Below are 269,389 nucleotides of genomic sequence, written 5' to 3' on the forward strand. Positions count from 1 at the left end.
ACGAAGTCATACATAATGTTCACACGTTGACTAGTTGATTCAACTATTGATATGATCAAAATCAATGTTATTAATTATGTAAAATGGTTAAATGGTTATAATTTAATCATGGATAAGAAATTTTTAAAAAAAATATAGTGTTGATCAAGTGGTCATCCGACCTATAATTTCTCGAAGAATGTATATAGTTTGAAATAAATTAGAAAGGTAATTATTAAAGGTTCTTTACCTAATTAAAATAAAAGACAAAAGTCGATTTAATTGAACCAATAAGAAAGACAACAAGTGTAAAATGGATGGATATAAATTCGTGCGAACGTGGAGCTGAGGTATCAAAAAGCATTTAGGCCACAAAGTGCTGTTATGTATATCTTCTATTATACACGTCACTTAGAAATTAGAATGTATAATACACACGTACATTACCATTATCTATATCTATAAGTGGCTACGTAATTACGTACAATACTTTACTGGTAAAGTATTACTGGTCAAATGTCCACATAATACTATGGGGGGTGGCGGACAGCCGGACATCGGGTAGTTATAACAGCAGTCGTGTTAGTGATAGCGGTGTGGTTATTAATGATAAAAAGGTTAATATAGTTATTTTAAGGGTTAAAAAATGTATGTTGTAATAATTAATTATTAGCACTAAGACATTATAAATATATAAAGTTAAGATGTTTAATTTAGTGGGAAAAAAACACTTTTAAAGTTATAAAAATTTAATTACTAGTAAAAATCTTTTTTTGGATAAATTTAATTGAATCTTTGATTTGAGATGATTTCATGACATCCTTTCATAAGGCATCAACTATCTCCAATTATCAGTTCTGAAAAGACATTTCATCTACATTTGTTACTTTCTCCAATATTTTCTAATGTTTTATGTATATTCATAGACTTATAGATTTTGGATATGATGAAGGCTGAATGCATATGAAGCTGTGGACTGTGGTGTAGATTAAATTGTTATAATGATGACTTTATGTAGATTTTTCAATGTAATAATCTGTATTTTTCAATCGAATACAAATTGGCAAAGTCATTGCTTGGCTGTCTCGAGCCTATGAGCCAAATTAGTTTGATTTCCAACCCAACCATACTTAAGGTTTAGTCTCGATTATTGTCGCCTCTAACCATCTCTAATAGGTGTTCCATGCTTATTATTGTCTCCAAATTTGGAGGATGAAAATCGGAGATTTGTGTTGTTGAGAAATATAATCTTATTCTCAAATAAGATTGTTGCTTATTGTGTGATTAGCTTGTTCTAGATGTATAAGCTGATCAAGATGTGCTTATAATTTTCTGGACTACAATTGTAAACTTTCTGGACTAAAAGTGAAAGTTATATCATATAAAATGACTAAAGTTGTACAAGAAGAAAAGAAGAGAAGTACAGGGGTCGTTTGTGACTTTCTTTAAAGTGACTTTGTATAAATAGTTGGTTATATCCCCTAAATCTGTATTCTTATCTCTCTCTTTCTGGTTTTTGATGGATTATATAGTTTCAGGGTTAGAATTGAGATTGTAATAAAACATTCAAAATTTTAGTTTGAGTGATCCACACCTGAATAGCAGTGGTGGATTACCGAGAGTTTGATATAAATCAATCAATTTAGATTGAATTAATTGAAGTTAATTCGTTTCGTTATTAGGAATTTGTTCATGTGTCCCAAATTTTACTCATATACAGCATGAAGAAATTATTGAAGTAAATAAAATATTCATTTTTAATATTGTTTAGTAGCTATTCTAATCATTTATAGTAGAGCTGGAGACGAGCCTTACGATATTATCAATATTAAATCTTCATATATTTAAGTCATAAAAGCTTATAACTTTGAAGTCGTGTCATTATTAGTTGAGACATGTTGATAGAATTGTTTGCGTAGTCATTCCACAAAGCACGTGCTACAATAATTTCTATATTATGAAATTTTTTGAAGTTAGTTATACTCATAATATGATATTATTATGATAGATAATTAAAAATTAAAATATAAAAATACATGTGATGTGACCATGTACTTGACATACAAGTACAATATATGTCTTTAATTATGATGCAAGCCCATAACATGAATAAGTTTATTTTTAATCACTTGTCCTATAATAATTAGATTTAGGATTGTTTTCATATTCTTTGATAATAATTAGGACTCTTGATTTAAGTGACAATTGTTACTTTAAACATTAATACGCAAAACTAATATATAAAAAGGGAGAAAATTTTGTACCTTTTTGATTAAAAGATAAAATGAATCTTGAATGAAGTTCATATTGATTTAGAAATGTAAAAATTGTTAGTAAAAACAAATTTAAAATAATATACTTTTAGAACATTGAACACATATATTAGATTTCTTTTTTTGTAATAATTTTTTGTAGACAATATTTCATATTTTGAAAATTTTTAATTATTTAAATAATTTTAAAAAATTTAAAATTCTTGATGGCTAAAAATTCAATATTCAGGGCTAAAAAGTGTAAATTATTGATGAAAAACAAAAAGTGTAAATTAATGAGACTTTTTTACAAATATTAATATAAACACTAATATAATAATATATTTGGATAATAATCATCACGAGTTTCAATTTATACTTAAATTAAATGATGATATCAGCGGGAGTCAATTAGATGATAAGTTATTAGTTCAACTGTCTTATAGTATATATTAAAATTAAGATTAAGATCGTAAAAGGTTGATGTATATGATTAGAGATGAAGCTATTTGAAAAAAAAAAATTATTATCAATTGCAACATCTTTTTACATATTAATCATAAATTTCATTCGTTTAAGACCGGATGAACTTAATAAAAAAATATTTTTTCTTTAAACGGTGAATAAAAAAAAATACTTAACTAATTAAGTCAATCAAAACTGTTTGTTTTTGACTTAATAAATAAAAAACATAATACATATATACATTATTTAATCACTCAGTCACTTAATCTCTTCTCTTATATAAATAAAAGATAATTGTTTCTAGAAGCTTTTTTAGACAAAAATATTATGTGGCAACTTATTATTCTTTCCTACAAATGTTTTAAAAATTCATGACATCATAAATCTTTTGATTTTTTTTTCTTTTGATCTTTATATAATTTAATCTAATATGGAAACCAAATTACTTTTTAAATCAATATATCTTTACAAATAACGAATCAAGACCCCACAAATTTTATGTCAAATTTTCCTTTATACGGGTAGTTATTCACGATTATTAAATAATTGTGCTAATGTTATTATTATAGAGTTATAATATATTTTAATTTGTAGCTTAATTATTAGTTTCTTTTAAATTGTAACATATAATTATGAAATTGTGTTTATTTTATGAAATTTTTAGCTTTTATAATGATTTTTCTTCTTGAACAGTATGAGTAAGTAATAATTTTCATAAAAAACTTCATTCTCTTTAACTTGAAGGTGTAGAGCAAATGAAAAGTTAATTATCTGCTATCCATTTAAAGGTTTTAATACATTATTATGCTTATAACTTCTTTTTTTTTTCCTCATCCTCGTGTATTATTTTATCACATGTACTCATTTATGTGACATATAGTCAATGCTAAAATATTCTATTACATCATATTCAATTACTATTGCATTATTTGATTTAGTATTTGACATATCAACTTTTCATATATAATAATGAAACAAACCTGCAATTATTGTTTTAATAAACATTATTGATTATTGATTAGCAAAAATTGTATTAAAATCCCGGGTTAAACCCGGGTTATTAAGCTAGTAAATAATATAAAAAACAAAACTATAGTCTTAAAACCAATATCAAGACAGTCCATTATAAATATATTGGATCACTAGCATCTTACTAGTTGATTGTAGTAATACAATGTCTTTTTGCCGTTTAAGAAAAACAATCCATTATAAGGCCATTTATATTTAAAAAGCCGTAGTGATTGTATCTTATTTCACAAACCAGTTTCTTTATGTTATAGGCTACTCCAAAACGTCAATGCTACTATTTATTTTTGGATTATAAACTGCTTGAAGCCTTGAATCTAACCCAGTAAGACTTGTGCTCGTGGTGAAGATTTAATTTTATATCTTGAATTGATCATTGTTTAAATATTTTTTTACTCTTGTCAACCCCTGGCTATCTTTTTATAGTATTACTTTACCATACGATAAAAATAAATTAAAATATTACATCCCAGTCCAATCTAATTTAAAAACTTCATAAACCTAGGTTAACAAACAAATTACACATAAAACTTTAATCTTATACTATCACTCTTTTCAACTCATCCTAAATGCAATGTTTTTAACACTAAGACACAAATACGTACATTATCAAGCATTAAACTTTCTATTGTATAAGTCCAAAGCCTATGCCTCATAGAATCTAGTTCACTTAAACAACCTCTTTGATATTAACTGAAAATAGAAAATTGAGCTAAATTTGTGCAATAATGATGTTAGTGTGTGAAAAGGTGTTTGTGTGTGTTTGGGAGGTTAGGGATGAAGATTAGAGAGAAAGTGTGTGTGTGTTTTATTAATTATGATGGAAATGTGTCAAAGGGTTTTTAAATCTCATGTGGAAGGGGGTTATTTATACCTTAAAGCTAAGTTTTACTAATGCCCCTTCCACATCTAAAATACTTACATTTTAACACCATTTTTATCTCTAACATTCTTCCCCTTGGTGTTGAAATGTAATTCATGCACGACATCATCTATAAATACAAATTTGTTGATGAAGGTCTTCGAAGCTTTCTCATTGTCTTCAAGATCTTCCATCAAACATGACTTTAAGTCCTTTATCATCAATAAATCTTGAAATTGTCATGCAATGAATCTTTTCAGAGTAAATGCACTATGGAAAATGGATTTGGCTTTTGAGCTTTTGAACCACTTTGCGGAAGCTTGATCTTGGCTCTTTTGGATTTGAACATGAAAGCCTCTTCTTGACAATCTTAACTTTGTCACACTTCCCCTTAATTAATGAATCTTTCTCTTGAAGCATTTGGACAAGCATCTTTTTCATCACATACTTCCCCTTGATCAAAAAATCATATTTGCATACCACCAACGCTTATGTATAGGGTGTACCCACGGCGTACCCACCACATTGGCGATAACTATCTTCAAAGAATCAATTTGGGGATCACTTTAGTCAACAATTCATCTTTCTTCCCCTTAACTGATGAATTCTTCTTTCTCCCCATCAAAATTCAAGAAAGCACACACACTTGTTCGACTTCATTGTTCTCTTTCTTCCCCTCATGATGAATGTGTGGCTACATGTTCATCATGTTTCTTTGAAGTCGAAATTGGGGAATCAACCATTATGAAGTAGTAGTCCAATAAACAACATCTTTAGCCCGGGTTATACACTGACATGTGTATAAGCCATATTCATCAAATCACTTAACAACAACCTTTGGGACCCATTTTAGTGTAGGCCCAATGGTTTTAGTCTTGACACTCCAAAGGAAAGTGTCATCGATTCGACGAATAGAATCTGCAGTCCATGGAGGGTGAAAACTCGAAGTCGTTGAAAAGTTGAGTTTTTGTGGACGCAGTGGAGATGCAAAAACATTCACTTTTTGCACTGCTAATGGTTTTGGTGCAAGATCAAATAGCTCCGAAAATGAATATTTGAATGTCCTTGACTCAGTTGACTTGGGCTTATAAAATGACTTTGGCACAGTCTTTGTCAACTGAGCTTTTGCTTGAGAGATGAACTTGGTATTGTCTTCAAATGATAAGAATGGAATGAGAGTCTTTGTTCCATCAATATTTGTCTTCTGAGAGTACCTTCTATCCTTTTCCAAGGCATAGTTGGTAAATTGAGACACTTTACGGTTGGGGTTTTTGGAACATCACCAATCTTGTAAACAGGAGAACTACTCGATTGTTTCAGAAGAGCTTCAACTTTTGTATCAAGAGACTTCGACTTGAAAGATTCAATTCGACTTTCAATCTTCTCAAGTTGTTTTTCAACCGAAGAACTCAAATCAGACAAAGAAATTGTTGACACTTCAGCCTTTATCTTTGAAGCAAGAGTTGTTTCCTTCAAGAGACGAGCTTCCAAAGATGAAACTTGTGACATCAACTTATCATTCTTCTTCAAAGTTTGCTTGTCAATTTCATTCCAAACTTTAAGGTTTCCAATTTCATCTCGAAGTTCTTTTATCTCACTTCTAAGCCTCACATTCCCAGCTTGAAAGTAGGTATTTTGTTCTTTCAGTTTGACATTCTCAGCTTGTAACGTGACTACTTCCTCTTGAAATTTTACATTTTCAGTTGCAATCGAATGAATCATTAACTTCATTACTTGACAAGGAGTTATTTCAGATTGCGAAAAAGTAGTCGTACAACATGAGCATAGTCCACCTTTATGAAGTTTTATTTCAGATGAAGTAGGTGTCTTGGGTGAGGAAGTTAACCAAAAATTGAGGACGTAATCATTTTTGACCGAATTTGAGATACTTGGAGTTGCCATTTTGTTGAGCAAAGGTGAAATGAAATAAAAGGTAATTGTGATTGAAATTGAAATGAAGAATTAAGAATTGAAAAATTTTGAATTTCAGGTTTCCCTCCAAATTCTGCTGCCGAAATATGTTCTTATGAAACTTTGAATTTCATGCAAACTTTGTATATCATGATCATAGGAAAAATTTGATAATTTCTAAAATTTTTTGTCAAAACCACGTCGAAAACGCACAAAAACTGACCAAAAATTTTTCGAGCGCTAACAAACTTCAAATCTCCATGAATCATGCCATTTTAAGATCATGGGCAAAAATTATTTTTCCCCCCAAAAGACTTTTTTTTTTTTAATTTTTTTGATTTTTGGAATTGGACGATCTTGTGAAGATCGTGTTAAGAAAGGAAAGGTAAAACGGTTTTCAACGTAACTGAGACGGTCTTGAAGTGAACTGGGAAGTGGGACGATCTTGAAGTGAAATGGAAACTGGGACGATCTTGAAGTGAAATGGAAACTGGGACGATCTTGAAGTGAAATGGAAACTGGGACGATCTTGAAGTGAAATGGAAACTGGGACGATCTTGAAGTGAAATGGGAACTGGGACGATCTTGAAGTGAAATGGGACGGTCTTGGCAAGATCGTCTTATGTTCAGTGGTTGGGACGATCTTGGGCAAGATCGTCCTAGTATCTGTCAATATTTTCCATGGATCAAACACTTTCGAAGTGTTTGAATTGACCAAACCGATCCAAAAGGATTAGTTAGCCACAAACAAACACTTCACACCACACAACACTTGTCAGAACGATCTTGAGAAGATCGTCCTACAAGACACGAAGCACAAGAATGAAAATATGAAGTCTCAGACACTAAGACGATCTTGGGAAGATCGTCCTAGTGAAGATCGTCTTGGTATCATCTTCTTCATCAACACACTAGTTTCAAACGCAAACTCCATTAACGACTTAATAAATCTTCAATATCTTTTGATTTACTAGGAGTTAGAACTTGAAATTTCTTGCAAACTGATCGTTTTCACCTCAGCTACAAATTTACAAACAAAATTCAACACAAAACACAACAGATTCGAAACCCAAAAATCGCGCCAAAAAGCTAAAATTCGAACTAGAGATTTAGATCGAATTGGAACTTGAAATTTGACAGGAATGTGTTTTAAAGTATCACGAATCTATTGGTGAACAAAAAAAAACTATGATTTTATGAGATTTGATAGGTGAAATGGTGAAGAACAGTGAAGATCGTTTTGAATAAAATTCGAAAAGTAAATCAATGATATCTCCTTCGTTTCTCAACGAAATTTCACAAATGATATATCGATGAAATTGTAATCGAAAGACGCTTCGAACGGTATACAAATTACGAGATATGATCAACTGTATCAAAATCCCACTGTTCGTAACAGAAACGGTTTTTGGAGAGAAAAATTTGAAAATTGGATGATTATTGCACGAAATCAAGCTCTGGATCTGCCAACGTATAGTTGTTATGCTCTGATACCAAATGAAAATAGAAATTTGAGCTAGATTTGTGCAATAATGATGTTAGTGTGTGAAAAGGTGTTTGTGTGTGTTTGGGAGTTTAGGGATAAAGATTAGAGAGAAAGTGTGTGTGTGTTTTATTAATTATGATGGAAATGTGTCAAAGGGTTTTTAAATCTCATGTGGAAGGGGGTTATTTATACCTTAAAACTAAGTTTTACTAATGCCCCTTCCACATCTAAAATACTTACATTTTAACACCATTTTTATCTCTAACATTAACATGTAATACCTAACTTTATGAGTTATAAATTTTCAAAACCTTTAAATAAATGACTTTAATTGAGCAAACGTCCCAATAAACTTTACTAATTCATAAAGTTTTTCACTTTTCATCCCTAAAGTTTAAAAATTACAATTTTAACCTTAAACTTGACCAATTCTTTCAATAATCGTTCTTTGGCCATACGGTGTTAAAAAATGGCCGTTAACAAGCGCTCATGCCAAACACGTGAGGGTAGAATGGTCTTTTTCCCTTAACAACATCCTAATATACTGAGTGAATCACAATTTTCGTCCCTTATGTTTTCATGCCTTTTACTTTCAATCTTTTCATCTTCTCCCTCATCCAACCACACAAACCCAAATTCATATCATATACAAAACCCTTGTTTCCCAAATCTAACTATGTCTATATCTAGATGCTCACTATATATTTATACATATTATATTATTATTCATAAAACTGATTAAAAAGATATCGACTTCACTAAACTCAGGCCACAACTGCCATCCACCACCGCATAGATCTTGAAAATATACGGATCCTGAAACAAAATCAAACAAAAGCAACAAAAATGGTGATGGTGGAAGAGCACAATGTGCGAGACGGCGGTGAAGATAGGGTGGACGGAGGTGAAGATGTTGACGGTTATTAAAGCATAATTCACAACCGTAATCCACGTTCATGAAAACCCATAAAATTGAAAATGTAAGTCGCTGCCGAAAAACTGACCATTGCCGAAAAACTCTCACATGATGGATCTGGCTACTTATACCTCTGTCTGAAATGGAAATGGCCATATGAATCCCATCGTTATGGTTGTGATTTTGAAAAGATAATACGGAAAAAGACGGGATCGCCACTTACCCCAACCACGATTATTCCGACTGACTTATATATGGGTGGTGTGGTTGATGATTGTGGCAGCGATCTGAAGTTAGGGTTGACGACTTTACGGTCAGATCTGCCTTGGGGAAGAAGGGTTGCGATGGTATTCGTTTAATTTACATATATATATATATACTATTTGTACTATGATTTTGTTTTCGTTTAATATGCATCATGGTATTCAATGAATTTTATATTGTGGTGTTTTGGTGTTATCTTCTTATACGAATGGGACAATGATAATTTTTAAATAGTTTGATGATGATTATGGAGTATTCCAATCATGGAGAATTTTAATTTTCTAAATGATCGGATTTTTCGATGAAGAGATCCAGGATGTGGGGTTTTTCAAAATACAATGGGTGGTGATGATGATGTTTGTCTGGTTGTCACTACATATCATTAACAAATTTTTATTATTTTTTTTCTTAAAGGGAAAAGACCATTCCACCCTCACGTGTTTTGCACCTGCACAAGTTAACGACCATTTTTTAACATCGTATGGCCAAAGGACGATTATTGAAAAAATTGGCTAAGTTTAAGGTTAAAACTGTAATTTTTAAACTTTAGGGATGAAAAGTGAAAAACGTGCCAACTTCAAGGACGAAAAATATAATTTACTCTTTAAGAAAAATAATCCATTATAAGGCCATTTATATTTAAAAAGCCGTAGTGATTGTATCTTATTTCACAAACCAGTTTCTTTATGTTATAGGCTACTCCAAAACGTCAATGCTACTATTCATTTTTGGATTATAAACTGCTTGAAGCCTTGAATCTAACCCAGTAAGACTTGTGCTCGTGGTGAAGATTTAATTTTATATCTTGAATTGATCATTGTTTCAATATTTTTTTACTCTTGTCAACCCCTGACTATCTTTTTATAGTATTACTTTACCATACGATAAATATAAATTAAAATATTACATCCCAGTCCAATCTAATTTAAAAACTTCATAAACCTAAGTTAACAAACAAATTACACATAAAACTTTAATCTTATACTATCACTCTTTTCAACTCATCCTAAATGCAATGTTTTTAACACTAAGACACAAATACGTACATTATCAAGCATTAAACTTTCTATTGTATAAGTCCAAAGCTTATGCCTCATAGAATCTAGTTCACTTAAACAACCTCTTTGATATTAACATGTAATACCTAACTTTATGAGTTATAAATTTTCAAAACCTTTAAATAAATAATTTTAATTGAGCAAACGTCCCAATAAACTTTACTAATTCATAACAAAACAATCAATAAAACAATTAGTATTACTTAATGAGAAGTGATATTCATACCACATATTTTGTTGAATCTAACACAAATATATTTTAGTAACTTATACAGTAAGTTCAAAAAATTATCCAGTCCCTTACTTGATACTTTAATTTAATATACATCACAAGTTCACAACAACAAAAGAAAAACCACCTAGAAAAAATTGATAATCCTTTGCCCAAACCCAAAACTAGCCCAATTTGAAACGACACCGTTTTGTCATACACACGAAAAACCTATACATACAAATCCTCTTTACATACATACAGATTCTCACCCTAAAATATTCCCAATTAAAATCCAAAACCCTAACCGAAAAAAAAAAGAAGTAACAATAAAAATAAAATATCCTCAACAAATCAATGGAAGCAGAACAAGAATCTGCACTAAACATGACAGACGAGATCTACACAAACGGCGACGACGACGACGATTCATCGCAGCAGCAACAACAGCAGCGACGGATAATAAGCGGCAGCGAACAGCTGGATATCGAAGCGTACGCGGCGTTATACAGCGGCCGTACGAAGATATCGAGGCTAATGTTCATAGCGGAAAAGTGTAAGAACACGAATGTGGCGATGGAATTAGAAGCACTGAGGATGGCGTATGATGAGATTAAGAAAGGCGAAAACACGCAGTTGTTTAGAGAAGTTGTTAAGAAGATAGATGGAAGGTTAGGTGAAAAATATGGTAATGATTTTAAGTGGATGGATTCTGTTGATAGAAAAGCTGATCACAGGAAAGAGAAGCTTGAGAATGAACTTAATGCTTACAGAGTATATATATCTATATCCCTATCTCTATATCTATATATGTATATGTATATCCTTATATTTTTTATATCAGTATTTGTATGTATATATGTATATTTTTTTTGGTTTAGCTGTTATTAGGTTTGGATTTATTGATGTTATGATTTTTATAGCTTTTAATCTTATGTGTTTATAGATTTTAGGTACTTTTAATAGTGTTTTTAAAATTAAGTGGTGTTAAAAATTGGCTGCGAGGTGAGGTTGGTTGAAACTCGGTGTTAATTTGGTCAAAACTTTGGTTGAAATCGGTTTTAAGTTTTTAAACAGTTGTGTTGATGTTTTTAAACTTATTTTTTAGGTTTGTATGAATATGGCATACATATATATATTCGAATTTATACATGAAAATTCCAATCCGGGAACTCCCTGATGTAGCCGGTTACTCTTTACAAGGTAGACAGCTTCTCGAACACCGCCTAGGGATTTTACAACCAACTTTCAATGTTAACTATACTTGAAAATCTGTTGTATGTATTTTACTTAAGCCAAGCTTCATATTATCGTAGGTATGGAACTTCTATTGTAAGTATCTGTAACGTAAGCAGTGTTTTTTCTGGTATGACAGATATATAAGTTGCGATGTTACCAAAACTGGTGTAGGTATATAGTTTTTAGAGGTCAGATACGTACAATAGCAAATAGTCAAGTTTGATGCATAGCTGGGTTTAAAGTAGAATATTTGTGTATACAAATTTCAAACATTTTTGCTATTTTTGGTGTTTCTTTTGACAATTTGAACTTAGGATCCTAGGATTTTTATGGAATTTACGAGAATACAGAAATTCTAACCTGTAGTTGACATGGAATCTAAATGTGACTATGTGAGTGAAGTTATATGAAGGTACAGTGACTATTGTTTTTTATAAGTTTATTGTAGATACGCCCTAGGGCCTAGATAGGATGGAAAAACTAACTTAAAATTATAGTGGCTTTTGCTGCCATGCATTTCCTGCTTAATTGATATTAAGGGCATAATGAGGGGTTCACAACATGATGCGTAAGTTATAAGTTTAAAAAGTGAGTGCATTAATTGCAACGTTGACAGGACTCGGTTTTTGGAGTGTGCTTATTAAAATATACAGTATGATACAAGAATCAGTTAACACCATGATGTATAACTTATAATGGTCCACATGATGGTGCTTATGTTATTGTGCCCTTGACTACCCCTTGTTTATTGTTACAGACAAATCTGATTAAAGAAAGTATAAGGATGGGATACAATGACTTTGGAGACTTCTACTATGCTCATGGTGCACTTGGAGATGCATTTAAGAATTACGTACGCACCCGTGATTATTGCACCACTGTAAAGCACATCATACATATGTGTTTGAATGCCATTTTGGTCAGTATTGAGATGGGCCAGTTTGCTCATGTAGTAAGCTATGTCAGTAAAGCAGAGCAAAACAAAATCGAAAAGACTGACAAAAACGACAAAAATGAGGTTGATTCCATCACCATTGCAAAGTTAAATTGTGCTTCTGGACTGGCTCAGTTGGAGGCTAAGAAATACAAGATTGCTGCCCGGAAGGTTTCTTTTATCAAAAGTTCTAATAATATTATTAATTGCACATTTACACAATTATACAGTTATACGTTCACCCTTCTGATCATTGGGGGTCTGAAACTGAGTCTACCTTTAAAAGCTGCCTTTTATACTATTCCTGATTTACAATAGCTCGTTTGTTGAAAATGAATTTAAGAGAAAAACAAATAGACTCACAGTATGTATTATATTGTGCCCTTTATCAGTACTAACTGCAATTTAATATCCAAGCTGATTTGGTGTGTTCACAGTTCCTGGAAACGTCTCCAGAGTTGGGAAACAACTACTCAGAAGTTATTGCACCTCAAGATGTTGCGACTTATGGTGGACTTTGTGCTCTTGCAAGTTTTGACCGTGCAGAGCTAAAGGCAATATTTTTAACAGCTTATTACTATACTATTGACTACTTAATATTGATATATATAATATACTTGATTCTGGATATATGCAACTCTAATGGATTATTCTCGATTCACAGGCAAAAGTCATAGACAATATTAACTTTCGTAACTTCTTGGAGTTGGTGCCGGAAGTGAGGGAACTTATACATGATTTCTATTCAAGGTTTGTGTTATAAGTTGCGCTCTAGAGGGGGCTAAATGGTCTGCTGGGTTAAGGGGTTTAGGTTGAAATAGGTCAATACGAAATTGAAGCCGAATGTTTTGGATTGGACCGGGGTTCACCCACTTATTCCACTCATTTGTGACTTTCTTCAATTTTTCTGATCCAGTGTACTCAATGTTCTTATAATATTCTTTTTTATCTTTACAATGGAAATTTAAAAGTTGATTTTAGGGTTTGTGAACTATGGGATATCGATTGCTAAGCTATGAATTATTATAATTTGAGCTGATGGTATTGTGTATATTAATTTAAGTGTTCATATTTTAATAAAGGAGGGTGCGTATATAATAATTTGGTGCCTAAAGGACTAAAGGTTCAATATAAAATGTGTAAAGTAACAATAAGTATAGATGTAGGCTGTAAAATATGGAGCTCTATGAGTGTTTTATGAAGAAACACCAACTTTTTTCAAGTACAAAAGCTTTCATTACTCTATTAGCTGGGTAAGGGGTCTGGAGTTTTATCAAAATGGAATAGAAGGAGGTAGAAAGATAGGCTTGGAGGTACACCTAGTGGCTTGGGAGACTTTACGAATCCCAGGGGGTTGTTTGTATGTTGCTTTTAGTTTGTATGAACACTGTTACCTATATCATTCTACTATTGCATGTGTAATGCATATAACTCTATAAGATCTAGATATAATTTGTATTTTTTTAGTTAACATGTATAAATATTAACTTAAGGTTGTGGTAGTTTTCTAGTTTCAATTTTTTTTAGTTTTCTTATGTTCTTAAGTATCACTTTGCTTAATTTTTGCAGCCGCTATGCTTCGTGTTTACAATACCTCGTGAATCTTAAGGCGAACCTGATGCTTGATATTCATTTGCATGACCATGTGGACGCACTGTACGTTAGAATCCGTAACAAAGCCCTCATCCAGTACACTCATCCATTCGTATCTGTTGATCTGAACATGATGGCTGACGCTTTTAAAACTTCTGTATCCGGGCTACAAAAAGAACTCGAGGGTTTAATCACAGACAACCAAATACAGGTACTCTTTTGTAACTTAAAATCAAGTTATAATGTTGAACTATCAATTGATACTTGTTACATCAATCTTGAGCTTGGTGGCAAAAAAAGCGGCTATTTCACCTGCCAACAACTTTCATAACGAAATATTAGGGTGTGCATTTGGAAATTAAAATTTGGACATCATTGTAGTTGTTCTTGTTCTTTAGTAGTCTTACAGAGTCAAGTTGCCATTAGTCACGCTCGGATATCTGCAGGAAACAAATAATAATAGGCGCACTTTCTTTTCTTTTTTCGAGAAAGGCAATGTTGATAAAAATAAATTAAACAGAAAACGATAGAATGTTGTATGCATTAAAAGTTTGACTTTGGGTTGAGCTTAACAATACTCGCCTCTAATTTAAGCGGTGGATCTTGTAGGAGCTTAACAGTATTTGAAAATACTGTGTTGGCTAAGTGCAAAACCGAACTCTGGAAAGCAAAACAGATAATAGATATTCCATTGTTTATCTTATATTGTGCTATTATAAATTTCGACCCTTTTGTCCTTGGTTCCAATTTTTTTGGTCATTGCTACTTGATTTAAGCCAAAGTTGGAGCATCTGATTCCGGTATCAAAACTTGGAGCGTCGTCAACCTTGAAGTAAACTACTTGTTCTTTGGCCGAAAACTAACCTCCATTCTTGTAAAAATGCCATAAGATATCACCATATTTAACTTCTTAATTGGCAAGTATGATGGTTAGAATAACGAATCATGCCTAAAATATCTTAACACTAACTTTCAAGAATCATGTATATTAGAATGTCTATTAAACATGTGAACCGTTCTCCTTGCAGGCAAGAATTGATTCCCACAACAAGGTTCTGTATGCGCGTCATGCGGATCAAAGAAAAGCTACTTTTCAGCGAGTTTTGCAAACTGGGGTTGAATTTGATCGAGATGTTAGGGCTATGTTGGTGAGGGCAAATCTTCTCAAGCATGATTATAACCTTAAGCAATTAAGGAAGATTTAAAAGCTAAGATTACAGTCAATCATCATGTTCTTTTGGAGAAATATTTTAAGAAAAAGGGAAGTTCATGTTTGGTTTTTAGGGTTCTTTTGTTTGGTCATGTTAATGCTGTAAAGAAACCAGAGAGAGGTATTTTGGGGGTTCTTGGATAAGACTTTATGTGTTTCATGATCACTTGGGCCAAAAGTGCTGTTAATATATCTAGATTGAATTTGCAGCCTTTTTCATTAATGTCTTGTGGATGATGGCGAATTTCCCAGGTTTTTCGTATATCTCTTTCAGTTTTTGAATTAGGGTGCTCAGTTGTGATTCTAAATCTTTGCTTGACTTGTATAAATAGGAATGGTAAATGATTGATTGATGTGTGTCTAATTCTGCCATACACATAACGAGTGTTGCAAAAGTCAACAAATATGTAAATCTGAAATCTGAGCTTCTATACATTCAACTTATATGCCCAACTCCCTAGCTGTAAGCCTGTAAAATGTGTAAAATCAAGAGCTTTCTCTAACGGTAATCTTTCCGAAAGTTTATTAAGATTTTTTTCGTACTCATTTGTTTTATCATCCTCTGGACGCCCCAGCCCCCAGGCTGTCGTTGCTGGTCCGGCATTTTCTCCTCATGAGCAACTTGTTAAATTTGAAATCTGACATCAATCAAATGTCTTTCTGGCTCATCAACTGCATTTCCATTATCCACTGGTGACTTACAAGTGACACATACGATTTGCCCCATCACCATCACAATCCAAATTTTAAAAAATACTTCTAACAAAAGGACCCTAACCATTTCAGATTCGTTGTTCCAGCTAGTATAAATTTGCAAGGGGGACCATAGAAAAACCGGCTCACTCGCCACAAATTATCCGAATACATTTTGTCATGCAAATATGTCAAAGAATTTTATATGAAATCATCTTGTGCACGATTCTAAGCATTGGGTTGTATATGTCAGCAACTTACTTTGATTACTCTAATGATCTTCGTTCGCATAAATCTTTGTCCAGAATTCCCAAACTAACCTGCACTGAAACAGTGTCATCCCGAGTTCCCTTATGCAAACAATTATACAAAGTTATTTCCGCGAGTTCCTCCCTTTAAACAAGAAAACCAAAATAAGCAGCATTGCAATGTCTCCATTTACCTCTTGCCCTGAAATGAATTGTCTTAGCAATACCCAACTCATCTCCCGAAACTTGGTATCCAGATACAAACTTGAGCAAAAATCGAGGCACCATTCCTTAGGCCATCTCCAATGGCTTTTATGATGACAGTATGCATATTGGGATTTCAATAAGCTTCCATTGGTGCTGCAGTATGCTCATGCACAATATACATGGTGGCATATTGTTAACATACTGAATTGTGGACCTATGATTTTGTCTTTACCCTTTGACCATTCAAAAGCAAATATAGATTCTTTGACCATGAATTGTGGGCAAACTGAATTTCAATATGTTTGGTTGGAGATAAAATGGGTTCAGTATATTAGTTTAGTATGTTGGAACAGTTTGCTGACGTGTCCAGTATGCTTTGGCATTTTGTAAAAGCCCTTATAAATTTTAGTACAAACTTGAATGGTGTCTCAAATCAAATAAAACCTTAAAAATCTCAATATATCTATCTATAATATAACTTAAAGAGGGGGTTGGGGTACACTTGACACCCCTAATCCCCCTTCTTTAGCCTAATACTCTCTCCTCATTAATTCTTTATTTCTTAATATTTATTAATAAAAAATGACCAACCTTTAATAAAAAAAATCTTATAAAAAAGTCTTATTATTATTATTGTTATCTATCTACTTTGTTGTTAATCTTTTTATTTAACTAAAGTTGGAAAAAAAGGTCAACTTGAATCAATATTTATATGGAGTTAATTTTCATATCTTTAGCTTTCGTATTAATTAAGTTTGTGATATTGGTCATCCACGTTTTGTTTCTCTTTTTAATTAACTAAAGTTGAAAAAAAAAAAGATAAACTGAAATTAATATTTATATGGTGTTAATTTTCATATGTTTCTTCTTTAGCTTTTGTATTTCTTAAATTGTGATATTAGTTATATACTTTTTGTTTCACAATTGTTATAAGATTTATATATCTTAAAACTACTTGTCCAATGGACGTGCCTGAGCACTAGTATTATATGTATATTAAAATATTTTTTTGATAGAAGTTTAATATACAAATATTAAGAACTTGAAAGATTTATTTAATATTAGGAATTTAGGATGGACTAGGGTATATAAAAAACATATGTTAAAAGACCCTTGTTATGTTTTTTTTTCCCAGAAAAAGGACCTTTGTTTTAAAACTTCTCTAACATATCTTTTTAACATCAAGCGCGCGAAAAAAATATATAAAAAAAGGGAAAACTCGCGCTCCCCTTCTCCCACTACTTCACTCCCACAAGGCCACGACCCCCTTCTTCATAGCCGCCGGCCAGCGTCTTCTACGGCAAGCCCACTTCGCCGGCCAACCCTTCTCCGGTCATACCATTCACTCACAACCCTTTTGCGCAACCATCCCAGGTTTGTCTTTGATTTCGATTTTCCTAGTTTCTTTTTTTGTTGTAATTTTTACCTTTATAAAACATGGCTGTGATTATGTATAGTAAAGTTATAATCTTGGTTTCATTTTGATTGTAATTTTCTATCATGTTTTTGTTAAAGCTTTTTAATTTATATATTTAAAGAATTACTCGTAGTTTATAAGTGTGTATTTAATCAGGAAAAAGACATGAATGGGGATCTTATTTGTTTTTAAAAGATGTGCTCAGATTAATCAAGAATATAAATTTGTTGGTTCAATTTCTTTCACAAAAAATTCAAAGTAACATCAATAGCTAAAAGGGATAAGTAACCCAGAATATAACTAACTATGACCAAATGTATATGGTAGAAATGAACTAAGATTTTGAACATTGTATGTTGACAATTTGGTAAAAATGTTCAAATCATGTAACTGACCAATAAAAAACTTGCACGTGGCAGCTCATATAGGTTGCCAAATATACGATGCTACACGATTTGGATAATTTATCAAATTGTCAACATACAATGTTCAAAACCTTAGTTTATTTCTACTATATACATTTGATCATAGTTACTTACATTCCGAGGTATTTATCCCTTTACAAAAGTACAAAACAAACAATCTTTTATATTAAGCTTGCAGACCTTCGGACCGTATCTTCATTTTCAGATATGGAATCAGACTGCAGAAATTTTATGTCTGTGAATACAAACAACACCTTCAACTTGCTATCCATTAGCGTTTTCTAATTGTTTCATTAGGCTTTTTGTATGCATATACATAACGTTTGGTAATATATCTATATTTAGCCCTGAATCTATTATATGCATCAAATGTGTACTGATGTGTATTTTCTAGTCTTAAATTAATGAACACAAAATACGTAGCTACTGACTACTACACACTTGCGGGCAGTGTACCCGTTCGTATGCAATATAGTTGACTTGGTAAACCGAGGTCGAACACAAGGACTTGATAAGCAATTGTTAGAATAAAATGATTCAGCTTAAAAGGGGGGTTTTGTGACCGAATTGTCACCTTGCAAAAGTTAGTGAAGAAAGTCAGTAATCCCGTAGGATTAATCGCAAAAGAGTATTTGATTGGTTGAATCTTAACACTTATTTAAAAGGAACACCTACTTGGATCAGCTCACATGCCAATCATCGGGTCTAACTGTTACTTGCATTTGTTGAACGACTCAAAATGTAGACAAGATGAACTCCCGTTATACTTGGAACTTTAACTGCTCAAAATATAATTATTGCTCCCGCACTTAATTTCTACTCTAAACAGTTAAGCATTAAATACCTGAGTTGATTTTATGACTTAATCTTTTAAAAGCTTTCTCCCGAACTGCTTATTCACTTAATCAGATCCCTCTATCATAAGCGTTTACACACTCGAAATGAATTTAATTGTTTAAAATATTTATCGTTGATTTCTCCCGAACTCCAACGATTTTAAGTTAATTATAGACCGATTAACCATTTCATAAATCAATTGATAATGACATAGATTTCTCCCGAACTTCTAATTACATTTATCAATCAATTAATATAAAAGTTGAAAACAATAATTAAATCCAAATAAATGTGGATCTTCGATTAAACATACAAACCTTGTTCAACATTCACAAGCAACATTAATTCGACCCTATGACATGCTTACTACCCAAGCGGGTGCTAAGGGTTTAGCTACTCATATTAAAAACACAAGAACAAACAAATAGAGAAGAAATCATATTATACCAAATGATTGACGAAAATCCGGTAGCAATGATAATTACAATCCAATGCTGAAAATATGTAAAACCCTAACCACTTGTTTGCTCCAAGGTTTTTAAAACTATGAGAAAACTCTAAAAATTATGCCCAAGATTCGTCCCAAGTGCAGAACCCTAACTGAACCTTTATACAAAATACGTGTGTAACGGCCGTTAGTGGGCTAACTGGCGTTACCATTGTACTAGATCACTAACGGGCGTTACCCCAGTAACGACCGTTACTCGCTAGTTAAATTCTAACGGTCGTTACATTACTAACTGCCAGTTACAGGAGAAACCACAAATCACCTCTATAACGGCCGTTACTATAGTAACGGCAGTTACAACTTCCAGATTTCGTTTTCTTCGTCTTTCGTTTGATTTCACCCGAATCCTTCTCCCATTTCTTCCATAACTCATCAAAATCGACCAATTCATTCGTCTAATCAATTTCCAACCTGAAAACACTTAACACACCTTCAAAGCATCGAAAGTTGGATATAAAACTATCAAAATGACGAATAATTGGTTCTAAAATCACGTGGAAAATGGTATAAAATATGACACATCATGTACCATTACCATGTGTTATATATTTGAGGCGACATACATGTAAGTTGTCACATCAACAATAATACCATTATATACTGCTATCATAAATTTCATGTTATAGTTGGATACATTTCCAAGAACTCAACTCTTGTGTATTTAGACGTAAGTTCCAAAATGGAAGAGAATGAATACCTTGAAACTGATTTGTTTTTTGCAAACATTATATAGTGTTGGTGCAACAAGAATATCCAGAGATGAAAACCCAACGTTTGGATTTAAATAGAATCAGCAACCTTCCTTCACCAATAATAGAAGACATCCTATGCCGTCTTGACCCGATTCAAGAGGCAGCAAGGACATGTATTCTCTCGAGAGAATGGAGGTATAAGTGGGCCAACGTTCCCAAACTTAAGTTTAATGAGTATATGTTTGAAGTATCAACTGATGAGAATCAACCATCTACGAAGTTCTAATTTTTACATACTATATACCAAGTTCTCTTACTACACCAGGGTCCTATACACGAGTTCACCCTTATCATGGACGCAGATAACACTTGCATAGAAATTGATCACATAATTATCACTTTGTCAAGGAACAATGCTCTCAAGAAACTAACACTTCAGTTTACTGGTCATGCTGATTATAGGTTACCCTTGTCTATATTCTCATTGCATCAGTTAACCTACCTATGTCTTTTTTCGTGTCAACTTGATCATCGGCCAATATTCAATGGATTTTGTAATCTTACAACCTTATGTTTGAGACTTGTAAGAATCTCTGCTAAAACACTTCAACATCTTCTATCCAGTTGTCCATTATTGAAAAGATTGTTTCTAGTAAGTTCTTACTAATGATCGATTCTCTTTTAAAATATCATCCTTATAAACTTTCATAATTTATCCTTTGATATTGTAACTTGTAGTTTGTAGATGATTGCAGTATCACTAATGATGACAATTCCACTATAAGCAAGCTACTTCAGAGTTTAACAGTGGTCGAGCATCTATCTGTTTTGTATTGGATCGTTCCGGTAATATTTATATATCCACCCATGGGACCAGGGGGTCCCCACCCATTTACCCTTTTCATATAGTATGATTGATTCGACCAAGAGTAAAATAAATCACTCTTTTTAATCTTTATGTTTTGGCTATGGTTCAAGGGCATTGTTGAAGACGGAATTCCAAAAAGGCTTCCAGCTCCATTAGTCCACCTCAAATTCTGCTATATAGAGGAACTGTTTTTCCTTAATAGATATGCGTTACCCTTTGTTGTTTTTGTAATTAGAAGCTCCCCAAACTTGGAAATACTTAGGCTAAAGGTAAACACCAATACACCATAATCTAAGCATATCTTCGATTACGATTATTTTTTTTTTCTTCCAAAATATACTGACATAAGTAATATTTTGACATCTCATGTAGATGTATTATCATGACCCATCTGAGACATCAGAGATGCAATTCCTTACACTTGAAGATTATTCAGATATTTGGTTAGAGAATCTGAACGAATTCAAGATTGGAGATTTTGTTTACATGAAGCATTCAATGGAGTTAGTGAAGCTTATCTTGGCCAAGTCGCCTGTGCTGAAGAACGTGACCATATACTTGAGTGATGAAGTTACGAAAGATGAAGAGATTCTGATATTAAGAACTCTATTACGCTCCCCACGTGCATCGCCTATGGTAGAAGTCATTGTGGAAGGTCTTTGTGATTCAGAAGATTGAAAATAGGTACATTGATGGTTTTATGACTTCAGGAAAATGTCACAAGTCGCAAGAGTGATTGTTTTTGTATGTTTGATGATCTCCATTTACCTTGAGCCCTGAAATGAATTGTCTTAGGGCCCGTTTCTTTTTTTAGTTATTAAGTGCTGAGTGTATTAAGTGGTTGAATAGATTAAGAATGTCTATATGTATTAAGTAAAATATAGGTAATTGACAGTTATTTTTGTTTATTATTTAAAAAAAAAAAACATAACATTTGACTGAATGATTAAGTTCTGAACTATTATTTTTATTAAATAAAAAAAAAATTATAAGACCACTCTTAGTGGTTCCCAACTCATATTCCCAAATTTCGTATCCAAATCCAAACTTGAGTAGAATTTGAGACAACATTCCTTATACATTTCAGTACAAGATTAAATGGTGTGCCGATGGAATAAAATTTTTAAAATCTTGATAATTATGAATTAAATTATTAAGATTTTTTTAAAGTTTTATACAGTAGTAGGATAGACTCAATGGGTATGTATAATGGATTAAAAAAAGATTAAGATCCTTTGAAGTTCTAGGTAACTTTATTAATAAAGTTGTGAATTTTGACCTTTGGATTAAAAATGGTCAAGATCAAAAATTGATATTTAGATCTTGACATTTGATTTTAATCCAAATGTCAAAATCAATCCAACTTTATAGTTAGTTTTAACTTTTAAGAATCTTTATCCATTAAAAAATAGAGAATAATGATTAATCTTCTAAAATTTTTTCTAAAGATTCTTGTAAAAACTTTTAAATCTGTATATTCCACTAACACTTTTTCATAATCTAAATAATTGATTTTGTTATATGTCATAATTATTTGATAGTTGATAGAATTTTTAAGAGGACTACATAGTAATTAAGAGGATATATTATTTTCTAAAAAAAATAACCACTTGGCCTTAGATCAAGTGGTCACTTGGGGCCCTTTTGGGGTTTTTTCGGAGCAGATGTTGGCTTGGAGACCAAGGATCAAATCTCAATTCCTCATGGTTTCGGACATTTACTTCTTCAGATGCGTGTGATGCGTGTTATCGCACCCTTGGTCTCTAGGGGTGCCTTCGATTTACAACCTCTAACATATTATCCGCTTAAATTTCACTTGTTTGAGGCAATAACCAACTAACCCTTGCTAAAAAAATATTATTTCCTAAAAATATACTACACAATTTCTTTATCGGCTAAGCGCGCGAAAAAAAAAACAAACAAAAATAAACTCGCGTTCCCTTTTTCCCACTACTCCCCTCCCCAGACCCCAATCCACTTCTTCACAGCCGCCGGCCAGCCTCTTCTACGGCAAGCCCACTTCACCGGCCAACCATTCTTTCCTTCGCGGGCCATGATAATATTCGTCGACCACCCTTTGCGCACCCATCCCAGGTTTGTCTTTGATTTCGATTTTCTTTTATTTTCTGGTTGCAATTTTTACCTAATTAAAACATGGTTGTGATTATGTTTAGTGAAGTTATAATCTTAGATTCATTTTTTTTTTTTTTTTTTTTGAAAAGTTCTTGGATTCATTTTTAATTTTAATTTTCTATCATGTTTTTGTTAAAGCTTTTAAATTTACATATTTAAAGAATTAGTTTGTAAGTCTTTGTATCTAATCAGTAGGAAAAAGACATGAATTGGGGATCTTATTTGTTTTTAAAAAAGGTGATCAGATTAAGCTAGAGTATAAATTTGTTGTTCAGTTCCTTTTACAAAGTTCAAAGTTGCAACAATAGTCTTTTGTTTACAAAACAAACAATCTTCTTTATTAAACTTGCAGATATTCAATCAGACAACACCTTAGACTTGCTTAGCATTTTCTAATTGTTTTATGATATACATAAGGTTTAGTAATATATATATATATATATATATATATATATATATATATATATATTGAAATGTACATCAAATGTACATGTATTCTCAGTTGTTATATTTTTTTGTTGAAATGTATGTCACCTCGAACAAAATACCATCGATTACATACAATAATGACATTTAAAGTTAGATACATATTATAAATTTTATGTTATAGGCGGGGCCTCGAGGGTTTAATCATCCGATCACCATTCACAAAAATACTTTTCCTTTTATACATTAGTTGCACCTTGAACCTTTTGTTTATTATGTCTATGTCCCACAAACTTATAATTTTTATACATTGTTGAACATTGACTTTTTTTTTATGTATATGCCTAACAAACTTTTAATATTTGTATATGGTTCATACATGGTTGAACCAATAAAAAAAGTGGTTGACCTTGACCACGTATGAACCATGTACAAATATTAAAAGTTTGTGGGGCATATACATCAAAAAAAAAAAAAAATTTAACTTGTAACCATGTATAAATTAATTTTGCTATTTTAGAAGTTTGTGGGACATAGACATTAATAAAAAAAAGTTTAATGTGAAACCATGTATAAAAGGAAAAGTACGTTGCTGATCTAGTGATTAAAGTCGGATAAATTTCCAAGCACTCAACTATTATGTATATAGACGTAGATTCGAGAATGGAAGAGAATGAATATTTTGAAACTGATTTGTTTTGCAAGCATTATATAGTGCTGCTGTGCTGGACTGCTGGTGCAACAAGAATTTTCAGATATGAAAGCCCAACGTTTGGATTTGGATAGATACAGCAACCTTCCTTCACCCATAATAGAAGACATCCTATGTCGTCTTTACCCGATTCAAGAGGCAGCAAGGACATGTATCCTCTCGAGAGAATGGAGCTAGGTACAAGTGGGCCAGCGTTCCCAAACTTAAGTTTAATGAGAATATGTTTCAAGTATCAACGGATGAGAATCAACCATCTATTCCCAAGAGGTTCAAATTTTTCCATGCTATATACCAAGTTCTCTTGCTACACCAGGGTCCTATACACGAGTTCTCCCTTATCATCAGCCAATATTCAATGGATTTCGTAGCCTTACAGCCTTACACTTGAGACCTGTAAGCATCTCTGCTAAAGCACTTTGACATCTCCTATCCAGTTGTCCATTACTTAAGAGATTGTTTCTAGTAATTTCTTACTAATGATCGATTCTCTTTTAAATTATCAATTCTTATAAACTTTCATAATTTATGCATTGATATTGTAACTTTTTGTAGTTTTTAGATGATGGAGGGATTACTAATGATGACAATTCCAGTATATCCGATCTACTTCAGTGTTTACCAGTGATTGAGCATCTATCTATTTTGTTTTGGATGATTCGGGTAATATATATCCACATATATAATATGATTGATTCAACTCAGAGTAAAATAAACGTCTTTTTTTAATCTTTATATGTTTTGGTTATGGTTCAAGAGCTTTGCTGAAGACGGAATTCCAAAAATGCTGCCAACTACATTAGTCCACCTCAAATTCTTGTATATTGAGGATCTGTTTTTCATTGATGACTATGCGTTACCCTTTGTTTTTTTTTTTGTTTTTTTTGTAATTAGAAGCTCCCCAAACTTGGAAAAACTTAGGCTAGAGGTAAATACTATAAATCTAAGCATATGTCCTATTAGTATCAAATTCATAACTTCCAAAATACACTAACACAAGGAAGTTTTTGACATTTTCATATAGATATATCATGACCCATCTCTCGAGACATTACGGATGCAATTCTTTACACTTGAAGATTATTCGGATATTTGGTTAGAGAATCTGAATGAACTCAAGATTGGAGAGTTTGTTTATTTGAAGCAGTTTATTTGAAGCATTCAATGTGTGCTGAAGAACGTGATCATATACCTGAGTGATGAAGTTACCAAAGATGAAGAGATGCTGATATTAAGAACTCTATTACGGTCCCCACGTGCATCCCCTGCCGTAGAAATCATTGTTGAAGGTCATTGTGATTCAGGAGATTGAAAATAGGTGCATTGATTGATTGATGGTTTTATGACTTCAGGGACAATGTCACAACTCACAAGAGTGATTGTTTTTGTATTTTTGATACTCTGTATGTAAGTTGCGGTTAGAGGTGTATGTCATATTCTGGCATTTTAGTCCGCAGTATGTATCTGCATTAACCATTAGCATATATGCATCTGCATTAGCCATTACCAAAAAAAAACTACTTGGTATAAAATAAAATAAACAAATATATAGTCATGTAATTGACTAATTGCACCATTAACTTTAGCTTTACACTTTCACAAAACTTGATCAATTACTGTATTTAATATACAAATCATTACATACTCCCCGTGCCATTTTAATTGTTCAATTTTGACTAGTCAATTCTTTTTTTTTTCCGACTTTGATCGTAAATATATTTATCAATTGAAAGTACATTTACAATAAAATCATTTACAATACCTGAACTATTTTTGTACTTTATTTTATTATAAGATTTGAATATTGTAGAAGACTAGCACGCTAGCATAAATGAAAACACATGATCATCTTAAATATGTTACGGTAGATTTTTGTATTTTATTCACTCACTACATTTTGACCATCTTGTGTACTTTGAACCCCGTTTAAAGCATATATTTTTTTTATTGATATTTGATGACCCCTTTAACTACTCATGCTACCATCTATTTTCTTTTAATTTATCTTTGCATAAAGTTTGAGATCCATTGGATGGGAACCAATCTATTGATGATACATATTTTGGCAGAACCCATGTCGATTGTCATCACTTGTCAACCCCTCATCCTTCTTTCATCGTAATTATATACTATATTTCTTTCAGATATGTATGAAAAATGGGTTTTGTTTTATTAGATGGAAAAACTAAATCAAAAGGTTTTTGTTGATTACAAGAGATAGTTAATGGATATAAGATAACTAATACTTGAGCATTAGGTAGGAGAGATATAAAGAGAGATATGATAAAGCAACACCCGAACTATAATTTTACTTTATTTAAAAATTTGAATATTGTGAGACACTAATACGCTATCATAAATGAAAACACATGATCATTTTAAATAAGTTAGAGTAGGTGATATATTTTATTCACTCACCACCTTTTTAACCATCTTGTTTATTCGAACCCCGTTGAAAGCATATATCTTTATTGGTATTCAATAACCGGTTTTAATTACTCATACTATCATCCATTTTCTTTTAATCTATCGGTGCATAAAGTTTGGCATCCATTGGACTAGAAGAATAGATTAATCGTACATTATTTGAAAGAAATTTTTATTAGTTCGTGAAATACGAGTTAATTCTCTTTGCTAAAAGTTATGTATTTTTGTTTGATAAGTTATAAAATGAGTAGTATTGACTCGCAAAATCATATCATATCATATAAAAAAAGATAAAAGAATATATCTATATATATGAAAAAAAGAAAACAGTTTTATTTGTTTATTACTCTGCTCCTCCTTCCTCTCACTGTCTCCTTTTCACACCCTCAAAACCAAACCAAATCAAATCTAAGACTCATAACCAACCAGATCTCCCTCACAAAAATTCAATCAAATCATAATCATAAAAAATGGGGCACATAAATCTAACTTCCCCATCAACACCAAAACACCGCCCGTCATCACCACCACGTAAATACCAACTCCTCGACTTAATCTCCACAATCTTTTTCTCAATCGTCATCCTTTTCTTCCTTCTCATCTTCACTCCTTTAGGCGACTCTTTAGCCGCCTCCGGTGCTCAGTCGTTGCTCCGGTCCGATCCCAAACAAAGACTCGGTCTTGTTTCGTTAATCGAGTCCAAACAACACCCACCTCAACTCATCGATTATTGTACTAGTACGGATAAGAATAATAATGATAATAAGAATGGTGATGTGGATTATATGCCGTGTGAAGATCCGATGAGGAATAGTCAGTTGAGTAGAGAAATGAATTATTATAGGGAACGACATTGTCCTAATGTTGATGATACTCCTCTTTGTTTGGTTCCGATTCCTGTCGGTTATCATGTCCCCATTCAATGGCCCGAATCCTTACACAAGGTTTATTCTCTCTCTGTATCTATATATATATATACATTTTAGTTGGATTTCAGTATTTGTGTTTTATAGGTGTAGAAAGGTAGCTGCTTTTTAAGTTATTATGTTGGTTAATTTGATAGGTTAAGTGATAGGGGTGTTTGTTTTTGATGGATCGGTATGGCAATTAGTTATTATCGGATCTCAGCCGTCCAAACTAACTTAAGATCCAAAAGGTAGAGTTAGGAGCATTCTGTAAAAGCTGTTTGGGTAAATGCATACATCAAGAATGACTTTTTAGCTTTACCCATAAGCTAATTGGGTATTGTGTCGGGTGTCGACTACTTACTATCTTATTGTCGTTCAAATGTGTCTTGACAACTCGTTTGTTTTCCATCCTAAATGCAATCTTAACCACTAGCATGCATTACCACACCTTGAAACTTCGTTTCACATCTCAAGTACTTGCCTTTTTTTTCTGAAGTATGATTAAGGGTATACAAACACATGGCTTATAATCGCGAAGTCTTTTTTCTCTTTGTATGCAGATATGGCACGAAAACATGCCATATAATAAAATTGCCGATAGGAAAGGTCATCAAGGATGGATGAAAAGAGATGGTCCGTACTTCATATTTCCTGGTGGCGGTACTATGTTTCCAGATGGAGCCACACAATATATTGCGAAACTTAAGCAGTATATCCCTATTTCCGGTGGGGTCCTAAGGACGGCTCTTGATATGGGATGCGGGGTAAGATTAAGAAGTTTTGGATTATATTACTCTTTTCTTCATCAGAACTGCTAGATGTATAGTATAGTGTAACGGTTTCAGAAAGCGAATGATCCAACCATTAGAATGAAAATGGGTCCTTTTTTGTTAAATAAAACAAATTCTTATAAAATATTCAAAAGCTTACATAACTGAGTATTTTATTATTTAACTAGAAAACAGTTTTTTATTATTATCTTAATAATCTAAAATGAGGTTTCAATGAACATTTATTATGTTCAGTTTGTATTATTTATTCATTTCTACATATAGAGAGTACCATAAAGTTAATCAAATAATGTATAAAGTAAAGATAAATTACACATTGTCTTTACATATGGTATGAAAAGTCTATGAAAATATTTCATGAAAAATTATCCCATTTCTATGTGCCAACCAAACAAGATAATAGAATATCATGATCTGTTTTATTACCTTACTCAAGATAGGTTTTCAAACATCTATGATATGATATTTTGTCAGGTTGCTAGTTTTGGAGGTCATCTGCTAGATGAAGGCATTTTGACGCTCTCTTTTGCTCCAAGAGATTCACATAAATCTCAAATACAATTTGCTTTGGAAAGAGGAATACCCGCATTTGTTTTGATGCTTGGCACTCGCAGACTTCCTTTTCCTGCATCCTCATTTGACTTGATGCATTGCTCTCGTTGTTTAATTCCTTTTACGGCATATAGTGAGTGCACTTCAACTAGTTCCTTATTATTTATAAGCGATCTCATGTATATCTATCTAACAGTAGGAGTATTCACATTCCAGATGCAACATATTTTATGGAAGTTGATCGATTACTTCGCCCTGGTGGGTATTTAGTAATCTCGGGTCCTCCGGTACAGTGGGCTAAACAAGATAAAGAATGGGCTGATCTCCAGGCAGTGGCTAGAGCATTATGCTATGAACTAATTGTTGTGGATGGGAACACCGTTATCTGGAAAAAGCCTGTTGGTGACTCATGTCTCCAGAATCAAAACGAACTCGGGCTCGAATTGTGTGACAAGTCTGATGACCCAAGTTCTGCATGGTTTGTGATCTAAATATTTTTGCTTTGGATGGTTTTTAGTTTTATGTAGGAGGTGGCAAGACGGCGGGTTGAAGCGGGTACCTTCTTGGAATGGGTCGAAATCAGCTGAAATGTTTTTGTTTGTTTTTAAACTACCTTGAATATAATATAATATACTACTAAATTATGATCATACAAAGAATTCTATTACATTTATAATCTAAATTTACAGATGAAACAATTCAGGAAATTTTGTTTTATTAAAAATAGACTTGAACAACTTGCAACATGTTTCACTTGTTCCCTTCTTTATCTAGGTTCTTTTTACCCGTTTCAGAGAAAAGACTACCCAAATTCACTTAGTCACAAGTAAATGGGTTGAAATTTTCACCTCTGATCTATTTAATTTTGTGAAACTTGAAAATATATTGTTGATATGCAGGTATGTGAAATTGAAGAAGTGTGTGAGCCAGACATATTCTATCAAAGGAGATTTTGCTGTTGGTGCAATTCCAAAATGGCCACAAAGACTAAAAGTAGCTCCATCACGAGCCACCATCATTAAAAATGGAAATGATGTATTTGATGCCGACACACGTCGTTGGGAAAGGAGAATTTTTTACTATAAAAACTCATTAAACTTGAAGCTTGGGACTCCTGCAGTACGAAATGTGATGGATATGAATGCATTTTTTGGTGGTTTTGCTGCTGCATTGACATCAGATCCTCTGTGGGTGATGAATGTTGTCACAAACCGTAAACCTTCGACTTTAGGTGTTATTTATGATAGAGGGCTTATTGGTGTTTATCATGATTGGTAAGTTATTTCTCCTTTGTACTTCATTAGAATCATCAGTCAGAGTCAATAATTTTTTGCGTAAGTGCTAATTAAGTAGAATCAAAGATATTTGCTTGGTAGATTTACTATTAAGGCTATGTTCTTGATTAAATAACTCATGGGAATACAAATGGTACCGACTAAATACGAGTTAGTGGGTTACATATCATTGATTGGGGTTGTCCAAGGTTAGGGTGCAGAGGAGAGTTTGGGGAAGTATGGGCAAATGGTTATGCGGATATGGATATGTACTAGTGTTGGTAGATGGGTGGATGGGTTAAAAGGTGAGAACAGGTTGAAGTTGAAACAGACTATGTAGTATGGGTCAAAACGTAATGGCGGTTGATCATTTTTTCCCCTCATATCTGATGTTTCTTTTGCTAATAATTTTTGTGTTAATTATGATTAGAAAACATCATTGTTACAATAACAATGTAAGTATATATAAATAGGAACGAATTAGAAGGTTGTAAGATGAACTTTGGGTGACTTTCAACCTGTTAAACTTATATGAACCACCCCTAAATCTTTATTTTGACCGATCTTAAGTTTAGATACAACCTAGTGGGTTCCATTCATTAAACGGGTCAAATTTGCTATCTTTAGTTTGTAAAAAGTTAGTAAGTAAGCACTCAATGCCATCTTCCACGGGTTTTGGGTCCCAATACCTCTATGGTGTATGGGGGAGGTTAAGATGTAGACAGCCTTACCCCTACCTCGACGGTGTAGAGAGGCTGCTTGCGGGTTCTATCTAAGATAGAAAAAGACCTCCAGCCTTGCAAGGCATAGAACCCTTGACCTCTGTCTCCAGAGGCAAGGGTATTAACCACTTATCCAACCAATTTGTTGTCTATAATATGTATGATGGATTAGTACTAGTGTGAGAGCATATGGGATTCATGTCATATTAACATATGACTACACCAAAGGTCACTTTTTCCCTGAGCGATAGTTGGGGTATTTAATACTAAGCTATAAGTTAAAATGACGTTGTGCATATTGTTGATCGTCACTTCAGTATCAATCCTTGAGATTAAGTTAGGATTTGTCATGAAACTAAAGCAGTAATGGACAAGAGGGCTGGGCTCATGATTATTGAAATAGATCACATGAATAACATTTATATAGTGATGTCTTAGAAGAATATACTTCAGCATATAGGATTGATGCTACAAAGTGCTAGAGAGATTAGTGAAGTTATTTTAGTCATAGATTGATATAATTGCCGGTAAAAAGAATGAGATATCTGTAAGAGTTTCACATACATGGAAGGGTATGTTTTGTGGGATGAAAGTGATGTTGTGGCGTAAGCTTATTATAGGTCTAAGACATTTTCTTATCTTAATATTCAAAGATAAAGTTTGGTGTACTTTGTTCATAAAACAGATTCCTTGCAATGTTTTGGTCCAATTTAGAAGAAACTGGATGAAAATTGGGTGGCCTAACGCTAGATGTTTTTATGTGGCTGTCTTTGCTTAACTTAGATTGCTTATGGATACATTATCCATTAAATATTCATTGTAGCTTGCTTGTGATTTAAAGTTATTGTTAATTTTATATCCGGAGTCCCTGACACAACTTTATATTACTTTTGCAATGTTTCCAGGTGCGAACCTTTTTCAAGTTACCCTCGAACTTATGACTTTATTCATGTAGTTGCACTTGAATCCCTTATAAAGGATCCAATTACCGGCAAGAACAGGTAATTTTCTACTGCTTACTACATGTAACGACCTCTTCATTTAAATGTCAGCATGTCATGATGTTTATAAAACTATATGTTATGTGTTCACAATGTTGCTATCGAACAATGGTGAAAATGTCATTCCTTAACCGTTCAAGTTTGAAATAGTCAAGTTGTGCACCAGGTACGACCAAAAAAAAAGAAAGGGGTGGGGGGTGGTAAATGACTAGGTACAACTGTACGAACATTTGTTTGACCAGGTGATAATTTTGTTGCAGATGTAATATCGTGGATGTCATGGTGGAGATGGATCGATTATTGCGACCCGAAGGAACAGTTGTGGTTCGTGATTCCCCTGAGTTTATTGCAAAAGTAGATAGAATTGCTGGTTCAGTAAGATGGAAATCTACTACACATGACAAGGAACCCGAATCACAAGGGAGGGAGCGAATTCTAGTCGCCACAAAACCTCTTTGGACATTACCTTCGTCGTCTTAACACGCTACAGTTATAGGTATTTTCTTTAGATCTAATCTTTTTGTGTCATGTAAGTTATTCATCAGAAAGCTATTGTATGCATCAATGCACAAGCTTTCTAGTTCCTTGTTCGGTTTCAATTTTTTTTGTTGAAGTAATAGTTGTTAGAACAAGAAGGAAATGGATGAAAGCAAAAGATAATACAAATTACAATGAAATGTATGAAAGCAAAGATAATGTAAACTTAGTATATTAGTGTCTCAATTTGTCAATGATATATGTTTCGTATGTTAAATTTTCTTGTAATAGGTTACTTTGTGAATTTATGATACTACATCAGTAAGAAATAAGCATGACATTTAGTAATCTTATATATTGGTAATCGTATACTTCAGGTTTTTTTGGTAGTCATGACAGTATCGAACAATGTTGGACTCGTTAGTACACTGTGACATGTGAATACCCTGTTTTCTCTTGTACGCGTATGCATTTGCTCTCCTGATGTGCATGTCTACATTTTTGTAAATGCACCTAACTGTTGCAAAACTTATAAACATCAATCTACAAGTCATATTCACTTCTCTTTTAGTAGTCCATAGGAGTGTTATGATGTATGAGTTTTGTATAAAAGGTCAACTTAGATGTCAATTCTATGCGAACTCCAAACAGAACATGTGCAAGATGTTATTACACCATAAATATGCATATTTGTTGTTTCTTGGTTTAAATAGTTTGCTTTAGATTTCACATTGGGCTGCTAGTTGTCATGTCTGTACTAGGTTGGTGGGCTAGTTGTCATGTTTGTACTAGGTGGTTATGATTTAATGTTCCGATATATATTCTCTCCCTGCCGTGTACAATAAATTGAAGAAGGGTGCTGCTTGTCTTACTGTTGATGATGAATTGATGATTCACGCAAATTGCTCGTCAGATGTAGACTGTAGGTTTTACATAACAACTTATTCACTTCACACCAAAAATCTTCAAGAAGGGTCAAGATGTAGACTATAGGTTTTACATAACGATCAACATACTTATTCACTTCACAGTTCACACCAAAAGTCTTCAAGATTTCTATTTTCCATGATGACTATACGAGTTAAAACATGCCGGGTTAGCTTGATTTGTAACTCTTTTCATATGCTTTTATATAAGCTTTTCGAATATGATTATTTTTGAAACTTAATGATAACTTGTTTACAATTACTGTTTGACTAGTGATAAACCAATATTATAAAATCACTTCAGTTCTTTTCGTTAGGTCAAATTAGGATTACCTTTAAAGCATTAGCAATGGATTTTCCACCACTAGTCTGTCAAGACTACATTAGAAAAAAATTCATGACCATTATTCAACCACTAATCCATTACAACATCAACCAGTATTCTGGAACCCTCGGTTTTTTTTAAAATAAAAAAAAAAACTTGAGAGCGGAAAAAAAACCCAAATTTTGTTCGTTGTTCCCATTACGAGTCAGCCAACCAGAAGTCAACTACGAGTCCCACATAATGGTGCGGGCTCGTGGTTTGCACCATCATGAGTCGAGCACCTGATTACTGGTATCCATTTCTGCTACTCTTACGAACGTCGGCCATCGCAATGAGTTTACTTAATACTCGTAAGATTTAATAATGTAGCCCATTTATGTACCCACTAACAAAAGCCCAATAGGAACAAACCAGCAGTTTAATATTATGATATTAGTATTAATAAAAATTAAAATAGTACTAAATCACAGAAGATATGGAAAAACGCCCTGACAGGCGTGGTTCATGGTGCATATTTTATAAACAAGTCATCTATTCTAGAGTAGGGTCGGTAAGGCAACATCAACATCACCTTGGGCCTAGATGGGATTTTTTAAACCAATATATAGTAGCTATAGAGTAAAGTTACATAGATATACATATATATGAAACAAACTTTCATGAACAACTTTGGTCAGAACTGTTGAAAATATGGAACCACGTCGGTAGTGGAGTAAAAATTTAGAAGTAGTTCATTCCTAAAGTCGGATTTGAACCATGCTTTGTCCAAACCATGGTCAATGTGGCTTTTATTAGTTACTTGTTATGGTGTCACTGAAATTCGTATAGGTAAATATTTTATGATAGATTGATAGGAAAAAACAAACCTTTGAAAATAATTATGAAAATATTCCAATTAGACATCTACATTTGAGTAAAAAACTTAAACAAAAGTACAAAACTCTATACATTCATCCTTTAAATCTTTTGTCCGGAAAGTGGCGATTCATGTCTAATTCTTACTAGGGTTGTAAACGAACTGAACAGTTCATAAACCGTTCGGCGAGAAGTTCGTTCGTGTTCGTTCGTTTAGTTAATTAAATGAACGAACATGAACAAAACTATCGTTCGTTCATTTACGTTCGTGAACATTCGATAATTTGTTCGTGAACGTTCGTTCATTTATGTTCATGAACCGTCATTCGTGAACAATAGTTTGTTTATGTTCGTGAACATTTGTTCGTTATGTTCATTTACAAATATAAAATATTTGCTTTATATAATATATATATTATTACTATTTAAGAAAAATTAAATAAAAATACTTATTTATAAATATTTTGTTCATTATTGTTCGTTCGTTTGTGTTCGTGAACAGTCGTTTATGAACACAAACGAACGAACATGAACAAGTCATTTTGTTCGTTTATCTGTTCGTGAACCATTCGTTAAGTTAAACGAACGAACATGAACAAGGTTTCATACGTGTTCGTTCAGTTCGTTTACAGCCCTAATTCTTACATAAGCCACAACTTTTGATGAAATTAAACGACCTCTAATTCAGTAATTCCAACTATAGCACAAGGCATTGCCTCGTATATAAGATGACTCGTCTGTAAATCAATTTAAGTATTTTATTTTTAATTATGGGTGAATATGGACCAGTTGGAGTCACATTTACAGTCCAGTTGGAGTCACATTTACATCCTTATCAATTTCAGTTAAGTTGAGTTCCTTCATTTATTAGATAAAAACGAATAAATGGATATTTGTCGAGTTTGAAAAAGAAAAAACTTTTTGTTAACAAGATACCAAGTTGTGAACGAATTCAAAACATAATTTGTTACAAATAACAATTACATATACATAAATATACTATACAATGTGACAAATGTTTGTTCTTTGTAAAAACTTGAGACCTTGAGTGTTAGCACAATGAATATTTCATGACAAAGAAAAAAAGTGACGTTATCAACAATTTTAGAAAAAAAATAATTTTAAATTTACTATAACTAGCTTATATAACATAAAATTCTAGATCTAGTAAGTTTAAAAATAAAAAATAACTTTAAAGTGTGATTCATCTTAAAATAGTTCATAGCTCTATATAATTCTTTACTTTATATATATATGTGTATGAATGTTTATTTTATGTGTTAAACGTATAATTTATGGATAAAAAATAATACCTGCCTCCAATTTCCATTTACGTCATCTAAATTCACTAAAATGTTCGAGTGAATCAGAAATTCATCATATTGGGTGTCCCATTAGTCGATGTTGATCCTATGAAGCATATACTTAAAAAAAGTTTATGGTTTAAATTAATGCCATGTAAAATTTATAATTAAAAACGGGTAAAATGGGATTAAAAAGATAAGCTAGTTGTCACTCCATTACAGTTGGAAGTCGAAAGATGGAGGGTGGTATTGTATTATAATATTGGCCCACACTAGAGACGGTCACGTGGAAACACATTCAACTTGGCTCCATCCATCCTTTCCTTCTGCTGGGATATTTTCTACTTCTATTCCTCAACTTCAACTTTTTACATTTTTGTTAAGTTTCTTTTTGGTATTCAGTTTGTACATTGATAATTCTTTTTAATCTCTTTTTTTTTTTTTTAAATACCTCAAATAATCTTAAAATCACTTAAAAGTGGAAATAGATATCTAGACTTCACCCCAAAAATACCAAGTGAGCCAATCTCACATTACATAAACTTGTTATCATAAATTATCGATAAAATGAGGGTATTTACTAATAAGAACACAACCAGAGTGTTCCGATTTTTCTTTTTTTTTTTTATACGATTCAATTAAAATCCTTTCCACATATTTCTTTACCCATTTCTCTTTTTCATCTAACTTTCTGTCTATGGAATTTAAAAATCTATTATTTCTCTATATACATTTCTATTCATCTTTTATCAATATGAATATGAACTTAAAATAACTATTTCAAGATGTGCCCTAAAATGATACATGTATTAGACAACCCCTGCATAAAAACCTCATTTATATATTAATTAAGCATACTTTCATGGTAGTTTTGCTCACAAGGAACTTATGAACCGCTGATTTGATCATTTTTCACCTTTTTCACACTTAAATAACAGCTAGAATTTATTCTACGAACTTATTTATTTTGCTTAATGCTTAATAAATAGCACATGAAATATTTGAGCCTTAGACCCCACTAATTACACTTTAAGCCCTCTGATGTCAATTTCTCTTTAATTGGCCATTGGTCATAACTATTGGCCTATTGTCATGACCACTCTATTCTATTTCTCTACCATGGCGGATTGAACCAAGCCCCTACCATATCTTTGTTGTCTATTTATCACTTTCAAATTATGATATAGATATACATGCAAATCTCTTAACAACAAGTTTGTTTATTTTGTTAACTCACAAAGGTTGTGATTCCCACCCCTGCTCCTGGTGATTAGCCCAAAAAAAGCCATTAATTAACGTGTATAATTTCCTACCATTCATGTTTTAAATGACAATATACTCAATCAGGTTCAATTTTTGCCAAAGGCAAGTCTGAAAATGAAGCTAACTATCGATGCAAAATACTAAGAATATATGAGGGTTTTGGTAGTACCTATCGATTTACCCTTAAATTATAAAACATGTTTTTTATCAATCACATTACCGCTTAAGAGAGTCGGCAGTATATATATGCTTTCATGGTCAAGAACCATGACTAAATAGTGCATCATAAGGAAAAAATCGATGGCGATATATATGATGTAACATCTTCTAAAAGATTCTTTCGTTACACTAACACGCAATGTACATTGAATTAGAGGTGCATTTTCATGGAGCCATCAATCTAATTAAGTTGATATGAATTGCATATAGACGTCTTGAGTTTTAGTCATCGTTGCGTCGTAGGCTCCCTAGGTCGTAGCTAGCTAGCGTTTCCGAGAGTAACTATAAGTTTTATGGTTCAAATTGTTATGCCTATAAATGCATTTGAATACAACGACGTAATTGAAGTCCCTACATCGCTCGAGAGCCACAATAAATTGTCCTAATGACTCGTCACAACTTGCAACCACGACATATATTTGAAAATGAGACCAATTTAGTCCTTACATCTTCAATTGGCAGCCATAAATTATATACTCTATGACATTTTATGTTGTATATATATACGACTACGACTAATATATGGGCATTATTGTAGTTCTTAGGCTTTTTTTAGAGCATCATTAAATTACTATCTATGACTCGTCATAGCTTTAATCGTTTGAAATCGATATCATGGCAGCCTTAGCTTTTCGAAGGCATTAACTTTGCATCAAGTACTCCAGAAATTTGTTGACAAACATGTGCTATGTCATGGGTTCATGCGTTTGATTAGGCATAATAACTCATCATTTCTATATAAATAATAATTGTCTTTTTAAAAAATCAAGTGATAATTAGGGCCGACCCTAAAGAATTTTGGGCCTAAAACAATCTAGAAAAAAAAAGTTCGCTAGATTAGAAGTAACAAATTTGACCTGACGACTTAAAAACCAAAAGACACGCATATCTAACGTTTTAATAACCTGATCAAAATATTCATAGTTAATTATGAAATACAAAGATATTAAATAATTTATATATATACACGTTACATTTATATGTATATAATTAAAATTTAAAAAATTCCAATCCTGGAAAATCAGAATATCTATCAATATCTATATCTATATTTATACTCCCTTATAAAGCATTTTGAAGTTTTATTTATGGTATGTCTTAAAAAATTAAGCATACTTTTTTTTTTCCTTCCAAAAAACCCCTTTCACTATATATATGGTTCTCAAAATGGTCCTCAGTACACTACAACACTGAATTATCGTATCTACCCTTCTTATAACAAATTGTCACTCCTAAAACAAAATTCTGCCGCAACGTGCATGTATTATGCTCGTAATGATTAATGATGATCGTCTAATTTGCCGAATGTTCTAGTCTCCAAGTCCCAAGATAACAATGATACATTTATAGTAACATAATGAAAATACAATAACTCATCACACAATTTAAATAGCATTTTGAAAAGTCCATCACTGACACACTGTTATTCTTACGTAGAGTGGTTTTAAGTGGCGTCTGGTATTCCGACCATTATTTTGGTAACCCGATCAGATTATTAATGACAGGGGTCTCACTTTTTACTTTATCATATATACCATTATAAACATGGGGACCCACACTTTTTGGTTGGGATATCAAAAAGTGTGATTGGGATACTAGAGATGTTTTAAGTCCTACATAATTACACACAATAAAGAATGTATAGATAGATAGATAGATCATTATGATGTTGTACTTGTGGTAATAATATAGAGATGTACTAATTTGAAAATGGGGTGATTAAAGTTATATAGTTTATAAGTTGCTCTCGTGTATTAAAGAGTACCACATGCTTAAAAGTACCACTCTTACCATATAGGGTAGGGACGTTACATTTAGTGTTAAACTTCGGTTAACTCATGGAACACAATCCTTCATGTTCTATCTTAGTAAATCCCACTTATACCCTCTTCTTTATGGTCGATTCACTTGTAGAGTATACGTACTTGGGTTGTGGCAATGAAAATAAAAATCATTTTTATTTTTATTGAAAGCATTTGGGTTATTGCATTTAGATTATAAATCAATATCACATTTATCAAAATAATTACCTTTCCGTCTCATATTAAGTGTCCTAATTTGACTTTTTAAGTTTTTTTTTTAAATTTTGACTGTAAATAATTTTGTTTGTGTTTAATAAAACTTGATATATCATATATGAATTGATTGAGTTTTAAATGTATTTTTCATTGATATAATTTTTGTAAAATAATGTATAACTCAAACAAAAATATTTACGGTCAAAATCGGAAGAAAAAGACTTGACTAGTCTAAATAAGACAATTAAATTGGGACGAAAAGAGTATAATATAGAGATAAACTCATAGAATATGATGGATATGAAAATTCATTATCATTCCTACTCAAAAACTACATCTATGATGATTCCAAACTTATGAGTTATAACTAACGCCCCTTAAATCCCACATAAAACATCATAGGCAACGAAGACCCGATAAACTGATAAAGGTTATCACGTATTACATAATATAATTAAGTGGCATTTCACCGTTTATTAGATAAGGATCATAGGTAAGAAAATTGAAAATGAAGTAGCTAATGACAAATTGGCAGTCACATGAAAACGAGTATTTTTTTAATAATTTTTTTCTAAAGGCAAATTTCATTAATCAGAAAACAAATATATATATAAAAAAAAAAACGGATAATGGGGGAAATTCTAACCCTAGTAACACAATTACTAATTGCCGGTTTTTGTTAGCCTATAATCAGTTTGTACCTTACCGGTTAAGGTTATAGGTTAAATTTCAGGTCGGTTAGGTTAACCGGTTATTTTTTGCACCTCTATTCTTAAGTCTCCAAAGTCCAAATATAAACAAAAGTAACTCCCAATACCATCTTCCACAGATTTTGGGTCCCAATACCGTTTTTGACGGTGTATGGGGGAGGTTGAAATTTAGACAATCTTACCGTTACCAAAGGTAGAGAGACTGCTTTCAGGTTCTACCAAAGGTAGAAAAAGACCTTCAACCTTGCTGGGTATGAGGATCAAATCCATGACTTCTGTCTCCAGAAGCAAAACCTCCAACCACTGATCCAATCCAGTTGATTCTCCAAAGTCCAAACAATTGGCAATTAATATGTGACTCATTGACACTCCATTATAGTTATTTTGTACACTTTTATCTTGAAAAATAGTACATTTAAGAATTGAAAATAAAACATCTCTTTAAATTTAAACATATTAAAAATTATAAAATTTATTGGAAAAATCAACAACCACATACGTATAGGGTTTTGATTTTCGCTATTGTATGCTAAAGTGCTAAAGTCTTTAACCAGATTTCTTAAGCAAATGCTAACTACAACCATGCTGATGATAAAATGTACGAAAATGTTTCAATTATCATGTCGAATCATAATACATGATAAAGTAAACTACTCGTATAAAATACCAGTAGTAATGAGAAATATATATTTAGTGGAAGATACTTAAATCCACCTAGATAGTTATTGCAAATATGTAAGTATAAATCTAAGAATGAGAAATATGTTTTCGGTGGAAGATATTTATCACATAACTAACTTCATATATTGATGAACAATGATTAGTTTCAGTAATCCTCATCACACAAACTTATTCTTCATCATACAAAAGCAATAAATGGGGAAATTACTACCCCTTTATTTGCATGTAGTGCAGGGAACCATAAATCATTAAATTTTAATTTTAAAGTGTTTCACACACTATTCATTTTAATCCTCCTAACAAAATAGTCTAAATATCCTCTTAATTAATTATTGGATGATGACATGTGAAAAAAATCAAAGGACAAAATTGCGAAAAAGAATGAATGGATAATACATGTCATAATAACATCACCGTCTCATCAGTGAATGATCAACTCTTAAAAACAAACACATTATTAAGTCTAGTTTAGGAATGAGGCATATCAATCATTATTTTTAATATTATTTAATTTCTACACTTCTAATATACAAATTTATAATACTTTAAATTTCTAAGATTATATTATTTATTATTTTAAACACAAGATTAAATAAATACTAAAGTATGTAGGATATAAGGTTGGTCATGATTACCTCTCAAAAATTTAACTGTATTGTAATGTTAGTATAATATTTATTTGTTTTTTTCATAAAATTATGTAAACCTTAAATTTTTTTTGACCTATTTAATAAATAAATTTACATGATTTAATAACCAAAATGATTATATTATAATACCTATTGGCTATTGGTGTTTAATAAATCATTGTTTGTTTATTGAGATGTAAAATCTTTGTAGTTTTTAAAGAAATGAGAATCTGTTAAAGAATTAAAATTTAAAAAAAATAGAATCTGAATAGATAACAATAAGATGAAATTAGAATTCAAATGAATTCTAATTTGTTCCTATTTAGTTGACTGGAATGAAATGAAATGGAATAAAATTCACAATAAAAATGACAATAACTAATTATATTATATATATACATTTATTAAATTAATACTAATAGTATTTATAAAAAATAAATAATTTATTAACGTTTCTAATTTTATAAAATAATAAATTTTTAGTAAGATAATAATTTTTTGATAAAATAATTACATCTTTTAAAAACTAACATTATTTTTTATAAAATAAATAGTTATTGCATAAAATTAAATATTTTTTATAGAAAATTTAAGTTTATAAAATAATAAAGATTTTTACAAATTATAATTAATCATTAACAGTAATATTATTATAGAAAAATAATAATAATATGATATGATATCAATAACTTCTAAAACTAGTAGTTTTTATAGAAAATATATCTTTTTTATAAAATAATAACATTTTTATAAAATAAATTATTGTTTTTAAAATAAATAACTTTTTGATAAATTAATATAATTTTAAAGTAATACTAAAATTTTACAAAATAGTAATAAATTTTAATAAATCTATAATTTATCGTCAAAAAAAATTTATTAAAAACAAAATTACTTTTAATACTTATATTTATTATAATAGTTATATAGTAAACTATATAATCACATAATAATAATTTTAGAAGAGTTGTTTTAACAAATTTTGAATTCCATTAGAATTTAAAACTTTACATACAATTTGCTAAGGAATTTTGAATTCTTCATATAATGGAACTTGAAAGATTCTAAATTTTTTCCGTACAAACCAAACAACTCATGAAATGGAATCTAAATTCCATTATGTCAACCAAGCATGACATAAAATAGAATCCTGATTTCAATTTTATTGAGTTTCAGTGAATTATGCGAATCAAACACCCACTTAATATAATATTAATTTAATACCCATAAATGTAATAATTAATTAAAAATAATAATACAGAATAACATGATTTATGTAATTAAAGTTTTACCAATAATGATGTCTTTATTCTTTAATAATGTTATTAATCGTCTAAATGTTTATCTTACATAGTACATTATCTATACCCCCTATTGAAAATTACAGGGGGAAATGTCAGGGATAACCTACACTACTCATCGTCAGCACCATGCCACCATCAGTCGTCGTCGTCACACGTCATCACCGTATTACCAGGACTGTCATTGCATTGTGCGGACACCATGTTAGTTTGTAAACACATACAGTTTTTATATATATATATAACCAATTGATCATATATCAACTGGTACCGCCACCATATGACCACATGGGCCCACAGATGAAGGCCGCAAGTCACAGGTTCAAATCTTGCCAAAGGCAAGAGGAGAAACTATATTTAGTGACCCATGTGTGAAAATGGTAAGTCACCGGGCATGAGTTCTATGCGCTGTGCGCTCTGGGTACCAAAACGGTGCATGTGATGGGTTCCACACCTAAGCTTAGGTGTCAGACAACCTTATATTCCATTTTTCCATATACGAGCATGGTACTCCCACAATGCGGCGGCGAGTCGGCGATGACGGTGATGGCGACATCTATTGGTGTAGGTAAAAGTATTTGATTTATAGAGGTTGGTAGAGATATTTTCTAATATAATGGACTAATGGTGTAAATTAATATTAAGGGTTGATGATGATTTAATTAATTAAGGGTATTTTGGTTAATTCACATGTCCTATTTATGTAAACTTTCAACACAAGGGTTATAATTTTTACATAGTAGTATATAAGTATATATATTACTAGGTCTTTTACCCGCACGATGTGCGAATTTTTTTTAAAGTAGTATAATAATAAACTATATTATGAAACATGAAAAATATAGTGACCTCTAATCCTTGGATGATAGATTATGTAATGCGAACTCCATGCATAATGTTTTAACATACAAATAGACCTAAATTCAGGTTAAAATTTAGCATTGAGGACTTTGGCTATACTTTAAAGAATTGTTATAGTTGGTCGAATACCCGCAACATACAATTAGGTCAACAAAACAAAACAATGAAGTGTAGTGTAGACCTACATGTAAAGTTGAAATACGCGAATTCGATTTATTGGAGTGCCCAGAATATATGATCAAGAATTAGGTGAAGATGTCTGGACTCTGAACCAACCTATTTTGATACATCTATTATCGTCTATTAGTTCATATAGAGTATATTATTTCCTCATCACGATGATTGAATCTTTTGACTACATAGAGCTTGATGAATGTTTAACTATTTGTTAAATAACAATTATATACATACACAAAATAAAGCTTAAAAAAACCTTTTTTATAAAATTACTAATGTGATTAGATTATATTACCATTCATCCTAAATACATACAAATGGAATCAATAACAAATTAATTTGTAATCGTACGTACAATTCTAACAAATATAAGGATTTAGTAATATAGAATTTGTAATCATACGTACTAAGTGACGATTTTATTGAAAATAAATAATAATAATATTAATAATAATAATAATAATAATAACAACAACAACAACAACAACAATAATAAAGGGTATGTAAGAATTTATGGATTTGTAATATTTTTGCCAAATTAATGTTGATCAATTTCATAAATATATTGTTTTTCATATACAATATATCCAATTTTATAGTTTTTATATTCTAATTCATACTATATTTTCTATAAAAAAAATTGATAACTTAAAAAAAAATGGAGATGCCACATAAGATAAATCCAATGTGACAACATTTAAGCATAACTTTGATTTAAAGAGGATGGCTTAAAAGGCTAGAATTCGTACTATTTTAATATTTATATATATATATATATAATTATATATATAATCATTCTAAATTCTAAATAGTAAAACAATAAAAATAATGGCTCTACAATTAATGAAGCCAAGTAGATTTCCATGACAACAGTTTTGATTTAATGTTCATAACTCAAGCCCCCCGTGAATTATAGTACTCGTAGCTTTTTAGATCCATAGAATATTTTATTTTCTTTCAAATTCCATAAAAAGAAAAAAAAACAAACTCTTGTTTGAATAATTAGTTCTTTTAGTAACACAATCACCATTTTCTTCGGACGAACCATTAACACATGATATTAATTACACTCTCATACAATCGATGGGGCAAAAAAATCAATAATGGTAGTTATTGATCATTTACTTTTCGAAAAAATGAGAGATAGATATACATTTGTGCATCAATGATGAGTTCGTGGAGTGGTTTGGAGTTTCCGTGCTGACCTATAGGTCTCAGGTTTGAATATCTATTTCATCAACTTTGAGATATAGATAATCCTACCATGAGAATTTGACTTGGGTATACTCAGGTTCAGGTCTAAGGCGGCATAATCGTCGTGCCTTTGAGCGGATTAGTAGGAGGTTTTCCCCCATTGGGTATTTGAAATAGACATTTCTACTTCGAGAGAACTCTCTAGAGCGGACCCGGTTAAAACAACGTATGCTAGACCTCTCGCTGTCGAATCGCAACACGAAGTTTCAATCAAAATTCACCTTTAAAAAAAAAAAATTACATTTGTGCAATTTGCCATGTGTATTTGTTAGGTTTGTTTAATATACGTTTTAAAGACACAAATCTATACTTAATAAAAATTATAATTCCATGCATATTGAATACTTAGAGAAAGGAAACATGCAAAATGACCATCCTAGTATTAATTAATTAATTTACTCTATATCATGAGCTTCTTATTTTATAAAACTAGTTGATATATTTTATAAAACTAGTCAATCAACTATGGTTTAACCCGAATATTTTTATTAAAATTCAAAAACCAATAAAGAAAAAAATATATGTATTATATCTATTTATTAACTACGGTGAGCTTATGGTATAAAGTTACGAGCCTCAACATGCAAAATGTTTTAAAAATTCATTTCCATCGTCTCTTCTGCCTCACCACCACCACAACCACCGTCGGCCTTCTTCTCTTGCTGCCTACCATCACCAGCGCCCAAAACTTTGATTTGAAGCGGCCTGTACCCTTAAGGCATTAATAAAAGTAGCTGGTGAAAGTGATAGCGTATAGATGGAGAATGGTGATGTGGTGATCTTTTTACTGGCGATACCCTCGACCGAAATGGCTCTGTCATGAACTGAAAGTCGCCCATGGGTCTACCATAATTGGAAATTAATATACAACTTAATTATCACTGACATACATCTTATGTCAATATTAACTAAGTTGTATTAAACATACAACTTAAATAACACTTATTGTTAAACATACAACTTAGTTAACATTGAAATATGGTGTACAATTACAATTAAGCTGTATGTTAGTAATATCTAAGCTAATCAATATTAATGCTTGACATATTCGTAAATTAAAGTCTTTAAGGCAATTTACAAATTAAAAACTCACACCATTAACTACTGCAAAACTGGTACCCCGTCCCCCAAACCCACCGATCGATCATTTGCAGCGAGATGCTAAGCAAATTCATCCCCCAAGACTAGAACATGGGTTTTAATAGAGAGAAACTTGTACGAAAATTCGCACCACGATAACTATATTTATCAATAGCATAGACATTACATCGATCACATTTCGAGAATCAAATCCTCAAGACTTAGACTTGGAAGTTCTCACAGTCTCTCAAATTACTGAACTACACCTTCAGAATGTATATACCATCTTCACAGCCTATACGCCACACCACCAATAAATGCATCAAGCAAAACATGTATCTTGCCCATTTAATTGAAAAGTAGTATATGTAAAACTTAATGTCCATTCTAACTATTTATAAGGAAATTATTTTACTTACTACGATTGTAATTAATTATGAAAAAATTACTTTCCTTAATTACCATGATTATAATGATAAACTGGAATTATTATTAGTCTTAGAGTTTGCATAAATCAAATATCATCAATATACACTAAAATCGTACCTGTATGATACATATTACATAGTGATGGATGGTTTTTCAAAAAGACTTAATTATAATGTAAATCAAATTTAAAGATAAAGTTAGTAAACTTTAATTATCACACTAGATTTTAGGTCCGTGTCTTATACACGTGATTTACGACATTATTAATATCAGATGCTAATTTATCATATTTTAAAATTTAATATAGTATTTTGAGTAATAAAAACTTAATATGTTATTTTGAGTAATAAAAGTCGATCTATATATCAATACTTTACATTTATATTGAAATATTTTTTAAAAAATATGTTCATCAAAGTTATTTACTGTGACATACTTAGCGATATTTGAATATCACAAAATATAATTTGTCCATCAAAGTTGTAATCTGAGACATATTTACCGATATTTGAACATTAAAAAAATCATAACAGGTTGCTATTATTTTACTTGATTTATTGTTATACATGGTGTTTACATTTTAATTTTACACTATTGGAAATAGTATCTTATATTTAAATGAAAGATATATTTATATGACAGAACATATTATATTATTGGATATTAGTTATTATTTTATTTTATATATATGAGACAAAGTGTGATAGCCAAATGTTTTAGCCGTATGGGTTCCGCCCTCAGATTTAAAATTCGTCGAAAGTATATATAAAATGACATCTCTAATGATAAGTTATAAAAATTATATGAGTGTTCTTAAATTTCATGCTATTTCTCGATGTACCGTTTTTGAGATAAAAGATTTTGAATGAATTAGAGGAATAAAATAGTTTATAGAGGAGAGAAAAAAAACGAGTGGTTAAGATTTGAGGAGAGAAAAATGAGTGGTTGAGATTTGAGGAGAGAAAAATGAGTGGTTGAGATGTTTAATGAAACGACAAGACTCGATAAACTCAAAGACACAAAAAAAAAAATTTTTTTTTTTATACTCTCACTGCGCCGCAGTGAGGTCGAGTACACCCACTGGGCCACAGTGCAAAACTTCGGACCAAAGCTAGAGGAACCTCCACTGCGCCGCAGTGGGAAGAAAGGAAATTTTGGCCGTGGGATTCCACTGCGCCACAGTGGCCCAAGACCCTGCAACATCAAACCCTGCAACATCAAACTTTGCCCATTTTAAGATTTAACCAAAACCTTCAAACCACAAACAAAATTATAAGCAAGAGAGTTAACCCGAATTGAAAGTAAGAGAGTTAACCCGAAAACATTCATATTTGTCAAATTCGTTTGATCCATGATCGACCACATAACCATATGGGTCGATTACCCATTTGACCTCTTACAACCAAACCAACTATCCTTATCAACTCCAAAAGACATGCACATGGCCATTTACAAAACATATCAAAATATGACCGATATCAACCAAAATGTACTATGAGCCAAAGTCAAGAGGGACAACTAGGTTTCTAACCAAATCATGCTATTCTTCCGAGAATAGCCAAGATACCTTCCAACTATCTACAATCCCTAGCAACTTCGTTCTCTATTCTTCAAGACAAGCAAACCTAGTTCCTTCTTCCGGAACCACCCATAATCAAAAGGGTAAACATCTGAAAGGTAAGCGAATGCTTAGTGAATATACTTGCATAATATCATATAAACGAATGAGGGCAATGCTAAAGGGACTGTTGCATATGGACTATGACACCGTCGTGTCATATCCATAATACTCACCCTTGGGCTAGGCATTACATGGATCCATATAAGCAAATGATTACAATCACAACAATTAAAACAATAACAAAAGCTCCACATGAGCCTATGGCCACCAATTAGGCCTGTAATCAAACTCAACCATAAACATGGGACTTAACGCCAAATCAATTACCACCATGGACTCACTCAATATGATTGGTAATTGACCCGACGAATATACAATATATGCAACTATACTCACCTCCTTCGCGACACAAAACAAATCAAGATAACCGCAATAGCAACAATTCAAGCTTTCAACCTATCAACATATCATAACGCACAAATAAGACATCATTCACATTTCCTAGCTATTTCACTGTATCTAAACCAACCTTTCACTAGCATTCCTAACCTTAACCCTTCCCATTAAGTCATTGAGTTGCTTACTTAACAAAATCTCATATCAACCCAAGAATTCATCATCATCATCAACATCATCATTTAGCTAGCAAAGTCACCATTTCCATATTTGGAGTTTCACTACTAACATTCTCATTATTAAAGATTTCAACATGCAACTCAATGACACCATCATAATATGCAAGAATTTTGGGGAAAAACTCATATAGACACCCACTACTAGCAAAATCCCCAATTTCACCTTACAAGAACCCTAATTCATAGAAAGGAAAAGAAATTAGGTTAAGAATTCTATACCTCAATGATGGAAGATAAAAGATTAGGGTTTTCAAATCACAAACTCTTCCCTTTTTCTTTAAATAATTCGGCCACCACCACTACTCCAACTCAAACCCTAACTTTTCAATTTCTTGATTATATAAGGTTATTGTTATGATGATTCTTGGATAAATTAGTAATATTGCATGAAGGATTTAGTTGAGGTTTCTTTGAATTAAGAAGAAATATGGAGATGAAGAAGAAAAGATGAATAACCCACAACAATGTGGCTGGCACTCCATATGGATGCCACGACCCATTTTGAATTTCTGATGATAAAACACCCGCTATCCGTTAACGTTCCAACTAAATTAACCTCATATCTAAAAATAAAATATTAGGAACTTATTTTAATGCCAAAACTACAAAAAGGGTTCATTTATAATCTTAAAATTATTGGGGTGTTACATTTAAATTAGTGAATAAAGAAGATGAGTAATTTATATAGTTCAAATAATCTTTTGAGATTAAAAAAAAAGGTTGATGCTTTAAAAGATAGTATAGATTAGTTATAGTTTTATTCTATTGGATAAATAAAAGCTATTATTCTATCAGATATATATATTAGCTATTATTATTTATTTATTATATTAAAATTAATGAGCAAAAAGTGTAAATTTGTGTTATAAAGAAAAAAGTGTAAATTATAGTCAAAATTGACTCAACTTCAAGAAATCGAGATGTGTGATTGGTCGATAAATTATCAGAGTAACCGTGTTTTAATATAATAAAAAATGTGTTAAAGGGTGATGGTAAGCGATAAATGTTTTATTTACTCCGATTTTTAAGGATGAAAAACAATTGATAGACTTAAAACATAGTCCTAAATATATGTCGAATTCTTTAAATGTTTGACAGTATTATGAGTTTTCTCTATTTTTAATCTTCACTATTTATTTATCATATAACTAGGTCTTTTACCCGCACGTTGTGCGGTTATTTAAAATAGACTACGTAAAAAGAAAACATATAGCTACACATGAATCAATGTATAATAATGCATTAAAGCATAAAAATTGTAGAAGTACATACCATCAATCTCATGAGAGATATAATTATGTGAAAATAAAGGGTATGCAACAATGAAAAATGTTATGGGTACATAACTCTTTCATCAACAACTACCTCATTAATGTTGAAAGAAGAATATTATCTCAATTTAAGATATATTTCTCTTAATAAAAACTGCACAAGGTTAACTATGACTTACAAATGCCATAATAAAATTATATAATCATAGTCGGAACAAAGCCATGCCAATAAATAATTTATTGTATAGATTAACTGATCATGGCAAGCTATTCCAGAATAGTTAGAACCATTAATTATGTTTTAAATTGCATAATTCACAATCATATCACACCAACTTTTTCTTATCGAGATCCTTTCGCATATAGTTTTACTTCCAAAAGTCCAAAATTCGTAAACTCCAGCAAATGTAAGAATGTCGAATAAACATTCAATCTTATCATTAAGTCCTTAAAAATAAAAATCGTAAGAACCATAAAGTCAAAAATATCTCAATAAACGATCGATCGAAACATCATCTAATCAAATTTAACAACCCAGTTGCCTTTCATATTGAAAATGAAAAAGAATATGAAATCAAAAGATCCATACGAATGTAAGCTCTATTTACGAAAATTAATGCTAGTTTTTTAGGAAACAAAATCAGTTTTATTGATTTCAAAATTTTATTTTGTTATGTATATTAATATATTTAATTATTTTTATCCTCATAATAAATAAATAGTGTGGAAAAAATATGGAGATGACACATATGATAAAATCATATGTGACAATATTTTAAAATAACTTAGTTTTGAAAGGGATTTTAAAACTCTCAGTTAACTACTGTTTTAATATATATATATATATATATATATATATATATATGGTATAACTTTATTTTTAGGCCCATTTTAAGCCTATCAATTATGCATATTAATCATGTTTTAGGATTTAAAATGAATCTTTGTTACGTGTTCTAACATATTAATTTGAATCATTTAAACACCTCACAAGATGAAGCATTATTTATTTATTTTAACTACATTTCCTAACATCCAATAGAAGAAAAAAAAAGTGTATCTATCAATTCTTTTGGACATTAGTTTTGAATCATTGATTTAAGAATCTCACTTGATACACATTTATTCAATAAAAGAAAGACTTGAAACACAACTTGTTTCTAAAGACAAAATCAAACTATTAAATTAACATTAACACTCATTAGTCATTATTTCACTTATTTTGTTCTATATAACCCATTAAAAGAGCTATTCCAAAAAAGAAAACCCATTTAAAGTAACTAGAACATACAAGCAATAAACACTCATCAACACATTAAAGAAATAAAGTGAAGAAAACAAAATAAATAAACCTTTTAAATTATTACATTAATATATTTTATATTTTATTAAAAAATCAAGAGAAAAGTACAAAAAAATAAGAAAAGAGAGTGAGTGTGAAAAGAGAGAAGAGTCAACCAACCGACCCTTTTTTTACTGAAAAAAAAAAAAACTTTTTTTCTGATTGTTTTTGTATTTTGTAAGGCTTCCAAGGCTCCACACACGTTATCTCTTCTTCTTCCTCTACCTCTTCTCCATATAATACCAACAATTTTCTTTTTATTTCTTTTTGTTTTGCTTTTTACAAAATATCCCTTTTTTTCTTTCTCTCTCTTTGAGCTCATGATCCAAAACCCAAAGTCAAGCATGCATATACATATACCTCATATCTATATCTATATCTATATCTATATCACTCTCTCACACACACACTTTAGGTTTTTATTTCATTTCACTTCTTCTTCTTCTTAATGACCCAAAAGCTTTAAATATTAAAAAAAGAAGAAGAGAGAATTGGGGAGATTTTAAAAATAGTAATAAAGTCACAACTCACAAGAAACCTCTCTCTCTTTTTTCCCTCTTCCCATTTTTTCCTTTTATATGCTAATGGGTTAAAAACTCATTTTTATTGTACTGTTTTATATAAAAAAAAAATTATGGGTTTTTGATTTTAGGCTATATTGGATAATGGGTATTGAAAAAGATTGAATCTTTTTAAGTGGGTTTTGGTTTTTTTGGAATATTAATTCTGGGTTTTTAATATAAGTTAGTATTTCATGAGTTTTGGGGGTTTTCTTGATAACAATCACGCCGGCGACGTTGGTGCTACCGGCGGCGGTGGTGGTGCTAGAATCGTCGCTGATATCCCTTATAATATTCGCTCCGGCACCGGTGGCCCCATGTCTCAGAAATCCATGTTTTCATCACCTGGACTTTCACTTGCACTTGTAATAAATATATAATAAATATATACATACAAACACACTCACACACACATATATATATATACACACACACATATATATTTTTGTTTTGGTTATACATACTAAAAGCACACCTTAAAACACGCATAAATGACTTCTTTTTTTTCTTTTATCACTTGTTTGTACTTTTTCAGCAAACAACTATGGAAGGTGGTGGTGGGATTAGTGAAATGGGAAGAATGCCGGAAAGTTATGACACCGTCGGTGGCGGTGGTGCACGGCGGAGCCGTGAAGATGAACATGAAAGTAGATCAGGCAGTGATAACATGGACGGTGGTGGCTCCGGTGATGATCCTGACGGCGACGACGGAAAGCCACCCAGAAAGAAAAGATACCACCGTCATACTCCTCAACAAATTCAAGAACTTGAAGCGTAAATATTCGTAACCTTTTATATATATTTATTTTTTATGAGTGGTTTATGTTTTTGAAAAAAAAAAAGTTGTGATTTTTTTTTATTGTGGGATTATTTAGATTGTTTAAAGAGTGCCCTCATCCTGATGAAAAACAAAGATTGGAGCTAAGTAAAAGATTATGTTTAGAGACTAGGCAAGTTAAATTTTGGTTCCAAAATCGACGTACCCAAATGAAAGTAAGTCGAAATTTTAGTAATTTTATGTGAAAAAGATTTGAACATTATGTTAAAAGGTTTGATTAATTTTGTTGTTTAATTAGACCCAATTAGAGCGGCATGAGAACTCGATTCTTAGGCAAGAAAACGATAAGCTACGAGCGGAGAATATGTCGATTAGGGAGGCAATGAGGAACCCGATGTGTACGAATTGTGGTGGCCCGGCTATGATAGGTGATATTTCATTAGAAGAACAACATCTTAGGATTGAAAATGCGAGGTTAAAGGACGAATTGGATCGTGTTTGTGCCCTTGCCGGAAAGTTTCTTGGCCGGCCGGTGTCTTCGATGGCTCCTCCCATGCCGAACTCGAGTTTAGAGCTCGGTGTTGGTGGGAACCATTTTGGTGGCGGTGGTGGTGGGGTTCTTAGTTCGACTACCTCGGCAATGCCTTTAGGAACACCAGATTTCGGAGTTGGAATTTCTAGTGCTTCATCGGTTTTACCGTCTTCAAGAGCTAGTAATAGTGTGATGGGGATTGATCATTCTCTTGAGCGGTCGATGTATCTTGAGCTTGCTTTAGCTGCAATGGATGAATTGGTGAAATTAGCCCAAACTGATGAGCCACTTTGGATGCGGTCTTTAGAAGGGGGTCGTGAAATTATGAACGAAAATGAGTATTCTAGAGCCATTACTCCGTGTATAGGAATCAAACCAAATGAGTACGTTTCCGAGGCCTCAAGGGAGACTGGAATGGTGATCATCAATAGCATGGCTCTTGTCGAAACACTCATGGATTCGGTAATTATATCTTGTTTACTTTTTCTAGTAATGATCACTGTTATATTATTTTCTATGTGAATTATGATCTGATTAGACAATTTTTTTTATGTAGAACAAATGGGCAGAAATGTTTCCATGTATGATTGCTAGAACTTCAACAACAGATGTGATTTCAAATGGCATGGGAGGAACAAGAAATGGTGCACTTCAATTGGTACGTTATTGGTTCAATTTCTGATCTCGTCCAATATCAAGTATTTTAAAGTAATTTTGTTAATTGAAATTTGTCCGTTTAGATGCATGCCGAGCTACAAGTTCTTTCCCCATTGGTTCCGGTCAGGGAAGTAAATTTTCTTCGGTTTTGCAAGCAACACGCAGAAGGTGTGTGGGCGGTGGTTGACGTGTCAATCGATACAATCCGAGAGAACGCACCGACTTTTATTACTTGCCGAAGGCTTCCTTCTGGTTGTGTTGTACAAGACATGCCTAATGGCTACTCCAAGGTAAATTCAATTCTACTTTTGACTCTAAAAAGTTATAAATAAATATAGTATCAATGTTTTTAGGACCTGTAGCTCAAAGTGTTATAATATATGAAACTTTCTACATAATAATGTGATTGTCGTTCCTTTTTGATAACTACCATTATTCTTGTTGATTCTGAAGTTAAAAATCGATCTGTATTGACTTTATAAGTCAAATTTTAAAGGCCTCTTTGGCATTTATGGAGTTTATCAAGTAGGTGTGCTTGGCCTTGGTCTTTAATGAGTTTGTTGACATATCTCATCACTCAAAACCTTAGAACTTGGTTAAGAAATATGAATGCTTACCTAAACATACAACTGTAAATGCACATCTTACTACTTTATAGACATAATGCATAAGTTCTGAAATACGTTCGCTTATGTATGTGTACATTTTTGGATGCACATTGGAAAATCTAACTTGCAAAATGTTCAGATTGGCTGCCTCGAGTCTATTTATAGCGTTGAGTCCCAAATGTGCAATACCACGACACTTGAAAACTTGGGTGACAGTTAGAATACTCACCTAAAAGTTTACATCTTTAGATACTTAAAGTACTTGTTTTTTCCCAAACTATCTATACCCCGTGTGATTTTCGTTCGTCTAGAAATTTATCTTTTAAATTGTGACACTCAGAATCATAAATCTTAGTTGAGAAACACAAATGCATGCATTAATGTGCAGCTATACTTGCATAGAGTACAACATCTTTCCGAACCTCTTGATTTGTGTGACGTCTTTTTCGTCTAGTGATTAATCACATAAATTGCCACACTCTTGTGGACAAGATTCATTTTCACATGAATTTTATAACACGAAAAGGAACCTTCTCAAATACTATTATATTCATCTTAGATGCTGTTTTGACTTAACGAAGCATTGGTACTCCTTAAATCAAGCATAAGAAATCTGATTTGATTATTTTATATCGTTTCTTGCAGTTTCATATTATAATATAGAATAGAAACATCTAACTACTTTATTTTCCGAGCCTTGAGACACATTTATTATTCAAATCACCTTGATCCCGATTACTTTTAATAGTTAATACCATTGTTTGTATAAAACAATTGTATTGATGTTTCTATTCCTATTTTTCTGAGTTCTTTTCTGTCTTGTAGTTGATCCTCTTTGACCATTTTCATGTCATTTTCCCCGTATTTTAATGCATAAATCGTCGTAAATATTTTTGTTAATTGCATTTTCTGGTTTACGAGAATTGGTAGCAGTTTTTTTCATGAATATATTATGTCTCTCATCGAGCCCAATTCCAGGACTTGTCTTCTACTCTGGATTTAAGTTATTAAATCTGTAAGGATTATTTAATTGCTTTTTGGTGAAAAATCACTGAACGCCGCTATAAGCACTTGTTAGATAAATAAATTAATTAATTTTTCTCCCAAGCCCATTGTTGAATAATTTACAAAGCGTGATACGTGTATCAAATGTTGCTTTCTTGATATCTAATGATATATCTCCAGCTGCATTTTATTAATACTTTATATTGAAATATGCCGGGATCAAATATTTGATATTTTTTGTCTTCCCTTTTTTGCGATCTAATGAATCATGTGTTAATTAAAGGTTACTTGGGTGGAACATGCGGAATATGATGAAAGTGCGGTTCACGAGCTTTACCGCCCATTGGTTCGTGCTGGTATGGGATTCGGTGCACAAAGATGGGTGGCTGCCCTCCAACGGCAATGTGAATGCCTTGCGATTTTGATGTCTTCTGCTGTGCCCACTAGAGATCACACTGGTAACTATTCTTTGCATGCATGTGGTTTTCGATATGTTAGTACTTTGTTCACTACACTATATACATAACTTTATGATTTTTTAATTTTTTTTCCTTAGGGAATCATGTGATTTTTTTGTCAAATTGTTCACACTTGTAAAAGTGTTAGACATGTTCACATGTGTTAAGTACAATAATTTTGCACTTATAATTGTAGGGAAGAAATGTTTGTACTTTGCATGGAATGAGAAATATAAGCAAATATAGAATTAAGCATTCTTGCACCTGTAACTCTTCAAGTGTCCAAAAATGTCAAATAAAAGAATGTACATTTAGCTAACATGTTGTAGATGCAGTACAACTTTACATACATTTGATACAACTATTTAAACATTTTTTTTATATAATTTGCAGCCATAACTGCGAGCGGGAGGAAAAGCATGTTGAAGCTAGCACAACGAATGACAGATAATTTTTGTGCCGGGGTATGTGCATCCACCGTGTATAAATGGAACAAGCTTTGCGCAAGCAACGTTGATGAAGATGTTCGTGTCATGACCCGTCAAAGCGTTGACGACCCAGGTGAACCACCCGGTATCGTTTTAAGCGCGGCTACTTCGGTTTGGTTGCCCGTGTCTCCTCAACGACTATTTGATTTCCTTCGTGACGAACGGCTAAGAAGTGAATGGGACATTTTATCGAACGGTGGACCTATGCAAGAAATGGCGCATATAGCCAAGGGCCAAGATCACGGCAACTGCGTGTCGCTTCTTCGTGCTAGCGTAATCTTTTTGACCTTTCCTTGAATTATTTTTGTGACAACTATAGGTGTAATAATATATGACTTCCTTAGCCAATATAGGACTACTTAAAAGTGGTAATATATATACAAAGGACAGGGGCAAAAGAGTAGTTTGACACATATAAAGATAAGAGTTAGAGGTCTATTTCAGATCTAACGTACAGACTGAACATTTTATTATAAAAAGTTATGTCAAGTTTTATTTTTTCATCTGAAAGAAAAATCAAAAAAGTCAAAACACATACATACACACACTGTGTGCATGTGAGAGGGGACAGTAGAGACCTTTCTAGGTTCAGACCGTACGTCACCGTTTTGGTTTTTAGGAAGTTCTCCAAAGCAGTTGACTCATTTAGATAGTGACTACACAAGGACCATTTTTTCTTTTTTTAATTTTTTCCTCTTGTTTTTATAACTTCTAATGTTTACAAAATAAAAGTTTTAACTTCTTGTAGACCATATAATTGGATATATTTGATTCTTTTTAAGGATTATTAATAAATAAGAAAGTCGATATATAGGGTCCGACACGTTGCATATATTAAAATTCAGGCTGCGTAATGTAATATGGATATCGTTTATGTTACAGGCAATGAATTCTAATCAGAGCAGTATGTTGATCCTACAAGAAACATGTATTGATGCAGCGGGGTCGTTGGTAGTGTATGCTCCGGTGGATATTCCGGCTATGCATGTTGTGATGAATGGTGGTGATTCCGCTTATGTGGCTCTTTTGCCATCAGGTTTTGCTATCGTCCCAGACGGGCCTGGTACACGTGGAGGGTCCGAGACGGATAATGGAGGAGCTGGTGGTGGTAGTACTGCTGCTGGATCTCTTTTGACTGTTGCGTTTCAGATCCTTGTTAATAGTCTTCCTACAGCTAAGCTTACGGTGGAATCAGTCGAGACAGTTAATAATTTGATATCGTGTACGGTTCAGAAGATTAAAGCGGCACTTCCGTCTGACAACTAATTTTATGGTGCTATAGGATCGGGTGAAGGAAATTATTGGGTATGATGAATCAGTATCCGTCATACGTAATAATTTTTTTTGGGTGGTGTGTGATGGGAGTGTAATGTGAATGATACTAGTTTTTTAAAAGAATTTTTGGTGAGTCAAGAACGAACCGTGCTTGTCAACCCTTGCTTTTCTGTAAGAGCAGCCAAGTCTTTGGCTTTTTTACAGCAAAGCAAAGGTGGTGGTTCGGGTATTGACTCCGTCAACCCGGTCGTGTCGGGTCTAGTTGGATTCGATAATGTGGCTATGTTGAAAGTGTGATAAGAAAGGTATTTCAGGTTTTTTTTTTTTTTGGGATAAAATTCTTGTATGAAAGGCTTACTCATGGGTTTTTGATATTATAACCAATCTTAATTTGTGGATTATTTACATTAACTGTTAAATTTTTTATGTGTAATAGATCCTTCTTCCTTTCCCTTTCTGTAAGTAATTTGATATGAACAAATGAACAGTATTGGTATATATAAGTAAGTTTGTTTTTGTCGAAGATGGCTTTCAACGTTACCTGTTTTGTACAGTTGAATTTGTTTTTCTAATTTTCACATAAGAAACAGCAAAAAGTACATACACTAGTTATGTAAATCGATCTACAATGCAATAGCTGGGTGACAGTCTGTTTTTGGCTAGAAACCGAACTGGCCGGGGAAGTTCGTGTCTCAAGGTCACAAACTGTAAAAAAAGTTTGGTTTGGTTTTATAATTTTAGTTTCGGTTATTTCTTTTTTCTTTTAAAAGTTTTTGTTTACACAACTTTAGTTTATTTAGTTACAAATTGAGTAATTAAATAAATTATTCAATTGCTAAGTAAATAATATGATAAAGAAACTAATTAAAGTGCAATTACTAATTGTATATGGTTTAGATCTATTATATTTCATCTAATATATCTACTAATATAATTGATTTTGTTTTGTATGTATATTGAAAAAGATATAAATTTCAAATATATTTAACAATTAACATATTTACCTTAGATAATAGGTTATAAAAATATAAAAAAACATAAATATTTAATATATTAAAATGTATATACTAATAGGTGTAAGAAAAATCGGATATCGTGGTTGGAATGGCTTAAAAGCCCTCTCCTTGCTCCTTAGGTTTCGGGTCTCCCTCATGGCTTTATATGGGATTGCATCAAAAACATAGCGGAATGAAAACCGGTGGCTCGGTCTCCATCTGATAAGGGTTTTTCTCGTGTCTTGAGCCACCGTAATTGACACGAGTTTTTTTCCACCCTTTTTGCAATCATCACAGTTCAAGCCATGGAAAGTATCTAGGTGTTGTTTACGTGTTTGTTGGCTCCTAGATAGCGTGATTGCTTTTGTAATTGTATTGTAATTATCTCTTGTATTTGGGGTTTCTAGTACTTTGCTAAATCATTTTTATATTTATCTACTTTGCTTTTCTAAAAAAAATACGAGTATATATTAAGCAAAAAACTAAATTGAAAAGTTCGGATTTTAGATAACCAAAATCCTGAATTTGATTTGGATTTGAGTTTCGGTTTTTACTGTTATTATCGATTTTTGGATAGTTATAAGGGTGTATGGCTTAGTTTTTTATACTTCTAGTTAAGCTTATAATGTTCAATTGAAGTAGTTACAACTTACAAGTATTTTTCGTATTCTTTTTTCCAACCAAATAGCTAAAGCTTAATAGTCCTTTTAAAGCTAAATAAGCCATTATATTCTCAAGAAGCCATTTTGTGATGATTTTCTAGCTAGCTCTTTACCAATGACTTTAAGCTTGAATACTAATAATCTAATAAGTTGATTCAAACACTACTTTATTTTACTATTAAACATAGACCAAAAAAAGCTTAATAGATAATAAGTTTATAATCTTTCAAAAAAATTAAGCAAGGGTAAATATCGTAATTTACTTCACTTGAAGCAATACGAGAAATAAAGAAGTTGAGAACTTTTTGAGTACCAATTATAATATCTAAACTTCATAATTTACTTCCGGCTGTACATACGTGAAATACCAATATAGAAGCAATTGGACATGTCGTTATCCTGAGATAGATGCATAACTGTTTACGTATCAATTCTTTCATATGTGACCTTGATAAGACTGAATATCATATAATGATATGCTACGTGAAGTAACTATATTTTTTCACCTCATGATTTGGTTTTACATAAATTTGTAATTCAACTAGTGCCCAATTAATTAGACCGTTACAGATCTACAAGGGCGTAGCTACATAGAGGCTGGGAGGAGCGCCCGACCCCCCGAATTTTTTTTTGCGATGCCGGGGGTATATTGTTTTCGTGTAAATTTTTTTTGATATACTCGGTTTCGACCTCCATCTTAATTGTGAAATTTTTTTTATATACTAAGCAATAAAATTGATCCATTACATTTTACATAAACCAACAAAATTACTTACCCAAACTAAAACTCAGTACTTAAATAAAAACTTAGCCCACTGAATTCAAGGTTCTTAAAGGTTGAAAGACTGAACTCTAATTTTTTCAGTGAATCGAACCAGGTGCCAACCGTTTGTCTCCCTTTTAATGTTTACTTGTTTTGGACAAATGTTTAGTTTTACCGTGATTGAAACTTTTTTTTTTATAATAATAGTATCTAATTTTTCACCCGACCCGAATCGAATCACTGACCCCCCGAATTTTTTTTTGCGATGCCGGGGGTATATTGTTTTCGTGTAAATTTTTTTTGATATACTCGGTTTCGACCCCCATCTTAATTGTGAAATTTTTTTTATATACTAAGCAATAAAATTGATCTATTACATTTTACATAAACCAACAAAATTACTTACCCAAACTAAAACTCATTACTTAAATAAAAACTTAGCCCACTGAATTCAAGGTTCTTAAAGTTATCTTTTGTTACAAGTTTTATCAATAGTTGTATCTTTTGTACCTTGCACATCTAGCCTCTTGCTAGCTTTTTGTTTTTAATGAACACATATATCTTTTGGCCGTTAAAAAAATTTAAATTGTCCAAGAAATCCTGAAATTTCATTATGGTTTGTTAAACTCTTAGCACACCGATTGTAAGTTTTGGAGTTCTGATTACATTTCAAAACGTTGTAGATAACTTAAAGCCACAAATTAATTTATCACATTTTCATAACACATAAACATATGTTGGCATAAAAACTATTGCATGTTTTTTGTTTCAAATAATGTTCGACAGTTACATAAAAGTATTAGTTTTTCAGATAATTTTTTTTCGCACTTTTAAATTAAAATGGTAAACCATCTAACATTTTTTCATACACCATTAAAACGATTGACTTGAGTGTTTCATTCTTGATCACCAATTCAGTTAAGAATTCAATAGACTAGGGTAATCAGATTCTTGGAAATCTTTGAAATAAAACTAAAAAAACTATTACTCCGTAGCTTTTATGAATATTCAATGTAATAATTGTGCACTCTAACAATATGTATCTATAAAAGTGAATACAATTTGCAACATGATGAACAAATGAATAATACTTGTGTTAAGTTTGGAGGTTTGAGGCTTCAAAAATTCGAAGGTTTTGCATGGTTACGTTACTTACACACCATCACAGAAGACTATATAGCATAGCAAAAGTCTAAATAATCTTTTGACAAAATAATCGGTAAAGTGATCATCACGCAATTATACATTTTCACATATATATGTATGGGTACGGCCTTTAAAAAAGAATAAAATATAATATATGTATGGGCACACATCAGAAAGAAGTTTCGGCGTTATATGTCTCGTACGGTGAGTCAATGGGTATTCAATCGTGGTACTGGGGCTAAAGTTCCCCTTATTACTCTTATTTTCTTTTTACACCGGAAAGAAATTCGGCCGAAAACTCTTATTTTATTTTTTAAATAATTCTAGGATAAAATTGTATTTGTATCCTTGTCTTTATTCATAAACTTTGATAACTTTAATGATGAACTCACTCGAGAAGGTTACTACGTCTCCGCCTCTGCCCCTATATATACTTTTCTTATTTTGAGAACTACTTTTTTTTAAGAATCATAAGAATTCTCAAATTATGTATTGAATCATATGTTTTTTTCGTTCATTCATATGTAACTGATATAAAAAAGTATGTTGTTGAATTTTTTTTTTTATAAAACATTCAAAATAGCCTTTTGTGAACTTGTGAATGAATATGTTTACGTTTTCGTTCACATGTTAACAAATGGGTATACATAAGGTTTTGAAAAAAACTTTTTTCTGCAACATATATTTTTATAAAGTTTCACATGTGAATGAATAAAAAAAACATGTGATTCAATACATAATCTAAAAGTTCTCAAGATTCTTAAAAAAAAAATGAATCTCAAAATAAGGGTCCCTATATATAGGTTTATTAACAATTTCGCAATCAAAAAAGTTAATCAGAATATAGTATAATCTTTAACTACATAGGAAAAGGGTGATCGATATGGATTGAATTATTGAAGAAGATGTAAATGTCATTTTATTCTCTCTACCGACTAGATGTCGTGTAAATAACGGAATATATACATATAACAAAAAATTTACAAGTATATAAGTACTGTGAATATGATACACACGATAGCGAAAGGAGTAAGGTGGTCGGGTGGCAAAGGAATGGGCCGCCGGTGTGGGGAGAGGTGCAATAAATGAGACTGTTTCACAGATGCAAAGAAAGTGTTTGTTGCTCGATAGGTGTCTCTTGGCACCATGTATTTAATGCACCTCTATAGCCCGTCCAAAACATTCCTCATTCATTCGTTTTTTAGTGAATATATATACTCATTTCCATTTGTTAATTTTAAGGCATGTAAATTAATGAACATTGTGAATTACAACTTTTTATTGGAGTAGTAACATCATGATAAATTAAAATAGATAAACGGATGAAATTTGTTATGTTAAGATTATTTGAGAAAGGCGATTATTTGACTCGAATATACCATGCTTCATTTTGGTATTGAGTGATCAATTTTGAACTCACTTTTATGACTGTTTTAAAGTATTTTATTTAACGAGGTTTGAAATTGAGACATCAAGACTACATACCATTATGGCATTATCAATATTTGATAATTTATCATCTCACGTAATATATGAGTAAACATTTATAATAAATGACATGTTAAATGTTTTTAATATCTAAACCAGTATAAATAAAAGATGTTGAAAAATAATGATGTTTCCATCTTTACAATCTTTTTTTTTATATAATTATTTAGGCATTTTTTTTTGAAAAATATTTATTACGTTATATAATAAAAAATATATATAAAATTATATTTTTATAACACCTTACAGCATATACTTAAAAAGTTTTATAAAGAAAAAAAATCAAATAAAAAAAGCCAAATACAATATTAGAACTCATGACCTCTAACTTTTAATATTATGCACAAACCACTTGATCTAACTTAATATTTGTTTATTTTTTGCAAACCTATAGTAGATATTCATTGAATATTAAAATTAATTAAAAGACACTGATAATATATTGTCGATTTTGTAACTTATCTCTTTTCTAATTTTTTTTTTGTGTATTTAATTATCTTTGTACGTGGAGTATAATTTACTTCAATATAATATAAACCTATATTATATTAATGATTACAACTAATATTTAACAACCGATTATATTATCAATGTTAAATTCGATATTCACTTTATCAAATTCACACACATATTTTGATATTTAAATCTATATTTATAACTTATCTTTATGTAACTAAGATTCTGTATTTTGATAATATATGAACACAAAGATGTTTATATGTTTAAACCGTGTCTTTTTATTAATTCAATGATAATTATCATTATTTCAAATGAGATTGTTTATTATATTATATTTAACTAATATAGATCATAATTTTTTTTTGTGATTTATAAATATTTAGGTTTCATCAGTCATGCTTTAACATATTCGATATATATTATATATTTGTAGATTTATAAATTATAATTTTATTATTTGCATCAGTTGTAAATTGAATATTTTTTTTATATTATTATAAACCATGAATGATAATGTAATTTTCAGTTAATTTTAGTTTACGTTTTTAGTCGGCCCTGCACAACGTGCAAGTTTAATCTAGTTATCAATATTTGATAATTTAGCATCTCGCACAATACATGGGTAAACATTTATAATGAATGACATGTTAAATTTTTTTAATATCTAAACCAGTATAAATAAAAGATGTTGAAAAATAATGATGTTTCCATCTTTACAATCTTTTTTTTTTTTAATAATTATTTAGGCATTTTTTTTTTGAAAAAAATTTATTACGTTATATGATAAAAAATCTATATAAAATCAGATATTGATAAAACCTTACGACATATACTTAAAAAGTTTTATAAAGAGAAAAAATCAAAAATTGATTTTAAATAAGAAGATTAAAAATTTAGTAATTGTTTTTTATAATTAAATCATTAAAGTAATTAATTTTTATAATTATAAAATATGAGAATTACTTTCGATATTTAATTATCATATTTGATTTAGTTAAAATAAAATAAAATATAAAAAAGGTCAAAAAAGATATATAACATTATTTTTTTGATATATGACTCTATATAAAACTTGAGTTTCATTTAAGAGTCTAAACTTTTTAAATTATGAATTAAGATTTCTTTTTTATTATAAACTCGTTAATCAAACTAGGGTTTGACCTGAGTCATTTAATAAAAGCTTTTACAAATAAAAATATATAATTATTTATATTATTTATTGATACATTCTAAATTCATACGAAAAGTAAAATCAACTAACCATTTGTTTAAAAAACTCCAACGATAACACTTTGTTTGGATATTCAAAATCTAGGGTTAAAAGAGTAACATGTAAAAACATGAATTTAGTATAGCCTTATTGATAGGGAAATGACATTACATTAACAATGATTAGTATCTATCAAGGATTCATGTAAGTAAATATTGTGGACCATATAAGTAATTTTTTTTATAAAAAATATGATGTCATAACAATTCTACTTTATACTCTCTATATATAAGAGATAGGAGATTAGAGATGATAAAGTTATTAAAATAGTGAGATTTGTTAACTAATACCCCTAAGACATTAGTTAGTGTGCATTCAATGAAGTTTGAGCTTCTAAAAATAGAAAAAATTGTATTTATGATTCAATTTAAAATGTAAAAATTTAACTTGGTTAACTTTCAAACAGTTAATCTGTATACAATATCAGATAGACGACACTTTATAATGGGTGGTTATTAGTGACTCGCCAATTTTTTCCACCTATTGTCATCCCAGTTATCTATACTCTTATATAAATAGATTTGGATTTGGACTTTGATATTAGTCTTAAAATTTGTTTCTACAGAAAGGCTAATATATTACCATTAAAGTTTATTACTTCTATATTTATATATTATTTTTATATCTATTATTATGGCCTCCATCATTTTAAATATCTATAATATACCATATAAAAGAAATTGGGTTCCTCACCTTAGCTTAATTAAGAACCTGATAAGACAAAAATGTCCTTAAATAATCTTCTTTGCTAAGCACCATTTCACGTGATATACCAACTATGTCCTTAAACTATTTTCATCTCTAGCAAAGTAAAACTCTATCACCGTCGCTGCCAGACCGTCTTCCCCACCACTGCCGCCGCATTGTGCGGGTACCATGCTCGTTATTACTAATTACAGTTAAAAATCCAAGTAGTAAATAAAACGTAATTTTATGTACTAGCTAGTATGTTGGATTATTTAAAGTCAACGGTCGGAATTGGCTGCCAACCACCGTCACCTCTTACAGTATATAATAACAAAAGTTTATAAATTTTTTGCTTTAAATTTATAATTTGATCTATGATATAAATTTTCTCTTATACAATTCTAGTTTTTAATTTATTATATTTAATAACTTTTGTCAACATATCACAAAATTTGACTATGAAGAATCTACATTTGAAAGACATCGTTACTTTTTGTGCATACCTACTTCGACAATGTTGCGTATACATCAAGTCGCTATCTAGCATTCTCCATAAGATTTTAAATATATATTTATATAATAATATTTCTCATCAACCATAAAATCATAAATACACTATCATACATGAAGTATATATTGTGTTGTTATAAATAATGTTATTTTTTCAATCTATATCTATACTATATTATAAAAAAATAACACTTTATTTTTAGAAGTGTTGAAAAATATATACAGTTTGAAAAAAATAAAAATGTCGGATAAACTTTGACATCAAAATAAATAAATACGGGTTGAAAAAAAATAAAAGTGAGATTGGTTAAAAGTATAAGTAAGACTATCTCCAATGCTAAGGACGCCCTTAGACGTCTTTGAGCTGTCATATCATATCCTTACAAATCCTTATAAATCCTTCAAATCCTATAATTTTATCTCCAACCATACAAACGTCTTTAAATATCCTTACATATTCTTTTACCTCAAACTAAAAACAAAAATATATTAGGTAAGAACAAGTAAGGGCATGCCTAAGGTAAAGGCATCCTTTAAAAAATTTCTTAGTTTTTAATAACCTTCAACGACAAAAGATATCCAAGGACACCTAATGACGCATAAGGACACCCCAATTAGAAATAACATAAGTGAAGTAATGCAACTATCACACTGCCAAGTGCCAACACTCTTAATAATATCTTTTTGATATTTTAAAAATGTTAAATTGTAAAAAGTTTAATTATTGGAATCTAAGCTAAAAAATAATATATTTTCATTTATGTTAAGTTTGAGTTTGATTTGTATTTTGTAAATGAAAGTTTACTATGGATGTTTGTTGTACTTGGATTTCTTTTAAGTTGAAATATGTAAAAATATGTATTTAATATGAAGTTATTTCTAACATGCAATCGGTATTTGATATCAAATAGTGAAGTCTTATGCGTACTGTATATCATGAGAGGTGAAACATGGACCTTACAAGTGATTCAGGAAAAGAAAACTCGTATTTACAATAAAGAACACATTAGTTTGATAGGGTAATGGATTAGTTTTGATATTTCTAAAAGTAAAGAGTATTGTTCATAAGATGTTGATAAAAAAGTTAGAATTAGTAAGTTTTATTCTTAAAAAGTATAAATCTTTATTTAATTCAAATATTCACTGAAATTTTTTATTTCATAAAAAGTTAAAAAGTATATAAATTAATGATTATATTGGTTAATAGGAGATTTTTTTTCTATTAACATGTTTTTGAAATTAGTTTTTGCTTTATATTGTTATTATTAAAATGGGAGATGATCCTATATAACACATTTTTACAATACACAACAATTTATGCATGAGACAGTTTTATTCTATAACTATTTAATGCATATATTGTTGTGTATAGTAAAGTGTGCTGTGTAAGAATCTTTTCCTTTATTAAATTATTTTAATATATGATTTCCTAACTGAATTATTGAATAATATGCAAGGACAAGAAAATAACTTGTCATATCGTTCTTACCATAAGAGTTTCGAATTTCCTTTCAAATTGTGGACCATTTAGGTTCTCATTTCTATTCTCTCTAACTTCAATTATTAGGCACAAACTTCGTTTTTCCATGTGTATACAACTTCATTTTCACATTCATGTGTTTGCTTGTGGATTTTGTAATTGACATATTCTTTGACATATGATCACATATACATTATTATACCTCCAAATATGGATTTTCTGATGTTGGACCACACTGCTTAAAACGTCGGTTACATCTATATAGTTCATCTCATAAGGGGTAAGGATGTAGTGTCAAAACTTGTCGATTGCTAAGTTTTGGCTAGCAAACTGACCAATAAAAGCACGTCACGTGTACACACAACTTGCCAAAAATTGGGGTGTGGTGTCAAAACTTGCCTTGACTAGAAAATAGAAAAGTTGTCGGGTTTTGTAAATAGCGACCGGATTATATACATTTGTAAATAAACTTAGGCTCATAAATTGCGCGTCGGGAATTCGAAAGTCGAAGACGTCATGGCTCCCAACCCGAAGGCTCACCCTACCAAAATACGCACCGGATCATCCAAGTTCCATTTTTATGAACATGGTTATAATCATCGCTCATTCAACATAAAACCGGCAACCCGACTATTCAACGATATTGTCGCTGACAATAACGTTCTGTTTTCCTAGCACTATGCTTTAATGGAACATTATGACAGAATAAAGATTCCGGCAGCGTTACAATAATATTAACACTACCAAAATAATGATAGTAATTAATGAAAATATTAAGCAACAAATATACATAAACGGTAACTTATAAACATATAAGCAATAACAGTAAAGCGCAGTGACTAGAAACTGTAAAATAGGTGTCGCTGGAGAATTGGCCGACAATGAAAAAAAAAACCCAAACAAGGAGAAGCAAACTCCAATCACAGAGAAGCAAAACCCAAAAACCGACAGCCTTGAAACGCCGACCCAGACAGAGAAAATAAGGTTCGCAGAAATTTAAAAAGCAGTTTCAGATCTCGCAGGAATAATAAGGGCGTACGTTGAGGAGCATCGTTTCTGACAATAAAAGCCAAGAAAAACACAATCTTAGCCTCAAAATCGAAAACACCCAATTTATAAATTATTTCGGCCACAATGTATCATGGCACTACAATCGAGAAAAAAAAGATCAAATAATACACTTCCAACGTAAACAAACATCGGCACCATAGAGACAATATATATAACCGATGCTACTTTCCGTTTTGTGACAGATAAGATGGCGTAAGGGAATTGTGGTGCCAAAATCTACCGATGGAAGGAAACCGAGAGAAGGAACCGATTACATTTGTCGCCCCTAATGTAAAAGAAATTTAGGTATAAAAGAAACGTCCCACAAAAAAATTATTATTATAATAATGGTTTTATTAAATACATCTATAGGGCTATAGTTAGTATAAATCAGCGGTGAATTTTTTATAGTTATAACCCGTATGGGACTATGGGTTGTATTTAGCAATTTCTTAATAACTATAATAATAAAAAGTAAAAACAAACAACAAACAATAATTATGTAAATCACCCACACGTTGCCGGAGGTATTTACCTTCTTTAAGGATAATATCATAATCACACAATTATAAATATGTTTAATCTATAAGTTGTCAAAAATATTATAAAAGAAAAAAAAGTAGAAATGAATTTAATTTGATTTTTCTTCAGTGAAGATCACCATGCATCATGAAAAATCATCGTGCATCAATTGCTTTGTGAATCTTCATGCATCAATTTAATCATGATCTAAAGGTCAAGATCTTGTCTTATTTGTTTTACTTTAATACTTATTTTACAATACCGAAACCCTATATATATAGGGGTGCGTTATTTTAGGACCACCTCTTATTTTAGGACCAATTAGGACATGTGTTTTTTGTAACTTACACACCACCATCATCATCTACTACGATATACAAGATTTTTTTGTAGAAACACTAAGACTTTCCGGTGACCGGCGATGGGCCCACCGAAAAATCATGTGTAAGTACACATGATTTTCCGGCGACGCGGTGGCCGAAAAATCATGGTGGTGGTCGGAGATGATCTTGGTGGTGTGTAAGTTACAAAAAACACATGTCCTAAAATAAGTGGTCCTAAAATAACTTGCACCTATCTATATATCTATTAAAACAGTAGTTGACCGAGCTTTTTGAAGCCCTCTTCAAAATTAAACCTATTTTAAAAAATTGCCACATAGGATTTATCCTATATGTCATTCTCCTAATTTTTTTTTTGTTAATATTTCTCTTATATATATATAGAATACAAAAATCTAATACTCCTAAAAGATTTACTTTCATAATTTATCATCTTAATTTAAATCTTTCTTAAACAATAACACATGAATTATTTATTTACTTTAAAATTTATAATTGAGTTTGATTTTCTTTTAATTGTCCAAGCTAACGAATGACTATTTACAAATTAAGGTGGCCATATATTTATAATTAATTTATATAATTTAATGTAATAGAGCATGAACTTAAAAAAGTTGCTAACAAACATATACTTACAACACTACAACAAATATGTCATTTTCTCACAATTATTTTTTAATACTTTTAAAAAATGTGAATTTTTTTGTTATTTAATCACATTTTTAAGTGTATAGAAATAATTTACATTTAAAAGTGTGAAGAAATTTAAAAAATCACAATATTTACATACTTATACATGTGGAAAAACACTTTCAAGTGTGTAAAAATATGTCAATTGTCATACTTAAAACTGTGAAAGTTAATTTGTAACACCTATTTTCTCCACAAATGGGGAGTGCGAAGAAAGCATGTGTTATAAATTGATTTTCACACTTTTAAGTGTGAAAATATTTAACAATTACATTTTTAAGTGTTAGTATTTTGTTTACACATTTATAAGTGTGTAATTATTGTGATTTTTTAATTTTCTTCAATCGGGTTAGTTTGGTTTTCAGTTTGTTCAGTTCAGGTTTTTCAAATTTTGATTTTCCAATTCGTTTTGTGCTTACCCCTAATAAATCGTAATGTTATGTAATTCAAAATTTTAGTGATACGAGGATTGACCAATAACTATAACATATTAATTTTTACATAATAAACTTATAGAGTAATTACTAATACGTTAAATAGTTCTTGGAACCTGTATATGTGTATATTTTTTTTCTCAGGATAACCTTTTTTATGTATGTACTAAATAAACTTTTTAATTGTCGCACATCGTGCGGGTAAAGTACCTAGTATAATATATATTTACTTTAAAAGCTTGTCATATTTTATGGACAAAAACGAGAAACCAAAGAAAAACAAAGATTGAAAAATGATGGCAAAACATAAAGTTCAAGACTTCTTTTAAAAAAAATTAAAACTCTAAACTTGTTATATTATAAGTGCGAAAAAAATCAAAATATATGTAGTGTTATGTATCAGATATTGATAGGTATGGTTACTATTCATTCATAATCTTACTATATTTACGTTTTCACCTTTTATAACCTCCAATAGTCCAACCAAACACACACTTAATTTTAAGAATAGATAAATATAAACCTCTCATAAGAAACATTTCCTTAATTAACTCTTTATTGCCAATGGGTTGATAGCTGATGACGTACCCACCCAGGTGCAAGTACCCAAGGTACGATCGAAGGGTACGTTCTACTTTCGGTAAATAAGGAAAAGAGTTGTATCTATTAAGAACCCTATATATTAGGAAAGAAGATCAGAACAAATCCCTTATTCCCGGAAGAGATATACACGACCCATAAAAACCCTACTTGGGGAATAAGTCACGAACCCCCTATAAATAGGGGGAAGGATGGCTAGAATTATTCATAATCACATACACACATTCTTGGCGTACAAAAGGCATAGCCTTACTGAAAGGGAACCGCCAACGAACAACCACAAACACCCTCATTCCTCCTTTCTAGGCAACCGGATTGGCTGTACAAACAATTGGCGTCATCCGCGAGACATTCTCCGAACAGCAAAACCTGCAAAAAATTTTGTTTTCCCAAACCCCAAAACCTAGAAGAATGAGCGAGGAAAATAGGCCGCCACCTGGTTTCGGGGGAGAAAGCATAGATCTGAACCGAAATCAAGGCACTACACCAATAACACCTTCATCAGTAGGGGCGACACACGCCTCTACATCAGCTCAGCCCCAGATCGACGATGCATATGTACGATAAAACTATGTTAGCATCCTGAGCACTCTAAGGCGTCTTCAAGACGCTGGAGAATTATCAGGAAGGGCAATCAATTTCGATGAAGAATATGACGAGTATGATGGTGATACACCGCCAGGTGGAAGGCGTAGGCAACCAATGGATCCTCGATCAAGAGTGCAAAGGACCAACAACCAGCCAAGCAATGCAGCGAGATCACAAGATAATACTCAGAACCCAAAGAACCTAGGGCCAAACACCCAGGGACAAGTCAACCTAGGGCCAAACACCCAGGGACAAGTCAACCTAGGGCCAAACACCCAGAGACAAGTCAACCTCGGGTCAAACACCTAGGGACAAAGCAACCCAGGGTTAAACACCCAGGGACAAAGCAACCTAGGGTTAAACACCCAGGGACAAAGCAACCTAGGGTCAAACACCCAGGGACAAAACAACCTAGGTTCAAATACCCAGGGACAACCCAACCAATGTTCAAACAACCAAGGTGGCCAAAACATCCCACAAGGAATACCAAATCCAGGACTGCAACATAATGCGCCAGGATATGTGCATTACACGCAGCACACCAATTTTCCACAATACTCGGCAAGTTCACTTCCGCAGTACCAGATACAAGGAACAAGCACCTCAGGGTACTATAATCAGGGAACATTCACTCAAAACCTTCAGAATGAAGGCCAGGGAATGAATATGGCAGGATACCAACAGAACCCCCAAGGCCAATTTAATCAAGGTTTCTCAACCAACATACAAAGACCCAATATACCAGGGACACGAAATTTTACCCAGGGTCCACAAACGCAGGGTAGTGGTCAAGACTACAGGCCCCAAGCAAACCAAGCTACACTGCAGGTGCAAGCAGGACCTCCTCAAAACCAATCCCAGCAAGGATTCCAGATGCTAGGACAGGTCCCGGGAGCACATTATCAGAATACAGGACCTCAATCAGGCCAGGGTTACAACCATCACTACCTAAATAACCAGGGGTATGAGCAATACTATCAAGCTGGGGGTACTTTAACACCTACGGAACAAACATCTGGGGACCAGACACATACCAAACTCTGCAATCATACCAATAAAGCATACCCAAACCATTTAGCCTCAGCAGGATGCCAACAAAGTCACCATTCGCAGAATGGATAAGGAAACATCCATTGCCAGCATATATGAAATACCCAGCACATCTAGGAACTTATAATGGCAAAGATGACCCAGATGATTTCTTGCAAAGATTTGAAAGAACAGCAGAAATGCAAAACTGGATCGAGCCAGTGGCGTGCAAGGCATTGAGAATGGGATTAATGAACGACACAAGAGAATGGTTGGGTAGCTTAACGGAAGGATCGATAAACAGCTTCGATGAACTCAAAACAAAGTTTTTATCACATTTCTGCCAGCAGAAGAAGCATAAAAAGACACATGTGGCAGACCACAACATCAAACAAAGAAAAAACGAAACCTCTAGGGACTTCATAGAAAGGTTCACTGTGGAGTCACAAGAAATCACAGGATTGCCAGAGGGTTTCGGGGCTCATACGTGGTTGTCGGAATAGAGAGTTGTCGAATGCTTAAATACAGACTTAGCAGAAACATTAGATGAAGCAAAGAAAAAAGCCCACAAATTCCTAGATACAAAAGAGATTGGAGCAAGCAATTTGGATGATACGAGATACAAAAAGGAAAAATGACAACCGAACAAAGATCAACAAAGATACGGTCCATACAATAGGGAAGAAAAAAGAAAAGATTATAATATATCACTCCCAGATATGACAAAGACTCCAAAGGAAATATTGCTCACAGAGGCAGTAGGGAAAACATTCCCCATCCCAGCAAAATTAAGCGAAAGGGGAAAGAGAGATAAAGATAAATATTGTGATTTCCACAATGATAAATGGCACGATACAAACTCGTGTATACAATTGAGGAAAGCAATCGATGAAGCCATTAAGACAGGAAAACTGGCACACCTGGTGAAAGGAATCCGACAACAACCAAGGCAAAAAACAGAAGACTCTAGGGAGCAGAAAAACAATAATACCCAGGCAACAATTTATACAATACGAAGGGAAAGAAAAGTAGAGAAAAGAAAGGGAATGATGCATTAGTTCAGAGCGTAGGAGAAATTTCATTCCCCCAATATTGGGAACAAATGTCTCGGATGATCCAATAACAATACAAGCAATACTGCAAGAAAGATGGGTAGATAAAATCCACATCGAGGATGGAAGCGATTGCAACATACTATACGAGCATGCGTTCCCAGGGGATAATCTACTCCTGAGTATCTTATCATCACCCCCAGGCACTTGGCTAATAAGTTTCTCTGGTAATAAAACTCAACCTGCGGGAAAAATTACCCTCGCAGTCACAATTGTTGCAGGACCACGTAGGAGGACAGAGGAGCTAACGTTTTATGATAATTAAAGGATCCTCACCCTACAATGCAATCCTGGGAAGACCAGCACTCCAAAAGTTTGGAATGATACCCTCCGTAATACATAACATGGTCAAATTTCAAACGGAGGATGGGATAGCAAGCATCCGAGGAAGTTATGAACCACCTAGCGTCCATGGGCGAACAGATACAAGTATGCCAATAAAGAAAAGGAGGCTAGGAAGAGAAAAAGGGGAACTTGCAAATACATTTCACAAAATGGAAATACAAAAGCAAGAGGACCCAGAACTCGAAGACGACACTCCTAAAGTAGAATAAGTCTATTTATTTTATGTATTTAGAACTATTTTCTGTTTCAATAATTTTGTTCAAATAAAATTATGATTCATGGTGAAGAAGGATCGCAACCTCACACACATATTTTTGAAATGCCAGAAGGCAAAAAAAAAAAACATTAAAATCATACTCCTATGATTTTATAAAAATATATGCCTAATTGCTGAAAAAGCAAGTGCATAACCTAAAAATATATGCCTAATTGTTGAAAAAGCAATTGCATAACCTAAAAATATTTGCCTAATTGCTGAAAAAGCAAGTGCATAACCTAAAAATATATGCCTAATTGCTGAAAAAGCAAGTGCATAACCTAAAAATATATGCCTAATTGCTGAAAAAGCAAGTGCATAACTAAAAAACAAAATCCTGAAAAAGGTATGAAGATAAAAGATAAACATACATAAACATCACATAAAATTGTTCAAGTGACCCGCAGACCCAAAATATGAAACCTAAACACACTGGAGCGCTAGTAATTATAATATTGTTTTACAGACCATGGCTACATAGCCAATCATTAAAATTGTTCAGAATTCAAGAGCAAGAAGTTGGTCCACAGACAAATGAGGATGAGCAGAAAACGAGGCAATCACAGGAAATTCAGCATCTTCCCACTCTTTTGCAGCAACCTCGACCTTTTGGGAGGCATTGGCATCATAATCAAGGCGGGATGACAAGTCAACATGACCCTCTTGGCGAAATTCCTCTAGCACCCTCGACCTCTCTTCCAAATAATTTGCTGAAACACCATCACCAACAGCTTTCAAAACGTCAGGATTAGCCAATAAAGATCTGCACACAAAGGGGACATATTCTGATATCACCCTATTACGGTCAACTCTCAACTCTTGCAACTGCTTTAAAAGGTCTTCGATCAACAACTTGTCAGCCTGAGATTGGGACAACACTCTTGCACTTTCAATGGACTTTGATTGCAATTCTGTTTTCAGCTTAGCAATTTCTTCATTCCTGGAAAATAGGGTGGACTCTTGGGACTTCAGAAGGGCTTTTTTCTCCTTCAACTTATCAACAATAGAAACATCTTCACTACACTCTGATAACTTCTTCTCTAAATCAACAACATTGTCATTCAACAAGGACTCCCTGTGTGTACTCCCCTTTAAAGCCTTCACAACACCTTCAAAAAGGAAGCGCATCTCAGTAAGAATTGTACTATGAGCATCACAGTCTTCATCATATAAGGCCAAGAACTCCAAGGGCTCCATTGACCTTATTTCATCGGCAGTATGCTTGGGAACTTGGGACCTGAATACCCAATTCGACTCATAAAACTCTGCAGACAATAAAAGCAAAGGCAGAAGTAAGAAAATAATGCAATAAAGAGAAACAGCAGAAGGACAAACATTTTTACCTTTTCTGGGAGATGCAGTTTTCCTGGATTTTCTGTTGGAGGCACGAGGCTTCTTATTTCCTTCTTCAATGTCATCAGTTGTGGCATGAGCACTAGCAGCAACAATCTTAGCTCTCTTCAAACGGGCACCAATAGAGCCACCAGGGGGAAGAACATTGACAATTTTCTTACCAGCATCAGGAATCAAATCAACATCAATAGCTTGGAGCAAAGGTGGGGGACGACTAACCACTTCACCAGTTTCACCAGTCTTTTCACCAAAACTGCCACCACCATCAAAAGCATTGGGGTTTGGCATTTGGGAGACTTCCTTTGTACCCTTCTTCACACATTTCAGATAAGACATCTCTGCAAATAACAAATAAAGACACAATGAAAAAGCATGCAGGGAAGGTACAAAGATCATACAATAGGAGCATACCACTAAATTCTTCATCTCCTTCAGCAAGAACAGAAATAAGACATGCTCTAAACAAAATACCATCCGGATACTGGTAAACAACAAAACCCTCTTCCTCTAATATATCATAAATCTCACCACAATCATCATCAGGGATGGGATCACCAAAAAATCCTTTCTTCTGAACCTTAAGTCTATTTTTCTCATACAAAGACTTACAATGTTGAAGAAACAAGCTATGGTGCATAAAAACAAATTCATCCTTCCAATCACGGATGTCAACTCCATCCTTGATAACACATTCAATACCAGGCCTATTGGTGATAGTAATCCAGTCACCAGCGGCGGAAACACTTAATAACTTTCTAAACAAAGTAACGGATGGCTCAACACCATAAGCACGACACACAATCTCAAAAGCAATTATACTAGCACAGCCTAGCGGATGCATCATGGAGATGTGACACTTAAAATATTTCAAGATTTCAAGGAAAAATTTGGGAAACGGATACCTTAGGTTTCCCATAGTGAAAGTTTTCACATAAATACTAACAAACCCATCCGGGGGCTTTAAGACACTCTGAGAACGGGTGGGTAATCGAAAAGATGAATGACGATCAGGGAAAAATTGATCAACAAAATCCCTGAGGGTGTCGGCATCCACAACAGATTTTGTAGCGGCAATACCACGTTTCGCCATTTAATCTAGGGTTTATTTAAAAAAGAAGAGATAGAAAAGAAAAAGATCGTACCTTTGAAGGATGAAGAATCTCTCTCAAATAGCAGCAAACGATTTTGATCGGATGAGAATTATGACCAATATTGATCACAAAAAGATATTTATACGACCACTCCAAAGAGAAGTCGTCGATCAACGTTTTCGGTTTTTGAGATACGCGCCCACTATCTTACAAATTAAAAACCCCAAACCTACCGAGGGTACTTTCCAAAAAAAAAAAAAACCAACAACGACCCTACACTTGCATGAACTTTCAAACAAAGCGCAGATGAAGGGCAGATAAGAGTCTAATACGATGATCCTCGCAGAGTCACCCTATTAGACTGAGGGCTTGATGACGTACCCACCCAGGTGCAAGTACCCAGGGTACGATCGAAGGGTACGTTATACTTTCGGTAAACAAGGAAAGGATTTGTATCTATCAAGAATCCTATATATTAGGAAAGAAGATCAGAACAAATCCCTTATTCCCGGAAGAGTTATACACGACCCATAAAAACCTTACGTGGGGAATAAGTCACGAACCCCCTATAAATAGGGAGAAGGATGGCTAGAATAGTTCATAATCACATACACACATTCTTGGCGTACAAAAGGCATAGCCTTACCGAAAGGGAACCGCCAACGAACAACCACAAGCACCCTCATTCCTCCTTTCTAGGCAACCGGATTGGCTGTACAAACAATGGGTTGATAGCCAATGGGTTGATAGCCTAGTGGTATTCAAACCTCCAATTAAAGCTTGTTCCATGGGCAACTAGGGTTCGAATCCAAGGGACACATGTTTTATCCCAAATGGCATTCAATGTCGTAGATGTCGTGCCGTTTGGTGATTTAACCGGGAATTTTCCCTGTAAACTATCGTGATGGCATCCTGCCTGGTGGATATAAAGACCACATATGAAGTAAACAGACTATGGAAAAAACAAATGTTAAAAAAAAATTAACTCTTTATTATGCGGGGCTTATGCCCATGGTAGACATTGTTAACGCAAAGTCTTACTTTATTTTAAGTTTTTAACCCATTGTCTAAAGATGATAAGTTTTATTCTTGTAATAGTATCCTCATGGTTACGAAGGTTCACTCGTAATGTCTTCGGACCGGTAACGCGAGTGAGATTACCGGAACTTGTCAGACAAAAAAAAAAAAAAACCTCTTACTTTATTTAAAACAGTCATAGTTGACAATTCTAAAAAGTATCAGTTGTTCTAGTATATTTAATCGTATGTAGTAAAAACAAATGTGTTTTCTGACTAAACAAGAATTTAAGGGGTTATTATTTTAATTATAAAGCACCATTTCATATAATCTTTTTTGATAACATATTAGTAGTAATTTTAAATATATCGTTACCCAAATCCAATTTTATATTTCCTTTTCATTTTCTATATGCTAGCTTTTATATATATATATTTGAAAATTACTACTATTTTTTTTTTGTAAAGTTAGTTTCGATTCAGACGTGTTAGAGACAATTTTAACCAATGATTTGCTAGACCTCCAACTATCTGCTCATGGAAAATATCTTGAAATGAGAATCTTAATGCAACCATCATCAAATAGTTTAATGGTAAGAAAATTTGTTTTCTCACAAGAGATTTTAAGTGAGTTTTTAAAGATGATCACATATATTTAATTGGGATAGGCTAGGTGAGTTTTTCCTCCAAATAAGTGATAAGGGTTTAAATTCAAAATCTATTTGAAATGTTGGATCACTTGATATTCGTAATTAATTCACCCATTAATTAAAAAAAAAAAAACAAACAAAAACTACATAGGCCCCGTATGATTAATCATTGAATCATACATAACTCATTAATTGAACTGAATTATCTTGCATATTTAAATGTCCTTCACCAAACAGAAAAATGTTAAATGAAAAAATTAGTCGCAAAGCCAAATCTATGAATAGAATACTAGTATGGGGAGTGATATTGCTACAACATTAATTAGGCATCTACGATAAATATATAAATTTTATTGTACAGTGTACAACTGTATAATACCAATATTGTTGTAAATGACTAAATATTATTGTAGAAATATCATTTCCCATATTTACTAGGATATGTTACAATAAGTCTATTTTAATAGAACTAAAAAGGAGTGATAGGATATGATAAAGATGTTTATCAAAAATCAAGAATCTTCGAAGGTTGAAAAGCTAAAATTTGGAAGTATCGAACTATTCCTTGTTATGTGGGAAAGATGGACTTTTCACTTTATCTTAAAGTCTCGAAAATTATTCATAGTTGGTGATGACAACTGATCTACTCATTTATAACCAATCACTTTAGAACACCCCCAATATACATAGCATCACTTAGTATTCGACTTTGAATACGGTCCACACCATTGGGTCTGGGCCGTATTTGACCGTATTCAATCACGTATTAGGTTGCTCCGTGATGGGCAATACGGAGATGGAAGCTTATTTTCTTTTCTTTTCTTTATTATTATAATTATTTGCTTGTCTGAAATATATATCTATATATATATATATATATATATATATATATATTATATGTGTGTGTGTGTTGTATGTTTGTTTGCGTTTTGTATGGTGAGTTTTAAGTTTTCCGGCAACAAACTTCCAGCGGCGGTAACAATGAGGAAGAAGACATAGGAGTAATATTTCATGTTCTACCCTCTACTTTCATACATATAACTAGGTGAAACTCATGCGTTACACCGGTCTATTATATATTTCACATAATTTATTGTTAATTTATCGTAAATGACATACAATAAAAATAATGTTATAACGAAAGTACATATATATATATATATATATATATATATTATAATAAATTAGATGTTCATTATATATGTAAACATCTAATAAATATATTGTAAAATCTACACTTGAAGTGAATAAGATTACACTTGATATTTTTGTCTAAAGCCCCCATAAAAACATGGTTTTGGAACTCAATAAAACGCTCTTAATCAATACTATCATGTGAAACAACCTCATTAAAAATAGTCTTTAAGAGAACATCCTCATATGTTTGATTTGAATGTGGTTAGTAACTCATAAAATGTGTTATTACATTGGGAACTCAACTTAGTATTTGGTCGAAGTAAGCATTATATATGTTAGTGGGAAGGAGTGCTATTCGGCAAACCAATTGACCGAGTCGGCGGCCGAACAGTAACACCACAGCCGGTGTTACGCCGAAGGAGAGAAGGTGTGGATTTCGGCAAACTTCACCGAAAAGAGAGGGGTTGGAATAGGGGTTGTGGGGGCCACTAATGATCACGAAAAGCATGGCTATTCTTTTTGTTTCTTTTATCTTTTATATGTATGGCAATGGAAGTTATATATATCAATTTATATATACCATTTGTCCTAATATTTTGAAGTAATCTCAAAATGCTTTTCTGTTTTATTACTATTTTAAATTTAAATATATTTATTTGAAATACTTATAATATCTACTTAAAATACTTATAATACCCGTAATGAAATTAATTTTGTTTTCTTCTAATATCATATATATATGTGTGTGTGTGCGCGCGCGCGTATAGTCTTATAAAGAAGTAGAAAAAGTAATCTCTATCTTTTTTACTTTTTTTTTTAATGTTTACATTTTAGTCCCTATGATTTGATTTATTTCATGTTACTAGATAATAATTATCCTTTTTTTTGAAAGGTGTGGATCATTTGCTTGCAACAGAGGATCGTTGTTTTAACTGGGTCCGCGCTAGAGAGCCCTCACTAAACCGCCCGAAGGCACGACATTTAATTGGGGTAAAACCCTGCCTCCTCTGCAGGACTCAAACCTGATTCACTGGAGAACTTTTTGTGAAATTCCTTTTAAATGTATTTCTCATGTCTCGAATTCGAGACCTTTAACATGTAAAGCTGGTGCTCAACCATTGAGCTATAATGGGAAATACAGATAATAATTATCCTAAATTTAAAAAAAAAAAATGATAATAATTATCCTATATATGTTAAGATGTTTTTTCTTATCCATCTGATACTCTAATTTATTTTTTTTCATGTTATTAAGATAATAGTAATTTATTCTAAACGCAAATTAACCATACTTCTACACTAGATCCATACGATATATTTACAGCTTTTTGTTCAATGAGTCATCACGATGATTCCCTTTTACAGGGTGAGGGGCATGATATCCAAAATGATACACTGTACTAGAGGGTTACCGATTATTATAACCCGGATTTAATCCGGACACTTAAAAACATGTTTTATTATAATTACAAGATAAAAATATTTGTAATAGGTAAATTTTGATGTTGATATCGAATTTAATAAAACTTTTAAAGTAACAATCATTTGAAGGATTCAAAACGCCGGTACATATTGTATATTCGAAACTTTTGGGTACTTGAATTAATACACATATAAAAGTGGTTTTCAAAAAACGAAGAGTCGACAATGTTAAGATTCATTGTACAATTACTAATAAAAGAACCATACTTGCGATTGCGATAATGCGAGTAAAAGATACGTAAGATAAAATAATATATAAAAATTAACAATTGGAAAGGAAAGAAAACAAATTAAAAAAAATTGTTAAATTAAAAGAAATTTACTTTTTGTAATATGACAACATCTTTTTAAAAAATAAGATGTATAGACAATTTTAAGTTTGCCACATCAAATATTCTCCAAAAATACTTTTTAAAAACAATCCTCTTTTATTTATAATAGAGATTTTGCATATTACATTCTTAAAAACTTATACATTATATATTAAAAACAGTCCCCTGATTTTTCTAACAGCAAGGTATAAATTTTAATGCACCCAATTAGTTTTTACTGACAACCCTAAAGGCTGTCACTAACAAAACCCTATTTATTTTTGCATATACAACTAAAACCTAAAATCATACATACTGATTTCATGGAAACGAATAGATATTAAGTCATAGTCATGACTTTTTGTAATATTCCTCTAAATTAGAAAGCTTTCTTGAAGTTAATTTATTGTGTGAGGCCCCATAATCTTCCTAAATCTTAGTGGGACGAATGGTATGAACCATGAACATCTACAATCTTCTTATAGTGTCGTTGTTGACCCACTGTGTTGGCGGTTGGGGTAAATGTTTGAACAAACTCAACAAAGCATAATCAAGTACTATATTATTAACGACTTTGAGTCTTTGACAATATCATTATTATTTTTATTTCATCCCACAAAATCAATTTACAAATCTTAAAAGTAATAGTCTTTCATTCAATAAACTTAGAAACATGATCCACTTATCGAGATGGGTGACATGTGTGCACTAAACGATTTTTACAAAGGATGGCAAGAAAAACTCGTACACGACGACGACATGAAAAGCCGAAACTTGACTTTTTGAGCTGGGTTCAGGTCTAATGTTTTAGGGCCGGTTTACTTTTTATGTGGGGTGGGGAATAGAGACTATTAGATGCAAACCCAAATTCTTCAAGCCCAGCTCAAACCCATATACCCGACACATGTATATACCCGACATATGTATATATTAAGCTACACAATTATAATATGGGAGAAGAGAATATGAGGCTGTTAGTCACCTAAGTTGGATGAAAAATCCTCCACATACAATTTTTTAAAACATAAAAAACATGGGGCCTAAACATTTATTCAAAATATTAAACAATTAATATGTTAGAGGTTTTTCACCCAAGTTAAGTGCATTACAGCCCATACTCACTTTTCCCAAATAATATTTCAATTTCCAACTGGTATTTTTAAGTCATATACACGGGTTTTACAACATTATTAATATGAATTTCATTTCTTAACGTGTTTGGTTGTTCAATGATGAAGAAAATATCATTCCGTTGGAATGTAAACATTCCCCCATTTGATGAAATCTCCAAAAAATGAAAAACATTCCGTCAAATTTCATTCCATCAGATTTGAATTCCTTTAACAGATTCTATTTCTTCCAAAAACATTATGTGAACTAAATGCGCCCTTAGAAGATTTCAAGTATGAAATATTCTTTATCTTTAGGATAAAACAAAAAGGACACAAAGGTATGAGTCGCAATTGTCACTACTTGCAATTATCAATTAAGACTTTGACAAGTGACCATACCCCGAAGTGAATTTTGTTTATAAAAAAAAGTTCAAACATTGTAAGAAAGTATTTGTCTAATTGTTCAACAGAATTATATATTTGTAACTTTAATATTTATTACGTTGTTGTATAAGTGTTTAATTGTCCACTAATCGGACCAACGATTTTGTATAATTGTAAGATCAAGTTTGTACCATACAATATTAGCTTTGTAAGATCTTTACTAGATCATCTATGTTAGCTACTTTTAAGATATTCAATTCGTATAAGAAATGAAAAATACGTTGATATTATAGACCATTAACCATAAATTGGAAAATTAAGCATTATAGCTTGTGAATCAAATTTTAAATCTTAATCATATTTTGTCCCGTAATTAAAAGTGGTCACAGAATGTATAAACTAGTTTTATTACTCCTATAGCTAATCGGCTAATCTTTGACTATGTAAAGGCTTCATAACATCTTTCTTGATCACTTAGGTGACTAGCCTCCTATAATCAAGCCAATGACTAATTGAGTGCTATTGATTTACTGTACTATGTGTATTCTGACAAGCCTTGATACTAGGGTATGTTGAGACTTTTGTGAATGGAGGTTTAGTAATCATGAAATTAAAAGAACCATACTCAAAGGGTTACCGAGTTCCGTATGAGTCAAAAAGTTTATCAAACACTAACCAATGTATGGCTATGCAAATTATATACGAGTATCATGCTTACCAATTATATTGTATTCGGAAGCTAATAATGACTTTAGGTACCCAAATCATATTATAAGCACGGGTAGCAAACATGCTTATATGGTCTTCTAATTATAACAACTCAATAGGAAACAATTTCACAAGTCCGCTACCAGCAGAACTCCTAGCAAACTCAAAGGAAGGATCGTTATTACACTTATCATATGATAAAGACTTTAAATTGATTTTTAGGTTAATACATCATTACCTTTATACAATATATCTGATATTTGAGCCTTACTTAAAAACCATAGCAAAACAGATGCATTTTGAAGCTAGAGCTTTTGTTAATGGGTTAAGTATCTTGAGATATATATGTAACTTGTACACATTTTTTCTATTGTGTAGAACATATTATCATTCCGGATGTAATTAACTTGCAAAATTGAACGAATCGTGTAAGTAACAGGCTAAATTCCGATGTGGGGTTACTCATTGTGCCACGTCTCAGATGCTAGACGGTGTCACGTCAGCATCCAGCCGATTTCTTACATGATTTATTCAATATTGCAGGTTAATTACATATAATGAACCGGATGAAAGTTTTTTCGCACAATAGAAAGAAAAATATATAAATTACATACATTCCTATATAGTTAACCCTTTGTACATATCACATTTTCTATCTAAAAGGCTAAAAAGCATGTACATCATCCAAAATTAGTTAATTAATCTAACTAATTACATGGTGACATGAAATTCAGTGTATTGTTTGGTGAATGTCGACCACAAAAAGAAGAAAACAACATTGTAAATTTGTAATCTGAGACTTATATAGTACAGGTAGTAATCTGACAAAATAAAATGTAAAAAAAAAAAACAAAACAAATCATTTTGTTGCAGTTATCGTTTTAGATAAAAACAATATACGTTCACTAAGGCACAAAAAGTTGAATTAGAATTTAGAAAACAAACAAGCAAACAAAGATGGACAAAATCTAATTTAACTTTTAAACAGTTGACCATCTGACAGATTTATGAAAAAGGACTACATGTAATCATGTATCGTTAGCAAAGAGGTCCTGTAGTATGCTTTATAGCTGGGCTTTTAGCCTGTTTATATTTGGGCCCCTATATAAATCTTTAAATCAAACCAGCATTTTTAATATAGTGGGCTTTACAACAAGTATTTTTCTTTTATTCGAGACTTTGGACTTACATGAAAAATCAAAATAGAGGCAAAAGTCAAAGGTCAAAAATAACTTAATTTATACGTGGCTTAATTTGATGAAACCAGACTTGTGAGCTCTATCTTCAAGTTCTTCTTTTCCTTTGTATTCCATTTTGTATTTTTTTTTTATGATCTTTCACAAACAAAGAAAACCATATAAGAAAAATCAAGAAAATCATTAACGCTTAGGAATGTCAGAATCTGTAAAAGATAGGTATTAGCATGTTAAAAATAGTTCATCCATCAACCTTTTTGGTACATAATGAAAAATAAGCTATATATATACAATAGTCAAATATATGATTATACATATTATTTGTTGTGTAGATATGCAGTGGTAACAGGAGCAAACAAAGGGATTGGATTCGAAATCTGCAAACAACTGGCTTCAAATGGGGTCAAAGTAGTGTTGACTGCCAGAGATGAAAACAGAGGGATTGCGGCACTCGAGAAATTCAAAGGGACCGGTATTTGCGATCTTGTTGTGTTTCATCAGCTTGATGTGTGTGATCCAGCTAGTGTTGCTTCCTTGGCTCAGTTTGTGAAAGACCAATTTGGAAAGCTTGATATCTTGGTATGCTACTTCACAACTCTGTTGTTCAAATCTTGCAACTCATATACGGAATAGCATATTGATATAATTGGTTTTAGTGACGTAGCCAGGAATTAAGGTCTAGGGTGGAGCGGGAATTTTTATCTTTTCGTTCTATTAGTTTAAAAAGAAGGGTAAATGTCTAGTCCCATAGAGAAATTTTTCCTTTTAAGCAACCCTACCTGGCGGTGAGATCTCAGAAACTTTGGCTGGTTGAATATGCTTTTGCTCCCACCAACTCGCTCTTTAAAGGGCAGGTGGCTAGTGGGCTGTAACCCATTATTTTAGGACTAAACTAATACATTAAGAAAAATAAAATTAATAGATACATAGAGTTTTATAGACACTAAAGAGACTTATTTTTTTTTTTGTACGTTGTCTTGCAAAGGTAGGTTGTAGTGTGCTGTACCAATTCCAGCGTTACAAATTCTCATACTTTCCATTGTGTTAAGTTTATGTCATCATACATCCTCTGCAATCGTGCGCTATCCGCTTGTGCAGTAAATTTACTAGTTCGAATGCATCATGTATAGGTTAACAATTCTGCGATCGGTGGGGCTATGGCAGATGAAGACGCTTTGCGGGCTTCAGCAACCCCTGGTAAAGAGGCAAGTGATTTAACATCCCCATCTGGAACATCTACTCCTCTAGAAAACAGTTTGATTTGATACATACTTTAGGTGGACATTTTTAAACTATTATGTAAGTAAGGCTTATTTTTATTGATTTCTTTTTACCATTCAACAGTCTCTTTGTATTAATATGTATGGAAAAGATTACACAAAAGGATTATAAACAAAAGGAATCTTGATGAAATGTATTCAGTTTTTTGTCATATATCTGAGGGTATTGGTGATTTTCTCTTTCGATATAGAATACCATAAATATGACCGATTGGAAAAAGATATTGACGGAGAGTCATGAGTTGGCTGTACAATGTATACAAACAAACTACTATGGAGCAAAGAGAATGATTGAGAATTTCACCCCTCTTCTTGAATCATCAGATTCCCCAAGGATCGTTAATGTTTCATCGTCCATGGGAAAGTTAAAGGTACGTAATTCAAATCACATTATGCACACGCCCACAAGCAAACTGCTTTTTTTAACTGATTTATTGGAAACTCATATGTTGAGGTAGTGCATATATTTGTCTATATGTTTCAGAATGTGAGAAATGAATGGGCTAAAGGCATTTTAAGCATTGTTGAAGACCTAACAGAAGAGAAAATAGATGAAGTGCTTGATGCATTTCTGAATGATTTCAAAGACGGATTGCTAGAACCCAAAGGGTGGCCTACTTTTATGTCAGCATATATCCTCTCGAAAGCAGCCATGAATGCTTATACAAGGATTTTGGCCAAGAAATACAAAAACTTTTGCGTAAACTCGGTGTGTCCAGGCTTTGTCAAAACAGATTTGAACTATAACAGAGGCATACTAAGTGTCGAAGATGGTGCAGCAACTCCAGTTAAGGTAGCATTATTTCCCGAGGGCGGTCCTTCTGGGTGCTTCTTCGATAGAAATGGTGTCACATCCTTCGAATGATCGAATATATGTGTTTCGTATGCATGATTTTACAATTGTGTGTTTATATATGACTTTTACTTTACGGGGATGAATAATGGTTATTGTAAGCACTTTAATAAAAATCATAATATCTATCTACTACTAAGTGAATATTGTATCTTTAGATGTGATTCATGGTTCTCATTTTACAAAGACAGCTGAGCTGACTTGACTAGATGTTCAATTGACAAATTTTCTTCAAGTCAATCCGGGCTAACTTTGATCGTCTACTTATGTATCGTTAAAATCATAATTGAACAAGTAGCCGAGCAACGAGGTTAATTATATCCGGGTGAAATGGCGGAAAGCGGGCTCAAGCCGGGACCTCCCCTATTTGTCATTTACTGGTTAATGCAATTTAAAAGAATTGAAATCTTTTCCAACCCAACATTTGCATAAAAAGGTTAAATCAGTCGATGTAGTTTTTTTGACCAATAACAATGGTAGAAGTTTAAAGATGATTCATTAGTGATTATTGATTCATTTTCATATTTAGTACCATTACCCGAACATAATGTGATGGAAAATTTTACAATCTAAAACTTCAATAAGAGAATAATAAAAGAAATTAAAGATAATTAGTCGTTAGAAATAGATTAGAAAAAATCGTAGAAGTTTTAAAATGTTTCCATTAATTGAAAAATATATGTTTTGAGAAAACAACATAGTTAAGAAATTTTGAACCAACTCCACTTAGGTGGGTTAGCCAGGGTATCTTCTAAATCCACTATGTGGGTCTCGGAGGTGAGTTTTTCCCAAGGTTTCAGGTCCAAGTTTTGGGTTTCTCATCTCAAGGTATTTTCCACGAGGAGGGAGTTGGAGGTCCAGCGATTTGTTGGTTAAAGTTGCCTCCAGCACGTCTGAATCGAAACGAACTTTACAAAAAAAAAACATAGTTAAGAAATTGGGAAGTGATTAATCCTCTTATTATATTGAATTTAGAATAGTGACATCCTAAAAATCTTCAAAAAAATAATAAAAATTTTAAATTATGACAAGTGTAATTTACTTATCTTCGAGGATTTTTATTTTTTAGGCTATTTTATAAAGGTGGTCGTGGGGACTTACTGACCATAGTAAACTCCTTGTTGTACCAAAATAGAGATTTGATTCAAACGACAGTTGAAAAGAAAACGAGATCAACGGGAATGAGGTGGTATAATCTCACGCTTTAATTTAGGTTTTTTCACTTTTTTTTATTATATATGATTACTTACTAGTGTTATACTCGGCCGTTGGCCGGGGATAACAAAATGTATGGGAAAAAAAAACCCAAAAGGAATATACTAAAACAATAAAAAGAACAAAAAAACAAAAGAGAATACAAATAGTAAATGAATTTTTTTTTAAAAATGAAATATTACATGTGAAAAAGATATAAAAACCAAATGTTTAAATATAAAAACGAATATATAATGCAATAAAAGAAAAAGAGGAAAAGACATAATATATATATATATATATATATATATATATATATATATATATATATATATATATATAGGATAGAGATCAAATGAGAAGGTACCTTAAGGAGAGAAGGGTGAGAAGATTCGTTTTTAATTTTTTTTAGCTTGTTTTTTAAACTTTTTTCCTTTTTTTCACTTTTTTCATTCTCTCTTTAATTAACTTATTCAATATAAAAAATTTTAAAAATATTTAAAAATATTTTTTTTCAAAGGGCGTAGCTCGTAAGCTATAAGCGAAGCCTCTCGGCTTATGGCGGAGCCATAATAGCTAAGGGCGAAGCCCGTTAGGTAGATCACCCCATCAACGATCACCCCCTATGACCTATCACCCTCTATGACCTATCACTCTCACCAACTACCCCTTATTAATATCCTTAAGGGCGAAGCCCGTACCGTTTCCTTACATGTATAACTTACTAACTCGGGTTAGAAAATTTTTATTTTTATTTATTTTTTTAAATTTTTCTATGGATTGAATTAGTTAAAAAAAGAATATAAAAAGTGAAAAAAAGGAAAAAAAAATCTAAAAAACAAGATAAAAAAAATTAAAAATGAACATTTTCTCCCTTCTCTCCTTAATAACCTTCTCTCTGAATCTCTACCCTATATATATATATATATATATATATATATATATATATATAACATTTGAATAAAAATATAGCATTTTATAAAGTTATAAAAAAACAAAATGTAAAGTGTAGAAAAAGTATAAGAAAAATGTTAAAAAAAAATTATATAAGGTTAGGGGTAGGAAAAAAAAACAAACAGAAGGCAGATAAGAAAAAGTATACATAGGAGGGGGCAAAAAATAAAGGAAAAAAGAAAAGAGCAAACTGCAAAATCCAAAAGGAAAACAAAAAAAAAAGAAAAAAGGAAAGGGTTTTTGAACCACGAACTCCTATCCCACAGGCTTAGACACAAACCGCCTTACCAAGTATGACCTGTTATATTTTTCTGCCAAATTATATATTTAACTTAAAACGAAAGTAAAAGACAAGAATGGTACTGTTCACGCGAATTGATTTTAAATAGGTTATAATATATGGTGGTGTAATCTGATGGTGAAATCATTCGATGGTAGATGGATTTATGAATAGATTTAATATATAGATTACATATTTACATATATAGATTACATATTTACATAAATACGTATAAATATATGTTCTTGATTAGATCTGGTATCGTTGGGTGTTGGACTATTGGTATTAAAAAATAAGGATAAAATGATAAATATACCCCTTGATTAAAACTGTAATTAACCATTTTTAATACCTGTTGGTGATGTGGACCAAAAGTGTTGACAGAGTGTCAAAGCTGGGGATGAAAAACGTAATTTCATGAATCTAAGGATGAAACGTGAAGGTTTGTACAAACTACAGGGATGGAAATTGTAAATTATTTTTGTTTTAAATAAGCATATTAAAATAGTGAAAATAAATGTAAGATATATACCGAAGATATAATTCGAAAACTTGGAGGACTAAAAGAGTAAAAGTCCATACAAAGTAAACGTGAAAAATGTTGTAAATCCAAAGCATACCTTTACACGTGAACAACGATTTCTTAACGTCTTCTTTTTTCTTCTTATCAGAGTTATTTTACAAAGACTTGCTGTAACATCCCAACAAGGCGGAAACTTGAGACATTAGTAGAAAAGCTCAGCGTGACATGGAAATTAAGTAGAGGTACTAAATGCATTCAAGGATTGAGTAATCCATACATAATTCAAGTACAATTACAAGTTAAGGATCAAATAATGCACAAGGAGCACAACACCATCAATAGTTTACAAAAGAGATAGTCCAAATGATGGCTAACGATCCTAGGCATAACCCATAAACGGGTGCAATGAATCACGGATCCACAAAGTCCAAGCTCAATCATATCAAATGCAATTCAATCATCCATCACGTCTTTGATTCACTTGATTACCTGAAAAGCGTACTAAGAAGCGTCAACATAAAGTTGGTGAGTTCGTAGGTTTTGACTATAAGAAACAAGTGTCGGGATAATAATCGTTTAACCTTGATATGAACATAATTATATCATTAAATGATCATAAAACCTTGAAACCTTGATTTGGATCGATAAACGATCACACAACCTTGAAACCTTGATTGGGTCATTAAATGATCTCATAATTGGGATCGTTAAACGATCACCAAGCCTTGAAACCTTGATTGGATCATTTAATGAACCCCATAACCTTGATACAAACATATACAATCACACAACCTTGATTCACAATTCAAACGAACACATAACCTTGATACACTAGCCAAACAATCATATAACCTTGATTCATGATTCAAACGAGCATATAACCTTGATAAACTAGCCAAACAACCATACAACCTTGATGACATACATAAAGGAACATATAACGATCAAACTAAACTATGAACACGATGTACACTTTTCACCCCAAAATCATGTAAAGAAAGGGGCTATAAACTCACCTTGGTTTCCAAGCAACAATAACGAGTTAACAAAGGGTTATTAACGCTCACCAACCGCTACGAGTCCACAACCTATGAATGTATATCATAATATCATCAAAGTCAACTCTATAACCCTAAACAAGTTGATTTAGTAAGTTTAAACCGAGTCACAAACCCACAAACGCTTAAACAACTTTTCCGAGTAAGAACAAGACACTTTGACAAGACATTTTTAGAAATGAAAATGGATTTACTTCAAAAGGATTATACCATGAGAAAGTAGACTCTCCCACGATTTCAACGATAGGTCATACGTCCAAAAAGGACTTACGGATCAAAAGATATATGTATATATATGTATATAGTTTGAGTTAAAAATCTCAATTTTGGTTCCAAAACTGACTCACGACTTTGAACGAATGTTTTGTCTTGTTTAGAGCACCAATAAGGTCATAAGAGGACATTTCGGAAAGGTCGGGACGATCCTAGGATAACTAAAGTCGAGCTAGGAAATGTTTCAATAAATAAAGGCACCAACTGCGCCGCAGTAACAGACTGCGCAGCAGTGTTTCTTCACTGCGCAGCAGTGTTTCTTCACTGCGCCGCAGTCAAGGATCCTGCCCAGCCACTGCGCCGCAGCCTGGAATTACTGCCCAGCAAGCCCAGGTCTGCACCTGGTCGACCAGCAGCCCCCAAATGAGCCAAACACTACCCCAAGACCTTCAAAACCAACCCATGAACCCCCAAAACTAACACTTAACCTCAAATTCGACTTTGTGAAGCTCAAACACACATAAATGGACGTGGGTAAACAATTCCCAACCCACAATTTCATTCCATAACATCAATTAGATGTTGATTTTCGGCCAAGACTTCACCAAGAACACCAAAACCCTAAGTCGACCTAAACCAATTTTTGAAGGGAAAAAGACTCACTTAAGGTATACACAAGTATTTTTAGACATGGTTGGGCATAACCCACTTCATCATTTCGACCCATTATCAAATTAACAAGAAAAATTTGTTTTTAACCCATTTAGCAACAAGAACCCTAATTCGACTTTTGGCTCAATTCGTGACCCGAAAACACTTGAATATGATTAGAAACATGATTATAAACATGTAATGGTGAATATGAGATAGTTTTAACTTACCAAATCTTCCACCAAAGTGTCAAACCCGAAAATGACCCGAATTGGATGATTTCTTGCACTTATAAACCCAAATTTTGATATGTTGATAAGATGATGATATAGATGAATAACCCTAACAAAATCTTGTTTGAAACATTTAATTTGATGTATTAATTTTAGAGAGAAGGAGGAGAGTGCAAGAGAGTTAAATGCTTTTGCATTTAATAGAGAGAGAGATAAGGAAAATGAATGAATGAGAGGGAGAGAGGTGTAAGACTTTGGTTGGGTCATGGGTATGGGTCTAGGATATGGGTTGGCCCATGGATAGTTCATTTACTTAATCAATCTAGTTACACCACAAGTTAGCAATCGACCGTTACATTAACGACCATTAGATCTCATAAAACACCTTGAATATTATGTAAACACAACTTGACTAAAAATGATCATTATATATATATATATAAAATGCATATTCACCTTGAACACAATTAAATCATAGCCAAACTCGATCATATATAGAGTAAATGATCATTATTAATCAAATGTACACAAAACTAACGGGTCAAAAAAAAAAAGAGTCAAATTTCTCGAATGTTACACTTGCCATGGTAAGGAAGAAGGGGGCAACATGCACACTTGGATAGCACAGTACAACAGAGAGTTGTATGCTGTGTTCGGGAAGGATAAATTGGTCTCGAAAAGAAATCTATTGATTCTCTCCTAATTGGTTGGAAGAATATATTTGTCTTAAATGAGCATATTAAAATAGTGAAAACAAATGTAAGATACATAATGAAGATATGTCAAACTCTTGAAGGACTAAAAAGTCAAAAACTTGATTATTTTCACCGACTAAGTGTCTATATATATATAGTTATGAAAGGAATGTTATGAAGTTTTTAAATCCAATATGAAATGCTAAAAGTATTGTATTTTCATAATAATGAGTTTATCCTAGATTGCTCGTAGATAAATTTAAAATAGTAAGCAAACATTTAAACTTGAAATCGAGAGTAGGATTAGGAATGTAAGTTAAGATTTTTTTTTTTTTAATATATTTTACTAAAAGTTAGTAAGCATTCATATAAAAGGACTTAAGAAATTATTCATTTTAACAATCTAATAAACATGTTATCGGGTTTAAAATATGGTGAAAATAGAATAAAATACAATATAATACAGAGTAATAAAAATATAATAATTAAGGAAAGACTCAAAGAACTAAAGGGAGGGTTTTAGAATAATAAAATATTATGTTTTAAATAGATAATCTGATTATTGCTCTTATAAAACACAAATAATCAGAAAAATTATTTGGTTGGAGAAGTGATTATTTGTGTTTACATAAAGAAAAAACATGGTTTTAGAATAATTATTTTCGTTTACATAGAGAAAAAACATAATTTTAGAATAATAAGCAAGAACATGTTTATTCAAAAGCAGTTTTCAAATAACAAATTTAATTTAAAAATGCATTGCCAAACACTCTTAAATAAAACTTATAAAAAAGTGTGAGTATCATCACCAGTCACCACTATATAATAAGTTCATCCTAATTAGCTGCTCTCCTTCATTTCATAATTAGTTAAGTAGCTCAAGGTGAAGCTCAAATTAAATGGCAGTACAAAAGAGGTATTAGTAATATTCTCAGTTACACTGGTATTCAGCCATTTGATAGATAGATAATGAAGAATGAGCTATAAATATAGTAATAGTTATATATTATATATAGTGGGAAGGGAATATGAGGCTGTTAGGCACTTAAGTTGGTGAAAAACCCTCACATATCTTTTTTTAAAGGGATTATTACCAATGGATGTAACTAACTATGACAAAATATCTATATTATGTAATAATCTCGTAAAATGTTTATGTAATGTAATGAACTTTCAAATCATGGTTATTGTATCAGGGTATATGTGACAACCATATAATCTGCCACGTGTAAGTTTTTAAATGATTAGGTACATCCAATAATCGAGATTTGAAAGTTACATAAACTTTTTACAAGATCTTTACATAACATAAACATTTGGACATAGTTAGTTACATCCATAGGTAATAATCCCTTATAAACCATAAAAATCATTGGGGCCAAGCATTTATTCAAAATATTAAAATATTGGTATGTGAGGGGTTTTTCACCCAAGTTGGGTGCATAACAACCCTATACTCACTTTTTTATTGTATATTATATTTTGTGTAGATATGCAGTTGTAACAGGAGCAAACAAAGGGATTGGATTCGAAATCTGCAAACAACTTGCTTCAAATGGTGCAAAGTAGTGTTGACTGCTAGAGATGTAACAGGGGGATTGAGGCACTCGAGAAATTCAAAGGGACCGATATTTGTGATCATGTCGTGTTTCATCAGCTTGATGTGCGTGATCCAGCTAGTATTGCTTCCTTAGCTCAGTTTGTGAAAGAGCAATTTGGAAAGCTTGATATCTTGGTATGATCACTATTCTTTGTTATGGTGTTACCTTCTGTTAAATTTTTCTGGTTTCGTCTTTATTTCTTTAAAATAAATTGAACCAATAGATGTATAACTATAAAACCAATAACATATAGTATATATTTTCTTTACAATAACAACAATGGCATCTAGTCATGTATAAGAGGGGTAGGGATGGTGAAATGTACGTAGACAGTCTTACCTTTATCATAAGGTAAAATGACTGCTTCCAGAAACATCTCTAGAACCTTATAAAGGGTGGATTTATGTATAGGTTAACAATTCCGGGATCGTTGAGGTTTTGGTGGAAGATTCTCCAGGACCCAAGACCGATGGGTGGAACAAGATAATTACCCAAACTTACGAGCTAGCTGCACAATGTATGCAAACAAATTACCATGGAATAAAAAGAATGGTTGAGCAATTCATTCCTCTACTCCAATTATCTGATTCCCCAAGGATCGTTAATGTATCTTCCCCCGTTGGAAAATTAGAGGTACGTGATTAAAAATGATCGACTTCTACTACATGCATCAGTATACTATATAAAAAGTTTTTCTTGATAGATCTAAAGCACATTTGATGACCTCGGATATTCATTTAACCTTATGGCGTCGTAAATGGCAGGGATTGAAAAATGAATGGGCTATAGGAATATTGAGTGATGTAGATAACCTACAGAAGAGAAAATAGATGAAGTACATGATGTATTCAATTCCTTAAGGATTTTAAAGAGGGAGTGTTAGAAGCCAAAGGATGGCCGAATTCAATGTCAGCATATAGACTTTCAAAAGCATGCTTGAATGCTTATACAAGGATTCTGGCCAAGAAATACGCAAGTTTTTGCATCAATTCTGTGGATCCAGGCTTTGTTATAAGATATTTGACCCATAATATGGGTGTTTTAAGTGTCGAGGAAGGTGCAGAAACTCCGTTTAAGGCAGCATTGCTTCCAAACGGTAGTCCTTCAGGGTGTTTCTTTGATAGAAATGGTGTCACAACCTTTTGAATTAATGCATCATATGCTGTATGCATTATTTGGAAATCGTGTGTTTTTGTTTAATCATCAGTTAATAGGTTAATATCAATTGAGTTTTGGTTTACTGTGATATGTGTGATAACCTGTCAATTTATAGGTTGTGGGTCTAAGGCTCCTGATAAACACCTAAGTTCAGTTGTGCCCTGCACTGCGTCGATTATTATATTGCGATGTATGCACTAACGATTAGGTTCTGTTGTTTGCGTATGTTGACTGTGTTGTTGCCTGATCCTTGGTGTTTAGGAAAGAAGCTTGTGTCCAAAGAGAAGTGGAAAACTAAGCTGTTCGGGCTTAACTTGAACCTGATTGCCCGAGTAGGAGTCAGAATAAGGTTGAGGCTTGTCTTCAAGAACTGACATCTCAGATCTTGCCATTGCCGCTGGTTAAAAAATAAGAATTCCACATGTATCCACATGTATCTGCCTAGCTTTGGTAGATTTCCCCCAACACAATCCACAGAAATTCCACATGTATGCATGCGTTAAAGCTGCTTGAGACTATTTACGGACTAGAAGGAAAGACTTTTTCGCTCGAGTGACTGCGTGCCTGCCAGAGTTGGAACAGCTTAGCGTGATCCGTATGTAGTTAGCAGTTCTGGTTTTATTATTTCGGCTATTGGTTTCGCTGTGAGGGCGATCCTCACTGCCGAAGCCATGCCCTATGTAAGTATGGTTTTACCGGTTGAGGCAAGGGCTTCGGGTCAAATAAAGACAAAAAAGGATATGTCAGTGACCTAGCACGGCAAAGCACTCTTCGAGGGCATGGAATGTCTCATTTTTTGGGCATGCAAAGGTTCGAATCCTTTTACTCCAGATTATGAACACCCGATCGGATCTGTCAAAAACAACCGACAGCCGAACCCAACGAGTGAAGTATACGTAAGGAGTCAGAAGAAAGCAAGCAATAAAAAAAAGAAAGATTTCACGGCGATATCAATTCCGTCATATCTGAAAAAAATTCCTGAAATAACAAAACGAATTCTGGCATCACCGAAAGGATCGAAACCACATTCGTAGGCCGACAATTTTTCCCCTTCTCCGCACTCAAGTTGCTGTCTTTCCTATGGCTTGCAAGATGCCATAGTGTTACTGGTCATCATACCAAATTGCTTCTTTGACTCATTCGATTGTACAATAAATATCTCATAACTCTAAGAAGAATATTGAAATGTAAACCATAAATTGTGACAAACATTGAACAACATAGTTAGTGACTTAGTGTCAAATAGATCAGGTTTTCAAAAAGCTTTTGATACATAGTAATATTATGAAGAGGTTTAGAAGAACCAGACTTGGGTTGTTGAAGCTAGTAGAGGCGCATAAACGGCCCAGAACTATGATTGCCCTTAAACAGACCGGAACCGGCCAGTTAGGTCTTACCAAGGTCCTTATAAACAATGGAGTAGGTAGCCAAATAAGAATAATATTATATTACATAGACACCCGAGTAGATCACAGGTCATAATCCCTATAATCAAAATTTGTAGTATAACAGAAGATTCTTTGGTTGTTAAACAAAACAATTGAAAAATGGTGGCAGGCAGGTAGGATTTTTAAATATACTCACTGACAAACAAATGCTTCTTGCTCCAAAAAAAAAGAACATTAAACTCTCCCAATCAAGCCACCAGAAATAAATGGCAGAATCTGGAATCCACAGGTATTGTCACGACTTTATCATTCTCCTGGCCATATATCCGATCAACATCTGTGTTCTTTTATTGCTTAATATATATAGATATAGAAGATAGGAGATACTAACATTATAGAAATCATATTTAGTAATCACTAATCAGTCATTCATAATATTTATTTTCTTAGTATAGATACAAGATTGTTTGTTTCTTTGTAATGTAGTAGTAATTATACTATAAATTTATCCAACAAGTAGTAATTATAACATTTATTTGTTTAAGATTCGGAAAAGTCAACCTTTTGTTGGTGGCTTTCGTGTGTATACATTTGTGGTATCACTTTCTTATCCTAACAACAATTCCTGGATCTATGTTTTACCATATTTTCGCTCTGATTTCTGTAGTCAATGCCTATATAAGTTCTGTTTTTTTGTTTCTGTTGTTGAGATGGAGCAAAACAATTTGAACATGTGAATGAAAATGTGTTTAGATATGCAGTGGTAACAGGGGCAAACAAAGGGATTGGATTCGAGATTTGCAAACAACTTGCTTCAAACGGGGTCAAAGTGGTGTTGACTGCTAGAGATGAAAACAGAGGGATTGCTGCACTCGAGAAGTTCAAAGGGACTGATATTTGTGATCTTGTTATATTTCATCAGCTCGACGTGGCTGACCCTGCTAGCGTTGCTTCTTTAGCTCAGTTTTTGAAAAACCAATTTGGCAAGCTTGATATTTTGGTATAATACTTCACAACCATGCTCTTAAATCTTGATATTTTGCACTTTTATCATATATCAGCCATCTTCCCTTAGTTCCATATACGAGTCGTCGTCCCATTTCATGGAAATTATAGATATATACTACTGACGACAGATAGGTAGATTGGTTAACAGGCACATAAAATGAAAAATGATCGTAATTGTTCACCTTTTGTGATATCACAGGTGAACAATGCAGGAATTGGTGGAGTTATGGTAGATGAAGAAGCTTTTAGAGCTTCAACAACTAGTGGCAATGAGGTATGTTTGTTTTGAAGTTTACCTTCTGATGAATTTATAAACAATCTTCTTTTTCCCTATAATGTCCCAGTCGATACATGTTTTGAGTAGATTATAGTTTATCGTTTAGGATATCTAAAATACCAAAAGGAACAGTAGAATATGTAGACAAAATTCAGTCCAATCAAGTTATATACAGATATGTGACTTTTTAATCCAGTTGATGGATTTAGTTGGTGTAGTTTTTCTGATCTTTCAAAGACTTGTAGAAAATGACTTTTAACATGGAATACTTGCAAAGATTAAATAGTTTTGCTAGTTGAGTACTGCATCTATGTGATTACGATATGTTGGATAACTGATCAAGTTATTTGAGGAAAACTTGAAGCGTAATGGTAGTTTAAACTAACGAGTCTTTTTTTATTCTGATTTTTCTGTTATTATTGTTGCATTTTCATTATAGGCTACTGGAACCCAAATCAAGATGGAAGGCATGTTAACTGATAATGAGGAGTTGGTTGTACAATGTCTGCAAACAAACTACTATGGTGCCAAGAGAATGATTGAGCATTTCCTTCCCTTCCTCGAATTATCAGACTCCCCCAAAATTGTAAATGTTTCGTCGTCCATGGGAAAGTTAAAGGTACACGATCCAACTTAATTAACACCATGTTTCTATAGCGGTGTATGTGATTGACGATAGTTAAATGATCTTTTGCATAATGCAGGGCTTGAAAAATGAATGGGCTATAGGAATATTAAGTGATGTTGAAAATTTAACAGAAGAGAAAATAGATGAAGTACTTGACCAGTATCTGAATGATTATAAAGACGGATTGTTAGAAATTAAAGGCTGGCCTACTACATTATCAGCATATATTGTCTCAAAAGCAGCCATGAATGCTTACACAAGGATCTTTGCTAGAAAAAATACAGCAATATGCATCAATTGTGTGTGTCCAGGCTTTGTTAAAACAGATATTAACCGTAATACTGGTATACTAAGTGTGGAAGATGGTGCAGAAACTCCGGTTAAGGTAGCATTGTCTCCCCAAGATGAGCCTTCTGGGTGTTTCTTTGATAGAAATGGGGCCGTATCTTTTTATTGACCACAAATTTAGAAGATTGTGTCTTTTCGATGATACTTGATCATGAAAACGATGCTTGTGAGCACGATTGTTGTTTTTGTATCTTTCGTTAGGACTTTTATATCTTCAGTATACTAAATAAAAGATCTTATTTCATGTCAGTGCACATAAGTCAATCACATTGATTAGCTGAAACAAGGTTGGTTGTAATCTCTGACTGTCTATCTTCTCTATTTTGTATGTATTTTTTTCTATCATAACCAAAAACAGAATAAATCACAACTTTGTGTTTAAGCTATTTCTCAGTCTACAATCTTTACTTAAAAAATGGCCACGAGTGCTTACACTGGGATTTTGCAAAAAAAAAAAAAAAAAAACGCAAACTTTTACATTAGTTGTGCGTGTCCTGAATTTGTTTGCTGAAGGTGTAGAAACTCCAGTTAAGTTAACATCGTCTCCCATGGTGGTCACTCGGGATGCTTCTTCGATAAAAATGGGGTAATATCTTTCAAAAGAACATATGATTTAGAGTGATTTTCATTTAGCCATTACGTTCAAAAAATAATTGTTGGTGCATATGTTCAGGTTATTTTGGATCTTTGATGTGCTCGCTATGTTCTGTGATGAAGTTTTCCCGAGTGTCGCAGTGGTTGTAATATTATATACATTTGGTATTATTATGAAGCCACTTTTATCTTGGCTTTGATATCTTTAAATTTACTTTGACAATAAAAAAGATGTTTTAATCCAATGTCACCTGATATTATAAACTCACAGTGACGTGTCATTCTTTGTTAGTATGACACTGAAATATTTTAATTAAAACTATATAGCATATTCAATGCCACTTCATGTAGAAGTTGATGCACCCAGAATTTCTGTCCCCTTGTTCATATATAAAAGTCTAAAGTCGAAGCTAACCATATTTTCTCTAAATGCTAAATATGTTTAGATAAAATTAAGATGAATTGCTTGTACTTAACTTCAACCTAAAAGCTCAAGTAGATTACAAGTGCCACAGAATATCACCGGTAAACACCTTCTTCATGAACCTATACACTAATTGAATGCCATGAACGTATAGTAGATTCAATTTTCCAGAGGTAGGCCAAACTGACACAGATTGCATAATAATATGATTACCGAAAACACGTGAAACAAATAAGATTAATCCAACTCTATCATTAAAAACGGAAAAGATCCATTACACTATAAGAACCTGTTTAGTCAAGCATGTGTAACTTTTAAGACATATAAGGTGGTTAAATAGTAAAATGTATTTGTATAACTTACGAAACTGTACATAAAACACCAGCCTGAACCCCATATCTACTTGGAAGAGAGGTTGACTAACGCTGCATATTGGCAAATGTCTGTATTATTCCGTTGTTTTGTCCTCCTCAAGATGGAAGCCTGAAAGAAAAAAAGAAAACAAAAACACAGCATTAATAAAGAACATCTTAATGATCATTATACTTTAAACTTTAAAGTACAATAAACTGCTGCAAATATTAAGGATGTTACTCATTTTCTAGACTCCAGAGACCCCACATCCTGTTTAACAAGCTTTTTGTTATATAGGGGTTCGTTAGAAACAGGTACAATATACACTCTTTATCTATTTAACAAAATTATTATAAGCTTAACCATCTTGACATATATCTTCATCCTCATTTCCAACAGATTTTTGGCTGGTGATTGAACATGTCTCACTGTTCAGGTAAATATTCTGAAAGAACTGATAAGAAAAATCCGGTTCTATTAATAATAAATAAAAGATTTGTGAGATTGATTAACCCTAATTGTACTAGTCAAAGTAGTGACTGACATCTTATTCCTTTTAGAAGGGGATCAAGCTTTATAATAATAGCTAAACATGAATGAAAGGAATGGTAATGACTTGCGAGTTAACAAATATCAACACATATTTGCAGGAAAGTTGTATATTCAGTCACCAGGAAACTTCCATGCATCTTTAAAACTATTCATAACCCTTTTAAAGAATTGAAAATACCATTGAGAAGAACAATTGATGAATGCAAGATAATGAATGGTTTGAGATCGATAATTTATCTCGCAGAATATGATCTTAGCGAAATAGTCAAGTAATCACTGTTTGTTGATTTTTAGTTAGAAATTCTTTTTTCACTATTTACATATTTAAAGTTAATAATATCAGTTACATTAATGTTATTCAATATAATTGGATTTGACAAATCCAAGTGTAGCTTATGGTTAATGTTCTAATTGCATACAGTGATCTTTTTTATTTCTTATCTCACTTAACTATGACTTCTGCTTGTTAATAGGACAGAAACTATGTAACTGAAAATCTTTCTTCCCATCAAGCCAGCACAGGCCTTACGGAGTAAGTGAAGGTTATTTAACCATTTTTCCCCATCTTATTAATAGGAAGCAAAGAAAAGTTTCATACCTTTGGTTGCTCCATGGAATTATCAAAATAGCCTATTCCAAAAGACAGAGAAGTGAAGCTAGCCACAATTTCAACAGATTTCAACAGTGATGATGCTCCACATGCCTATCAAAGCCAACTCAAACTTCAAAACTCTAACCAGTAGTATGCAAAGGTGGCAATTTCAACCCATTTACTTATCTATCAGTTCATTCGAGTTACCATTGACCTCTATCAAGACAAATAAGATATATAGGGGGGAAAAAAGGTTCAACCCCTACAGCATGTGTATTTGTAAAATTGTAATGCATAAAATCTCTAAACTCATTTTATTCAAAAAGAAAATTTTATTTCATCATATTAATTTTTCTTATCAAATTTGACAAAATAACTGCTCATAAAAAGACAGCTTCTTGTTACTAAAGTGTTCTGGTCCAACCACTCCAGCCCATTTCAACACATCTGGTAAAGATTTTTGAAAACTCACAACTAAGGGAGCCTTGGCTTGGACAAGCAGAACTCCTGCAGTTCCATCACTACCATTTCGCCTACTGTCTTTGATGATGGACTCCAAGACTTTTGAGCAGGCAGCACCTGGACCAGTATGAGACCTGCAATCACAGTTCATAGGACCTCAAAATTATTCATATAACGCTAAAAGTATATGACATGTTCACAGGAAATTGTTCATAGGACCCTAAAAGTATGTTTAGAAACATTAACAGAATAGTTTTAATACTTCAAACCGATTTTGGACCCATTTTTGAACGGTGAGTTGGCCGATTTTTTCCCAAGTTGCGCAATTTTTGACTGAACTTTGACAAATTTGTGAACTATGTTCAAAATTATTCGCCCTTGGACTCAGAAGTTTACAACACTGCTTTTATTATTTAACAAAAATAATATCTGAAAAAAGCAAATACAAATCATACAATAATGAAGATGTGCAGCACTCCCGAGCAACAAAGTTCCTCATCAGAGTTTCTCCGGAACCACTAACACAGCAACCAACTAATAAAGGATCGTCAATTTGGCCCTTCGAGGATGCCCAACAACCAGAACCATATGTTGCTGCTAATCCCACACGCCCACTGACCTAAATTAATTTCAAGAAGAATTTTCTCAACATATAAAGCAATCGAATAATTGATAAATAATAATAATATTAGTTTACATAAATCTCGTGTCTCTGGAAATCAGGGACTGAGGGAACACAATGGATGACTAAAAGCAGGATACCGCATTTACTTAAGCAGTTCAATTATCTTAACCTTCCACATAAACTTCATTTTCAATTCATTTCTTTATGATTCAGTCGATTCGGGGTTGTGTTCTCAAACTCGAAATGGCTTGAATAAACATATTTAGCTAAATGGAAACGAGTCAACCCCCAGCAAATTGAAAGTCGCTAAAAAGTCTATATTAAATTTTAAGACATTGAACCTAGTTAATATCTTAGTTCAAAAACTTATATAAAATGTGAGAATGTTGATTTTGTAAAATTATAGTGTATTGCATTAATACATATAAAAAACATAAGTGGAACAAGCACTTAAACTCAGTTTTACTAGACCCGTTTCGATCCCTGCCAAAAGTTACATGCTTCAAATGGAACCCATTGCTCAACCTGCCTGCCCATCTTGCCACCTCTAGAGTAGATGCAATTTAATGTTTGAGAAAATAGATAATAGGGAACCACGATCCAAAACCAACTAATCATTTATTTTCCATAATAGTAGCATGTTATCACCAAAAGGAACATAAAAAAGAAGTTAAAATACTTAGGCAAGGTATGTCTTTTCTTTTGCTTAATTTGAAAAATTAAGGACCGATGCGAGATGCGGGTGGGGTTAGGTTACAAATGTTTGAATATTGCAGCTAGATTACCTTTAGTGCAATGCCACCACTAGAAGCTCCAGATGCTATATTTCCTTCCTTATCGATACATATAACTCCTACAGTATCCATGATTCTGTCTTCTCCAGGTGCAGGTTGCGTAACATGATCACCACCGGCCATATGACTTAAATCAACTGATTGTAAAACATACATGAAATTCATCAAAACTTATACTTCGGAAACTTATGTCAAAGCTCAACTATAACTTTGAAATTCTATATGAAAACCTTAGCCAAGAGGTAAGATAACGTTTCAGCCAATCAGCTAAAAAGACAATAAAATGACTGAGTTTTAACTACATTTTTAGTCTCCTAAACCTGTACCAACCAGTTTCAAGAAAATGCTCACAAAGAAAGACAGATTTACAAGACAAAAGTAGTGCAGACTGCAGCTTCATTATAAAATTATAACTAATTCTTTGATGAAGTTCAATTGCATTGAACTGAACTTATACATAAAAAGTGCCCTTTTAACTACGCATACCAGATGCATTATCAATTTGTTGAGGCCTAGATAATAGTTCCCCTGAGTAAACTCTGGCCATAGCATCTTCAAGCATTGCTTTATACTTCTTCCATTGTTCTTTTGCCTTTCTTGTCACAAGCCACTGTAAGCAGAAAATTGTAGTCTAGTGTATCTTAGATGTCACATGTAAAATTTATGAGATGGGAACTGGGTCCCTGGTCAAGGCTACCTCATCGACCTCTTCAAAGGTTCCAGGGATATCAACGCCCTTGGACTTTGCCCAAGCACGCGCACCCTCACCGACTAAAAACCTGAGAGGATATTGAAAAAAGAAAAGTGTATTAGGGAGAATGTACCAGTATCACACATAAAAAGAAGTTTGAATTCATTTTGAGTAGGTATTGCACATATAGTGATTTTGAAACTTTGCCATACAAGTAACTAAATAGAAAATTGGTAGTTACCCTGCCTTACTAAGGGGTGTTGTAGATTTTTGGTTATTAATCACGGCTCTCATTGAATTAAAGGACAAGTCAAACATTGCATTACTGTGTAATTAGTGAATACTGAATTGCTATGATACCTACCACACACAGTTTTAACAATCTTAGAAAACCATATTAGTTGATATGATATTGATCAGGTCCAAATGTTTACTACTTTTTACATGTAGCACTCATATTGGGCTTCTATTGGATCAGGATAAATAGGTTTCTACAAACCTTACATACCTAGATATACTAAATTACTAAGTGAGCTATACAATTTTGGTAAAACAGAATGCAAAAATAGTTAAAAATTGGCTGTAAGGACTGACTTTCACATTCAGCCTTAGTTTTATACTTTTATCCAAAGGAAGAGAGAAACTGTACAGGCAGATGCAGCCACAACAGAAAAACTAGCTTATGATGTATAGCAGAAAGACAAAAATGTGATGGAAGTTTACATGGGAGGAATGCGACCCAGCAGGGATGAACTTGACATCTGCTCTTTGATCAGCAGACCCGCAATTTTAATGGCATTTCTTACACCTGGTAATCATATGCTTCACGGAAAGGTAAAATACATATATATGAGAACAAAAGCCCCAGTGTAAACAATCTAAATATATACTGAACATGTGTCTTCAGAAAAATATTTATAAAGCTATTTAAGGATATACCTGGCACAGCTCCTACAGCCCCAAATGCTCCAGAATTACCATCCATAATACTCGCATCACATTCAACGTGACCATCCTCTGTCAAATTTGACCCTCTCCCAGCATTTGTGCATGGGTCATCCTGCAGCTCAACATTCAATAAATGAGTTTTATCGTTAGTCTAAAATTTTTAAGACCAAAAAGAGTTTAAATATAATTTGAGTTACAATAGATACTCTTCCCAATAACTGATGAAAATCAGTAACTAGTTCCACGAATTTCTACAAAGTGAAACAACCTAGTATACAAGTACTCAATCAGTGCTGCAACCTTCTTTCGGTCTATTGGTATCGGGTGACATGTTGTGCCATAATGTACTCCTCCTACCTATACTATAGTAGCCTATACCTATATAATAAAGGACCTACTCGCTTTCAATTCGTCTTTCCGTTTATTCATTAAACAGGAACAGAACTACATATTTTAAGGCTAGTCATGACACGGCGACAACCGTCATACCTCCAAGGTCTCAATAGCTGCTGATACAGCATCTACGCATCCCCCGGAACCCTATAACAAAACAAATTCAACATTATCAATCAAAAAGTAATAGTAAAGTTAACACTTTTAATTCCATTAACTTCAACCTTTATAAAAAGTCAGCTACTCCAATGGTAGCTTTTTCTTAAATTTTTTTTTTTTTTTTTTGATTAGCTTGATTTGAAAAAAGCTTTTCATAAAAGTCAAAGCTTTTGAGAAAAAAAAAAAAAAAAAAGGCTTTGCACAATATACTTATATATTCAAACAGTCATATCATTTAATCTTCAAATTACTAAAAATACAATAAAATATATATTATTATTATTATTATATATATATATATATATAGAGAGAGAGAGGGAGACCGTTCGGAGAATAGAAGCGGCGGCAAGGCAGGCGGTTTTCATGGCAGATCGGAGAGATTTTTCATTAACCGGTGAGTGATAACCAGCGCCGACATGTACGGCGACGAAGAATCTCCGGTCGATTTGATCAGAAACTTCGCCGGCCATTAGTTTTCCGACGTGAAAGTGGAGTGTGAAAGGCGGTAGTGAAAAGGAAATTACATGAATGAATGAATGACAAGTGTTTATTTTGAACCCTTGTGTTCAATGTTTTGTCAAATGACATCCCTCAATTAGGTACAGTTGTATTTAAAAGAAAATGATATTTTTTTAACTTTAATCTTGATAATTTTTTGAATATTATAAAAACACATAATTAGAAATGATGTTATAGTTGATCCATACATAACGTGTTTTTTAAGTGAGAAATGTCCTACTGAGTACATGTAAATTGATGCCTGTCTTGTTTGTTCGATAGGCTCGTGAACAATAAATATTGTGTTCAATGTCTTGATCCTTAGATCATGGTTAAATTGATGTATAAAGATTCACAAACTAATTGATGCACTATAATCTTTATGATGCACGGTGATTTTTATGGAAGAGAAACTTATTGCTTAACTTGTTTTACTTTAATTGTTTTATTTTACCTAAAACTAGTCATATATAGGGATTAATTAAAAAACAATTATTAAGATGAAACAAGATACGATAAGATCATGATCATTGGATGAACATAAATGCACAAAGTTTCATAGAGGGCAAATGTATAAACTTAAAACACATAGATTTTTATGAGTCGTAACCATTTTTCAGTAAACAACCATTTTTCAATTAAGGGAAAGAAACTTGTTTTATTTGTTTTAATACTCGTTTTTTTTTTCCAATACAATATCTATATCTATATAATATAAACACGTATTGGCTGCACGACTAGCAATGTGTGTTTCATGACCCGCTATAACCATCTCATCGTCTTGCATCTCAATGTGAATTTCATTTACGTATGATTTATCCTTTCCCATAATCTCTACGTATATCTATACCTTTCGGCATAAAACCGATTTACATGGCTCGTGCTTAACACGAACTTAGCTAAAAAAGGTTGATGACAAGCATTTCAACAAACTAAGTGTAAGTAACCATGTTTACACTAGCTCATTCTCACTGTGGCATTGTGTCTATATATGCATGTCTATACACTGAGGGCTGCGTGTGATCTAGCATCATTCAAAAATGATATCCCGATAATAGTTAATTGGAAACCTAAAAAAATTTATACGAATAAGATTATTTTCGTCCCTTATGGTGTTACCAGTATTTTGGCAAAAAAACTTCTATAAAACTAGGAAGTCTGGTGTTCCAAATGTCAGACTTCGCCAAATAAGCCAAGGGCATCGTCTTAAACGCCAATATACTAGAAACACTTTAGGGGGCGAAAAATAAATCTATCCCTACAATTTTTTCTGAAAATCTATTTCCATTTAACAATCTGATTGACTTTAATATGTAAAAAGTAAAATAAAATGGATAACCGGTCCATTATTATCCCACGACAAACATGAGATAAGGTAAATCACGTAACATTGTAGTGAAAGAGAGGTAACAAAGATTTGAAACTCTAACCCGTATTTTCATGTTACATGTCCTTGTTTTCGTGTATATAAATTGTCGTTTTAATATAGTATGCATCATATCTATAATACTCCATTCGTCCCAATTTAAATGTCCACGTTTGACTATCCAAGCCAATCTTTCACAACTTTGACCATTAATAGTATTTTTTTTTGTTTTATAATACTTAGCGAAAGTTATATCGTTATAAAATATATTTAAAACCTAACTGATTCATATATATTACATCAAATATTATATAACATAAATAGAAATCTAGACGGTCAAAGTTAAACAAGAAAGACCCAAAATGTCAAACTATGACATTTAAATTGGGACAGATGGAGTACTTATTAAAGAAAATACCCCCATGTTGAAAGTTACATGAGGGGAAATGCTAAAATGTCCTTCCATGTAATATTTTAATCTACTATCCTTAAAATATATAATATTTTCAGTTACACTACCCCTTAACATTAATGATTACGTTACACTATCAATCATTTATCTTTTAAAATATTTCCATTAACCCTTTATATCAATAATCTACATCAATCGACGCCTCATCTGTCACCAACTGTCGCACCTGCCACCACATCGTCGCCGCCACGATTACCTCCGCATTGCACGGGTAACGTGCTAGTCTAATCTAATGCTAATAAGTCAATAGTTATGTGATCCTTGCTTTATTTTGGAACCAATCAAACTATAAAAAAAATAGCCACCCCTGTTTTTTTCTACCATCAATATCGGATACTAGCCTCAAAATTATTAGGATCTCCAATCAGGTGTTAGTATTTCATTGATTCAATCAAATTAAACCATTCTAAAAAACTTAGAAAATTTACAATTACAACAATGGAATATATTTCCCACGCAAAACCAGATATTCTTTTCCCTTTGATCCTCATTTAATTAGTCATTTGATAACCCAGTTTTGTTGGGTACTTTCCCTCTCATTAGGATTATATATTTTTGCATAATATTAAACAAGAAAAATAAGAAGAAAAAGACAATGTCATTCACAGGAACTTTGGATAAATGCAAAGCTTGCGATAAGACTGTTTATTTCGTCGATTTATTGTCTGTTGATGGGATTACTTATCATAAATCTTGCTTTAGATGCAGCCATTGTAAAGGCACTCTTTCGGTTTGTTTCTTATATCTTCTTCGATCTTTATGTTTTTGCAATGTGTTTGGCTCGTTTAGATCATGCATGGAGAGATTTGTCGTTAATTGCTTTGTTATCGTTTACATACCATCAAAATTATTGCAGCCTAGTGTTTTCAAAATCCAAATTTGACAAGCTCAATCTCGTGAATAGATATCAAAACTTTTTTAGATGTTGTGTTGGTTTAAAACCCATTATAGACAATTGTTTTCTTTCATAAAACAATATTTGGGTTTTTTTTTATCGGCAAATCTACTCAACACTATAGGCACGAGTCTCTACCAAGTGAGCTAACCCACACTGTTGTGTCAATTTTGATGTTATAAAACAATTGGTTTGACCTTTAAAACTCAAACATCAACCTTTTGACATATGACGACATTCTCTATTGCAGATGAATAGCTACTCATCTATGGATGGAGTACTTTACTGCAAGCCTCACTTTGAACAACTTTTCAAAGAATCTGGAAACTTTAGCAAGAACTTTCAAACATGTAAGATCTTCTTTTCTTTCTAATTTTATGTATCACATTTGCAGCAAGCCTCTGGCTTCCATGTACATACAACTTTTATATGTACATTGTGTTATTAAGTTTTGTATTGTATATGATATTGATGATTTTCCAATTTGTTACCAATATTTGCAGCGAAACCAGATAGAGAAAACACGGTACGTTGATCAAACAACTTCTTTTTTTTTTTTTTCCTTTTTGTGTATAAAAATCTCGGCTAAATTATGGATATATACATATGATTGTGTTTGAGAATTGAGATGAGTATTATATAAAAACTAAATTGATGTTGCAGTCAAGGACTCAAAGCAAATTCTCATCTATGTTCTCTGGTACCCAAGACAAATGTAGACAATGTAACAAAACTGTCTACCCACTCGAAAAGGTGAGTACATTGTATGTTAAATGTAGACAAATGTGAACATGTAGAGTAAATGAAAATTTACGAACATTTACAGGTGACGATGGAAGGTGAACCGTATCATAAATCGTGCTTTAAATGTGCTCATGGAGGCTGCCCTCTTACACACTCATCATATGCTGCCCTTGATGGTGTTCTGTACTGCAAACATCATTTTGCTCAACTCTTTATGGAGAAAGGAAATTACACTCATGTCCTTGAGGCCGCAAATAGAAAGAGTAACGTAAAGCCTGAGGATGTCGCACCCGAGCCACCACCACCAGAGGAGGAAGGTGGCGGAGATGGAGGAGGAGAACCAGCAGCAACGGATGAGGATGATAGCCAACCAGAGCCACCGCCCGAGGAAGAGCAACCACAGGAAGAGGAGCAGTCCTAAATATACGCGTATACTTTATATATACACACACATATATCTTGGTTTCTTTGTCAATGTAACTTTATCATGATCCTTTTTTTTTCTTCACCATTGAAATTGTGAGTTTTCAGTGGTATTTACTTCCAAAAACTATATGTAATTCAGTTTATGATTTATATAATGTGCAACCTTTTAAAATTCATATATAAATCAAGGAACTATCTTGAGGATATGTGTAATGTGTCAAAAAGTTATTGTTACATACATTTTTTTGTAATAAGGCTATAAAGTAACTGCTTGATCCAAGTCGAATTTGATTTCCGCAGTCCCAAAATCCATTTCCATCATTACGAAATATTTTCTTTGTTACACTACAATTCATGTGCAGCGACAACTTTTGGCACAAAACGTAAAACATTTGTGCTAATATAAAATTACAAGCAAACTGTGACCTAGCAAGCTAGTTCAAAAAGATTGCAATCAAATCGGGGGTTGATTCTTCCAGTATTCATCTTCCCACATTTCAACTTGTCTAATTGTTCTTGTTCTGTTGTCTATAATGTCTTTAATAGTCGTTGGGTCATATGGTGGGGGCAGAGTACACGGGTTTGTTTTAGCAGGGTGTTGCACAAGTGAATCCTCCATGAACTTCTTCCAGATTCCATTTGATAAGCATACCATGGACTCGGAACATAGCTCCATTGCATTTGTAGGGACACTGGGTTTGAACCTCAAGAGCTTAGCGTATTCCGTCAACAAGTGTAACATGTAATCATAAACGTGTTCCATGTTCATATCATCTTGTGTGAACCGGCTTGACTCCTTACCCATCTCTTGTGCCTAGTGAGGTTCACAAAACTAACCCATGTGACTCAAACAAAATAACATAAAGTCATTCTCTTACAATTTTATGTCGTTGTGACAACCAAAATAGACTTACTAATAACAACATATTCTGCAGATCAAAAATGTTTTCGTGTGGAATACGATCATTTTACCTTAGAAGTATGATTGTTGCCCCACTCGACAGCAAACTTAAGAGATTTACATTTGTCGGTTTCTCGAATAGGCCAGAAATGCTTGAGTGGTTCCAACCCTCTAGCAAAGAAAGAGTAGTAATGCAGTGTGATGTATAACGTTGGCGAATCACATGCCAATATATATTTCTCGCTCACTGACCATCCCCATCCTTCAACGTATATCTTATACCTGCCAACGGATTTTCTTAATAAAGAAAAATCATATTTATAGTATTGTCAAATACTAAAATCAATCTTATACCTGTGGGTACATTGATCTTGGACGTTAGATTGCTTGAATCCGTGCGTAGATTCCTTTTTCCAATCCTATTTTCCATACAATATAATAGTAAGTGCAATATATGACACCAATATAACATATATACAAAAACAATAAATAAAATTTATATGGATTAAGAAAGAAAGAAATAAAAACCTGAACAAATAAACGAGTATCCCAGTCCAAATGAGAAGTGTGATTAACGTTGCACTTGAGAAGGTCCATCCTGATAGGGGAGACACTGGGATTTCCCTTCCAATAAGCATAGGGTTCCCTGTCCTTCCATTTCACTCTCTTGTTTCCTTCTTTAATGTCCTTCAATGCAATGTCCCATGGCTTTTGATTTGTTTCTGCCCTATTACAGCAGAATTGAATATAAATTTTATCTTTATATATAGCATCACATCATTGTTAAGACAAGCTATCACTACAAGAAAAAGGCGTTTTGGCAATGAGGTTGTCACTAAAAGACAAACGGTATCGCCGAAGGGCTGTTTTCTTGAAGTGTATATCGCATTTGTGAAAAAGTAACTAAGTAACTCCCAACACCATCGTCGTCCACGTGTTATAGGTTCCAATGACGTTTTTGACATGTAAACAGTTTTACCCGTCCTTAAGGTAGATAAACTGTTTCTGGGGGTCTTGCAAGGATTTAGGACCAAACTCAAGACCTCCAGATATAATGATATTAATCACATACTTATCCAACCATTAATTGCTCGTTAAGTTTCACCTTATTTGTTTAATAATAACTACTCGTATATATGAATACAAGTATTAAAGTAAAGCAAATTAAATAGGATAAGTGATACTAAAGATTAATTACTTACCATCCCCAAAAGGACCAATCTGGCATGACAATATCCAAGCTCCAAGGATCAGAGCAATAACTAAACAATGGTGGAGGTCCAGGATTTGGCCCCCTAAACGGCTTTATGTTTAACACAGGCCGATCACCACAGTCAAACATAAGTTCAAGATCAGGAACCCTGCCCGGATACCGCCTTAATAATTGTTGAAACCCCCACATTGTAAACAAGTCTCGAGTCTGGAATGATTTTCTGAATTTTTCTATATATGCTTTTCCTTCAACGATTGCTAGCCTGAAATGTGCGCTCTTTCCAGCTACCTCCACCATCTCTCGTGTGATCCCTGTATCTCTCCAATGACGTAGATCTTCATGGATCCAACGAAAGTAATCCGGACACGTCTTGACCGATATACCATCTAAATTTTTGTGACTTGTTGGATAGTACTTTGGACAAGTTGATGTTTGATTCCATATAAGGCAGTCAAGAGGCAAATGATCATCATAAGCCTCTTTTGCTTCGAATAACTGCAAGATTGATTGACCTGAAAACACAGACTACGAGCGCAATGAAGGACACTAGTCAGATTAATTAGCACATATAATGAACACCGTTATGGCAAATTAGCAACACAATTCAAAAATACAACATATTACCTTTTTAGCTAGGCATGATATAAGTAAATTGTTACAACTTTTAAAAGCCTTGATATATAGTTATAAATTTTACTTTTGTATAAGAATCTGCTAAGTGTAAATGGAACATGAGGCCATTTGGTTCAAAGATTTTAATGCAATTTGATAAAATTGGAATTTTTTATGTTAATCTAACAAGATAGGGAAAAAAAAATCCAAATTCTTTTCCATCAAATTCCATTAAAATCTTTTTGAACCGAACAACCCTGAGTTTACGTTTAACTAATAAAACTTACAAGGTCGAAGCGTGTATCAATCAAGAACATGAAAAGGAAAGCATATACCGCAACTGGAACCAACAAAATACAAGATGCAATAATAGCATAATTATTACGACGTCGACTATATGATGGCCTCAGCCAGTATATCTTCTTGCACTTCTTTTCATATAAGTCTTTCATATTTCGTACCGTTAGTTCTCGTTAATATGTTCTCACCTTTCTAACTATATATAGAAGCTAGCAAAATATATCACGTTTAAATGGGTAGAGGACCGAGTATATATCATGTGAAAACAAGCATGGCGCCTTGAACTATTTGTAAGAGATAAATAACTTTAATTATATGATGATTCAAAATGTGACCAAAATCACTGAAATATCATGAGATCGATACATATTGCTAAATTAAGGCAAAGATAAGTCATCTTTTTTATGGGTCATTATTGGTACCTAGCTATCACCATTTATATATTAGTTAACAAGTTTGGTTCCATGTAATGTCGTTTATCATGCTCTACGGAATAAAGTAGTCGATGAATTAATCCTGCAACTTTATCAACTTTTTTTTCACTTTTACCATTATACTAAGGGGAACAAGAAAAGTAGTTAAACTAAAGCCATGAATTAATTTGCTTTGATTTATGCGTGAGGAGTGAGTAGTTTCTTATGGAAAACCATACACGTCGTATCATTGGGTGCAAATTTTTTTTTAAGCCAATTTTTAGGTCAATGTATCATTTTCCATTTCTCCATTATGATTCAATAATATTGTAGACAACCTTTAACTTTACGTTCGTACGTACAATCTGTATAATAATCTTAAGATAATATAATCATAAGTATCGATGGATTTCCCCGTTACGCGCGCGTACATAAAATTTTGTTCCGCGTGGCATATATATATAGTTCCACAACATTTGTAGTCACACTCTATATATATATATATAGGTGTGAACTTCAAGAATTTAGCATATGCTATCAATAGATGTAAGTATGTAACATGTACGAGTAATTATAACGTATTTCATCAATTAACCGGCCGGCTTGACCCCCCATCTCTTCTGCCTATCGAGTTCATGGAAATAAATAAAATCCTTAATCATTTTGGTCTTTACGAAAAGACCAACTGCCCATCCGAAAAAGAACCTCCAAGATCAAAAGTTTGTGTGAATTGCAAGTTTACATTGCAATTGTGATTTCACTCAGCTGCAAATTAATTTAAGTGATTTACATTCTTTGTCTATGTCGTGAACAGACCGAAGTTAAAGGGCTTGAGTGGCCCCAACCCTCTAGCTAATTTCCACCATTTAGATCCGCCACTGGTCATGATGTAATTACACTCCGCAGTATCAGAAACTCGAGATGTGTGGTGAAATTGTACATTGTCGACCGTACTAGATCACAACACATGCACCATAGCTATATGCATTAAGCGATACAAAATACATTGTTCAAGAAGATATATTCTCAACTTGGACCTTTAAAAGTCAAAACAGCATACCTGGGCCAAAACTAATCTATGGGCCAGAACTGAAGTACAGGCCGAAACTAAAGGTTGGCCCAAAACTAAAAATCGGACAGAAACTAACCAAAAGCCCGTAACTATCCAGAGATCCAAAACCATTTCCAACATTATGAAAAATTTTCTTTGCTAGACTACTATATTGACTACTATATCACGTGTAGAAATAACTTTTGGCACAGAATGTAAATTAGAACCCGTTGGCCGGGTGTTTAAGGGGGGGAATGGATAAATATATTTTCCAATTTTGTTATCGAGCATAATCTTCATAAAAAAAATATAAAAAAAAAAAAAACAAGAAGAAGAAGGGGGTAGGAACATGAGCATACACAGCCTATAACTCATTTTTTGTGAAACATCATTTTCACATATGGATCACAAGATATACAATAGTTTCTTCACTTGCTTTATGTAAGTTTTGAACATGTGACCTGCAACATTCATCTGAGCCCATATGGTCACATGATGGTGCTACTATTGGGTTTCACCCCTTTAATTATCAAGCATAAATTTGAAGTCAAGGGAATTAGTAATATAGTTTTTCAAATTCTCAGGAAAAAATATAGCCAAATGAACTTCTTTTAAATTACTGATAATTGTGACCATAATGTAAAACATTTGTAATACTAGTAAACTACAAGCAAACTGTGACCTAGCAAGTGCAAAAACAGATTGTAATCAAATCAGGGGTTGATTCTTCCAGTATTCATCTTCCCACATTTCAACTTGCCTAATTGCTCTTGTTCTGTTGTCAATGATGCCTTTAATAGTCGAGGGGTTGTATGGTGGGGGCAGAGTACATGGGATAGTTTTTGCAGGGCGTCGCACAAATGACTCCTCCATGTACTTCTTCCATTTGCCATTTGAGAGGCATACCATGGACTCGAAACATAGCTCCATTGCATTTGCAGGAACGCTGGGTTTGAACCTCAAGAGTTTAGCATATTCGGTAAGTAAGTGTAACATGTAATCATAAATGTTTTCCATGTCCATTTCATCTTGTGTGAACCGGCTTGATTCCTTGCCCATCTCTTGTGCCTAGTGAGGTTCACAAAACTGTTTTATGTCTTTGTGAAACACCAAAATAGCCTCACAAAAAACAGCATATTCTGTAAATTAAAAATGTTTTCGTACGTGTGGAATATGATGTTACCTTAGAAGTGTGATTGTTGCCCCACTCGACGGCAAATTTAAGAGATTTACATTTGTTGGTGTCTCGAATAGGCCAAAAATGTTTGAGTGGTTCCAACCCTCTTGCAAAGAAGGTGTAGTAACGCGGTGTGATGTATAACGTTGGTGAATCACATGCCAATATATATTTCTCGCTCACTGACCATGCCCATCCTTCGACGTATATCTTATACCTACCAACGAATTTCCGCAATAAATAAATCATAGTTATAGTAAATTCGTAATAGTCAAATACTAAAGTTTTAAGTATACCTGTAAGTACATTGATCTTGGATGTTAGATTGCTTGTATCCCTGCACAGATTCTTCATTCCAATCCTACTTTCATACAAAATAATATTATGATATCCAGACTGTACAAATTATTAATGTCGCAGTGTGATGAATGTATAAAAAGAACTTTTGGACGAAATAATCTATACAGTAGATTGTACTAGTTATTAATGACCCATTCAAATTTGATTTTGACCCAAATGCGACCGAAACAATAAAATTTTATATGGATTAAGAAAGAAAGAAATAAAAACCTGAACAAATAAACGAGTATCCCAGTCCAAATGAGAAGTGTGATTAACGTTGCACTTGAGAAGGTCAGCCCTGATAGGGGAGACACTGGGATTTCCCTTCCAATAAGCATAGGGTTCCCTGTCCTTCCATTTCACTCTCTTGTTTCCTTCTTTAATGTCCTTCAATGCAATGTCCCATGGCTTTTGATTTGTTTCTGGCCTATATATATATTGCAAGTTTGCAACACAAGTGAGTTAATACTTGGTACAAATATTATAACATCATCATATAGTTAATTAAGAAAAGTTATATTATATAGTTTATCTTCATTTGTATAAACTGTATTAGATTTTATAAGTATATTAAATACATGTACATCCTCAATTATGGTCAATGTGTATTATTTTTCAATACAAAAAAAATGTATTCGTCATTACTAATCTTATCTTTTTTTCATTCAAATAAGCTTTTTATCATTTTGAAATTTCAAGATGAATGAATCGTGGCAAAAAAAAGAGAATAATGATGATAGATGATGCAAAAGAACTTATAGATGAATAAAGATGATTATTACATTGGTGACAACGTTGGACGAAATAAAAACGGGAAAATGGTAATAAAAAAGTTCTCTCAAGTTTTTGTGTATGAATAATATAAGTTTTTTCATGCAAATTTTTAATTAACAAATTAATTTCTTATAAGTGCGTAAGCAATTGATCATAGATCCATTGGTACCGCCACTATGTGACCATATGGACCCACAAGATGAAGACTGTAAGGTCACGAGTTCAAATCTAGTCAAACGCAAATGGAGTGTTCCATGTGTGAGGATAATACTTCACCAGACATGAAATTTATGCGGTGTGTGTTATGGGTACCAAGATGGTACATGGGACTGGGGGATTCCCACCCATTTACTTTCTTTTTTTTTTCTTTTAAGTAACATTTTGGTATTTCGCCAAGTTTGACGGGTTTCTCTCTCTTTCCACCCTCTGCTCCCTCACCTCTAACGGCTCTTTCTCCTAGATCTTGGATCGGAGATTGAGCCTATGATTTCGAGATTCAGATCGTGTATTTGAGATTGAGAGTTTGAGATCGAAATTATTCACATCCAGTTAAAGCTTCCACTCCGGTGGATCTAACCCTATTTTTTACACTCTTTGGGCCGGAGGCCCCTTCCACTTTGGTGGATCTGGAAACAGCCTTTCTACTTTATGTAGGGATAAGGTCTGTTTACATCATATCTCCCCCGTACCCCGGCCTAGCCGGGATTGGGCACCGTTGTCGTTGTCGTGTGTATAAGTTTTTTGCAAAAATTGATATAACTTTTATATTTGTTCATGTTCATGCTTTACTTATAAACAAAATATATGTAATCACTTTTCAACTTTCGTTTTTATTATCTTTTTGATTCAAAAAACAAACAGGAATAAAACAAGCAATCCTAGGATCAAGATCCTCTAAAGTTATAATCAATTTTATAGGTGAAGTTGATAATTTTGACCTTTGGATTAAAATCAAGAGTCAAAATTCAAATATCAACTTTGAATCTTGGACCTTTGATTTTAATCCAAAGGTTAAGATACACTCAACTTCACTTATGAAGTTGATTATAACTTTAGAGGATCTTGATCCGCAATCCCAAACGTCTTTATAACCTAGAGTTGGTCGAGCTTTTGTTGAATTACTGTTTATGGAAAAGATAGTCTGAACTAATGCAGACAGTCTAAATGGGTCAATTCGTTCATGAAAAAAAAAATACAATTAGTATGACAAAAAACTTGAGCATGCAATTGATAAAAGCATATTTTAAAACCATCATGAGACAAGAATGATTACTTACCATCCCCAAAAGGACCAATCTGGCATGACAATATCCAAGCTCCAAGGATCAGAGCAATACCTAAACAATGGTGGAGGCCCGGGATTTGGCCCCCTAAAGTACCGCTTTATGTTCAACACGGGCCGATCATCACAATCAAACATAAGTTCAAGATCAGGAACCCTACCAGGATACCGCCTTAACAATTGTTGAAACCCCCACAAGGTGAACAAATCTCGAGTCTGGATTGATTTTCTGAATTTTTCTACATACGCTTTTCCTTCAATGATTACTAGCCTAAAATGTGCACTCTTTTTAGCTACCTCCACCATCTCTCGTGTGATCCCTGTATCTCTCCAATGACGTAGATCTTCATGGATCCAACGAAAGTAATCCGGACATGTCTTGATCGATGTACCATCTATACTTTTGTGACTTGTTGGATAGTTCTTTGGGCAAGTTGTTGTTTGATTCCATACAAGGCAGTCAAGAGGGAAATCATCATGAACCTCATTTCTTCCTGATTGCAAGATTGATTGACCCGAAAACATAGACTACGAGCACAATGAGGGACACTAGTCAGTAAAAAAAACACTTTTATATTACAAAATGGCATCAAATTAGCATATATATAGTCATTAAAAAGATTTTTATAGGTTATAATGTAATTTAGTTGTTAGACCTTTTTTGCTTAATTAGTATGCTGCAACATATATACTGACAAACTTTTTGGGTTTGATTAATGAAACTTACAAGGTCTAACCGCACATCAATGAAGAACATAGCAAGAATCCCAAATACCACAACTAGAACCAACAAATTACAAGTTACAACAGCATAATTACGACAACGACGACCATATGAGGGCCTTAGCCAGTATGTCTTCTTACACTTCTCTTCATATGAGTCTTTCATATTTCGTATTCACTTGTTAATATGTTCACACTTTCTATATATGTAAGCAAAATGTATCACGTTAAAATGGGTAGGGGGTAGGGGCCGAGTATCATGCATATATGGTTTGAGGGCTATATGGCGCCTGAAATTACATGTGAAAACAAGCATTGTCCTTGAACTAATTGTGAAGGATAACTTTAATTATATGAAAATATGGATAAAAATGTGACCAATGTCATAGAAATATCATGACATCTTGTTATACATATTGCTAATTAAGGCTAATACAAGTCATCTTTTTATTCCAGGCATCCAAAAATTAAAGTCATCTTTTATATATAGTGGTACATAGCTAGCTATCACCATTTATTTTGATTGACACAAGTGGTGTTGTAATATATGAAGTTTGTCATGAATTATTTGCCTTCAACTTTATCAAACTTTTTTCGCTTTCTACTTATACAGTTATACCAAGGGGAAGAAGAAAAGTTAAACTAAAGCCACGAATTTAGTTGCTTTTATCTCTACCTTAACGTGAGAGTACGTAACTTCTTATTCAAAACTACTAGCATGACACCCGTGTAATGCGGCCTTAGTCATGCTGAGGACGGTGTAATAATGGGGTATAACCTAGTAGATATACATACTTTATGAAAATTGATGTAGATGGTTAATAGAGATGTTTGAAAATATAAAGGACTGACAATGTAATTTAATCATTAAGTGTATTTTAGACAATAATACATGTAACCTTTAAATGGAGGTGTTTTTTTATTAGATAGTATAAAACTATAGATAAACTCATGACAATATGGGCCGGGTTAGCCCATTTGATAGAGCTTATACTCTTATAGGCTCTTGGATAAAATTTCAACATATCTTGATTGAAATGAATTCCATATTACATAAAAATAAAAATAAAAAGTTGGCTTCAAGATCTTATATAGTTATATACGTATATATATGATACACTTTAAAGTAACAATACAACATTTTAGTGATAACTTGATCATATGTTCTGATTCTTCCAAAATTCGTCCTCCCATGTTTCAACTTGTTTTATAACTCTTGTTTTATTGTCTAAGATATCTTTAAGGGTCGAAGGATCATAGGGTGGAGGCATATTACATGGGATTCTATCCGTAGGTTCTTGCACGAACGATTCCAACATGAAATCCCTGAACTTCTGTTCCGCGGGGCATGCCATTGACTCTGAACATAGTTCCACAGCATTTGGAGTCATACTAGGTGTGAACTTCAAGAGCTTCGCATATTCTATCAATAGATGTAACGTGTAGTCATAAACGTAGTCCATCTTGACTTCCTCTTGAATAAACCGGCTTGATGCCACGCCCATCTCTTGTGCCTATCCAATGCATGAAAAAATAAATGAAACACTTGATCAAAGATCAAAAGTTTGTGTATTAATGCAAGCAAGCTAGTTTACCTTGGAAGTGTGATTGTTCCCCCACTCAACCGCAAATTTAAGTGATTTACATTTGTCTGTGTCGCGAACGGGCCAGAAATGCTTGAGGGGCGCCATCCCTCTAGCGAAGAAAGTGTAGAAACGTGGGGTGATATATAATGTTGGTGAATCACAAGCCAATATGTATTTTTCGCTCACTGACCACGCCCATCCTTCTACATATATCTTGTACCTGTACTCCATGAATGATTGATTAATAAAAAAAAAATAAGAACCGAAGAGTCAAATAGGATGTAGTATTCGATCAATATATATATTTACTTTAATTACCTGTAAGTACATTGATCTTTGATATTAGAACTCTGAAATCCATTTGTAACTTCTTTAGCCCAATCCTGTTTTATACAACTACAACATAATTAATCCATATATCTACAGTAGTATATTATGTTATACATAACTCAATCTTAAAACCAGTTTTTTATGTAAATTACAAAAAATTAATCTAAATAAATATTAAAGCAAGTGCATAATAAATAAAAATAAAATAAAAATGGCTTACCTGAAAAAATAAACGAGTATTCCAGTCAACATGAGTAGTGTTGTTTACGTTGCATTTTTTGAGGTCAACTCTGATAGGAGAAACAGTAGGGTTGCCCTTCCAATAAGCATAAGGTTCCCTATCCATCCATTTCACCTTCTTGTTTCCTTGTTTAATCTCTTCCAATGTCACTTCCCATGCCTTTTGGTTTGTCTCTGGCCTGTACGTACAACAAATAAATGATTACTCAATGATAAGCCACCTATTCAGTACTTATTTCTATATATTAATGAAGTTTATGTCTTTTAATGAGTCTATGTTGCTACGGATGGCAAAAAAAAAAAAAACCGTACCCAATGGGGAAACCTAAATGATAAAATCCTAACCGATAATCTAAGAGTAATCACATATATTTATACTTCTTTGTTGTGTTAACTTGATTGTGAATGGAAGTGCCAATATTTGGCTACTGTTTTAAATGACTCTATGTGTTACCGACAATTTGGCCTATGAGTCTTGATAACTATATACTTAGTTAATCAAATATACTAGAGGTTCAAAGTTCCCCAAAATAACTTCTTGAATTGCTTGATTATATAGGAAGACTTTGTTATCTTAGCATTTTGGAATCATAATCTTTAATAACATTGATATTTTGACATTATACCTATAAGTTGTAAAGCATCACAACCTGATCGACTATATAGCTTGTAAAAGGGATTACAAAATATTAAAATATATTAAAGGATCCCCGATTACCCGTGTTGTTACCCGATGGTTAGTAAATAAACGGGGACCCGTCGGGTCTGGGTCCGGGTTTGGGACGGGGATTTTTAATCGGGTCTGGGTCCGGGATTACATAAACCCGGACCATACCCGACCCGTTGTCATCCCTACTAATGGGGTAAGTTGCCGTTTCTAATTAAGGTCTTAACACAAACCTCCTAGGTAAATATCTTGGGATGACAGATAAATATGAGTAGTTCAGTTAGACTGTGTACATGCATCTTAAATAGAAAAGACTACGCATTCTAGTAACTGATTTATAAAAAAAGTATTTGGGTTATTTTATATTGTTTAGAACCTATGTAGCAAATACCTGTGTTATTAGGGCCGGGAAGGTTTATATTGGAGTAATACGAGTATTTATTAAAATAAAATGGACAGTTAGTTGTTACTTTGAGCAAAATACATGTATCAGTTATATAATCTAATCTAATTACTTTATAACCTTATTAATTTTGTTAGAAGCTTTTGTCTTTCTGTTATATATCATTTTTTTAGCCTTAATTTCTTCATCTTGAAATGGTATTAGTCAAGACAAATAATGGACGTATTCAAATTAAGACTGAGTTGTCTAAACTGAAAGAGTTGACTTATAGATTGATTAATTCATATTGCCAATCTCATATTTTCTACTAATTTTTAGTTCATGGAAGTATTAGAATTTGTCCCACTTGACCCTAACCATTTTCATTTTGCATTAATAAGTTGTGCAAGTATTCTTTCTAGCAAGTAAGTGATAATTGATGATAAATAATTTGGTTAAAAAAATATAGCGAAATATTTAGAAAAAGAAGAAGAAAACTAATTAAGTAATATAGGGAGACATAAATTACCATCCCCAGAAAGACCAATCTGGTGCGACAATATCCAAACTCTCGCGATCTGAGCAGTATCTGAATAGCGGTGGAGGTCCATTTGGTCCCTGAAAGCGTCTAGCATTGATCACGGGTCTATCATCACAATCAAACATAAGTTCCAAATCAGGAACCCTGCCAGGGTACCTTCTTAATAATTGTTGAAACCCCCATAGCGTAAGTAAATCTCGAGTCTGAATGGACTTTCTAAATTTTTCTATATACACTTTTCCATCAAGGATTATTAGCCTGAAATGGGCCGTCGACTTTGCTCTATCCACCATGTCTCTTGTGATCCCTGTCTTTCTCCAATGCCGTAGATCTTCATGGATCCAATGGAAGTAATCAGGACATGTTGTGATTGATGAATGGTTTAGATTTTTATGAGTTTTTGGGTAAGTATTTTTGGGGCATGTTAGAGTTTGATTCCAAGCAAGGCAGTCATCAAGAGGTGTTTCATGAACCTTTTTCGTTGTTTGGAATTGTAGGATCGATTGACCTGCAAACGAGGACTACATATAATAGTTACATTATTAGCACAAAAAACAACAAATTTAAATATCGTTCACTTGAAACAAAAAAAGACTTCACTAAATACAATATTTTCTACAATATGTAGAAAATAAATCATGTGGTCTACTGCCTAGCTAACAATTCTTTTTTTTTTTCTCTTTCTCTTTGTGTTAATTTAACTTACTTACTTACCGTCTTCATTTAAAACTTAATATAAAAGCATGCATAATTAAACTAATTAAAACTCTTTTAACAAAAAGTTAGGCGTATGATAAAGACTTACAAAATCTAACCAGCACGCAGCCATCACAAATACGAAAAGGAAAGTGAATACCGAAACCATGAGCACCCGAGCGCGGGTTGATGTAGCATGATTATTGTTGTTACCAAATGCTGGTCTTAGCCAGAATGTGTTCTTACACTTCTCTTCATATAAGCTCTTCATTTCTGAAAATTGTTAAAGGTTGCCTCATGTTACTCTATTTATCCACATGCTGGGCTTTTGAGGTAGCCCATGTTTTAGAGCATTATATGCTGCATGTAAAAACAAACATTAATTAGCGTTGAAGCTAATTGTGAGAAATTCATGGGTAGTGCAATAGAAGCCGTTCCTTATCTTTATATATACTAAAAATCTTTATACGAGTATTAAATAAAACAATGTTGTGACAATCTTTTTACAAAAATAACTTATTTGTTACCTTTAAACTTTTTCTTAAAATTTAATTTTTTTGTTTAAATATAAATACTTTTCTTTTTACAATATTTTGCATTTTTATTTTTTTCTTATTTTCTGATGTTATTTTTTTAAATTGTTTTTGTTTTCTTTTAAAAACTCTAATATATCATATATGGTATTTTAAGTTGCATAATCTAAATGTTTTTGTCCTAACAGATTTTTAAATTATCCGTATATCATGCGCGTTAATAAGCTAATGATAAGGTATACTATTTAGAGGTTATAATTACCGTTGGACTGTCGCAATGTCAATGACAGAGATACGTTTTTATTTATAAAAAATTGTTAATATGTCCGGGTTGAACCCGGGTTAATTATCTAGTATATACTAAAATACAATTAAACTATCCTCAATGGACCAATTACATACTTCAATTTCTTAACATTAATTAAATCAACACATGTCTAAATTAATTTACACTTTTTGATTTTCCATCACCAATTTATACTTTTAACCAAATTTAAAAATAAATATTAATTTAATATTATTGTTATTAGTAATTGTAATCAAACAATAATTAGGATCATCATTTGGTTTTTCATCACCATTTTACACTTTAACTCAATTTAAAAATATTTATTAATTTAATATTATTGTTATTAGTACTGGTAGTCAGACTATAATTAGGATAATCATTTGGTTTTTCATCACCAATTTATACTTTAACTCATGTAACACCCCGAGCTAGGGCTCGAAATATTACGGAAATCATATAGCACAAGGAGAGATTATCGTAGGCAACTAAATGAATTTAAAGGATCCAGTGAATCCACAACAAGTTAAATATTCATACAAATGCACAAGGAGCAAACGACCATCAAAGTTTACAAAAGAATATTCTAGAGATGGCTATCGATCCTAAGTATTAGGCAAAAGTGGGCGAATGAATCCTTGATCCACGTAAGTCCATGCCCGAGTCAAAAACTATCCAACAATCATGCATCACGTCCTTGATTCACCTAATTTCCTGAAAAGTGTACTAACAAGTCAACACTAGGTTGGTGAGTTCGTAGTAGTGGTCCAAGAGGAACCACCGACGATAAACACAATCACATAAATAAAGACAATCACTGCATACTAGTAGTCTTACATGCCATCCAACCAATGCATCACGATAAAATAAAGCGTGAGAATAAACCAATGCAAAGTCAATGTCATGATGCGGATGTTATGCATGCCAAAGCCAAAATGCATATGATATGTATGGCCATCGTGCCATCTGTGCAACGATACAAGTCATCACCATGACCAATATGGCATCTCAAAAACGTCGGCGAATATACGTCTATAAACCCGGATGACTCAACACCAGTGTATACGTCTACACCTTGATATACTCATTTGTCTCATCAGACAACCATATCATCTCAAATGCATAACCATCACAATGCAAGCCCAAAGAACCATCAATCCAACAACTATTAAACCAACAATCATTAAACAACCAATATGATCAATCTATACATACATACACTTATGAGGCTTGCTTTCAAAGAGTCCACATCTCAAACCTTTTGAAAGCGAAGTCGGCTTCCATGTATGCACATCTGTCCTAATATATCATTTCTCAATACCAACATACACATAACAATTCAATTCATCCATCAATCGTCATGCAATCAACAAACAACTAAATTTAACAAACAAACACACAATGTACACTTTTCAGCCCGAATCTCAATAGAGTAGGGAGAACTCACCTTGAGCGGTTACAACAAGTTAAAGTCAAACTATAAACGTCCAACAATCACTTCGTGTGTGTCACCTATCAAATACACATTTTACAATCACAAATCAAACCCTAATCATAGCTTTAGAAAAGTAACTCAGCCTTAGAGGACAATTGGGACTTGACTCGGTTACGCCACAACCCTAAAGTGTCTTATTGGTTCAACCAAATATGAACAAGGACAATTTTTCACATCATTTTTGGAAATGGCAGTGGATTCAAGCTATAAGGATTATACCATGATAAAGTAGACTCTCTCACGATTCCAACGATAGGTCATACGCCTAAAACGGACTTACGGTTCAAAAGTTATAAGCGTTTGAAGTTGACATAGGAAAAACGTTCGGAAACTGACCAGCAACATTCCACTGCGCCGCAGTGGGGTCTGACCCTTCCCACTGCGCCGCAGTGAGATATTTCTGCCCCCAAACAAGCAGCTCCAACACCCAAACGACCCACAACTCATTTAGACTCAATTTCTTAACACAAGACACGAATTTACAGCTCATAAACTCAACTTTTGACATACATAACATGTTTCAACTTCAACCAACACAATCCCTTACCAAAACTTGATTCATTAACACAAAATCTTGCATAAATTCGGCCATGAACAACCCTAAGAACAACCACATTTCGATTTTTGACTTTCTAATTGATTATGGACACATTTAAATCGTTTTTGAGCATCAATAGATAAAACCCACAACAAAAATACACTTATTAACCCACAATTTGCTTCAAATCACTCTTGACCTTCACAAACCCTAATTAAACCCTAATTTTTGACCCAAACCCGATTCATGACCCGTACTTACTTGAAATCAACTATAAAAAAGTAAATAAACATAGAATAAAGGGTTATGGAGCAAGTCTAACTTACCAAAATCTCCACCAAGCTCTCAAACCTGAAATTTAACCCGAATGAGATGTTTCCTTGCACTTTGGAACCCAAGTTCTTGATATGATGTTAAAATGATGATAAGATTTATTATTATTGCATTAACTAAGCTTGAATTACCATAGATTGTGAATTAACTTAGAGAGAGAGAAAAATGTGCGTGTGTGTGTGTGTGTTTTGTAAGAGATTAAGAGAGAGAGAGATGAGAAGAAATGAGAGGAAGGGAAGGGATAAGATGGGTGGGGGGATGGGTTGACTTGATTAAGTCATGGACCATGGTTTTGATCCATGGGTTGACCCACCATCATACCACTAATTAACTCATAACCCACGACATATCATCTAGCACACCGCCAATCAACCCATCGAGTATAAAGTTAGTTATTTTAACTACAAAATAGACTTAAAGATAGCATTAGATACCATAATTCATCAAATTACACTTAAACTCAAATTTCACGGTTGTTACAACCCAATTTAAAAATAATTATTAAATTAATATTATTATTATTAGTAATTGTAATTAGATTATAATTAGGATAATCATTGTTATTCTTAGAATTTGGAATCAAACTATATTTATGATACAGATTCTTCACACACACACACACACACACACACACATATATATATATATATGTATGTATGTATTAACCATGCAAATAAAAACACAACACATGAAATCATTGAAAATCCATGAACCAACTGCTATTTTTATTGTTCTTAAGAGCCATGGCTAACAAAAATAAAAATACTTTTTTGCATGACATCAATAAAAACTCGGTTAATGATGTATCAAAGTTAAGATATTGCTTCTCTGAAATAGTGTAACATCTTAAAAAAAAATTAGCCAATGAAAATTAAACTTTATTATAGTTTTAACATTAAAATAATTTCCTAGTATTTATATTTTGGATATGGGGTTAATTTAGTTGGAACTTTAATGGATAACAGGTATTTTACCCACCAAAAATCAAAAGGGGCGTGACATCCTTGGGAGATGCCAGCCATGTTTCTTTCCTTTCTTCCATTCATTTTCCTCATTTTCTTCTTAATCAAATTCTTCTCTCAATTTATATCTAACAATTTCTTACTTTCACATTAATCAAACAATCTTTCAAGTGAATAATAATAACAAAAACAATAATCTTCAAGTAAGGAATTTCAAGTTTGAAGAATTTGTGTATGTGAAGTGTGTGTGTCGACACACATAGTATAGGAGGATGAAAAGTGTGATTCAATTTCTTAGTCTTAACTCTTATTTCCTAAAGGTAAGGATTTCTATAACTTAACTTTTATTAACTTCAAAGATTAGGGTTCATGCAACTAGTGAATATGGGTTTTGGGGGTTTTTCATAAAATGGGTTATATGGAGTAATTTCAATTTAGGGTTCTTGAATAGGTAGGAATTGGGGGTTTTCAAAAAGTGGGTTATTTACTTGAATTTAAGCTAACAAATTGAAGATTTTGAGTAGTAATGTAGTATACTATATAGAAGTGATAATGAAAAGATGGAAATAATGAGTTTTGAGTAAAATGTTATATGGTCATATTGATAAGATAAAGAAATGGTGATCTTTGTATTAAAATGAGTTATGGCCATGATGCTGTGTAAGTAAAATGAGATTTTGAAAGAAGTCAACTTTAAAGAATGATAAGAATGTGAATTATGTAAAAATAGGGTTGGGCATTGAGATGCTAGAAAAGATTGTAATGTATGACTTGTTAGCCTTGTGTATGAAGTAATTGAGCTTGATGACCTTATATGTGTAAATTGTGAATTATTGCTAGGTGGAAAGCAATATGATTGTTAGATGGTTATCATGGATTTGGTTGTCGCGAAAGAGGTGAGTACTCTTACATACGATTATATGTACGTTGGGTCGATTACCATTTGATGGTGGATTCCGTGTATGGTAATCGATTTGGCGTTAGGGCCTAATTTGAGGTCGGGGCCTAAGAACCCCATAGTTGAACTGAAATGAGGCCTAAGAACCTCTTGTTGAATTGAGATAAGGCCTAAGAACCTTTCAGGCTAAGAACCTCTTGAGATTATTGTTTAGCGTATATTGATCCATGTATGTGTTGTTAGCGCAAAAGTGAGTATGCAAGTGATGGTACATTGAAACTCTTGCGTGGGAGACATCACCACCTCGTCCACCCCTTACCCGTTACAAATGCTCTAACATTGAAACTCTTGCGTGGGGGACCCATTGACAGGGACAGAAGCACGAGATGTAGAAAGATTACCAGCAATCCAACTTCTCCACTTTTGTGGGAATCCCATTCGTTGCATAATCGACTCTAGAGAACCCAAATTAAGGCTATCAAATGCCTTTTCTAAATTTACTGTAACCAGAAAGCCATTTTTCTTCTTTTTTTTCAGCCAGGTCCGGTAGGAATGGCAATGGGTCGGGTTCGGGTAGTACTAAACCCGAACCCGATAAGGAATATACGACCCAAACCCGATACCCCGGGTACCTTATCGGGGACCCCATCGGGGATAAAATCATGCCCGAAACCCGATAAGGATAGTTACTTTTCAAAGAAATTTACCAAAACTTGCATGATTTGAGAAAGGATACTACGTATTCTTGATGTTTTGAGAAATGGATGTATAAGTTATTAAACATAGATACAAATTTTGTTGATATTAATGTGAAATATAGATTCAAAACTAAATACTTATAAATATATAGATATAGATATTGATATCGGGTCGGGTCGGGGTAGACATGCCACAGTCCCTGCCCCGAACGGGTTCGGGTATCGGGTTTCCTCATCGGGTTTCGGATTTCCCCGTCAGGTCGGGTTTTTTTTGCCATCCCCCAGGTGATTACCTCATTAGGACCAAAGGCCCGTCAAGAATGTTTCTCTTAGATAGATATGCCGATTGCTCCATCGAGATTACCTTATGAATCACCAACTTGTTGGTGCATCCAATAAGGGTAATAGGCCTAAAGTGAGACAATTCAACCGGGTTCACTGTCTTTGGAACAAGATCAATAAAAGATGAAGAGCAATATGGTGAGAGAGACCCAGTGGAGTAGAATTAAAGAAATAACTTCTGGAAGTCAGGTTCGTACCATGCCCAATATCTCTTTAAAAAGTAGAAATTAAACCCATCAAGCCCAGGGGCTAAGTCATTATCACGCCCCAAAAGAGCAGCCTTTACTTCTTGCGTGGAGAAAGGTTGGATAAGCAGAGAGGTATCCTGATCATCGAGACGACATAGGTGAAAGCAAGTAAGAGAGGGTCGGGAAGGTTGAGGCTCGCGGAAACGATTTGAAAAAAATTCATAAACTTTACTCTTGATAACTTTAGGATTTGTACCCAAAGGCCGTCCAAAGTTGCCCATTTATTCTATTATTGGATGTATTCACATTGACAATCCCATGGAAATAAGATGAATTCTCGTCTCCTTGCACTGCCCATCTTAAGCGAGATTTTTGACGTAGATCCAGATTGACCATAGTTTCATGCTGTAGAACCCGGCTCCATAAATCTGCCCAGAGACCTGATTCAGCAGTAGATAGGGCCCGTGAGTCTGCAATAACATCAAGTTGTTATGTTTGTGATCTAATAGTGAATATCCACTCAATTTCTTTTTTCATTATCAATCACCGGCCATTTCTTAATTCCACTTTTTAACCATTTCAACTTAACCAAAATGGATAAATTTGCACGCCCGTTAAACACAAAAGAAGAGCATAAGGATTGAATTACTTCAGAAAAACCTGGACGGTCCCAAGACTTGAAAAACCGGAATGGGACCGGTCCAAGATCTGTAGAGACAAAAGTAGAAGAACGGGCATATGAATTAAGTACTCTTTCTTGAGAGCCATGGCTGAGACAGTCAGCCACTCAACTGGTAGATCCTTGTCCACCAGGAAACTATCCAATTTACTTGCACTCAAGCCATAATCAGTTTATCACAGTAGTAGGTGAATTTTGAACCACCCATAGGGACCTCATATAGATCAACACCAGCAATAAAGTTATTGAACACCGATCAGCATTGGTAACAATGAATTCAGATCAATGCGAACGCGGACATCCTTAAAAATTCAAAGGTTCTTTTTACTAGTCTAGTGGCCGACTGTCTCAGCCATGGCTCTCAAGAAAGAGTAGTCAGCCGTGGCTCTCAAGAAAGAATACTCTGGCCGACTTTCTCACCACGGACATTGAAAAAACATATGTTTTTAGATAGTTTTTTTTAATTAGTCAGAGTTTTTACTTCAAACATATCCAAAGTTGAACATTTAAATTCATGAAACAGGGCTAGTATTCCAATGGGATCTGGTGTTTAAAGGTCCATAAACTTTGTAAAGTATGTAGAGTATTGTACACTCATCAACTACAGGTGGCAAAAAGGGTAGCTGTGCAAAACATGTAGAATGTACTCGCATGTTTAACATGGGTTGGGTTAAGCTTTACTAACAAACGCAAAATCTACACATTAACCATCAAATTTACAAAGATAAACCATTTAAGGGACTTTATGCATTAGTTATACATTTTTGGCAGCTTTTGACCCAGTTCCTTGTCAGCTACTCAGCTATATTTTCTATATTACCCATTTGACACAGTAGGGTAAAACCATATTCATATTTACAATACAAAAGTTAAAGAAAAAAAGAAATATTATTTGTCCAAAAAAAGAAACCTGCACCCACTAATTTTAAGTTTTTAAGTAAGGCCTATTTCTTTTTTATCCCAAAATGATAAATTGAGCTCGTGCAGGCATTTTGGACGCTGCTAGTCATAGGTGAGCGGGTAGACATTGCCACCTCTATGCTAAAAAATGAGGGATAAAGTAGCAGCTAATTTAAACTTACACGTAGGAATCAAGACCCGTTTTTTCAAGAGTTGGGAATACAACTGCCAGGTCCTAAAAAGCAAATGATGCACCAATCAGGTTTTTTAGACCATGTATACTAAATATTTAGAACAGAAAATCAAAGTTTAAAGTACTGACTGCATAAAAGAAATAGATAGATAACCTTTGAGGACCACTTTGGAAAGGCGGACTTAAAGTCAGGCAGAGAAGTCACACCAGGCCAAGTATCTTCTGTCGCGGTTCCCATGATTCTATAAGTAAAGACACGATATGAATGAGTGTAGATACTGATGGACTCTTGACGAGAGGTTGATCCACTCTTTACGAACCATTATAATAATATAAGCAACCATTAACCTCATTTATTATAACTAAGAGCAGTAATACGGATACAATTATCTAATTGAAGATCTAATGGAAATGGATGATCATTTTGCGTGGAGAAAGTATGGGATATCTTCTGATAGCAGGGATGCAGAGTTCTGTTTATTTTACTATATATAAAATTAGCTTAAGCAAGAAATATATCGAACAAATCGACAGGTGTTCAAAGTGTGTTTTCACTTGCAGCATATAAAAAACTGTTTAGACCATTTTATTTAATAATTAGACTATTATCAAAAAAACGTAGTTTTTCAGATCATACTTGACACCCTAACTATTAATCAAAAAATTCTGGACAGAAGTGTTTCGGGCCAGCCCGACCTGTTTCGACCATTACCTTTTTGACCCGTCCTGTTTCAGCTTATACAGCTAGCTTGAACCAGGACCCACCCTTGTGCCATATCTACTATAGAGGCATCCCACATAGATACAAGATCTTCTAACATTATATAGACTCCCTCCATTCCACAAAAGAACGGCATCAATTTACACTTAATAAAATATTAATGTACACTTAATAGTGTACATTAATATTTTATTCATATTAATATTAATGAATGTTTATAAATTTGTCAAAGGGATGAAAAGTTTTTCAGGATTATTACCTCTCCTCACATGCCCAAATTCGTCCAAAGACTCATGGTGAACCTGGTTCCTGAAAACCCTCACTATTTGTCAAGTAAGGCTCCTCCACCCCAAAAATTTGGTGAAGTCTTCATCAGCGGAGTCTATCCTCTCATCAAGGAAGTACAGGTGAAGTACCTCTTAAAGAGGTTGGGGCTTCATTAATGAGATGGATTGTATATTCTTTGTTAGTGTTTTAAGAACATGTAAGCAGATTGTAAGCAATATATGCTATATTATGTGTTGGTGTTTTAAGAATATGTACGCAGATTGTAAGCAATATATGCTATATCCCGTGTTGGTGTTTTAAGAAATCTATATTAGTTTATATGCGTGTCATGGTTAACTTTAAGTGTTTTAAGCAGGGGACAGTAGCGGCCAGCAGCTTCAATACCCTTGACTGAGATTTGTGTTGTGTAAAGGCTGAGTTCCTCCAATAATGAAAATTTCTTCAAACATCCACTCCAAACTCCATTCAAATCACGAGAAGAAAACTTAACTTCTAGACGTCTAAGCTGACTGGATCTGCCAGAGAAACAAGGAAAATTGGAAAGTTACCATCATTTCGTTGTAAAATGGGATGTATTCTTCTATCTAATGCTAAAGTGCAGATTCTATTGTAAAGACAGAGCACTTGGTTTCAGAAGGGGTTAATGCCTAACATAGCTTCAAACATAAGTCTATCATTTCTATTAGGGTACACATGAAAAAGATATGTAAACTTAGTTCATTTGATCATCATATAAGCAGCCATACTTTAAAACAACAAACAGGTAAAGAAAAGTATCAGCTTGAGCTTGAATATAACTGAAATCAGCATAATATATATTGCCTTGTGAGCTTCCAGTACAATTTGCTTTTTAAATTTTAATAAAACTAATCAATACACATACAGAAAACCATTGAAAAAGGTTATTATTAGTGAAATATGTATGAAATATTTCAGATGTAGTTCTGTAACAGTAGAAGACCTAAACTGAATTATAGAAATCAATTTAGCACGTGAGTTGAATCAAGAAGCAAAAAAAGGAAGCATGTTTTGACTTTTGAGTGTTAGGCCATGTTTGGGTTAGCTTATGCATTCTAGCTTACGCTTATTAAGAAAAGTAGCTTATGACTTACTTTTGTAAGCTAGGAAGTTGTTTTTTAGTGTTTGGATGAGCTTCGGTAATTTTATATATGGATCTTCAGATCAGCCAAATAAGCTAAGTAAATGGGGCTTATGAAAATGGGCTTAAATAAGGTAAAATGCCAAAGCAAATAAGTTTACCCAAACAGTAAGCTAAAAATGAGCTTATCTTACTTTCATAAGCTAATAAATCTATCAAATAAGCTAACCCAAACACCCCCCTTATTATAAAAGCAACTACAAAACGGAGAAATAGAATAAGCTTTCGCATATATACCTATCAGCGATATACCGAAGAAGGCGATGATTGCAAAATTCAGTCATACTAATATCAGATTATCAACCATCTGGCCTTGGCTTCTATCCACAATATCCTTACAAATCTCCTGACATACACGTTTCCGAATTGGGTCTGCCAAAGAAGGGTTGGCCATAGAAACGACCCTCCACATACTGGTTCCTTACAGATTCGACGCCAAGTAGTGCACGCTTTTTGGGCATTCTCAAGTATGTCAAACACACCAACTCTAGACAGTATATTTGCCATTACATCTGAAGGAATATCCAGCCAGTTCCTTTTCGTCGCTTGCTTCTTCTTCACCTGCCATCGTAGCATTGAAACAAACTTCACCTTCTTTTTGCCTTTCACTAGTAGCTTATTTGATTTTGTTTTCTTCATTTCCTTTGGACTGTTGCAGATTTGGTGGTGAAACCCTATGAGTAGGTACATGCTGAAGCAAAAAGTTTACAACTTTTCAACTGGGTATGAAAGATTAGCAGGAAATAGCCCAGAAAAAGCAAAAAAGTTTACAACTTTTCAGATGGGTATGAAAGATTAGCAAGAAATGGCCAAGAAATTTGATGGGTATGAGAAATTATGAACTCAAAATTAGTGAAAATGAGAAACATGGTATTAAAGTTTAGAAATTTCAAGATAAAAAAGACGGACATATTGAGGTAAATCAAAATGTGTACTATCCAAGAATCCTTAACTGGCTAGAAATCCAATACTAACTATTTGGGCTAGATGTAAATTGATAAGTGTAAAAAATAACACACACCACAAAATTGTTAAACTAAAAAGTTAAAAAGTTTAGATGAACAAAATAAATGCATAATAGAAAAGACATTGAAGTAATATAAGATATAAATATATGTTGGAAAACAAGAGAAATGGGTAAAATAAGAAGAAAGGGTGACTAACCAAGAAGGAGAAGTAAAATCTAAATGAAACACATTTGGTGGTGGTTTGAGAACATGGGCGCCGGAAAAAGCTGCCGGATGTGAAAGTTTTCCGATAAGTACACTCGTGAGTTGAGTGGACTGGGGAGAGTGTAGAAGTGGACTGGTCATGAAAAGGAGCTGTGGAATTTTGTACTTTGCAGTATGTTATTTTGTCTTTTAGTTCACAAAGTATTAATTTTAAGTTTGAAGAATTTTTAAAATGATAGTTTAGGAAGATTTATTATTTAGAAATTGATAAATCAATTTAATTTATATGTCTACAAATTAATTTAAAGCCTTGAAAGCTACATACATGAATTTTCAAGGTGCTTTAAAGGGTGGCCAAAGTGGCTGACGGGTCAAGACCCGATTTTTTAGTAGACCCGATTTTTCTAATTTTTATTGTTATGTTTATACATGTGTAATTATTTAAGTCTATTGTAAACTTTAACAATCATCTAAAAACTAAAACATATAATTTAACCCATAAAAAAAACACACATATATACTTTTTATTAGATTAAAAAAAAGTTAAACTCGGAACTAATCAAGGGTGTCTACTGTTTTTCAGTCGTTCATTGTTCATTTATTTTGCATGACAAGTAATTATTTTTATTTATTATTTTATTATGCATAATATATATATATATATATATATATATATATAATATATATATACATATATATTATACATATATATATATATTATATATGTATAATATATATATATATGTATAATATATATATATATTATACATATATAAATAATAAATTATTATTAAATGATATATTAAATATTATTATTATTTAAAAACAATAACATACTAGTTTGTTGCTTGTCATATTTTTAGGTCTTTTTATGTTATTTTAAACTTATTGAATTTTTATTTATGTCTTTAGGTTTTAGTTTTTATTTAATGATATATAATTTATTGTCATTTTTAGAAATTAGTTTTAATAATGTAATTTGTTACGTTTAGCTTATGAGCCCTTAATTTTGTATTCAGTCTGGATCCATAAATCTTCAGAGACGGCCCTGTGAATTTCACTAATTTTATCTTTAGATTTATTTAAGTGTCATCATCATCATCATCATCATCATATTATTATTATTATTATTATTATTATTATTATTATTATTATTATTATTATTATTATTATTATTATGTTGTTGTTGTTGTTTTTTTTTTTTTAGATACACGAGTTAGATTGATTTATCATTATCTTTATCATTTTTTCTTAAAAGAGTCATGGCAAATACTAGATAGAGCTAAAAAAATATGTTTAAATGTATCAATCATTTCTTGTTGTTATATCTAAAAGTCTACCTTTTATGTACATTAAACATATCTCATACTTTAATTAGCAAAGTTGTATCAAGTCGTTAAACACCGAGAGATATAGGTTAAAGTTTCGTATTTAAAAAATGAAAAATGATTAATACTTCTAACTAAATAGCCTAAAAATCTCCTTAATTATAAGATGATGAGAAGTAGTAAAATCAAGTGATTAGATTAGAAGAATTAGGGAAATCTATATGTTATCCTCTTATGATTTTTAAGGGAATTTTAGACTAATCTTTAAGAGGATATATCATCTTCAAAATTTAATTATGTCACTCGTAGTTTAAATTTTTCTATATGATAGGGAAAAATATATATCTCTTTCAAAGTTTATTTGTACCAACTTACACAAATATTTGTACTTGCACCGAGTAGTTTTTACATAAATACTTATAAGCTCATTTTCAATTGAAACCCTACTAGCCATCTTTTGGTATAACCATAATGGAACGTGTCTCTAGGGTGGTAGCACTTGAAGAGTTGAAGCAACTAGCAGAAGCATACTTAAACGATTATTACAAGCAATATATCAAGTTCTACTAAAACAAAAACGAAACTAACCCATGATCCCTAAGTTGTAACTAAACGACCAACTAAAACTTAAAAGTTAAAACTTATCCGAACTCGAGTTGTATAAGTAAAATATGTGGACAAGGTCAAAAGTTGTAAAAAAGAGTTTCTGCTAAACTCGAGTTGTATAAGTAAAATATGTGGACAAGGTCAAAAGTCGTAAAAAAGAGTTTCTGCTATTTTACATATACAGTACTCTTAAAGATCTAAGTCATCAAAAATTCAAAATCAAAACCCAAAAAGCCAAAAGTCCAAAAAATGACAGACTCGAACTACTAAGGACCAATTTTGGCCCAAAATATTTACAAAGTATCTAAAAACCCACCAAGAAATCTTCAAATAGCTCAACCAATAAGCCCAAGGGCCATAACCCAAATCTATGTTGTATTTCTTTGAGCTTACGAGTATTTTAAATCCGTGACATTTTGCCATTTTGGTTACCAGTTTGTCACTTTGTCCACTAGTTGTTGGTTACCCTACTTTAAAATATTTAAACTCAAGGGATTTCCATAAAGAGTAAATGAGTAATCCAAATAGTAGAAAACTCATAAACCAAAAATATTTACACCATCGTGTTATTTGAATCAAAAACCTATAAAATACGACCTTGAATGTTACTTATTTACTTTTCGTTTGTACCCTTTTTAAAAAGGGCACAATATTTAATTCCAAAAGGGTGTAAAAATAAAAAAACTCCAATAATATATTTAATTTATTACTACCAAAATAAGCTTATAAAAACCAATTGATCATAGATCAATCGGTACATCACCATGTGATCACATGGGTCTACAGCTAAATAGTCACACATGTTCAAATCTTACCAAAGGCTAGTAGAGAAACTATATTTTGTGATTTATGTGTGAAAATGGTGAATCATCGGGTATAAATTTTATGCGGTGTACACTCTAGGTACCATGACGGTATATGGAATCAGAAATTCCCCACTAATTTATTCTTTTTTTAATAAGCTTATAAAAATTTGCAATAAATCATGTTACACATAATTTACCATTTTTTGCATGGTGGGGAAAATTTATATACTTTTTCAAACTTTTATTTTACATAATTTGTATCAACTTACACAAATATATGTACTTACTCCGAGTAGTTTTTACACAAATACTATGCCCATTTTCAATTGAAACTCGACAAACGATCTTTTGGTATAATTAACCATATAGAACTTGCCTATAGCATGATTGTGGGGGGGTAGCATTTGAACCAATAAGCATCCTAAGGACGTGTCGTTAAACTGTTATAGGCTTTCTACAATTCTAGAAAGAAAGATAAATATTTGACAAACATGAAAATGTAAAAATGATGTCGATAATGAAATCAAGGAATGTGTGTTGCTAAAGAAACATATCATACTCACTAAAAAATATTTCCACTCACTTTCTCTCTCCATGGTCCATACGACTTAATTTGTTTGTGTCGTACATTACTACATTCACTATGAGAAAAACGCACGTAGCCACATGCTACGTACACTCATTTGCAAAGACCATCTTCTTACTTAATATATGAACTTCACTCTTACATGTAATACTATGTAAATCATTTACATCTTTTTTAGAAGAAAAAAAAAACCTATTTAACATGTCTTTTTCAACTTTATTATTATTTTAAACATCTCCTTAATATACTTACAAGTTATAATATTTATAATGAAATTAATTTATAACATCCGTCCCATTGAATATACTACACCACCCTCTTTTAGTCTCTGCCACCACCAGCAATTGCCGTACCACCAGGCACCATTCATTGTCGTCGTCATCACCACACCAAAGCCACTGTTACCATATATCATTGTCGTTATATCGTACAGGGCATCCATCTAATAAATATAAACACAAAATGATACACTATATTAATAACTTGTATTTATACAAAAGGGTTAGATCGATGTATACGATCAAATCCATTTTTTGATCGTATTCATCTTAATTATTCCCATTCTATGTACAACAATGAGGATATACCCATCCGATCCACCACACCAAGGTCTGCCATACGAAGCATAGCACGAAGGGATTTACCTCAGAAGTACGTAAAAAGATAAAGTCAAAATCATCATAGAGGATAAGAAGATATCCTATATGAAAGAATATATATCCAACCTTAATTAAGAGAATTATCTTAAGAAAGGGATCAGATAACTATAGCAACTAAATCTAGGAAGGAAGGATTAAACCTTAATATTCTCCTCCAAGAAAACTCTCTCTTATATAAAGGGAGGATAATTACCAATGCACGACATCACAAAAGAGCCAACCCCTAATAAACCCTTTGGCATAAAGTGGCATTGCTCATACCTTAGGATAATCGCCAACACATCATACAACCAATTCACTTTTCCCTCTAAGCCATATTAAACTAACGCGGTTCGGTGCATAATCAAACAATACTCCTATACTTTAACCTTTGTTATTTCACTTGTTTTAGCTTTAAGTATTTCACATACTTTCATCATTATATACCTTTATCAAGAGGAATAAATTGATGAACAATAAAATAGGTTGACAAGTAGCTGTGCAGCTGCATGCTAGCTTGCTTTTTTTTTTAAAAAAAATTGTATATATTTGATATGTCAAACTTTTTAGCGGACTTATCATTTTGTTTTTATTTAAAGCAATTTTATATTTCGTCTATATTTATTTTTGATTTGACTCATCCATATATTTTTTTTTATAATTGTTTTAATTGCTTTGTTTTTTAACTTTGTTAAAAGATAAATTTGTGCATTTAATATGACAAATTTTTAAACAGTATTATTTTATTGTTTTTCTATTGTTTTTTTTACTTCACATTTTTTCGTCTCACACCGTATTACCTTTCGGATTTAACCACGTTACAGCCTTTTTTGATTTTCTTTGTGCAGCTGTCTGCGGTATGCTTTTGATAAAAGATATGTGTTCAATATGCAAACTTTTAAACGGGTTTATCATATTTACTTATATTTTATATAACAAACGTAAACATATACATTTATATTCTTTTTTATGTTTTTAGTTGTCTGTCAGCGTATTTAGTTTTTTTATTTATATCACAAACATTTGAACGTAATTTTGCACTTAAACACGATAGTTGAAGCCCAACTCGCTAGTTATAGAAAGCAAAATGGAACAGGTGTCGTCATATACCTTTCTGTCCAACATTAATCTATTCATTTGTTGAATACATTGTTTACGTACGATGTGATAAATCAATAAATATCAAACACAATAATTTAATATGGTAGGTATCGACATCATACATAGTGAACCATGAAACACTAGAATACTATTTGGACAGTATTAAAGATCACAAAGCTGTGAAGATAACAAATACATATATTTTGTGAATCATAGTTTTGAGCAGTGAGAAGTAAGATTAATCACAACATCTGCTGTATTTTAAAAAATAACTATCTTTTTAATATGGTAAACACAATAATGTATAATTTTATTTATGCTATTATGTTAAACATAATTTGTGTAATTAAAAAGATTGTTAAACGAATTTTTGTAATTAAAAAGATTGTTAAACGGTTGTTGATATTTTTTATTTATATTATCTAGAGAAGACGGATAGAAGATAGTTTTTTTAACATAGTTTGAATAAAACTTCATGAGGAAAAAAAAAGATAAAAAGGAAAGAATCTGGATGCAGTTTATTTATTTTCGAGTGAAATATAACATTTTACAATGTGACCTTTTTATAATCTTATTCCGATATAAAGTGTAAATTTCTTTCTTTTTCAACTATTTTACCTTTAGAGCACAAAATAATATCCTTAAGATGATGGCAATGGTCTAGGCATGAGGCTAGGTATGGTCATGCCTAACGACAAACACCTTCACCACGTTTTAGGCATGAGCTAGGCATGGAGGTTTTAGGCAATTTTTGTCGCTCAGGCATGGGAGAGAGAGGGGGATAATGATTGATTTAAGCAGGGAAGGAGAAAGAGTGAGATTTAATTGAAGGAATATAGTGAGACTGTGAGAGATTATGAGACATTGAGAGACATGGTTATCATTGCTAAGTATGAGTTAGACATGGAATAATGTGGCAATATATTATTCGTAGATGGTTAGGCATCGCTAGGCATGTAAGGCATGACTGTCATCGTCCTTACTAATATAACTAACACTATCCATGAATATATTGAACGCCTAATATACCGACTAATGAAATTTTTTTTAGACAATCGACTTTAAGTGCAAGGCTATACAATAGACCAACCCAACACAACACTCCGGCCCATTAGAGATCGCCACCATCACTCCCCGTCACATTTACCATCAAGTCATCACACAGATATATTTGTCTAGTCGTTTTTAAATAGATTTTTTATGGTTGTTGTAAAAAGAGGAAAATATCTGTTTTAAAGGATATTGATTACCGTTTGTTGTTAAAGAAAAGAAAAGGAAGTTACGTGGTAGTTGTGATGTAATGTAAATGTAGGTTGATGTGTACTCTAGTAAGTTAGTGCTCGTAATGAATTGAAATGTTGACCAATAATTATATTATTATTTAAAGAAAAGTGAGTATGGGGCTGTTATGTATTCAACTTAGGTGAAAAATCCCTCACATACCAATATTTTAATATTTTGAATAAATGTTTGGCCCCCCATGATTTTTATGGTTTAAAAAAAGGTATGTGAGAGATTTTTCACCCAACTTAGATGCCTAACAGCCTCATATTCCCTTCCCCTATTATTTATTATAAAAAGTTAAAACCAACAAAACAAATAAACTAAAAAATAAAAAAAAATATATAAGTGGCTCGTGTTGAATGTAGGAACAGGAATGTACATAGAGATTACTTGCAGACATCAACCGTGTTTTCCTCTGACAATAAAATCCAAATTTCTCTTTGCCAATTTCCCTTCTTTCATCTCACAAAATATATTCATTTTCTTCTTCCTTTCCTTTCTTTTTCATAATTCTTTTTTATATATAACCCAGAAAATGAATTGCATCAATTGTTGATCTTCATCTACTTTAGATCGTTGACTTGAAATAAAACATTTGAAGCATATAATAATAGCAGCTGTGATATCACACAAAGTAAATCAGCAAAAGGTATAGTAACAGTGATTCAATTCTTTCATTTCACTTTCTATGTTTCTTTATTATTATTATTATTATTATAATTTACCTTTATTAATACTAACTTACATCTCGTAATTGAGGTCCAATTTAAAGATTTACTTTTTTTAATCTTATTTTTGTTGCATAGTTGGAATTTTAGTTTCAGATATTTATTAAACAATATTAAAGTTATGTTTGTGGGAAGATTTTGAGGATTTTAAGGGTGAATTCTTTTTAGTTTGACTTTTTTGTGGATGGTAAAAGGAAAACAAAACATGTTGTAACAAATTAAAATACCTTATTTATTTACTTACTTTTATTTATTGGTATCATTTGTATAGTAAATAATAATAAAATAATTCTTAGTATCAAATTCTGTTGTTAAAGATCTCAGCTGAAAAGTGTTGGCCTTGTTTTGATTCCCACTTTTTTCTTTTATCTGTTTATATAGATAGATTTGATTCTTTTTACATCTTTCTCAAAAAGCATATACTATACCATTGGCTTTTTGGAATCCCATTTTGTCATTGTTAAAAGATTCATAGTGTGCTAATATTAGTATGTGGATTACTTATTCTTTTCAGGTGTAGAATTAAGGCCCTTATTAATTAAGTGTTTATCAAAAGTCTTTAGAAATACTCAGAGAAATGAGCAACTTGAAGCTAGGAGTAGAGGTTGCAAGTGCCCATGATCTTTTGGCGAAAGACGGTCAGGGTTCAGCTAGCCCGTACGTCGAGCTTCATTTTGATCATCAAAAGTTCCGAACCACTGCCAAAGAAAGGGATCTTAACCCTTATTGGAATGAAACATTTTATTTCACTATTTCTGACCCGAGAAACTTGGCTAACCTTACACTTGATGCATATGTATACAACGATACTAAAGGAAACATCTCAAAATCCTTCATGGGTAAGGTTCATATTAATGGGACGTCGTTTGTGCCTTATTCGGATGCTGTTGTTTTCCATTACCCTTTAGAGAAAAGAAGCATCTTCTCACGTGTGAAAGGTGAGCTCGGGCTTAAAGTGTTTGTCACTGATAATCCTTCGCTTAGGTCCTCGAATCCACTTCCTCAAATGGATAATTCTTCTCATGGGAGAAATGAGAACAAAGATTCGAGAAGAACATTTAACCATTTGCCAAACTCAAACTTTGCTCAACAACCGCATTATCCTTCACAGCAACCGCAGTATCCTCCACAACAACCACACATGGGTTCTATGAGCCAGCCACCACAATCATATCCATACGGAGGCGATGACATGAGAAATCAATATCAAAGTCAAAGTCAAAGTCAAGTTCAAAGTCAACCAAAGGTCGTGCGGATGTACTCTGGATCTTCATCACAACCGATGGAGTATGCTCTCAAAGAAACAAGCCCGTTTCTTGGAGGTGGACAGGTGATTGGGGGTCGGGTTGTAAGTGGATCTAACCGACGGGCCAGCACCTATGACCTAGTTGAGGCAATGCAGTTCTTATTTGTTCGTGTCGTGAGAGCGCAAGACCTCCCGAGCATGGATGTCACAGGAAGTCTTGACCCTTATGTTGAAGTGCGGGTTGGGAACTATAAAGGAGTCACGCAACACTTTTCAAAAACATCTAACCCCGAATGGAACACAGTTTTTGCATTTTCAAAAGAGAGAATGCAAGCAACAGTACTGGATGTTGTGGTTAAAGATAAAGATATGTTGAAAGATGACTTTGTTGGAATTGTTCGTGTGAATCTTCACGATATTCCCACAAGGGTCCCACCTGATAGCCCGTTAGCTCCAGAATGGTATCGGCTTGAGGACAAAAACGGTGAAAAAAAGAAAGGTGAACTGATGCTTGCGGTCTGGATTGGAACCCAAGCTGATGAAGCCTTTCCAGACGCGTTTCTTGCAGATTCAGCAATGAGCAGTGTTAATAGCTCTGTTTCGTCTATATTCACTCGCTCAAAAGTCTATCAATCTCCTAGACTTTGGTATGTTCGTGTTAATGTAATTGAAGTACAAGATCTTGTTTGGGACGAAAAATCAAGATTCCCGGATGTATATGTAAAAGCCCGAATTAACAACCAGGTGTTAAGAACAAGACCAGTGCAGGCAAGAAATGCAAATGCACTATGGAACGAAGATATGATGTTTGTAGCTGCAGAGCCGTTTGAAGATAATCTGATACTTACTATCGAGGACCGGTTGGGACCTGGTAAAGATGAAATTTTAGGAAAGGTGTTCATACCATTGAACTCTGTGGAGAGACGGGCTGATGATCGGCTTATTCATTCCAGATGGTTTCATCTTCAGCACCCTGGTGATCACGATCAAGATGAAAAGAAAATTAAGAATAATCACAAGTTTGCTACTCGGTTACATCTTCGTGTGTGTCTAGATGGAGGGTATCATGTGCTTGATGAATCAACTCAGTATAGCAGTGATCTGAGACCAACAGCGAAACAGTTATGGAGACCCTCTATCGGGATACTGGAATTGGGAATCTTGAATGCTAGTGCTCTTCATCCTATGAAAACCCGACATGGTAAAGGAACATGTGATGCATATTGTGTCGCTAAATATGGTCACAAATGGATTCGGACAAGGACAGTTATCGACAGTTTAGTTCCAAGATTCAACGAACAGTACACTTGGGAAGTATATGACCCGTCAACAGTTCTAACCGTCGGTGTTTTTGACAACTCTCAGCTCGAGCATGATAGCAATTCTAGAGATGTCAGAGTTGGAAAAATTCGCATCAGAATCTCAACCCTTGAAACGGGTCGGGTTTACACACACTCATACCCGTTGCTAGTCCTTCACCCTACGGGTGTCAAGAAAATGGGAGAATTGCATCTGGCTATTCGTTTTTCCAGTACTTCCATGATGAACATGATGTATATGTACTCGAAACCCCTTTTGCCAAAAATGCACTATGTAAGGCCGTTGACAGTGGTTCAGCTTGAAATGCTCCGCCACCAAGCCGTTGGGATAGTTGCAGCTCGGCTTAGTCGAGCAGAACCGCCTCTAAGGAAAGAAATAGTTGAGTACATGACTGATGCTAATTCGCATCTATGGAGCATGAGGCGAAGTAAAGCTAATTTCTTCAGGCTAATGTCGGTCTTCAATGGGTTCTTTGCCGTGAGTAAATGGTTTGGGGAAGTTTGTATGTGGAGAAATCCGATCACAACAGTGCTGGTTCACATTCTCTTTGTCATGCTTGTTTCATTCCCCGAACTCATTCTGCCAACGGTTTTTCTCTATATGTTCCTGATCGGACTCTGGAACTACTGGTTTAGGCCGCAATATCCTCCTCATATGAATACTCGATTATCATATGCTGACGGGGTTCACCCTGATGAGCTTGATGAGGAGTTCGACACGTTTCCAACCTCTCGGAGTCCAGACCTCGTCCGGCACCGATATGACCGGTTACGAAGCGTTGCGGGCCGAATCCAATCTGTGGTTGGTGACATAGCAAGCCAAGGGGAACGACTACAGGGGCTTCTCAGCTGGCGAGATCCACGTGCAACACTTATATTCATGATGTTCTGTCTGGTGGCAGCATTTGTGTTATACGCGACACCTTTCCAGGTGCTGGTTACACTGACTGGGTTTTATGTCATGAGACATCCAAGGCTTCGTCATAGGTTGCCATCTGCACCGTTGAACTTCTTCCGGAGGCTTCCAGCCCGCACTGACAGCATGTTGTAAGCTTCCAAGAATCTGTCCAAAACGTTTCGATTTGCTTCTGTTTGAATATATATGTGGTCTTGCTGTCTATTTTTCCTGGCTTCCAGCTTATGAAAGTATTGAAGAACAGTCGAATTTCAAAAACTTAAATTTCAGAGTTAACGTCTATATGATTCAAAGTTATTGGTCTTGTTTGTAACTAGAGAGATGGTTTTGTAGATTGTTTGTCATTTTCAGCGATCAAGTACTGTAACATTGAAGCTGTCACTTGACATGAAATGCCTTGAATAAATATGCCAATATGAATTGCTGTTTTCCAACATCAGTTGAAGATGCATTCCAACTTTTAACTTTTTACATGAAAATGCATCTCTTGTGCATAAACCAAATCTGTGAAACCTAAAAAACCAAATTGGGCGGCTCTTTGCCTCTAAATGACTAAAAACTGAACCTTTTTCAATTTAGTTCCTAGTTTATGCAAAAACCCATCCAGATTCGATGCTCAGCGATTATTGGGGATGTGCGTGCAGACTTTGATTAACAAAGTTTGGTTGATGTATATTGTACTGATAGCATCTCAAATTTGAACCCAAATCACTTTTACACAGATCATAATCCCCCTTCCATTCAGTCACATGCTTCATGTGCTAGAACTCTCCTAGTGGTCACCTAAATCACAGTTGTATTATGCATATATCGGTTCCTGTTGCTTTTGACTATTCCATTTTTGTAGCGTTAAATCAAATTTCACACTTTTTAGTGAACACCTGGCCAAAATCTGAAATGTCAAACAAAGCTTGGAAGAGCGTAGTTAGCCACCAGGTGTAGATCGAAAAGGACACTCGACGCCCTGGCCGGTAGCGCCTTTGGCACCAGTCATTGTCCCCCACCCAAGGAATAGCACCTTCAGCTCCCTTGTCTTAGTGGGACACGCTAGAGGCCAGGTTCAAACCTGAGACCTGTTATCCACCCAAAGTCACACAAGGGAGCCCATGAGCATTTGCAGGGGCGAACAGTACCAGTCGAGCTGAAGCCTAATGGTTGGAAAAGCTTATCTATTAAATATTGCTGAAGGATTGAAGGGTAGTTAAGATATTCCAAATTTCACTTGACCATATGATGTATATGCTTGCATATCTTATCTATTAAAAAAAAATCCATTTACGCAATCATTCCAAGTTTCCAACTAACCCATAGGAATAACCAAATCCTACAAAAGATGTCAATAGAATGGATTCTAACATTCATTTTTAGCTCAAATGCTTTGTTAAATGTGAAACGTCAGCCGGAAAGCTGAGAAACCATCCCATTCATCAATTAAAAAACACATGTAAAGTGCACACCAAACAACTCCATTGAAAGGATTTAAACAAAACCTGATGATATGTCCTTCATCAATAAAAATTGTTACAAGAAATTTGAAACTTTTTTCAGAACAAGGGTTTCAGATGAAGAGACAAGGAACAAGCCAATTCGACAATGGCTTCCAAGAAAGCACCTTAAAGTTAATTGTCCTAAGAAGGTAGAAGAAATGAACACAGAAAAATCACCTAAAACGGCACGCATATTTCACATAATATTCCATGAAGGATTCGGTTTGGCACATGTAGATAACCTGGATTTATGGCACGGACCCAACATCTTTGAAGTATTCATGGTCGAGTGCAATCCTGGCAGTAACTCTTCTGCTGGGATCCAAGCACAGCATTTTCTGAAATAAATTACTCATTAGCTATTTAGAAATCAAAACTCAAAAATCATTGTAGGCCATTGTTTGTATGACAAATGGTTGGTCAAGTAATGGGTCAAAAACATGTTCGGGTCAAAACAGATAACTTTTCTTATTTTTTCTAAACAAATAATACTGATGTTAATGCTATATACAAGCACAATCTAGCCTTCTCTTAATAAGGACTAAGGAGGAGATTTAGAAGATTGTTACAAGGGATCAATTTCGTATGATTGTCATTCTTCAACCCGCTAGACACATTTAAACCATTACATTTCAGTTGAACTTTCTACCCTATAAGAGATATAACATAAACCTAGACCGAGCCATGTGTACATAAATTGGATTCAATTGTCATCTTAAAAGACGATGAGCCAGTGTTTGTCAAAGAAAATTTATTCCCTCGATTGACACTAAACCAGAGTGTTCCTAGTGTCAGTGAGTAGAATAATATAAGTAACTATATCCCCCTGATACATATTTCATCCACATGGGTTGTTGGTTCACCGCTCCAGGCAATGAGATCGATGGTCCGCAATTGCTTAAATCACATAGCAAAATCCGCATATAAGAAGTTTGATAGCTCGGTAACCATATAAAATTGTACAAAATGCAAATATCTAGGTCTTCCCTCCCATAAAAGTTGGAGCATTTTTCTAGGATATCCTAGAACATTGCAGAAGTTACTTTTTGGGAATATTCCAAGTAAAGATTACTTGAATACATCAGATTTAATAATTTGTTGGTATAAAATGTGTTTTAGATAGTTTTTCGTATTAGTTAAGGTTCTTACTTCAAACATATCCCAATTTGAACATTTAGATTCATGAGATGGGGCAAGTATTCCAATGGGATTTGATGTTTAAACTTTAAAGGTCCATCAACTTTGTGAAGTATGTAGTATTGTACACTCATTAACTACAGGAGGCAAAAAAGGATGGTGCGCAAAACATGTACCTGTATTTTTATTTTTTAACATGGGTGAGGTTAACCTTTACTTACAAAAGTTAGATCTACACATTAACCATCTTATTTAATAATAAAAATAAAGCATTTAAGAGACTTTATGCATTAATTATACATTTTTAGCAGCTTCTGGCCCGCTTCCTTGTCAGCCAATATTTTATTTTACCCATTTGACACACTAGAGTAAAAAAATATCCATATCTACCCATTCATAATTAAACGGATAGACATTGCCACCACTATGGTAAAAAAATGAGGGCTAAAGTAGTATTTAATTTAAACTTACACGTAAGAGATCAAGACCCGTTTTATCGAGAGTTGGGACCACACCTGCCAGGTCCTGAAAAGCAAATGATGCACCAATCAACTTTTTAAGACCACACATCCTAAAGTATTTAAAACCGGAAAATCAAAGTTTAAAGTACCGACTGCATAGAAAAATCACCTTTGAGGACCACTTTGGAAAGGCGGATTTAAAGTCAGGCAGAGACGTCACACCAGGCCATGTATCTTCTGTTGGGGTTCCCATGATTCTATAAGGAAACGATATGAATGAGTGTAAATACTCATGGACTCTTAAGGAGAGGTTGATTCACTCTTTACTAACCATTGTATTGTAATAAATATAAGCAACCATTAAACTCATTTATCAGAAACAACAGCATTAAATACAGATACGATTATTCTAATTAAAGATCCGATGGAATTAGGTGATCATTTTGTGTGAAGAAAGTAACCTTCTGATAACAGGCAATAGCAAAGTTCCGTTTATTTTACTATATATTATAGGTAGCCATTTTGACCCAATTTCTCATCAATCGGAAAATTTGTTTCATGTTAACTTTCTAACTGGTAAAATGGATGATAAGAAAAATTAGCTTGAGCAAGAAACAGATCGAACAAATCGACGGGTGTTCAAAGTGTGTCTTAACTTTCGGCACATGGAAACCATAGCTTTTAAAATCATATTTAACTTAAGACCATATTATTCAGAAACTAGACTATTATCAAAACAATAAAAATATAAACATAGCATTTGGAATCATACTTGACACACTTAACTATTATCAAAATATCTGGAAAGAAGTGTTTCTGGCCAGCACAACCTGTTTCGACCATTACCAAGATATAACCTTTTTGACCAGTCCCGTTTCAGCTTATGCAGCTAGCTGACCCAGGACCCACCCATTGTGCCATGTCTAGTATAGGGGCATCCCACATGCACAGTAGATCTTCTAACATTATATATACTCCCACCATTCCACACAAGAACGGTATCAATTTCCATCTACGGATGTCTTATGAACATCTTTGGTGTGTCTTATGGTTGTAACATCATGACAATACCAGTTCAAGGTATCGTTTTTTGGCCCAAAAATTCAATTATTTTGCATTAGTGGAAGAAATACATATAAATTTGATTATTAGTCAATCAAATTCATACAACTATGCACTTGGTTAAACACAAGTTTCTGGGATATGAAACAGTATCATACGTGTAATAGAACGAGCATCACCTGAAGATCTTGAAAAGTTCATCAATCTCTGAGTCTCCAGGGAAGAGTGGTCGCTGGTTCACCATCTCTGCAAATATGCAGCCAACCGACCACACATCAACTGGAGTAGAGTAGTGACGGGATCCAAGAAGAATTTCTGGTGCCCGATACCATAGAGTCACCACCTACAAAGTAAACCAATAATTAGGCAACACGTGATAAATCTTGAACAGAAAGCTTTTCAATGCTTCTTTGTATGTTTCATATCTATGTGGCATCCCTTTCTATACCATGTGGTTAATCTTATTGCAATTGTATATATAAAAGAATAAGATATCCAGTATAAGATTGTGATCAACTCCAAAAGAAAAACATAAACCATGGAAAACTACCTCATGCGTAAATGTTCTAACAGGGATTCCAAAAGCCCTGGCCAATCCAAAATCTGCTAGCTTTAGAGCATTGGTACGACGATCAATCAAAAGGTTCTGAGGCTTCAAATCTCTATGGAGAACTCTATGTGAATGGCAATAAGCAATGCCACGTAGGATTTGATATAGAAACGTCTGCAAATTGATAAAGGTGAAAAATGTGAGAGGCTACTAAATTCCTGATGTCAATAGACTAAATGCTATTCATTTCTTGGGATCCCAATAAGTAATAAATCACTTTAGACCAACTGCTGAGAAGCAGAAACAGGCTCACTCACTTTAACAATACGGGGATCCTTCGAAAACTCTGGAGAAGAGTCCATGTGCTTCTTCAAATCCAGGTCCAGATACTCAAAGACCAGATACAATCGTTTGTCACTGTGTACAACATCCTGTAGCCTGTCATCAAAAACTCATTATTTGCACCAGTATGTGCTTCTAGAGCATAAATCAAATTTACATGTACAGAAAATCCTTTTACTGATATAAGATGGCCCTAGCATGGGAACTACCTGACAATGTTACCATGCTGCATCTCTTTCAACAATGAAATCTCTCGGATAGCAGTGCTTGGCACTCCCTCGTCTTCTTGTTCCAGACGAATCTTCTTCAAAGCAATAGTTTCGTTGGTAACTTTGTCACGAGCCTTGTACACCACACCATATGTTCCTTCCCCAATCTTTTCAACCTTCTCATACTACGCTTATATAAAATGTTTAAGCTTAAGTAGCGTCAAATAACAAATCGCAAATAGTACAGAAAAGTATGAAATGTATTAATACCTGATCCATCACAAGTCCACTGAATGGACTCAACTCTATATCCACCTATAACCTTGCAACATCAAATAATAAAACAATTTCAGTAACTACACAGCTAGTACTATAATGACATGGATAAAAAGGTATTAATCAGACAAAAAAGCTTAAAGTGATGACACAAACTAATCGTGCATTGCAGAACCAATTAATAAATCACTTTCAAAAAGTAGAACAGTACTAGAACGACATGGGTACAACAGCATTATTCAAACAAACAAGCTGCAATCAACAAAATCAGTTTCAGTAACTTCAAAAGTACTATAACCTACGACAACATTGATCGAAAAACCCACAAAATAAACAGTGTTATAGCCCCAACCAACAAAACAAGAACATCCCTAATATTAATGACAAATACAACGGCATTAATCAAGCAAACAAGCTTAAACATCACACACTAATCAGTATTATGGCCCCAGTTAATTAACCCAATTTTTACAGGTTTCAAAGTAAACTAAAAACGACACTGCAGCACAAAGTCAGCCGCATTCCATCACCAACAAAAATGAAACAGTTTCAGAAACTTCAGTGATACTAAAACAGTATGGCTAAAACGAAACTAATGAAAGAAACAAGTTTGACTGCCACAAAGTAAACAGCATCACCAACTAATAAAACAGTTTCAGTAATTTCACCAGTACTAAAATGACATCAACAAGCAGCGTTAATCAAACAAAAAAAACGTCAACACCACAATGTAAATAGATATTCAGCATCTAGCTGAAAGGATACAATCATGACATTATAAACACTAAATGAAACAACAATTGCAATGCCAATATTAAAGGAATTTCAGTTACAACTTTAAACCAACCAAATGAAAGTTCAAAACAACTAGAAACCGCATTTCAACAAAAACACAACCGGTGTCCCACTAAAATTTATTAGCATGAAAATATCATATAAAACAATTTCAGTTATCTCACTAGTACTAAAACAACATGAACACAACGGCATTAATCAAACAAACAAGCTTTAAATACCACATAGTAGACCGCATTGCAGTACCAACTAATAAAACAACAAGATTACAACGGCACTTATCAAACAAACAAACGTAAACACCACAAGGTAACACGGCATTACAGCAACTAGCAACCAAACAACAATTTCAGTGCCATAAGTAAAATAAAAAAAAAAAAACACAATTACGACTTCAAATCTAGTAACACGAATATATCGTATCACACACATATATAAAACAATTTCAGTAGCTTCCCTACTAATATTAAAACGACATCTATACAACGGCATTAACCAAACAAACAGTCGTAAACACCTTAAAGTTAACAGCATCTAGCAAAATAGCATAAATTAATCAATCAATACAATACACACATCCACATATACATACATTTAATTAATAAACCGGAATCCGACAAAAACGTAACGAGGAATAACGACTCGAATCTCGTAACATAAAACTAAACAATCCAGACTATAAATTCACCAACATTTTCCGAAAATAATTCATTTCTATCTTCATATCTCAAATCCTACTAAATCTACTTCCAAAAGTTTCTTAGAAATAAATTATAATTACAAATTAATACTTACAATTAATCAATCAATCAAGTCAACGGAAAGTCAACTATCACGGATACGTCATGAATCAACAATGATTAGCATTATCGAAGTAAAAATGTAGTTAAATTTAACATAAATATTACAGAATATAAATATGTAAATTTAACTGTTGAAATATGTAAGAATTAGAGCGATAAATTGAAATCCTAAATTTATTTATTTAATAAAAATATAAAAATGAGGGAAGTTAGTGAGTAGTAATATACCTGTGAGAGAGTGTGTTTTGAGTGTTTGTGATGGAGAATCGAAGTTTATTGTGGGTGAAAGAAAAATGAAAAAAAAATTCCCACTAGGTTTTTAGGGAAGAAAGTAAAATACACAAATACAATACAAATACAGATACAAAATGGTGTATTATATACTTAAATAATTATGAGAAAAATTACATTAAAGGTAGAGTAGTATTTATATTTATTTATAATTTATTTATAATTTATAATAAGTATAAGTAATAAATAATATAATATAATACAGTAATATTTTGTATACACTATATGTATTGGTCGAACGTTAAAAGGTGTGAGGACTAACTCGACAAACCAGAAACTAATATACATACATGCTAGAACTAAATGTAGTGTGAGGACTAACACGAGAACCACCGCGGTCAACAAAGACCGTAATGGTCAACCCGAGCCACACATATGACACATGATTATACATGTTTGATTCATATGGTACATGTGTTTGTTTTTTGTTTACTCATTTTGTCTTTTGGGTTTTTAAACTTTTCCGAGCGATTCCAAATCATTTTGAAATAAGCGGAAAGTTATGTCAACCTTAAGGTAATTATCCCTTTAGTTAGTATATCGAACCCATCTCTATCAAGGATTGTCTATATCTCAATTCTCGCATATCTCGTTTTTGACCAAGATTATGTGTTGTAGTTGTTATAAAAACATATAGGTCTTTGTGAAAAATTTGAGTCTTTTTAATATAAAATACTATTGGTTAAACTATATAAAGGTTAAAACAATAAAAGATCAATAATGAAGATGGGGAAACTAAAAAATGATAAACATGATTGTAATATGCTAAGAATTTTTGTTTTTGTATGTTTTGGTAATGTTAGGGAATTTCATAAATAACTAACAGATAACTGGATATATACAAATTTTGAAGACGTGTGATCGCCTTCAAATTGAATTAATTTGGCGGTTCACCCAAACTATTCAATCGGATAAAATCAAAGATTAAGAATTTTCTGTGTGACTGTGCTTGAGAGAAAGGAACCAGAAGAAAAAGTAAGAATGATCAGTCCTCTGTTATGGGATGTATTTTATGATTATTTTGGCCCATGATTGCCTAAACAACAGTTAATCATAAGGGTTTTCGAATTACCACTTTTGGTCCCCCAAGTTTAGAAAAATAATTTTTCGAAGGGATTTTTACTATAGTTAGGGGCTTTGCCCCTGGACCCCGCCAGGGGCTGCCACCCCTCGACCCCGCTCCTAGCGGCATTGCCCCTGGACCCTCGTATCTTAGGGACTTCTCCCCTAAGGTCATAATAAATCCAAATAGGCTTGCACTCCGCACCTCCAAACTTATATGATGTATTATTATCACATTACCGATCAAACAAATTAATCCAATTATACTAAAATATCAAACAGGTAATTTAAGCACCAATGATTTAAGTTCACATGAACACGTGACCAATGACCTTAATATCATATCTACTTTTTGACATGTCAGGCCATTTTTTGGAAGTTACTTTCCCCTTCGATTCTATTGTACATTATAATGTGTTTATTTTAATAATGTAATCTAACATACTAAGTTTTGAAACATAAAAATATATAAGAAAAAGTGTTGGCCACTTAACCTGGCGTCTTTTGACATCTTATTCAACCTCTCAACCAATTATTTTGACATTTTAAATATCTATTTTTTTTTAATCTTCGAAATGGTTCAGTGGTTAGGAAACTTTTTTCGTCACAAAGCATCATAGGGTTCAAGTCATACCCTAAACATATTTGAGATAACTACATGTATTTAATTTCTACCTATGGTGAACTCGGGTGAGTTTCTTTTTCAGAAATCTTGGTGATATTGGCTTTTTACCTAGAAGTTTAAATTAGAGATTTATTCGGTGAGGGGTTCTTTAGCGTGAGCTCGACTAAAACAACACATGCTAGATCTCCTGATATTCACGAGTAATTCACACCGTTTTAGAAAAAATATCTACCAAATAAAAGGATGATTAATTATGGTCATTAGAGAGTAGACATTGGGGGGTTTAATGACATCACAGTTGGCAATATATGATAGGTTCAAACCGTCCTAGAACAAATTTAGAAAGTGTTTTTGGTACAAATCAAGTTCTACAACTTCTATTGTCCAAATATGGACGTGTTTTAAACTTTTAATGCCCAATTCATCAATGGTTATTGGTCAGGTCCCCTAAGTATACAATAGATTGGCCAAAATGATATAGTTTAAAATTTTAATCTTTTATTTGTTTTATTTTTCGTTTATTCTTTTTGTATTTCTAGCTTCTCGTTAGTTTTCCTTATAATTAATAAAAGTTTGAATGTTTAAAAAAAAGAGACTAAGTAAAATATAGGTAATTGATAGTTATTTTTTGTTTATTAAATCAAAAAGAAAACATAAAATTTGACTAAGTGATTAAGTTCTTAATTACTAAGTTTATTAAGTAAACAAAAAACAAAACCGTAGTGTTATATTTTCTAAATTAGTGCAATAAAAAACATATAAAAAGTATCAATTCATAATAATCACAAGAAGATATAATAAAAAAAAGACATTCAATATAGTTAAAGCAATATGTTTTAGATATGCTTGGCCTTCACGACACCTAACTAAATAAAAAGCCATGACAGGCTTCGAGAGAACGTATTTGGGCATTCAATGAGGATCTCCATTGAAAGTGAAACATGTGAAAACGACCATTGTATTAAGCAACCAAATATCCTTCATGTTCATCGACTAACTCATTAATCCCAATATATAACCAATCAGGTTTCATTCTAAAGTCATGTGATGAAGAAAGTAGCTTGCAAACTTATATGTATACCTAGAGTTGTATCAACTTCTAATGATAGACATGAGCTTTAGCCCATCAAAATGAAAAGCTTAAAGTGTAATTGTGGAACTAAGATGTCCTATTTATTTCAAAAGTATAAAAATTTCAAAAATACAACTGTTTAGAAAAAATCAAAAAAATCCTTAAAATACAGTTAAAAAATACTCGTAATAATAAAAAAAAGAAGTATACAAGTATTATGTTAACCATAAGTCCATAATGATTAAAGTCACATTTGCCATAGTAAAAAAAAGTAAAAAGTAAAAACTAACCGCACCTTAAAAATAATCGAGTTAAGAAAAAGTAAGCGGTGTGTTTATTTAGGTGCTAAAAGAAGGAAGGTTTTGGGGGGTTTGTTTCTTTTTCCTAAAATCCGCAGAGGGACGCCATGGAATCAGAGCTTTTGCTACCGGTGGAGCCACAATCTCTGAAAAAACTAAGTTTTAAATCAGTAAAACGCGCTCTTGATCTCTTTTCACCTCTTCACTCTCAATTACCCCCTTCTGATCCTCTCAGGTTTTCCTTTCTATTCCCCCCTTCATTCTATATACACACACATATATACATACATACATATATCTATATATATATATATACACCAATAATAATATAACCTAATTGTTTATTCATTTATTTATTTTTTCAATATTTCTTACAGCAAGAAGATACGTATTAGCCATAAGGTTAGTTTTAATAATTCTTACGAACTATTGTTTTTGATATTGAATTTAAATTAGGTTTTTTTTTATGTGTGTTTTTTTATTGATACTTTTTTTTTTTTAATTTTAATTTAATAATGTGGATTTATTTTTGTGTCTGTTTCGGTGATGGTTATTAGATAGATGTTGAGTATGGTGGAATAAAAGCGTCTTCGAATCAGCCTGCGAAGAACACGTCGCAGAGTCAAGTTGCGCCGTCTAGCTCAACTGCTCTTGTGCTAGCAGGTACCTTGATAATATTCCTTATATTGCATTGTTGATTATTGTATACGCCGTAGATATAGACTATAGAGGTCGTTTTATTTTGGCTAAAAATGTATAAATGTTAGTACTTGGATGTGAACTATGTGATGCACAATCAATGCTCAACGATAATCTTTTTCCGGTTTGTTTTAGAAATGATACTTTGTTGAAAGGGACCAAATTAATTACGGATAGGGTAGTAAGTAAACAAAATGACGAATTTATTGATATTCGATGCAATATAATGTTTTGAACTACATTAACCTTTATTTTTAGGTCCTGAAAAGAAGAGTGGTACTCAGAGTGATTTGTCCATTACTCCTGCTATACCCAAGAGCATGTAAGCAGTGTTTTGTTTTTTTTTTTGAATTTTAAGGCCTTTCCTGCCTGCATCTGTCCATACATTAATCTGTTTCTAGTTTATTAGCTGTTGAAGTTGAACTGAATTATGTATGTGAATTTCTGTTTGACAGAGGTGATGGTAATATGAATGCCAAAAGTACTGCTGTCATTCCTGCTCACGGGACTTCAGACAGGTTGGATTTGCTTTTACTGCTTATTGTTATCAAGAAAGTTGTCTTTTTTTTTACCTTGTTTTATTCATCAATCCCTGTTTCAAGTTTATCTGTACGGTCCTACGATCAACACTTTTTCAGGCAATGTTACTAAAGTGATAATAGTTTTACTGTTATACCATAGTTTGAAATATTACTTGATGCATTAGGACTTACGAGTGCTAGAAGCCTAGAAGTATATTAGAATCATGCAATGTTATTGGTTGCTAGAATACTTGAAACACACAAGACCTGTTTTTTGTTTATATTTGTAATGAGTAGAATTCTGTTGGTGCCTTATGTTTGAAAGTTCAAATGTGACATTGTTATCCAATATGCTATAATTGCTTTATGCTACCTTGAGTTTGATGATTAGGGTATTATATAAGGTTATTTGTTTGCATCAGCTTCTTCTTTTACATCTGCAATCAATGTAATTTCTTGTGAAGTTTTGTCTTTTTGTTCGTAATAGTTTCACTCGTTTCTTGTAGGAATCTCTCAACTGCAGCCCTTATGGAGAGAATCCCTAGCAGGTGGCCGCGTCCTGTATGGCATGCTCCATGGAAGAACTACAGAGTGAGATTCTTAATCTTCTTAATCGTAATGACTTTTGTTTGCATCATATCAAATAAAAACGTTTTATTAGCATACTTGAGTTGAGTTTTTTCAAATTCCCAGGATAGCCCTTATGCACAATATATATTATAGGGCAAGAAATCGATAGGCTCTGCTGCTCTGCATGATCAATACCCACATACAGATGAATAGTAAAGCTATGTTAACTATATATGTTTTGTGACTCAGTTTATGCAGTATATAATAAGTTGGTATTTTTAGGGTAAATTAAGGGATAATTGCCGATAAATTAACCTAACTTTTACCAAACTATTCATTTACCTTTTGATGTTACAAACTTTTTTCTGCTACATCAGACTTTCTTTCTTCTGCTATAGAAGGTCGGTTATAGATAATTAGATATACCACATTCTTGAAGGGATTTTTTTTATTATGTACAGTGACAATTTGGTGATTTATTATTACATTTGGTGCAATAAACCCAATCTATAATCTATCAGCACTTAATAGTTTACATGGAAGTACGATGGTTTGGCTCTTGGAACCTGATAATCATTTGGCTGGGAGTGTACTTCTATAGATAGATGAAGCGGGTGGTGATATATTTAGTGAACTTTTGTCCTCAACACTCTCAGCTTGCCCACTAACCTGTCAAAATAAAATTTTCTGTCTTTCCACTCTTCATTTCTTCTAGTACTCGTTTATCTTTGCTAATCTGAGTTGATCTATCTGCAGGTCATTAGTGGGCATTTGGGATGGGTGAGATCTATTGCTTTCAGCCCAAACAATGAGTGGTTCTGTACCGGTTCTGCAGATCGAACTATCAAGGCAAGTAAATTAATGGTTGATCAAATATGATTTAAAAGCTAAACAAAAGTACCTTACGAGCATGCAACGTTTTCATCAACACGAAGTTGAGTCCTAAATTTTAGAATTACTAAAAAACCCTAGTTGACATATGGATTTTTAACTTTCATAATATATGTTGCCAACGATTTTCTAATCTAAAAGGGTGCACTAGATTACACAATCTTAAATTTTAAATGTATACAAAATCCATTATTATTGAAAATAATGGATCATAGGGTCGTAAAAGGGTATAACCAACACATGTCAGAGAGGAAATTAGTGCGAATTGAATGCACTACTGCATTTATATCTATTCATAATTTGAATATATGTCATAAAATAAATTATACATATCTTATCGATTCTAATCTGACGGTAATATCTGTGTTTTTCGGACATGAATGCAAACTATAAAAGGATTTCAAAGTATCGCTTGACAACCCATACCATACTACTTCTGTTGCCACATGCTTGAGTACTCTTTTAAATGTTACTCGATGTACAAATATTTTTTGTATATACAAGTACTGATTTGAATCGATATATTTATGAACCCACAACAAATTTGTATCAAAGGATCCCATATATTTCTAAAACTGTCACTTATATATTTTTCTTATTAACTATGGACAGATTTGGGATACGGGATCAGGACAGTTGAGGCTGACACTTACAGGACATATAGAACAAGTTCGAGGTTTGTGTTTTTAAGTTCACTAATTATAGTTATTTTAGCAAGGATAGGAAATGGTTCAAATGAGTCCAGTTGCCCAAATTTGTGTTTTTAATGCATAATACCTCATAGTTTTAATCAATCTTTTCGGATAAAGATTATATGGTACACTATCTACTTATATGAAATTTTTGGATAAAGATTATACAGGTCAACTCAATTTGACCCTTGCAAAGTTATGTGCTTGACCTGCTACCCAACCCACCATTTTTTCACCTATATGTCATTAATTCTGTACATTTGCATTTGAAACGAATATCGAATTTCATTGACTGCAGGTCTTGCTGTTAGCACTAGACACACGTACATGTTTTCCGCTGGTGATGATAAATTAGTTAAATGCTGGGACTTAGAACAGAACAAGGTAATACAATCCATCTGATCTCTGTTCATCCTTTCTCTTTTTTGTCTCATTTTTGTTTGTTTTTTATTCTTTTTTTTTTTTTTTTTTTGCTTTGAAAGGTTATACGGTCATATCATGGTCATCTAAGTGGTGTGTATTGCTTGGCGCTTCATCCCACTATCGATGTTCTGCTAACCGGTGGCCGTGATTCTGTTTGCCGGGGTATGAAGCTAATCTGTTTAATAGGTCAGAGTTTTCAATTTGTGATTTAAGATAACATTTGGGAACGATTACAGGTTTGGGATATTCGTAGCAAGATGCAAATACATGCTTTATCTGGCCATGATAATACAGTATGTTCTGTTTTTACTCGGCCTACGGTAAGCAATCCATTCAGTGTTGTAGTGTAGCGATAACTTCGATTTTCATCAATGAAAAGATTTAAATAGTACATCATCTTTCAGGATCCTCAAGTTATAACTGGCTCCCATGATTCTACCATAAAGTTTTGGGACCTTAGATATGGTAATGTATATAACCCTTTTAAAAACGTCAAAGCCTTGTTTAATTTGAAAGTTTGCACTCATGCTCTTTACCAGATTTAAGGTTGTAAAAACTCTCGCAGGTAAAGCAATGGCAACTCTTACACATCACAAGAAATCCGTGCGTGCATTGGCTCAACATCCTACTGAGTATGTTTATCTCATATCATAATCTGGCATTCATTTTCATTACTTTGTCATTTAGTTTTCACCTACCAGTGACCGTACGGCAATTTTGTCTTTGACACAGGGAAAGTTTTGCTTCTGCATCAGCTGATAACACCAAAAAGTTCAGCCTTCCAAAAGGAGAATTTTTGCACAACATGCTGTGAGTTTTGATCAGTCAATGGAGTTTATACAAATTGCCAGTAGAATCCATCATCTATGACATCATACTCTTGAAGTTCTTTGGATGCTGTGTAGCATTTGATTTAAATTTAGAAGATAACTTAATCAATTCCCTCGTATGTTTTTATAAGGTCATCCTATAAGAAAAGTTAACGTCCCTTGTTTTCTATCTGCAGTTCCCAACAGAAGACCATAATTAATGCAATGACCGTCAATCAGGATGGTGTACTGGCGACTGGAGGTGAGGGTTTCTTCATATGAAATACTGCCAGAGACTTGCATTCTGTATTCTATATTGTTATTATATATATTGGCTGATCACTATTGTTGGTAGTCAATAAGACTATGTAGCTTTTAAGTTATGTGTTTTCTTTTACTGAATATTATGTCCATTGATTGACTATTATCTTTTTGATGAAAGGTGACAATGGGAGTTTGTGGTTTTGGGACTGGAAAAGTGGCCATAGTTTCCAACAATCTCAAACTATTGTTCAACCTGGTATGTGCCTTCTAATCTTTTCAAGTAGCAACCATCTACTTCTGCATGCATTTACATTTGGCATTTTTGATCCATCTATTAAGCGGGTTGGTTCTGAGTATTGATTTTCTTTTTCGGGTCAAATGTGTCAAAGTCACCTAGATTGTATAAGCATCTAGCAATGATCTATAAAAACTGTGATTTTGAGATAGTGATAATTTATATGTTATATTTAAGTGTTGAAATAGACCTGAACCACACCAAAACTATCCGTTTTGACCCATTACCCTACATGTCCAGACTGACCATTTGCCACCTCTGCATGTGTGGAGTATCTGAATCTTGTATACAATTATGCAGGTTCACTTGATAGCGAGGCTGGAATTTACGCACTATCTTACGACATAACAGGCACGAGGCTTGTTACATGTGAAGCTGACAAAACCATCAAAATGTGGAAAGAAGATGAAAATGCCACCCCTGAAACACATCCGATCAATTTCAAGCCCCCTAAAGACATTCGTAGGTTTTAAATGTGTTGCCTTAAGCCCTTAATCGACTTGAAGCCGAACCAAAATAGAAATGCTTTATTGGAAGCAAACATGCAGTTTTTGTTAGTTGTACTGTACTAGTTTAGTGTTGAGCCGAGATTATAATACGTGAAAAGTATTGATTTTAAACTCTTTTTTTTTCTTTTATTTTTTTACTGTATTTTTTATCGAGGGGTTAACATTTGTGCTGCCACCTAAGCTACATTTTGTTTTTTTATTCCATCATCTACCCTAAAGACTTTTAAATGTACATAATATCTCGTTTAAAATGATCGTGAGAGGGGGCTGCATTATCAAATATCAATCTATCATTAGTAGCAGCAGGGTTATGGAGCTTTTTGGAGCTGGAGATTTTAATTTAAAATGTATATCTAAACAGGGTTATGGAGCTTTTTTTAAAAGCTCGAGGCTTTTAAGCTCCTAAAAGCCTCTAAAAGTTTTCTACCAAACACACTTAATTTTCCCTCTATAAAATAGGGAAGCGGTTGCAAAAATGGAACCAGTGTTGTTTAGAATGTCCAAGACACGGGAGAGTTTGCAGAGCTGTGATTTTTACACCAACCTTTTTACTTACAGAAACTGGATGTAACTTGACCGTTATGTCCCTATACATATTTTCCCATTTCCTTTACCCTCTACTTTTTTCAATCAAAATTGAACAGATCCACTAAAACTCTCCTTTTCTCCATATCTATACATCTATATATAAATTTATACACAGCCGGAGATGGCGGCGGTGGAACTTATGTAGTATACATCTGGCCAGTGAAAACCAGGAAGCGAGAGGTTTAACAATGTCGGAGGATCGTTTGCTGGCGGAGATAAGATGGTACGAGCAACAAATCGGCACATACTTGCACATGCAAAGATGATAAAACTGGAACATTTGAATCACTAAATTAGAACCAATGACTTTCTTCTACCCTTCCCAACATATTTAGTGACCCGTTTTGACCCACATCTAATTAGTTTGAAAGACCAAAATTTGCCGTTGAAACCCATTTCTTATTTTCTTTAAAACTCGTTAAAACCCATGATCAGAATTTAAATTGCAAGGTCTAAAAAAAACTCATCATCTTCAAATTATTCAATCCTTTTATTCTATTAAATCTTATGAAAGAAAAAGTCTAAACCACGGGTCCCCACGCTTAAGGAGTTAGGGACTTAGGGTAATAGGTTCACGCTACAAACCCCGGATATTCTATCAAATCTTATGCTTACATATATGGTAAATATTACTGTATATTTTACATATATACTAAGATAGAGAGAAAGAGAATGAAAGATAGAAAAAGAAAGTTTGAGTGTATGTAACAAACTTGATAGCAAAACTTTCTATTCACATTATTTTTTTGTAAATGGAGTAGAAGTATTTGTGTAAATATCACCTTCCTTTTCAAAATATCAAGTATCGTGACACAAAGGTTTAAACAAATTCACCTTTCAAAAAAAAGTTATCTATGTTTTATCTACTCATGCGAACAATGAACCGGTTGGGTTGGACTAGATAAATCTATCTATGTCTATAACTATACTAAATTATAAAACATTTAATTCCTTCTTTTTTTTTTCCAACTAATTGTTGATAACCCAAAATATTCAAAAATTTTTTATTCATTTTTCTAAATATCTCCACTTTAAATACCTATAATATTTATTTGAAATATTTATAATATTGAACTTAATTTGTGACATCTACCTTGAATACTTAAATAACTACACTATCTTCTTTTACATCAATTACGTTTACATTAATTACCACATTAGCTGTCGCCGCCACCATCACCTATTGTCGTCGTTACTATATCGCCGCATCATGCGGACATATAATTATATGTGGGTTATTTACTTAGATAAACAAATAAAAGACGACATTTTATAATTTTCCCATAATATATTGTAAGGGAAAATGTTAGGTAAAAAATGCAGTACTTATCTTATGTAAAATTTAAGGAGGGGTTATATAAAATTCAGGAGGGATTATGTATGTTTATCAAATTCAAGGGTTTAATTTGTATTTTTTTTAAAGTGACAGTATTTAAATTTAGGTAAAGTCTGCAGTACGTACATTTTCCCATATTGTAATGTATATAATAAAATAAAACTAACTCGTAATACTACCACACCAAATCCTTTATCCTTCGATCTTTAGATCAATGAATATGTGGAACGGGGAGACAATAGAAATGGAGTGTTTTGCATGGATTAATGTACATGGAGTACCACCACATGCTTGGGACGCAGAGGTCTTCGAACAAATTGGTTGCGCCTTCGGAAGGGTGGTATCTTTTAGTGTACCGGAAATTGATGATGCTAACTTATCAAAAAAAAGATTGGGTATTACACTAAAAGCTGGATCACAGATTTTCACGTCTTGCATTGTTAAATGGAAAGGTTTATCCTTCAAAGTCCACCTCTCTGAAGACAAAAAAGACTGGGTACCAGCCTTTCTAGTGCAGAAGAAAACATGAACTTCTAACAAGACGAAACCCTTTGTGGAGATGGCCACCGGATATGGTAAGGGTACTTTTGAAGATGATTTGGCAGGAGGAATCCCAAACGAACAGCAGGAATTGGGAAACGATTCCCAGGAACTTGAGCCGGACATGATCGATGCTCATGAAAAAGAGATCCAAATAAAAGATGTGCAGGAGAATGTGGGAACGAATACAAATAACTATGAGGCCGAGGAGAATGTGGGACCAAATAGAAATAACTATGAGGCCGATGTTGACGGTCACAACTCCCCAAAGAATATAAAGCTTTCCTCTCTTAATGGTGAACCGCCCCCACCAATAATTCCCGAAATGATAATGCTTTCTCAATGGGATCCACTCCTTCCAGCCCAAATTCTCGCACCTCTTCTTCTTCAAAACTAACTAATTCTAGCCCTGATTCCATTCCTGATTCCACCCCCATTCCCGACCCGATTGATTCGGATCCTTTTGGTATTGATCATCTAATTTTCAATTGGGGTAAATCTGATCATAGAAAAAGGAAAAGATCAAACCGGTCACCATCAAAAGCTAAAACAGGGGAAAGGGGAAAAAAAATATTTTGGGTCTCAAATTCTGATGGTGCAAAAGTAGTCAAGGGACATAAATCCTCAGTTAACTCTCCAATCAAAGATCATTTGAATGCCTTCTCTTCCGCACGTGAAGATGCCACTGATCCTGTAGATAATGAAATCATCCCTGATTCTTCGATGGAGGTAAGTGTCGATCTCAACAAGTCTCCTAAGAAATGCAGGGTAGTAGAAAGAAATTTTGAAGAATCTTCATCTAATAATGCTGAAATCTCTCAACGGGCTTCAAATATAGAAGTAGAAGTCCAAAAAACTAAGGAAGTTGGAAATTGTTGTTGCATGAACATGGCAGGTTATGAAGACAACTTAAGACAAATCATTATTGGAGAAGGAGAAAACACTTGTCTCTAACGGATTTTTTGTCCATCAACATCAGGGGTGTTAGTGATCCAAAAAAGGTCGACTAGATCAAAAAATTACTACTTACACATAAGATTTCTTTTCTTTGTTTGCAGGAAACTCATCACAGCAACATCTCCAATAACCCCATAGCAAATATATGGGGAAATAGTTCCTTTGAAGCGGCAGATGTGGAAGCCCAAGGAAAATCCGGTGGTATAATTGGTGTTTGGGATACAACACAGTTCAAACTGATGAGCTTTGTGAAGTTGAACAACGCTTTAATTGTAACTGGGCAAATAAAGGGAACAGTATTAGTTCTCAATATCGCAAACATTTATGCCCCACAGAACATTAAGAAGAAAAAAGTCCTTTGGGAACAATTGGGAAGCGTCAAGGACTCGAGACCAGGGTTATGGATTATGCTCGGTGACTTTAATGAAGTCAAAGACCCATCAGATAGAAAAAACTCGTCTTTTAATAGGTATGGTGCGATGTTATTCAATAATTTTATTGAAGAAGCCAACCTTCATGAATATAATATGGGAGGGTATAAATATACCTTTTCGTTGGACAATGGTTCCAAGATGAGTAAAATTGATCGAGTACTAGTTTGCTCTAAGTTTATGGATTCATAATGCTTCTTTTATAGCCCTCTTGAAAAAATGGTCGGATCACCATCCTCTGTGTTTGAAACTGTCAGAGAAAGAATTTGGTCCAAAACCATTTAGATTCTTTTCCTCTTGGTTGAACAAAGAAAGCCTGGTCGATGTAGTCCAAAACGCCTATAACAAACCAGTAGTCGAGGGAAGACCCGATTACATGCTCCAATCTAAGTTGAAAAATGTGAAATGGGCAATCAAAGAATGGATAGGAAGAGAAAAAGAAAAAGACAAGAGGCGTGCAACAGAGTTAGAAATAATTATGGAAAATCTTGAACTGTTGGCTGAATTCAAGGACCTATCAGAGAATGAGATAAAAATGAAGGCTGAAGCAAAAAGAGAATTGATGATATTGGAAGATGCTAAACGAAGTGACCTTAGACAAAGAGCGAGGATCAAGTGGACTATTGATGGAGATGAGAATTCATCTTTTTTCTATGGATGTATCAACGCCAGGAAAATGTCCAACAAGATCAATGGTATATGGGTAGACAATAAATGGATCGACGATCCAAAGACAATTAAGGAAGAAGCAGTGAATTTTTTTGCTAATAAGTTTAAAGAACCGTTAGCTGCCAGGCCTAAAATTGCATGCGATGGTATTAAAAAACTGTCAACACATGAAGCAACAGGTGTTGTCGAACCATTTAAAATTGAAGAAGTCAAGGAAGCAATATGGGATGTGGGAAGTGACAAAGCGCCGGGACCAGACGGTTTTAATTTTGCTTTCATTAAAAGGTTTTGGGGAATGCTCCAATGCGATATTATGGAGATGTTGAAAGGCTTCCATAGGGATGGGATTATCAGTAAGGTATGCAATTCCTCTTTTTTTACACTTATACGAAAATCAAATGACCCCTTGTTTTTTAACGAGTTCAGGCCAATTTCATTACTAGAGTGCATCCCTAAAATCATTTCGAAAATTTTGGCTAATAGAATCAAAAAAGTTATTGGGTCGGTTATCTCAGATACTCAATCTGGATTTCTAGAAAAAAGAAGTATTCTTGATGGGCCGCTTGTGGTAAATGAAATCATCTCATGGGCAAAAAAAACAAAGTATGAAGCTATTTTGTTCAAATTAGACTTCAACAAGGCTTTTGACAGCCTAAACTGGAGCTTTATAGACTCCATATTTGAGCAAATGAATTTCCCTCCAAAATGGAGGAAGTGGATTTCAGGTACTCTTTCCTCCATGTCCGCCTCAGTACTTGTCAATGGATCTCCCACAAAAACTTTCAGTTGTTTTAGAGGGGTTCGACAAGGTGACCCATTATCTCCATTTCTTTTTATCATTGCTATGGAGGCTCTCAATTGTGTACTCTTAAAAGCTGCTAAGTTGGGCATATTAAGGGGTATTCGGCTTCCCAATGATGGCCCCATTATCACTCACTTCATGTTTGCCGATGATCTTATCGTTTTGGGGGAATGGTCAGTCATGAATGCCCTCAACATCATAAGGATCATGAGGTGCTTCTCTTTGGTCTCTGGGCTGGAAATTAACACCACCAAAAGCAACATATTTGGTTTAAATGTGGCCCCTGATGCTGTGATTACTATGGCATCCAAGATTGGTTGTCGGGTTGACAATCTACCTTTTGATTACCTTGGTCTTAAAATGGGAGCCAACATGAACTTAAGCAAAAATTGGTCTCTTGCTGTAGACACCATCAAGTGCCGATTATCATTCTGGAAAGCCAAAAGGCTCTCCCTAGCTGGGCGTGTGGTACTTATTAAGGCTGTCTTAGACAGTCTACCTATTTACTACTTTTCAATCTTCAAGGCTCCCAAGAAAGTCATTGAGGAAATAGAAAAAATCAGACGAAGGTTTTTATGGGGAGGCTCGGAAAGCATAAACAAGATTCATTGGGTGAATTGGACAAAGGTAACAGCTCCAAAAAATGAAGGTGGATTAGGTCTCGGTTCCCTTAAAGAACATAATAACAGCCTACTTTTCAAATGGTGGTGGCGGTTCCATCAAGAAACCAATGCAATATGGAGTCAAGCAATTAGATCGATATATCAAAACAGAACAAACAATTCACTGGTCCCATAAAAAAAGAGTCTGTCGAGCACTTGGAGTAACATCAGCGGGTTACAAAAAGTGTTCTCCGACCATAATGTGGATGTTTCTCAGATAATTACAAAGGAAAACGATTCTTGGATTTGGAAAGAAAGTAAATCAGATGTTTTCTCCGTGGCATCAGTTAGAGACATCTTAAGAAACTCATCACTACAAGCGAATGAGTTTCACTTTAAGTGGAGTAAATGGGTGCCTAAAAAGGTCAATATCTTCGCTTGGAGAGCTGAAATGGATAGAATATCCACAAGAGTCGCATTAAAGATGAGAAACATACCGGTCACTTCTACTCTTTGTCCTCTTTGTAACCAATTCCAAGAAACAGCTGAACACCTTCTCTTATCATGTGAATTTGCTAACATGCTATGGTGTTTTATTAGTTCTTGGTGTAAGATTAACCCAATATTTGCATTCTCTATCCGTGATTTGCTGAAACTTTTTGATTCAAAGAAGTATGGAAATTTCAACGTCATTCATGCTATTATTTTGACGGGTTGTTGGTGCATATGGAAAGAGAGAAACGACTCATGTTTTAATGGAACAACTGTGTCATGAATCAAGATAAAAGAAGAGGTTATGAGTCAAAGTTTTCACTGGATCAAAAATCGTGCAAAACTCAAAGAGCTCACATGGGAAAAATGGTGTTAATTTAGTTTATAAAGACCTTGGGGCATTAGATCAAAAATGGTGTTAATTTAGTTTATAAAGACCTTGGGGCATTAGATCTTTTCTTCTTTTAGGGTTCTTATATAACATTAGTAATTAGTTAATTATACTGTCATGACTTTCTAGCTCATATTGTTAATATATATAATCTTATGCCTTTAAAAAAAAAATAAAAATAGTTTCATTCGCACTTACCAACAAATCGACCTTTCATTTTTAACGATACCAACATATATAAATACCACACTCACTTTATCTTTATTTTTTATTGAAAACGGCAACACACACACACTTACTTTTTCTGTATCTATATTCTCTCTATAATCCTCACTTAACCAACCCTTCCATGATGCCACCTCTTTAACATTCTCAACATTTTTTCTTCATTAACCGTTTCTATTAAAAATTGAAATGTCGAAACCGTCACCGGCACCGGAAACCATCAAACCGGAAGATTACATTCACAGCAAAGTTCATTACGCCGTTGCGACAGGCGATCACACTACACTCTCACGCATCATATCCACTTTACCCCGTTTATCCGACCCGACCCGGATCCGAACCGAATCGGATTCATTAAAACAAGAGAAACTCTCCGATCAAATCTCCGCCGTCCTGGACAGGCGTGATAATATCAAACGCGAAACGCCTTTGCATTTAGCCGTCAAAACTAACAACACGCGCGCGGCACGTGCACTCGCGAACGCCGGAGCCGACGTGTCGTTACAAAACGCCGACGGATGGAACGCGTTACAAGAAGCGGTGTGCCGGAGATCCACGGAGATGGTGGCGATCCTCGTACAGCACCACCACGTGTCGGCATGGTTGAAATGGCGCCGCCGGTTGCCACGTGTCCTCGCCGTCCTCCGCCGTATGCGTGATTTTTACATGGAAATATCCTTCCATTTCGAAAGCTCAATCGTTCCGTTCGTCGGAAAAATCGCTCCGTCAGATACTTACAAGATCTGGAAACGTAACGGTAACTTACGCGCCGACACGTCACTTTCCGGTTACGACGGTTTAAAAATCCAACGCGCGAATCAAAGCTTTGTATTCTTAGGCGACGGTGATGAGAATTTAGACATTCCTTGTGGTAGTTTATTAGTTTTAAATCATGATGAGAAAAAAATATTCGATGCATTTGAAAACGCGGGAAATCCGTTATCCGATTCCGACATTTACGGATTTGTTAACCAGACTAGTGTGTATAGACCAGGAATGGATGTAACGAAAGCCGAATTGTGCCCGAGAATTAATTGGAGAAGACAAGAGAAAGTTGAAAGTGTTGGTGAATGGAAAGCGAAAGTTTATGATATACAAAATGTTTGTTTTAGTTTTAGATCTCGAAAAATCGTTTCAAATAATAATGAAGACAGTAGCGGTGTAATGCCGTTTGAATTGGATTTAGATGACGGAGATGACGGTTTTTTAGTTGCGGAAAATCCGCGGTTTAGTACCGCTGGACCGCCGCCTCCAAGGAGGCATAGTAGTTATAATTACAATGAAAGGGAGGTTGTAAGTGTGAATAGGAAGAGTGTTGATATTGTGTTAACGGAAGGGAAAGGGGGGATGGGGATGGAAATGGGTGGGGGTCGAGGGAGGATGCGGCATTATCCTCCCAGGCCCCACACGATGCCGATTATGACGGCGAAGGTGCATACGAAAGAAAAAGAGTATGTGAAATCGTTAAAGCCTTCGGTTTGGTTAACGGAGGATTTTCCTTTACAAACGGAGGAATTGATTCCGTTGCTTGATATTCTGGCTAATAAAGTTAAAGCTGTTAGACGTATGAGGGAATTGCTCACTACCAAGTTTCCTCAAGGCACTTTTCCGGTCAAGGTATTATTTCTATGGAATTCCTTCATTTTTAATTCATTAATTTAAATATAGTTTCTTTTGTTACTGTAAGTAATACTTTCACGTTTTTGTCAGCTGTTTTGGATTTAACCACTTTAGTATTTGTTTAGTCATTTTTGTTGCAATTAAGACAAAATAGAAAAGTAGAAGAGTTTGTGAGCAGTGGGACCCACATGGATGATAGAGCATATAGATATTGCCATACGTGATCCAATAGTTGTCATGAGTACCTGTGCATCAATAACATGGAACAAAATTATTCATATTTTAAGTCAAAATACTTATATTTAGTGAGATTATATATGACATGATTTTCTGTGCATGCTCTATATAATGATGATTAGAATTAGAAATGGAATTAAACTAGGTAACCTTTACCTTTATTCATCATTGTAGCTTAAGATGTTACAAAGTAGATTTTAGTACCATTGTTATTGTTACTAATTTTAGGAATTTAACGACTATTGAAAATATCTATTGATGAGTGAAGTGAGCATTTCCTACTATCATTAAACAGGTAAGTACAAAGTGTTTTATTATTTAGAATGTTACTAGAGTATTACTCGTATTTACTATCATTCATATGTGACATAATAATAAAATGACATATTTCTGTCACTAAAGTAATTGATACTACTCATATGTTTCTTAAGCAATTAACCATTTTACTAATTTCTGATGTATGAACTCACTTTTATTTATTGGCTTGTGGCTCCAAGTTTGCAGATATTTGAATATTACTTTAATGGGTCTTGAATCTTGATAGATTTTCTAGAAAGAATAGAACATATATATTGTACGAAAAAGATCACTATAATCTTGGTGGGGTTTTGGGGAATCTGAATATATCTATATTTATTACAATATATCAGTACATATATATAGTTGTGTTGTATAAAATCAAATTCATACCAACTAATTAATCCCTTTTTTTTCCTTCTTTCTTTTTAACGGTGAATTTCTTAACTGAAGCCATCACCTGCTATCATAACATGGTCAGGGCCCAACGCAAGTATTGGGTTGTTTAAACTGGATTCCGTTACATACACATTGATTGGATAGGCATTTGTCGAGAATCTCAACTAGGCTCCCAAGTCTTAATTGCCCTACTTTATTGTTAACCCATGGGATGGTCCTGATGGATACTTGGTGTGTAAAATAAGATACTAATTTATTCTTTGATTTACTAGGAATCAACATTAAGCATCCCCTTTTTTACTAAATAGTAATGTTGAATTCTAACTTTGATGGGTCTTTCCCCAAAAACAGAACTAGACAAGGTGGACCCAAATCATAGTACTTTCAGTGGGTCCTTTCTTGTAATTTTCATTTATGTGTCCCTCCCTAGACATGTTCAAAGTTATTTCAACATCACCCACTTTCCCTTTTTTGATCTTGCAAACATATAGTAGTAGTACTTGTGGTGCCTACATTGACTAACCTTTCCTTTTAAGATCTTGATTTTGGGTAAATGATTTGATGGTTCTCATCTTTATTATAGGTGGCTATCCCGGTGGTGCCAACAGTAAGAGTGTTGATAACGTTCACAAAGTTTGTTGAGCTCCAACCGCCCGAAGAGGAGTTCTTTACACCCTTCTCAAGTCCACGGCACTTGTTTAATGATAGAGGAAAGGATGATGGTAGTGATGACGACGGTGAAGATGACGATAAAGGAATACATCGTGCTTCTGTTTCCTCTTCGTGGTTGTCAAGAAGTAGTAGCCGGTCAGGGAGCTTGATGAATAAATTGCCGCAAAAAAAATCGACAGCACAATTGACTGATCCTTTTGTTATACCAATCGGGTATGCTTGGAGTAGTTTCAATGAAAATGGGAAGAAAATGAAGAAATCTAAGTCCACGAGTAGGAAAATTAAGTGAACGCGACATGTAATAAACCAGTTGTTATCTAATTTCGTAAGGTGGAAATAGCTAGTTTGTAATCTCTTTCTTTTATTAAAATAGAGTCACCATTAAAAAAAAAATCATGTCATTGCATTGAATATTTATTAGAGGTTGTACAATGATGGGGTTACGTAGGTTTGAGTATAAAATGTCGTAACACCCCTGTTTGTATACTTGATTAAAAGATAAATATGATAAACCAGACCTATCCTTAGTATAAAGGCGTGATACTTGTAGGTTTTTTTTTTTATATAAAATTAAATATTTTTACCATATTGTACAAATTACAGTACAAATAATAAAATACATAGATGTCGTAAAATAATTAAATAACGTGATACTAATATCAATTTCTCTTAATATGAAGGTTAACTTAGTCATTTAACTAGTCACTCTTAAGTTTTTACATATGATAGACTATACCTGCCTTTGTTTATATACATCGCTCAATCAAATTTTTAAGTCCATCTTTTGAGACATTATTGTAGGCTCATGACTCATTTTTCTTTTTTAACCTATGAATCTTTACTTATATTTTCCTCGTGATCCGATGCTTGATATGAAAAGGCTAAATAGAAAACATCTTTGTGTGACATCGGGTTTTTTTCCATCATGATCAAATATATTTATATTTTCTGAGAAATGATTGATGATTAAAAGTGGAACAAATCATACGAAGTCGTTAATTAATTAAGGGGAATGTTTTGTTTACAAGAAAACTACTTGCACACAAACTTTTACAAGTAGCAAATTAGCTAGGTGGACCAGGCACTTTTAAAGATTTTTCTTTTTGAGGGCTGATCAAAACAAAAAGGTAAAGTTAAAACCTTAAAAATATGCATTTATTTACGAGACTTGTATATTGTTAGAGCATTTGTAAAGGCTAGGCGGATTATTAAGCAAAACCCGATTACACATGCATGGCCGGCTTGTCTTCTTAATTATATTAATACCAAAAAATCAGCAGCTAGTATAGTTAGCTTGAGGCGATCGAATTGTAGTAGTAACACTTATAGAATAAATAGAGGGTTGCAGCCTAATACAAGTAATTTAGGAAATTCGTGTGTACATGTTCACTAGTACCACTATTAACTAACTTGTTGAGGAATTGAATACATGCCTGCTAGAATCACGTAAGGCTGCTTTCAGCCCCATGGCAGCCACGTACGTTAATGATAAATCGATTTTATCATGGACTTGATTGCCTCTCCCGCTAAATGAAAACAAATGTGTATGGAAGAAATTGAGAAATAAAAGAAAGTAGAATTGAAGGTCTTTTTATGCACCATCGAGAACGAAAATTCAAAACTAGAGTAAAAGTCTGTTTTTACCCGTTTTTTAATTTTATCTTAACAAATGGCAAATATATTCGGACTAAAACCCTTTAGGCTTACATGACATGTGAGGTAATTTTGTGATCGTGCAAATCAAGTATACAGATAAAAGGATATATGTAACATCCATCGTTTAAAAATAAGGATTTTTTAAAATTTTCGCCTAACGATGTTAAAAAAAACGGAATAAACTCTTAAAAGTCCAAACCAATAAATTCTGTTTGGTTTATTCATTAAATGGTGTTACTTGCCATATCATTGAAACAAGTCTAAATGGAAATCCATCGGTTGCTCAACATAAAACAACCGATCACAATTCAATACAAGTCATAAACATCTTAACATAATTCAAAGGTCTAAAATGAGCAACCACTATGGGTAAACTATGGTCATCATCAAGCAATCTACCCATGCCTCGCTCTTTATTCTTCAACACTCATAAGCTTGTTAAACCTAAGGGAACAACACATTTCAAGAAACAAGTGTTAGCTAACGAATTAGTTAAGTAAGATAACACATGATTATAAAAACATTTTTCCAATTAAAACTTAATAAAAGTCGTATTACATCATTAAGGCACATATCATTTTAAAACATCACATCTTTGCATTTAACATCTTTCATATAGGATAGATCATCCTAAACGTGCCTAATCATCTTTAACATCTTTGCATATCACATCTAAACATCTTTGTGGTGGTGACATAAGTCACACCCGACTAGATGAATAAACCTTACGGCTGTCCACAATGTCGTTAAGGAATGACAAGCCAATCCAGGAGTAACCCGTATGTACATGACAAGTGGGGCAGGTCAGACCTCCCGTATTACTCTTCACATATTTGACCATGTTGCAAGGAGCCACCCGAGCAACCACATCTACGCACCCGCCGGGTAATGGCAAGTACGGGTTAAGTTTAACACTTTCACATCTAATTTACGAGCTCGATTTCACATCTTTATTGTTTAAGTGTTCATATTACCTAAACAATAACACATATCATATTAACGTTTCATGTGTCATGGCAACCTAAAAAGTCTAGTGAACTAGATAAACAAGCCATACAAACATGCACATTTCAATACATCACAAGACATTACATATCATTTCATACCATAACATCACATCACATATCATTGGGACTGCATTTCAGGCCTCATTGGTCATCTACATTGCCCATATCACCTCCCGTATAACCCTGAATACCATTAAGCAATCAAGATATCATTTGGGAAGTTATTATATGAAAACCATGTTTTTGTTGAACCCTCAGCGTGTCAAAGTAGTGTATCTTACCTTGGTACAGCTTACCGACAAGTTAAGAGTATTTTATAGTGCTTGCTAAGTGCTCCCGACAACCTAAAACGAGTATAAGATCGATATATAAGCTAAACGAAGTCTTTTGTGCAAACTGGACCTCGGGTGCGCCGCACCCCCTACTTGGTGTGTCGCATCAAACAACCAGAAACTTCAGATCATGCCCTGGTGCGCCGCATATCGGGCTCCCATGTGAAGATCCAAAACCCAAACTGGGCAGTGGTGCGCCGCACCCCCCATCTGGTGCGTCGCACCTCATCCTGACGACCAAAAACCCAACTTTTCAACCTTTAAACGAATTCCATACGAACACACACCATTAATTCGACCTGGAGAGATAAAATTAATCTCTTTGACAATACTTTTAATGACTTTAATCCATCAATTGATCCTTTAATCATAGACTAACATATAGCAATCGTTTGATCACCCGAAAAAATGAAATCGGTAAACATTTAATCAAATAACCCAACCCAAACCCCATGGTCTGGATTGAATACTCATCTATGACTCAATTAATCAGATTTCAAAGAGAATATTACCTATATTACCTACACTTGATATAGGGAATCTAAGATCTAAACAAAGCTTGATCAAAACGACACAAAACGATTGGATCTTGAGGGAAAACTTGCTAGGAAGGGAGGAGGAACGGCTGGAGGGTTTCTCACGTATGATGGCAGATGTGTTTGTGACAATTAGGGCTGCCTAATTGCCCTCTAATCCCTGGCCATCCCCTCTTAAACTTACACTTGGGGCCTTCAACTTTTAAACTTAACTTTCCTAGCTTATCTTTCTACCGGGAGTCTTAACACTCTATCAAGCACTTAATTACTTAACTTTACTTTGATTACTTTCATTAAACATCATATTACTCATTTCACATTTAACACATAAGCACATAATCTCATAATCACATATAAGGCACATAACTTAACGAACCTAACGTTAACTAACGGAAAACGAAATAGTCAAACACAAAATGTTTGGGATGTTACAATAAATGACTTATAATTGACTCGAACTAGGCATATAACAAAAGGCTTATACCGTGGGACTCTAAGAGAGACCCTTCGTGAACCTTTGGATCCGACTGACCCTTTCCCACTGAGAGTGGGCCTGAGGCTTACTTTTGAAAGTCAACTCATATGTGTTTATGTCAGCGTTTGCAACCATTGTGATATCTTGGAAGGTAATATTTATTTTTGATCTTAATTAATAGTCTGACTTCTTTTTTTAGGAGTCTCTTGACTGCAACCTAACAAAAAGAAATTCTAACAGGTGTGCGTGTCTGTATGGGATGCTCCATGGAAGAACTACAAAGTGAGAACCTTTTTGGATTTTGTTTGCACACTATATAGGACAACGCACGAGCATAGAGTTTATGTCTGGTGAATCACCATCGTTACATATTACTTTAGTAAGTTTCAAAACTATGACCTGGAACCTTCATCTTTAGATCCATGTGATCATTCGGTGACGTCCTGACGGTACCACTAGGTTCACCCCTTCGGTACCATCATAAGGATTAAAGCCATGTTACTTGTTTAGTTACAGTTTAATGCATTTAACTTAAAAAACCTTTATCCATTGAGTCCAACTGTTTTTATTTTGTCTCAGCTAAAGCGCGGCCCATTGGGCCAGAAACTCGGTATCCATTCGCCGTTTTGTGCATACCTCTTCTAAATTAAAAAATATACGCAAGATCCATTATTTAGGCGGCAAAATCCACCATTGATAAGGTATGTGACTTTACATTACTTATATTTTAGATATATAATATATATAAAACAATAATAATAATGATGTCAATACTACATTAATTAATTGATTATGCTATTGTAATATTGTTATTAGTTATTGGCTTATTGCTAAGACTTAGTGGTTTCATGTGATATTTTTTCGTTTTACATGCAATGCAAGAATACTTGCAATTTTCTGGGGTTGAAGCCATAATTCTGTTATTTTATTTGCATCAATGTTTTACATCTTCATATTTATATTTATCTTTTAGTAGTATTTTTTGTAATTGTTGTTGTTGTTAGGGTAACCGGTAACGGAGAGAACCCTATCCCCGGTATCACATCTGTATACCATCGACTCACCCCGTATGAGCCATATGATGCCTGTACAATACCTCCATTCTAATCTCCACATGATCTGGGCACCCTGAAGGATCAAACCCACGTATTTAAACTTCATATCTAGGCTTCATTGGTAACGGGTACCTTAAAGGAATTATTTTTTGTGCCAAGCAAGGATCGAACCTGAGACCTTAAAGTCATCCAGTGTTTTCCTTACCACTAGGCTAACTCTTTGTTGGTTTCTTGTTGTTGTTATTATAGGGGTGTTTGGGTCTTTGGGATTGCGTTTGTAAAATAAATTCCGCATTTAAAAACCGTGTTTGAAAAAACATGTTCTCACCTGCTTCTCTATGAAGAAGCAGATACTCAATTTTTTTTGCCAAACACTTTTTATTTGCGTTATGAAAAATTAGGTAATCATTTCAAAACAAAATCCCAAACAATCTCATCCGTTGTGGTTTCTCTATTTCGGGATTCTTATACATGTTTAGTAAATAATATAGTACGAAGTTATGTCTGTATCAAACCGCAATTGTCTGCTACCAAGTTCATTTAGAATGACGGGAAGAGTAAAAATATGTATAATTTAGGTCATATCATGTCCGTACACTTAATTATTGGTTGTCATGAAGTTTTTTGGTTTAAAAGTTGTATCGCATGGTATGTGAAGTAAATTTGTGTTGTGCAAATGAAGTACGATGAAGGGTATGTATGCAACAGCTATATAACTGACTGATTTGTTAATTATGGGTAGATTCAGTTCGGCCAATGATTCTATGTCTTTGTGGAATTAATGTAGTTTGCGTGGCTTATCTGTTGGTACAAGACTACAAGACTCGTGTAAATAATGACCATGTGGTCCTTTAGACCCGACTGACTCTATCCCAAGGAGAGTGGGACCTAAGCTTACGTCTGCAAGTTAACTCAACCCAACACGTAGTCATAGATGTGTTTACGTTAGTTTTTGTTTTTTAAACGTTTGCAACTGTTGTGATCTCTTGAAATGTAGTATTTCTGATTTTGACAGTCTGACTTCTTTTTGTAGGAGTCTCTTGACTGCAGCCTTATGGAGAGAATTTCTAACAGGTGGCCGCATCCTGTATGGCATGCTCCATGGAAGAACTACAGAGTGAGAACCTTGTCTTGATAGCTTTGGCTTTCATTTGCATCGGATCAAATAAGAACTTTTTATATGCATATTTTAGTGTGTGTGTGTGTGTGTTTTTTTTTTCTCTCGTTTCTGTTTCTAGTATTGTATATCTGTACGAAACTGATCAGGCTAATATATCCGCAGGTCATTAGTGGAAGTATGGGATGGGTTAGATCTATTGCATTTGATCCAAATAATCAGTGGTTCTATACTGGTTCTGCAGATCGAACAATCAAGGTAATCATTATTTATTTATTTGCAGTGCATACCAGCAACCAACACCTATTTGAATCTAAAAATATTTATTAATCCATGCGAGTTTAGTAACAGTGGATCCATATTTTCTTAAACTGTCACTAAAGGATTTTCATTGATTGTGGACAGATGTGGGATGTGGGATCCGGACGTTTAAAGTTGACACTCACGGGGCACACAGATCAAGTTCGAGGTTTGTGTTTCTAACTAACCAATTAGTGTAGATGTTGTTGTTACTCTTGTAGTAGGAAGTTGACAAACCATGTTCCCTCTTAGTGGTGGTAATTGTAACTCATAACTATAGGTTGATGCGGTCTATGTTTATTTCTAACGGGTCAAACGGCTGGAGTAAATAAACAATGATTTGAATGCAGTCAAAGGGACCAAAATTTGTGGTGATGTTATTCAAGGGGTCTAGATTATTTTTGATGACACACAATTCGTTATTATTTGCAGAGTTTTATTTTGAAAAATCTGTTCAAGTCAACCTGACCCATTTTGACCCTAGATACTACATGTTCTGGCCCTTTACCGACCCACAATTTTGCCATCATGTTGTGATTTATCCTTCACATTTTACATTGAATCAAATGTGGAATTTTGTGTATTGCAGGCCTTGCAGTTAGCAGTAGGCACACATACATGTTCTCTGCGGGTGATGACAAACTAGTTAAGTGTTGGGACATAGAACAGAACAAGGTATAAGATACGTCTGTTCTCCATTTAAACTTTCTTTCTTTTTCTTTTCTTTTTTCTCTTCCCTTACCTATATATCTTGATTAAAGGTTATTCGCTCATATCATGGCCATCTAAGTGGAGTATATTGCCTGGCACTTCATCCCACTATCGATATTCTGCTTACTGGGGGGCGTGATTCTGTTTGCCGGGTAAGCAGTCAATCTATTTAAAAGGTTACATTTTTTCCACTGTGATAGGTGAAGGTTAACATTAAGCATGATGGCATTTACAGGTTTGGGATATTCGTAGCCAGATGCAAGTACACGCTCTATCCGGCCATGATAGTACAGTCTGCTCAGTTTTTACTTGAGCTACGGTAAGAAATCCAAGAAATGCTGCGTGATGTAAGGATAACTTCTCCTTTTTATCATCAAAATTCTTAAGATGTTACGTCTTCTTTCAGGATCCTCAAGTTGTAACTGGCTCCCATGATTCAACAATAAAGTTATGGGATCTTAGATATGGTAATTTATATATATATATATACACATTGTCTTGAAAAAACTATTAAAGGCTTGTTTATTATCTTTATGATCTTAATTTAAACTGATGACTACTCCATAGGTAAAACAACGTCAACACTTACTCATCATAAGAAGTCTGTACGTGCTTTGGTCCAGCATCCTACTACTGAGTACGTTTATCTCGTATCATAAACTGACTATTTTAATTATGTTACCTAAGATTTCATAGATGCCTACCTGCCTTTTATGTGATGGTAAAACAAATATTCCGTTCGACATTGCAGAGATAGTTTTGCTTCTGCGTCGGCTGATAACATAAAAAAGTTCAGCCTTCCTAGAGGAGAATTTTTGCACAACATGCTGTAAGTTTTTCTTCTTCTCTTTTGAAGTTCTTTGGATAACTTTGTTTGCTATATTCTTTTAAATATTGATTAATTTTTAGAAATCAACCACTAGTCCTATCTGTTTGTGTAAGGTATTCTATAAAGTTGAGTTAACTTTATTCATTTTGCGTCTGCAGTTTCCAACAGAAGGCCATAGTTAATTCAATGGCTGTCAATAAAGATGGCGTCTTGGCCTCCGGAGGTAGAGTTTCTTCATTGTAAATCCTATTTGTAGCATCCATTCAAAGTTGATGGAGCTAATGATTACGCAATTTGAAGTTTATTTGGTTCATTCTCTTAACATTATTTTTTAATTGACCATGATCATTTTTGTTACAGGTGATGATGGGAGTTTGTGGTTCTGGGACTGGAAAAGTGGTCATAGTTTCCAGCAATCTCAAACAATCGTTCAACCAGGTATCTGCCTTTTATCCCGTCTAATAGCAGCAATTACTTCTTTATATATTGAAAGGAAAAGTTTTGACCCAGTTACTTGTGAATGGTTCATTCTGATTATGCTATGTCTATATTGGATCAAAGTGATTAAAAGTCACCAAAAATGTCCTTTTTATGCAAATTTGACCCTTTTGCTTGTGATTGGGTTGATCCAAGTTATGTTCTATCTCTGATCGGTCAGATGGTCCAAAATTTACCTAAAGCATACTTGTTAAGCATAAATTATCCTAATGAAATTGTAACATTTTCATAATGGCATCTGAACAAAGTGTTTGAATCAAAACTGACCCATACCAAAAGTTTCCTATATCAGTCAACTGTTTTGATCTGTTACCCAACCCGACCATTTTGCAACCTCCACATTTATTGGAAGAGTATCCTAATCATGTATCGGATCTATCAGGTTCACTCGATAGTGAGGCTGGAATTTATGCACTATCTTACGACATAACAGGCTCAAGGCTAGTTACATGCGAAGCAGACAAGACAATCAAAATGTGGAAAGAAGACGAAAACGCCACCCCTGAAACTCACCCTGTCGATTTCAAGCCCCCTAAAGATATCTATAGGTTTTAAACATGTTCAAACAGGTTTCTAGAATTCACTCCAAGCTGTCTAAAACAGGATTAAAAAAGTGTTACGGGTCACATTATGTTGTACTTTTGTAAAATTTGAGCTAATTAAAATACATGATAAAGTGGTGATTATTGAAAAAATAGATAATATAGTGAAGTTGTGGTGACACAAATGGGACCAGTGTTTGTTTAGCATGTCTAAGAAAGGAGAGCATTTGCAGATTACTCATGAAAATATGCTTCCAGAAAGGTCAAGTAGCATGCAAGTATCTCTACTTATATTTACTCATGGCATAGAGTTGTTGTAAAGCATGTTTGACTTGGTCCAAGACTACTTTTTAGGCCCCAACATGTTCACTTTAAAAGGACCATCCTCAAAGTTAAAATATATATCTATACATGCATTTCTTTAGTACTTTACTTTCTTCTATTTTGTATTTTTTTTTCACCTTTTATTGTGGTTCTATTGGTTGATTTGCCTTGTGTGCAATTTCATTATTTGATATCGGGTGCACCATGATGATATTATATAAGAAAAAGTTAACTTTGCAACATATTAGAATTGTCATTATCTTGGTGTTTTTTGTAGTGGGACTATTTAAAAAGTGTATATAAACGTATAAACTATTACTTTTGAGACAAATTTTAGCAAAAACACAAAATGGTCAATCTTACTAAGACCATTCACAAAGGTCAGTGAAACTAGTAGGACAAGTAGGGTGAAATGAAAAGTGATATATAACAGGTGAATTGTTGATGTGAGTTGGTAAAAGGCATCAGTGAAGAAAGCATAAAAATGATTTTTATTTTTACATATTATTTATTTGTTTTGTTTAATTTTATTTTAATTAAGTATTATATCGTGCATCGTTTCATTCACGATGAGAGCTTTGTGGTAGAGGACATTCAAGCATAAAAATGATTTTTACGTTTTCAAATTCCATCTCATGTTTCTTTAATCATAGTGTTTATGGGATCTACTTTCTCTAACGTAAGACATAAAATTTGCATTGTCCATAAAACTGATCGGTAAGAATTCGATAATGGATCGATTATCCATTTGGTTATCCATTTATTATGCAACAACTAGTTTTTTGTTTTATTTTGTTTTCCTTATATCTAGATTAGCCTCGTAATGCTACCATTTTATTTTATTTATTATACTATTATTAATATTAATATACAAGAAGTTTCTATAGATAAACACTTTAACAAATAACGGGCTGTAAATAAAGTTACTAACTGTCAATAGATCATAGATCGACTCGTATTGGTAGAGATTTGAGACTTTAAAGTTTATGCTATTAATTTAAGATCGAGAAATAAAATGTTCTTTGAGCTGAAGACCTGAGTTTTCAATAGAAATAACCGGGTTTGTTTTGAAAATAGAAATGCATATATCGTTAAACCAATGAACATATGTTAAAAAAAAAATAATCACAGCTATTATATCTCAATCGTAGTGTCTCGTCAAAAGTATGAAATAGAATTAGAATATATAGACATTTATTGATAGTGGTCTAACCATTTTTTTGTATTTGACTTTTTAATATGAAACTATTTACTAGCCACATCTCATAAATCTCCAACCACTTTAAAAATATGTATATTTAAGTTCTGATTCTGAAATATGCTATACGCAATCTCTGAGGTATTTATGTGGTCGGCTGGTGTTCAAGATACTCATCAATTCACAAGTTGTATTTAATTTGCTACAAAATTTTGATATAACATTGTATCTTAATATATACGAACATGTGCCACGAGTGATTTGTTTAAGACTATATTTGTTGTATTCTCCTAAACCGTTAAATCTTTTTGAAATTACTAGTTTAAGTTACGGTCTCGTGTAATATAATGGAAAATGACTCGTTTATACACTATTCTAAAACCTGTTTGTTGATGAATTATAATCAATGTTAACTTAAAATGTCTATCAATAAACGAAGAGTTAGATTCTGAAAACATTTGGAACTAGGGATGAGGAAAAAAACCGAAACTCGTGACCCAACCCGGAACCTGCCTGAACTGACCTGCCCGAAGGGCTAACGGGCCGGGTCACGGGTCAAGCTTTTGTTGCATTTTCGGGTCACGGGCTGTGCGTGTCGGGTCGGGTCGGGTCAAGCCAAAACCGAAAAAGATGAAGGAAACCCGTGACCCGACCCGACCCGAACCATCACTGGCCGGGTCACGGTTCCGATTTTCTTGTATTTGTGAGTCACGGGCCGGACCGGGTTTTCACGCGTCGGGCCATTTGCACAATTACACAACTGGAGTGAATATCTTTCTATTGACCTTAAGATTTGGAAGATAGCTGGCGAAAAAGATAGCATTCATTTGCACAGTGCTTTAAAGAGGCAATTAGCGGGTCTGAAAAATTATTAAGTCGATCTGCATTTGTGGCATGTTGCAACGCGTGTTCGGTATAGTTCATGGGAGGTCGTTTCGTTCGCGTTCCATTGGGATTTCCTTTATATATTTAGTAGTCGTTGTCATTTTACGTGTTTCTTTCTCTTATCTTGTTTTCAGAATTAGATCGGATTGTGTACTCTTTTGTATCGACTAATACTTAATGCCGTTAAAAAAAAAAAACTTAAAAGGTCGTAACAAAATGCAAACGATCGTGTTGTTTCCGATATGATTAATACATAGACATTAATAACTCAAACTACAAACGGATTTCATTTGCTCAATTAAAAACCAATAATATTACTATATTAGGCATAATTAGGTAACTTGTCATTTTTAAAATAATACTATACTGGTTAAATCATGTTGTTCTAGCTAGGTTAATACATGTTTAAGATTTTTTTTGGACAGTTAGTCGGTATTCGACATCAGGGAACACCTCACCGTATAATGGTGAAGACCTGCCCGTACTTTAGATACGAGATGTAGATCATAAGCCGTTACAGGTAATTTGAGGAAAAAACCCACAGACTTGTCACTCCTAAAAGTCGAACCCAAGACCTGTGGGAAAAACTAAGGATGCATCTGCCAGTTGAGCTAGGCTTCATTTGTTACATGTTTAAGATATGTATTGTTGTAATAAAATCACATAACTTAATTCATCATATACACGATGCTCATTAATTAACCATTTGATTATTTGTGACAAAAGTTCGATACAAACTAGGTCGCTTATTCATAATGTGACAATATTATTCGATTTGTTAAATTGTTGTGGTCATGAAGGTGTCCAACCTTAAACCCAAAACGTAATTCTATATGTAGCAAAGATAATCACATCCATTGCTAACTGAGTTACACGTCATTGACAATTAACCATTTGAATTGCATGTGCCAATTTTTCGTATAGATAATCTGATTTAACTAAATGTCCAAATGATTGGTCTAAATCATTTTAAATTTATCTATTGGTTCTTTAATATCTTTTTTCATATCATTGATTTGTAATTGTATATGTATTATTGATTTGTATAATATAATGTAAATGTTGTTCTATGTGATAAATTATGAGAGTAGAACATAGTTTTATGTTAACTATACTAAATCCACTTGTCTTGTATATTTCATTTTTAATGGACAATAAAAGTGAAATGAAGATGGTAAAGATATATGTTACTCCGTAATATATTACTAGAAAAATAAGTATAAATATCTAGGATACATCAGTATGACAGTATGGTTGAATTCTTTCTTAAAAAATACGAGTAGTGCAAATATAATAATTGTAAAAATGAGATGAAATGAAATGATTAAGACAGAAGTGTGTGTGTTGGATGTGGGGACTTTTGGAATCATAGACACTCTCTCACCACAAAATGCAATGTGACTGCCCCTCCATTTTTATTTTTTTCTTTATTAACAAAAACTATGATATTTGTTTAGTTTATAAACATACGATTAAGAATTACTAGCTTCATTATAGTGTTATAGATTTATTATAGCAAATTATTAATAATCGATTATCCAGACTAGTATATAATCGGTTGTCTATCGATGATGTTAGACATGCATAACTCACATCATTTTGTAACCTCGTAACAATTTTGTTTTTGGATAAAAGTAATTGGGATCCTTTTGTCTTGTGCGTTCAATGTAGTTTGTTTATTTGTTTTCTAAATTAAACTGATTATATAAATCCAAGATTTCATCAATAGCAACTTTTATGAAGGATACCTACATCTACAATTTTAAGCTGTCTTCTAAAATTAATAAATGTATATGGTAATAGATCTTATTTTGCCGTGTCTGCAAAACTGAATTATATATTGTTGTATTATATAAGTTTATAACTATGATATGATAGGTGGTTTAATTTAAAAACACAGAGAGTAAAATATTAGTATACATTGTACTCCGTATATATTACCGAATGATGATGTCTTTTAGATGTCTACTTTATGTTTTCCATGTTTCTCCAGTTACGTTGTCATTATCCAACATCTGACAAACACTAACTTAATTACTAATCAATTGTTTTAGGTGATATTAACTCTAATCTAATGAAAAAAAGTATAGCCAAAAGCGATAACATGAATTAAGTTTCCACTTTTGTGTCGCTACATGATATTGGAGATTTGAGTGTTAATATATGTACTTAATAAATATGCTTAACAACATGGATAATACCCATCCGTCCCATATTAAATGTCTAATTTTAACTTGTCAAGTCTTCTGCTTGTAACTTTAAAGAATAGGCGTGTAACAATATTAATATGGGACGGAGAGAGTATATTTAAAGAATAGGCGTGTAATAATCTTATTTGTTTTTAGTCCAATGTACATACTTTATGCATCTAAAATGGATAAAAATCTTCTCAAAACAACTTTGAGAGATCAAGTTACAAGATCTTCAAACCTCTAGAATAAAATAAAGGTTCAAGTTTAAATTTTGACTCCAGTTTTAATCATCTTTATTGAAGCTCCAACTTAAGAAGATCTTTATTCATTCAAATTGATATTTTTAACCATATGCATATCTAACTTCAAAGTTCAAACTAATGTTACTGTTAGCATGGTAATCTATTTGACACCATGTGGAAGTTTGGATAAATGACACCTCACCAAAAGTACTATGAGCTACATATAATAACGATGTTTGAAAATTAGATACATGTAATATAGCTTTTCTAAATGCATTTATATGTAGATTTTAATCTAAAATTAAATGTAATCTATATTCAATGTTTAACACATGTTAACATTTTCATTTCCATTACATTGGATTTTATGATTTGATTCAATATTAGACTTGTACTTAAATATATGTTTTAAAAACGTTATCAAACTTTGTTATATTGTATTTTTGACTTGCTTTTCAATTTAGTATTATGCGTTGATATACACATAAACCTTTCTCCTATACGCAGGACTAGGAGTTGTGAGATTAAGAGTTATAAACGATTGAAGTTCTATTAATTAACAAGGTGTTCAAGCTCAAACTTGTTTACATCAAGTTCATGCATAATGGGTTTTTACATAGCAGTCCGAACATAAATTATGCTTGATTACTTATCCACGATTAAAAATCATTGTTCCGCCTAGATGCTCATTAGAAAGCTCGGTTAATATTATTTTTTTTTACGGGAAGTGATATTCGTATCATTCTGTTTGATTAGTATACAAACATTTAATACATGAATTTGGTAAATTAATTAAAATTTTTGATATCAATATCATTTCCTTTTCTGTATGAACTAATCAAACTTAAAAAGCAGATTAATGTTTGCTATGCTAAATGAGACGTGCCATTATCGATTTCAATTCCGCATGAATTTCATGTCATTCAAATGTAGTCGTCAAATATATTATTAGCTACTACTATAAGTTCCCTAACCATATGTTGAATTTCTCTTTTTGACCGTCATTGTAAGATCATATCTTTATTTCTAGTAAACATACAAAACTGCATCCTACAATTTAATAAAGTTTATTCCATATGTACATCATGTTACAAAATTGGCTGTCACCCATATATTTTATTTTATTTTTTATATATGTAATAAACTAAGCATCATATAATCATGAACATAATATAGTCAAACAAATTGAACCAAAAATAATTACTTAACTAAGCAATTAATTAACAAATATATATACATACATTATTAAAATATACATTATTTAAATTAAAATATGTATGTATGGCATGTTACAAACTATAAAAAGGCCAACTACATTACTACTACTTCTTACTTCAAAGAAGATTATGAAAGATCTCAACCAATAAGATATCAAAATCTCTAATTGTGTGTTTTCAGCTTGAATGTATGTTCTATACATATCAATCTAGGATCTTGTAATTGGGTTTTTATTTTCTCAAACTTTCATACACTCTCAACACAATAAAAAAAGGCCCATTTCTTTTTTCTCTAAATTTCTTGTTTTTTGTTTCCCAAAAACACTAAATTTTGAATCTTTTCATGAATTATTAACTTTAGTCTCAAGAATTTGTTTTTGAGGGGGCATTCTTGATTCTTGAGGTGAAAATGTGGATCTTGTGGGAACCCTAAATTGGGGTTTTTGATCTAGAAAAAAGGGATTTAATTTTGACTTTCTGAAAAGATTTAAAGCCACCAATTAGGCTTTTTTTTTTCCTGTTAGCAAGTAAAGGTTGACTTTTTTCTAGAAACCATTTGGGTACTATTTAATTAGAACAAATTCAAGAATTGTTCAACAAAAAGGTAAGATTTTTATGCTGAATTTTGTTTTTTCCTTTGTGTACTTTTTACTTTATGTTATAAAGCTTAAATCTTGGTATTCTAATTTTGGTTTTGTATATGTTATGTATACTGTAATTAGCTTAGAAAACCTGAAGTTATTTCTGCTTTTTTTACATAGATAAGACCCTGTTCAAGTCTTTGCTGTTTAAACATGGAACAAGAATCTTTGTTTTCTGTGTATGTAATTTACTTGATGCTATTGTGTTAATGTTGGCTAAACATCAATCTAGTTGAGGATTTGAACAGTTGATGGAAATTTTGAGTAAATGTACTTAAACTGGGTAGATACAAGAGTGTCTGCATATAATGTATGACAAAGTGATTTGAATTTTTTATGCAAATATAAGGCTGTATATATGGTTGTTTTTAGTCTTTCTTTTTGCATTTTAGCAAGTATTATGGTTAGTAGCAGGGTTATTTTTTTCCTTTTATTTTTGACTCTATGGACATTTCAAATTGCGAAAAAAAGGATTGACTGATGACTGATCTGTATTATTGTTTAAGTTATGGTTCTTATCTTGAATATTATTTTAATTTACAATTTATCATTAAATATAGGTACTGTTTACTTTTCGCAACATGGGTTCGTTTTGCACCAAGCTCATTCCATGTCTAGTTTCACCAAACAAATCATCGATACTTGAAGATCCGAATGGTGGTATGTATTTCATTAGATTCCGTTAAACACTTATATCGTAAATTCTGAAACAGGGATAATAGGAATTCAATGTTGATTATATAAAATGAAATTTATTAGATGCATTTTTCTTGTTGATAGGGAATGAAGAGGAAGCTGGTAACTTGCCTGCATTCAAAGAATTTTCTTTTGAGCAACTTAAAAATGCAACATCGGGTTTTGCTGTCGAAAACATTGTATCTGAACATGGTGAGAAGGCTCCAAATGTTGTCTATAAAGGGAAACTCGAGAATCAAGTGAGGATAGCAGTTAAACGTTTTAACCGTTCAGCTTGGCCTGATTCCCGACAATTTTTGGTACGTAATTCACTATGTGCTAACGGTATTGTCATATGTTATGAGTTCCGTGGTAGATTTATAGATGGAAGGCCAGTCCTGCTATAATAGTAAAACCATACAGACATTGAATAAAATAGTAAACTCATCATTCTAGCTGCTGTAACCACTTTTTACATTATTTGGATCCACAAAGACACAGTACAATATGATAATCTATTGTCGATCAGGTTTAGGTCGAAACTTTTGAAGCTTACTGCAAGGGTGAAATGGGTCAGGCCGCGTCAGACCATAAACATTTTTGAGCTTTATATAAATATATATTTTTATATATGATAATCTAGTTCTTATAGATATGAAGTTTTTATTTACTTTCAATACATCTTGGGACTTTGAACTGGTATGACCTGTTTGACCTGTTTCCATTTGACCCAAGATCCAATTGACCTATTTACCAAGGAATTGAGAAATTGCCACCTCTAAATGTGGTATAAATATTATCACAACTTTTAGTTTGATTACCAGTATTGATCCTAAATTGTGAGAATTCGACTGTTGGAACATCAGGAAGAAGCAAAATCTGTTGGACAACTCCGTAATGTCAGGCTGGCTAATCTTCTTGGTTGCTGTTGTGAACACGATGAACGGCTACTTGTGGCTGAGTATTTGCCAAATAACACACTAGCAAAACATCTTTTTCACTGTAAGCACGTTTATTGTTGTTCTCACCATTTCTTTTTACCGTGATTGACATATGTATATATGTTTTCAACCTATCTTACTTTTGACTTTTTGCTGCACCATTTCGTTAACTTGTTTAAAGTCACTCATTCTTAACTTTTTTAACTTTATATACAAGCCTCGTCTACAGATAGTAATGAAAAGTAAAATATTGGTTCAGGGGAGTCACAGCCAATGAAATGGGCAATGAGGTTACGTGTGGTCTTGCATTTAGCCGAAGCTCTTGAATATTGTACAAGTAAAGGTCGTGCTCTTTATCACGATCTCAATGCTTATAGAGTTTTGTTTGATGAGGTGAATATTTCAGTATTAAGCTCATTTTTAAACCAAATCTTCAATATGGATTCTGATATTCATTCTTTTGAATCTTGCAGGAAGGTAATCCTAGACTTTCATGTTTTGGCTTGATGAAGAATAGTCGGGATGGAAAAAGCTATAGCACGAACCTTGCTTTTACTCCTCCCGAGTATTTGAGAACTGGTATTTTCTTGTTTCCATTTAGTTATTTATTAATATTCCGAAATGAGAAATAATGAATTATTAGGTCAAGGGGTTTTGATCTTTTTAGCTTTCGTCTTGTAATGCATTCTTCTAAGTTTGTTGTTTTGATGCTTTAACTAAAATCTAGCAATTAGTTATTCTTTCTCATTTCAATTCTAAGTTATGCCTCAAGAAGGCGATGCATTTCGTTTTTTGAGGTCAAAAGGATTGAATTTTGATATTTGACTAGAGTCTAGACCTTTTTTAAGTTTGTTTTTGCTAAAGCATGGATTGAGCTTTCATTTTGCCTGGTGTTTGAGTGTTAAACTGTTGCATTTGTGTTTTGGTAGGATTCCTATCCGCGCTTTACAAGTTTGTTGTGCAGATGTCTTATTTGCATCTATTTTTTTTATTCATATAGGACGAGTGACCCCAGAAAGTGTGATATATAGCTTTGGGACTCTTTTGCTTGACCTTCTTAGTGGAAAACACATTCCTCCAAGCCATGTAAGAATACTTCCTCCAGTCTCTCATTGTTTGTTTGTGTGGGTTGTATATATGTACCCTTAGATTTGTGTGTGTCAATGTTTATATGTATGAAATGTATGTAATGATTGGTTTCAGGCTCTTGACCTTATAAGGGATCGTAATCTTCAAATGCTTACGGATTCATGTTTGGAAGGACAATTTTCTAATGATGATGGAACCGAGTTGGTACGTTTGGCTTCCCGTTGTTTGCAATATGAACCCCGAGAACGCCCAAATCCAAAGTCACTGGTAGCTTCCTTGACTGTTCTTCAAAAGGAAACCGAGGTTAGTTGACTATCTTTTCACTCACATAATAGTGTATGACTGTAGTCAGATGTCTTAAGTACCCTTTAATAATTTCAGGTACCTTCGTATGTCTTGATGGGAATCCCGGCCTCAAGTTCATTTTCGCCTCGATCCCCACTTGGTGAAGCTTGCTTGAGAATGGATCTGACTGCAATACATGAAATTTTAGAAACAGTTTCATATAAAGATGATGAAGGGCAAACAAATGAGGTCAGTCAACTGCTATTAAGAAAAAGCCAAACTAGATAAATAGAGAAAATGCGTCTTTTACGATTGTATTCGAGTTTCGGATCTTGATTTTATTTGATGTGTAACAAATGAGGTCAGTCAACTGCTATTAAGAAAAAGCCAAACTAGATAAATAGAGAAAATGCGTCTTTTACGATTGTATTCGAGTTTCGGATCTTGATTTTATTTGATGTGTAGTATTACTTTGTTGTTACAGCTCTCATTTCAAATGTGGACCGATCAAATGCAAGAGTCATTAAATTCAAAGAAAAAGGGTGATATGGCATTCCGGCACAAGGAGTTCAAGGATGCAATAGAGTGCTATTCTCAGGTTTTGTTCTCCTACACATTTTCAAAATTTCTCACATTTTGTGTAAATGGTAATTGCATGCTATATATGGGAATGTCTAAAATATCCATCTGAATTATTGAATTGGGGAAAACCCACTGTTTTCTGCAACTAGACCTTTGCGCTATGCAGTGAAAATCTTTTTGTGAGAATGTGCATTGCCTACATGTTTTGTACAAGTGCTGATATGTGTAGGTTAATGAACGTGTTGGACTCTTATTTAAAAGTCTAATGAGTAGCGGTGGCCATACTCATATGCACTCTAGCCACTTAATACTAAACCTATTTTCATTACCTACTCATAACCGTACAAGTACTGATGTACAAAGTATGATCAACATTTGATTGTTTTTTCTAACTCATAACTCTAAAATAGCTGTACAAGTTTATACAAACTAATTTATGTATGGATTTGACGATTTGTGCAGTTCATTGAGCATGGACCAATGGTGTCACCAACTGTATATGCTCGACGTAGTCTATCTTACCTCATGAATGACATGCCTCAAGAAGCATTGAATGATGCAATGCAGGCTCAAGTGGTGTCACCCGTATGGCATATAGCTTCCTATCTACAAGCTGCCTCACTTTTCGCCCTTAAAATGGAAAACGAAGCACATATGGCACTCAAAGAGGCTGCAACCCTTGAAGCCAAGAGAGCCACAGCCACCACCAATGGTCAATGATCAACTTGTCAATATCTTTTGGTAGTAAATCTCCATGGTCTCTCGTTGACTTAATGTTAAAATTCGACTGAATGCTTGGACACAGTGATGATCACAGAGTGGAAAGTTTACCCTCTTTTTTGTGTCATTTTCGGCTTTTAATTTTTTCATATGTTATTAGTAATTTATGGTTCTGAGAAGATTGAAATAGAAAAAGTTGCATTCTTTTTTGTTGAACATTTGAATGTAAAGCAAGAACCCAGTTAGCTTTAGTTTGTGTATAAAAAGTTATGGCTTTTGTTTCGGTTTAGTAACACAGCCCTTTGGTTCATTGTAATTCGTATTATTGTTACTTAACCGCACTAGACAAAATTGAACTGTCTATTTGCTACTTATTCCATGATCTTAAAAAACACCCCATAACTTTGACAAACTATGCACTGTTTGGGTTATGAAGTTAAAATTTCAGCTTCCAAATCACAAACCAATTGAATTTGGAAGCAGATTTGGCCATCCCTTGTGTTCTTGAGCAATTCATCAACATGGAGGAGTCCGAAATGAAATTGCCAGATTTGAAAGTTGTATTCATGGAATGACATCTGACAAATCAAGAAGTGAGGCGAAAAAATGCTCAGCTATGCAAACATGAGGACAAAACACAAATCGGGGCTAATGTTTATCATTCCCTTAAAAAGATCACAAAACAAGATGAAAACATGAGGACAAAACACAAATTCGGGGCTAATGTTTAATTGTTTATCATTCCCTTAAAAAGATCACAAAACAAGAAATAAACATAAAACATATACGTAAATTACAACCCACAAAGCAAGGAATACTCGATAGAGTTGAAACTAATCAAGAAAACACCATAGAAAAAAACAAGAACTTATTCATCAATGTTACATTCATTACACATAGTTAAGTAGACAAGTAAACAAACCATCGATGCACAGTCATTGACCCAAGAAGCATACTATCCCAGAGTTAAATTACCGCAACAAAACAAACATCAGGTTGTATGTTAATATGGTTTAATCTTCTTGTCTAAATCAAAACTAATGTGTTAACTAAGCTTCTTCTGGTAAGGTTGTAGGTAAGGTTGTCGGTATGGGATTAGCTGCCCGGAAGTCCTCTTTGGTTCTGCCATAATATGCTGACAATTGGCTGGTCGGGTACATGATGAAATTCCAACCAAAAGCCGAGCCTCCAACAATGTAGCTACCCTGTGATACTTGTTTATCAGAAGCAGGTCTCTCTTCTGAAGATTTTCTGATAAAATTTTTCTCCTTCTCTATTGGAGGCTCTGAGGGTTTAACATCTGTTGTTTTTTTCTGATCATGACCTCCATCAGCTACAGTGTTACTTTTATCCAAAGTGACCGTATTTGATGTCATCTCTTCATATAGCTTCATCAAAAGCTTCATTTCTACAGAATATAGTTTTATGAGGTTAGGATTCAATGAAAACTACATAGTGGAAGTGGCAAAATGGGCGGGCAGGTGGATTGGGTAACGGGTTTAACAGGTAATTTTTAAAAAAAGTCAGGTCAGGTAACCATTTTCTGTCCTCCTTTTATAACTTCTTAGATCATCATAGTAAAAATATATAAAATATGATTAGCTATACTATTCAAATAGAGTTTAACTTGTCTGGATAATTTGAGGCAAGATGTTTGAAATATTTGATTGGTACCCTTGGCGACTCTTAACCCACCTGAGCCATTTGAGTTTTTCATTGTCAGGCAAGTTTTTAAACTCGACCAATTTGACTTGTTCGAGATAAAACCAGCCAAGTCGAGCCATTTAGACTAAATGGGTTAGAAGTGGTTACCTCTACTTACACATAAAAGGGACTGAAAAAACCGTAAATGAAATCATGTGTAAGATTCTGTGATGCAGACTTACGCTGGTTAATTTCGACAGCAGATTTGGAAGTCTGAAAATCTGGAGTCCGGAGAACCTTTAAGATGAACAAAATCAATTAGAAACTTTATGCAGGATATTTTAATCAAACACTGAAACACAATTAATACGCAGTACAACTACTTTGCTGTGAGTTAGTGCAAAACCGCCTGGATCAACCGACAGATACTTGTTCTTGAAATACCCTTTCTATGTAGGACAAAGACTACACAAAATATCCATTTAGAGTCCAATTTTTTATTTTCAAAACTCAAAGTTGTGCACCTCCCAAAATAGAAATGGAGGTTCTTAGTAATTAACATAACAAATTCTTTAACAGCTTCTTACTATGCTGATCAGTTCTTTAATAAAAAATTACAAGGTTAAGACAGTTTTTAGTAGTTATTTAGTTTAATTACAGGTTTACAGTACAATGGCTCTTTGTATAATTCTTTTAAAGCAAACAAGGTTAAAATAAATGGACTGTAGTTAGGAGTATAAAAAGGTCAGATATGTATCCGATGAGATCATACCCAAATCTAAATTTGCTTAAATATGATGAGGTACATATATTAAATGTAATAGAATTAAGTCAATGGGGTTGGTGGCCCATTGGTAAGAACTTTGACCTTGGGGGGATCCACCTGGTTTGAGTCTCAGTTCCCACATTTGTGAGGGTGGATTAATAGGGATTTTTCGAGAGTCCTGTGTTTCATCCCAGGCATGCGTGTAATTTAGGAGTAGAAGTAGATTAGAATACCGTTTAAAAAAAAAAAAACTGTAATAGAATTAAGATTCATATCAAACTCAAACATCATATATATTGACAGGTTGACTGACATATTACTGAATTTGTGTGGTGTTATATGCAATGTATATATCTTTAGTGTATTTTAAAAGAATGATGTTTCAAACAGATGATTGAATACATTGAAGATTCAGGAATACATCATACTCTCTCCAATCTAGTAAGTTTGCCACCTCACGAATCTTAAGCTTTTCGTATAACATTAGTCATTATAGGTATTATAGGAGCTTGAATATCCAAAATTCTATCTTTCCCTCATGGACTTAAAAGGTGACATGAATTTAATCTAATACTAACATAAAAAGTTGACTACGATAATTGATTCTTAAATCAGTCGCACCAAAACCTTACACAAACGACATTAAAGAAAAGTCCACACAGTATAACAACGTATAACCCCACCAAATTTTGACTACTCATCGTATGTTAAATTATTCGATTATTAGTTAAGTGTGTAACACACCACTTCAACAACGATTAATCACAAAGTATCAACAATGTAAACAAGAAACTCTAGCTTCACAAGCAATATACACCCTGAAGAGAAAAATTTTGCATCTTTTTTAGGACAGAGGGAGGAGGAGAACAAATTTAGTTCAAACACATTACACGTGGAGTGACAACGCAAAAATACAAACAAAATATAAAAACGAGAACACAAGGGTTTAACGTTTGCCTGTTCCGATTAAGATGATCCATATTTATTGAAATTTGACATGATGATAACCTATAACCATACAACCCTAAAAACATAAAGTAAACCTATCGAGCCGGGTCCGAAACAAGATTAATTCTATCAGCCTCAGTATCTAGTTATCCCCTTTTCAAGTTATAATTCTGTATCGCGTTCGATATGCCGTACTCTAACACAACACATTATAAACCCTCTTTCTCCTAATGAAACTAACAAATGTTCAAATGCAAGAAACCTAAGAAAATCATAAAGATAATGCATAAAGATAATAAAGCCCTAATTTTTATCACAAAATGGCATATAGTAATATTAATATTAATACTTAAATATAAAAATGAAACAAGGGTTCATAAATACAAATAATTATGGCTTGATTTGAAACCTGGAGAAAATGGGGGCGAAGATCTTTAATAAGGGCGCGAATCTTGAAGCAATTTGAGTGGTGGATGTTATTAATGGCGGTGGTCATATCAGTTATGCTTCGCTTTCTGACATTTGTTTGAGCAGCAGAAGTATTATTACTATTTTGGATTTCCATTTTTGGCTGAAATTTTTCTAAAGGGGTTTTTTACTTCTGAGTTCTGACTTGTGAGGGTGATGGAACACGATTACGTATAGATGGGTTGACTCTGGACTTCAGCTTACTAATAAATTCCAAAGATAGAAATGGAAAAATCGAAAGGAAAAAAGGAAAAATGATTATTGCATGCTTAGGGATGTCATTTTAAAAAAAGTTACCTATTAAATTTTTGAATTTAATAAATATAAGATAAGTACCGCATGTTTTATCTAATCTTTTCCCAAATCAAAAATATATAATTATGCCCCCAAGTCATGCACCCGACAATAATAATCTTTCCTTTTTTTACAAAATACCGGACAATACAAAATAAACGATGTATGAAATTATTGTTTGTAAAAACATCTAAACCAAGGAAACTAAAAACATAACAACTACTTGTAGTTCGATAGTATTAATGCGTTGATTTTCATACTACTCTATTTGCACATAATTAAAACATGGATATATTGTAGATCTCAATCATAATCTCTTCCATCAACACTGATATTTTGGCTTGACCATCTTAACTGATGCAGGAGACCCATAACTCGACCCGATCTCTTATTGGGTTCAATTTAAGTTATCTTTTATTTTAATAAGTTGTATTGTTATCTTTTATTTTTGTAAGTTATCTCTTTATTTTATTAGATAATTATAGATTGATTTGTTTCCTGGTTAAATAATGTTATGGTTAATATAAATAGGGGTCCTTCGTTATTGTAATGTAGGGTTGATTATTATTGAGTTATAAGAATTTGATGTTTTGTCAATGATTTTGGTCTTTGATTTAATCTATTGTTCTTTTGCCATTTGAATACGCTTCTAATTATATCATTAACCGCACTTGAGATGGAAGTGTTATATTGCATATATTATCGCCCTCTTTATTAACTTAAAGCAAAGAAAGGAATGAAATGTAAATAAAGGAAGAGAGATTGTAAATAAAAATGTATAGAGATAAACTTGACTCTTAGCTACATCAACGTGTGTGATCATCCTTAAATAATTATTGGCTTCGATTCTTATACTTTTAATACATCATTTCACGATTTTAAGCTTTATTTAAAGTTATAAGAAATAATCGAAAATATTTTTGGTTGTCTGATTAGGTATTTGAAAGATTTGTAGTGATTTCTAACAAAAACTTGATCTATCAATTGTGTGTTGTCTAAAAGGAAAACACGATTAATTCCGGATTGGATGTTTCCTTGTGGCACCATGTTATGAGAGTCCAATAACAAGTGATTGGTCAATGTTAAATATTTATCGTTTTGTTTTTGAAAGGTGGTTTTTGGTTTATATTTTTGTTAGGCTTAAAATTTTATACTAACGGTAAACATATGAATATAATACTTGTAATAGACTATTATATCATAAAAAAATAACAATTTATTTTTAGAAATATTGAAAATATGTAATATTTATATTTAGCATATTTAAAATATTTTCATATACCCTGTAACATTAATAATTAAATTACACTATCAATCCTTTATCTTTTAAAATATCTTCATTAATCATTACATCAATTATTGACACCACTTGACGCCTCATGTACCACCACGGTCGTCCCCACCATCACATCGTCGCCGCCTCAACTAGTGCCGCATTGTGCGGGTAACGTGCTAGTAATTGTAATAAATTAAGAAAATAAGCCTAAAGATTAATGAATAAATAAGTAAATTTGGTCAAATTCTAGGTCAAGCACCTTGTAGATGATATTTCCGTTCCTTTCTTCTCTCCCCTAGAAAAATCGAATTTACTGGTACATTTTTTGTTCACCAAACACACTTTGAAAGAAGAGAATAATAATAAGCAGGCTGGAAGGATGAATCGGCAGACAGAGAAAGTGGTGAGAAGAACAACAATGATTGCAACCGTCACTGCCGCTTATTTCCTCTTGACCGCTGACTATGGCCCTCAACCGAATGTTCTTGATCCCGTATGCATCCTTATCCATTCCCCCTCTTTCTTTCTTTTATGCTTTTTCATTTATTTTTCATTTTTTTTGTCAAGTTCCCATTTTGATATTTGGAAAAATTAAAAGTTTATTTATGAAGTTATCTGTAAGTAATGGTTAGAGCTTGTTTCAAATTCTAGATTCGAAGGAAGGAACATAGGAAGTGTACTACTGACTGTCTGACTGACTACTACCATGTATATCCCATGTTTTGTTTATTTTATTGCTATGATTATCATGTAAATCTGTTGATATTCCCCATTTTAGTCATAAACTATTGTAAGTAAGTAACTACCAATATCGGCTTCCATAGGTTATGGATCCCAAGCTCCCGATACTGTCTATGATGGTGTATAGGGGAGGTTGGGATGTAGACTGTCTTACCCCTAACACATAGAGATTGCTTTCAGGTTCTATCTAAGATAGAAAATGACTTCCGGCCTTGCAAGGAGTAAGGATAGAAGCCTTGACCTCTGTCTGTAGAGGCAAAGATGTTAACCACCTGATTCAAGTCTTGCTCCGTAGTCATAAACTCTTGATTCGGTTTAATGTATCTAATATGTTTGTTAAATAATAATAGATCAAGGATGCGATACAATCTGCAGAGCAATCGGTCAAGAATTTCTTCGTTGGATCTAAGCAAGAAGCCGAAAAGCCAACCAGCGGTGCTGCATCAGAGAAACACCCTTAATATGTTTGAGAAAATGCAACCCACGTTCCCTGTGACGTTGACTGTCCGTAGAATGTGAATCTTAAACCAATGTAGATGTAAATTCTGAGTTTCTTACTTTGTAAACCTTGGTTGTTCTTGTAATCACAGACCTCTTTTTTGGGTATTAGAAGCGAAATACTCTCTGAAAAAACTCCCCTTTTATAGACCTCTTAATATGATGGTTCCTGTTTTTGTTACATTTTATCTGTGCATTTGGAAAACTTCAACAATTCGGTTCAACAAGTTGCTGAAATTGACATTTAGCAGACCAAACTAGAAACCCTTCACAAACTAACGTTATGATCTCTACGCTGGTGGTCTGAGACCATAGCCCCAACCATACTGCGGCATTGATACCACACTGTGCTTTGCGTTCTTTTATGTTTTAATGTCATTCAGTAATCCTTAAAGATATCAACCATTCGAAATCTTTAAACACGATAGTGTTACGACTAGCAAAATCCTAGGAGTACAAATTTACAAAGAATATACTCGTTGAGAAATAACATTTGACAAAAGAATATGGAATATTTTTATTATAAGATATTTATCTTAAAATAATGCAAAATATATTCAGAAAAACCTCCTTCACATAACTGTCTTTTAACAACCATCCACTCTCTCTCCCTGACTAAAAACAACCTCAACCCCTGCTCTCTTTTACTTCCTTAAACAATGTCCAGAATCTTTACTTCCCCTAAAACCCCAACACTAAAATCCCTTGATGGCCATCTCAAAATCTTCATTTCATATCACACCATATTCGCCGTCACACTTTCCCCGAAAAACACCTTTCAAATTCCCATCAAAACCATGTAAAGTCTTTTGTTCCCAAAGCCCGAATCCACCATCTTCTCAACCATCATCTTTTAATTTAATCTCAATCCTTCGGGTTATCCCTGATTGGGCCGATGCAATAAAAGAAAGCCGTATGAAACAAACTAGACCACTTTATAAGCATCAAGATTGGGTTGAACATAGAAGCTCATATAGACATATTAGGCATTTGTTGTCTAGTTTGAGTTCTAGGGTGATTTTGTCATTGGTGCCCCCAGTGACTGCCTTTACTGCGGTGGCTGTGGTGGTGGCGAGTTACAATACTGCGGTGTTTTGGGATTTGTTGCCCGAGTTTTTTCCGACTTTGAGAGCTTCTTCTTTGCCTTATCAGTTGACTGCGCCTGCTTTGGCGCTTTTGTTGGTTTTTAGAACTGAAGCTTCTTATTCGAGATTTGAAGAGGGGAGGAAGGCTTGGACTAAAGTGATTTCAGGGACTAATGATTTTGCTAGGCAAGTGATTGTTAGTGTGGAGACTGATTCCGTGTTGAAACTGGCGCTTTTGCAGTATATTTTGGCTTTCCCTGTTGCTCTTAAGGTTAGTCTTCTATTCCAGAATTTAGTTATAATGCTTTTACTTGTGAAGTCAAAGTTAGCAACTTTTTTTAGCTTCAGAATATGGTTTCTTTAAAAGTTCCTTAAATTTTGATACTTTCGTGTTTTGGACTTTTGGTTCTTTGAAGTGTTAAAAATGAATAAAGAACCCATGTCTATTTTGAATTAAGAAAGCAGTAGATTCAGATTGTATTGTCAAATTCGGTTCTTTTTATTGAAATAGAAAACCAGGTTACCAAATTTTACTGAAAGAGTAGCAATGCTCATGAGAGTAAAAAGTTTGGAAAGTAGTGGAATGGCTTCCAATTTGGAGATATGTGCTGACTTTTGTAGTCAACTGCAGTGCCATTTGATTCATGGATCTGACACAGGAAGAGACCTGAAGAATCTCCTTGAGGATGATGATCTAGCAGTAGTTCTCAATTCAAATCATCGCCCACGTTGCCTTATTCAGTTCATCTCTCAAAGTCTCCAATTGCTGAACTTGGAGTCACCAACAAGAACTACACTAGTAAGTAGTAATCCATTTCAAAGTCACTATTCTGTCCTCATAAAGTTGAAATCTCCTTTTTAGAAGTTATGGAATGTAATCTTGTGCTAATGAAATGTCAGGAATCGAAAGTAACGTGCTTCCATGAAGGTATTTGTGTTTGTGAGCAAATCACAAGCATACCTATCCCGCTTTCTTACACTCGTTTGACCTCAAGATTTCTTGTTCTATGGCACCTTACCCTTCCCATAATTCTATGGGATGATTGCCACTGGATTGTGGTTCCAGCAACTTTCATCAGCGCTGCTTCTTTATTCTGCATTGAAGAGGTTTTGCTTATCTATTTTCCATGTTCCAAAATGAATAGAGTGCACTTTGACTTTTGTATAAAATGGAAGTAGAAGGTAGATAATATAAATGGGTCTGCAGGAGTAACTTTTAAGAAACATGCTCATGTTTTACAGAAGCATGATATGTATAACAATTTTGGTGTCAAAACTTTACATCATGATATCAACTTTAACTTTTAGAAACTATAGATTTGAGCTCAATAGTCAAATTTACCATAGAAAGACTTGTGATCTCTGTATATAACTACTATAGAATATAGATGATAGATTTTCTCTAAATCTGAAATATATTTGTAGGTGGGTGTTCTCATTGAAGAACCCTTCCCTATGCTTGCTCTAGATGAGCTGTGCAAATTGGTTTACGACAATGTCCAAGAAGCATTAACCAGTGAGAAGACGATTAAAGAAGTACTTGAATTGAAAAAGGAGGATCATGCTGCTAGAAAGCAGTCGACAAACGGGTATCCAAGTTCAGGAGGTGGCAAAAGTATCTGGCCTAACATAAAGATCTGATGCATCTCATATTCTCATATGATAGAATTATTCAAGAAAGTGGTGCAACATGTATGGTAAAAAGCAATGGATGAACAGTCACAAATAGACCACAGGAATACGAAAGTCACTGCTGTCAATGTTATACCATAGATTGTATCTCCAATCATTATAGCATCTGTAAATATTTGTTCATATGAGGAATAATGTAACAAGTTAGCAAAATACATATGCTCTTTATCACGATCACCACTTACATTTATAAATTAGGAAACTGAAAAGTGACTGTTTCTGTACCAGCTACTATTTTGAAATGGTTACAGAGGGAAGGTTTCATCCTCAAATTCTTATGTTTTTCGACAAGGATGTGTCAGACTTGCAGTGACTTCTAAAACCACTAGTCAGTTAGATCGATTGATAGAAACATAAAAAGATGACACCATATCAAAGAGTCTTAACCCTTTCAGGGTTACCAATAAAAGCTTCCGTCAAGTTGAAACATTCTACAAAGACTTGACAAACCAATTACTTCCCCGTTAAATTGGTCAAATAGATTGATCCAGTGTGTCCCATTAGAATCAGTTATCCCCACTAAAAATAACCCTCCAATAATACACTTTTACCATCTTTTTTAGGTTCAAAATTCTTCAATCCTGCTCTTTGGGTAGTCATTATTGCCTCAAGGGCTGCATCTTTTTTGCTCTCACCCCAAACTGGCAACATTTCCACCACCAACTTCTGCAACAAGTTTCCCTCGACCCCGTTTAAAATTTCTTCAAAATCACCAAATCCCCCTCTTAAATCCAGCAATACACTGCACAGGCCCCGACCTTTCAGATTCTTCATGATTGTCGTTAACTGCAAGTTGTCCAAAACCATTGTCTCAATCCCCTGTTCACTTCTCACATTTGCCTCTTGGTCTGTTATTATAATCACTTTTGAACTCGCTTCTTCGGAGGTAAGATTTGGGATCTGGATCACGGGATCTGGATGTTTTGCAACTATTATATAAAGTGGATGGCTGGATTTGGGTTCTTTGGATTCAGGAAGTGGATATTTGTCTAATGATTTTGAAGAAAGTATGACTGCATCATGTTCTTGTAACAACCTCGAGTAGTATCCGCCAGCCTCCATGGATCCTTCCCCGAGATCTTTTGAGAGGTGACCATCAATAGTGAGGGAGTATCTGTAGTTCAAGAAACTTTATCACAATCGATAGCTTTACAAGATAAATGTAGTCATAACTAGAGTTGGCAAAATGTGCAGGTCTGTTGGGTTGGGCAACAGGCCAAAAGTCGGTCTTGGTTGACCAAAATGCCTGCTGTCAAGAACATTACACTTTCTATAGTACTTGTGTCAATTATATTTTCCAGTTTCTTTTTTCTTCCCATACCATGTAGATACGAATAAAAGAATTAGTATGCATTAAAAGTACACCTTTGAAAACTTCTGACTTGTTCAACTTATTCAACCCATTTTATTTTATTATACCTGTTTGACCCACTACATATATAATATAACCCAAATCATCCTATTCACAGATGAATGAGTCAAACTTACCACATCAAGGCTAGGCTGGCATCCAACTCGCCTAAGAAAGGAGAGAAGTTCTGACCCACCTCAATCAGAGCAAGGGTGCGGCCAGTCGAGTCTCATCGTGCATTGCTAGCGTTAATATAAACAAGACTAAGAACTAAGTCTGAAATTTAGACAATCACCTTAATGTAACAAAAGGACTCCCAGTTTGCATTTGATGTATCCATGCCTCATTAAGCTTCTTGCACAGTTCTTCTTCAACTCCAACGGTTACATCAATTCCAGCATCTCGTAGTTTAGCAACACCCCTTGATGCAACAATTGGGTTTGGATCGACCATCCCCACCACCACTTTTTTTACTCTCGCTTTGATTAACGCTTCAGAGCATGGAGGAGTCCTTCCAAAGTGATTACATGGTTCTAAACTCACATATGCAGTTGCATTTTCTGCTAGTTCCCCAGCATCCCTCAGAGCAAAAACCTGCATAAAATCATTTAAAATGAGATTTAAACTTTCAAATAAAACTCCAACCATGCGCACATATATCTTGACATGATTTAGTAAAGCTTAGACTCTGATCTGCACGTTTCTTATTCTTGAGCTATCAAGATACATGAATCCAATTGAGATTTGATCTTTAAATAGTGTTCCATAAGGAACAATTGCAGTTTAACAATTTTCACAGATTATGATCTTTATAGACTTATATGATCCTAACTAAGCCAATTAGAAGCTGTCTTTCGGGTCTTATTTATATAGTGATAGAATCCATGAATATGTGATTGTGCACCCCATTTCTATTGTGGAACTCGTGTATTCGTCTATACAGATTATCACAACCAAAGTATTCGTCTATACAGAAAATCACAACCAAGTTGTCAAAAGAAAGTTCCCTTTCCTTTAAAAAGAACAATAAAGTGATTTGACGACAAGGGTCAGGCAACTTAAACCTGAAATTCAACAGCAATAAACATTTAAGGCGAATTAAAAAAAACTAGACAACAATTATGATAACCACAACAAAACTAAATCTAAAAGCATTACTACTGAACCTCCATACCGAATTTTCAACATACCACCAAATGTAACACCTTAACTTCCTCTATAATTTAATGTAGCAAGTAGCAACTCAAAATGAAAATAACAACACTAAAATGTGGATATTTTTCTATTTTCTTACTATAGAAATGGAATCACAAACATAGAGAGTAAGTACCTCAGCATGAGGTTGACCGGCTTTCGGATGAAATCCTTCACCAACAACTTTCCCATCTTTAACAATAACACAACCAACCATAGGATTAGGACTAGTACACCCAACAGCTTTTCTAGCTAACTCAACACACCTTCTTATATAAAAACCATCATCATTATTACCTCTATTATCATTATCTTTACTCTGTACCCCTTCCATTCTAATCCCAACTAATCCACCATATTTTCTTCTAATTTTTGGTGATTCAGACACCCTTTTGGCTGAATTGCAAAACCCGTATCTGAATTTCAAATATGAATCAAATTTAGTGAATTTAGTTGGGTGTGTCTTAGAGTTTAAAATTGGGGTTTTTATGGGATTGAGATTGTAATTTGAAAATTGAAGTGTTTGGGCATACATTGTTCTGTAAATAACGTAGAAAGAAAAAAAACTTAATTTGAAAACCTGGATTTGGCAGTGAAGTATTGATGGAGAAATGAAAGGTGTCACCGGTGATTGCCGGTGAGCAGACTCGCCGGAAAATAATTTTAATAATCCAAGTGCATGTTTCACTATTTTAGGGGTGTTTGGGATTGCTCAGGACTTTCAGGATGAAAAACTGTTGATGTGTTCATTTTAAGCCTTCTAGATATATGCTACCCTTCTCTCACAGAGTAGCATACAGTAGTAGACTAGTAGTAATCTGATTATTTGTTTCACTTCACTCACTGAGCAGTAAAAATTACTTTGTAATTTATTCATTTCACCATAAAAATATATGAAACTGATACAAAAAAGAATGTCATTTATATCTTTAAGAAGAGCTTACATGTTGAATTGGTTGCTATTTGTTTGAACTATTGAGACAATTCTAAAACAAAAATAATATTATTACAGATTATTTATGAGTGGTGATAAATTATTGTGTAATTATATAAATCTTTATATTTATATGTAAAAAAAAAAGTGTTAGAAATCCTCTAGAAAAGAGTCTCAAAGTTTGGAGTTGACCTCAATAAAGTTCGGTTTGTCTCAAAGTTTAGAATTAACCTTGATAACGTTCGGTTTGGATGATCTGAACTCGAGTTTGAGCTCTAAAAATTCGACGACTAACCTTTTATACAGGACCAAGTAAAATGCTAATGTCATACGTCAACTTACAGAAAAGAAGAATTTTATTCATAAGTTCAAGCAAAAGTCGTCTTATAAGATCAACTAATGCTTCTGATACTCCACAGCTTTTTATACATACCACATCACATATATACACCAACTTAATAGACCAACTTCAAGATCATATCTTTGTATGCATACATGCATACATATGTATACAAAATGCCCAAAAAGGCAAAACGTTTCTTGAAATGGTAACGACTCGCCTCAACAGATTATGCAGCTTTGGCAATACCCGATGTCCACTTTTTTTTGTTCTTCTTCCAAAATAGCCTCGAGATCTGTTATTATGTCTTCAAACTTTGGCCTTGATTCAGGATTCTTGTGCCAGCATTTCTTTAGAAGCCTGCAAGATAAAAGCTCTTTACTTGGGCTGTTTGGGACAGTTTGACTTTTGAGGTCAAACATAGAACTTCCAAGTTCCAAGTTCCAAGTTCATATATGACTATGAGGTTTTGGGCCAAGAATATAAGTATAACACCAATCTCTTTCTGTTCCTATTGCTGGTCATAAAATCCAACACTAAATAAACTTTGATGGATTTAAAACAATGTTCGAAGTTTTGATAAGAGATTCGTTTGACCTTAAAGTCAAATTAAATGAGGGCGAAAATATAAATGCTTCATTATGCAAGGATCTTGTACATATATAATTCAAAGAAAACAGCAGACTGTAAAATGTCCTGCTTTGACAAAATCTTGCTGCAAGCTTTACCATTTATCTTGATATTTTGTTTTCTCAAAGATCAGATTATGAATCATTTCGTAACCCATTCTTGGAAAATAATTTCAATAAACTATATATCTAGTTGAAATCAAAAGATTTGTATAACTTACATCCTCACTTGTTCCGGGTATAAATATGAAGATAAATGTGGCCTTGAGTCCTCATATGCCCGTTTATCAGCCACATGCTCAGGTGGTTCTTCTCTATTTGATGGTCCTCCTTGAAACATCTAAAGCCAAGTGTAAAATGCAAGATCTAAATACGCAAAAAGTCACTCAAAACAAAATGGTCCTCCGTGCATTTTAGCTTTGGTTATCATGAATACAAACTTTTTTATTGGCACCATTTCTATGAAGCCTTAAAAAGAATGCTTTCTGTTTCACCCAATCTTGAAAACTTGGTTTGACTTACTTCATTAACAATCAAAGCCAAACTATGTATTTTTTTTTTTTTTCAGTGAGAAGTGACTCGGTGAGTATGACTTACTTCATGAACAATCAAAGCAAATGAGAAAACATCAACACTCTTGCCATATGATTCTCGACGATATACCTCAGGAGCCATGTATCGATCTAAAAAAACGAAGAAAGAAATGAGTATCCAATTTAAAAGGTTTCTTGACTTCACAATATAAGAAAGTGACAGATTTTAATACATGATCCAGTTCCTCCAGTCATTTTGTAGCCATAAATATCTTTCTCTTGCGCAATCTTGCTCAATCCAAAGTCTGTCACTTTGAGACGCCCGGCTTCATCTTGCAACACATTTCTGAAATTTTTTGGATTGATCATACAGAACTCCGAAATTAGTTGGTAAGAGCATAGACCCTAAACTAAGAATTTGTGGGTCAGTAAAAATGTAAAATGAAAATTCTGGGAATTCCATGCCCAAAGATTTTGTAGTGTTCCATGTTCCTTAAAAATTGTTATAGTGTGTATCCTATCTTGGCAAGAATCCTGGATCTATCAGTGCTTTCAAGTGGATCGCATTGCTTTTTGACCCATTTACTTATGAATGCGTCGATGCTAGTTATGGTTATCCGTAACGAGTAACGAACTAATGAATTAGCTTCAAAAGATGACTGGCAAATTGGCCATATGTTGTCCAAAATGTATTTGAATGCATAAAACCTCCTACATCATCTTACTGAAGAAATATATTAGTAATGAAATAATATCAATTTTGAAAATGTATTTCTTACAGCAGACAAAAGGGTTTGGCTCCAACCCAAACCTGGTCCTAACCGGCCTCTTTTTTCAGCATGCACTAGAAAGGTATCCATTTTGAGTTTTGACCAACCCCGCCATATTTGTTCACTTCTACTGTCGTGTTTGACCTCGCTTGTTTCATAACAACAATGTTCTGGTACATACCTTGGGGTCAAATCTCTGTGAATTATAGCATGCGGTTTGTGGTGATGAAGATAGTTCATACCCCTGCAGATCATAAGAATAGTGTTAAACTTCAAATATTCATGCCAATTCTTCAGCTTCTACATAAAATCTTAATTCTATCATTACATAAATCAAGTGCAAAACAATTCGAAACATTTTGGTGCTCAATGTTACAAAAATCCACATCAAGTTTGAATTAAAAAATATTCAACTTGACATCATAAGAGTCATACTGTACTCTTCGGGACATTTGTCGCTATCGCCACTAATGGAGATAAGACCAATGGTTATTCAACTCTTTATTTTTTGCATCGAGTAAAACTGTTCACACATAGAGTACAACCCAAATGTGAAAATACCAACATAAAATAAACAAAAGAGGCGAGAGATACAATACCTTGCAATATCCAAAGCATAAGAAACAGCAGTCAGTGGATCAAGTTTTCCTTTCTTTTTTAGAATATCATACAAACTTCCCTAAATTAAATCCAAAGTTATAAGTATATATCAAAGTCCACAAACCAGAAAATAGCCTGAAAACAAAATTACCAACATTTTTTAGATATTCCGTTAGGAATATCAAGCGGTCTGAGTCCTTCAAAACACCAAGAAACTGCACTATATTTGGGTGCCGCAACTTTTGCCATAATGCAAGTTCCTTCAAAAAGGCTTTCCTGTAACCCATTTATCATGATGAGTCCGTGTTTTACTTTTAAGGGTCAAGCAGAGTTCTAGCTTTGACTAGCATTGATGAAAGCTCACCTCACTTTCTCATTTGATGCAATGGAAGACCGGATTGTCTTTGCAGCGACTTCTGTGCCACGCCATTTTACTTTATAAACTTCACCATACGCACCCTGCTGTCAGGTGTAGCATGGTCAAGATGGGTCATGAAGTTCCGTTATTACACAGTATATCTATTTTCATGAAGATTAAATGAAGTATTTACTTCTCCGATAAGAGTTGCTCCATGCATTTGAACTTCAGTATAGTGAATCTGGTAACATGGAGTCTGAGAATCACGTCCAAGCTGTAAATACAGTTTAACGTTTGAGGTTAAACGGATATCTTGAACAAGAATGATTGATGAGGGAACCTCATTAAATCTTATAAGAGATAGTACATGTTGAAATGTTGGGTATCAAACTTAATTTGCTTTTCAAAATTTTGATTAAGTAACAAGCATAACTTGAAGGATAGACAGTTCACATTTGCATCGACTTTTTCAAGGAAAGGAGGGAATATGTTTGAGAAAGAACGTTACCGGATCAATTCCTCCATGCGCCATGAGGATTTTGCAAATTTCCAAGTGACCTAAGCTACGTGCATCTGAAAGTGGCTACACATAACCATCCAAAGGGGTAACATGGTTAAAGTCCTTAAAAATACACTATTAACGAAACATATCGGATGGATTGAATGTCTCCCATAGTGCATTTGTCATGCACCCTCCTCAATTGATTTGTTAGATAATACTGTAATTAGATTCTTATTATAACAATATATCTTCTGTAAAACAAGCCAACTATTTTTTAACTAAAAAAAAGACACTTTAAGAGTTTCAGATCAACCAGACCTGAGCTTTCTAGGCCTACACAAAGATGACCTGTATTGATCCAAACCCAATTTAACCTATTTTCCAACTCGACTAATACTAGCGTCTTACCATCTTTAGTTTAGATATGAAAATAAATTCTCTACAAAATGCAACATATGAGCCTCTAAAGTCATTCTTTACAATGATTCAAATATATATAGAATTTTATCAAGAAATGAACTTACAGTGCGACCCCAACGGTCCATTGAGTTGGCATCAGCTCCTTTCTCTAGAAGTAGGAGAACAATTTCAGTGCATCCTTCACAAGCAGCAAGGTGAAGTGCTGTCCTTTTGTCATAATCTCCTACATTTGGTTCTACGCCCTTATCAAGCTCTTGCATAACACCCCATTTGTTTCCCTTACCCGAACAGTAAAGAAGCCGGTATGGGCCCTCTGAGTCAGACTTTTGCGCTTTCATTTGCTGCAACCATAACATAGAATTCATTGAACTTTTAGTTAGTTTTTGACTAATACTGATAACTAACTTTATCCAAATTCCCCAGCACGGTAACAAAATCTATTTTAACCTATAAAAAAGTCTCAAACATTCAGATAAATACTTGCGACAAATCTATTTTAACAAAATCTATTATAGCCTATAAGTAATTTGTAAAAGTTAGTAGGACAAAATACTTTCATGTAAATGTCCTGCTGAAGTGTCAATGTTGTGGGAATTTTTGATATTTTTGCAGACAGGGCTAAATGTGTTTGTAAAATGTTACAGGTAAAATACTTGCACAAATTATACTTGGACATTGCAGAAAACTTCATTTAAGTAAAATATTTGCTGAATAGTGTTCAAAACTTAAGCATAACTTGAAAACTGGGAACATATTTTGACAAATTTGGTGGTTAAGCGAGTCCCTATTAGGGAACTTAAATGAAGATTCAATGTGATCATGGAGGAAAAATAAGAATGCTATGCTGGATTATGCAGAGTTAACTACTGATTAAAACGGTTTAATCTTCAAAGTAAACAAGTTTAACATTGCAATTTAGGATTTACAGAATAACTTGTTTGACCACATGATTCAAACATTATCGCAAAGATTGATGTAAAACGCATAAACTATAAAAAGCTGGATCATATATTCATCGATACCTACTACAACCGAAGCACAGATGTATAGGTTGGACACTGGACTAAATATAACAAGAGACATGTGTTGCCTTTTCTATGCCAAATATTAGATAATAGGACACATATATACATACATAAACATACAGAATCCAAAGATAAACGAAAACAAGAAAGCAAAAAGACCTGGTCAAGTCTACAACTTTGCACAGAAGTATTATTTGTCTACAATTTACAAAGAAACACAGGCAAAATTTAACTAGGTGTCAATCTATCACTCAATTTTGATTTACAAAGTACTAGTATGTTCAATCACAAGATGCGAACTTGATGAAAAATTTACGGAACCCAAAGATCATATTGTCACCAAAAACACACATATAAGGTCAAAGGCACTAAAATTATACGGAGTATTTAAATTAAATAGTAACTGACTATGATGGAAGGTGATGATGGAGGATCAGGTGTTGAAGCTTCTGTGGCAAACCCAGACTCCATGATTCTCTTGTTAGAGAGATGAGAGCAAGTTTTGTAGAGGTTGACACTGAAGCTTTTATATGTTTTATACAATATTTATCACCGATGAAATTTATGAATGGACAAATAAGAACAAGAAAATACTGAGTTACCAAGAAATGCAAAAAGGTATGATTATTTATGATTTAAAAGGTGAAAAGCAAGACATTGAGTATTTCACCATGTTTGATTGGTGGGGAGACATTTGAATGGGTAACTGAATAATTTTTTTTGGTGGGAAATATTTGTGTGAGGTTTCCTTCCAGAACCAGTTTATGATTTCCTTCACTGTTTCGGTTTCTGGGTTCGAGTTAGGCTTGAGCTCAAATATCATATCTAGGTATGTGCTCAAGTTTGGTGTTATTCTGTTAAGTTGTCAAATCTCTTATTTAGTTAATAGTCATATGATTTTTTTTTTTTAGTAGTAAATCAAAAAATTGTTGGGTCCATTCAACTTTGTTATTCTTTATTTACAATGCAATTTATTTTTGTCTATATTTGTCTCTTCCTTGTACCTACAAGAAAAGAGCAACGCAAGACAACAGTCAAAACAAGAAACGTTATTGCTAAAATCTGTGATTTAAAAACGATTATGTGATATTAGATAACATGATAGCCTCGTGATCGTGTGTTCAACAAAAGAAAAATAAAACACGGATCTAATAAAATTTGCTACACAAAATAATATTTAAAGATGCTTCTGCTATATGACATTGTAATAATCAAATTCATTTGACACATTGTGCTCAAGACAATTCCTTAACCTGAAGGACTAATCATAAGAATACATTCCAACACTTGTTTCATTTTATATAAAACGTACAAAGTAGAGAACTTGATACTGAATCCGATAAGTCTGCACAAACATTAAGTGTCTGTAAGTGAAATTCAAACAACCCCAATAGAAATGTCTTCATAATTAGCCATCTTTCTTGTAGTGACTATATGTCAAGCAAGATTTTTCTAGGGTGCACAATCAAGTAAAACAAAGGCTTATTGTATACAAAAAAGGATCACAACGATACAGACTTGCACCTAATTACATCATCATCAGAAGGTAACTTTGGCACAGAAGTACTAACCAACACTCCATCCATATTAGCAGCTTTATCAACATCAAAAACCACCGTGCTAAGCCCCTTTCCAACCACATATATCTTCTTGCCAATAGCAACAAGCTGACAAGGAGGCCGGGTAAGAATAGACGCTAGTCTTCCAAATGCTTCCCATTCTCTAGTATCTTTTCGCCACATCATCACTCTGGTTCCTGAACTCTGATCTAACACATAAAGAGTTTCATCCACTACTATTGCTGGGCCTCGCCAGCCAGACACCAAATCAGCATCTGCATGTTGCCATGTGCCGTTTAATGGATCATACACGACTGCATACACATGAGAAGATACAGCCGAAGACCCGCATCTGATGTAAATTTTCCTATCTACTACTAGAGTATCTTCGATTTCTGGGACAACGTTTGGATCCATATGAGATGTCCATACGTTTTTGTCAGAATCAAAAGTGTCCCAAGAATGTGGATCGACGGATTTTGATCCTAGCCCACCAATAGCATACATTTTACCATCCATTGCTGCACAGGCAAAGTAGCACCTGAACAAAATGGCAAAGCCAGATACTTTCATGGTCAGTAGCTCTTAATTAATTTAAAAGATCACATATGGCATGTGATTAAGGGAGTGTTTGGACATGCGGTGTTGAAAGTGACTGTGTGACATTAAATGATGGGAATCATCTGCAATAAAACTAGCCCAGGAGATTGTGTTTTGGAATTGTAATAATCATAGAATCATCAGTTGTTTGTGTTTTGACAAATTCACATTATTTAGAAAATACATAAAATGCGCAAAAAGGGGAAAGCTTATGAATAAGAAGAGACTACTACTGATATGGGAGTGAAAGTCTCTCAAACTAAGCTAGCGTTTAACTTTGTTACAGTTGTTATGAAACTGAATCATCCAAAACTGCATACTTGGAACCAATACTATCACATAAATAAAACTACAATCTGTAAAGCCAACCTTTAAAAACTTGATATTAAATTGCAATAATCATACTAATTGGTTTCAAAAGACAAATCCAAACACCCATAATTTGGTACCAAAAGACAAAACCATAAATTGTACCCGTAAAGGCAGCATGTAGTCCAGTTATCTCATCCTATATTACAGAAAACACTTCCTAATTTTCTTTAATTAACAAAATCAAGCTCTTGCTTCTCTCCTGTCAAAACTTAAAAGATCAGTTCAGTTTCTTTTCATACTTTTACAAAACAACATAAGTGTCAATTTACTATGCAACTATGACCATGCCGTGGGGAGTATATATACTTCAGAGGTTGTCCAAACAAGATGTTCTAAGACATCCTTGTTGACAAAACGAAAAAAATTTGTTCAAGCACACTAGAAGTTAAGGTTAACACAGGTTGTGAAAAGAGATTTAAGTACAACATCAACCACAGCGCAAATCTACAACTATGGATCGTGACACCATGCATCAAACATTGTGAGGTCAATTTGTAGGCATACTATCTGCATTCGTAAATAACTTGATTATTCTATATAATAGGTTCTAATCAAGAAACAATATATAATACCTTGCAGTTGACAAAGGAGAAGCTTCGCTCCATGCATTCCTACTAACATCGTAGCAAAAAGCTTCATCTGTAGCATCTTCAATCCAACCACATCCACCCATAAAGTATATCTTTTTACCCAAAACTTCAAAGCCTACACCTTTTCTTTTCAAACAACGAGTTGGAAGGTCAGGGATACGCTTCCAACCTTTTTTGGGCAAACTCGGATCTAATACATAACAACAAAGTTGATCCATTTTGTCTTTACTCAATGCATAAATCCAAGTTTCAGCCAAATTATGCTTTTGACGATAGGAACGCCACTCTTCACTGCAAACCAAATCCCGCCATTTCCTTGAAACACATTTCAGGAGTGAATGATATCTACGAGGAATCCTCGCCAAACATATTAGAGCAATCTCATCTGGTATACCACTGATCAATGATGATTGTGTAGAGACAGTTTCACTTGAACCCTCTGAACCACTTCCCATAATTTCCATGTTCTTGCAACCAATTCAACTCTGTAACGTTTCAAAGAACCTCGTTATAACAAACTATCATCTCCTATATACGGACATACCTACATGTTTAAAACTTAATATAGACTGAAAGTAGCAATTTATAGTTACAAAAGAAGCACAACTCAAAATGAATAGAACCACGCATACAACTCACACAACACAGTTTCACGTTGATTTGAGATTCATCAAGTCACATTAATGGGAAAAAAATTATAATGCAAAACTGGTCTCCGCTAAACTATTGACTGTGAAGCCGTACGACCAACATTTTGTGAGCATAAAGTCGATTCTAAGTTAATCGACTCTTTAATTGAAAGTTATAACATCTTTAAAAAGTCCTTATTTTTCTTACTTATTTCACAGTTCTGCTTTTTTTCTTACTAAGTGGATATCATAAACCAACAAATTGTTCATATGCACACATGGGCTTATTCCTAAAACAACAATGAGCCTCTTCTCGGGAACGAATATTTGTTGACAATAAACGCTTCCCAAGCGATAGACGCAACATACAACATAAAAAACCCGGCAGAGGTCACGGGTTCTAATCCCGGCATTTATCCGGTCAAAATAGCAAAATGCATAAAGTTGAATACATTTCCGATCATTTGTTTGTGACAGATTTGATAATCACATCAAAACCACAAAATATCAAACCAACAAACTGAATTAACTGAAACAAAAACACATTTTAATCAATTTCTAGATCAGATCAATGTAACGATAATAATATAATAATAATAATAATAAAAGGAATAACAATATATCTAAGATCACAGGGAGGACTAAGTAATACCTAAAATGAAATCAAAATTAAAATGGAGATTAAATGAGTAGAGCAAAAAACATTACAAACCGTTTATATCAATTTCTGATCGATTTTTTCATAAAATTCGAGATTTTTGGAATCTATGATCCAATTTTCCAACAATGATGTATGAAAATGAATAGATGAGTGATAAATGAGGGGTCATTTTATGAGTTATTTTTTACTTGTGGGGGAGCAAATGCAAATATGAAAAAAATTATATAAAAAATAAAATTAAAAAAAAAAAAATACTCATATATCATATCTTATTCGACATGTAGCTTGGTTAGATCGAGATCGAGATCGAGTTTCAAAACTTATAATATCCAATGATGTAGATTAAAAAAAATTCTTAAGAAAGAAAATAAAATAGAAATTAATCATTGTTTCCGTTTGCTATGTGAAAATAAATATATTATTATGGTTATCTGGTACAAGTTTACAATTTTCATGAGAGAAGTAATCCGGATAACTACTAGATAAATTTTACATTTGACACTCATTAATTATTTGTAACTTTTGAAAATGAAGTTTTTTTGTCGTTTAAAAAAATATAAATAAACAAGAGATAAAACTAACCAATATAATGTGCGGTATATTTATCAGAAAATATATAATCTTTTCTCTTTTTAGAGATCTATGCCAATGGCAAGGCTTATTCAAAGAGTCTCGCAAATCAAGGATACCAATGTGGATGTAAACAAGGAATACCAAAAATGGATGTTAGTCCCTAGAATTCAAGTGCCCAAGTCGAAAAAAAATATGCCCCAAGCTCTTAGAAATTCATAAATATAACCAATTTTTTTATGAATGAAACTTTATAACAATAACAAAATTATAGTATTTATAATTTAGTCATTAACTAATTATTGGAATCAAATCTATCTATATATATAATACTTAATACTTATACATATATATATATAAAACTTTCAACATTTTTATGCCCCTTCAAACATATGCCCAGGCCAGAAATCATGTCTGACTGAATGTTAAAAAAAACAAGATTTTTCCACACAAAAAAGAATTCGTTTGTGACTTTGTGGCATAAATGACGACACCTTATATATATTGCAACATTTAAGATTCTATATGAATGAAATAGTTGTATGATACTGAAAGATATGGGTAATCCCTTCTGTTTACAAAGAAACTTCAAAATAACAATACTACAGCTTAAGAATTTCATTTTATTACAGAACTAACATAAAAAAAGGTGAAAATTTCTATACATGCACAGCTTTTTGTTCAATGATGTCATCAGATCATGTCAACAGTTTAACACACCAAATTTATAAAAAGGTTAATCACAAAAGACTTGTAATAGCATCGAATGATGCATATGTGGTCCAGAGTATAATTGAATACTAAGAACAATCAGCATTATGTTATTTCCAATCTTTGAACATCAGCTCATTGATCTGGTTGATTCCAATATCAGAGTAAGGTTCGATGGGTCGGTCATCTTCGTCTAACTTAGGATCAAAGCACACAGGATCTTTGCTGTTTTCATCTGCAAAAAATATCCATAAACACAAAACTTGCGGAACATTCTCGAGTAGATCCCTAAAAGCATTTGAGGGAAATGAACCCGGGGTACTTATTGCTTTGTCTGGTCTCACTTGCTCACACCACAACTCTATATTTTGTACTTTAAGCAGTAAGTAATCTTAGACACTAGCATTATAGAAAAACCAACTCACCATATATCGAGTTCAGGGATGTTGGGGGTGGAGTTGCCATAAAGTTGAGGCCAATGTAAAATATAAAGATAGTTACAGCTGTCACAATGGCGTAAGCTGGAAGAGCCAGTGCCCAATACCTGAAAGATGATGCCAAATATTAGATTCAATAACAAATTAACAAGTGCCGCAAATGTTGGTTATCTGATGGGATCAAAAAGAGCAGGGTGAGTAACTCAAAATAGGTTCATTCGGGTCAGATCAGGTACTCAGGTAAGTTTGTATAAGTTAGGTTGACCAATAAAACCTTTTGTCCTAACTTTTCATTTTATTATAGATTAGTTGTGTGTAAAATACAGGTCTACAAGGCATATATTATTTGTATAAAAATTAAGTAGTTAAGGACCAAAATTTCGGTGTTTCGGTCAAGGACTAGTATTTGAAATATCGGTTATTTCAGTGGTATTTTGGTGGTATTTCGGTAATCTTAATATTATGAAAAATATTATATATAAGTATATATATACCAAAAAGATTGCAATTATACACACATATAGCAATTATATTAAATTAATACTCAATTTAAATATCAAAATCAAGCTTAAAAGTGTCAATATTTGATAGATTAGTGTTAATACTTAAAAAATTGAATGTTTCTTATGTTGTTTGTTAGTTTGGACAAAAATAATTTAATAAAAAATAAAAAAATCTGAAAAACTGGTATACCACCTAAATACCACCGAGATTTGGACCGAAATTTGAAGAGTCCGTTTATTCTCTCCGTCTGAGCTTTCAAAGATATACCATTTCGGTAAATTTCACCGAAAATCTCGGTTCCGAAATTTTAGACAAAAATCTATACCGGTATACCAGTTGAGGACCGAAAACCGAAATACCACCGGTATACCACCGAAATTGACTACATGGAGTATAATAATGTAAGCTTTTCAACCCATGCACAAAGTAACGGGTTGAAATTGCCACCTCTAACATCTTTCTTCTAGATGTTCAAATAATATCATCTCACTTTTGCATACAGAATGAAAACCTAAATGAGAATTTTAGATCAAGGTATACAAAGCAAATGGAAAGCAAGGACTAAAAGGGTCGTGCATACGTACTTGTTAGGATAGTAGAAGATCCCAATAGAATGTAACCAAGGATCAGGAATGTATGCCCATATCATGAAGATAATTGCCGGCACAACAAAGTAAATTAATATTGAAATCCTCTAACCACACAGAAATTTCATTGCAGACAGTTGGACATGATAGAACGTAACCCAATAAGAAGTCAAAAAATTCTCCTTTATTTACTATGAAATCATGAAGATACTAACATTTCCTTCTTGACAAATACCTTAGTTGCATTGTCATTGTTTCTTAATGCTACTGACCGTGGTCCACGACATTCCTTTAGTTCATCATTATTGGAGGACACTTACAACATTTAACACAGTCTAATCAATTGTATATATATTGTGTAACCATTTTGATGTGATAATAGCAATATTTTCACTCACTCTGCCAAATGCTTTTAGGCAGTCATTGTAGATGTGAACAAAAGGTGACAAAAATCGCTGGACCAGACAAATTTGGTAACAGCAAAACTGGTCAGTTCTATACATGTCAAAACAGGCTGAGTGAATGAAGAATGATAATTTCGCAATAACAACACACAATGGGTGACTTTCGGTCATATAGAAGTCATTACAGACTGTAGATGTGAACCGAAGGTAACAAACTAGGTGGACGGACGAGTCCGGCAACAACAAAACTGGTAATTTTCTATATGTCAAAACAGGTTGGGTCAATGAACTGCAATAAGAAACACTTTAGGTGATTTTCAATCATTTTGGCTTGTTCATTCTAGTAGCTATTTATGCCTCTCTTTAACATGATATAAGCAAGAAGATATTAAAGTGTAAAAGACGGAGAATACCTGTAGCGACAACTGTTGAAATGGCTCCTACAAATCCATAAACTTCAGAAGGATTTGGACCATGCTCTCCCGATACACCAACACCAGAAGCCTTGTTGTCTGCTTCAAAAACAGAGAAAGTTGCTCCCCTGTTTCTAGAATAAGTAAGGGTCCTTCTAGGGCTATTGAATGAACGCTGATCTTCCATCGCCTTTTGTATCCAGCACCCACATCTAGTGTCACAAAATACAACAATTATCACTCCAAGAAAAATGTCTAAACTTTTACAAGCTAGTACAGCATATGATAAGATTTACAAGAGGACCTACACACCCATATTTGCTTACTTACAGTTATTTTACCCAAAAGGTGAACTTGTATTAAGTATCAAAGTTTACAGGTATCAAAAACAAACTTGGACAACCCCAAGTGATACATCAACATTCGTACCCACTATACAATATTGTATAAAAGAAAATACTAGACCACCAGAACCTCTTTGATCTTCGGCTCTCAAATTCTTTCACATTCCAGATACACTCAAATACTTCAAAAAACAGAGCCATCAGTTACATCCAACCAACCAGACTTAGTAGTTTTAAAAAAGGACCAAGTAACCTCATCTTTCACGGCTCACTATTCTCATTCCCACACACTACAAAGCTCATAAAACAAATTTTGGTTGGACATTCCATATGGTTACTTACAGCTAAATTCTAGACTTTTGGTAATTCATATGAGGATTCACATCTGCTATATTTGTTACGTTCCTAGTTAACACTCGAGATAATCAGCTAAAAAAAGATATGAGGAAGTTAATTTTTGACAGCTTATAATTACAAATAACAAACATTCTGAACAAAAAAACGTTAAAGTTGCAACTTCACTTGAGCTATGTTTTATGCACGTTACTTTAATGTGTTTAGTATCAGTTGCAACTTGCAACTTATTAGCTGGTTAGGTGTTTACTTGGTCATAGTTTATTGGTCAAATAGGAAAGTGGTTACCTTTCGGTTATTGGTCAAACAGGAAAGTGGTTACCTTTCGGTTCTTTTGCTTTGCCTATATAAGGCAATTGTGCACTTAATATTGTGCAATCAGAAACATTTAGTGAAATCACTTTGCATAAGTGTGCGTGAGCTATATTCTTTTATTTCAACAAAGAACAAATCCATCAGGATGGAAAAACTGAATCTACCATGCATCAAAGTGGAATAAAAAAGTACATAGTACAAAGATCTAATCACGGGCTATCAATATAATGTTGCAAGGCATTCCTCTGGAACACAAAATCATACAACAACCTATAATTCGCAATATATGCATAATCCTAACAAGCTAAGTATCATGGGTTCATAGATCGAATACAACTAATAACAGCCAGAGGCTACAGTAATACGTAGAATAACTCAAATGGATACAGGACAGCCAACCCGATGATTAAAAGTTACCAACATTACCTATCAAAAGCTCATAGAAAAGGTTTGTATTCGTATACATGACCAATGAGTGAGAGAATGTTTTATAGACTGATACATATCTTGTAGAGCAATAAAAAAGTAGTCAATGTCCCATGGATAAAGATCTTCAGCTTGTCATAAGATAATCATGGAAGGGTGTTTGAATTGCAAGATGATCAATTAAACTTGGGCATTGGCTAACATAATTTTCATACATACTTCAAGTTCCTCCTAGTAATCTCGTAGGTAATAATACTATATTAAGATTTAAGACTTTCTAAATTCTAGATAAGACTCTTCCAGAGATGCCAGCTATTGCATACATTGTCAATTCGCCAATTAATTCATTTATTGTATTTATCGTATTCCAATTGTCAGTGAAACTAACGATCACTGTGTTTATACCACAAGACCACATGGACTGGGAAAAAGTCAGTGACAAGTGGATACATAAGTCTTGACTCTTGAAACACACAGATATAAGTATAGCATTTAACAATAACAAAAATCCACTATATTCCAGCTATCCCAACTTTGCTTCACAAACCATAAATGATTCACATAACATATGTCGATATAACTCAATGTGCAATACATGTACAAGAACTAAATAGCATATGGTAACTGAACTCTCAGACAGTAAACATTAGTTGTGGATCTAATATCTCGTCACACACATTGTCTTCTATATCTCTTGTATAAACTAGTTCTCAGTACCCGCAACCAGTCATCTATGCAATATCAATAGCTACGCTGTCAATATACGTAACTTTTTATAGACATAACATCCACGACTAACTTATGAACTCCCTCATTTACATACCTATCAAGCATTTAGCCACTTACTAATGAGGTGGCTTTGTATTTTACTGAGTCTTATGCATCGCGTAAAGTCTTTCTAGTTGTTTTGTTAACAAGAGACCGTCATCAGTAGACTTTTTCTGAGGAGTAATTTTAGATCTTTTCTGTTGATTTTTCTTTTGTAATGGCTATTTGAAGTCCATTACTTCTGAATAAAAGTATCGAAGCATTTTGTCTCACTGTCAATATCTTTTCTTTCTTGCAGAGCATTTTGTGTCAATATCGAAGCATTATGTGTCGATGCTGAATAAAAGTATCGAAGCATTGTGTTTCATCTCTGGTATTTTTTGCTAAAACAATTCGTATCAGAGCCTTGGTTGCAAAAAATCAAACTATCATGAATAAGGTTTGCAATATGTTAGACAAGAAACTCGTGCCTAAAGAACTTTGGGAAGATGCAGCAATTTGGTGTAATTCATGCTCTAAATAGGTGTCCAACAGCAGCTCTGGAAAATAAGACTTCGCAAGAACTTGGTGAGGCAGTAAGCCTAATGTAGATTACTTTCGAGTTTCTGGTTGTTTAGCACATGTAAACGTGCCGAGTGAAAAGCAAAGTAAACTAAATGATAGAAGCAAGCCACGTGTACTTATTGGTGTTAGTAAGAAGTCTAAAGCTTACAAGCTATTTGATCCTATAGAAAACAAGTTGAATCTAAGCAAAGATGTGGTTTTTGAAGAAAATGTGGATCGGGATCAGAAGACTACTATTCGGGAAGTTAGTAAGGTAGTTACATGAACACAAAAGTCAAGAAAATACTTATGAAGCTAAAGTAGATCCTTGGTCATCAAGGAAAAGAAGAGAATAATTTAAACTCTTAGAGAGGAAAATGCAAATGCAACAAACTCTCTCAAGAAACATCTACTAATGCTTAACACTTTACTCATAACTAATGAAAAACGATAAATTCCTCCTAATAATCCTCCTAAAGGTAAACCTTATGACACATGTAATCCACTAATTCTCGTTCATCATCGTATCTCTTGATTTTGCCACGAGTATATATCGCTCCTCTAACTTAATAATATCAAAACAAGTAAAAAGTAACAAACTTTATAAAATCTGGAAAAAACCCAAAACTGCAGATCCATATTTCAAACCATTTTGTAAGGTTTTTGAATAAAAGATGTAATATCAAGTGAAGAAAACAAAGAAACGAGCATAGAAAAAGGGATACCTAAAAATTATGAGTTTGATAATTCATTGAGGCATTTAGTCGAACATGTAGAATGCATAATCAATAAAACACAACATGAAATTGGATACATAACAAATTTAGTTGTAATTGTGATTGCAATTTTATTCTTAAAATTACCTATTTGGCTCCAGTCACTTTTGACGTTGGAGGGACTCCACCAACTACTTTTGATGTTGCAAAATAATCCTTAACACAAACGATTTGACAACGGGAAATACTAAATTTTGATTTGCTGCACATTTACAAATTTCTAATATGAGTTGTAATTCCAAAGGATTAATCGGTAAATTCTGGTTCCCAAAAATTGAAAATAAAATTTGATTATTTTTTAGAAAAATGAACCGGGTCGGGTTTGTCCCTCCTATGAGAATTTAACGAATACAGGTAGTCATTTTAATTCTTAACACAAACGATTTGACAATGGAAAATTTTGAACTTAGACGAACATGGTACCCGCACAATACGACGGTGATGATAGTGACAGTGATGTAGTGGTATCGACAGATGGTGATGTGGCAACGACCGTTGGTGGCTGCAGATGCGTCAGTGATGTAGGTATTTGATATAAAGATATTTGGTTTAAAATAGTAGCGGATATATTTATTTTTTTTCTTGAAAAACATGTTTGAATTTAAGAATATTAATAACAATAACTGATAAGAGTATGATTGGTAAATGCATTAATGATTCATGTGTGTTGGTTATAGTACACAATCATTATTGATACAAAATAAGACTTTCAATGTAGTCAATAAAATGGAACAAACTGAGTTTGAAATAATAAAAATAACCAAAAAATTGAAACTGTACTAATACCAAAAAATCATACAAACGGTATTCGGTATCGTTTCCCGCTTTAAAATTTACTAACAGTTTTTACTTTTGTATCTATATTACCAAAAAACACAAGAAAATTTGATACGTTAAAATAAGGTATTGATATATCTTTTAAGTCATCATCTTAATTCTCAAAGATCATGCCATCATGGCATGCGACAATATCAAGATAAGACCATAAGAAATTAAGAAAATGTTAATCCACATGTCATATTTTCATAATTTTAAAAAGAATTTTAAAAGAATTAATTATTTTCTATTGATTACTTATAAAACTTATAAATATAAATTTTTTGTGGTTGTGTACTTGTGTACACTGACTGTACAAGTTCTGTCGTATTAGCAAACCCACTAAACAAAGACCCAATGAACATTATTTGATAGGCCCATCGTTTAGGCTATGTCCCATTAACAGAAAAAGCCCATATTTGACATAGCGATAGCAGTATATAAGTTATCTAATGATTTTAGGGTTTCATTTCTTCCTCAGCCGACCACGCTAATCCCAACCTGACCGGACCAAAACTTTTGAGGTTTTTTCTCTCACACTTAAAACCTGATACACTTTTTAATATCTATTGTTTTTTTAATTTTTCTTATGACTATGATATGTTAAATCCCTTGTTTTATGTCTATTAAATTTGTATGTATTCATTGTAAGTAAATTATAGTTTTATTGCTTCTAGAATATATATAAGATAAATGTTGTTGGATATAAAGCCTCACTGATTTGTTTTTATTTTTTTTTTAAATTTCTTGAAATAATTATTATGAGTGTTTAACATTGTAGTGACTAGTAAAAGCTTAATAGGTATGTTAATGAGGGATTTGATAAGTTAATTGTTGATGTTTTGCCTATGAAAAGCTACTTATAATGACAACGATAGTTATCGTCTTATCGATATGGCGAGGGTAATGAGAACTAGTTTATACAAGATATATAATTGAAAGACAATGTGTATGATATTAGATGTATAAAGTTGGAGTTGTATTTCTTAGAGCAAGTTCCGAGATTTACAAATACGGGTTTAGTAGCTTTGCGTTGGAAAATATATCATTAGTGCTGGACTATTGGTGTTGTTATCTGGTCGTGTCTAATTGCGATGGTTAATCGACTGTAAAGTGTTTTGTGCCTGTATTTGTATAATGTATATTGGTTTGTACTGAAATGCATCCGGTTTTCAGCACAATGGCTCCAAAACAGCCGAATACGGGACTCTTTGTTGGTCTAAACAAAGGACATGTTGTGACCAAGAAGGAATTGGCACCACGGCCTTCTGACAGGAAAGGGGTAAGTAATTTGTAATGCAGATGTTGTGAAAATGGTTTGAAATTTAATTGCGGGCTAATCTAATTTTGGTTCTTGGTTTTTTGGGTATTTAGAAAACAAGTAAGAGAACACATTTTGTGAGGAACCTTATCAGAGAGGTTGCCGGAGCTGCTCCTTATGAGAAGAGAATTACTGAACTTCTTAAGGTTGGAAAGGACAAACGCGCACTCAAAGTTGCCAAGCGAAAATTGGGTACTCACAAGAGAGCAAAGAAGAAGCGTGAGGAGATGTCCAATATTCTTCGCAAGATGAGGTAACAAGACCACCTTTTTTCTCATTTTTTTTATTCATCAATAATGATAAACGCATAATAATATAATGGTGGTTTCTCGTTTGATCCATAATTCTGTATGCTGTTGATTATGTATGTTTTCTTACCTTGCTTTCTATGCTTGGAATCGTATTTGTAGGGCTGGTGGTGGCACAGAGAAGAAGAAGTGAGCTCTTGTTGCTTAAAACTAATCTGAGATTTGTGTTGAATGAATAGAGTTGGCAGTTTTGAATGCTTGTTGAACCTACTTGTATTAGTGTTTTTTGGATTTTGATTGAAGGCTTATATAATTCACTTATGTCAAGCATGTTAATTGTTGCATGTTTTGCCATTCGTTGTTTTGTTCTTTTTTCAAACATACATGACCTTCATATGCATATTGCCCGGAAACAAAAAGTTCGATTTCCAAATATGTTTTTTTTTTTCTGGAAAAGAATTTTACTATTATGCTGGTGATTCTTGATTGATATTAGAAGTTTAGAACAGTTAGGCTATCGATAATAAGAAGATTTTTAGACTATTAGTTTGGGATGATTTATCATCGTAATAGAGGCCATGTTACTAGCCATAGCTCTGAAACAAAAAGAAAAAATTATTGGCAACACCAAATTAAACCTCCTACTACGAGAATTAACTCAAATTGCATACATGACTTTCATATGCATGTTGCTCGGAAACAAAAAGAAAAAATTATTCTTATGCTGGTGATTCTTGATTGATTGATATAGTCATATTATTATAAGAAGGGAAATATATCTTATAAATTAGATAGAATGAAAAGACATTTTGATTCATGACATAACCATTTATTAAAAGTAACTTATTACATTACATTACAATATCGTTAAGGCTCAACTTTATGAACAGTGCCACGTGGCGATGTTTTATTGATCCACATGTACCTCGTGTTTTTTTCTCATATTTTGCCATATCGGATTCCATTAAGGTTATTTTTTTTCGGTTTTTTTTGGTTTCCTACATAGTTTTTTTGCTTTTGTGTTTTCTTTCTATTGGTCCACCTATACCCTGCATTTTTTCGGATTTTGCCATATCAGATTCCGTTAAGGTTATTTTTCTTTCGGTTTTTGTTGGTTTATTACATAGTTTTTTTTGCTTTTGTGTTTTCTTTCTATTGGTTCATCGTATACACCACATCACTATTTAGATTTTGCCATTTTGGATCCGTTTGGGGTTTTTTCTTGGTGTTCATCATAGTTTTTTGGCTGTTGTGTTCCCAAATAATATATTGGAAACTTTTACTCAACATTTTATTTTTCCTTTGTTATTTCTATTTTTTCTTTAAGGTTATTTATCTTTCGGTTTATCTTGGTTTTTTGATACCTTTTTTTTTTGCTTATATGATCTCTATTATTGGTTCATCATATATCCCGCATCACAATTTAGATTCTGACATTATGGATCCCATTTGGAGTTTAGTCTTTTGTTTTTTTTTTTGGCATGGTTATCAATAGTAACCATGCTTATTAAAACTTGACACGTGGCATCGGTTATAAAGTGACACATCGCACGTTTTCTTATGGTTTGGATTTTGCCACATTGCATCCTGTTCGGATTTTGTCACGTCTTTTTCTTTTTTAGTTTTGTTTTTCCTTTTCGGATTTTTTATTACGGGTTACTTCTGTTGTTTTTTTCACACTTTTTATTTGTCATTCAACCTTATTGTGATACACCCCGTACCACTACTTGTATTTTACTATATCGCATCCACTTGATATCTGAGCTAATATATTGATATTTTGGTCATATCACATCCCGTTCAGGTTTCTACTACGGGTTACGTTTTGGTTTCTTGCATACTTTTAAACAAACATATTAATGACAAAATTATAGCTAATTAATCTGTTGAAAATTCACGGCATATATACTAAAATAACGAACCGTTTCAACAAAGGAATTGAGACCCCGCAACGCGAGGTCCAAAATTTTCTAGTTTACAACATAATTAATCTCGATCGAACTACTTTGGGCGTTTAACTATGATTTTTGCTAACGGTGATGCACACGAAAATGGCAGATATCTCTGTAGATCATTTCTTGTTTATCATAAGAATAAGAGCCGTTAATCGCTACCATTACTCTCTTTAGCATGGATGACTTGGATATGAGTAGCTTCAAGAATGCCATCTCTATAGGTAAGTTACCGAAATGTCTCACCTCCAATTCTTCAACACAAATCAACTTGCAGCCCGATAATGAGTCGTAGTATCCGAGATTAAAACGTTGCACGCAACTATATACAGAATCAAACTGCCCATAATATCAATTAGAGTATATATATATATATCAAGTCAGATCGAGGACATATTAATTATATCATAACCAAGCAAAAACTCAAGAGTTACCATGTTATTCCATATTATATTTACATACGTTGATACAAAGTTTCTTTAGATTGGGGATGCTCTCGATCAAACAAAGGGTAGTCGAAAGCTCAGCTTGTAATTGCGTGAGGCGCACACCCAAAACTAGAACTTTGAGGTGAACTACGGAAACCGGGAGCTTGTGTGGAATACCACACGAACTGAAGTACTTTTACAAAAGACAAAAACAGATCGAGTTAGCAAACATATATATGAGAAAAAAAATATATTAATTAAGCTTAATCAAGTATTATACCTTCATATATTGCCATCCGATTTCCAAAATCTCAACTGACGAAGGAAGACACTCCAAAAACTCAACAAGTACAAGTTTGTATCTTCTCATTCTATAATAATTATACTCGTTATATCCAAGCTGCAAAGAAGAAGGTACGTAGTCTTTGTTAATTTGAACGTGAGTAGCTAGGTAAGTCATAAACCTAAAGGAGATCGAGGATTATGTATATAGGTACGTAGTGATGGACGTTACCAAAATATAATTGCTCAAGTAACGGGCAATTAGTGAGGAAGCACATAACCGTCTTTGCATCGATCTTAACATCGGAAAAGCATAGAAACGACAGCTTGTTAAACGACTGATCGTGTAATGAAACAGCTGGCTCAAATTCACAATTTGATAGTTCTTAAGTGTTCTAACCCTCCTTTGATCAGTGATAAAATTGAACTTGGCATCTTGTAGCCTTGGCGTGAACGATTAAGTAAATTGAGGCTCTTCAATGTATTGCTCCTCCTCGAAAGATAAAGAATTATTTGATGAATATGAGAAACCAACCTTGGAGGATAATAATGATATACATCGGCAGACAAAGTAAATTCGACAAGAGGACCCTTGTGTAGCAATAAAACATGACATATAACATTGAAAAGCTTATACTTTGAAAAATATCTACTTTTCAACAGTTTCTCATCATCGACCACAATTGTAGGAGTGTCTGCCCACAAATACCTCCACTTCCGCGACAAGATGCTCGTCCTCACTAGATCTCGAATCGGTAAAAGACTTAGAATCTTTCCAGTTATCTCATGAGAAAGTTTGCTTATTATGTCCGCACCTTGAACTTCCATAATATCTCTTCAGTTACTTTCTTAGAGTTGGATCAACACAACTACTTCACTGTATGAATATTTCTAATAGACAAACACACATGTCATTCGATCAATCTCTACAGTCTAATTGATGCCTGTTTGTTTTTTTAACCATTAAGTGACTGTATGGATAAGTAATGTCTATATGAATTCAGTCAATACAGTTGGTTTTTGTTTATTAAGTCAAAAAAACAAACATATTTGATAACTTAATTGATTAAGTATTTTTGATTAAGTTACGACTTAATTTATTAAGTCGAAAAGAAACGCCACCTAAATCGATAATTCATATTCATACATATCATATTCATAAAACTTGTTACAGAACATTTACCTTCCCAAGCTTTGAGATTAGTTCTTCAATTCGATCACTTCCCATCTCATTTTCTAGCGCTTTTGGTTTTCAGCATATCAAATTGTTAAGAATCAGTACAAATAAAAATATGGTATTAATAAAACTATGTGGCTGTTCTAAAAAAAAAATATGGTATTAAATTTTAGGTGATTAGTCCGACATTTAATTTGACCGAAAGTCATGTTCATCCAAATGACCAAATCACGTTCCGAATCTTTCTCTCACTTACTTCGTTTTCATTTTCTCGAAATACTTTTGGCTAAAATATCCCATGTAAATCCAAGAATTAACTATTTCTTACCGTTAAATCCGTGTAAAACATTTTTGGAAAAAGACTCGGCTCTTTCTCACGGATTTTTCGTCATCAATAAAAGGGGTGTGTGAATTTTTCTCACGGCCACTAAATATTTTCAACAATTAAAAACTTTTGGTCAACATAATTAACTGTCGTTTGTTAAGTGGTCATGTTACCTAATACCAAAGATAGAAGGGCTAATTGCTTGAAAAATACTTCAATTTTAACATTTTTGTTTTTTGGGGCTCCAACAAAAAAATTTCTATTATGGGAATTGAAACCGGGTAAAACAACTTTTATGGGTTTCAGTACAGGTAGCTCGTAAATAAAAAAATTGAAACTCATTTTCCTTTTTTTTAATCCTTTATTATGACATGGATATTCCATGTCATTTATTATCAAATATTCAATTCCATGTGTATATTCCATGTCATCTAATAGAAAAGAAAACATGTATAACAATCACTTTGAAGATTTGCCATTCCATTAAACTTAGATCTACATCGACTCGCATATTTTAATTCTCTATATATCTTAGTATACAAATAATGTTATACAGTATAAGGATCAATCCATCTAGTATCTATATCTATATCTCAACTATATGTCAATAATCTATATAAAGATCGATCGATCTACAGACATCCATCTATCTTAAATGGAAGAATCAAAGGAATAGGATTTGATATTTCAAAATCCATCTGCTATTCTTGATATGAGAAAATGAAACCTAATACGTTTCAAAATATCCCCAAATTCAATCTTTCAATCTATATTTACATATCGATATCGATACATCTTCTTATATGTATGTATATGTATATATATATATATATATTCGTTTCGATGGCACCATCTGTATCTATACAATAACAATTCGATTATCGTGATTCGTGATTGCTGTTTGAAGGCGAACAAGAGAACCCCAGGAGAGGGGAATTTCTTTTTACGGCTGCCTTGTTCCCCGCCCCACCCGGACACCATCTCTCTTTTTCTTTTTGCCGATAAAACTCTTTAATCAAATATATCCCCACTTCTCAATAATGATAGTAATATATGGTGGGAGTTTATGATGTTTATGGTGGTGGTTATGGTGGATATTTCAAAGCTTAAAGTGATGAGTGTTTATAATTAACCTTTAGTTTTGGTGGTAAGGAATGAGGAGATTATAAGAAAGAAAAAAAAATAGATCTGTATTCTTTAATTTGAATAAAGGAAGTGATGAAGAACACTCAGATTGTTGAATGGATAAAGGAAAGTAATGAAGGTTTGTATGTGTAAATCCATAAGGAAAAAGAGTTGACAGATGATATGTTAAAAATAAGACTACAATCGGCTAGTTACATTACACATCAACAAAGTCAGGTCACCACCCCACAAAAGTTGTTTTACCCGGTTTTAATCCCTCTAATAGAACTTTTATTTGTTAGAGCCCCAAAAAAACAAAAGTGTCAAAGTTATAGTACTTTTCAAGCAATTAGCCCAAGATAAAATAATGATATAACACTATTTGCAATATTTTAGATGTATAATATTGTGTAGTCATATAACTTTAATAGGATTATTCTTTAAAACATAAGAAATTTATAATAGAATTTTAATGTTTTTAAAATATACGAGTAGTATTTTGTATTTATATATTTATACTAGCGGCTATCCGGCTGTGCAATACACAACCCACCTAAATATTTTTCTTTTTTATTGTCACGGCTAAACATATATTGCGCTATGTTGATGCCTAATTGGCTTAAAACTCGCAACGCAACCTTAATCGATAAGGTTCTCTCCCTTGCATAGTACATACCATAGAAACTTTGAAAGGAACCTCTCCATCTTTTGAATATATATTCCATAGACATATATTCCATCATATAAATTTGGGCTTTTTATTTCAAAAGGTATCTAACTTTTCTTTTTTTACTTTTGGAGGTACCATCCTTTAATTTCATATAACGTGGGTTATATATTGCAAAACATCGTCTATTATAAGTATTAAAAATACAATATAGTTGTTTTACACCATGTTAATTTGTACACATGGTAATGTTTAAAAAAAAAAAATTGTACACATGGAAATGTCACATAAGGAATTGAAACTTCAAAAAGAAAAAAATAAAAAATAAACCATGCGAGTATATATGCTGAGAATATAGATGTATGGTCCCAATTTTTTTTATCACTTTACACAATATACAAGCACTCACTTTCACACCTCCCTCTCCATGAAATCCGACCAGTCACTGTCAACCGCCATCCCACATCACCAATTAAACGAGGTACACCCCAAAACTTCATGAAAATCATCTCCATCATCATCTAAGCAACAAGGGACATCCACCCAACCCCCAACACAACTAGACACCACCTCTGACGCCACCCAGACTCCCGGCCGCCGGTAGGTCACCGCGAGCCACCACAATGCTCCAACACCATTCTTTGTTGTTTATTTTTGTTTTCTAACAAAACCCGTCAAAACCCATCTTCTCTTTTGCCCTTATTACTAGGTGTCCTCTTGATCTTAACTAATGAGGGTTCATCATTGGCCTGATTAAAGGAGACGAGCGATACGACCAATGGGAACTTGAAGGCCTGCTTTGTTGATCTAGATGTAGCTTTTTTAACGGTTGCAGATCTGATAAATTTGCCTCTTCCAAAAATATGATAACCGGAAATTGTTGCTGGAAAATTAGTAGTATCGAGTTTATTTTACATATTTTTGTTTGGATTTTGTTTGTTGTTTTAATGAGAGCACAACCCAGTAAACTGGTCATCTTGACCATCAAGTTTGAGTCTATTGTGGACGTGCAAATTAAGGGAATCGATACAACATCAACAAACAATACATAGTTGGAGTTCAAATGGAAGATTCTTGTATTTACTTATTTTTATAATGGAAAATGATTAATCCTTCTAACAAAATAGCCTAAAAATTCTCCTAACTATGGATTATGAGCTTATGACATGTGGAAAAATCAGGGGGCAAGATTAGAAAAGAGAATTAGTGGATACCACATATTATCCTGTTAGAGTGTTAGGAGAATTTTTTGGCTATTTTTTTTAGAAGGATTAGTCATTTTCCTTTAATAGATAATGATGATATTTAGTTTTAAATTAAATTATAAATGGCAGAAATGTGTTTGAAGTTAACATGGAAGTCAAGTAGTCAAAGGTCTAATGGAAGTCAAGAAGTCAAACACCTACAAAACCACTATCACATAAATCAAATAAAACCATGTAGTGGTTTTATCCTCACAATATGTGAGATTTTACCATAGATAACCCACCATATACGAAATTAAAGAATGACACCTACAAAAGTAAAAAAAGAGTTAAATACCTTTTGAAATAAAAAGCCCTATAAATTTCTGTAGGACTTGATAGGTTATAAACAAGGACAACCATGTCTTTTTTAACCCTAGAGTAATGAATGAAATAGGGTGTTGAAACAGAGCAGAATAAAAAAGTGCTCTGGGATCTATGAAGTATGAACAAACAAAAACAATCATATTTATGTTAGAATGGAAAATAATACTATATCTGCTAATATCCAAGTGTGTCTATTAGAATATGTGGGGCACATAGTTGTTTGAAGTGCATATAATGAAGCTTTATTGCATTTATTCTTTAAACATTGACCTACTATGAAATTTAACACAGTAACATATACTAAAAAAAATAAGTTATTGGAAGAAAATTTATAAAATTAATAGTATAAAGACCGGAGAAATGTGATTTGCTATACCCGCTCGTGGTCCACTTAAACCATCTTAAGCATATGATCTCCTAAAATAGTCTAAATGGTGTTCTTTGCAGAAATAACATAATCTTCATTAAGATCATTGGTTGAGAATACAAATGCATAAAAAACTTAGATATAGTTATAGAAGCTAAATTTTAAAATGTCATGCATTCGTGTGCATGAGTAAAGCATGTCCAGGAAAACTAAAACGCATATGGCCGGTGAAATGTGAGAAATTAAAATGACAGAATAATCAACCAACTACTAATATATATGTTTATAAAATTAGTCAAGAGTTTCGGGAAACGGGTAAGGAACAGTTACATCGGTTCAGATAAGAAAAAAAGGATATCCGAGTTGTTTGGTTTTGATGGTTTCAGTTCTTGAGGCAAACAGGTTTTACAAATAACTAGTTTTTGTGCCCGGGCTTCATCTCGGGACACATAGCGATACTTAAAATACGCAATTACATGAAGTTGTAATATATACATAAATCACCACCGCCGCTCGCCACCACTACCACCCGTCACTGCCATCATCGCCGCCGTTATTACATCACCGTTGTTGTCGTCACCTCTATCACTGCCGTAATGCGAGACTACCGTTTTCCGTTATTATAAAATCAATAGCAAAGGCAATTATGAAGTCCGTAAAAGCAATGTTATATATCTTTTGACATATGTATTTATATGCAGAGAAATCACAAAACCATTAACTTAATAAAAACCTCTACCTCTAAAGTATGTTAACCATTACAATAGTATATCTTTTGTCCTTTCTCACCTAGTATACAAAAGGCCATGCCACGTATCTTAGTTTTTCTTTCAGAAGCAACCACGTATCTAACTTAAACATTCAAAACTGTGGGCTTCGAATAATCTTTAAAGAAAGAAAAATAGATGTAGTATGCCAGCTACCTATTTTCAATGTTTCAAAAAAGTAAAAAGCATTTTCTATCTTTATCTCACTTTCTGTCTTTCAATTCTCTCTCTCTCGCCCAAGTCTAAATCTTTCTTTTTATCTAAAGAAGACACACAAAAATGAGAAGTCATATATTAAATTTTCGACTCAACACGATTTCGGCTGTGTTTTTTCCTTCTTAAGATATGATTTTGTTCTTGTAAATGTAATTCCAAGTTTTGTTTACATTTGTGCACCCTTGCCTTCGGGAGGTCCAAGGCCGGCAAAGGAATAAAAAAAAGCGTCGTTTTCTGACGAAGGAAACAGGCGATAATTTAGCTTTTTGTATAACCATTTGTCAAGATTTTCACCTGCGTGTGATGGAAGCATTATAACAGTGTTTTCATAAGGCAAGACAACAAAAGAGAGTATGAATATTAATCTTTTTTATGGTGAAATAAAGTTTTTGACGGCAGTTTCTTGGCAACGACTGCCACTAAAAGTTTGAGGCGACGGAAGTCATTGAGTTTGTGGCTACTTGATGGTCCACCAGATATGATGGGTTATTCTGAACCGGTCGTCTGTTCGTGGTTGTTCCGTACGGTTAAAGGAGGCCGGTGGTTGTTCCTACTAATTGTTCTAGGGGGTTGCCAAACTGCAGTGAAAGAAGCTGTCGGTGGGCGTCGATGGTTGCTGTCGGAGATATATGAAGAAAGTCAATGCGAAATGAAGGAGAGAGGTGATGGTTACCGGCGGCGGTTTATGATTTTGTATTTGTGTATTTATGTTGTAACGACGCTCAAAGAGAAGAATTCTGTTTGTCTGTTTGTATTGTTAGTTGTTGTAAAGACGGTCAAAGAGAGAAAAATTGGTGTCAGTAAAAAATAATTAAAAAATGAGTCTTGTGAGTAAGCACGCATACTCACGCATGGTATTACCTATACTAAAAACTTATAAGGATTTACAAGCCTTTTAAGCATGTAATGTACAAGTGCTAATAGCACATGATAATTTTTATTAATTTTCATTTGAACCCCCTATAGTTTGTATTTTTTAACTTTTACTCAACATCAAAGTTTTTGTTTTCATTTTTTTTGACACAAAACTTTTAGATTCGCATGTTTTTATCAAACAACTTTCACATAGTTACGTTTTACTTTTAAACATTTACTTTCTGATTATTTTCATCCTTATTGTTATATATATAACGTTTTTAATATATAATAACTTTTTATCATCATTACCTCTTATATTTAATTAAAATTTAAAAAATTAATATAAGTATTATTCTATATTTTTATTTATCTTATTATTCCTTTACATTTTTTAATTGTTACATGTTTAGTTTTTTTTTCTTGGAAAGTTTCTATCTTTTAGTCTTTATCCCACATAAAAGTTTTCGTTTTTATATTCTTAACACTAAACTTTTAGGATCTTATGTTTTTATCAAACTACTTTCACACAACTATGGTTTTATTTTTAAAAACTTTGTTTTTTATTATTTTATTCCGTATTTTTATATATTTAACGTTTTTAATATATAATAACTTTCATTATCGAAGTCTTACGTTCATGTAACATTTAAAGCATTATCATTGTTTATGTTTTTATACATCTTATTATTCTTTTTATTTTTTTCTTATTGTTATTGTTATATATTTAGTTTTTTTTTTAAAGTTTGGCTTCGAATATTTGACATAAATTTGAGCCTAAACTTTATCATATAAAAAAAGTATTCCGCGGAAACGTGCGGGTACAATAACTAGTTTAAGTATATATAGGTAATTTGTTCTAGTCCCTGATTGACCAGTTAAGCGGTGACTTTTTTGTTAATGGGTCTGGGTAATTCTGTTTGTTGGCCGTGAAAAGAAAATTAGAAAAGAAATGTTTTGGTAGAATACAATTGTAATAGATTGAAACCCTGCCTGCCTGTCTTTGTGATTTTTTGTTGTTCTTTATGGAATACAATGTAGGGATTAATCACGGGAAAACTAACGTACTTTTTTATTTGTATACGGTTGTCCATTATATTTTTTTATTGATGAGGTTTATCCACATACTCTTTTTTTTTTGTACACGGTTGACCAATATTACCGACTATCACGGGTAAACCGGTCAACTTTGGGTCAACCGTGTACAAATAAAAAAGTATGTGGGTAAACCTCATCAATAAAAAGTATGATGAGCAACCGTGTACAAATGTAAAAATACATTGGTATTTTCGTGATTAATAAAAAAAATAAGTAGTGATGTATGGCTAAAAAAAATATCTTATGGATGATCCCGCATACTTAATACATGCGAATCTTTCTTACTAAAAATGGACTAACAACCAAATATTTCATACGAAACCCAAAATACAAAAATTTTGAACATTTTGACGTTGTGGATTTTGCATATCATTGCAACCCAATAATAATGAATGTTGGTGCCCGACCTCAAAACTTGTTTTTTCTTTGTAACGAGGTCGTAAGACCCAGTGCGTTGTACGTTCGGGATGAATTATATTATTTTCATTTTTAACGTGTGGTTTAAAAATGATCTATATTAGAATGATGTTAAGTTGTGTGTAAGAGTATAGTTGTAATATGGACATAATTATGAAGATAGAATGTAAGGAAACAATTGACAATATAATATATAGATGTGTTGATTAAAAAGTACATGTTTACGAACGTCGATTAAAATTGGATTAATCACGAGAACACCAATGTACTTTCCCATTTGTACACGGTTGCCCATTATACTTTTTTATTGATAAGGTTTACCCACATACTTTTTTTTTGTACACGGTTGACCCAAAGTTGACCGGTTTACCTGTGATAGTCGGTAATATTGGTTAACCATGTACAAAAAAAATAAGTATATGGGTAAACCTCATCAATAAAACAGTATAATGGGCAACCGTGTACAAATGGGAAAATACGTTGGTCTTCCCGTTATTAATCCCTACAATGTAAAATGTTTATTTTTCATGAGATGTAAAATGTAGCAAGTTATGTAGACTAAGAAATCGGCGAGTGTCAGATGGCTGTTAATTTGCGGTTACAATGTATTTCATTCAGTCGTTATAACTATATATTAAGCTGTTACGTTGCTAACACAGTCTTAGTCGTGAAACTGATGTAATTGTTTGTTAACTCGTTAATATAACTAAAGGAGAAAGTCGATGTTTGCAAAAACAGCTCAACCAAGTATCGATGTGGTCATGTGGATACCTTATTGACTTGCATAATATTGAATCAAAATCTGTAAACATATAATCAAGTAGGCTCAACAATTTAAATTGCCAACTTTAAAAGTTTAGCAATTCATAAATGGCTCTGATAAATGTGTTCTAAATTAATTAATTTACAATGCTGTTCAACAATGTATTTGATGATCAATGCTTTTCAAGTGTTCAAGAAGGATATGTAACTTCATAACATTTGTACTACAGTGTATTTTTATATCCATGAACTCCAACTGTATTTGTATTTCCATGAACTCCAACTCCTGGCATCTCGCTAGTGCATTTCATAATAAAACTTTTGAATGTTCAAAAAAAAAACAAAACATTTGTTCCAATTCAACACGTCTGTGTATCGGTTTGCATTTTTCATTTGTACGTGTTGGTGTAGTTTTTAGCTAGGAAGGGCTGGAATTTTTTTTGTTTTAGTTACTAGGCATAGTCGGCTTTTATACGTGAGTTAGGCGGTCGTCTAAGGCCTCCACATATTAAAGGCCTCCAATTTTTCCAGTTTTCGCCTTTTCAGGCTTAGATATCGACTGTTTTTGACTTATATTTAAGTTTTTCTAACCAGGACTTGCAATAAACGAGTATTTAAGGCTCAGGTTAAGCATTTTAAAAATAGGTTTAATAACATATAATCATATAAATAGAATGGTGTTCATTAGTTAGTGTTTTGTCGTGCTCACAAAGCCTCAATTAGTCAATTACATGTTCAAGAAAATAATTTCTATTACTCACTATTGGTTATTTGTTGGATATTTTGATTATTTCTGTATAGGGTGGACCATTATCTTCAATAGGCTAACATTACTTGATATTACCAAATAATTCATTGGAGTAGATAATTAAATTCCATAAAAAACGACTTGATCGAGCACATATGGCAAAAATTTGCAACTGATAGATAACTATGTAAATTTTCAGTTCGAGTACTACATTTATCTTATTTTTGAGTTAAGATTGTAAAATGATGTTTTAATTTTGTTCAATATATGTTGATGAATGTGAAATATTTTAAGAATTTAACTATTTTTTATTTTTTATGATAAAATAAATTAATTTTTTGTTATATAAAAAGTATTTATTTTATTAAAAAAATACTTGAAATTAAAAAATAATAATTATGATACATTATAATGTATTAAATTAATAGTTTGTTTGGGTTGTTGATGAGAGTGTAAAATTTGATTTTTGTTGGGTTGGGTAAATATATGAGAGAGAAAATAGTTTTTTAATCAATAGTATTGTTGGGTTGGATTGGGTTGTGAATGGGGATAGCCTTAATATTAAAACTATGAATTTATATGACTTTTTCATCTTTGGAACGACGTCAAGAAACCTGACAAATTTTGAATAAAAAAGATAACTCTCAAAGCCGTCTTTCACGGGTTTTGGTCTCAATACCGTCTTCGATGGTGGGGGAGGTTGTAGGGCTATAAACGAACCGAACGAACATGAACGAAACCTTGTTCATGTTCGTTCGTTCATGAACACAAATGAACGAACGCTAATGAACGAACACAAACGAACCACATATTTATATTTTAAGTATTTTTTTTTAAACTTCTTCTTAAATAATTAGATAGTAATAATATATATATATATATTAAAAAATATATATATATATATATATATTTAAACTATTTATTATAGTCTTGTTGATTATGTGTGTGTGTGTATATATATATATATATATGTAAACGAACATAACGAACAAATGTTCACGAACATAAACAAACTATTGTTCACGAACGATGGTTCATGGACATAAACGAACGAGCGTTCACAAACAGATTATCGAATGTTCATGAACGTAAATGAATGAACGAGAGCTTTGTTCATGTTCGTTCATTTAACTAAACAAACGAACACGAACGAACTTCCCGCTGAACGGTTCATGAACTGTTCGTGAATTGTTCAGTTTGTTTACAGCCATAGGAGGTTAAGATTTAGACAACCTTACACCTACCAAAGGTAGAGAGACTGTTTTCAAGTTCTATCAAGGACTTCCAGCCTTGCTAGGCATTGAGATCAAACCCTTGACTTCTGTCTCCATAAATAAGAGTTCTAACCCTGATCCAACCATTTGGTTTTTTAAAAAGTTGAATAAATATTAGCTAATCAATCCGGGTTCAACCTGACTATTTTAATAAAATTTTTGCTAAGAGTTACGTGTAACCCACATATATCCCGCATATATTTCTCGCCACTCCCACCATTTTCTCTCAAAGCTACATCTTCCATCCAGCAGTCGAGTTCTTTCTTGATGTTCATTTCAATTTCAATTTGACTATTCAAATGCTAAGTGGCTTCTTTCTTTGCACATTCTCACCCGTTCATTTTCGATTTTTCTCTTATCATTTGCATCTTAGAAATGAATGCAGATTCATTTGCATTTTTATCATCCTTCCATTGCATAATCAAATTAATGATGTTGTTGCATCTTTGTTTTTGTTAGACAGCGATCAAAAAGGGGATGATAATTTGATGCGTTTACTATGACGATGCATGTTTGTTTACAATTCATATCATATTTAGACACATCCCAAATTAAATCAAAAAGATGAAAAAGTGATTAAATGATGAAGTTATATTTAAAAGTAAAATGTTGTGTCTATTAAAAGATTTTTTAAATAGGAAAACGCAAGTAGATAGTTGTAAAAGATTAAAAAAAAATGCATTTATATAATTATTCTCTCCGTCCCATATTAAATGTTCAATTTTGACTTGTTAAGTCTTCTGCTTTAAACTTTGACTGTAAAAATATTTGTCTATATTATATAACACTTCATATATAATATATGGACGGATTGAGTTTTCAATGTACTTTTCATCGATATAAGTTTTGTCAACTATTATATAACACAAAAAAAGATATTTATAGTCAAAGTTGCAAGCAGAAGACTTGACAAGTCAAAATTGGACATTTAATATGTGACGAAGGAGTATATGTTTAGGATGCTTAATTTTAGGATGGCTTATGTAAAAACTTGTTCCATGTAGTGATAGATAATAAAGAAAAGCTTTTGATGAAGGGGGAATACTGATAAAGTGAAAAAATATTGAGGACCTGTTTTGTAATTTACTCGTACATGACACATGTATGAACTATGAAGGGATCTCTAAAATTGAAATAAGGACCAATAAATGAGAAGCACACGGATCATGATCTGACGGACAAAAAAGAAGCTGGGGTCATAATCCAAGGGCTAAAAAGGTTATTATTCAGCCACTTTAAATGAAATAAGGACCAATAAATGAGAAGCACACGGATCATGATCTGACGGACAAAAAAGAAGCTGGGGTCGTAATCCAAGGGCTAAAAAGGTTATTATTCAGCCACTTTAAATGAAAAAAGGACCAATAAATGAGAAGCACACGGATCATGATCTGACGGACAAAAAGAAGATGGGGTCGTAATCCAAGGGCTGAAAAGGTTGTTATTCAGCCACTTTAAATGAAAAAAGGACCAATAAATGAGAAGCACACGGATTGTGATCAGACGGTCAAAAAAGAAGCTGGGGTCGTAATCCAAGGGCTAAAAATGTTATTATTCAGCCACTTTAAATGAAAAAATGACCAATAAATGAGAAGCACACGGATCATGAACTGACGGACAAAAAAGAAGTTGGGGTCGTAATCCAAGGGCTAAAAAGGTTATTATTCAGGCACTTTAAATGAAATAAGGACCAATAAATGAGAAGCACACGGATCATGATCTGACGGACAAAAAAGAAGCTGGGGTGGTAATCCAAGGGCTTAAAAGGTTATTATTCAGCCACTTTAAATGAAAAAAGGACCAATAAATGAGAAGCACACGGATCATGATCTGACGAACAAAAAAGAAGCTGGGGTCGTAATCCAAGGGCTAAAAAGGTTATTATTCAGCCACTTTAAATGAAAAAATGACCAATAAATGAGAAGCACACGGATCATGATCTGACGGACAAAAAAGAAGCCGGGGTCGTAATCCAAGGGCTAAAAAGGTTATTATTCAGCCACTTTAAATGAAAAAAGGACCAATAAATGAGAAGCACACGAATCATGATCTAGCCGGGGTCGTAATCCAACGGCTGTTTTCAATCGTTTTCGTCTGAACTTTTTTCTCTCCCACTTCTTTTTTCTGATATTCTATCCCTATATATATGTAATAATAAAATAATGTAATATCATCAAAACCCACCACCTACATACAACAAATTTGATCTCTCTCTCACACAAATTTGAGATGGAAAATTTTACTACAGCCGATCTTGCAAAAGCGAGGCAGAGTATGACGCTATCTCAAGTTGTGCCCTCCATGACGAACTTCCTTCCCGTAGGTGGAGGCGTCCAGCGGCTTCCGGATGTATCAGTGACGACCTGGATAAACTTCAAAGGGTATGTGGATAACTTGGATGCCAGTGCTGTCTTCCATAGTTTGGAAGCGATTGTTTCTGGTTATTTGTTCTATAAAACCGGGATGAAGTATGCTGTTCCACCTTCGGAGCTGCTGATTACTGCTGGTTCGATTCTGTCAGTCACTCTTGAAAAGCATAACGGCATCTGAACTTTTCAAACAGATTGCAGCGGCGATCAAGCACATTTTTGATCTCCTCTCCAATGCGATGTGCCAGGACAAAATGGATCACCGTGGCCTCTATACTAAAAATTAGGGGAATTTGAGTTAGATTTCATGTTCTGTAACCATCCCAGTTTCCACTGTGAATAAAAATGAATTAGTTTTATCTTTGAATGCCTTTATCTTATCTCAAGTTGTAAGGTTAACATCAATGCTCATTGATTAGGGTTTTAATTAATTTACTAGACATTTATGATTTTACTCCTTTGTTATTGGTGGCATGATTGGGTAAATTGATTGCTTGTTATTATTACTGCTATAGATAGATATATGTAAAAACGTTAGGCAAGGCAGAGGTTCTAGTTGACTGCTTAGGAGGCTTTTGAGGAGCATGGCTTCCATTTTGCAACACTAAATATTTATCAAAGCCTCTCTCCCTTTTTCTCCAAACCACAACTCAAATACACTTGTTATTTATTCACCTCCCAAGTTCCAACTAATGGTTATTCACTTCAATCCATAATTATTTTGAGTGCCAACCAAGTGTTTGTTGAAATGTCAAATTTTATTTTTCTTTCTACGTGGTATAGTAAACACTTTAACGGATGACAGTTAATCTTTTAAGTTACAAGTAATGATGATTTGGTTCCTTGGTGTTGCTTTTATGATCGTTCAATGTTTTGTTTTCTCAAATGGATGAGACTGGCGAGTGAAACAGGCCGGTAACATACCAGTGAGGCGGTTTCCAGGAAGTGAGAGGTTAGACGGATTTAAAACCAAACAAATCTGTTCAGTATAACTATAAACTATACGACTAATTGCATTCAATCTATCTTCAGGACATCATGAAAATGTAGGCAACTCTATGTAGATTTTCATGTAAAGGGCAACTGAATTTTGTTCACTGGTTTCTTTAACCACTTATAGGTTGCTCTCCTGCCGACAAACTCAGCCTCTGACCAGGATTCAGACTTGCTCTTTTCATAAGTGTTAAATGTTGCATAATCCATCGGTAAAGAGTTGTTATCCAATATATATTAGTGGTGTGATTAGTGTGCTTGCAGTCCCTGTTGTGTTTGCCTTATCTGTCATCATAGAGAATTTTACCCTTCTGGAATCATATATAAGTAGGCCTTTACATGATGCTACTTGATTGGATCATGCAACGCTTAACGGCCGTGACAAATGTGAATGAGGGTATAAGCAACCCTCTTTACAAGAAGCCGCTTGGTCAGGTGGTGTAACGCCAACGCCTAATGGTGGCAAATGTAAAAGACGATATAAGCAGCAGCCCTTTTTACATTTAAATGATACAATTCTGATGTTGATCAAATGGCTTAGCTATAACCCTTTACATCAAGAGACTTAAGATAATATCCTGCAATTTGATCCTTTTTATTCCAAAAATCTGTGTATATTTTTTGTTGTTCTAAACCCCATGTACCGGCCTTTCTTATTTAACATTTGTATCGGAGGATTGGACACATGAAATCATCTGTCATATGCCATTACTTTGAAGTCTCATTTTATTGTTCTGAAAAGCTGGTTTATAATCAGTTATCTGAAGTGATCCATGCTTTATCCGGAAGTTGTAGTATGTCAATTGACATATTCTCATTTTGAAGCAAGTATAAACCTGTTATTACCCACAAAGATCTTGAGCCTTATATTCAAAGAATTGCTTACAATTCTTATAGGAAAACCAACCACCACTACACATTAAGGTATACATATATATTCTAGCTGCTAGATATCATATTTCGTCATAGGCCGGCGTTTTATAATATACTGTCATGTATTGTGTTTATGTTTATGTTTGTTTATAGTTCAGAAAGACCAAAAGTACTCAAGGGAAGCCAACATTTGTACCTTATAATGCTGAATTGCCCGAAATAACAATGAAGATTTATCGCACCTCTTTCGCGTATAGAAACAGGTATGATCTGTGAAAATAAAAAATATGTCCCAATATTAATAATCTTTTAAGTAAAAAATATGTCCCAAAATAAAAAAAAAATATCGCACTTCTTTCGCTTATCCAATGGCATAATTTTTTTTTGTTGTTTTAACACTATTCTTTTAGTAACCAAACATTAATAATCTTTAAGCATTCCTACTTAAAAGACGAGAGTTGGTTAAATAGGTGAGTAGGTCGGTAAGGCTGTAGAGACATCTGTGAAAGTAGGATTTTGCATAATTAGCATAAGCATATTACATAAGTAAAACCCTTTCTTTGAGTCCGTTGTTTATAAAGTAGGTTTCAAATATACTTTTTATGATGTACTATTTTATATTTATATGTATAAGTATACTTAATATACTTTAAGGTGATGATGATAGCCTGCATGCTCATAAAGGTTGTCCATCAAATCGTTGCTGGAGCACTAAGGGATGTACCACCATTTGTTCTCACCCACTGAGATCAACCCAACCCTACTTAGTGCTGGTGCACCACAACAGCCAAAGAACAAGCTAGACGGTGCGTCTTTGTCACGGTTTGCTAATAGACTCACCATAAAGATACAAATCTGATTGCGGTAGTTTTGCTAATACAACCTTTTGAATTTCTTTTGTTATGATCTTGCATCATAGGTTCTGTTTGTTTGATGGTTCCCCATGATAATGTGATCCATCAAGTTTTTAATATTGCTTTAATTCTCTTAATGAAAAAGAATGGTACATTGGCACGATATGAATTATTCCAAGTAAACCATAAAGGCATTTTTTTTTGTTTTTACTGCAGATGCTTAAGTTAGAGGAGCAACAATGGTGATCACAGTTCCCTGGGAAAAATTGAAAGACTGATACGGCTCAGGGAGGCTCATGCCTGGATACGATTCTCAGAATGGATTGAATAGGAATAACAATTTTCTTTTGGTATCTCTCATAGTAAGCTGTCCAAAATGTTCGATTTAGGAGCCATAATGCATCAAAATTAAAGGTAACAAAAATGGATTTTGAATTTTGACCCATTTAGTGTGAACCCGAAAACTTATCGGTGACTAAAGTGTATATCCATTTTGAAATATGTGTTATTTGTAACCAGCATGTGATTGGTGGGAGTGGAATTGATGATCAAAACATCAAATGGAGTTTGAGTTTTCGATGAGACCACATTTCATTGGTGAATGGTGAGTTTGAAGTTTTTCTTTCTAGTGGTTATGCACTTAGCTTATGATAAAACTATTGATTGAAGTACATTTGTTATTTCTATTGAAAGGGTTGTTCCAACCTACTCAAGAAAAAAACTGAAAACATATAAGGGACATTTTGTTTTGCTTTTAATTAGAGACATGAAAAGCCTTACAAAAGAAAAAGAAAATTTTGAAGCATGCCTCTCACACTTCCCCATCTCAACATCAGTTCCATTTCAATTTTGGGACTCATACCTATTACCTCACACCCATATATAAAACCCTTTTTAAACCTATCTTAATCTAAGTTGTTCAGCCCACGTGAAGATGCGTACCGTGTCGTTAAAGCCTTTGCAGCAAAGGGGGAATGGATGAACATGGAATTAAAACGCTATACACTATTGCTGGTAATCTGGTATGATTTGAAATTTGATTATTATTACCTTTTTTAATGGTTTTATATTATGCATTGTCATCTAAATATCGTATGGTCACTAATGAGTTCTTTGATATGAAATATTTATTACCCTAACAAAGTTGTTGATGTTTACTGAGTTTTATAATTAACTTAAAAGAAGGATAATTAGATGGTCTTATTTAGTTAAAAGAAAAGGATAAAGTAGTTGGTCTTGGCTTATCTTTAAATAAATTGCTCTGTAACAGGTATGCAAATCTAATTACTCGATTCTTAAATACTCAAATAATGAGAAGCAGCTTTTGTTTATCCACTTATTAAAAACCGACTATTTTCTTGCCATGCGTAAAGCTCGACCCAAATCGCCACCAACACCTTCTATTAGTCATCAGTTCATCACCCTATTGAGATCACAATATGATGGCATCTACCTGTGGGTGTTTGTCGTGTGATTTGGGTCTATTTATTATATATAATATTTCAATGTTGCAATTATATGAACCAACCCATAGGACCTACAGATTTTATCCATATTTACATGGATCGTGGTTCTTGCTAGAAAATCCCTAATCATTATTCATTTACTCTTGAATGAGTTGATTTGGGTTCTTCTATAACGGCTGAAATGGGCAAAAGGGGTACCTTAAATGGTGACTATGTGAAGCTTGGTCACCATGCTGTCATGCGGCTCTATCGAGTATGGCATAAGTATGATAGATCTTCAAGAAAGCTCATTTCAAACCCAATGTTCTTTGGGAAAAGGTGAGCACTTGCTGACACCTACCTATTCCAAAAAACTACAATCTTCCTTTTGATAACCATAGCTGAATAGTTAAGAAATATAGTTTGATCTCCTATCCATCTAGAAAGGTTGCTTATAGTAAAGAAATAGTTATATTCTTTTTTTAAATATTCCACTTGCTCATTAAAATTATGAGAAGATATACTTTTAGTCCATTTTTAATTGCACGTTGCTCATTTCATACATTTGTTGTAAACTTTCAGTAGATGAGATGCTTACCAGTGGTCCAGTATGATTTCAGTATAGTTAACGATCATGAATTATGTAGGTTTAATATATCCGCGAGGATGGGGGTTTAATGTTCCACTTGTGGCTGTTGCATCTATCTGCAATCCATGGGATCTTCTCAGCTTTTGGGAGTCTGCAGTTAGTTTATGTGACTGTCTATATGACCAACGATAAATGAACTTACAGAATTAGGACTGATACAAAATTTTAAATTACATCACTAATGGACATGACGACTTGATAAAGTGAATGACTTGATGTATTGTTTATGTTTCTATATTTGACTTTTTAAAATTGTTTTGCTTGGTTACATGATATAAAATGAATGACTTGATATAGTTCATGTCGCAGAAAGATCAAACATATCGTTCTAGAAACTACACAACATGGAGGACATATTGCTTCTTGTGAAAGAAAGTCTGGGAAGGATTTGTGGTAATATCTTCTCATAATTTTAATTATATTTTCCTTTCACTGTTACCTTTTGTTAATCCCTCTCCGTGAACAATGTAATTAGTTAATGCGGTGCTTATATATGAGATTAATATGAAAAAAGTTCATGCAGGCCAAACCTGACCCAATAAGTATTCGTTTTGACCCGTTACCCAACCCACTTATCTTGCCACCTTTAATTCTAACATGTTACTGTTGATTTTATGAGCATACAGTCCAAGAGGTTGTTGTTTGGTCTTTACTGACTCCATCTGTTCCTTAATTTGCATATTTAAATTCCAAAGAACCAATCTCACAAGCTTTGGCTGATACGAAGAAATTTGAGACCGGCCTACGAGTTTCATGATTTAACTTTCAACTTAGTGTCCGAGCTTACCTATTTGGTTTCCTTTTTCGTTCTCATTCTTGTGTTTTTGTTTAGGGAGACATTATTACAAGCCGACACAGTAGATTAGACATTATAACAAGCCAGCGTAACCCACTTGCCTTAGTTTAGCTTTTCTGTTTTCTGGGTCTTATTTATATTGTTCTACTCTCATGCAGACCATAGATGGAATATAAGTTTGTTTGTAAGGAGGTGAGGACATTAAATGGAAACGGAAATTCACCATGACCGCAAATTAGTCTCCTGTAAAGCGGGGATCCAACTTGAGATGATGTATCCATATGCGGTTTTTTTGGACTTGATCGAATTGAGAGAATTAGAGATCTGAAAGTTAAAATTTGGGAAGTCATTCCAAGAAGACCCCATCTTTAGAGAGATCAATGTGATGCTTACATATGACAACAATAATCAGGGCTGGGCAGTGGTATGGCATGGCCTGATAGAAGATGACTCAAAGAGCTTGACTAATTGGGTGAGGGTGGATGACTCTCTTAAAGAGCTTCACTATTCTTTCTACTCCTTCTCTCTCTCTCTCTCTCTCTCCTTCTCTCTCTCTCTCTCTCTCTCTATATATATATATATACACACACATATATTATATATATGCTCCGATATATGTGAGAGTTAAGTGTCTAGATTTTTATTAAAAGCGTTTTGAGTTTCCCTACTCATATTCAAATTCAAAATTCGGAGATCTTGTTGTCTGTAGCTTCACCAGTAAAGTTATCCGGGTGCACTGGCGTAACTGTAGTTTTAAAGCCAGGCACATGTTGCTGAAGCTGCAGGTGCTTCAGCAATCCTTATTATAACAACCAGTTGGGTACGGCCTTTTGCTTGCCTTTTCTTCATTTCCTTAGTTGTACGTTCAAGGTTTAGATGAAGTATTTCTTTTCCTGTCAAAACGAACATGATATCCTTCTACAATCTACAAAAATCTTTAAGATGACGTGCCAAGTAGATGAGTCTGATGTTGTTATTTTCATACCCGCAGTGATGCTTCCACAAGATGCTGGTGCGAGCTTGAAAAAGGATCTCCAAAACAAGTTAGATGGTAGGTGTAACAATTATTTATGTTTTTAAATTGGCAGGTCCTTGTTTTTTTGCCTGAATTTTGAGAAAATTGTTAGTATGGTTGCATATGACTATTGCTAGAGGGGGATCGATTATTAGAATTCCTATCTATTTTATTCAAGATATACTTTTTGGCCTCAGTTTATGTGCAGCCATACACTTCAAAGTTCAAAGTGCCTGCTGTAAATGGAAGTATCGCCACTTCAATGTATAGAAAGAGAAATCATCGATCTTGTGTCACAAATCAAAATCAACTACCTGCTGTTGGAAAAATATCCCAATTACATAAAATGATGATTGATGCTAACATGCTAGTATATATATATATATATATAAGCCCAAATAAAATTATTTGCGGCGTTTGATGATGATCTTTGCTAAATTAGGTGATGAACAACGCTGAAATTGTATCAAGTCTCTGGATATCATTTGTTCTTCATCCGCAGTAAAGATATTGTTATGAACTACCATCACTTTCTTCAACCTAAATGACTTGGATATGACCAGCTTCAAGAATTCCTCAAGATTTTCCAACTTGAAGCCCGATGAGTAGTCTTCCAGAACAAAAGGACGCATAGAAAATATGTTGTGACATAACTGTTCATTAATTAATTGTAGCATATCAAGTCAGAAAACATATATGTCATAAGCGGCCGAAACAATAATTACCATGTCAATAACATATGCATATATTTACATACGTATGCTGATATATAATTTCTTTAGATTTGGGAAGCTCTTGATCAAATGAAGGATAGACGAAAAATGATGTTTATGCATAAGGTACACACCCAAGCTTAGTTCTTTGAGGTGGAGTAGAGAAACTAGAAGCTTGTGTGGCATACCACAACGAACAAAGTACTAATTTAACAAAACAAGAATAATTAATTAGCAAACATATATCAATTGAGTAGTAGTTTAGATGAGATAGAACTTTGGGCTTAAATATTTATAATATTTTACGTACCCCAAAATAGAATTCTGAGAATGCCAGAAACTCAATTGAAGGCTGCAGACATTCCAAAAGCTCAACGATTGTGACCTCTTCTTCCCTAATATATTGGTTAAATCCAAGCTGCATGCACGCACGAAATAAATACTTGTACTAGAATTATAGGTGCTTGATTACTATTTGAAGAAGAATTCAAATTAACTTAATATCACCAAATAGAGTTGCTTAAGTAGGGGGCAATTAGTAAGGATAGACTTAAGCGTCTTGGCATAGATCTGAACATTGTCAAACCTCAAGTACGTCAGCTTACTCAACTGATCATGGAATGTTAATGGAGTCTCGAAATAACAATTTGTGAGACATAAGCGTTGTAATCCTTTCAATATCGATAAAACCAAAGAACTCGGCATCCTGTAGTGTTTGACTGCATTAGTATTAAGCAAGGTGAAGCTCTTCAATGTATTGGTCCTCGAAAGGTAAAGAATGATTTGGTCAAGATTATTATGAACCCCATCATTTCTTGGGTCTATCTTGACAGACAAAGTAAAATCCACTAGGGGACCATTGTGTAGCAGTAACACATGGAAGATGGCATTCACAAACTCATCTTTACTATAATAAAACGCTCGATTGTCAGGATCATCAAATACGATTACCGGTGTATTTGCCCACAAATACCTCCACTTTCGTGACAAGATGCTGGTCTTCACTAAATCTCGGGCCCGCAAATGACACAGAATCTTTTCAGTGATAATGTCTGGATGAAGGTTGCTGATTATATCCAAACCTCCTCCTAAGCATTCACTTTCTTTCATCTTTCTTGCCGGAGTTGGATGATACATGGCTGCAATGTGTGTAGCATTAATAATACAAACCCATATCCATTTTGTTAATTAATTAGCTGATCGATGGAAAACATTATGTATTCCTAATTTTCACACTAAATAAACTTTAGTTAATATATTGTTGCGTCCTAACAAACCATAAACCATTAATTAACAATTTATATAACCTGTCATAGAATTTACCTTGATTGATGATGTATGTGCATTCGATCACCCACTTTAGCAGGATTTGTTCTTCACATCTTTACTCAGTTTTCTACCGAGTATTTATATTGGCTTTTAGATCAAATTGTTAATAAATAAATAGTTTAAAAAAAAAAAACATATGGTATTTAGTAAAATTTGAGCGAAAGTTGTGCTCCTTCAAATGACCAAATCATGTTGTTCCAAATATCTCTCTCACTGTTTAAATTACCGGTACGTACCGGCTGGTATTACCCGGAATACTGGATACCGGGTGGTACCCTAGTACAACTATCCCGGTATTTTGTCCGGCATTTTTACTATTCAATACCGGCCAGTATTTCCGATATTACCGGAATGAGAATACCGGTATTTTGAAAAAAAATTTAAATTATTTTATGATAGTTTAATGTTATGTTCTGTTATTTGTAAACTTTAAAACTTATACTTTGTTATAAAATACCTGTTTGGTATTATTTTTGACAAGATTGATCTTGTATTTTAACTATTTTTATTAAATTGTAACAAGTTTTGTAAGATTTTTATAAAAATAAAGATAAAAATTAAATTATCGTGTCAGTACCTACCGGCCGGTATACCGGTAATACTGTTACCGGGTACCGGACCGTACAACCAAAATACTGGTATTTAAAACATTGATTACATACCGGAAAAAGTTATAAGACTACCATGTTATAAAATTGACTTTTTATTTGTTTTTTTTTTTTAATTTGTTTTTTACTGTAATTTTTTTTTATATTTAACATATATTGTTAAGTTGAATTTTTAATTCACAGTATATATTAAAATTTTGTTTTTCCGCACGGATTTGACAAAGTTAAGGAACTTTGTATATACTTGGGATATTTTAGCAAAAAAAAAAAGTTTTCGAGAAAATGAAGACTAATTATTAGGGGTGAGAGAAATATTCGGCAAGTGATTTGGTCATGGTCAAATTAAACTTCGGAGTAATCACCTAAAATTCCATATATTTATTTGTACTTGATCATATACTTGAAAACCAAAAATCGCTATAAATTAAATGAGAGGGGGAAGTGATCGAAGAACAAATCTTAAAAGTTTGTGAAGGTACATAGTCTGACAAGTTTTAAATTAATGGTGTGTGGTTTTATTTGGAAGCAACAATACGATATGTTTTATGTATGAATTTGAATATTACTCGTAATTTAGACTGTACGTACGTAGAGATCGAGCAAAGCTTCTTATTTATCTTTTTTTTTTTTTTTAGAAGTATATTTCGTTCACAACAACACTACTCCGCGATTACAGAGTAGTAATACAATACAATTGAGTTCCAAGGGAGTTAGATTACAATAAAATTATTCCAATTCTCCCACGTAATAGACCCATTCTTCATCCTATTTTTGTACCATAAGAAACCTATAGATTTAATGTCATGAAAAACCTTTTCGCTACAAAAGTCGATCTTTTCAAAAACCTATAGCTTCTTATTTATCTCTTTTTGCTGTTTCTATACTTTGAGTTACATTAATAGACATATATATATATATATATTTGAAAAGTGAGAGGTGGTGTTATTATTCACCTACAAATTTTTTAATATATATGTTATCCAAAAGACAAATTAAACAACATGTTGATTTTGAATAAATGTTAAAAAACTATATATAATGTGATAGGGTTTCACCTAATTAACTTGGTTTGGGTGTATACACGGGTTCATAGTATAGACCCAAATGCTAGCTACGGAGTATATATATATCATATTGTCGATTGCAACTTTTTTTTCCCCAGATATATGGTTTGGGTAAAGTAAAAAACGGTAAACGGATTGGTCCATGCGACTGATCGAGTATATGAAGATAAAAGGGTAATGTAATATTTTAGGACTTAAATTATAAATGGGTAATGGATTAATTTAAGGGGTCTTTAATTAGATAGATAGATTGATCATTATTATTATTTTTTTTAACAGTTAATTAATCGGTATTCTTACGAATCACCATTGATTGATCGAATGGCATATGCATGCTAGAATTTTCAATTCCCTGCAGAATTGAAGAGATCGATGATGGAAGATCAAGGTGCGGATATAATAAGCAAACTTTCTCATGAGATAACCGGAAAGATTCTAAGTTTTTTACCGATTCGAGATCTAGTGAGGACGAGCATCTTGTCGCGGAAGTGGAGGTATATGTGGGCAGACACTCCTGTAATTGTGGTCGATGATGAGAAACCGTTGAAAAGTACGAGTAGATATTTTTCAAAGTACAAGCTTTTCAATATTATATGTCATGTTTTATTGCTACACAAGGGTCCTCTTGTCGAATTTACTTTGTCTGCCAAATATCATTATTATCCTCCAATTTTGGATTCTCATCTTCATCAAATAATTCATCATCTTTCGAGGAGGAGCAATACATTGAAGAGCCTCAATTTACTTAATCGTCCACACCAAGGCTACAAGATGCCAAGTTCATCAATTTTATCACTGATCCAAGGAGGGTTAGAACACTTAGAACTATCAAATTGTGAATTTGAGCCAGCTGCTCCATTATCAACATTTCACGATCAGTCGTTTAGTAAGCTGTCGTTCCTATGGTTTTTCGATGTTAAGATTGATGCGAAGATGCTTGTGTGTTTCCTCACTAATAGCCCGTTACTTAAGCAATTATATTTGGTAACGTCCATCACTATATAATCTTTTAGGTTAATGATGTACTAAACTCTAGTTCAAGTTAACAAAAAAGTACCTTAATCTTGCAGCTTGGATGTAACGACTATAATTATTATTATATGAGAAAATACAAACTTATACTTGTTGAGTTTTTGGAGTGTCTTCCTTCGGTTGAGATTTTGGAAATCTCATGGCAATATATGAAGGTATTATACTTGATTAAGCTTAATTAATTTATTTTATTTTATTTTTCTCATATAAAAAACTACTAATATGTTTGCTAATCGATCTGTTTTTGTCATTTGTTAAAGTACTTTGTTATGTGTGGTATTCCACACAAGCTCCCGGTTTCCGCAGTTCACCTCAAAGTACTAGTTTTGGGTGTGCGCCTCACGGAACAAGTTGAACTTCCGGCTACCCTTTGTTTGATCGAGAGCATCCCCAATCTAAAGAAACTTTGTATCAACGTATGTAAATTAATAATACACAGTGACATGGTAACTCTTGAGTTTTCGCTTGGTTATGATATATATGTCCTCGATATGATCTAACTTGATATATATAACTACACTCTAATAATGGAGGTACAGATAGGTTTTGTGTGCTTGCGTTGTTTTGATCTCCGATACGACTACTACTCGAGCTTCAAGTTGGAAGAATTGGAGGTGAGACATTTCGGTAACTCACCTATGGAGATGGCATTGTTGAAGCTACTCGTATCCAAGTCATCCATGCTAAAGAGAGTAATACTAGTGATGAACGACTCTTGTTCTTATGATAAACAAGAAACGATCCACAGAGACTTGGTACATTATCTCCCATTAGCAAATATCATCATTAAACGCCCAAATTAGTTTTATCGAGATTAATTATATATGTTGTTATCGTACTTTTAATGAATGGTTATGTCATGAATCAAAGTAGCTTTTCATTCTATTTCATAAGATATATTTTCCTGCAAAAACTCTACCTCCTTTAACAATTTCAAAAAGCTCAGAAAAAAATTATATACGGAATAGAAAGATTCTAACCCCCAAGTAAAGAAATGTTAAGTGGGTTTATAAGTCCGCTCTGCGGGCTTCAACTATCGTGTTTACGTACACGATTATGTTCAAATTTTGCGATATAAAACAAAAAGACCAAGCAAGTTGACGTGCACCCTGTCTTGACCAAGAGTCCAAGACAAGCCACCTTGCGGTCATATTTATTTGGTACAAATCTCCCAATAATTATAAAATAGGGCTTGAAAAGATTTTTTAAAAAAAGGCTAAACCCTTGAATGAAAAAATTTATTGAATTGTAACCTTAGGATCAAAAGATGACATCATGTGCCTTATTTAGCACAATTTAAAAATTAGTTAATACTTTAATAAATAATAACGAAAATAACTATTGTACAACTACTAATTAAATTAACCCCCTTTCATACTTTCTTAATTTATTCAATTCATTCAGTATTCTTTTAATTTTAATTCATTGAAATGTCATGTAACACATATATTATAAAAATTCAATTCATTCATATCTCCTTCTCATATAACATATACTCCGACTACAAAAATATATTTCTACACAACTTGCCTGTCTATCAATATATATATATATATATATAACAATGTCTTAAATTCATTCCTAAACAAATAGGAACCTTTAAATGAATTTCATCTTTGATTTAGAACCATTAGATCAAATTTAATTATTTAATCTTTATTAAATGACAATATTAATATTTGTATTTTATATGATTAGTCAGGATATATCCCTCTTACATATATACTTTTAATAATATAAAATTAAAATACGAAAGTTATAAAAAAAAATTGCTACTTTGTACTTGACTTTTATGTTATGTTATCTGATTAATACTATCTACTTTGACAATAAAACTTTAAAATTTGTCTAGCTTTGTCCTCATGCATATTTTTTATACTAAAAATTATATATATGCCATAAATATATTATCCTATTTATGTTTTTTATGATATATTAATCAAACTATTTATTTATTTTTTCAAATTTTACATTGTTTAATTTTGGAAGCTTTTATTAAACATATCATATAATATTATTGTTATATCTCGTTCTTAGATCTAAATTACACATATGTATGGCATGAAACTTCGACTAATTTCAAAAAATCCCAAATAATCCATCTCACAAATATAAGAACTAAGACTCAAAGTCAATGAGTCTAATCAATATCAAAGACTTTACTAATGGACATCCAGCCCTTGTACTATATGTTATATTGATTTATTGCTATTTTAATATTTTTATTACATTGTATCATCAAGTATTGTTTTAAAATGAATCATTTTAAATCTACCAATATATCATATAGCATCTTATATAAAAGATGATTTTAAATTCACTTTTAAAAAATGAAAGCCATTTGATAATTTTTAATATGAAAATATAAAAAACTGGTGTAATATTGGACTTAAGATTTGGTAACTTGACATTTTTAATCTCTAGAAATATTCTCTTATTTTATTTAGTCCATTTCATATCGTAGATCCCAACTATGCAAAAATCCCTATTCATACATACAAATCTCTATCTACCTATTTACTTATAAAAACAAAGGTTTATAATACAACCTTTTTGTTTAGATTTTGCAATTTTTTAAAAATTATTTACTATATCACATGTTTTTTTAAAGTGCGTCCACATTTAAAATGTCGTATCAATAATTAAATTGTTTTAGAATATTTCATGACTATTATTTTCTCATATAATTATATTTCAAAAGTATAACAAAAAGTTATGATAAATCGTCATCAAATATATGTATATGCTATTAAAAAAACAACTATTCAAAATGTCATGTTGCTTTACTAAATGTCATGTTACTTTATTAAATAGATATACATACTCTAAACTTAAATTAATAGTTAAATATTTGATTTTGTATAAATACAGAAATAATATGTTTGTGAAAGATTTATTATTACACTAAATAAATATGTTTCATCTAAATTTATTTTTAGATCATTTTTATACATATATAAAACCAACAAATTCTACTAATTGTATATAATAAAATCCATTTTCAAACAATAACATCATCATTTTTAGCAGACAACATCTAAATTTAATTTTACACCATCATTATATAAAGATATTTTATTTTATATCTATCGTACTAACAATTTTTGATACAAATTATTTTAATAATAGTATGTCTTACTAATAACTATTAATTATTAATTATATTATTATAAAAATTTAATATGTTTATTTCATGTATTACGCGAGAAAATAATCTAGTAAGAAAACAAAAAATGAAAAAAATAGTTCTAGCTGGTCTAATATCGTCGTCTGAAAACAATGGGTCAAGAACATATATATGACTAGATTTAAGAAGTTCTCAAACCTTTTTTAAGTATATTGGTATATTTGAATATTTTGTACTACGAAAATCTTTTAAGGCACTCTACATTCAAATAGCATATGACAGTGACAACCTGGATTGGTCTTTTTAAATATAGAAAAATTATATATTTTGAAATTATATGTGATGTTTTAAAGTTTAAGCCTTAATGCTTTGAAAATATAAACTTAATTCAATTTAAGATTTTATTAAAAGTTTTTGTAAAGATAAAAATAAAATTGACCACAGTTGACCCAAGACGGTCGAGTTTGACAAAAGTTGACCTGAGTCTTGAATATTGACCGAATTTTAGTCAAATGCAGCCGGATCCAGCACCTGAAGAAGTTGATTCCGAGTTTCTGACCTAGTCAGCCAAATTTTATAACAAAGACTATACTAATATGTATTGAGGGTGGAGAACGTATTCCGATTCATTACCAAATTATAAAATTTCAGTACTAATATGTATTAAGTTGAGGAACATATTCTTGTTTATAAAATTTGGATTAAAATCTTAAAAGTTGTGAAGTTAAGACCATATTAAAAACTTTATCTATTATTATTTTTAAAGTGTAATTCTTTTTGCCTTTCAAAATACTTAAGGGCATGTTTGGTTGAGAGAAATTCAAATAAATGAAAAGCAAAGAAATAAAATAGGGAGAAATGAAATTGATTGAGAATTTCAATAATTTCCTTAATTTGGTACAGAGAAATCCAACTAAGAAATGTACAGAAATTCGGTTATTGTGTTTGATTACAAAGTTAAAGAAATCATAATAAAATTTAATTACAATAATCTATTTATTTTTAGGGTAAATGGTCCGTACTGCAGACTTTACCTAAGTTTAGGTACTGCCACTTTAAAAAAAAGTTATAAATTAAACCTTTGAATTTAATAAAAATACATCCTGAATTTTACATAATCCCTTTGTTTTATCAGAGATAGATATTGGATGTTTTATCTAACCTAAACCCTTATTTTAATTATTTAAAATCCAAAATAAAGATTATACAAACATCACAAAATATGAATGTAATCTCATGTATAACATAATCCTTGTAAACAATTAAAAACAAAATAAAATAATTCTACCTTATCACAACAAGTCAATAAGCAAAGAAAATCCCCAAATCAAAAACCAGTGGTGAATGGACACCGTTGGGATCTATGTTGTTTCTTCTTGTATTAGTATTTACTATTATTCAAAGCAAACCTTGTTTTATTTGTAGTATAACCTTATTATGATTATGATGATGAGATTAGGGATGTGCTAAAAATCGCAGGACTTGGAAGAAAGCTTTTGATTTTGTAATAAATTTGTGTTCGTGACTTGATATTTTAAAACTCGTGCAATCATTTCAGTCCAAAGCTAATGGTTTTCTTGGTTGTTTTTCGAGGCCATAGTATGGTATAACCAATAGATCTGTGAAAAACAACAACCATGGTGGATAAAAAAGAAGTGGATGAAAATCTAGAAGAGAAAGTGAAATGAAAAAGAAAATAAGTAACCAGGGAAGGAAAGTAGAGAAAAAAATAATAATAATAACAAAAAATAATTATTTCAAAGGTGGATTATGTGGGTTAAAGGATGCTTTTAGTGGGCTCCAGAGCATCTGTACTTATAAATGGATCTCCAACTACTGTGTTCACGTGCTCCCAGGGGCTCAGGCAAGGGGATCCATTATCCCCATTCCTTTTTATTCTGGCAATGGATGCTCTTAGTTGGATGATAGATAGAGCCTTGGCTTCAGGATTCCTCCGCGGCATCTCATTACCTAATGGCGGCCCAACTATTTCTCATTTGTTATATGCAGATGATCTCCTTATCATAGGTGAATGGTCAAGTGTCAATGTGATTGAGTTAAAAAGATTAATGTGTTGCTTTTATATGGTGTCCGGCTTGAAAGTGAATTTGGAAAAAAAGTTTGCTTATTGGCATTGGAGTAGATGACACGGAAGCTGTTGCTATGGCTAAGGATGTCGGATTCAAACTTGGCAGCCTTCCTCTTGAGTACATAGGCTTTCCAATAGGAGCTAACATGTCGAGAGTTTCTAGCTGGCAACCAGTTATTAACTTATTTCATAACAGATTATCTAGATGGAAAGGAAGACATCTCTCATTTGGTGGAAGACTCACTCTCATTAAATCAGTGTTATCTAATCTGCCTTTATACTATTTCTCTCTTTTTAACGCCCCGAAAAAAGTGTTGGATACTCTAGAAAAGATTAGAAAAATTTTCTTTTGGGCAGGTGGAGACGAGAAAAGGAAGATTCATTGGGTTTCTTGGAGTCATGTCGTTGCTCCAAAGGATAAAGGTGGGCTCGGTATTAGTACTCTTGAAGCTGCAAATGAGGCTCTCCTGCCTCGGTGGTGGCCTAAGTTAGTCTCAGATTCTCAAAGATTATGGTGTAAAGGAATATCATCAATTCATGAAGGGCACCAAAGTTGTTTTGGCTTACCATTGAACAATAAAGTTGCTGAAAATTGGAAATGCATTATCAAAAATGGAGTGATGCTTCATGAGAAAGGTATTGATATTAAATCTGCAGTTGATAATAATAATGATAGTGAGTTACAAGTGTTCTCTATAAGGAGTAGAATCGAAAAGATCCAAGGGATTACCTTTGCAAATAACTTTACTTGGAATAATTGGGTCCCTAAAAAGGTGAATATTCTAATTTGGAGAGCTCCTTTGGATCGAATTGCGACACGAGTTGGGTTGAAGAAAAGAAATATAAACATTGGAAACGACTTTTGTGTGATTTGTAACTCTAGTTGTGAAACCACTGAGCATGTATTTCTTACTTGTCTTTGGACCAACCAAATATGGGACAAAGTGAGTGAATGGTGTAATATTTCTCCTATTTTTGCCTTCTCCTTCCAAGACTTACTAGAGGTTCATAAAGGGTGTGTCAGAGACCATAAAAAAAAGAAAGTGGTTCATGCTATTATTATGACGGCCATTTGGTGTATATGGTTGGCAAGGAATAAGCATGTATTTAACCACATCAAATCATCTCTGGAATTTGTTATGGCTGAAATTAAGGTGTATTCTCATTTGTGGTTATCATCAAGATCTAAAAGGGCTGTTACGGATGTTATACCTTAGTTTAGGCGGCATTTGTAATATTATGTAGTTTGCTTGTCTTAAGTGGAAGGTTAATATTGGTGTTTGTATTGGAGTCATCTAACATCTTGCTAGTCGATATTTTTATAATAATATTTCATCTTTGCCGTTAAAGAAAAAAAAAATCTAATTTGGTGTAAAAATGCGGATGGCACGTGATGAAAGTTTATATACCATCACTTTTTTCAACTTCTACAAAACTTAACACGCAGAAATCGTTACTATGAAAAATGATTTCTCCACATTTCTTTACAAATCGAATGGAAATCAAACAACATAGAATCCAATTTCCTAGGAGTTATAATTCTCCGCTTTCCTAAATTCTTTAATCCATTTCCCTCAACCAAACGATGTAAATGATTTAATCTCCATTTCTCTTGCAACCAAAGGCACCCATAATATATATTCTAAAAGAATAAAACTCTATTTAAATAATACTACTCCCTTTCGAAAAAGTAAATATTACTCGTATAAATTAAGCGGACTCAACTCAAAATATCAATTGGCAACTTCAATATTTAGGTCTATGGGTTCTTCCGAGCCCGCTAGTAGTTTGGACTATTAAATGGGCTTTTCTAAGAGTAATGGGTTAATAGAGTTTCTTGCTAGAATAGTACGTAATATAGTTTTATTATTTTTGCTATAAATAAAATTTACACATTACATAAATGTTCGATTTATAATTTTGGAATAAAAAAGGATTTTTTTATATACCTCGGTTGGAGGTATAATAAACTCGAACTAATAACCTTTAAGATTTCATGTTGCACAAACAGGATACCATTGGGCTACATGTAGCTTGGTGATATAATTTAATAAGAATAATACTTAACAACTAGTAATGTTTTAGTAAATAAGCAATCATTTTTAATGCAAGCTTAAATATCGTCGATGAAAATTAGAACGAAGTAATTAATATATTATGCTTGAACACGTTCTATGTAAACCTAATTTGATCCTCATAATGTGATTTTCGTTTAATCGTGAAGCTTAAATACACTTGTTAAAAACTGTTAAATAAATGTTATTTCAACCACAATAAAAAATCCAGCACAAAATAAAGGGAAATCAAAATCTCACTCGTTAGTCATCGTATCACTATCTGGGACTATTAACTTAGATGATTAATTTTATATGTAAACGTTGTATTAGGTATTGAAGTTATGTTGTATCAAACTTATTAAGTTGTATCGAAATTATGGCCCATTGTTAAGGTTTTAGACCTTGGGAAATTCATCAAAGTTCGAATTTCACTTCTTATATTTGTAGAAATGGATTCTTAGGAGGTTTCAAGAATAGTAGATTTCATTCCGGGCATGTGTGGTTCGAGCTCCACATACTGCCCATTGGATATCACAGTGGTGTCGGGACTGTAGTCTTATCAATATAAGAAACTATTATGTCCTCCTTCATATTTAGCTATATCAGTCATACCAAATATTATCACCTGTATCAGAGGTATATACACATCAAATCTATTGATTAGTCAAAAGATCAAAATAAGTGAAGTTAAATCTGAAGACTTAAAAAGCTTTTGAATATATAGTCACCAGCACCAATTAATCAACTCATATGTGATTTTATTAATATAGTAGGTACAAACTATGGATCACATTATCACAAAAACAAAAAAAACCCACACCAATTCTTAATACAAAACAACATCAACTATGCTCTCTGTTACTCAAACTTAACTTATGAACTTCTATTCATAAAAATGCAACACTATTTGATTGTTTTAAGGCTAGTTATCATACATTAGGCTCAAAACAGTATCATCTATCACATCTTCAAAAATTGACTCTTCGGTTTCCATAACTATATCTTGAGTCTCTGGACAAAGATCCATCCATGATCTTGGGACATCCAAGTCTTTTTTTATAAGTTGATCTAACGATCTAGAATAATTGCGATGTAGACGTGACTCAATTCTTTCCCACACCTCATTTATTAGGTCCATTCCCTTGGGAGGCATATGAATACTTGTTTTAAGGTATGATAACTGGGGAAAGAAGCCCAAGCAGGAATCACAAATCTCGCTGATGATTTCATTAGTGGCGTCGAATAAAAGCTGTTGGTCATGATCAGGCCGATTTGAGAAGATTTGTAGTTCATCGTATAATGATGATTCGATTATTTGGACTGAAGAAAGCCACCTTTTCTCAAACTCATCCCAGTTGAGATCAGAAGCTAGAAGTACAGCTTCGACGTATTCAAAAGCAGATTCCTCATTCTCCACAAGATGATTACATGTTTCTTTATTTCTAGCAGGGGTAACCATTTCTTCAAACCGGATACGGATTGGTTGGATTGAAGATTCAGCTAAAAATATTAACCGGAATTGAGTTAGCATGCATTAAAGGTGGCAAGCTGGTGGATGGGGTTACTAGTCAAAACGAGTTCATGTTAGACCCATGCTGTCTTGGTACATGTTGAAACGGGCTTAGTTGGGTCAAGCCCCAACATTTTGTACTCTGCAAGATACAGGTCTCAGATGCAAGAGCAGTTTCACCGGCTATGTGTGGATTGGTCTGTGGGGAAGGGTCGTGCAAGTTCCAAAGAAACTAAATGGCAATGGTTGTTCGGCAAACCAATCTTTTTGCAAATGAAACCATTTGGGAGTTTTATGCACTCTTAATACATTTTGGGCCAGTGACTCTTGACCTGTTTAATTCGTTTTCATTTTAACTAAAGTTTTTTTTAAAAAACTCATTTTACCCATTGACGTCAGGACTAGAACCCACCGTTACCTGGGTCACGGGTCATTACGAATCACAAGGCCTACAGAGTGAAGATAGTTCATAACCCAGACCAGCTACCTTATGGTCACATATAAAGAATACAAATAAGCAACAATATATGAGTGCTTAATTACCAGATCGTAAAATGGTTCTAGCTGGGCTAATATCATCATCTGAAAACAATGGCTCAAGAACGGATACAGGACTAGGTTTCCCAGTTCTATCATCCAAGGTACTCTCAGCTTCTTCAGCCTTTCTATTAAAAGCAAGTGAAGATCCTGAAGGAGACGCTGGTGGGGAACGAGATAACTCGTCTTCTTCAGATTTATCCTGTAAACCAACAAAGATACTGTGTTCATTATCATGATACGGATATTAAAAATAAATAAAACAATGTACTACCAGAGATTGCTTTCCTTACCACCACATCAAAAACTTCAACTTCTTCCACTGAAAGTGGTTCTATGACTTCTACATCTGCGTTTGTGTTAACAAATAAATCAGTAATGTTATTGAAGTACTTTTATTCCAGAAAGGCGTATAAAAACCAACATAAATATAAGAAATTTTGTTTTGTAAGCTAAACTGTCTAAATAACAGTGAATGACCATTTTACATCTTCCTCCACAATTTTTTTAATAGAATTTTTTTTAAAAAGTACCTTCAGCCTGATGAATTTCTTCACAGACTTCCAGTTCTCGACAATCATCGTCCGTCAGAGGTGGTTGACTTTCTTTGACTACTGGTGAATTCACATTAGGAGACATAGTGACAGCCCCATCCTCTGGCTTATTTCTAGGGCCGATACTTGAAGAACGAGAATTGTAGCCTGGAAAAGATAGAAGCTTTCCTAGACTTCTAGAAGTGCTCTCTGCCGTTAACTCTGTTTCTACATCGTCATTGTTCAACATTTCTGACAAATGTTTCTTTGCCTCAATGTAAATGTTAGATATCCGTTCACTAGTGTCTCCAAATGCATCTATTTTACACAGTTTTCTTTCTGATTTGCATAACCATGAAGCCTCATCTTGCCTTTTAAATCCGTTAGAAATTCTAGAAAACCTTTCGGAGTAGAAACGGTCTCTATTAGGAGAATTCCATCTAATATTGCCATCACAAACAGGTTTTTCATTACATCCTGAATCCCTTGGACATCTTCTAATAACATTCTTTAGTTTTTTCTTGATTTCTGTGAAAGAAAAGTGGGAAACACTTCTTTCATGATGAAATCTGTTGGGTGTTTTTGTAGGTGCTGGAGTATCGTTGTCATTCAATGATATACATTCGTGTGACTTGCTCCTTCTTCTAAAGAACTTTCGGTTTTTATGGGAGACAGTTTCTTCTGAGCTCGGAATACGTTGTTCATTGTCTAATGAGTTTGATCTTTCAAGAAACTTTGGAATCTGTTCTTGGGTTTTTCTATGATGTGATAGCAAGAGGTTGTTAACTAGATCTTCAAGATCACAATATTCTGATGGTTTTTGAGATAGAACTTGTTGATCAATAGAGATTTCCGTCAAAGACTTGCTTGATGTTTTTTCTGTTAAATCACATTGCATTTCTTCTTCCATGAGCTCCTTCACTCTTGTCTGTGCCATTTCACCTTTCTCATTGTAGGGAGATTCATCCCTTTGATGTATCTCTTCTGAATCGGTGATTGAGTTCACTTCGGATGAAGGACATGAAGGACCTGTGATAATTAAAAATTGCAGAGACCCGTATAGCAAAAATACAATAACACGGCACCAGGGTTAATGTCCGTGATGGATCAAAAGGTTCGTTGGCTACAGGGACCAAGGCCAAGACCGAATATGTCAAAAATTAATAAATAAAGGTTCAAATCTTTCAGTTTCATATGATGCATTACCCAAACACCCTGGTGCACCTAGGCTGTCTGTGTGTATGCCAAGACTAGAAATAAGAAATTATGTGACAAATAAGAATACATAAATCATCTGCTGAAAGTTAAGAAAAGTCAGATATTTTGCTTCTTGTTTGATAATGTCACGAAACCGTTACCCAAAGGCTTAATAACCCGATGCAATTTGCGTCATTGTCTTTGAGAGGTTGGAATTAGGAGCTTGAATCAATGAGTTTACCTGTGGTACTTTCAGTCATATATGTTCTATGATCTGAAAGCAGTCTTCTAGTAGCCCGACCATGGCGGAAGTCAAAAATATGTACTATACCCGACATGCAACCGGCTCGATCTTTATTTTCTCGAGCAAGACGTTGTTTTAATCGTTTTGCCATCAGAAAATCCGATTTTTTCAACTTCATGATCATCGATAAAGAAAATAAGAAAATCCGATATTTATTTTCTCGATCCGATTTTTTTTAACCCTGATATATAAGAATACACCTATAAATCTTGAGTCTTGAAACAAATATATGATTAATTATTATAAAGCTAACATCCAGATGATATAGGCTATAAATATGACAAAGCACGGTGCTAACAAATACCGTACTATTTATCTTATTCGAGTTAACTCGCAACCTAAAGTTGTAATATAAGTCTCATCGTAGATAAATTGTACTGGCATATGTTTTAGAAAAATGCATACACTTTAAACTAGTGATAAATAAAAACTACTCCTTAGTATAAAGTGATGCAAATGCAATATATTTAACTTTGGATTCCAAAACCTCTATTTGGGGAAGAGTCACAATCCTATACTTTTTTTCCCCACCCTGGTAACTTTTTAATTATATTCACATACTTTAATAAATTCTGATTTTCTCCTTACAATAAAACATCTTTTTGCTATTAAATTTATATGTGTCAAATTAACTGTTGGTGAAGGAAATGAAGCTTATTTGGATTTCACTATGATATAGAGTAATGTATATTCACATGTAAATATACATACACTGTGGTATCTAATGTAATTTCATGCCTAACACAAATATCAAGGCAGCACACAAAGAAAACAACAAGACAAATCAATGTCTTCTTCTGATGATGATGACAAAAAACAGACTAACCAGAAATGCTCAAAAGAAAGACAATATTTACTTCCAAATTGCACTTGTCAGCTCACAAGATTTTCATCAAACCAAAGTCCAAAACCACCTTCTCTTTTTCTTTCTAGCTAAATTGATCAACCCAATTACTTGAAGAATATATTCATCAAGATTGAAGATCTCGACTTTTGAGACTCTAAAAAGCCAAATTTTCAACCAAATTTTCCAAACTTGACATGAAGATCAAGCATGCAAAACTTGTTAACTAAATCTTGCAGAAAATGAACTTAATTCAATATGGGTAGCTCAAAGTTTCAATCTTTTTGACAAAAAACAAATACCCAGATGAAACTTTCTGCAAAATTGTAATTTTCTTGTCACACCATTAGACTTTTCTTGAAAGAAAATATGTTAAAAAGGTGAAAGCTTTATGGGCTGTACATAGATATAAAGAAAAAGGGTATCTTAAACCGACCAAAAAGAGAGACCCCAGATGGATAAAAGTCATAAAACACCATCCCACTCATTATTATATTTATTAAAAAAAACGTTTTATGGAGTGGCAGCCATTAAAGATTGTAAAATTCAGCAATGGTGGTGGTGGACTGGTGGTGTATATGAGAGAGTAATGACAGGGGGTAAAGATATGAATTTAAGCTTTTTGTGTGTATGTGTGAGTGAGAATTAATAAGGTGATGAAAAATGAAAGAGGAAAGTTGACACTTGTGTTAGTGCATTTGTGGGGCCAAAACAACATAATGTATACAAAAATATATACACTAGAGAACATATTATGTATGTATACATTTGTTGAATAAAGAGGAAGCTTTGGGATAAAGTTTGCTAAGTGTTTTTTATTCTTACAGCTGCTTGTAATTGCAGGTTCCCATGTTCAATCATCATCAGTTTCACCACCAACACACCACCCCACTATCATCCATGATCCATCTTCATCATCATGCCTTTTTCCAACACAAATATAGATGCACATCCATTTAATTTATTGTATTATATTAGACATTCTATCTACATCAGTAAATTTTATGGCATATAATTTACTTTCTTTTTCTCAAAATAGATTTCATGCATGTTAAAGAAAAATTAAATCTTAGGAGATATAATCATTGCATTATATAGTTAAAAGATGACACATAATATTACACTTGATTTTTCTCATACGCCTAGAAGTCGGTTATTTGAAAATAAAATAATACGGTAAAAATTAATTTAGTTATGACTATACTAAAACAGTAAAAAGGGGACATTCGTTTTAAAGTAAACTAAAATGAAAGATAAATACGGAGTACTTATTTTAGAAGGGATACGTATTTTAGCATCTTTAAATTATCTATGTTGATGTGGTTAAGAACACAATCGTTAAACTTTTACAAGTCAAATCTAATTACATAAAAACAAAACTTTTTAGATGATTTTTATATGCTACTTACTTCTAACTTTAAGGGTTGGGATGTGGCTAGCTTGGTCTGAATCAAGACGAGTCACAAACTCGTTCAAATTAACGGAAGAAACCAATGATAGTTGCGAATTTATACGTATGATACTTATATATTATGAAAAATATTAAATATCGTAATTAACGTGTATAAAATATATATTTTTCATATCAAAAACTCAACTTTAATTTTTGTGTTAAGTGTACAACCATTTTATGTACTTTAACTACGGTTTTTAGAGTTAATATTTAGCTAGATCCTACTATTACATACTATTATATAAATATACTAGCTAATGAACCCGGGTTTAACCCGAGTATTTTAAATAAGTTTCGTAAATACATCTCTATTATCATAATAAAGCATCAAAAAAAACCATAATGTAAAAATGTTTATATTTTTAATGACAAGTTATCAATATTGTTGTAATAATAAGAAAAGATTCAACATTTATTAAATCATAAAAAAATATTATTATACATTAGGCTTATTTTATATTAAGCTTGATACATTTTGAAAACTTTTAAATGAAGGCACTAAAAATTAGAATTCAAAAGATGATGTCATAAATTAATTAAATAAAAAATAAATAGTTAATAAGAAAAAGTCTAATGATGCCAAATAAGATTTTTTAAAAAAATATATACGTCATCATAATTTTATTTTATTTATATAAGAGATTTATGGCTACATAATTTTGTATATAAAAATGAGGTATTGTCAATTTCATTTTTTTCCACAAGGTTCAATAAATGGGTATATATTTCAGGGAACAACTTATCACTCTAGATAATTAAACCCGAAAGTTGTATTCAAAAACCACACATTAGGGATGAGCAAAAGACCCAAAAATCTGAGCCTGACCAGGAACCAACCCGCCCAAAGCCCTAACGGGCCGAGTCACGGGTCACAGGTTGGACAGGTCGGGTCGGATCAAGTGAAGCCAAAAACCGAAAAATTGTGAAGAAAACACGTGACCCGCCCGAACCCTACCCGACCCGAACCGACTCGGACCTTCACGGGCCGGGTCACAGTTCCATTTTTCATGTTTTCACTAGTCGCAGTTCGGGCCGGGCCGGGTTTCGACTCGTGTACATCCATCCCACACATTGCAAAATAATATAAGTAGAGAAAAGTTATTGGTTTAATTTAGTACTGATCACGTATGTATTTACATATACATTAACAAGAATGGTATATGTACATTATTAAAATATATTTTGTGTAAACGAAATATATAAGTTTATTTATGTAGGTCAAACAAATGACAACAAGTCATTATATGTTGCTAATCAGCCAAGTCGACCATATATGTTATAAATATATACATATGCTTATGACAAGTTTGTGCCGGCAGTGAAAAAGCCCTCTGGCTTACTAATATAATAGCCCAACCCATTGGCCTCATAAAGGATCCATCCATCTAAGTTGGAGGACACTCACCCATTTAGTTTATAAACACCTTCATTACAAATGAAAAAAAGGCATTCAGTATATTCATTCATTGACTCACACAATCAATCATTCATAGCCTACAAACACACACATTTATATCCTCCAAAGATCGAAACATCTCTTTGGGAAGATCATCATTCACCTTAGGTTCGTCAAAAACTTAGTAGGTTTGCACTCTTATATTGAGGAGATTTTGATGATCTTCGTGGTTAAATCCATTTGTGATTGAGCTCAACAATCCATGCTCAAACAAGTACATACTAAATTCAAATATTTATTTGGTGTAAAAGTTTAATATTATTGGAGGATACACGTGCAATGCAGCGGCGGTATGGTAGTGGAGACGACTGATGGTGGTGGTGGTGACAGCGACAACGTGTAATGTAGTTAATTGATATAAGAATGTAACGTATGTATTTTAGGAGTGAAGAGATGAATGATCTAATTAGGTCAAATAGACATATTGATCTGTCGTTAAATTCAAAAATATAATTTTTTTAACATGAGGTTATAAATTTTATATAGTTTATGGATAGAAGTATAGACTTATAGATATTTTTGTGATGATTATTGTTAAAATTTATATGTTGACAAACTGGCGTATGTTTCTTTTCCGAACATCCAATCGGTATATTTATGACATCAGGAAAACATCACCTTATAATGGTGAAGCCTTACATATACCCTAGCAACGAGATATTGACCATAGTTCGTTACTTTTTAGAAGTATTTACATAAAAAACTTCAAGGTTTGTCATCCTTAAAAATTTATGTGTTGAAAAATTAGATATACCCATTTTTATCCAATTTTTTTATATGATACTAGTAAATACCAAGTGAAGTAAATATTGTCAAATGAATGATTTATATACGTCATTGTAAAAGCGACATGCCGTAGTTCAATCCATTAAAAGTAGAGTTTTAATGCAATTAATTTCTTTCAATTAAATGTTTTGAAAATATTTGAATACATACAAATCATTTAAGAATCGGAGAACGGGAATAACAAGAACGAAAGCCCCTACCAAACATTTCTTTCGCTCATAAATTACTGTTTGTCACAACTATTACTACAAAATTAGTACGGAGTATTTTTATTTTAAGGTAATTAATTGCATAAAATTTTCTCAAAAAATATATCAACTATAGAACTAAAGCTCAAAACTTACATGTTAAAAAGTTATTACATGAATCAAAGCTTAAAGAAATTAATGCAATATTTAAATAAGGGTTTGTTTTTCAGTTTGTATATTTATATTTTGAAAAATGCAAAACAATATATATTTTTTATTTATCTACGTATTTTATATATATATATCTATATAATTATTAAAACAGTACAAATCCGAACGATTCTAGAGCATCTGTAAGTTAAAGCTAGCTTATAGCATTGCCACATATGATTAAATCCTACATGACATTCTTATATATTCTTTACAATATTTTAACTATAAATTTCTAAATATATATATAGAGAAAAATATGAAGTAAAATAAAAAACGTAGGATTTTATTAAATGTTAAATATTATTTTGGTAAATATTTTTTTCCCCTTATATAGATTTTGTACAATTGTACTATTTTTTCTTTAAAAACGGCATCTAGCTTTTGCTAAGAGATTTTTCAAGTGATAGTTAGTGATTTGCTATTCCATGTAAATATTTTACATCTGTTTACACGACATAAAAATATTCATTACCAATTAATGTATTTAAATATTTAAAATTCATGAGATAATAAAACATGTTTTTAAAAAATCATATAGTAAATCTTTTGAACTATATGTTTATGATATTTATTTAAATTAAATGATAAGATTAAGAAAAGAATTAAATAGATCATATTTGTCACTAAATTTTATGTGTCATCTTCATATTTATCTTTGCCAATAATTATCTTATATTCACGTATATCAAGTTCCATCTTTATTGAAATATGACGAAATTTTAACAATACCCATATTTTGTTTTTGTCTAACGATGTACGATTTGTTAGATGAATTAGGTGAAATTTTATTATTTTAATAGCTGAATGAAATTTGTCGTACAAATTGGTTTTCACGTTTTTTATAAAAATATTTCTCAAAATGAATAATTTCTATAAAGGGTAATGTTTAAAATGTGACTTGATAGATGTTCACAAAAATAACCAAATTAAAACCATCATTAGTCTAATACTCATATGAAATCATACCAGATATTTCATACTGAGTATATAATTCTTCATTAAATAAAATGGTTGTATTAATAACTACAAGGGCCAAGGAATAATATATAATCTAACACAAAATACTTTTTAACCATCATTAATGTTTATATCTAGATTAATTTGTTGCAATTTCTTTAATGACATTAATGTTTATATCTAGATTATAATTTTTTAAAATTTCTTTCACCATAATTTAAACGGCGTGTGGAAAACTTAAACAGCCACGCACATCGCGCTGGTAGAATACCTAGTATATATATATATATGAATAATGTAAATGTTTAGAATGTTCTTAAATATTTAATATATATATATATATATAATGTTATTTATTTTTAGATTAAAACTAATCATTTATTCAACAAAGTTCATGTTTCGTTATCAATATTATTTAATTGGTTAATGTCCTTGAGCATTAACTCAATGGTTGAAATAGCATCCCTTTATTTATGTGGTCTTGAGTTCAAGTCTTAGGGGGACATATGGAAATCCCTTTTATGAGGGCTTGGCTTGGGTATACCC

At 33.2% G+C, this 269,389-nt stretch overlaps 24 protein-coding genes, 3 long non-coding RNA genes and 4 pseudogenes across 29 annotated transcripts; 18 read left to right on the forward strand and 13 right to left on the reverse strand.

Annotated features, from left to right (window-relative positions):
* Nucleotides 1-10,690: 10,690 nt before the first annotated feature.
* On the forward strand, nt 10,691-15,629 carry LOC122596174 (COP9 signalosome complex subunit 1). Its single transcript, XM_043768705.1, has 6 exons — nt 10,691-11,204; nt 12,427-12,774; nt 13,041-13,157; nt 13,268-13,353; nt 14,173-14,407; nt 15,225-15,629. Exons 1-6 carry the CDS (start codon nt 10,788-10,790, stop codon nt 15,399-15,401), a joined length of 1,380 nt encoding a protein of 459 aa, XP_043624640.1. The 5' UTR covers nt 10,691-10,787; the 3' UTR covers nt 15,402-15,629.
* Nucleotides 15,630-20,500: 4,871 nt separating this feature from the next.
* LOC122597228 lies at nt 20,501-21,979 on the forward strand (annotated as a pseudogene).
* A 2,638-nt stretch (nt 21,980-24,617) lies between these two features.
* On the forward strand, nt 24,618-25,882 carry LOC122597229 (annotated as a pseudogene).
* A 1,452-nt stretch (nt 25,883-27,334) lies between these two features.
* On the forward strand, nt 27,335-32,998 carry LOC122596626 (probable pectin methyltransferase QUA3). Its single transcript, XM_043769236.1, has 7 exons — nt 27,335-27,940; nt 28,465-28,668; nt 29,170-29,380; nt 29,464-29,725; nt 30,147-30,521; nt 32,149-32,244; nt 32,505-32,998. The coding sequence occupies exons 1-7, from the start codon at nt 27,467-27,469 to the stop codon at nt 32,722-32,724; spliced, it is 1,842 nt and encodes a 613-aa protein (XP_043625171.1). The 5' UTR covers nt 27,335-27,466; the 3' UTR covers nt 32,725-32,998.
* A 19,229-nt stretch (nt 32,999-52,227) lies between these two features.
* LOC122595091 (homeobox-leucine zipper protein ANTHOCYANINLESS 2) lies at nt 52,228-58,388 on the forward strand. Its single transcript, XM_043767395.1, has 9 exons — nt 52,228-52,547; nt 52,718-52,956; nt 53,058-53,175; nt 53,259-53,954; nt 54,049-54,150; nt 54,233-54,439; nt 56,046-56,220; nt 56,614-56,981; nt 57,591-58,388. Exons 1-9 carry the CDS (start codon nt 52,377-52,379, stop codon nt 57,972-57,974), a joined length of 2,460 nt encoding a protein of 819 aa, XP_043623330.1. The 5' UTR covers nt 52,228-52,376; the 3' UTR covers nt 57,975-58,388.
* Nucleotides 58,389-84,958: 26,570 nt separating this feature from the next.
* Nucleotides 84,959-87,140, forward strand: LOC122594910 ((+)-neomenthol dehydrogenase-like). Its single transcript, XM_043767197.1, has 5 exons — nt 84,959-85,069; nt 85,183-85,429; nt 85,981-86,055; nt 86,322-86,501; nt 86,615-87,140. The coding sequence occupies exons 1-5, from the start codon at nt 85,047-85,049 to the stop codon at nt 86,993-86,995; spliced, it is 906 nt and encodes a 301-aa protein (XP_043623132.1). The 5' UTR covers nt 84,959-85,046; the 3' UTR covers nt 86,996-87,140.
* Nucleotides 87,141-93,683: 6,543 nt separating this feature from the next.
* On the forward strand, nt 93,684-95,531 carry LOC122597230 (annotated as a pseudogene).
* Nucleotides 95,532-97,102: 1,571 nt separating this feature from the next.
* Nucleotides 97,103-99,441, forward strand: LOC122594911 ((+)-neomenthol dehydrogenase-like). The gene is made up of 5 exons (XM_043767198.1): nt 97,103-97,220; nt 97,685-97,931; nt 98,139-98,213; nt 98,656-98,835; nt 98,921-99,441. Exons 1-5 carry the CDS (start codon nt 97,198-97,200, stop codon nt 99,299-99,301), a joined length of 906 nt encoding a protein of 301 aa, XP_043623133.1. The 5' UTR covers nt 97,103-97,197; the 3' UTR covers nt 99,302-99,441.
* A 1,001-nt stretch (nt 99,442-100,442) lies between these two features.
* LOC122596274 (putative threonine aspartase) lies at nt 100,443-106,302 on the reverse strand. Its single transcript, XM_043768825.1, has 11 exons — nt 106,104-106,302; nt 105,718-105,768; nt 105,220-105,340; nt 105,004-105,088; nt 104,287-104,368; nt 104,076-104,199; nt 103,581-103,726; nt 102,626-102,789; nt 102,181-102,304; nt 101,715-101,819; nt 100,443-100,693 (listed from the first exon to the last, which is right to left on the reverse strand). Exons 1-11 carry the CDS (start codon nt 106,248-106,250, stop codon nt 100,610-100,612), a joined length of 1,233 nt encoding a protein of 410 aa, XP_043624760.1. The 5' UTR covers nt 106,251-106,302; the 3' UTR covers nt 100,443-100,609.
* A 2,362-nt stretch (nt 106,303-108,664) lies between these two features.
* Nucleotides 108,665-110,243, forward strand: LOC122598111 (LIM domain-containing protein PLIM2b-like). Its single transcript, XM_043770715.1, has 5 exons — nt 108,665-108,846; nt 109,262-109,361; nt 109,515-109,537; nt 109,675-109,764; nt 109,838-110,243. Exons 1-5 carry the CDS (start codon nt 108,712-108,714, stop codon nt 110,174-110,176), a joined length of 687 nt encoding a protein of 228 aa, XP_043626650.1. The 5' UTR covers nt 108,665-108,711; the 3' UTR covers nt 110,177-110,243.
* A 392-nt stretch (nt 110,244-110,635) lies between these two features.
* Nucleotides 110,636-113,359, reverse strand: LOC122597232 (protein O-glucosyltransferase 1-like). Its single transcript, XM_043769851.1, has 6 exons — nt 113,195-113,359; nt 112,285-112,820; nt 111,611-111,809; nt 111,437-111,501; nt 111,154-111,364; nt 110,636-110,995 (listed from the first exon to the last, which is right to left on the reverse strand). The coding sequence occupies exons 1-6, from the start codon at nt 113,357-113,359 to the stop codon at nt 110,636-110,638; spliced, it is 1,536 nt and encodes a 511-aa protein (XP_043625786.1).
* Nucleotides 113,360-115,309: 1,950 nt separating this feature from the next.
* LOC122598232 (O-glucosyltransferase rumi homolog) lies at nt 115,310-118,835 on the reverse strand. Its single transcript, XM_043770835.1, has 5 exons — nt 118,242-118,835; nt 116,419-116,617; nt 116,145-116,209; nt 115,855-116,065; nt 115,310-115,739 (listed from the first exon to the last, which is right to left on the reverse strand). The coding sequence occupies exons 1-5, from the start codon at nt 118,769-118,771 to the stop codon at nt 115,380-115,382; spliced, it is 1,365 nt and encodes a 454-aa protein (XP_043626770.1). The 5' UTR covers nt 118,772-118,835; the 3' UTR covers nt 115,310-115,379.
* A 1,196-nt stretch (nt 118,836-120,031) lies between these two features.
* Nucleotides 120,032-123,767, reverse strand: LOC122595614. 2 transcript variants are annotated; one of them, XM_043768018.1, is made up of 6 exons: nt 123,521-123,767; nt 122,704-123,236; nt 121,106-121,304; nt 120,874-120,938; nt 120,565-120,775; nt 120,032-120,483 (listed from the first exon to the last, which is right to left on the reverse strand). In XM_043768018.1, exons 1-6 carry the CDS (start codon nt 123,680-123,682, stop codon nt 120,127-120,129), a joined length of 1,527 nt encoding a protein of 508 aa, XP_043623953.1. In that variant the 5' UTR covers nt 123,683-123,767; the 3' UTR covers nt 120,032-120,126. The 2 variants fall into 2 exon arrangements, with proteins under 2 accessions (XP_043623953.1, XP_043623954.1); XM_043768019.1 differs by lacking the exon at nt 123,521-123,767 and having other exon boundaries at nt 122,704-122,792; nt 122,872-122,991.
* Nucleotides 123,768-124,799: 1,032 nt separating this feature from the next.
* On the reverse strand, nt 124,800-126,836 carry LOC122598264. Its single transcript, XR_006323569.1, has 3 exons — nt 126,590-126,836; nt 125,678-125,742; nt 124,800-124,944 (listed from the first exon to the last, which is right to left on the reverse strand). It is a non-coding gene; the product is annotated as an uncharacterized LOC122598264 (long non-coding RNA).
* A 3,055-nt stretch (nt 126,837-129,891) lies between these two features.
* Nucleotides 129,892-134,918, reverse strand: LOC122596771. The gene is made up of 6 exons (XR_006323378.1): nt 134,789-134,918; nt 133,862-134,315; nt 132,437-132,980; nt 131,611-131,698; nt 131,446-131,498; nt 129,892-130,154 (listed from the first exon to the last, which is right to left on the reverse strand). It is a non-coding gene; the product is annotated as an uncharacterized LOC122596771 (long non-coding RNA).
* A 6,673-nt stretch (nt 134,919-141,591) lies between these two features.
* LOC122595063 (FT-interacting protein 7-like) lies at nt 141,592-145,793 on the forward strand. The gene is made up of 2 exons (XM_043767353.1): nt 141,592-141,794; nt 142,388-145,793. Exon 2 carries the CDS (start codon nt 142,451-142,453, stop codon nt 145,487-145,489), a length of 3,039 nt encoding a protein of 1,012 aa, XP_043623288.1. The 5' UTR covers nt 141,592-141,794; nt 142,388-142,450; the 3' UTR covers nt 145,490-145,793.
* Nucleotides 145,794-146,804: 1,011 nt separating this feature from the next.
* Nucleotides 146,805-152,792, reverse strand: LOC122595659 (cell division control protein 2 homolog). Of its 2 annotated transcripts, none has more exons than XM_043768073.1 (9): nt 152,705-152,792; nt 150,873-150,924; nt 150,603-150,787; nt 150,369-150,489; nt 150,052-150,225; nt 149,681-149,844; nt 148,609-148,696; nt 148,450-148,503; nt 146,805-147,179 (listed from the first exon to the last, which is right to left on the reverse strand). In XM_043768073.1, the coding sequence occupies exons 2-9, from the start codon at nt 150,879-150,881 to the stop codon at nt 147,090-147,092; spliced, it is 885 nt and encodes a 294-aa protein (XP_043624008.1). In that variant the 5' UTR covers nt 150,882-150,924; nt 152,705-152,792; the 3' UTR covers nt 146,805-147,089. The 2 variants fall into 2 exon arrangements, with proteins under 2 accessions (XP_043624008.1, XP_043624009.1); XM_043768074.1 differs by lacking the exon at nt 152,705-152,792 and adding an exon at nt 152,469-152,621.
* A 3,076-nt stretch (nt 152,793-155,868) lies between these two features.
* Nucleotides 155,869-161,609, forward strand: LOC122595493 (protein pleiotropic regulatory locus 1). Its single transcript, XM_043767861.1, has 17 exons — nt 155,869-156,060; nt 156,203-156,227; nt 156,383-156,488; nt 156,783-156,846; nt 156,980-157,042; nt 157,552-157,636; nt 158,372-158,464; nt 159,119-159,182; nt 159,497-159,582; nt 159,681-159,783; nt 159,859-159,941; nt 160,026-160,086; nt 160,187-160,253; nt 160,354-160,431; nt 160,628-160,692; nt 160,873-160,950; nt 161,290-161,609. The coding sequence occupies exons 1-17, from the start codon at nt 155,933-155,935 to the stop codon at nt 161,460-161,462; spliced, it is 1,422 nt and encodes a 473-aa protein (XP_043623796.1). The 5' UTR covers nt 155,869-155,932; the 3' UTR covers nt 161,463-161,609.
* A 6,987-nt stretch (nt 161,610-168,596) lies between these two features.
* On the forward strand, nt 168,597-172,120 carry LOC122597783 (ankyrin repeat domain-containing protein 13C-B). Its single transcript, XM_043770352.1, has 2 exons — nt 168,597-170,148; nt 171,668-172,120. The coding sequence occupies exons 1-2, from the start codon at nt 168,721-168,723 to the stop codon at nt 172,043-172,045; spliced, it is 1,806 nt and encodes a 601-aa protein (XP_043626287.1). The 5' UTR covers nt 168,597-168,720; the 3' UTR covers nt 172,046-172,120.
* A 5,383-nt stretch (nt 172,121-177,503) lies between these two features.
* Nucleotides 177,504-180,827, forward strand: LOC122597233 (annotated as a pseudogene).
* Nucleotides 180,828-187,008: 6,181 nt separating this feature from the next.
* LOC122595217 (serine/threonine-protein kinase BSK7-like) lies at nt 187,009-192,094 on the forward strand. The gene is made up of 11 exons (XM_043767553.1): nt 187,009-187,476; nt 188,074-188,173; nt 188,294-188,508; nt 189,055-189,190; nt 189,389-189,522; nt 189,603-189,708; nt 190,130-190,215; nt 190,333-190,521; nt 190,600-190,752; nt 190,988-191,101; nt 191,548-192,094. Exons 2-11 carry the CDS (start codon nt 188,095-188,097, stop codon nt 191,803-191,805), a joined length of 1,470 nt encoding a protein of 489 aa, XP_043623488.1. The 5' UTR covers nt 187,009-187,476; nt 188,074-188,094; the 3' UTR covers nt 191,806-192,094.
* A 562-nt stretch (nt 192,095-192,656) lies between these two features.
* On the reverse strand, nt 192,657-195,818 carry LOC122596509. The gene is made up of 3 exons (XM_043769097.1): nt 195,573-195,818; nt 193,692-193,746; nt 192,657-193,213 (listed from the first exon to the last, which is right to left on the reverse strand). The coding sequence occupies exons 1-3, from the start codon at nt 195,726-195,728 to the stop codon at nt 192,855-192,857; spliced, it is 570 nt and encodes a 189-aa protein (XP_043625032.1). The 5' UTR covers nt 195,729-195,818; the 3' UTR covers nt 192,657-192,854.
* Nucleotides 195,819-197,467: 1,649 nt separating this feature from the next.
* Nucleotides 197,468-198,621, forward strand: LOC122598095. The gene is made up of 2 exons (XM_043770702.1): nt 197,468-197,694; nt 198,293-198,621. The coding sequence occupies exons 1-2, from the start codon at nt 197,581-197,583 to the stop codon at nt 198,401-198,403; spliced, it is 225 nt and encodes a 74-aa protein (XP_043626637.1). The 5' UTR covers nt 197,468-197,580; the 3' UTR covers nt 198,404-198,621.
* Nucleotides 198,622-199,037: 416 nt separating this feature from the next.
* LOC122595161 (UPF0187 protein At3g61320, chloroplastic) lies at nt 199,038-201,388 on the forward strand. Its single transcript, XM_043767484.1, has 4 exons — nt 199,038-199,796; nt 200,157-200,324; nt 200,426-200,632; nt 200,951-201,388. The coding sequence occupies exons 1-4, from the start codon at nt 199,149-199,151 to the stop codon at nt 201,164-201,166; spliced, it is 1,239 nt and encodes a 412-aa protein (XP_043623419.1). The 5' UTR covers nt 199,038-199,148; the 3' UTR covers nt 201,167-201,388.
* LOC122595160 (riboflavin biosynthesis protein PYRD, chloroplastic) lies at nt 201,303-204,550 on the reverse strand. Its single transcript, XM_043767483.1, has 3 exons — nt 203,899-204,550; nt 202,864-203,162; nt 201,303-202,331 (listed from the first exon to the last, which is right to left on the reverse strand). Exons 1-3 carry the CDS (start codon nt 204,295-204,297, stop codon nt 201,737-201,739), a joined length of 1,293 nt encoding a protein of 430 aa, XP_043623418.1. The 5' UTR covers nt 204,298-204,550; the 3' UTR covers nt 201,303-201,736.
* A 655-nt stretch (nt 204,551-205,205) lies between these two features.
* Nucleotides 205,206-209,108, reverse strand: LOC122594946 (integrin-linked protein kinase 1-like). The gene is made up of 11 exons (XM_043767231.1): nt 208,953-209,108; nt 208,435-208,509; nt 208,120-208,200; nt 207,933-208,027; nt 207,724-207,844; nt 207,568-207,647; nt 207,150-207,212; nt 206,432-206,544; nt 206,263-206,348; nt 205,887-206,005; nt 205,206-205,396 (listed from the first exon to the last, which is right to left on the reverse strand). Exons 1-11 carry the CDS (start codon nt 209,106-209,108, stop codon nt 205,258-205,260), a joined length of 1,128 nt encoding a protein of 375 aa, XP_043623166.1. The 3' UTR covers nt 205,206-205,257.
* Nucleotides 209,109-211,047: 1,939 nt separating this feature from the next.
* On the reverse strand, nt 211,048-214,433 carry LOC122596477 (F-box/kelch-repeat protein SKIP4). Its single transcript, XM_043769057.1, has 3 exons — nt 214,336-214,433; nt 212,977-213,479; nt 211,048-211,973 (listed from the first exon to the last, which is right to left on the reverse strand). The coding sequence occupies exons 2-3, from the start codon at nt 213,456-213,458 to the stop codon at nt 211,376-211,378; spliced, it is 1,080 nt and encodes a 359-aa protein (XP_043624992.1). The 5' UTR covers nt 213,459-213,479; nt 214,336-214,433; the 3' UTR covers nt 211,048-211,375.
* A 1,242-nt stretch (nt 214,434-215,675) lies between these two features.
* Nucleotides 215,676-218,114, reverse strand: LOC122594878 (phosphatidylinositol N-acetylglucosaminyltransferase subunit P-like). Its single transcript, XM_043767180.1, has 4 exons — nt 217,911-218,114; nt 217,091-217,163; nt 215,991-216,109; nt 215,676-215,800 (listed from the first exon to the last, which is right to left on the reverse strand). The coding sequence occupies exons 1-4, from the start codon at nt 218,095-218,097 to the stop codon at nt 215,676-215,678; spliced, it is 504 nt and encodes a 167-aa protein (XP_043623115.1). The 5' UTR covers nt 218,098-218,114.
* Nucleotides 218,115-222,668: 4,554 nt separating this feature from the next.
* Nucleotides 222,669-224,165, forward strand: LOC122596258 (60S ribosomal protein L36-2-like). Its single transcript, XM_043768809.1, has 4 exons — nt 222,669-222,776; nt 223,429-223,534; nt 223,627-223,826; nt 223,984-224,165. The coding sequence occupies exons 2-4, from the start codon at nt 223,433-223,435 to the stop codon at nt 224,012-224,014; spliced, it is 333 nt and encodes a 110-aa protein (XP_043624744.1). The 5' UTR covers nt 222,669-222,776; nt 223,429-223,432; the 3' UTR covers nt 224,015-224,165.
* Nucleotides 224,166-242,879: 18,714 nt separating this feature from the next.
* LOC122598082 lies at nt 242,880-247,637 on the forward strand. Its single transcript, XR_006323530.1, has 10 exons — nt 242,880-242,951; nt 243,158-243,355; nt 243,461-243,545; nt 243,865-243,963; nt 245,034-245,252; nt 245,345-245,428; nt 245,990-246,303; nt 246,541-246,651; nt 246,823-246,882; nt 247,044-247,637. It is a non-coding gene; the product is annotated as an uncharacterized LOC122598082 (long non-coding RNA).
* Nucleotides 247,638-259,721: 12,084 nt separating this feature from the next.
* Nucleotides 259,722-264,425, reverse strand: LOC122598087 (protein TRM32-like). The gene is made up of 6 exons (XM_043770694.1): nt 263,773-264,425; nt 262,884-263,127; nt 261,446-262,474; nt 261,206-261,261; nt 260,919-261,114; nt 259,722-260,365 (listed from the first exon to the last, which is right to left on the reverse strand). Exons 2-6 carry the CDS (start codon nt 263,068-263,070, stop codon nt 259,788-259,790), a joined length of 2,046 nt encoding a protein of 681 aa, XP_043626629.1. The 5' UTR covers nt 263,071-263,127; nt 263,773-264,425; the 3' UTR covers nt 259,722-259,787.
* Between the last annotated feature and the right edge of the window lie 4,964 nt (nt 264,426-269,389).

The sequence above is a fragment of the Erigeron canadensis genome, chromosome 4 (assembly GCF_010389155.1).
Source record: "Erigeron canadensis isolate Cc75 chromosome 4, C_canadensis_v1, whole genome shotgun sequence".
Taxonomy (NCBI): Eukaryota; Viridiplantae; Streptophyta; class Magnoliopsida; order Asterales; family Asteraceae; genus Erigeron; species Erigeron canadensis.

Bases quoted from the DNA above. Each gene is read 5' to 3' on its own strand.
- LOC122596509 (XM_043769097.1), bottom strand. From the start codon at position 195,728: ATGGAAATCCAAAATAGTAATAATACTTCTGCTGCTCAAACAAATGTC. The intron at 193,747-195,572 runs GTTTCAAATCAA...TTCATCTTAAAG, and splicing joins TTCGCCCCCATTTTCTCCAG to GTTCTCCGGACTCCAGATTT. The intron at 193,214-193,691 runs GTAAGTCTGCAT...TATATTCTGTAG, and splicing joins TGCTGTCGAAATTAACCAGC to AAATGAAGCTTTTGATGAAG.
- LOC122596477 (XM_043769057.1), bottom strand. From the start codon at position 213,458: ATGGAAATTATGGGAAGTGGTTCAGAGGGTTCAAGTGAAACTGTCTCT. The intron at 211,974-212,976 runs GTATTATATATT...CATTTTGTTCAG, and splicing joins TCTCCTTTGTCAACTGCAAG to GTGCTACTTTGCCTGTGCAG.
- LOC122595614 (XM_043768018.1), bottom strand. From the start codon at position 123,682: ATGAAGAGCTTATATGAAGAGAAGTGTAAGAACACATTCTGGCTAAGA. The intron at 123,237-123,520 runs GTAAGTCTTTAT...TATTATATGTAG, and splicing joins CTGCGTGCTGGTTAGATTTT to TCCTCGTTTGCAGGTCAATC. The intron at 120,484-120,564 runs GTAAACTAGCTT...TGCATTGGATAG, and splicing joins GGAACAATCACACTTCCAAG to GCACAAGAGATGGGCGTGGC.
- LOC122595217 (XM_043767553.1), top strand. From the start codon at position 188,095: ATGGGTTCGTTTTGCACCAAGCTCATTCCATGTCTAGTTTCACCAAAC. The intron at 188,174-188,293 runs GTATGTATTTCA...TCTTGTTGATAG, and splicing joins ACTTGAAGATCCGAATGGTG to GGAATGAAGAGGAAGCTGGT. The intron at 190,522-190,599 runs GTTAGTTGACTA...TAATAATTTCAG, and splicing joins TTCTTCAAAAGGAAACCGAG to GTACCTTCGTATGTCTTGAT.
- LOC122596258 (XM_043768809.1), top strand. From the start codon at position 223,433: ATGGCTCCAAAACAGCCGAATACGGGACTCTTTGTTGGTCTAAACAAA. The intron at 223,535-223,626 runs GTAAGTAATTTG...TTGGGTATTTAG, and splicing joins GGCCTTCTGACAGGAAAGGG to AAAACAAGTAAGAGAACACA. The intron at 223,827-223,983 runs GTAACAAGACCA...TCGTATTTGTAG, and splicing joins AATATTCTTCGCAAGATGAG to GGCTGGTGGTGGCACAGAGA.
- LOC122594911 (XM_043767198.1), top strand. From the start codon at position 97,198: ATGGCAGAATCTGGAATCCACAG. The intron at 97,221-97,684 runs GTATTGTCACGA...AAATGTGTTTAG, and splicing joins GCAGAATCTGGAATCCACAG to ATATGCAGTGGTAACAGGGG. The intron at 97,932-98,138 runs GTATAATACTTC...GTGATATCACAG, and splicing joins TTGGCAAGCTTGATATTTTG to GTGAACAATGCAGGAATTGG.
- LOC122595659 (XM_043768073.1), bottom strand. The intron at 149,845-150,051 runs GTAGTTTTCCAT...TTTACTTTGTAG, and splicing joins TTAGAACATTTACGCATGAG to GTGGTGACTCTATGGTATCG. The intron at 147,180-148,449 runs GTAAGTTTAAAT...AATTTATTTCAG, and splicing joins CGGGTCTTGATCTCTTACGT to AAAATGCTGTGCTTGGATCC.
- LOC122595091 (XM_043767395.1), top strand. From the start codon at position 52,377: ATGAGTTTTGGGGGTTTTCTTGATAACAATCACGCCGGCGACGTTGGT. The intron at 53,176-53,258 runs GTAAGTCGAAAT...TTGTTTAATTAG, and splicing joins ATCGACGTACCCAAATGAAA to ACCCAATTAGAGCGGCATGA. The intron at 53,955-54,048 runs GTAATTATATCT...TTTTTTATGTAG, and splicing joins TCGAAACACTCATGGATTCG to AACAAATGGGCAGAAATGTT.
- LOC122595063 (XM_043767353.1), top strand. From the start codon at position 142,451: ATGAGCAACTTGAAGCTAGGAGTAGAGGTTGCAAGTGCCCATGATCTT.
- LOC122595493 (XM_043767861.1), top strand. From the start codon at position 155,933: ATGGAATCAGAGCTTTTGCTACCGGTGGAGCCACAATCTCTGAAAAAA. The intron at 156,061-156,202 runs GTTTTCCTTTCT...TATTTCTTACAG, and splicing joins CCCCCTTCTGATCCTCTCAG to CAAGAAGATACGTATTAGCC. The intron at 157,043-157,551 runs GTTGGATTTGCT...CGTTTCTTGTAG, and splicing joins GCTCACGGGACTTCAGACAG to GAATCTCTCAACTGCAGCCC.
- LOC122598232 (XM_043770835.1), bottom strand. From the start codon at position 118,771: ATGTTTTCGGGTCAATCAATCTTGCAATCAGGAAGAAATGAGGTTCAT. The intron at 116,618-118,241 runs GTAAGTAATCAT...ATATATATATAG, and splicing joins GATTGGTCCTTTTGGGGATG to GCCAGAAACAAATCAAAAGC. The intron at 115,740-115,854 runs GTAACATCATAT...GAACCTCACTAG, and splicing joins GCAACAATCACACTTCTAAG to GCACAAGAGATGGGCAAGGA.
- LOC122598095 (XM_043770702.1), top strand. From the start codon at position 197,581: ATGAATCGGCAGACAGAGAAAGTGGTGAGAAGAACAACAATGATTGCA. The intron at 197,695-198,292 runs GTATGCATCCTT...AAATAATAATAG, and splicing joins AACCGAATGTTCTTGATCCC to ATCAAGGATGCGATACAATC.
- LOC122597232 (XM_043769851.1), bottom strand. From the start codon at position 113,359: ATGAAAGACTTATATGAAAAGAAGTGCAAGAAGATATACTGGCTGAGG. The intron at 112,821-113,194 runs GTAAGTTTTATT...TTGCGCTCGTAG, and splicing joins TTGATACACGCTTCGACCTT to TCTGTGTTTTCAGGTCAATC. The intron at 111,502-111,610 runs GTTTTTATTTCT...TATGGAAAATAG, and splicing joins ATACTCGTTTATTTGTTCAG to GATTGGAAAAAGGAATCTAC.
- LOC122596626 (XM_043769236.1), top strand. From the start codon at position 27,467: ATGGGGCACATAAATCTAACTTCCCCATCAACACCAAAACACCGCCCG. The intron at 29,726-30,146 runs GTTTGTGATCTA...GTTGATATGCAG, and splicing joins GATGACCCAAGTTCTGCATG to GTATGTGAAATTGAAGAAGT. The intron at 30,522-32,148 runs GTAAGTTATTTC...CAATGTTTCCAG, and splicing joins ATTGGTGTTTATCATGATTG to GTGCGAACCTTTTTCAAGTT.
- LOC122596174 (XM_043768705.1), top strand. From the start codon at position 10,788: ATGGAAGCAGAACAAGAATCTGCACTAAACATGACAGACGAGATCTAC. The intron at 12,775-13,040 runs GTTTCTTTTATC...GTGTGTTCACAG, and splicing joins ACAAGATTGCTGCCCGGAAG to TTCCTGGAAACGTCTCCAGA. The intron at 13,158-13,267 runs GCAATATTTTTA...CTCGATTCACAG, and splicing joins TTGACCGTGCAGAGCTAAAG to GCAAAAGTCATAGACAATAT.
- LOC122598111 (XM_043770715.1), top strand. From the start codon at position 108,712: ATGTCATTCACAGGAACTTTGGATAAATGCAAAGCTTGCGATAAGACT. The intron at 109,362-109,514 runs GTAAGATCTTCT...CAATATTTGCAG, and splicing joins TAGCAAGAACTTTCAAACAT to CGAAACCAGATAGAGAAAAC. The intron at 109,765-109,837 runs GTGAGTACATTG...GAACATTTACAG, and splicing joins CTGTCTACCCACTCGAAAAG to GTGACGATGGAAGGTGAACC.
- LOC122598087 (XM_043770694.1), bottom strand. From the start codon at position 263,070: ATGATCATGAAGTTGAAAAAATCGGATTTTCTGATGGCAAAACGATTA. The intron at 262,475-262,883 runs GTAAACTCATTG...TAATTATCACAG, and splicing joins TATGACTGAAAGTACCACAG to GTCCTTCATGTCCTTCATCC. The intron at 261,262-261,445 runs GTACTTTTTAAA...ACACAAACGCAG, and splicing joins AGAAATTCATCAGGCTGAAG to ATGTAGAAGTCATAGAACCA.
- LOC122596274 (XM_043768825.1), bottom strand. From the start codon at position 106,250: ATGGCCGGCGAAGTTTCTGATCAAATCGACCGGAGATTCTTCGTCGCC. The intron at 103,727-104,075 runs GTATGCGTAGTT...TTTTACAATCAG, and splicing joins ACAAATTGATAATGCATCTG to TTGATTTAAGTCATATGGCC. The intron at 101,820-102,180 runs GTGAGTTTTCAA...TGGCTTTGATAG, and splicing joins AAGCCAAGGCTCCCTTAGTT to GCATGTGGAGCATCATCACT.
- LOC122595161 (XM_043767484.1), top strand. From the start codon at position 199,149: ATGGCCATCTCAAAATCTTCATTTCATATCACACCATATTCGCCGTCA. The intron at 199,797-200,156 runs GTTAGTCTTCTA...AGTCAACTGCAG, and splicing joins CTTTCCCTGTTGCTCTTAAG to TGCCATTTGATTCATGGATC. The intron at 200,325-200,425 runs GTAAGTAGTAAT...ATGAAATGTCAG, and splicing joins CACCAACAAGAACTACACTA to GAATCGAAAGTAACGTGCTT.
- LOC122594946 (XM_043767231.1), bottom strand. From the start codon at position 209,108: ATGCAAGAGCTTGATAAGGGCGTAGAACCAAATGTAGGAGATTATGAC. The intron at 208,201-208,434 runs GTAACGTTCTTT...CTGTATTTACAG, and splicing joins CGCATGGAGGAATTGATCCG to CTTGGACGTGATTCTCAGAC. The intron at 207,648-207,723 runs GTTGGTAATTTT...GATTTAATTTAG, and splicing joins TAACGGAATATCTAAAAAAT to GGAAGTTTGTATGATATTCT.
- LOC122597783 (XM_043770352.1), top strand. From the start codon at position 168,721: ATGTCGAAACCGTCACCGGCACCGGAAACCATCAAACCGGAAGATTAC. The intron at 170,149-171,667 runs GTATTATTTCTA...TCTTTATTATAG, and splicing joins AAGGCACTTTTCCGGTCAAG to GTGGCTATCCCGGTGGTGCC.
- LOC122595160 (XM_043767483.1), bottom strand. From the start codon at position 204,297: ATGTATGCCCAAACACTTCAATTTTCAAATTACAATCTCAATCCCATA. The intron at 203,163-203,898 runs GTACTTACTCTC...GATTTTATGCAG, and splicing joins CCGGTCAACCTCATGCTGAG to GTTTTTGCTCTGAGGGATGC. The intron at 202,332-202,863 runs GTGATTGTCTAA...CTTGAACTACAG, and splicing joins AGTCCTTTTGTTACATTAAG to ATACTCCCTCACTATTGATG.
- LOC122594878 (XM_043767180.1), bottom strand. From the start codon at position 218,097: ATGGAAGATCAGCGTTCATTCAATAGCCCTAGAAGGACCCTTACTTAT. The intron at 217,164-217,910 runs GTATTCTCCGTC...TTGTGCCGGCAA, and splicing joins TTCAACAGTTGTCGCTACAG to TTATCTTCATGATATGGGCA. The intron at 215,801-215,990 runs GTGAGTTGGTTT...TATTTTTTGCAG, and splicing joins ATCCCTGAACTCGATATATG to ATGAAAACAGCAAAGATCCT.
- LOC122594910 (XM_043767197.1), top strand. From the start codon at position 85,047: ATGTCAGAATCTGTAAAAGATAG. The intron at 85,430-85,980 runs GTATGCTACTTC...CATCATGTATAG, and splicing joins TTGGAAAGCTTGATATCTTG to GTTAACAATTCTGCGATCGG. The intron at 86,056-86,321 runs GCAAGTGATTTA...CTTTCGATATAG, and splicing joins CAGCAACCCCTGGTAAAGAG to AATACCATAAATATGACCGA.